At 35.2% G+C, this 220,885-nt stretch overlaps 1 protein-coding gene across 3 annotated transcripts; it reads right to left on the bottom strand.

Annotated features, from left to right (window-relative positions):
* Nucleotides 1–2,388: 2,388 nt before the first annotated feature.
* METTL24 (methyltransferase like 24) lies at nt 2,389–177,783 on the bottom strand. Of its 3 annotated transcripts, XM_031964419.1 has the most exons (5): nt 176,981–177,783; nt 127,085–127,180; nt 113,704–113,843; nt 83,568–83,796; nt 2,389–2,743 (listed from the first exon to the last, which is right to left on the bottom strand). In XM_031964419.1, the coding sequence occupies exons 1-5, from the start codon at nt 177,329–177,331 to the stop codon at nt 2,429–2,431; spliced, it is 1,131 nt and encodes a 376-aa protein (XP_031820279.1). In that variant the 5' UTR covers nt 177,332–177,783; the 3' UTR covers nt 2,389–2,428. The 3 variants fall into 3 exon arrangements, with proteins under 3 accessions (XP_031820279.1, XP_023358930.1, XP_031820280.1); XM_023503162.2 differs by lacking the exons at nt 113,704–113,843; nt 127,085–127,180; nt 176,981–177,783 and adding an exon at nt 100,013–100,127; XM_031964420.1 differs by lacking the exons at nt 113,704–113,843; nt 127,085–127,180; nt 176,981–177,783 and adding an exon at nt 99,890–99,975.
* Nucleotides 177,784–220,885: the final 43,102 nt, after the last annotated feature.

The raw sequence follows: 220,885 nt of genomic DNA, 5'->3' as shown, positions 1-220,885 counted from the left end.
AAAACCTTGTAAACAAAGATGATGTCATATATATCCAAAGGGACAAACTTCATATAGTCAGTCAATTAGCTTTTTTTCCCCCTGAGGCAATTGGGGTTAAGTGACTTGCCGAGTCACACAGCTAGGAAGTATTAAGTGTCTAAAGGCAAATTTGAACTCCGGTCCTTCTGGTTCTCTATCTACTATATCAACTAGTTTCTCTATCGATTAGCATTTATTAATGCTCACTCTGTGCTAGTTACTGAATCCAATCTAGATCAACTCTTTCATTTTGTCAATAAGGAGAGAAAAGCCCTAAAGAGGTTATATCTCACAATGGTAATAAGTATCAGAGGTAGGCATTAAACTCAAGTCCTTTTTCCTTTAAAGCCCTGCTCCTATACCACAAAAAAAAAAAAAAAAAAAAAAAAAAAAAAAAATGCCCTTGACATCTAAAAGAACTAATTTCTCTAAAAAAAGAAACCATACTGTGAATGTTAATGAAACTCTGGTGTTAACACCCCACAAAGCAGGGCAGGGTGTGACTACTGAAAATAAAACCTCATTAAAATGATGTTGATGGGTAATGATAAAGAAAAAACACCAAGTAGAGTTTTAGGAAACATGTTTTGAAGGTAGCAGCAATCTGAACAGAAAACTTCCATTTGATTTTAAGGGAAGATGCAATAATTACTTTGTATATATTCATCTATTTAATCTACTTATATTTTCTCTCCTGACAGAATATAAGCTCCTTGAGGACAGAGAGTGTTTCATTTTCCTTTTGTGTATAGTGGCTAGCATAGTTCCCAGAACAAAGTAGTATTTGGGAAATGCTTGTTGATTGACTGACAGCTGGACCGGGCTTTGTGTTTGGTTTTATGGGAGTGGAAGGGGATCCAGGACAGGCAGTTGGGAATATTTGATAAAGCATTGGAATTGGTCAAGAATACCTGGCTTTGAATTTTATCTCAGATATTTATTACTGTAAAATCCTCAATATGTCTCTTAACTTTTCTGACTTGTCTTTGTAGTAGTAAAAGGAAGGAAAATCACATCTACCTTATAGATTTGCTGTATGGCTCAAAGTGAGATTATAGATTTCAAGCACTTTGGGCAATACTCATATTAGAACTATATTAATCTGAGTGATTAGGATGATGATGAGAAAGGAATGAGAAGGAATCTATGTCAGAGCTGATAATTCTTAATAGCCTAACCCTGTTACTCTCCCCATCTTAAAGCATAGAATAAAATGCTTGTGCAAATCCAGGCAATCATTTAGTCCTCAAATTAGTTATTTCCTGAAACGATTCTGTCCTAGGAGTGAAGAAAAATATCACAAGTCAAAGCAGAAGTTGAGAAGAGAGTGACATAATCCATAATATCATGAAGGATAGAGACAGGGGGAACAGAGAAAGTCAAAGTTCAAACCCAGAAAAGGATTTTCAGCTTCACAAATGTGAAGATATAGGTTAAAAATAAAGTAAGATTCAAAAGAATTTAGGCACGTTGGAGTGATAGATTTGCATAATGAATTACTGAGAGAAAATAGGATGTTAATGTTTGGGGAGGGTACACCCCAAGCCTCTGAAATCAATCCACACCCCTTGAAACATCCAATCCAACATCTCATCCAAACACAAAAGGCTTGTCAATCATGAGCCCAATTTGATATGGCTAGTCTCATAATAAGAATTATAGGGATAGTAACTACATCTGTGATTCTAATGATATAGAGAACTCCTAAATAACAAAATTCTCTTTACTAATACAGGTCATCGCTTTCTCTGCAATTTATATTTTTCTTGGAGTTTCCTAGACATTGAGAGGTTAAATAAGCTGCCTTGGGTTACATGGCCAGTACATGGCAGGAGAAGAATCTGAATCAAGTTTTCTTCCCTCCAGTGTCCCCTTACCCTCCATTATTACATCCTAATGCAATAATGGTTTTCATAATATGACATTTATATGGCACTTTAAGAGAGTCAAAGTGCTTTACATTTGAACCCCATGAGGTAGGTATTCTTGATCCCAAAACTGAGTCTAGAGTGACTTACCTAATTAGGGTCATAGGTCAGAAACAAGATTTAAATCCTCATCTTCCCAACTCCAAGTCCAGCTTTTTATCACTATATATCAGAGGTGTCAAGCTCAAATACAAATGAGGGCCACTAATCCATACATAAGGATCTCTGGAGATTGCATATAGACAGCTTTAAAATGTCTTATTATCTATGTTTTATTTTATTATTTATTTTGTAAAATATTTCCCATATTTTAATCTGATTCAGGCTATACTAGTGAATATTGTGGCTGTATTTGATACCTCTGCTCTATACCATGTGTCTGCCTCTCATAGGTCCTAGACATTTCAGTAATTATCTAAATGTTTGCTTCAAAACTTACCATAAACAACTCAATTATACTCATGAACCCACTTCACATTTCACTTCCACCTCATGTTCACCCAGCTGAGAATATAACAGCTACTTGCATTGAAAAGTTCTTTCTTTAGGAATAGCTGTGGTTTGGATAGGTCTTTGTAAGTGTGAAAGAGCTTGAAATCCTGCAGTTCTAACTCTTTGAGGAGACTGTACCAGAAGCGTACCACAGAGCTGTCACTGCCACCAATCTCAAACCCAGGCCAGTGGAGGTGGATCTCAAACACCAGCTGTCCAATCTGTTCAAGAACACCTTCCAGGATCAAGTTTTCCAAAATTTTCCATTCAGCACTTTCCAGATCAGCCTTGAGGACATCAATCTGTAACAAAGGAAAAGAAAAAATAAAGTGATATGTAACTGCATAAGCAAACTCCATAATGACTGTTAAAAATAATATTCCTTGACGCCATAAGTTTTTAACTTCTACTCAGTATGTGTACACAGCAGGCTTTTTTGGTAAATACTATTTTATTTTTTTCCAATTACATGTAAAGACAATTTTCAACATTTATTTATAGTAATATTGAGTTCCATAATTTTCTCCCTCCTTTTCTTACCCGTCCCTAAGATGAGAAGCAATCTAATAAAGATTATACATATGGAATTGTGTTATATATATACATACATATTTTCCACCCAAGTCATGTTGTAAAAGACACTAAACAAAAGGGAAAAACTGTAAGAAAAGGGAAAAGTGAAAATGCATGCTTTTATCTTCATTCAGACTTTGCAGTTCATTCTCTGCATGTGGATGACATTTTCTGTCATGAATCTTTTAGAGTTGTCTTGAATCATTGTACTGTTGAGAAAAGTTAAGTCAATCATAGTTGATTATCCCACAACATTGCTATGACTGTTCTTCTGGTTCTTCTTACTTCACTCAGCATCAATTCATGTAAATTTTTGCAGGTTTTTCTGAAATCCACCTGCTCATCATTTCTTAGAGCACAATAATATTCCATTACATTCATATGCTATAACTTGGTCAGCCATTACCCAATTGATAGACATTCCCTCAATTTCCCATTCTTTGCCACCATAAAAAGAGACAGCACACTTTTAAATATACCATTGGGCATTAAATATTTGTATTTTATATTTTGACTTCTGCCTACACTTTCCTTCACCAAATACTCCTTGGATCCCCTTTATGATGTGAACGTAACCTTGAGTCTTTGAAGACCATACCACTGAAATGCAAGTTCTGACAGATGCTACATACTGTGAAGGCATGGAGTATTAAAAACTATTTTCACAAAATACTGTTGCATCTGCTTTCAAAAGACCACCCTCATTTAGAATCATCATCAAAAGATAGACCTCCTGGATTTTAAATCTTTGACCATGGCAACCTATGAAACAAAGAAAAATATAAAATGACCCTTAGCCTTGAGCAGCCCCCTTGTACTTCTTCGGTGATGATTGGAAAGTGGGCAAAAAACACTAAAGGTAATTGTTATTTGCCTTATTAGGAACAAGAGTCATACAAGATGTGTCGGCAGAGATGGGTTTGCGATTTACGACATTGAGAGAGTACCCCCTCATTAATGATATCACAAGTTCACTGGGTTATTTGCACTTCAATTCAAAATGTAGCATTTTACTACACAAATTACATATAAACACATGTAGACAATGTAGTTTTAAACTTTAATCACTTAAAACCACATTATAACTTTTGAGGCATCCTCTAAATTCTAAGAATATGGGAAAAGAGTGGATAGAGAATGCTCTGATTTGTGAGAGATATTTTTATACTTCCTATAACTTCTCTTTCTTTCCATATAATACTCACCCATATAGTTATAAAAACTAACATATTAATTAGTTTATTGATATTGAGGAGATATTGTCTTTTTTGTATAATATTGTGGGGAATATGCCAGATAAGAGCATATTGTACATGAGCAAGAGTACATAATCTCCAATGCTTGAAGGTAACTCTAGAAGCTGCAAGGAAAAAAAAGTAGCTACCTTCTGGATATGTGACCTGATTGCTGTTATTTGTCCTTTATTCTCAAAGAGGACCATAACAAGATATCATAACATGCAAGTGAATTCAATTTAAGTGAGAGAGAGCTATGTAAAGACACCAGCCTTACCTTTACCTCAAGAGCCATCTGGGTCCAATGGTAAAATATAGATTAGTATGACTGGAGATAAACAGTGGAAGACCAATAGATTTGATTGTGATCTGGTAGTATTTTGAAAGACTGGTATAGTAGTCTCAGAGTTTACACTAAATTTGCCTATCTCCTCCATTAGAATACAGGGTTCTTGATTAGAGACAGACAATTCTCAACATTCACATGTTCAACTTTTGCAACAGCAAGCATTCTAGTGATTTTATTAGTAACCTCATTTTCACTTTCACATTGCCAACCATCAACATTCACAGCCATACACGGTAGAGAAAAAAAGTGAGAAAGCAGCACCCAAGTCTGTGAAGTGGTTAGTATCTTACTTGGTACTTCAATGATCTGATTCATCTCCAGTAATTCAACTCTATTTGTTGTAGTTATTGTTTAACCTTTAAAATTCAAGTTTTGTGCTGAGATTATACCCCAAAGAATAATGCAAATCTTTTAATTTCTAAATCCAAGCTCCTGTCAATAATGCACTTTCATGAGAGAATAAAGGTGTTAGATAAACTGCCTGCCTGAAAGTCTCTAGGGAGTATGGAGTTAACTAATATAGGATTCATTATATAGTATGATGCCATCATATCTCCATCTGATACCGTGAAAGATTCAAGTTTTAAAAATTTTCAGTTTTAAGAATTTTATTGGACTACAGTATTTATGGTACACAGACAGTTAGGTGACAGTGGATGGAGTGCTGGACCTGAAATCAGAAAGATTCATAATTTTCCTGAGTTGCAGTTCAGCCTCAGATACTTACAAGCTGTGTGACTGAACAAACCATATTACCCTTTTTGCTTTAGTTGCCTTATCTATAAAATGAACTGGAGAAGGAAATGGCAGACAAATTAGGATGCCTGCTCTCAAGGAGGTTATTTTCTGGTAGAAGAAGGTACCATAACAACCAAATATGATATAGAATGTAATGTGAAGTAGTAAAAATTACATGGCCGTAGAGGATGAAGAAAAAGGAACAGTGAGTAATCTTATTGCTGTGAAGGCTGGAAGTGGGAGCATTCAAATGGAAATTGTAAGAAAACTGAGGGGGAGAGAAAGGAGGAGGATAGCGGGCAGAAAGCACAGTAGAAGCAAACCCAACAGGGTGGTAAAAAGAACAGATGTTTAGGAAGTTCCTCTTTCAAATTATGCAGTTTCTGCTACCTCTACCTCTGTTTAGACTTGTCATCATTACCATTTTCTTCCTCTCCTGAGAGATAATATTTGGAGCAATTGGAAGAAAAAAGCTCCCAGGAAATGCCTCGCAAACTTTGGGCAAAGCCCTGGATACATCTATACAGTGAACCCACCATCTGGCTTTGTGCTACTATAAATCAAATGAGGAATATTTCCACCTTCTCCTAAAAGCTTGTTCTGATGCCCCTCTTGGTGTGGGATTTTGATCTCTCAAAGGCCATGGTAATGGAGGAAAGAGAGAGAGAGAGAGAGAGAGAGAGAGAGAGAGAGAAAGAGCGAGAGAGAGAATGACACAGAGACAGACACACCAAGTGTGAAAGGGAAAGGAATAAGCATTTAGTGAAATCTTAACTTGTCTGATTGTCACAACTGTGTGAAGTAAATGCTAGTATTATTCCCATTTTACAATTCAGAAAACTGAGTTAAACAGAATTTAAAGGTCTGCCATGAGTCAGAACCCAGTTTGGAGCTCAGGACTTCCTGATTCAAGCTTAATGCTCTATCTACTATGCTATCTAGCTTCCTCAAAGTACACAGGCATTTATTGAGCACTTACTATATGCTAGGAATCGTGCTAAATGTTAGAGATGCAAAGATAGGAAAAACAATTAATATAAACATATAGACAAAGTAGAAAGAACTAAGAGGGAACAGATGATGGTGGGAAACCTGGATTAGGTGAGATTTGATCTAAATCTTTAAGGAAATCAGGGAAGTGAAGGGATTAAACATGGGGGAAAACTAATGCATACAAAAGATGAAGAGGTCACATAGGAGGAGCTGAAAACACTTTGGAGAGTGCCCAGAAATGAGGAAGATTTAAGAAGTTTAAGACTGGAAAGATAAAACAGACTATTCAAGGAGTAGGTCTGACAGAAATTTCTGCTTAGTGACCTAAGAAAAGGAGATTTTTTTTTTTACTTTAGAGGAACAATGAGGCTTAAAAATCATCAGGAAAAAAAATCACCAAAAAAAGGAAATCTTGAAAATTAAATTTTGAACTTATTATATATTTAAGAAGAAAATCAGATTGTATAAAATTGAGATCCACAGTTTTGCACACAGATAGTTCTCACTTTATGTAAGTGGATTTTCCCTTCTCCCTCTTTCCCTCTCTGTATTTCCACACACACACACACACACTTAAAACAATTTTTATTTAATTCAAATTTGTGGGACAGGGCTAGGTGCTGGTGGAGGATGGAATCAGGCACACAGGTCAAGTTCAAGTGGGAGAAGGGAGTCAGAGAGTTGAGAGCAGGAGAAGGAACACAGGAGTAGACACTTGGGGACCAGATATGGACCCAAATAAGAGAAGTGACCCACAGGAGCCAGGATAGATATACCAGGGTCTGACTCAGATGAAAGCAGGAAAGCTGAAGTAAAGGTCTCTTTTTTCCACCCTGGAGGTCACAAGTCAAGCATCCAATCCAAGCTTCTCTTTGCTTTCATTTGGAAGATTTTTTTGTTTTTTAGGGTTTTCTTTTTTGTTTGTTTGTTTGTTTGTTTTGGGGGGGGGGGTTGTGGGCAGTTAGGACTCCAAGGATTGTTGAGGAGAGTATGCAGCAGTAAAAGAGAGCACAGAAATGTAAAGTTAACTTAGGTGACTTTTTTCACAATAAGGATTTCTTTCAGAATTTTTGTAAAGTTTAGTTTATAAGGTGAATTTACATAAAGCAAAAAAGATCTTTACAATCCTTTTCTATTATACTACGGATATGGAAATGTCCTTTTGATTTAATGTTAAGTTCAGAATTTTTAAAAACAGAAGGAAGAAGGAAGAAGGAAGGAAAAGAGAAGAGGAAGAAGGAAAGAGGAAGGAAGAGGAAGAAAAACACTAGAGAAACCAAATTATCAGAACAAAGTATTCCTAAACCATCTGGATCACTTTAGGAGTTTCAAAGAAAAAGAGAAAGAAGAGAGAAGAAAAAATCTGTCTTTCTCCACCAGAGGAGTGAGCAAAGTAGACGTCTTTGTTAATGTGCATATGGTAATAATTACCAATTCCTTTTGCCAGCTCTTTGGCATTGGCATTATATAGATTGTGTAATCTATTATTAACTTATGCAGACTACTTCTAGGTCTAGGTTAATTAGGTTGCCCAGAGAATCACTTTAGCTAAAACGTCATAAGATTTTTTTTCCTGCTGCTTGAAAAAGAGCTCAGAATTACTGAAGTCTGTTATGTTGCCCACATGATAATTCAGAACAGTGTTCCCCAGGCTTCCCAGGCTGGCAAAATATCTCACAGTTGCCTGCCTCCTATGGTTCAGTTTTTATCAGGCTTAGGGCCATACCCAGGCTTTTAGTGGTTTCTAGGGATGAGGAGGAAGAGGGGGAAAAAAGAAATGGGAAGCTGTGGAAAGTGCAAGATGCAAGGGGGAAAGGGATGAACCATTTATTAGGGTGTTTCATTTTAAGAATTTAAAATGCTTTAAAAATGACCTTTGTTGTGAAAATCTGTAGCATGGACATAAAGGCCTTGTCCACAGATCATTATTGCCCATCCTTGAAGACTAGTGACATCAAGAGGGTGATGTCTTACTTACTACACATCTCTCAGATTGGCTAAAATGAAAGGAAAACATAATGATAAATGTTGGAGGGGATGTGGGAAAACTGGGACACTGATGCATTGTTGGTGGAGCTGTGAACAGATTCAACCATTCTGGAGACCAATTTGGACTGTACCCAAAGGCCTCCAGCAGTGTCTCTAATGGGTCTGTATCCCAAAGAGATAATAAAAAAGGGAAAAGGACCCACATGTGCAAGAATGTTTGTGGCAGCCCTTTTTGTAGTGGCCAGAAACTGGAAACTGAGTGATGCCCATCAATTGGAGAATGGCTGAATAAGTTATAGTATATGAAAGTTATGGAATATTATTGTTCTGTAAGAAATGATCAGCAGAATGATTTAGGAAAGGCCTGGAGAGACTTATATGAATTAATGCTAAGTGAAGTGAACAGAATCAAGAGAACATCATACACAGCAACTACAAGATTATGTGATAGTCAATTCTGATGGACGTGGCTCTTTTCAACAATGAGGTGATTCAGGACAATTCTAGTAGACTTGTGATAGAGAGCCATCTGCAACCAGAGAGAGAACTGTGGGGACTGAATGTGGATCACATCATGTTATTTTTACCTTTTGTTGTTGTTTACTTGCTTTTTTCTCTCTCATTTTTTTTCCTTTTTGATTTTGATTTTTCTTGTGCAGCATGATAATTGTGGAAATATGTATAGAAGAATTATACATGTTTAACATATATTGGATTACTGGCTGTCTTGGGGAGGGAGTGGGGAAAAGGGAATGAGAAAAATTTGGAACACAAGATTTTGCAAAGGTGAATGTTGAGAATTGCTTATGCATGTATTTTGAAAATAAAAAGCTATTTTTAAAAAGAGGGTGATGTCTTGACTAGTGAGTGAATTGGATTTAAGTGAGACACAGCAAAAGTCATCAGCCCCATTCTCTCCTCCAGAGTCATGGAGAGTCCAGTGGTAAGAAATGGGTCAAAAATGACTGGTGATGGTCTCAAATGCAGTGAGAGACCTTGATCTTTTTAAGGTAAGGTTTTTCCAGGTCTCAATTTGAGGCAATACCCATTCAGTAGGTTAGAAATTAGGAAAGAACTGAGATAAAAGATGCCCTACTTTGCCTTCACAAAAGAATCAATCAGGTAGAAGACCCTCAGAGTTTTCTGTTCACAACAGTGATTGGGAAACCCTGATCTAGAAACTCAACAATCACTCCTCTGTCTGGGTACAAAGCAGAATATTAATTCTATTTTTGCATGTATTTATACTGAATGTGAATGATTTATTAGGAAATTAAAGGGATAACATCAAGGTTAAGCTAGAAAATGCAAAATCAAATTTTGCATTATTTTGTTTATATAATTTATGGGCATTCTTGTCTTTTTTTATTTCAAAATTTATTTTAGAATATTTATGATAAAATGCAACAAAGCATGACTTATTAGCAACTAGAAGATAATTATCATCAGTTTATAGCACACCAAAACATGCTTTCTAAGGGAGTAGGATTTTATTTTTTCAAATGTTAATCAATTATAAACAATGATGATCAGCATGTTTTTAGAAATAAATTCTAGAAGTAGGGGAAGGAATCATACAATGGGAAGTGGCAGGTGATGTGATAACAATTATCAATATATAATTATTTTGAAAAATGCAAACTGTCCCTTCTGCATTCCACCTGTTACAATAAAACCTCTGTGTCATTTGAGCTACATTAATTCATCCAGCCAGACTTAGGATTGCACCACATTGAGCTGCTTCTTTCTGCTTTGGGAGTAGTGGTAGCAAAATGGTGAATAAAACATGAAATTTTCTCTTTCTGTCTGTATTTCCTATTAGCTAGAGGCTCAAGCCTCAGAAATTCATATTACCATAACAATTTTACAGCCAAGATTCTCATTATTACCACTTGATATATCCCACATTATTACATTATTATGAAGCACTAAACACCTCTGAATAAAAAGGCTGCACACCTCTGTGAAGGCCTTAATGTGCAACTTATCAGCAATCAGAACTCTGAAACCTGAGCACCAGAGACTCTGACCCCCCATGAAGTCTGCTTGCATTTTTCAAATCTTAGAAAATGCTGAGCCCTTTCCCAAATGAAAAAGTTTGGTTATTTCAGCCTTCACCTCCAATTAAACAGAAAGATAATTTCTTGCTGGGATATAGTTTAGAGGGTAAATCAGACTATTAGATAAATTCAATTCAGATAACACCTATTAACCTTTGGAGAAGATGAAGAGATTTTCTTCTCTGCAAGGGAATCTAAAAACGAGGCTGTAACCTAAGACATAAGTGGAATTTATTGTAGTCGCTATAGCAGGACTTGAGGGATTTTGAAAAGGCAACCCAACCAATCTCTGCTACTACCGCTATCAACATTTTATCCCACAGACAGCTTGAAGACTTCATAGAAAGCTGGGCTTTTCCCACCAGTGCTTTGAATGGATTAACTAGCATATTTTACTGGGGTAAATACATCCAATTACCACATTTAGATAAAAGTTTCTCCAACAAAATTGTTCAGAGATCAAAAGAGCAGAAGAGATGGTATCTAGACCCTCAAGATGGATGTTGCTGAAGAGATGTTGGATATCTCTCATCTTCCAAATGTGGATTCCTATTCATTCAATGAGCATTTTTTTCTCCTCAACAGTATTTTATTTTTCCAATTACATGTAAAGATAGTTTTCAAAATACATTTTTGTAATATTTTGAGTTTCAATTTTTTCTCCCTCCCTTCCTTAACTTCCTTCTCCTCCATTATCTCCTCCCTGCCCAAGACAGAAAACAATATGATATAGGTTATACATGTACAATCATGTATGTATTTCCAAATTACTCATGTTGTGAAAGAAAATTCAGAACAAAATAGAAAAACCACAAGAAAGAAAAAGCAAGCAAACAAAAAAAAGTGAAATATCTTTTCTTCAATCTGCATTCAGTCTCTCCATAGTTCTTTCTCTGGATGTAGATGACACTTTCTATCCCAAATCTACTGGAATTGTCTTGGATCATTGCTCAATGAGTATTAAATGTTAACTAATGGCTAGACACTGTGCTGAGCACTAGGGATGCAAAAACAGTCCCTATTATCAAGGAGCATCCATTTTAATAAAAAGGTGGGAGGGGAGGGAGAGAACCTGCATGCGAATGGATACATGCAAGACAGATATCGAGTGTATATAAAGTAATTTTAGAAGATATAACAACAGAAGCTAGATTAACCAGGTAAGACTTCCTGCAGCAGGAGGCATTTCAGCTGACTCTTAAAGGACACCTGGTGAAGATTAAAAAGGAAGAACATTCCAAGCCTGGAGAAAGGTAACTCCAAAGTTATAGAGACAAGAGTTGTAACCTCCTTTGGAAGAACAAAGCCTAGATGAGTTTGCCTGAATTGTGGAGTGTCTGGAGGGAAATAATACATAAGACTGAAAAGACAAAAGAGGGTGAAAGAGCTTTAAATGACAAATAGAATTTATATTTTATTGTAGCAGAATTATGGAGCCACTGAAGTTCATACTATAAGGAATGGATCCTGTCAGACTTAGCTTTAGGAGAATAAATTTGACAGCTATGTGAATGGTGGATGGGCACGAGAAGAGACATGAGGCTGGAAAACCAATTTAGGATGTTATAACAGTAGTCTAGGCAAAAGGTGACAAGAGCCTGAACTATGGTGGTGGCTGAGTCAGTGGAGAGAAAGGGATGGATGTTGAAATGTCCTGAGAATAGTGATAGTTGCTCCACAGATCAAGAACGTGGAATCCAACACAGTTTGGGAAGATGTTTTACCACTCTCTGCTCTAATAACAATTATGACAGTCCCAATACTCCCAGAACAATATGAGTTTTAAAAAGTAAGGTCATCTACCACATCCATCAGTCATTCTGACTTTTGTCTTGCCATTGGACTCCAATGATTCTGTAAGTGAAGCTGATGATTGTGTAACTCTGGCTAACTTAAATCTAAATCATACACAAGTCAAAGCCATAAAATTATTGATCTTCTTGAAGAATGAAGGAACAACAACAATAACAACAATCCTAGAACAATCTTACATTCAGAAGCAAAATAAAATGTCTCCAGACCTTTTGGAAATAAATAGCCAGCAGAATTCCCAATTAAAGAGGCTGTATATTGAGATCAAAAAAAGCATTGAATCTAGTTTCAAGAGAATTTGATTTTAGATCGTGGCTATGCTATCAGTAACATCACCTCTGGGATCTTTGGAAAAAACCACATTTTTCTGGGCCTTGGATCCTTTTTCTGTAAAATAAGATATTTGACTTAGATCAGGGTTCTTTATATTTTTAAATAAATATGTACTCTTTTGGCAGTTTGGTTAAGCAGCTAGGTGGTACAATAAATAGAATCACTGAGCCCGGAGTCAGGAATACCTGAGTGCCGATTCGACCTCAGAAACTTACTAGCTATGTGACTCTGGACAAGTCACATAACTCTCTTTGCTTCCATTTTTTCATCTATAAAAATGAGCTGAAGAAGGAAATGGCAAAACTACTCCACTATCTCTACCAAGAAAACCCCAGATAGGGTGAGAAGATTTGGACACAACTGAACATCAACATGGACCCTTATCAGAACAATAGTTTTAAATGCATAAGACAAAATACATAGAATTACAAAGGAAACCAATTATACTGAAATGCAGTTATGAAGATTTTTTTTTAAGTTTACAGCCTCCAGGTTAAATGATCCCTGGAATGAGTTCTAGATTCCTTCTATTTTTGTCCTTTTTCAGACACAGAGGCAAGGCTGGCCTTGGACCAAACTGCAAAGGTAAGTAAATTTAGATTAAGTATCCTATACCTGTCTTTCTTTCCTTTCTGCTATATCCTGACACCTCCTCTCTTTTTAATCTTTTTGTTTTTGGAAAAAAAGTTATAATTGCTTTGTGAAGTAACACAAGTATTTTCATAACATAGTAGAATAGCAATTTTAAAAAAGATGATTGGACATGAAATTGCAAATCTATTATGAAACACCATCTAGACACTCATACAACCTTATGGCATCACAAAAATACATCATCCTGCAACACTTCTTTCAGGCTTATTCTCCAGGGAAGCATACCATATTCCAAAGTTAACTCTCCCTCCTTCTCTGCCTCTATTTAATCTTCAGTTTTTGGCAGTACATATCCCAGATAGGAGGAAAACAATCTAATTAAATGAATTCCCACTAAATTATGATTAAATGAAATTCCCGTATTTATACTGGAATAGTTGCATTAAAAGGTATGCTGGATAATTCAAATCAAGTAAAAAAAAAGCATTTGATGTCAAGTCAGAAAATCTAGGCTGAAATCCCAATTCTGCTATTTACCTTGGGCCTTAGCTAAATAATTTAACTACTCTAAGACTCAATTTTTCCCATCTATATAAAGAGAATATTGGATTCCTCTAAAAAAGTCTTTCAACTTTAAACCCAATGACTTAAGATCTCTCTCAGTTCCCTTCCCCCAAATAGCAAAACCACAAGCTCTATAAGTCTCTCATTAATGACAGTTTGGAAGAGCCAAGTAAAGATAAGTAAGGAAGATAAAATATGCTGGAGCAGGCAAATCTTTCCAACAGTCCTGAAAATACACCATGCAAAACCACACAAGCATACAGATCAATGACTTCCTACTCCAACAGCTCTGTTCCAAACAGGGTGACTTCATTTTACATGCAATACTTGGTTAGTTGGTTTCCCCTGGCAACTGTTATTTCTGCCCTTAGATACAATCTGGGATGCAAACAGAGAGGCTTCTGAAAGCAGATTATAGCTGGGAGGAGGTCCATCAGAAGGCAGCTGTATAAAGAATGTGTAACATTCACATTTCTAGCCTAGTCTTTGTATGGGACATCTTTGAGGTTTTTATAATTTAAATAAGTCAAAAAGGGGATTTAGTTACCTTTATAATCCAAGGCTCAAAACCGTTTTATATAAAACTCTTTTCATTGATAGAGATTGATTACTCAGTGCGATGAGGGGTATACTAGGTGAAATTTTGGGAGAAAGAGGACCATGTGTTTTCTCTCTTGAAGATGGAATCCACAAAACTGAGATCCCTCTTCTCCTAAACTCTCCCATAACTCCCTAACTCATCAATTTCCAACAATGAAAGAGGTTTTATGAACTTTTGAGTCATATTGATTCCATGATTATGCTTTAGGCAGTTGCTTCTGGATTAATGGTAGTGCCTGTTCAGTGTAGTTTAAACCAAATAAGGAGACAGTCATTATGATTGGTATTAATAAGGAAAAGTTTCATTCCAGCCTCTGACCTATACTAGCTGTCTGACCCTTGGCAAATCATTAATCTCTTAGTGGTCCAGGACACTTTCTAAGAATATAAATTGTAAAATAGATGCTGATCTGCCTCAGTACAGGCAATCCCTAAATGGGAACTCTGCATAATGATTATATTAAATCAAAGACATAATCTGTCCCACACTATCCACTCTATCCTTTTCTATAAAAATGAAAATATCTTAAGAAAATCACCTTATGTGATGAACCAAATCAGTTCCAATAGAGCAGTAATGAACTGAACCAGCTACACCCAGCGAAAGAACTCTGGGAGATGATTATGAACCACTACATAGAATTCCCAATCCCTCTATTTTTGTCCACCTGCATTTTTGATTTTCTTCACAGGATAATTGTACACTATTTCAAAGTCCGATTCTTTTTGTACAGCAAAATAACTACTTCGACATGTATACATATATTGTATTTAAAATATACTTTAATATATTTAACATGTATTGGTCAACCTGCCATCTGGGGGAGGGGATGGGGGAAAGGAGGGGAAAAATTGGAACAAAAGGTTTGGCAATTGTCAATGCTGTAAAATTACCCATGCATAAAACTTGTAAATAAAAAGCTATAATAAAAAAAAGAAAAAAGAAAATCACCTTACTCATGTGAACTGGTCCAGCCATTCTGGAGAGCAATGGAGTTCTATACCAAAAGAACTATAAAACTGCACAAATTCTTTTTACCCAGCAACACTTTTGCTAGGTTTGTGTCCCAAAAAGATTATTTAAAAAGGGAGGTAGAGAATGGCCTACTTATGCAAAATATTTATAGTAACTTTTTTAGGGTGGGTAACAACTGGAAATCAAGGGAATGCCCATCAACTGGGAAATGGATGAATAAATTATGGCATATGATTGTAATGGAATATTATCGTGCTATAAAAAATGATAAACAGGTGGATTTCAGAAAAACTTGCAAAGACTTCCGTGAACTGATGCAGTGTAAAGTGAACAGAATCAGTAGAACACTGTACATAGTAACGGCAATATTGTATGATGGGTTGTGCATGACTTGGCTATTCTCAGCAATACAATGAGCTAAGACAGTCTCAAAGGACTCACAATGAAAAATACTATCCAACTTGAGAAAAAGGACTGATGCTATCTGAATACATATTGAAGCATATTATCTTTCTTTCCTTCCTTCCTTCCTTCCTTCCTTCCTTCCTTCCTTCCTTCCTTCCTTCCTTCCTTCCTTCTTTCCTTCCTTCCTTCCTTCTTTCCTAAGTCTTCTTGCACAAAATGACCAACATGGAAATATTTTACATGACTGCATATGTAGAACATATAATAGATTGCTAACCATTTCAGGGAGGGAGGAGTGGATTTTAGAACTTAAAACCTAAAGAAAATGTTAAAAAAAAATTATATGTAGTGGGAGAAAAATAAAATATTATTTTTTTAAATTGCACTACTCAGAGATTAATCTTTATTTTCCAATTATTATTATTCCTCTTATTATTAAGAGGACCATGTGTCTTCTCTCTTGAATATGGAAGCCACAAAATTGAGATCTCTCTTTTCCTAAACACTCCCATAACATATATTAAAACAAGGATCAAAAGAAATTCAAAATCCTAGGAAAAGATTTAGTAACTTTTGACACAATTATAACATAACATTTATGAGTTTTGTTAATTCTTAATAAAGAATTATTGTGTGGTTTTTTTCTATAACTGCCCATCCCATCATCCAAGCTGTTCCTGGCAGTTCTTCAGACCATTTTCTTAATGATTTCTGGCTTCTCGGAGAGCACTAAGTGTTCTCAATTTCCCTGTACGCCAACCAACTCTTAGTCCCTCCTGGATGCTATTTCTCTGTTGCATGACCATGATCTGTCTTCTCAAAGTGGAGGGCCTGAATTCATAACTCATTCCTAACTCCTAAATTTAGAACATTTTTCTAATTGGATACTTTAAAAACAGGCTTCTTATTAAAATAGAATCCTATTTAAAATAAGGTAATATTGATCCCAGACCACCCACAATAAAATATACAATCTATCTCCTGACAAAGACATGATAGACTCTGAGAACAGACAGTAATATTTTTTTAATATGACCAATGTGGAAATTAGTTTTATTTGGAAAACAAATACACACACATACACATATGTATACATACATATATAAGTATATGCATATTTATCTATTGATGCATATGAATTTATCCTGCCTAGTCTGGAAATATAAGGGATACTCGTGGAGTTGATCCCACTACTGATTGGTACTGTTCTGTTTCCAATCTCGGTCAGTTTGGCCATCCTTAGGCACCATGATGCCCTCCCACCCCATTCTCAAGGTTTTAACATAGTGATGGCAAACAGTGGTAGTGACAGTTAATCACAGCTCAAAATATTCAAATTCATAAGATCTATCAGGTTCAGTTTCTCTGATCGCAGGGATTGCAGATGTAATTGTACTCAAGAACTATGTATATTTACTATATGATTTTTGTTTTTCTTTTTTTAATGGGAGTTAGAGAAGAGGAGAAAACAAAAAAGAAAAAATAGATTTTTGATCATTAAAAAATAAGGAAAAAATATCAATTTCTTCACAAAATACATATTTCTTTTTTTATTATTAAAGCTTTTTATTTTTAAAACACATGCATAGATAATTTTCAATATTCATCCTTGCAAAACCTTGTGTTCCAAATTTTTCCCCCTCTTCCCTTACCCCTTCCCCTAGACAGCAAATAATCCGATATATGTTAAACATGTGCAGTTCTTCTATATGTATTTCCACAATTATCATGTTGCACAAGAAAGATCAAAAAGGAAAAAAACTGAAAACAAAAAAAATGCAAGCAAACAACAACACAAAGAGTGAAAATACTATGTTGTGATCCACACTCATGTCCCACAGTCCTCTCTTTGGCTCTTTTTATCACAAGACCATTGGAACTGGCCTGTGATATTTATTATAGAATAAGTAGAATGGTCTCCAATAAACAGTAGGTAAGAGTCACAATCGATCAAGAATGATTTACGTGCTTATCATGTGCCGGCACTGTGAGAAGTATTGAGAATACAATTCAAGAAATAAGCCAACAAATAGGGTGTTATTTTACTACTTTTGAACATGTTTTTCTGCATTTCAATAAGCAGAATGTATGTTTCCACATTTTTTGATATCTTCTGATTGTCATGAGTGATCCCTGTATTAATCAGAATTTTACAGAATTTCAAAGTTCTTTTCCTTTACATTTCTGTTAACTCTGGGTTCTCAAAGGCTCTGCGAGCAGATTGAAATTGCTGGTAAGATATTAGCAAGTAGGAAAGGCTTAGAGTATGATTCTGTAATAGACTATGTCTAGCTAAAATTATGGAAAGACTTATCACCAATAGTTTGTCTTGAAGGTGATGAATTATTTGGTCGTGATAATCCTGAAACAAAGAAAAATACAGACTGGGGTGGGGAGTGGCAGGGATGGTAATAAATTGGACAGAAAAAGGGAATGGCTACGAATTATGGCATGGAACTTATTGAAGATAGTTTCCACAAAAATCATTCTGGACTACTAAAAAAATACTGGATACTAAAAAAAATATATTAATTTGACTTGTTGTTCTTGTATTTATTCAGTTATGTCTCACTATGTGACCCTATATGGAGCAGACAAGAACAATTTATTCCAACATTCATGAAGGCAACTGAAGCAGGTGCTGCGAAGGGTTTAGGCTTAGTCACAGGTTGAAGACACCAAGGTCATCTAAGTATCCTTTGTCAGTTGACTGATTTTTGTCTTGCCATTGGACTTTGTCAACTCTAGAAGATAGAGTGAGGTTGATGATTTTATGCAATCTTGCCTCTCTTAAATTTTATTTACAAATCAAGATATCATTTAATAATGTCATTGATTCTCTTTCAGAATATCTTGACTTGCCCAGGATCTCACAGCTAGTAAGTGTCTTGAATCCAGATTTTAAATCAAGAAGATGAATCTTCTTGATTCCTTTCTTGAATCTTCCTTCTGAATCTTCCTTACTCCATCCATTGGACCATCTAGCTGCCCCTAGGCCAGGCAGATGAAATCTAAAGCCTTCTATTCGTGATAATCAAGTTCCCACCTCATTATTTCACTTTTATCCATGCATCCCTAGCACTTAGCACACAATGACCTAAACAAGACACTTAATAAAGGAGATGATTGATTGATACTCAACTATTGATCCTCAAAAATGAGATCTTTGTCAGATGACAGAACTCATGTTCTGTAAAGACTTTGACAAGATTCTCCCTACCAGGAGTTCTTAGCCTGAAATCCACGAATTTGGCTTTGAAAAAATATTATGATACTAATCAAAAAAAAAATGGTGGGAAAAAAATGACAACTACCTAATTCCTCATGTCTATAAAATGATCTGTATATGCATTACAAATATACTTGATGAAAATTAAAGAAAAGCATAAAAAGGTCTCTACTGATTCTTTCCTACAGCAGTCTTCAGTCACATGACTGACTGAAACAAAGAATCCAGGGAATTTATTGACTACTGATAATAATTTTAAAAAGCATTTGACCTGGCAGGGCAAAATAGAGCCTTTAATCTTCTTCCCCAGCAAAAAGTCTACCGTGCATTTGTTGAGAATAGCAGTCCTGGAGATCTGCAATAACACAGATAACTTTGTTTAATAATCGTATGATTATAAAAACCAAGTGAAGCATAAATTTTAGAGATGCTTGCTGTCCTAAAGTGTTTTACACTGCCATAGAGTATGTCATGTGCAGAATCCCAATGGATTCCATTTATTTTTATGAATTCTGTTTAATAGATGGTGAACAATTATCTTTGTCCTTGGTGCTTATTGGTTCATTGACAATACAATGACAATGACTGATTGAACCATGCTATTTGAGGCTGACTAATTGAATTAAGGATGGCATACATCTCATACACACTTTAGACTTAGCCTTTAAAAAGGAATAGACTTAGGTTTATACCAAGTCACTGAGACAGAAAAAGACCAGAACTGAGAGATAAGGGCTACAGAATACCATGTTTAGTTCCCTAGAGAGTAAGGGAAAAGAATGCTTATCCAACTATGTCCCCTCCATAGGAGCCTCTCAGTTCTAGATATAGCAAGCAGAAGGGAACCAAAAGGATCAAAAATTTCCTTTAAGAGAAACCAATATATGGAATAGTTCCCGAACAATTCTATATTCCTGGACATACTCTTCGACCAAGCAGAAGAGTTCTGGGACAAAGACAAAGTTAGAGCTGAAGTATAACAAAAAACGGAACCACAATGTGAAGGGGCAAACCTGGACCTTTATCTCCCACTCATACCAAAGGCTAGCACTCACCTAATTCTTTTCTCTTTGGGGAGAATCTCATCTTTACATTTGTACTCTTAAGTCTGGAATACTATATGGGTCATTAGGAAAGATTGTTTACTGGAGAATAAAGGGCAGCTAGTTTGATTGCTAAGAGCTCAGATGCCATTGGGTGCAAGCACCTTGTATTTTGTATATCCTTAGCCTGAGTGCTTGCATAGGAGCTATATGCCCTTTTGTCTTTTCTGTAGAGAGCAAGATAACAAGCCAGATTTTTATATTTCCAGAGGAATGCTGGGTGAAAACACGATCCAAAGAATGTATAATTTATGAGAAACCTCTTAAAGGCCAAACCTAATCTGAAGTTCTTGGCCAAGGGTTACATGAATACATTCTGAAAATTTCTCTTCAACAAAAAAACATGAAATATGATTTCAACAATTTTTAAAAGTATGTTTCTGGGTTTCTTTGAAGTTGCAATCTGGACATAGCTAGAAGAAATATCCTCGACAACAAAATTAAAAATACATAGAAATGGCTAAATAATAAGCTAATTATAAAAGTATGCTATGTGTATTAAGCCATTTTAATCAGTCAAATATGAATTCTAGATCATTTATGTATCCCCTATTCTTGTTGTTTACTACGGTTATAAACTATAGGAGAAGTGATAGATCTGTATTGGGAAAGGCCTATTATATACACATATACACATAATTTGCAAATCTTAAAGAGTTATGTAAATGGCAGCTATAATTATTATTAAGGAAGAGGAAAAGCATGAGTATATATAAAACACCTACTAAGTGCCAGACATGATGCTAACTGCTTTACAAATATTATCACATATGATGCTCATACCAAAACTGGGAGGTAGGTGCTATTGTTATTCCTATTTTGTTGTTATTGCTGTTTTTCAATCATATCCAATTCCTCATTCCCATATTTGGGTTTTTCTTGGAAAAGATATAAGAGTGGTTTGTTATTTCCTTCCTAAACTCATTTTACAGATGAGGAAATTGTGCTAAACAGAATTAAGTGACTTGCTTAGGATGACACAGCTTGTAAATGGCTGAAGCTGGATTTGAACAAAGATCTTACTGATTCCAGACTCAGGGTTTTATCTACTATACCATTCAGCTGTCTCTTGATGTTATTTATTCAAATTAGAAAAGAAAGAAATCCTTTCTTTTTTTTTAATTCTCAAATGATTGTTCCATTATGACTAAATTTATAATAGAAGTTATTATTGTTTAAATCAAGATTATCATTTAAATAATCTGTAATAAATCCAGTTAATAAATGACATTTACCACATCAGTAATGTGCCTTTCTTTAAAACAAGTGGCACAATTGTTAATTAAATGGTTTCACCCTTACTCCTCAAATGTTCATTGGTATTACGAAAGTTTGACTACTGTATTTTCAATTCATAACTATTTTCTTTTATGTGGCAGTAGAAAAGAAATTACTTCACTGTCATAATACTGAGTTAGCAGTCTTGGTTCAAATCTTAACTGTTACTTACCAGCTGTGTGACCTTAAGCAAGTAACAATTTCTATAAGCCTCAGATTCCTCATCTATAACATGCTAATTAATACTTGTACTTATGTAAAATTTCCAAACTAAAATTACACAGATATAGTCTCAAATGCTATATAGTTCAAGACTATAATCACTATTTCCTAGTGATATGTTCAACTTGAATATAAATTAAAACTATATATGGCTTTTAAAAACATAATAGAAAGAAAAAATGACATCTGAAGATGATTTTTTAAAAATCTTGGATTTTAAAACTTTTTGGTTACCTTGACAACTGTATTTATTACTGTAAAGATTCCAAATAAAAAATTCAGAACAAGCTAACATCAAAATTCATGAACTAATCTCTACATGATTCAAAATTACCAAGATTCAAAGCAATATCAGCAACAATTTTCTCATCTGTAAAATGAAGAGTTTGGGATGAAAGATGTTATATCCATTCCAGCTGTAGCATTCTATTATTCTCTATCAAGAGCACTGGTCAAATAGTAACATTAACTAAGCTGCTTACGTTAGGCAGTGTAAACCACCCAAGCAGAGAATTGCTGGCTCCTCCCCAGATATTATATATCAGTCAGTATAATTTATTAATCTGCCTAAGTTCAGTTGGATAATGCCAACATTTGTTGTTATTTGAAGGAATACAGTGATGATTTGGAGGAAGGGTAAACTTTTTTTGCAATTCCTATTTTAAGGAGAGAGAAATTATCTATATTTTTATTTTTGTAATAAGGTACAGGACATGTGGGTGGTTCCAGTGCCCAGCCTGGAATCAGGAAGATTCATCTTCCTCAATCCAAATCTAGCCTCAGACACTTAATAACTGTGGGACCTTGGGCAAATCCCTTAATCTTGTTTGTCTTCATTTCCTCATATATAAAATGAACTGGAGAAGGAAATGGCAAATCACTCCAGAATCTTTGCTAAGAAAACTCCAAATGGGGTACAGAGAGTTAGACTGACTGAAAAATGACTCAAAATCCAGGGTACAGTAGTAAACACGAGGATAATAACCAAACACATGATGAAAAATAAAGCTATTGTAATGTAAAAATATGATGATCTAACCTAAATAAATAAGGTAAAGAAAGCTCCTTTGTGGGCTTCTGGCTTCACACTTACTAAGTGTAGGATGAATTATCATTGTCAACAGTAGCAATCTATCATTTCAACATAATAGCTTCCATTAAGGAGATAGAAATTAGTTCATTCCTGGATAATTTGAGAAATATGAAGAATCTTTCTAAATTAATGTTAGTCCAATACTGAACAAATGAAGAAAAACAATGTCTTGATGCAGCAGACAGTCTACAAAACTGAACTGCAGGGGATTAGCATCTGCAAATAGATTTGAAAAGAAGGAGAAAAAAAGAAGGAAAATACTATAGCCAAAAAGGATTCTACTTTTTGACCTTTCATGAAATAGCTAAGGGACCAAATGATTACTTGAATATTTTGTTGTTCAGTCCTTTCAATTGTGTCTCACTTTCCTTGATCCTGTTTGGGAATTTCTTGGCAAAGATACTTACAATGGTTTGCCATTTCCTTCTTCAACTCATTTTATAGAAGAGGAAACAAATTGAGGCAAAGAGGTTAAGTTACTTACTCAAGGTCATACAGTGTCTGAAGTTGGATTTGAACTCAGGAAGGTGAATATTCCCTGACTTCAGACCAGACATTCTCTCTATTGTACCATCTAGCTGCAAAGAATGGCAGGAGACCCAGAAACCTTAATGGGATGTACACAGAAATACTTATGGAATACTTAAAATGCCAGTAATTGAAAAAAGGTAAATTTCTAGAAGGGGTCTCAGCATTTCTAAATAAGATAATACTCTCAAATGCTTTATTGTTGTTTCTGTCTTTAAAAGATAAGATACTGGCAATGATAGCCTATCATGGTAAAAAGCAGGATCAAGTGAATTAATTGTTCTAGACAATCTGGAAAACAATTTGTTACTATGTCCAGTTGGTAAACTGGGCATATTCTTTGATCCTGTCATACTACACTAGGCCTAGACCCCAAAGAGATCAAAAAAGGAAAAGATCAGATATGTACAAAAATATTTATAATAAAACTTTTTTATCAACAAAGAACTAGAAATTAGTGGGACACCCATCAGTAGGAGAATGATTGTACAAATTGTGATAGAGAAATGTAATAGAATTCTATTGGGCCAAAGAAATTACAAAAGGAATGATTTCTGATGGACATGGGAAGATTTATATGAAGTGACGAGACGTAAAGTGAGCAGAACCAGGAGAGTAGGTGACATCATGGATATTGCAGTGAATTTGGAAACTAAAGGATTCCTGAATTCAAATCCAGCCTCAGTCAGCTATGTAGCTTTATGACTTTGGACAAGCCACTTAAACCTGTTTGCCTCAATTTCTTCATCTGTAAAATAAGCTGGAGAAGGAAATGGCAAAACACTCTGAAAATGGAATCATGAAGAACCAGACAATTCTGCAACAACTTAGCAATTGATATTAATATTATCTATTATATTTTTGTTGAATATACCCCAATTACATTTCAGAGTTGTTCAGTCCTTGTTTTTGATACCTTTTACTACATGACATTACCTCTCAAGTGTTATAGATATAAATAAAAATTAAATCACTGTGCCCTCAAGAAGCTTCATTTGTGGGGGAGGAGGGTTGGGATATAACAAGTACATAGAAAATTAAATCCAAGGTTGACATGAGGAGGGAGTGAGAACCAATAATTAAAGGGAATTAGGGAAGGCTTCACAGAATAGGCAGTATCTGAGTCTTAAAGAATAAGGATCCTGAAAGCATGGAGATTAACTTCAAGTTCTAGAAATAGCTAAGTAGCCATTTTGGCTATAAAGAAGAATCAATGAAGTCCAAAAGTTTGAAATTATAAATTGAAATGGAAATTTAGTTTAAGAGCTAGATTGTGAAAGACCTGTAAATGCCAGGCTCAGAAATTATATTTTATCCTAAAAGAAATAAGAAGACACTGAAGGTGTTTTTTTTGTTCTTTAAGCAAGCAAGCGATAGGAGCAGATTTAGACATAGATTATTTTGGCAGTCATATCGAGAATAGTTTGGAGAAAGGAGAGACTGGAAGAATGAAGCCCTCTTAGAAGACTGATAAATAGTCCAGGAAATAAAGTCTGAACCAAGGTAATGGTCATATGAATTCAAAGAAGTAATTGAAAGCAATAAAGGTTATGGAGCTAGAATTGACAATATTTGGTAACGATCAAATATGGGGATGACATGAAGGAGAAGGAAAAGTCAAAGATCTGAGGACATGCGTCCTTCCCCATTTCAGGTTTAGTTTTGAAATTGTCTGAATAAGTAAATCACCATCATCTTTAGTAGTGTAATAATAATAATAATAGCTAACATTTATATGATACCTACTATGTGTCAGGTAATATGCTAGGCACTTTATAAATATCATCTCTGATCCTCACAATAATCCTGAGAAGTAGCTGTCATTATTATCTCCATTTTGTAAATGAGGAAACTGAAGCACTGGCTTAAGTGAATTGCCCAATGTATACAGCTAGTAAGTGGATGAGGTTGAATTTGAATTCTGCTCTTCCTGACACTAGGTCAGACATTCTATCCACTATACCACCAGCATACACTAGGAAGAGATGGGGAGAGGGGAAATCTTGAGAACTAGAATTAGTGGGACTACTTAACCAACTGATGGCAACAAAGACGTTCATTTGTCTGTATGACCCAGGCCCCAGATAATCAGAGAAATACTTTTGTGAAGAGAAAATGAAGGGAAAAAAAAAGATAAAATGGGTAGATAAATGCAATGGGGGAAAAAAATGATAAATTTTAGAAACTTGTTTTTCATACTTTCTAATGCCATATTGCTGTTTTGCAAATTAGGTATAATCAGAGTAATCATGACCTGAGAATTGCTTCTGATTTGCTTGAACTCACTTTTCTTAATGTTATATTGATGGCCTTTTAAATATGTATGTATAATGTATGTATATATGTCTGTGTATATTTAACACATATTAGATTACTTGCTCTCTCAGAGAGAGAATAGGGAAGGGAGGAAAAAAATTAGAACAAAAGATTTTGTAAGGGTGAATGATGAAAATTATCCATGTATATATTTTGAAAATAAAAAGATTTAATGAAAAATAAAGAAAATAAGGAAGAAAAAAAGAAAAAATATACATGTGTATAGGTATATGTGAATATGTGTGTATGCATATATACCCAGTAAAACTATGTCTATATCCATGTAGCAAACTATGTTTATATGTATGTATATATAAACTGAAATTTTCTGGTCCCCAATAAAACCCACCTTTTTTTTAAAACAAAGATATATATTTAATCAAAACAAATAAACACACAGGAAATATCTGACAGCATATGTCTCATTCGAGATGGCATAGTCTACCACCTCTCTTTCAAAAGTCAGGAGACATGCTCCTTTGGAGGATTATAACTTTGTTCATCAGCATTCAAAAGTCTATCAGTATTGTTTTCCTTTACCACAGTCATCACTGACATTTTTCATCTACAAAATATGGCACCTATTTAATTGGAATATTAAATAAGTATGTCTTTATTCAAAACTCCTTAATATACAAAATTATTAGATCACAAATCTACAACTGGAGGGATTCTTAGAAGTCATCTAGTCCAAATCTCAAATTTTATAGATGGAGAAACTGAGGCACAGAAAGATTGAATGACTTACCTAAGGTATTAAATGGTAGAACTGGGATTCTAACCCAGGTCACTTGACTCCAAGCAATCTTCTTTCAACTATACATCTAAGTGAAAAGAACTGAATCCAAAACAAATTTGACATTATCTCTCCCTACCAAAAAAATCTTATGATTAAAAGATGCTTATCCATAAAAGTTCCCAAATTTTTCTGATTTGAATTTGGGTGGGAATTTTTTTGGTCACAACTGAGTTTATTGAATCTGAGTTAAAAGTGAAAAAATGAGTCTGGGATAAAAGATAATGGTGGTGGGAGGAAGGTGACTGAGGTAAACTATAGATCAGCAGTGATAAGAGGAAGGGATAGAATAGAGAAATCACAACTGTGTGATTCTACATAAGTTAAAATATATCTTTGTGACCCATGTACAAGACCCAACCTAATCAATCTCTCTCCTTCTCTGTCTCCTCTTCCTAACTGTTGGCATCCCCCAAGGTTTATTTTGTAGCTCTTCTCTTTCAGTGACTGTATCCATTCCTCCAATTTTAACCATCACATTTATGCAAATACTACCCTAATTTATTATTTCTAATATCAGATTCTTCTGAGTTCCAGTCAGATAGCATTTCCAATTGTGCTTTTAGACATAGTGAGGCTGTCCAGGACAATAAAAAAGGCATTAGCTCAGCAATCTGGATTAAAATTCTACCCTATTATTACTAGATGTATGACCTCAAGCCACTAAACCTTTCTGAGCTTTAGTTTCTATATTTGAACTCCAGAAGAGTCCTTAAGTATTGACTAATCTAACTCCTTTTGGTTTTCAAAACAAAACTCAGTGGCCTTTTGGTATAAAACAAACTTCTATTTCTGATTTCTTTACTTCTGCTAATGAATGACACATAAACCATACAGAGTCAAAAGTTCAAGGTGACTCAAAATTACCTCAATTTCTTCTCTATCCCAGACCTCCTTCTCCTCCCCCAAAAAAGTCAGGTATTATTTTCTGCAAGTTCTTTTGTTGTTTTTTTTAAATTGTCGATGCTATTCTAAATATTAATTTCCAAATCCCTTCTCCACAATCCAGCAAACCTTACTTCACAACAAATATGGAAAAGAAAAGAATGGAAAGGATGAAGAGAAGGGGAAAGGGAGAAGCAGAAAGGAAAAGGAAAGGACAAGAGAAAGTTAAGGAACAGAAGGAAAGGAACATTACAGCAAAATTAACAAAATACATTGACCACATCTGACAAATATAATTTTTCAAGTTCATAGTCCCCCATCTCTTAAGGAAAGAAAGCAGGCACATTTTCCCAGCTTCTTTCAGCTTTCAGCTTCTCTTAGGCCAATCTTGGTCATTATAATTAGAGAACATTAAGTTTTATTTTGTTGTTGTTTCTATTTGCATGTTTAGATATGGATATCCACCACTGTGGATACTGGTTTCCTGGTTCTGTTTATTTCACCCCCATATCAGTCTATAGGTTTTCTTTAGTTTCTCCGAATTATTCAGTCATCATTTCTCATTTTGATTGTATCACTATTTATTTGCTTGTTTTATCCTCCTCACCAGATTATGAAGTTTTTGAGAACAAAGACTGTATCCCTTTCTTTATAATATTCTACTATATTCATTTATCAAATTTTGCTCAATCATTCCCCAGTTGATAGGTACCTTCTTTGTTTAGGGTTCTCTGCTGCAAAAAAAAAAAAAAAAAAAAAAAAAAAAAAAAAAAAACAGTTATCTATAGAACCTTTCTATTTTCTTACCTACCTGGGATATATATCCAAGTTGGTGAAATCAAGTGGAATCTTTGGTTCAAAGACTATGGATAGTTTAGACACTTTTAAAGCATAATTCCAAGTTGCTGTCTTGAATGCTGTCCACCAAACCCATCAAAAATATATGAGTGCTATGGTCTGCCTTCATTCAATCCCTTTAACATTACTATGTCTATTTTTGTCATCCTTACCTATTTTCTGCATGTATAGTTGAGCCTGTAATTGTCTGAATTTGCATTTCTTTTATTATTAATTATCTGAAAAGCAATTTTTCACTTTAGAATTCTTTTAGAACTGTTTATATCTTTTAACCACTTATTCATTGAGGAATGTCTCTTGAAATATCACACAATTTCTGTTATATCTGCCTGTATTTCTATTATTGTTCTGGGTAAGCACCCAATTCTAAACCTTGTTAAGAGTTTATTACCTGTTTCCTGTTCTATTGCAATACCTTTGTATCTATCTAATCTTCCCTGCTTCTAGTATTTCTTATCAAACCTGCGCACCAATTTAAGAGAAATATTTCTAAATCAGGGTTCTCGTCCTATAACTGCCTTACTCAAAAATATTCAATGGCTCCCTATTATTTACCTAACAAATTGTCTAATTCCTTAGCTTGCATCCTTCATTCCCTACCCAACTTTTCCAGCCTTATCTCCCACTACTTTCCTACATAAATACCTTATTCTGTAGTTAGTCAAATTACACTATTGACTGTTCACTGAAACACTGCCAACTGTTCACATAAACTTTCTTTCCCACTCTGTTCCTCCCAACAAAAAACATTTAAGTGCTTACTATGAGCTGCTTATATCTTGAATGATTTATTTGTAAAGAGGTATTATAGAAGGTGTTATAGAAATCCTTGCTATTATTATGTTCGAAATGTTATGCTAAGCACCAAGAATACAAAAAAAAAAAAGTAAAAATAGTACCTGTCCTCAAAGAGCATACTTTCCAAAAGAGCTTACATTCTCATATACATTCTCTCTTCCAAATAAACTGATCTCCTGTCCTCTTAATCTTCTGAATATTACACAACCTTCCAAGTTAAGATTAATTGTCCTCCATGTATGCTTATATTGTATTTAATTTATACTTTAACATATTTAACATGTATTGGTCAACCTGCCATCTGGGGGAGGGAATGGGGGGAAGGAGGGGAAAATTGGAACAAACAGTTTGGCAGTTGTCAATGCTGTAAAATTATCCATGCATATAACTTGTAAATAAAAAGCTATAATTAAAAAAAAAAATTATTTGTCCTCTTGTTCAAGATTTCTTCCTAGATACTGGTATCCTACCATTCATTCTAGACAAGATTCCCTCCTCTAGATCTTGGAACACACTTTCTAGCTCTCATATAATTATCATTTTGATTGTATCACTGCTATTTATTTGCTTGTTTAAAGTTTTTGAGAACAAAGACTGCATCCCTTTCTTTTTAGACACCAAAGCACCTGGCATATGTGGTAGTCATTTAATAATTCATTCCATTCACTGAAAGTTGAAAATGGTCCCGATTGGTCATTTCAAAGAGGGATTTCAAACCAAAGAACAGATGTAGTTAAAGTATTAAATTGCTGATCTTCAGCCTTCCCCAGTACTTGATTTTCTGCCTAGTTTTTTCATAAAGCCAGGCTGAAAAAAAAATAAAATGAAAGGAATCATAATGTATAGTACAGTAATAGCACTGGTAACGTGGTTGATGGCCTCCTTCATCCGTTACATAATTATGTAATTATTCAGTAAGAACAATGTATCAGGACAAGTCAGGATTAATTTGAAACAATTTCAAGGCCACACACACATGTATATAATCTGTACCTTCCTGACTCTACACACATCATCATCATGCTTTAGTGTAGGAAGCTAAAAACTTAAAAGGCTTGTCAGCTTTAAATATAATTGAGTTCCTTTTTACTAAGAGAAATTTGACAACCAGATTTATTCTCTCCTTTTCTTTTGCCCATACTGTGATTTTACCAGTGGAGAGTGCTCCTTTAAAGACTTTTTTCCTCTATCAATGTAGATGGGCTTTTTTTATGCAATTAATATTCTTAATAGAATTGTCTGATGCACTTTGAGGTTAAGGTACTTGCCCAAGGTTTTATAGCCAATTTGTGTGAATCTGGGTTTTCATTACTCTGAGATCAATTCTCTATCTTTTATGACATACTCTCTAGATTAATTCTTCAAAGGAGCAATATCCTATATTTTAATGCAGGGCAATTAAGTAATGTAGTAAATAAAATGCTAACCTGGATTCAGGAAGATCTGAATTCCAAGCCAGCCTCAGACAGTTGCTAGCTATGTCACCATGGGCAAGTCATTTCATTCTGTTTACCTCAGTTTCCTCATCTATAAAATGAGTTGGAGAAGGAAATGGCATAGCACTCCAGTATTCTTGCTAAGAAAACCTCAAATGGAATCATAAAGAGACACAATTGAATGACATAACCTATGTTGCTGTTGTTGCTCAGTTATTCTTCAGTTATGTCTTACAAAAAACATGATCTAATGCAATGTCTATTATCTAAGAGACACATTACTATTATGTGAATGAATGTAGGAACATTCACAAATTATTTTCATCTTTTAAAATCATAAGATCATAGATATAGAATTGTAAAGGACATAAAAGGTCATGTTGTGCTTCATTTCAGAAGTGAAGAAATGGAAATTCAAGATTATCTCAAGTCACATAATAGGCACTATTCAAACCCAGGTTTTCCAATTTCAGAGTGTGTGCTCTTTCCAGTGTCCTACACTGCCTCTTACCTGAACCATTACAGTGTTGTTTAAAGGACAAAACAATTGTATTTCCCAAAATATTTTCAGCTATGCCTTCAAAGACCAAAATTATCATCATTTAATCATTCTTTAAACAGTATTGAGATTTCCATTTTTATAAAGTTTTTTATTTGTTTTCTATTAAGTTGTAACTTCAGTGGTGTGGGCATCCTCAGATAATGGTTGAAATGCAATCTTCTAATAATGGTAGTGCCTACTGAGGGACTCGCACTCAATCAAGGGCACACATGATTCCCACATATCCTTAAAAAGAGAGATGATTATTTCACAAAAGTGCTCTGTGTTTCTCTGTCTCTCTAAACCAAGCTTAGATAAAGAGAAAAAAATCTAAGGAAGTATTCAATAACATTTACTGATTTCAGGATCAAAATATAACCCAGGATACATTACCACAACAATAATTTACACTGACATTGTTCTTTAAAGTTTGTGATTTTATGTACATTATTTCGTAGTGATTTTAGGTGCATTATTTCTAAGGGTTAATACATGATTTTGCTATCTACCTATCACTCTCAAGTAATTCTAACAAACCTATGAAAGAAGCAATTAGAAAACTGAGCCTCAGAGAGGATAACCAATACCATTAGTATCTAGTAAGGAATGGGAGAAGGATTTAACTGAAATGTTCAAATTCGTCTCCAGTGTGCATTTTCTTGTACATTATATCTAGATTTTCTTTCTTCCACTCTTCCTTTCTCCCCGATCCTCTCTGTTCCTCCCTCCCTCCCTCTAGAAGATTTGGATACAGTCCCTGGTTTAAACATCTCCTAGCTACATGACTTGAACAAATCATTTAACAACCTCTTGAAGCCCTATTTCCTCTTCAACAAAATGGGATGCTAATATTTGCAGTATGGCATGGTGATAGATCTGGTCTCAGTCTCAGGAAGGTCTGAGTCCAAGTTCTACCTCTGACTTATAATGGCCATTTGACTCCAGGCAAGTTATTTAACCTCTCAATAATTCTCTATTATAGCGAAGTTATAGAAAATAGGCTCATCTGCATTGGTAGAAGAAACTTCCTCATCATTAAATTTCCCATTTTAATGAAATCACTGGTATCTGTTCAATATTTGCCCCTATACCTAATATTTGACCAATTTTTCTCCTTTTTTGCTGAGGCAATTGAGGTTAAGTGACTTGCCCAGGGTCATGCAGCTAAAACATGTTAAGTGTCTGAGGTCAGAATTGAATTCAGGTCCTCCTTACTTCAGGGCTGGTGCTCTCTCCACTGCACCACGTAGCTGCCCCTGACTTATCTCCTAAGGCTATAATGAGGTAAACACTTTCTAAAACAGAAGGTTTCCTCCCTCTCCCTCTCCCTTTCCTTCTCCCTCTCTCTCCTCTCTCTCTCTCTCTCTCTCTCTCTTTCTCTCTCTCTCTCTCTTTCTCTCTCTCTGTCTCTCTCTGTCTCTGTCTGTCTCTCTCTCTGTCTCTCTCTCTCCGTCTGTCTGTCTGTCTCTCTCCCTCTTTCTCTCTCTCTCTCTCCATATAATATATATATATATATATATATATATTATAATAGCCCTACCCTAAGATGTTTGTGTGCTATTTCATGGTGCTCCTGACATATTGCAATAAACTACTACCTAAGGCAGAGTGCTGTATCTCTTCCCTAACTGCAGAGCTTGGTACATTTTAAACATCCATCTTCTATATTCTTTGGGAATTGTGATGGTGGTAACAAAGCCTTCTGGGCTGCCTGCCCATAGAATACACAGTCTCAGTTCAGGCTAGATTCATATACCAACAACTCTCAGTAACAGGCAGACATTAACGGAGGAGAGCAGTGATATGCATGGCTCATATGTTATTTATATTTGGCTTTGGAGAGCATTAGAGACTTTTCTTGCAGCATATTTGCTTTCTTAACCATATTTTATTCAGGCTAGCAGTAAGGGTAGATGATAGTTCAAGGGTATGCTTGTCAGCAGGGAAAGCTGGCCAAGGATTAAAATGTCTTTGCTGAACATTCACAAGGATAATCCAAAGCATATAATCATGAGGTTATATAAGATAAGATATTGTCCTTTGAATCTGGAAACAAATGTTGCTATGGATTCCATTTGCTGTAGCCAGAAGCAACATGTCCTCTATGCACCCTCTCAGGATCCGGTTCTCAATACATCATTTTCTCTACCCTGATTCTAAGGTTCAGGAATGTCCATGTTCTTACATGCTGATAGCATACATGGCTTTGGAACTGGTTCTCCAACCTTGAACTTCATTCTCCTAGGATCTTAGAAAGTTAAGTATGGGATCATTTCTAGGGACATTTATGACAAGTTGAGGAAGATAGAGAAAGAACACAATTCTTTCCTCCTTCTACTTCAAGTATTTGTTCATCCCCAAATCACATTTGGTTCCAAACTTGTTTCTGAAAAATTATTTTATCATTAAGTTTACCTATAAATACTAAATCTTTCAAATAGCTTTGGCCATCTATTACAGGTTGATGGAAAAAAATATTGCAGTCACATGGAAAGAGCATTGGTCCTGTAAACAGAAAACCTGGCTTCTAATCTTTAAGTCATATTCCCCAACAGTACCCATCTGAACTTACATGAAGTCAGTAAATCTACCTGGTTCTGAATATCTTTATCTCTTAAAAGATGGATTCAGATGATATAACTTCTAAATCCAGAGTCTTTCTAGCTCTGAATGGTTGATCCTACTCTCATATGTAATTCCAAAACATTAGCTATAAGTAAAATCTATTTTATGTTCATGTTAGGGCACTTCCCCTGGGGGAAAACAAAATAAAACTAATCACTAAGCTAAAAACTATTAGCAAGAAAATGATAACCAGTCTTATGGAATGATGCTGAATATTGTGGCAGAGCAGGAACTTGGGGGTTGTTACCCTCAGATGGTAGTTCATTACATTTTAACTCATTGTCAGTATTCTGGGGCAGTTTCTCTATTCCACCAATTTTAATTGTCCTTTGCAACTCCTTGTCCTAAAAACAAAAGGAATTTGGTGATCTCAGTTTCTAAAATTTTGCTCTCCTGCTTTTAGCTGGAGTCTTTCCAATGTATCATAGAGATAGGTTTCAATACCAAACATTTACAGTTGATGGCATTAGTCTAAAAATCCCTCAATCTTGGGCACTGAAGTTTAGAATTTTAATTTTAGAACTTACTTAGAAAAGTAGATACTTATTAGCTTCACAGAGTGACACCTTTGTAACCTTAAAATTCTCTTCTAGTTTTTGTATCCAGTGATTCTCTAAGTCTTTTAAAATAGCTTCCTCCAACTAAGTAGTACAGTAAATGAGAATACTGACCTCTGAAGGGACTTGAGTTTGAATCCTTTTTCAGACTCTTGCTAGCAGTCTGATCCTGGGCAAGTCACTTAATTTCTCTATGGCTCAATTTACTCAGCTGTAAAATGGGTATAGGGAAGGCACTTACCTCCTAGGATTGTTGTAGAGATGAAATGATAGTGTTTGTAGAATGTTTGGCATGATGCCTAGACCCATAGTGGGTCTTATATGAATGCTGGTTGCTACTTTTAGTTATTACTCAATTTATTAGGAAAGTTACTATTACATCCCCCTTTCATGGCATATTTACTTTTAGTAATATTTTATTATTTTATGATATTTTTAAAAGTCCCTCAGTGCTTGTAAAGTTTTATTTTTATTTTAGCATAAATAAATGTTGTACTTGGTCATTTTTTTCTTATGTATTTATTAAGATAAAGCTTATGGTTTTGGATATTTTTATTAAAAAAAATAAAATAGCTTTCTCTTACATCTTCTTGCCTCTCCTTTCTCAACTCCATTCCTTCAATAATAGCCAAAATTGTCCTTCTTATGTATAAATTTGGTTACATTGCTCCTTTAAATAAAATTTGCCTACTAATTCAAATTCAAATTCCTTGCCCAACAGTCAAATTCCCATGCATTAAAGAACCACTGTATTTTATATCATATTACTCAGCTTCATATACTCCATGATATAGCCAAACTATACTGGTTACTTTCTGTTCTTTGGACACGTATAGTGGTTTACTAGGTGGCACAAACTGCCAAAGCTGGAGTCAGGAAGACTCAAGTTCAAACCCAGCCTCAGATACTTACTAGTCATGTGACTCTGGGCTAGTCAACTAATATCTGTCGTCCTCAGTTACCTCCATTATAAAATAGAAATAATAACAGTACATACCTTCCAGGGTTGTGGTAAGGATAAAATGAAATAATTGTAAAATGTTTAGCAAAGTGTCTGGCACATTTTGGTACTATACAAATATTAACAATAATAATTATTATTATCATTACTACAGTAATAATTATTTCTATCCCAGTATCTTTCTATACTTTGTCTACCTAGAACATCTATCCTTCTCTGCAAGCTGAATTTCTAACTATTCCATAAAACTCAATTCAAATGTCATCTCTTCCATGAAGTCTTTCCCAATTCCCTCTTTTCCAGTAGGTCAGCAGTAACCAGACCCCTCACATCTTGAAAATACTTTATTTTACAACTCTATGATGTACTTATTATGTAATATTGTATATTATATTGTGGAAATATGTATAGAGGAATTGTACATGTTTAACATATATTAGATTACTTACCATCTAAGAAAGGGGGTGAGGGGGAGAAAGGGAAAAAAGTTGAGATACAAGGTTTTACAAGGATGAATGTTGAAAATTATCCATACATATGTTTTGAAAATCAAAAGCTTTAATAAAAAAATATTGTATATTATATTATTTTTTATTTGCAATTTATTTCTATCACAGTCTGTGTTCAACATGAAGGCAGGGAGCTCATTTTTTCTAAACTTTATATCTCCCCCAGTACCAAGCAAAGTGCTCTACAAACAGTACAAGTTAAATAAAGATTTGCTGGATGTTTGGCACCATTGAGATAGAAAAATAAACTAGATAAACAATTCCATATTTGGATATATATGTATCACATACACATACACATTTGCATGTTATTAGGCATATATAGACATACAACTAAATTTGTAGTTAGTCATGATAAATACAGTGGTAGATATCCAAAATACCAAACACAAAAAAGAAAAGGAAAAAAGGAAATAAGTGGCCCTGTAAGGATTCATCATGGTTTAATATTTATTTCCAAACATTTTAAGTTAAATTAGCCAAGTCTTTTACCCCTAAACACATCTTAAAAGTATACATAATGAAAAACCTAAAAATAAATATAATTAAATTAAAGCAAATCATAAACAGATGCATTATCAAAAGCCAGGAATCTTTTAATGGAAAAAGTGAAAAATTAAGCGCAAAGAAAAAAATAACCAGTACCACATTTGCAAAATTTTCTACTGAATTTATGTAGTAATTAGAATTAATGGGGGAAACTTAGAAGAAACAGATCTTTGCCTGTTTACCAGAGATACAAAACATTGCAATAAATCCTTACAAATGAGTAAGAAAAACTATGCACATGTAAAGCACAGGATTGTGTCTGAATATTTTCTCTTAGTAGGAAAACTTTAAAGTCAAAGACCTAAAATAATTTTTCTCTGACCCTTATGAGAAGTTATTCCAGATAAACTAAAGTCCATTTGAGACACATGTACTCTTAAAAAGCAAGATCACTTTATACCATAAATAGATTGAAAAAGAAAAAGGCCCAAACACTGCACATAGATACAATTCTGCATTTTAAGTTATTAATTCTGCATATTAGGTATATTGTGTATATACACAGTCTCTCACTCAGAACCAATATCTTGGGAGAAAAGCAAATGATGATCATTCATTTATTCAAGCATTTGACTATGCAGTGAGGACACATCATACTTGGGTGTAAGTATGGCTTCAAGATACATAAATAAGATACTACTCACCTTGCAATATTAACTTTAGGTCAGTTCTGAAAGCAAAAGGACATGACTATTTCTTATACAAAAATATTAAGTCCTACAACTGGCACAGTGAATAGAATTCTTGACCTAGAGTCAGAAAGACGACTTCAAATCCAGCCTTAGACATTTACTACTAGTGACCCTGAGGAAGTCGCTTAATTTCTATCTGGCTCAATTTTCTCATCTGTAAAATGGAGATAATAATAGCACCTTCTTCCCAGGTTTGTCCTCAGGATAGAATGAGTTACCATTTATAAAATGCTTCAGAAATCTTGATGTAATATATAAAAAATAGTTATTATTCCTCTCCTCCTTTTTCATATTTCTCATCTTTCAACTCTTCTGAAAGTATACTATCTTTATTTACTTATTCTTTTCTATTTATGTATTTGTTTGTTTTATTCATTTTCTTTTTGTTCATTAGAGTATCAATTTAAGATCCTAATCCGTATAAATTTGGAGTTGGGATATTTTATTTTATTCTTTATAAAGTTGTGTGGATATATATATAATTAAGATAACTCAGAGGACATTTCAATAGAACCTGTGCCTATATAGAAATCTCCTTAATAATGGAAAAAAATAAACAAAAAAAGCATGTATTAAGGTCTCACTAAATGTCAAGCACTATGCTAATGGCTGGGTATACAAATACAAAAAGCAAAGATAGTTCTTGCCCTCAAAAAGTTTACATTCTAGTGGGAGATTCAACACAAAAAAGAGACATTAACTATCCAGGAATAATGATAAAACTGATTTGATCATAGCTTATTTGAGCAGAACTGAAATGGAGAGTAAAGGAAGGAAAATAATACTTATACTTATGAGGGATCAAAATGGATAAGATTCCTAGGGAGTCAACAATATAATGAAATATGGCCATGGCTTTTCCTAAAGTAATAGTTCAGGGAAAAGAGTCATTAATTGGGAGAGTGGAAGCTTAGCATAGAAGTTTCTTCGAGGAGAAAGTAGTTGATAGGAGGGGGTGATGAGGAGAGTTGGGAATAGGCATCCACATAAAAAGTAATTGTCATGTTTTGAACTGAAGACCTCTGGTGAGAGGGAATCTACTACTTCCTAAGACAGACCTTTCTACTTCTGCAGAAATCTAATTGGCAGAAAGTTCATCTTTACAAAGAGCTGAAATCTATATTTCTGCAATTTTTTTTCTTCTGCTCTCTGAGTGATACAGAATAAATCCAATCCCTTTTCCATAAGATAATTCTTCAAATATTTGAAGAGAACCATCATTGCTATTTAAGTCTTATCTTTACCAAGCTTAATTCTCATCTCCTTCAACCAGTCTTCCTATAATATGGTCTTCATCTAGGTCACCATCCCTCCTCTGGATGTTGTGTAGCTTGAAAATATTCTTTCTAAAATATGGTGCCCAGTGCTAAGCATAATACTCCAGAGGCACAATGACCAGGGCAAAGTACAATGGAATGACAACTTTTTTGCGCTCTACATAATATTCTTTGAATGTTGCTTAAGACATCTTTAGCTTCTTTGGCTGCTATATCACATGGTTCCTTCATATGATACTTGCAGTCCCAATTAAAATCCTGAGTTTTTTTCAGAAGAATTGTTTAGTCACAATCACACATTCACATCCATTTTGAAAATATAATGTTGAGATTTTGGACCCTAATGTAAAATTTTATAGTTATTCTTCTCAATTTCATCTTAATAGATATGATCCATCATCCTAGCCTGATTGAATTCCCATTTCTGTCATATATTGTGCTTGATATCCTTCTCAGACTATATTATTGTCCAGTCCTTTCAGTTGTGTCCATCTCTTTGTGACCCAATTTCGAGGCTTTTTTGGCAAAGATAATGGAATCGTTTTCCATTTCCTTCTCCAGCTCATTTTACAGTTGCAGAAACTGAGGCAAACAAGGTTAAGTGATTTGCCCAGGGTTACACATATTTGAACTCAAAGATAAATCTTCCTGACTCTAGGCCAGGTACTGTATCCCCTGTGCTATTTGCTATCCAGCTATGTATCATCAACAAATTTGATAAAATATTCTATATATGCCTTTATCCAAGGTATCTAACCAATGAACAGCAGAGGATCATGATTAGATGCCAGATCACTTCACTCTTGACCTTCCCACAAGTTGATATCAAGCTGCTGTCTTTGAACTCAGACATTCAACCAATCCTCAAACAGCTAATTTTACTAAAGTCTAACCAACATCTCTTCATTTTGTCTACAAGATATTACAAGAGACTTTGTCAAGTATTTTGTAGAAATCTTAGTAAATTATAGCTATAATATTCTCAAGAACTATAAATTTAATAACTGCCAAAAAAGGAAATGTGATTAGTTTAACAAGACATGTTCTTCATGAAGCCATGCTGGGTTTTTAGTGAGAACTGTTTGCTCTGTGATTATATTCACCAGCTCTTTCATTACTTAGTGTATTTCATCTAGTCTAATAACCTGAACTCATCTAGATATGTCATTCTTGTCAATTCAAGTCAACAAGTACTTATTAAATCATAGGGAAGTTGGGAAGAAGGAAGGGTTGGCAGGAAAGCTAATGAGTTTGTTTTTGAACATATTGAATTTAATGATGTTTATGAGATATCCTATAAATGTTTATGAGATAGCTACTTCTACATGTCCAATAAGCTGTTGGAGATCTGAGATTTTAGGGCTGAACAAATAGAAGGGAAAATCATCTGCAGAGAGATAATAATTAAATCCACAGAGACTAATAAAATCACAAGATAAGATGATATTTAGGGAGAAAGGGGTACAGGATAAAACCTTAAGGAACATGCAGGGGTTTTTTTTTGGTATGGTTCACTAATTTTGCTGTAATGTTTGCCTCAATTGTGCTTTCCCATTCAAATTCCTATATTTGCTCTTAATTTAGGATTATGACATTTTAAAAGTTGGAGAGGTAAATTCTGGGTAATAAACCATTAATAATTTTAGCATATTGTTAATAAAAGAGGTTCAGTGATACTCTCAAAAGCCAAACTATCATGGAACTATAATTACATCATCACCAGATTTACATGAAAACCAGGTTTATTCTAAGAGAAATGAATGTGCATGTGGAACCCAAAGGGTTCACAGCCTTTACGGAAGGTTGCATTTTTCTAACAGCAGGACAAAGGGTGGAGGAGATACCAAGAAAATGTATGACATGGGAAGGGGAAAATACAGCAAAGGTGGGAAAAAGACAAGATCACTCCTCATGGGAAGGAGCAAAATAGATGGAAAAAGTCTCGTTCTTTGCTCTTGGAAACTGCTAAACTATGGCAATAGGAGGCTTAGCTTAGCTGCAAAGGACCCCAGCTGCACAAGCATTATCCCAGCCTGGCACAGAGTGGCTGACACTTGCCTTGTCTCTCAAGGACACATAGGGATTCCAATTTGGGATGAAAACAACAAATTATGTCAGCTCAGGGGAACTTTGTCCTTGACACATTCAGGGCCTCCTGCATGTTCTGGATGCAGTTGTTTCTGGAAAATATGGCAACTCAAGAAGACAAGTTCAGGAGACCTGTAAACAGCTCTTAACACAATCCATTCAATGAGTATATGTCCTTTGAAGAGTAAGTGTTCCTAAGGATGGCAATTGACTCTGATAAGTTTAGAAGTGATGAGAATGAATTAATATTATAATGAAAGATGGATCTATTCTAATAAGATTTGCCTCCAAATCACCACCAGCCTTGGGCAATTTAAACAAAAAAATTATCCATATCCAAACCTAAGTAGACCTCAGTATGCAGGAATTCACCTAGGTAATATGATCTAGGTAGAGTAAATTTCTGGCAGAAACCAACAGTGTCCTTCCAAATCTGGGTTTCAAACAAGAAAATAGGACAAGGAAAAGGCTGCATCTCCCCCATAACTGGTTATTAATAGTTATTTTTCTTAGGATGCTAATTTCCCTCTGACTTATATTTTTTCTATTCCATATGAATAAAGCATAGAATGTTCCACAGTCATATTCTAGTCATGATTCCTTTCTAACAAAGTCTCAATGATACTGACAAGGTCAAATTTGCTTCCTTGAATAGAAATCTCAAGTTTACCTTGCTTGTTATCCACATCTAAAGCCACTGGTTTTAATGCTTACTCCTTTCTTGATTACTGTGTCTTGTGAATTCCTGGATATATCTACTATTATTCTTCTCCCTGTTTGGACACTGTTACCACCCAGGGGTTTTTGTTAATGAGACCTTGTGGCATTGTGAGGAAAGAACTGAATTTCAAATCAGAGAATCTGAGTTCCAATTCAACTTCAATCACTTATTGTCTGTGTGACCCTTGGAAAGTCACTTAGCTTCCCTAAATCTAAGTTTCCACATCTCTGTCTCTGTTGTTTGTGTTTACATTCCTCCATTGCTTGCAATTATCTCCATAAATATATACCCTACTTCTCTGCTCCTTATATAGAACCTTTCATCTAATACTTGTCAACAATGCTCTTACCTTTTAAGCTATATTCAGATCAACATTTAGGCACACAACAGATAATGGATAGACATCTCTAAGAGTCTCTCACTAGTTGGTCTGAAGGAGGGAAGAGCCACAGAACTTCTGATTAAGATTACATTCTCTGCCTCTTACATTCTTTATTATTTAAAATCCTTGTAATGTTACATTCTCCCCCGTTTATAAAAAAGATCTGTTACCTGAAAGACTTCAGCTACCTTACTGACAGTGCCCAACTAAAAGAAAACACCTTTTCATTGATATAGCATTTCTACAGTAGAGGAACATTGAAGAGCTTGGACCCTTGTAGCAAATTCTCTTTTTTAGGATTTAGCAAATAGTTCATTTAGCTTGGAGGCCCGGCTTTCATTAACCTGTCATAATGATCACCTGTGTTCAAAAGGATGGTGTGGTTTCCATGGGGTAGGGGACTAGCCAGACACTATGCAGCATCTAGAGCCTGACTCTGAAAAATGTTAAACAGCAAGTTCCCCATTACCACCACCCCTCCACTTTTATGGAAGCTTGGCTGGAGAATGGAATCATCATTTAAACTTCAGAAGGACAGTTCTATTACAAGAAAAGCTCTTCTGAAGCCACTGCTGGTAATTAATTTTTTAGGGGAAGACAATGTTCTAATTGTTCTGTCTCCTATAAAAGGAAAAAGAAAAACCCCACCATTCTGTCAGTTCTTCTGAGCTAGCTGCCAAATGCTGCTAGGCTCCTCAGTAAGTGGATGCTTTAACTAATAAATTCATGCTGAATGCTGCTTCTTGGTATTTTCAATTAAGAGCACACATTTGCAACTTGTTTCTACAGCACAAATGAGATAAATTAGACTGTTCTAACACAAAAGAACTTTTAGTTTCTTGGTCTATGGTACAGGCTTAACTTTCCATCTGGATACACATTCAAATTTGGGAAAATAGCTCATAATGAAGGAGCACCAAAGAAAGCAAAGGATTCAATGTAATAAATACCTCCATTGGCTTTGTTGGTAAAAATGAACAATTCTTAATCATTCTTGGGCTGGCTGTCCACATCTACATTCCAATGCAAGCACCAAGATACTTAGTTTCCCAACCAGTCACAACCAGTTAAATTTTGGATCATCTCTCCACTGTTTCTTTACAAATAAGGAGAATAAACAAAAAAAGTGCTGAACTGCCTTTCTTTCTCTGACTATGGAACATTTAGGGTTTTTTTTTTCATATTAATAATCAACATCTCTAGCTTGCAACTGGTCCTTATAATTTGCATTTTTCTTGTATTGATTTAGTCATGTCTGATATTTTATGACTGTATTTGGGGTTTTCTTGGCAAAGATACTGGAATGATTCGCCATGTCCTTCTCAAGCTCAGTTTATAGATGAGGAAATTAAGGCAAATAGGGTTAAGTGACTTGCCTAAGTTCATACAGTAAGTATCAGAGGTTGAGTGTGAATGCAGGTCCTCCTGACTCAAAGGTTGGCACTCTATTCACTGTACCAGCTAGTTGCTCACCTCTTGTTCAAGCTTTCATTCCTCCTTACCTAAATTAGTTTATAGCCTCCCAACTGTCCTTACCTTCAGCAAACTTTATCTCCTACTTAGATCCAACATCATTTCCCACATAATTATCCCAATGTACCACTGTAATCATGTTACTTCTCTACTAGAAAAGCCTTCATTGACTTACCACTGTCTACAGATATAAAAGAAAAACTTTTAACTTGACAGTCAAGATCTTCCACACAATACAGCTCCAACCTACTTATCTAACCTTTTCTCATATTTTCTCCCTTTGTCTAGTCTAAATTCCAGCTAAACCAAACAAATCTTTCAGCTTCCCTTTCTATTTTGCCATTCACTATCTTTGCTCATATTTTCTCCCATGTTTTTCTTTGTTCATATTATCTCACATAGCTGAATGGATTTCTCTCCCCATCATCTCCATCTCTTGAAGCTCAGATGCTAACTCCTCTACGAAGCCTTCTGATGTCTTATGTTTCTTTTAGAAATTTTGCTCTTTTCCAATTCTCATCATGTTTTGCCCAGATATCTCCTCTTCACTTACCAAATAGTTCTATCCTAGCTATCTGTGTACTTTCCTTCCCCTATTATACTAAAATCTTCTTGAGCACAGATCCCCTGGGGCCCAGCAAATGGGATCATAAAACTTAGGACTGAAAAAGACCTTTGAGATGATATCATGCATCCCAGTCAATAAACATTTAATAAATACTTGTTAAACTGAATTGAGCTGAATTCAAACCCCATTACATGCAACACACGCCTCTAGGTATTTACCATGTCAATTTTGCTATGTTTATTGATTTTTTAAAAAATTCTATTGATGGAGACTTGGAAAATTTAACTTTTTGTACATTTATTTTGTTGCAGTGGGATATGACCCAAAATTTCAAGAGCCCTTGGTCTTGATTTACTGTTTAGTGGTGATGGTTTACAATAAGTCATATTCATTCTCTGTCTCTCTGTCTCTCTCTCTTCTTCTTTCTCCACTTCCCTTCTTTCTCCACATTCTCCCTCCCTTCCTCTCTCCTCTGTCTCTCTATAACTGTCTCTTGCTCCATTACCAAACAAGAAATGAATGTTAGTAATAAATGCTGACTTTCAATGCCATGCTGCCACCCCCATGATGTCAAATAAAAGAGCAGAGGAGGTAAAGTTTCTCTTATTTTATATTCCTCCCACCTATTTTTCTATATTCTCTCTCTCCCTTATGACCTGTGCTCTCTAACAATATAAAGTTTTTCAATACAGTATCTACTCAATTCTGCCCTTCCCAGCTATTCTCCATCTTCTGAAATCCCCAATTCCCTTGCCTTAAAATATCCAACTCCTTAGAGATTGTTTTGTTTACTGTTTTTGTGGCTTCAATGCCTAGTATGTAAGAGCTGCTTAATAAATGCCGATTGATTGACAGAAGAATATAAAAAGTAAGGGAATGACTTGCAATGTTCAGGAAGCAGATAGTAGTTTAATTTGGCTGCATTGTAGTATGTGAAAGGGAGAAATGGGGAATAAGAATAACAAGGTATTTTGGTGCCAGGTTAAATGCCAGGCTGAGAAGTCTGAATTTTTAGAGGCAATAGGAAGCCACTGAAAATTTTTGAACCAGAGGAGTAATATGATTAGATCCACATCACAGGAAAGGTTAGTCTTAGCAAGGGAAAGGGCTTCTTTCTTATAAAGCAAAGGAACAGAGAGTGAGTACAGATGTTTTGAATGTTGTTGTTTACAATTTTAGTTATACTATCCTGGGCAAACCACTTAGCCTATGAATTTCTTTTATCAAAAAAAAAGGAATAATCATAGTATCAACCTTATTAAGAGGATCAAATGAGATTATATATTTATAGAGAAATATATAGATAAACATGTGATATATAAATAATAAAGTGCTTTGAACCTAAAAACATTATTTATAATTTTTGCTATTATTATCATCTTCGTTATCCTCAATGACATAACAATGCTATTTAAGTGGCCCAGTAAATGTTTTTTAGATGTCTGAAATAATTTGGACTCCTTTGGCAATCTGATGAAGACTTTCAGGAAGAAAAAATTTTTGAATGCATAAAATAAAATACATAAAAGAAACCAATTATATTGAACTGTAGTTATCAATATCTAGGTATCTATCTATCTATAAATCTATCTTATTTAAAACCCAACAAATCCAGGTTTATAGGCTCCAGGTTACTAACCCCTGACTTAGAAAGGTATCTGGGGCCACTGAGAAGTTGGGAGGATGTGTTAAAAGCAAAATTTGAATCCAAGGCTTCCTGATTCCGAAGTCAGTTTTCCCTCCTATGCTTCCCTTTGCCACTTGAATATGATTGCTTCATCAAAGTAACTGATATCAAGTAAATGCCCACTAGTTTTAAGACACCCAGGAGGTATTATACATTTTTTTAAAAAAGAAACAGGTTATGTTAGCAGCATATTAATGAATAGTTCTTATAAGGTGAGGGAGAGAGTATTTTTTTAATTTGGGGTGGAAGGATGGGGCTTTTTCTTTGCTTTTGCCTCGTCCTGGCTATTGAACATGCTCCCTACACAAACTAGAAGAACCATAGTTGGTTGCTTGGTCTGACACTTCTTTGAGTCAATTTGGTCCATTGCATCATGAACAGTCAGACACTGCTGAACAACTCAACAACAACAACGATGATGATGTGCTAAGCACTGGAGACACAACAGAAGGCAAAAGACAGCCCCTGCCTTCAGGATCGTATACTCTAATGGATAAAACTAAGTGAAAACAGCTATGTACAAACAAGATGTTGTTTATCAAACAAAATCCTACCAGCAAGCCATTATTTATAAGATCAATTGAACAGAAGGAAAGCAAACAGAAGGTAGCAGAGAGAACTTTATTCCAAATCTTCCTGAGGCTAATTCTCTATGGACTATCCAAAGCTTCTTAAACTTTTTCCATTGATGACTCCTTTTTGTCCAAGAAATTTTTACATAACCTTAGGCATATAGGTATACAAATCAAACATTTACTGATAATAAATCTTAATTTCATGACCCACACATTCAGTTACAAGACCCCATATGGGGCTGTCAACCACAATTTAAGAAGTTAGGCACTATACCATGCTACTTCATATATAAGAAAAGTAGATGAGAGGACTTACATTTTACTTGAGATGAGAGAGTTCATTTCTGTTGGTTAAAAAAGAAGGGGAGGCTTGAGGGATTTTAGATGATCAGAGTGAATTTGGGGGTGGTAAGGACAGCCACAGATATAGATGAAGGTGGAAGAATGCCATTCCAGCAAACAGAAAGGAGCTGGTAGGATGCAAATGGAAGGCAGTCATTTGACTTAGTTGGTATGAAGACTATATAAAGAGAAGTAAGAAATAAGATTGGACAGGTGAGAGCCAGATTATAGAGGATCTTAAACATAAAGATCAGAAATTTTTATACTTCATATGTTGAGGAAGTATTGATGGTTCTTGAGCAAAGAATTGACATGGTAATAGCATGAGGATGCTATTAGGTACATTACAATAATTATTTTAGGGTCAAAGGATATGAACAGACAATTCTCAGATGAAGAAATTTAAAAAAAACTATTTCTAGCTATATGAAAATATGCTCCAAATCATTATTAATCAGAGAAATGCAAATTAAGACAACTCTGAGATACCACTATACACGGGTCAGATTGGCCAGAATGACAGGGAAAGATAATGCGGAATGTTGGAGGGGATGTGGGAAATCAGGGACACTGATACATTGTTGGTGGAATTGTGAACACATCCAGCCATTCTGGAGAGCAATTTGGAACTATGCACAAAAAGTTATCAAACTGGTATACCCTTTGACCCAGCAGTGCTACTACTGGGCTTATACCCCAAAGAGATACTAAAGAAGGGAAAGGGACCTGTATGTGCCAAAATGTTTGTGGCAGCCCTGTTTGTAGCGGCTAGAAGCTGGAAAATGAATGGATGCCCATCAATTGGAGAATGGTTGAGTAAATTGTGGTACATGAATGTTATGAAATATTATTGTTCTGTAAGAAATGACCAGCAGGATGAATACAGAGAGGATTGGCGAGACTTACATGAACTGATGCTGAGTGAAATGAGCAGAACCAGGAGATCATTATATACTTCAACAACGATACTGTATGAGGATGTATTCTGATGGAAATGGATTTCTTCGACAAAGAGAAAATCTAACTCAGTTTCAATTGATCAAGGATGGACAGAAGCAGCTACACCCAAAGAAAGAACACTAGGAAATGAATGTAAACTGCCTGCATTTTTGTTTTTCCTCCCGGGTTATTTTTACCTTCTGAATCCAATTCTCCCTGAGCAACAAGAAAACTGTTCGGTTCTGCACACATATATTGTATCTAAGATATACTATAACCTCTTTAACATGTATAGGACTGCTTGCCATCTGGGAGAGGGGGTGGAGGGAGGGAGGGGAAAAATCGGAACAGAAGTGAGTGCAAGGAATAATGTTGTAAAAAGTTACCCTGGCATGGGTTCTGGCAATAAAAAGTTTTTTAAAAAAAACCCAATAATTATTTAGGCAAGATTTGGAAGAGGGTTTAAAAACATAATAGACCAGAGCAAGGAACTCTGTAGGAGGGCATTTATAATGATCTACATGAATAAATCTTGAGAAAAAGCAACCCTTTGTAATCTTAGACAAATCACTTAACCTTCTGAGTACTTGGTTGCACTTGTAAAATGAGGAGCAGGATATGGGGCTGGATGGGCAGGGAAAGTGCACTAAATGACCTCTAAATTCTATTATAATTATAAATCTATGGTACCAAGCATAAAAAATGAGGGCCAAACTAGGGTAGTTGCAGAAGAGGAAAGGGCAATCAGAAAAAAAAATTATAGAGGAACACAATAAGACTTGTCACATAATTGCATGGAAGAGAAAGGGAAGTTCAAAATAGATAAGCCTGAGAAACTGGAAGGATGGTGGTAGGAGACATAAACACAATGAAAGGGGTAGATTTAAATGGAAAGATCTGGGTTCTAAATAAACATTTGTTGAATGAAATTTAATTAACATAATTTTTAAATGTTTTAGACATAAAGTACCAACAAAATATCTAGGTGGAAATACCAAACAGGAAGTTGAGAATACAGAACTAGAACTCTGGGAAGACAATAGGGATAAATAAAGAAATTTTGCAAACTCTCAGAAGTTGGAAAAGTTCTCAGAGTTTTTCTACTCCAATCTCTGTCTGAATGCCTTTTCAATGTATCCACCAAGTAGTTATCCAGACTAAAGACTTACAGTATGAGGAAACACATTATTTCCCAAGGAAAGCCTATTCTATTTTTAGATTTTGTTACTTTTTTCTAATAACCAAAATCTACCTTTTTGAAGATGTGAAAGTTGCTTATGTGGAAGAAATATTTGAAGCCATATGAGTGGTTTAGGTCACTAAACAAGAAGAAAGAGAAAGGGAAAGAAGAGAAAAGAGAAGGAAGAGAAGGATGGGAGGAAAAAACAAAAGAAGAGAGGAGAAAAAAGAAAGAGGAAAGGGAGGAAAGGAAGGAGAAGAGAGAGAGAAAGGAGAAAAAAGAGGTGAGAGAAAGGAGAGAAAGCAGGAATGAATAAGAGGAGAAAGGAGAAAAAGAGGGAAGCAAAGAGTGGAGGGAGAGGAAAAGAAAAAGAAGGGAGAAGGGAAGTGAAAAGCAAAGAAAAAGGGGAGGAAAGTCCTAGGGGTGCAGAATCTAAGCTAAAAACTTGGGAATGTCCCATATTTCTTAAGATGAAGGAGGATGAAAAACCAACAAAAATAGCAAAGAAGAATAAAAAAGGTAAGAGAATCATGAGATCATTGTCATAAAAGCCAAAGAGTACCAATAATATAATTTTAAAAAATTAGGAAAAAGTGCTTCATCTGAGAACCTAAGTTAAAATCCAGGCTATCTCATTTATGATCTGTGTTTTCATTGGGCAAATAATTTTACCTGTCCAAGATTTCAATTTCTTCATTTGTAAATTGAAAAGGCTGAACTAGATTGACCTCTCTAGTTTCTGTCAGCTCCAAATCTCAGATCTAAAGAGAAGTGTTCAATAATATAAAATTTCAGAGGGAAAAAAAAGGAATATGAGGACCATAAGGGGGGAAAAGGCTACTGAATGTGGCAAGAAGATCAAGCATGACCTTAGGATGGTTTTCATGGAAATAGCATTTTGTATCTCTCATGTACTTAGCATTCCTGAGTTTTCAGTATTTATGTTTATGTCTCATTCTCCTAATAAACTATAAGCTCTATGAAGGCAGAACATTTGGCTTACCTAAGCTCTTTCTCACAGAACCCATCACTAAACTCTATACAGCATGTCCTTAATAAATGTTTGTTGAATTGAATTTAAATAATGAATAGACTGAGATCAAAGGCTACTAAGAATTTTAATGCCTACTCTTGGTGCTACCCAGGGGACAGATCAAAAGGACCCAAACGTCATTTTACAAAAGAATAATTTCATGGGATAAAATCATTTTCACAAGCTGATGAAATCCAAAATTCCAGAGGCTTTGAACTTCCTGTTAGGAGTTTGAGATATAGCATTCTACTTACATGGTTGCCTAGGGAACTCGCCTCATTTATCCTTTACTGTCCAATAATTCACCAGGAATCATCCCCTCTATTCTATATCTCTAACTCTTAAATTCAACCTTAATGGAAAAGTCTTTCCAAAAGAACAGTCTGAAGTTACACGTAAGTAATCTGTCAGGGAAATTTTATGGGGGAGGTAACATGACATCAATGCCTTTCACTGTGTTCTAATGAATTCATATTTCTCTACTTGGGTAGGAAGCATTCCTATAATACTCCAAAAATTGTTTTTCATTTCTTTCTCTGAGAATAAGACCTTCCTGGAATTACATTCTACTTAGCTTGATATCTAATTTGGCTTGATAAACCACTGAAATCTTAGCATGAAAGATTTATAGATATTCTATTAGAAACAGAAAACCATGTAATATTATTCTTACTTTTTTACAAGAGTCCAAGAAAGAATATCTCTGTTAACAGTTTTAGTTATATTTTTCACCTCCTGTGTAAGGGAATACTGGTTGAGCTTTTAAAAGATATATGATCTTGAACTCTTTTTGCCTAAGAGAAGAGCTGAACTGAGAAGAAAAAGAAGTCAGTGGGTGTATCATGAGGGATGGTTTTCAGAATGATTACTCATATCCATCACCTACTTGTTTTGTATTTGAAAATGAACACTGCAGGCTAAATTCCTTTCCCTATAACTCTTCTAGGGTAGGGGTGGGTAATTATTTTTCAGAGAACACAAAAATTGATGGCTGAAATGAGTCAGCACCTGTGGTGACCCGGACATAAGATATTTGCCCCAATTTCTCCCTGCTCTTTGCTGCCAAAATGAGAACCAATCCCAGACCAGAAATTGTGTACACAGATGGCACCAAGAATACTTTTTTTCTCTGTACAAAAACTACTCCTGACCAATTTTTATTTGAAAGCTACAATGGGACATTTTATTTATCTTACCAGTGTGGAGATTTCCAAAAGAAGGTTAGGAAATAACTCAACATACTCAATGTCTGTATTTGCATAGTCTTCATTCACAGCATTTACCTGTGGCAATCCATGCTCCCTCCTTACCGAGGAAATGATTTTGCTTACTAAGTCTGTGGGGCCAAGGTGAAGAACATCTGGTCAGTAGTGTGAGGCTAGATGCTAGAGCTGAAGCATCTATTTACTTCCTTAATAGATAGCTGGGGAAGAGGCAGATGGCCTTGAAAAGAGCAAAATGCCAGCATCTCAAAGTTAAAAAAAATGCCAGCCTAGAGATTCCACCAACTGAAGGTATATTTAAGTCAATAAGCTCTTCCTTCGAGACACATACAAGCATCTTCTTGGGGTAAAAATGTATTCTTCATTCACACCTTAGTGACAGATGCTTTCATGAGAAAACCAACTGAAATCAAACTCGGTGACCTCAAATTTTGATTTCATAGCAAAGATAAAGAAGAAAGGAAAGTCATGGCTAGAAGGGTTCTCTACTATCCTCCTCTCCCAATTCCTTTTTTATTATAAATATGTTTTATAGTCTTTATTATGAGGCCTCTCTTTCCCTCACTTTTAGGATACCCCTGGAATTTGTCACCTAGGAATCCTGGTGAAAGGTCAGCAATGTCCCCATGTTGTATCTAGAACAATGGTTTAGCTCATCATCAAGGACTTGGTGGCTTACCCATCGTACAGAACACCTTACCTGTCACTGGGCATTCATTCATGCACAAATGCATTAAATAATAAATATTTATTAAATATCTGCTTTATCCAAATTATATTTACTACCCCTAGGGGTACAAAGACAGAAAACAAGAATCCTTGATCTTAAAGATCTTCCATTCCACTAGAGGCAAACAACATGTACACTGATAAGTTCATAAAAATTACAATGTAAATTCAAAATAATATTGGTAGGAAGGAGATTGATTGGGTAAAGATAGGAGGTAGGGATAGAGAGATTAAAAAAGACCTTATAAAGAAGTTTTGGGATTCGGCTTCAAATTCCCCCTTTGGCATTTACCACTAATGTGATTCTGAGTAAATTTCTAAATTTAAATTTAAAGTTTAAATTTTTGTGCCTCAGTTTCCTCATTTTAGAAGGAAAGTGTTGGCCTATGTAAGATAGGTGGCAAGCTAGATAACAAAGTGGATAGAGTACTGGAATCAGGAAAAGCTGAGTTTGAATCAAGCCTCAGACAAATTATGTGATCCTGGATAAGTCACCTCTGCTTGAGTTTCTCATCTGTAAATTGGGATTAATAATAAAACCTATCTCCTACTTCCCAGGGTTGTTGTGAGAATAAAATGAGATGATATTTGTAAAAAGCTTCATAAACCTTAAACTGCTATGTAAATGATTTGTTGTTCAATCATTGTATCTAGAGATCAGTGTATCTGATTCTTCATGACCCCATTTGGAGTTTCCTTGGCAAAAATATTCAAGTAGTTTGCCATTTTCTACTCCAGCTTATTTTATAGATAAGGAAACTCTGGTAAATAGGGTTAAGTGATTTACCCAGGGTCACATAGCTAGTAAACGTATGAGGTGAAATTTGAACCCAGGAAGATGAGTCTTCCTGATGCCCTGCCACTCTATTCACTGTGCTACCTAGCTGTCATGTAAATGATAATTATTATTATAAACATTTCTAGTTCTAAAATGATGTTCCTAATGAAAGAAAGGTTTGCTATTTCTTCAAAAGGAAACTATAAATTAACTAAGGTGTGGGTTCAGGCTTCCATTTTCCTCTACCCTTTCCTCCCTGGCAAACAATTCCCAGGATGTGGAGTGGACAGAACAATTTGGGAATTTGTAGAACAAACTGACCTAACCCTTATCTACCCAGCCCATACATTGAGAACACATATCTCAGAGTCAGTGAGAGATATGTTTTTATTTAAATTTGAATTCATGTGTTGTTTCCCCACTTGCTATTTTAAAGTAGTTTTTATGCTTAGAATGTAAGATTACATTCTCAGCCAATGAGGATGAGCCAGCAGGAGGATTAATGTGTCAGGGAACTTATATAATGCCCAAGCTGCTTATGCTCTAGGACCTCATTTTCACCTCTTATATGGTGGGCTTCTCATGAGAAATGAATAAAACTTTTTCTTTACACATTGAGAGATCTCTGAAATTTATTGAGTGGGTTACATGCCACACAGTTTGGGGGTTCATCTGGGATCATATGATCATTAGGGGGTCACCAGGCTCTTGCAACTTGGCAAAAGGCACCCTGCCACAGGTTGAGATTCCTTGTCTTTGAGCAGAGAAAGTTGGTGTAAAATAAAAGTAAATCCATGGTTGAAAATCTGATGGGTCAATGAAAGAATGGCAGTCAGGCAACTTTTGTGCACAGAACTCAAAGCCAGGTAAGCTAGATCTTGGAATTTAAGGATACTAGATTCCTGGAGGATCAGAACTGTTTGAGCGACTGAGATTTTGGGGCAATCCTGCCAAATTGAGTGTAAGAGACTGGAATCTAAGAACACTTGATCCAAAAAGTCTCCTCAAATATTTGAAATGGGAAGTATTCAGTCTAAGCCTCCCTCCATAGAAAAGAAAATAGAGATACTGGTAGATGGTCAATTGGAAATCACTCCTATTGAACCGGATTCCCCATTCAGGCTGAAAAAGCCTTCATTCAATTGGGAGAGTTGGACCTGATTTTGAAGTATCTATGCCTGGGGTCAGTGACAATATTGAAGGAATTTCATTCAATTGATCTCATAAAAAGGGCAATTTTAAATTCATTTTTTGCAGAATGTCCAAAGTAGCATTCTTTGCCTCTTTGGCATAGCTGCCAGGACCCTGCCCATTGTGAAGACATTCTCTTTTCAGTGCCGGTCTCTATTTCCCTAATAGGACTTTGCCACTAGGAAGTCAGTCTCCTAGCAAAGCTGACTTCCCATTCAACAATAAACTTCCATTTTTGCCACTTAATATTTCCAGTTCATGAATTCTTTCATGAAGGACCTGCAACTTTGATCAAAAGGGGATTTCTACAATTCTCTGATTCCCACTAGAACCTCATCAAGTATGTTAAAATTGGAAACTTAATTAGTTGTGATAGATTGGTTATACTCTATTTGAACTGATAAGCAATGGGTTTTTTCTGAGATCATAGAACCCAGATTTGGTTTGTTATCTAGTATCCTGAATGTTATTAAAATATAAACTGGAAAACTAACAGGAACTGGAAAATGTATTTTAAAAAATCTTTTGTTATTATCAGCTTTTCTAACTCAGTAAGTGTAATTTAAGAGAATGTGTATTTCCACCTTTGCTTGTGAATTAAGAGGAAGTTACAACTAAGACCATTTGGCTATTACTTATGAAAATTCTAAGATTGTTCATTATATTAAAACCTACAATTGGTAATTACTGTATGAGTAGAAAAGAATAAAAAGGAGAAGATTTAGTAGTTACTGGAGTGGAGAGATCCTTGATCTGTAAATTAGTCCAAATTTTAAGAAATGGTTAATGGATGGGAGTAAAAGATTTCTGTGTATCTATATAGAAGTCACTCCTGTATATGAGAAAAATTAAAGAATAGATGTAAATCCCAAGGGTGGAGAATAATTTGTGAGGCAGAGACTAAATTTATATAATGGATATTGGAATTAAAGGTGTTGAAACATCAGGTAGTATTTAAAATACACCCTCTTTTGGTAGAATGCAAATGGCAGAGATAGGGAAAGTCTAAAAATTCTCCATTTAAAATCAATCTGAAAAATCCAGAGGATGTGATGTGTGTGTTAAACAATATTCTATATCATTGGAGGGAATAATAAGATTGCAATCAGTAATAAAGGGACTTGTGAAGGATGGCCTATTCAAACTTTGTATGTCCCCTTTCAATATACCTATTTTGCTCCATAAGAAATCAGATGAGACTTATGTATTAATACAATTCCTTGGGGGAGTAAACAATTTAGTGACATATTAGAGAGCATCAGAAATAACCTCTGATGTAGTGGGGAATTGTTTGACTGAAGAGGAATATGTTTAAAGGAAGTGGCTCTGTAGAGGGAGGAATGGGAAACAAATGTTTGTCCTTATCCCCACTTTGTCTAAGTAGAGTTAGCCCCAATATGTTCTAAAGAGGAAGAGAAAACGGTGGAAGATATTGGAGCAATAAAAATCCCCTGAAGGAAGGAGAATGCTGAATAATAATGCCTTAACTGGGGAGATTTTAATTGTATTCTATTAAGAAAGCTATTGGGGTGCTCAAGCAATGTGTGATGTCTTTTAAGAAAATTTGGCTACATAGGGATATGTACAACTACCACACCTTGAAAAAAAAATGCCGTTTCTGTAGACCCATTACTGGCTAATTTGAATCTACAGAAATAGTTAAAAGTTACAGAACTGTTTTTAAAAAAACATTTTTAGCAGATTCTGGGACTTTTGAGAATAAGTTTTAAGTTTCTTGGTACTATTAGCTAAATTGAGTTTGTCTATTACGTTTTTAAGTAGGTTTAATTTACATGAATAAAACCCTTCTGAGGGAAACTGTCAAAGGGGGGTGGGGTGGGGAGGGCGCATGGAATGCTCTCTCTGAGTTTTTCCAGGCTTTCCAGATTTGTGGAATCTTATCTTGGTTAGAGAAGTGTCCCTGGCTGACTTGAATTCTTCTGGGGTTTGCATTGGTGCTCCCCAGCATTTCTGGAATAAAGGGTGAGATAGTCACTGGGCCACAGACCTGGCCCCTGGGTCCAAATTTTTTTTACTCTTTTTCCCCAGGGTCTTAAGAGTCTGCCAATTTCTTAAAGCCCTGTGGTCCGACTTGAAAGGGCAGTTTTTTACTATCTTAAATTTTGGGGCTGTTTGTGTTTAAATTGGAATTCTGATTTTGAAATTGTATGGAATAATTAGTAGTAACAAGTGCATGATAAAATTGTGTACTTGTTTATTCTGGTATGAGATTTTGGAAATGTGTGCATTGATATTGAAATATTGTTACTAGAAATTTAAATCTGTATTTGATTTGGTTTTAAATTTTAAAAAATTTCTGTTCTCTGATAACTCACCTAAAGAGGTCACATGTTTGTATTTCCTAATTAGATGAATTTTGCTTGCTAAATTGTATATTGGGTAATATGTAAAAATTGTATGAGCTGTGCTTTAACATTTTGTCAGCCCAGCTGGATATGTGGCACAAATTTTGTGAAATTTGGTCCAAAGCTATTTAGAATATTAATCTTAAAGTTTTGTCTTACTTTCTCCCTTTAACAAAGAAGTAAAAGCAAGAAAATTTGGTGTATGGATGTGTGTAATTGCAGAACAAATTGTATCTTGAAAGGTATGTGACATGTATAAAGATATATAAGGAGGTATTGAGGAAGTGTCCTTTCCTGCTTGACTCCAGTATATTTAGGTTAGGGTTTTAATGAAATGATATCAGTGGGGAAACTGGGATATAGGGGATGGATGGAAGCTTTTTCCTGAGCTCTGGTGTTTTAAGAGGAATTAGTGGAATAACATTGGAAGAAATTATACCTTAGTAGGGATTGGTAGAGATTATTGATTCTGATAAAGGAACATTTTGCTTTTAAAATTTTATAAGATATAATGGGGAAGAATTGCAAATTGAGTGGCAATTCCATATACCTGGGCATCTGCCCTCATTTGGGAAAGTGGAAAGAATGAATCAAATTCTTAAGAAACTGATTACTAACTTGATATTAGAGACTAAATTCCCTTGGACCAAATGTTTGCTCATTGCTTTGTTAAGAATTAGAACCATTCCCAGAAGTGACCTGAGACTTTTCCCCATATGAAATTGGTTTATTTTATTTGGGAGGAGAAAGGGAATGGCCCTCTTTTGAAACAAAGGATAAGTCTTTGAGGAATTATATACTGGCAGTGTCCTCCTCCCTTTTTAGCCCTTAGGAAACAAGGATTGCTGACCCAAACAACACTGTAGAAGTTTGCAGTTTACAGGAAAGTAGACTCTTGCTAAATCCTGGAAGAAGCAGAGTGGAAAGGACCTTTATCAGATGTTATATTTCACTGAGATTGAAGAATATGAGGCTTACAGGACCTGGGAAGGACCTCAAGAATGGATTGTTAAGGACAATTTATAACTTCTAAAATTGACTTTGCAATTAGAAATGTTTTGGTGGGAGGTGGGTCTCACTTTTACTTCTTGTATGGTGGGAGTGATGACCACTTCTTATGAGAACCAAATAAAAGTTTTTCTTCACATCTTGAGAGATCTCTGAAATTTATTGGGTGGGTCACATACCACACACTAAGAACATAGAACCAGGTATGAAAATCTACACCCCAGAAGAGAAGTTATTTACCTTTTATATATCAAAGATTCTTTTGGTGGTCAGGGAAGTCTTCTTATGACTTCTTGTCCTGAAAACAGACTTAAGGTCTTGGTATGGTTTTGTTTGTTCTATGTGAAAGAAGGGGAAACCTAGATCTGAGAGCTTGACCCATGGAGGTCTTGGAGCCCAGATCTCCAGGTCAAATGTTGTAGCCAGTTTAAGGTCCAGGAAGCTAGCTCAGGGAGACTTTGGACTAAAAACTTGATGGATTTTATGCTCTATAAGAAGTGAACAAACTGTGAATCCAATCTCCCTCTCCACAGACTAAAAGGAAATAGTAAAGATTGTTCCCTCCAAAGTGTTGGGGAAAAGTGTTTATTTGCTTTTATTATACCTTTGAAATTAATATTTCTTTGCAAGAACAAAAATCCAAGAATTATATAGAGACTGATTATCCAGTTTACAGTAGTTTACTAATCTTGCTTCTTTTCCAGCTTTGATCATATTTTTTTTCCTATTTCACTACCTATTAATACTTTAATAGAGTATGAAAGGGGAAGGATGAAGGACCACTGAAGTGTTAAATGGTTTTGATGAAAAATTAGGAAAGTAGAGCAATATAAACAAGCAGATAAAATAGAGGTCTTAGGTTATTGTGGATTTCAATTATCTATACAGTTTTCATTCCTTCCTTTAGACCTTTCCATACAAATGAATGACAGGAAGATTATTATATTTTCCTGTATCTGATGTTTTGCAACTGTAAAATAAGATAGCCTATAAAAAAATTAAAATTAGCTCAATCAAGCTATAGAATGGGTCAATTCTAAAATGTGTTCTGATACGACTATGTGTAATGGTGACTGAATAATGGAAATGATCAAGTCTGGGATTTTTTTTAATGTCCATCACCAACAGGAAGCCTGGTTCAAAATATAATTTTAAAAAATATAATTAATATTTTCCCCCAATTACATATAAAAACAATTTTAACATTTTTTCATATTTTGAATTTCAAATACTCTCTCTCCCTCCTTCCTCTTCCCCCCATTGAGAAGGTAAGCAATTTGACATAGGCTCTATCCATTTCACTATTTACCTTCCCTTTGAAGTTACCAGTGATTTTTAAATTGCCAAATCTAATAACTTTTTTTCAATCCATATTTGTCAGTCACTTCTTCTGCTCAATATTTTCTTCTCTCATGATTTTCATGACATTGTTCTCTCTTTTTCTGAGTTGTCGTCTGTATGACAGACTGTGATTACTCAGACTTCTTTGCTGGATCTTTATCCAGTTCATGCCCACGAATCATGAGTGTTTCCCCATATTGTGTCTTGAACCCTCTTTTCTTCTTCCACTATACTATTTTATTTGATGATTTTTATCAACTTGCATTTAAATATCACTTTTTTATCGATGGCTGACCAATCTGTTCATTCAGTCCTAACTTTTCATCTCCAGTCTCTTATCTCCAACTGCCTCTTAGATAACTCAAATTGGATGTGCCATTGAAATCTTAAACTCAACTGAACTTATCCTCCCACTACTCACAAATCCCTCCCCTCTTCTTAATTTTCCTTTTATAGTTGATGACATCACTATCTTCCCAATGCATAAGACTCTCAACCTAAAGGTGTCATCCTTAAATCCTCATGCTCTCTCACCCCATATCCAATCTATTGCTTAGGTCTGTAAATTCTACTTAGTAGAATACCTATTCTCTTCTGGTACTACCACCATCCCAATATAGGCTTTTATCATTTAATGCCAGGAGTATTATAAAAGCCTTCTAATTGACAACATTGCCTCAAAATTCTACCCTATTCCAGTCTATCCATACTTGGATATATGGAAAATAGATTATGGATAGAAGATATGAGATTATGAGTAGCAGTTCTTTCTAAGACAGGAAAAGTAATAGAGAGGAAAAAAATACCAGAGAAAGCTTAACATGATTATCAATTCATCTGTTTCATCCCAAAATTATTTATGAATGAAATTGACCAGAAAGCAAAAGATACATAGAAAAATGGAAATCTGCTTTACATTCAGTGCTCCATACAATTGCCATCTAGATGCTCTTTGAAGTTACTAATGATTTCTTGTGCCAATTCTAATAGCCTTTTCTTAATCCATATTTTTCTTGATTTCTGCAGCCTTGAGCATTGTCAATCACCTCTTTTTCATATCCATATATACAGTCTATTTTTTCAAGTTGATCTTTCTAAAGCACAGGTCTACTTAATGTCATACCCTTACCCAATAAACTCCAGTAATTCCTCCATGATCAAATATAAATTCCTCCATTTGGTTTTAAATCCCTTCAAAACTCAATCCCTCATTTCTAGTCTTTTTACACCTAACTACTTGATTCAGCAACAGATAAGAATGTTGGAATAGGAGTTGTGCTCACCTGAGTTCAAATCCCTCTTTAAATACTACTTACATGACACTAATCAAGTCACAAAATTTCTGAACTTTAGTTTCCTTTTCTGTAAAATGTAGATAATAATGGTATCTAACTAATAGAGTTGTTGTGAGGATCAAATGAAATATGTAATTGCAAACCTTAAAGCTCTATTTAAATGCTGGGCATTATTACCTAACTCCATGTGTTCTGCCATCTGGTAACACTGACCTCCTTGCTGTTTCTTGCACATGATACCTTCTCCCAAGATCCATGCATTTTTCCTTGCTCTTTTTCCCATGTCTAGAACTCTCTTCCTCCTCATCCCTATCTCCTAGCTTCCTTAGATTCCTTCAAATCTCAGCAAAAATCCTACTTTCTGCAAGAAGATTTTTCTAATGCCATCATTGTTAATATCTCACCTAGGATTATCTTCAATTTATCCTGCCTATCTCTTGTTTGTACATAATCATTTGCATGCTATCTCCCAAATAAACTGTTAACTTCTTGAGAGCAGGAACTGGTTGTTATTTTGTTTGCTTGTTTGGGTTTGTTTGTTTGTTTGTTTTTGGCTTTCTTTGTTATCTTCAACACTTAGCACAGGGCTTGACACATAGTAAGAATTTATTAACTTAATTTAACTAGATCTTTCTGATAACTATTCCCTAAATATGAGAAAACAGGAATATGGGGTCAGTAGTTATTTACATCCCCTGAAAATTCCTTTTAAGGCAGTATTAGCATCCTTTATTTTTCTATATTCTTTTGGAATATGATTAGGTGGTATACTGGATAGAGCAATGGATTTGGAATCTGGAAGATTCACCTTCATGAGTTTGAATCATTTAATTCTGTTTGCTTCAGTTCTTCATCTATAAAAGGAGCTGGAGAAGGAAATGGCAAACCATTCCAGTATTTTTACTAAGAAAACCCCATATGGGATCATGACTGAGTCAAGCAACACTGAAACAACTCAACAATAATCATAAATAGGATTTATATATTACCTATTATGGGCTATAAGCACTTTATACACAATGATCTCATTTGATTCAGTTGAGAAAATAGAGGCAGATAGATTAAGTGACTTGTCCAAAGTCACACAACTAGTAAATGTCTGAGGGTGGATTTGAATTTAGGTCTTCTTGACTCCAGCCCCAGTATCCTGTGCACTGTGCCACTATCTCATAAAAAATAATTCTTTAATGCCATCAATATTATGTCATTTCCACCAAGGGTCTTATCTAGCTCTTCTTACAATTTTATTCTAAGCTTTTTTTTAATAGTACAACTGGGACTGAGGTGCAGGATTCAACTAATGGCAGTTCTTCTGTTGCTAATGTCATTCACACATTGTTGTAGAAATAATACATTTTCCATGTATTTGTTGTCCTCTTGTCAGTTTCACCTACAAATATTTTTTGTGATTAAACAAAAGAATTGACTCTCATGCTAAGCTTTCTCTGGTCTTTTTTTTCCTTCCATTTGCATTTCTTGGATTGGAGAGAACCATCTCTCACAATCTCACATCCTCTATCCATAATCTATCCTCCACATATTCAGTACTTTCCCATGTCCTCCATATTCTCCCATAATCTATTTTTCTCTATCATGCTTTAAAATGTATCCTCAAAAGATATTGTTTTTCACTATCATCTTTTTGCTCAGTAAAAAAAAAAGTGATTTTCTGTCATCCACATTCAGAGAAAGAACTGTTAGAGTCTGAATGCAGATTGAAGCATGCTATTTTCATTTTTCTCTGTGTGTGGTTTTTTCCTTTTGGTCTGTTTCTTCCTTCACAACATGACTAATATGGAAATATGTTTTACATGATTGCACATACACAATCTATATCAAATTGCTATTGGAGGAGAGTGGAAAGGGAAGAAGGAAGAAAATTTGGAACTCAAAATTTTATAAAAAGAAAAAAAGAATGTTAAAAATTGTCTTTACATATAATTGGAAAAAATTTTAAATTATTTGAACTTTTTTAAAAAGTGATTTTCCTAAAGCAGTCTGAAGTCATTTTCTACTTTACTTGATAAACTCCAGGAGTTTCCTGTTACCTACAAAATTCTGTTTTAACATTTAAAGCCCTTTATAACCTTATACTTTCCTATATTTCTAGTTTTCTTATACTTTCCTCTCCTGTATATATCCTACAATCCAACAAATAACAGTTTCCTTTCTTTTTCTTGCACATAGTACTCCTTCTCTCAACTCTGTGCCTTTCATTCATCATTTGCCATGCCTGTAATATTCTCCTGTTTTTACCTCTAACTCTTGGCTTCTATAGTTTCAAGAATCAATTCAAATATCAATAAATTACTGTCGACATAGCACTTAGTATATGTTAAGCACTTACACTGTATTAAGCACGTTACAATTTTTAATCTTACTTGATTCTCACAACAACCCTGGGCTGTAGATACTATTATAAACCACATGTTACAGATGAGGAAACTGAGGCAAACAGGAGTTAAATGTCTTGCCCAGGGTAACACAGCTAGTAAGGGTCTGAGGCTGAATCTGAATCTTTCTGACTCTAGGCCCAACCCTCAATCCACTTCATCATCTGGTATTTATCTTGTACTTTACATAGTTGTTTGCATGTTGTTTCTTTCTTTAGGAGAGGATCCTTTCTTTTCATTTACATTAAGCACTGTACATCGCACATAATAAGCACTTAATAAATGCTTGTTGATGGGCTTTTTGGCATCTCTTCCAAGGCATCTCTTGGGTTATTTTGAACTCATTTGTGGAATAAAGTACTGAACAATATATCAGGTAGTTCCAAATATACAGAGAGGAAATCCCGTTGCATAAAAATCAACCAACAGAAGTACTCAAGAGCTCTGCGAAATTACATTGAGAGTTACTAATTATGGTTATTCACACAGCTTTTAAGGCCAATTCAAATCATTCCAATGAGAGACAGTAAAGGTCCATATCACTGGCATTAATGGGATTCTTGAATCACATTCTGGTGAAGTGCCTGGGAAAGATGACTAAATATAAGACAAAATCACGGATATGAAGTAGGTGTGTAATTTGGAAGGCAAAAAACTTGCCTTCCTCGTCATCTCAGGAAGAAACTAGTCTCAAAACCCTGAAGGGAAGCTTTGGTTTTTTTCAACTCCAAGGACTGATTCTATGATATCTAGATGATCTTTGAGGTCCCTACCAACTTCACTATCCGAAGTGTCTTATATTACCTACTTAAAAAATATTCCATTTAGAAAGTGCCATCTGCATCCAGAGAGAGAAATATGGAGACTGAATATGGATCAGTTTTCACCTTTATTATTGTTGTTTGTTTGTTTGTTTGTTTTCTTTCTTGTGTTTTTTCCGATTTAATCTGATTTTTCTTGTGCAGCATGAAGAATATGGAAATGTGCTTAGAAGAATTGTACATGTTTAACCTATATTGGATTGCTTGCTGAGAGGTGGGATAGAGGAAAGAGAAAAATATTGAGTACAAAACTCTGCAAAGGTGAATGTTGAAAACTATATTTTGACATATTTGGAAAAATAAAATACTGTAAAAAAAATTCCATCTAAAGTTAACATAAAAATTTTGTTTTAACAATAATATCAATGACAAAGTCATTGCAAGAATACGCTACACCTAATACCCAACAAGATTTAGTGTTACTGTACAATTAGAGTTGGTAGCATCACAGTGAAAATCAGCCTTTTATGTGAAAAAAATTAAGATAGGAGTCATTCCAAACTCTTTGTGGAAAAATTCTTAACTATAGCTGCTAACAACTTATAAATTAGCCAAAATTACAAATATTTCTTGCCCTATTTATGAGTAAGATTAATAGATTCCTTTTATGGAGTCGGGAAATAAGAATTTTGGACTCCTAAAACAATATTTATCAACTTTGGGGTATCTGAAAATCATGCTTAAAATCTCAAGAATGAAGTTTCTTTAAAAAAAAAAAAAAAAAAAAAAAAGCTATGTTTAGAATGCAGTGGAGAGTCATGTTACTGGCATAAGTGGGCCAAATGAGAAAGCAAGCAGAGAGTTCATTTCCAATCTCTGCAGTATGAAATTCCTTAGGGAAGAGAGATTTTGACAGTAATAAAAACTATGTTTTTTTCTTCTTAAATATAGCAAAAAAGTTTCTTTCTCCTCACTATTTAACCTCACTGAGCTTTCATCATATATGGACATATGGTTCCTTTGTCTCCTAAAAAGAAGGCAGAAGAAACAAAAATCTTGTGGGAACATCTCAACAGTGTTATCAGTGAAACATGACATGGAATGCAAAGATAACATATTTCCATTAATCTGCTAATGATATTCAAAGGCTGCAAAATAAGAAGACAGGTCCTATTAACAAATACTTAAGCTATTCTCTCACTCCCTGCCTAACAGAAGTGTGGCAAAGGAAAGGACCCTCAGAAACAGGTCAGTGTGGAAACATGGGGGAAGCCCTGTATTTAGGGTGAGAGGAGTTCTTTAGAGTCAGAGGGTGAAAGCTCTGATTCTTATGATATCTATGAAAGAATGAATAGTTTCCTATCCTGGGTAATATAATCAGTTATATGACATAACACTTGGCTATACATTCTCCTTTCTCCTAAATTTAGGCATTTTGCTTTTACCCTTCCTTGACCTTGTAGGTTTTTAATTTACTTTAGAGTCTAAATAAGAGTGTAATTCTTTTTTATTGTATCTCATTTATCCTTTCAACAATATAATGCACTCCTGTCTTTTATTGATTTTAAAACAATAAGAGGAAATAATTTTCAGTTATTTGTTTCCTCTTTCTAATACTTCCTTTAAATTGAAAAGAATAATATGAAATAAGCCTTCTACTCAACTCTTCAGGGATGAAGGCAGGTGAAAAGTTACTGGCCCACAGGGTATAAAAGATTATTAATCAGCAGTCTTCTGGAGTGTGATGCTACCAACCTGTATCATACATTAAACAGAAGATTAAAAAGGATAGTCTTCTTTTTCTGATTCTTAAATGCAAGCATGTGCTATAAAACTAAATTGACATCTGTTAGCAGGCTTGTCACACAGATGATTTTTCCAGCAGAATCCAGAATATATTAAACCTCAAAATAAAACTTGCTACTCAAAGGCTGCTTTACATAATTCCTTTTAATGGTATGCCCTGCGCCTCCTGCACTGCTGGTAAGAAAGAATTTCTTTTTTAAAATATTTCATTATCATTTTAATTGCAAAGCAGTTGAATGCCACTCCATAAGAGGACATTTATTTTCTTAATCCCCCTGTGCTATATTTTTATAACTAAAAAGGCAAATCAAAGTTTCTTTTCCAGTAAAGAAATATGCTTTTGTCTCCAATGCTTCAAGTGATACTTTGACCTCTTTCTCCCAAAGTCTCTTATTTAGTTTTATTTGTTGATTAAACCTGAACAGCACAAAGCACTCACATGCTGTGCTCCAAGGGCAGAAATACCAGAATTCAGGTGGAAACATGCATAATTTACTCAGGCAAACAGTTTCTGGATATCATAAATTAATCTCAGCAGATTGCTGAGGGGGCATTACTGTCAAAAGAGGGATTCACTCTACTAGCTATAGCTAACATAAATAGAACAGCAAAGTCTGTTTGTGGACCTACATGGCCCAGCAAATCTAAGGTATGCTTCATGAACATGCCATCAACCAGCCCATAGTCACCTTAATAGGAAAAATATTAAGGATGGTTCTCTGGGAGGGGACAGAAGGAAGGACTTGGGAAAATCTAGGTAATGTAAAAACAATAGACAGCAATAAAAATCCATTTTAAAAACAATTTTTGTATAACATTTCTGGAGCTCATAAACTCAATCAAAACTACATATCATAAACATCCACAAAATTCTCAGTAGGTGACTTTAATCTTTCTTCTATGACAGTCTATTTTTCTTAAGATTTCAAAGGAACAACCTTCATTTAATGTTTCTCATATATATAGCAGCTCTGTAGATTAAAGAAAAACTGAGCTCTTTCAATGATATTATCTTGTCCTTTCCTCATAATAATAATTGTGTATTTATGTCACAAGCTAATTGACAGAAGAGTGACAAGGAGATAGAGAATCAGTCCTATTCTTGATGCTAAAAACCAAGGCTACAAGCACCTGGAGTAGTGTGTTGGGGAGAGGCTGCACATAAAAAGGTTAGTATCCAAAATGTTCATTTAACCATTTCAACAAATTATTATTAAACACCATGTATGTGAAGGTTACTGTGCTACATGTCGGCAATACAAAGACAAAAAATACAAAAGGAGCTTATCCTCTATTACACACATACAGCATTTAAATGGTTAAAATAGAGAAGTTACAGAAGGCTTTGAAGAGGAGATGATCTTTGAACAGATCCTTGAAGACATATCAAGATCAACTCTGATAAACTAAGCTCTTCTCAGCAATACAGTGATCTAAGACAATCCCAATAGATTTGTGACAAAAAATGGCATCTACATCCAGAGGGAAAAAAAACTATAAAAACTGAACACAAAGCAAAGCAAACTATCTTTGCTTTTTTGTTGTTTTTTTCTCTCATGGTTTTTTTCTTTTCTTCTGATTTTTCTTTCACAACATGACTAATATGGAAATATGTTTAAAATTTTTATACATGTATAACATTTCTTGCTATCTTGAGGAAGAGGGAAGGGAGGAAAAAAAATGTGGAACTCAAAATCTTACAAAAATGAACATTAAAAACTATTTTACATGTAATTGGAAAAATAAAACACTGTTAAATAAAATTATATTTGGAAAATTTTAAACAAAATAAACAAAAATGCAATAGAACATTTAAAAGAAGAAAGATCAAGAAACAAGAAGAGGTAGAGGCTTACTTAAATAAAACAGAGAAAGAAAAGATTAATGAATTGGGCTTGCAACTAAAAAAAACTAAAAAAAGACCAAATTAAAAACCCCCAATCAAATACTAAATTTGAAATTCTAAAATTAAAAGGAGAAATTAAAAATATTGAAAGTTAAAAAAACTATTGAACTAATTAATAAAACTAAGAGTTGGTTCTATGAAAAAGCCAATAAAATAGATAAGCCTTTGGTAATCTGATTAGAAAAAGGAGAGAGGAAAATGAAATTAGTAGTCTTAAAAATGAAAAGGGAGAACTTTCCACTAATGAAGAGGAAATTAGAGAAATAATAAGGAGTTATTTTGCTCAACTTTATGCCAATAAATTTGATAAACCTAAGTGAAATGGATGACTACCTCCAAAAATATAGACTTCCCAGACTAACAGAGGAGGAAGTAAATTGCTTGAATAGTCCCATTTCAGAAAAAGAAATAGAACAGGCAATTAAACAACTCCCTAAGAAAAAATCCCCAGGACCAGATGGATTTACATGTGAATTTTACCAAACATTTAAAGAACAATTGGCCCCAATGCTATATAAATTATTTGATAAAATAGGGAATGAAGGAGTCCTACCAAATTCCTTCTATGACACAGACATGGTACTGATACCTAAACCAGGTAGGCTGAAAACAGAGAAAGAAAATTATAGACCAATCTCCCTAATGAATATTGATGCTAAAATCTTAAATAAGATATTAGCAAAAAGACTACAGAAAATCATCTCCAAGATAATACACTATGATCAAGTAGGATTTATACCAGGAATGCAGGGCTGGTTCAATATTAGGAAAACTATCAATATAATTGGCCATGTTAATAACCAAATTAACAAAAACCATATGATCATCTCAATAGATGCAGAAAAAGCATTTGATAAAATCCAACATCCATTCCTATTAAAAACACTTGAGAGTATAGGAATAAATGGACTTTTCCTTAAAATAATCAGCAGCATCTATTTAAAACCATCAGTAAGCATCATATGTAATGGAGACAAACTGCAACCATTCCCAATAAGATCTGGAGTGAAACAAGGTTGCCCACTATCACCGTTACTATTTAATATTGTATTAGAAACGCTAGCTATAGCAATAAGAGCTGAGAAAGAGATTAAAGGAATAAGAATAGGCAATGAGGAAGCCAAATTATCACTCTTTGCCGATGACATGATGGTATACTTAGAGAACCCCAGAGATTCTGCTAAAAAGTTATTAGAAATAATCCACAACTTTAGCAAAGTTGCTGGTTATAAAATAAACCCACATAAGTCATCAGCATTCTTATATATCACTAACAAAATCCAACAGTCAGAGTTACAAAGAGAAATTCCATTTAAAGTAACTACTGATAATATAAAATATTTAGGAATCTATCTGCCAAGGGAAAATCAGAAACTTTATGAGCAAAATTACAGACCACTTTTCACACAAATTAAGTCTGATCTAACCAATTGGAAAAATATTAAATGCTCTTGGATAGGGCGAGCAAATATAATAAAGATGACAATATTACCTAAACTAATCTATTTATTTAGCGCTATACCAATCAGACTCCCAAAAAACTATTTTAATGACCTAGAAAAAATAACAACAAAGTTCATATGGAAAAACAAAAGGTCAAGAATTTCAAGGGAATTAATGAAAAAAAAATCAAATGATGGTGGCTTAGCTGTACCAGATCTAAAATTATATTATAGAGCAGCAGTTACCAAAACTATTTGGTATTGGATAAGGAATAGATTAGTTGATCAGTGGAATAGATTAGGTTCAAGGGATAAAACAGTCAACAAATATAGCAACCTAGTCTTTGACAAACCCAAAGATCCCAGCTTTTGGGATAAGAACTTACTGTTTGATAAAAATTGCTGGGAAAATTGGAAACTAATATGGCAGAAACTAGGCATTGATCCATACTTAACGCCGTACACCAAGATAAGGTCAAAATGGGTTCATGACCTAGGCATAAAGAATGAAATTATTAATAAATTAGAGGAACATAGGATAGTTTACCTCTCAGACCTGTGGAAGGGGAAGGTCTTTATGACCAAAGCAGAACTAGAGATCATTACTGATCACAAAATAGAAAATTTCGATTATACCAAACTGAAAAGTTTTTGTACAAACAAAACTAATGCAGACAAGATTAGAAGGGAAGCAATAAACTGGGAAAATATTTTTACAGTCAAAGGTTCTGATAAAGGCCTCATTTCCAAAATATATAGAGAATTAACTCTAATTTATAAAAAATCAAGCCATTCTCCAATTGAAAAATGGTCAAAGGATATGAACAGACAATTCTCAGATGAAGAAATTGAAACTATTTCTAGTCATATGAAAAGATGCTCCAAGTCATTATTAATCAGAGAAATGCAAATTAAGACAACTCTAAGATACCACTACACACCTGTCAGATTGGCTAAGATGACAGGAAAAAATAATGATGATTGTTGGAGGGGATGTGGGAAAACTGGGACATTGATGCAGTGTTGGTGGAGTTGTGAACGAATCCAACCATTTTGGAGAGTAGTTTGGAACTATGCTCAAAAAGTTATCAAACTGTGCATACCCTTTGATCCAGCAGTGTTACTACTGGGCTTATATCCCAAAGAGATTATAAAGAAGGGAAAGGGATCTGTATGTGCATGAATGTTTGTGGCAGCTCTTTTTGTAGTGGCTAGAAAATGGAAAATGAATGGATGTCCATCAGTTGGAGAATGGCTGAATAAATTGTGGTATATGAATATTATGGAATATTACTGTTCTGTAAGAAATGACCAACAGGATGATTTCAGAAAGGCCTGGAGAGACTTACACGAACTGATGCTGAGTGAAATGAGCAGGACCAGGAGATCATTATATACTTCAACAACAATATTATATGATGACCAGCTCTGATGGACCTGGCCATCCTCAGCAACGAGATCAACCAAATCATTTCCAATGGAGCAGTAATGAACTGAACCAGCTACTCCCAGAGGAAGAACTTTGGGAGATGACTAAAAACCATTACATTGAATTCCCAATCCCTATATTTATGCCCACCTACATTTTTGATTTCCTTCACAAGCTAATTGTACAATATTTCAAAGTCTGACTCTTTTTGTACAGCAAAATAACGTTTTGGTCATGTATACTTATTGTGTATCTAATTTATATTTTAATGTATTTAACATCTACTGGTCATCCTGCCATCTGGGGGAGGCGGTGGGGGGGTAAGAGGTGAAAAATTGGAACAAAAGGTTTGGCAAGTGTTAATGCTGTAAAGTTACCCATGCATATAACCTGTAAATAAAAGGCTATTAAATAAAAAAAGAAAGAAAGAAACAAGAAGAGGAGGGGAGAGGGAAGAAAAGAGTCCATTCTAGGCTTAGGGGATGGCAAATAAAAATGTGTAGAGAGGACAGTATGTCGAGTTTGAGGAATAGTTGGTACATAATTCAGCTTTGCTAGAACATTGAGAATACATGAAGGGGAATAATAAATAAAGCTAGAAAGATAAGATGGTGCTTGATTTTGGAGGTTTTCAACTATCAAAATGAAGAGTTTTGTGTTTTATCTTCAAGGCAACAGAGCCAAGAAGAGATATGATAAAAGCTATTCTTTTGGAAGATTATTTTGGCATCCATGTGGAAATTGGATCAGACAGGAAAAAAAATTAAAGAAGAGAGATCAACCAGGAATCAATGAGTCCTGAACCAGGTGGTAGCAAAATAAATAGAGAAAAGGGATTGATGTAAAAGGTGTTAATTAAATATGTAGAACTGACTAGACTTGGTACTGATTATACCAATCTGATTGTACATGAGGGAGGAAGGGAAGGGGAAAAAATGGAAAGAATTTAAAATATGCACCCTTAACTTAGGATTCATGAACTCTTGAAAGCTTATAGATAGATTTCAGGGGCAATATGTGAGCTACAATGGGAAAAATATTACACCTTTATATTCACTAATCTATAACTAAAATTTAGGATTTCCTTCAATTATTTCAAAACAGTATTCTGAGAAGTAGTCCATAGAATTCCCCAGATTACTGTAGTGGTTTATGACCAAAATAAGGGAGAATTAAGAATCTTTTATTTAAAATGAGTTCAAAGTTACAGATTTAGATAGCTAGGAGGTGTCCTCAATAAATTTAGGAAATCTGGAGAAGAGGTTTAGAAGAGGGAAGATGATTTTATTCATGAGCATGTTGAACCTGACAGGACAGTCAAGTGGAAATATCTAAATGTCAAACTGGTAATGAGAGACCAGGGTCCTAGAGAATAATTAGGGCTCAGTATGTAGATTTGAAAGAGATCTTCATAGAGATAATGGAAACTATGACAGCAGATGAGATCATTAAAAAAAAGAATAAAGAGAGAGAAGAAGGTCCAGGACTGAACCTTGACAAAGAGTTCATTTGAGACACAGAGTCTTCTTAGTTGATCAAAAGCCAAGAGAGATTTGTGCCTATGATTTTTGACACAAACACTGCCCATTAAAACACTATATCTCAATAGTTACAGAAGCAAATATTGAGAGAGGAAACTATATATCAAAAAGTCGATTTACTCAATTCTTGAAAAGACCAGGATAATTATAATCTGTTTTCTCTTATTAAATATCATTTTTATAATAATCTTTTAATCTTTTTTTTCTTCTAGTTATAATTTTATTCTTTTTTTTATTTAATAGCCTTTTATTTACAGGATATATGCATGGGTAACTTTACAGCATTAACAATTGCCAAACCTCTTGTTCCAATTTTTCACCTCTTACCCCCCACCGCCTCCCCCAGATGGCAGGATGACCAGTAGATGTTAAGTACATTAAAATATAAATTAGTACACAATAAGTATACATGACCAAAACGTTATTTTGCTGTACAAAAAGAATCAGATTCTGAAATATTGTACAATTAGCTTGTGAAGGAAATCAAAAATTGCAGGTGGGCATAAATATAGGGATTGGGAATTCAATGTAATGGTTTTTAGTTATCTCCCAGAGTTCTTTCTCTGGGCATAGCTGGTTCAGTTCATTACTGCTCCATTGGAAATGATTTGGTTGATCTCGTTGCTGAGGATGGCCAGGTCCATCAGAACTGGTCATCATATAGTATTGTTGTTGAAGTATATAATGATCTCCTGGTCCTGCTCATTTCACTCAGCATCAGTTCGTGTAAGTCTCTCCAGGCCTTTCTGAAATCATCCTGTTGGTCATTTCTTACAGAACAGTAATATTCCATAATATTCATATACCACAATTTATTCAGCCATTCTCCAACTGATGGACATCTATTCAGTTTCCAGTTTCTAGCTACTACAAAAAGGGCTGCCACAAACATTCGTGCACATACAGGTCCCTTTCCCTTCTTTATAATCTCTTTGGGATATAAGCCCAGTAGTAACACTGCTGGATCAAAGGGTATGCACTTTATTTACACCACAGTTTTAGATGAATTAAAAGGGTAAAAATCAAAAACCGTCTTTGAAATCATCTTTCTGATGAGTTTCAATGTATCTGTTAATTGTGATGATAATCTAACTCTCCTTCCCAAGAATAGCTTGTCCTTAGGGTTCACAGTAGATTTACGAAGACAGAGATGTCCCAGCATAAAAATTGCAATTCAGTAGCATGAAAGACTCATTACCAGTAAATTGCCATTGGGTTATTTTTTTCAGAAATGTAACACTATTTTGCTTAAGCAACAATTCCACAGGATGAAGTTGAGTCCCAGACTTTTTCCTGAGAGACTTAGTTGTTTCTCTTCTACTCTATCCCCCTATTCCAACTACATCTTCCAGAGAGGAGGCCTTGACAGCAGATTATACATGAGTTCTGAAACAATTTTCTCAAGGGCCCATGTCAGATGCATGGGCATGACTGAAAAGCAGACTTTCAAGAGAGAAAGTACAAAGGGTTAGCAGTGGGTAGTCTCTTCCCATGTCCTGACCCACCTCTGTACTCAGCAAAGAAGCTGCCTGTTATTGTAGCAAAAAAGTCAGTGGAAATGAGACAGAATATTGCTCCTGCCCCCTCTAACTAATGTGCTGAGCTCATAGTACACAGGGGCAAAAGGGATAAGAATTGAGAGAAGAGTAAGAATTCTGAATAATAAATAAAGAATTCTGTCATTCAGTGCAACTGTGTGAATGTCAAATACCTTTCTATCTGTGTACTAGGAAAGTCAATTAATGTTACATGTGGGGATTAAACTGTGATAAATATCAGGCCTTTCTAATTTATAGGAACTCATTGTAGAGGTGCTATATCCAGTATTCTCTTTGTTAAATTTTCTAGTTTGGAGGATCCCTGAAGAAAATTGAATTTTTGTGTCCTCTCTTTGTTTTAGATTATAATTATGTTGTATGTTCTTCCACTGCGTTTCCTTTGTAAAGGAAACTAATCTACTTAACCTGATGTCAACCTACAAGGAAATTTAGGGTTCTTATTTCCAGAAATGTGTGATAAAAATGATAGAGGGCTTTGCCCTCTACTTCAGGACACGTGCAGATAAATTTTCTGTGGCTTTTTTTTTCTAATCTCCCTATTGTATGATAATAAAAATCATTGTAACTGACTGCTGAACCAGAAATGAGTGTGCATACAAAAGTCTCTATTGGACAAATCCATTCTCTCTAATAGTTTTAAGTGAGGAAGAAAAACTGATATAACCATCCAGATAGACTGAAGGAGGACCATGTTAGCTGTCATATTTCCCCTTTAAGGCTCCCACGTGTCTTGTGATCATGTGGCCCTGCTGTTTCTTCTGTCTGTCCTGAGTTTATTCTGTTTTGATCTTAGATGAAGAAGTGTTAAAGTTAGAATAATCTAATGAGCTTTGAAAGGTTGGAAGAATCATTGAAAGGGAATTTAGCAATGGGAGCTCATGGCAGAAATTACTGCATCCATCACAGCTCAGTCAGGCGAAGAACCAGTGAACCCTGAGGAATGAAGGGCTGGGTTATTCAGCCCAACCATAAATCCAGTAATAGAGACACTAAGTTCGGAAAGCACAGGAGCAGCTCCTCTTTCAACTAGGTCTCATTCAGAAGTAAACTTGGTGGAAGGAACATTTGTAATATTCCCATTAAGTTTGAGCCCATTCTCCCAAGGGATCAAAATGGTAACAAGGAAAGAGGATAACAGCATTTTGGGAATAAAGAATGCATTTGTGCTTCTATTCTTACTATATCTTTTTTTATTTAAATTTTTATTATTATTTAATATTTTTATTTTCCCCATTGTAAAATAATATTTAATATTTACATTTTTTAAAATTTAGAATTCTAAATTCCTTCCTTTCTTCCCCTTTTTCACTCATTGAGATGGAAATGCAATTTGACAAAGGTTATATATGTAGAGTCAAGCAAAAAATATTTCCACATTAGTCATGTGTGAAGGAAAATAGACCAAAAAACAAAAAGAAAGATAAAGAAAGCAAAGAAAAAGTATGCTTTGATTTGTATTCAGACTTCATCAGTCTTCTTCTGGGGATGGATACTTGCTACATCTTCTCAATAAATATCTCTTTGGAAAGGCTATTTGAGACAAACTGCTTATTGATGATAACAAAAATATATCAATTTATTAAATGATACTAGATATTAATAGATATTGATAAATATTAGTAGATGTTAGTGGACATTGACAAATGATAATAGATCAGTAACCAGTGATAATTGATGTTGATAGGATCATGCTGATAGCATGAAAAATTCCTCAAGATTACTCCCTAGAATTCTGAGAAAATGTCATCTTCCAGGGATCCCAATCGGAAGTAGGAGCTGGGACTGGAATCTCAGATGATCCTACAGATTTTTACCACAAGCATCTAAATGTTGTTTCTTTTAGCGTGAGGCCAGCTGAAGTCAATGATAGGGAGTGGGGAAAACTGAGATGATCATCATTTCTGATATAGTATCTGTAGACTTGATTATGCTTTTGCCTAATCTAAATTGCTTGCTAAATCATTTAGGCTTGGTTCAAGACCTTGGAATGATGGGGAGATTGAAAGTTTGAAGCAGAAGGACGAATAAGTAAGGAAAGGAGAGAGATTGATTGATATACATTAGAAGAAGAATGAATTGCAACATTAGAGTGGGGCCAATGGATAACTGACAGCCATCCTAGAGTCACTGACAGCTTTAGTGGATAAAATAGTTGGTTACATACTCACCCAGCACCACCTAGTGGTCACTTAGAAAAGGATGACCCAAAATAAGGAAACTAGTTCTGGCCAAAAATTGCTTGAATGGGTCTAGAAAAATTACCCAGGATCCTTTATTTCCTATAGTGTTTTTCAGTATAGTGATAGATGAGTGAGAGAGAGAGAGAGAGAGAGAGAGAGAGAGAGAGTGTGTGTATTCCTAAACACTGGTTTGAATGGGACATCAATAAAGATAACAAATTTAATGGGTTTATACTAAAAATCTCCCTGGAGTAAGAATAACATCTTTACTTCAGTCCACAATTTCTGAGTTCTCACCAAAATTCCATGGGTGGAGCTATGAGATTCCACAATCCCTCATGTGACTTAGTGCAGAAGAGAATTTTTATTGATTCTCTGGGACTTAAATGGTTGCACTGGCATTCTTCCTACAATCCTACCCAAATTGAGCTTTGTCCTCAACCTCCAACCACTAAATAAGGTTTCGACTGAGTATGTGGGACAATATCATAAAGCCCTCTTGGTCTTAACTTTTTTGCGGAAGGGGTGTAATTTGAAGAGTATATAAAAGCTAAATATTATGGTCAGTGGAGAAGTAATAGTTTGGGGAACTTCAGGAATATAAGCATACTGAGAGTTTTGACTTTGGGAGAAAATCAGCTCATGGGTAAAGACCTTGCCTACTTTTACTTATAAGGGAGTAAAGACCCAAAATAAAGAAATTGAAAGAGAAATTCCACTTAAAATAACTATAGGCAAAATAAAATACTTAGGAGTCTACTTACCAAGACAAACTCAGGAATTATTATGAATACAATTACAAAACATTTTTCACACAAATAAAGTCAAATCTAAATAATGAGGAAAATGTTAATTGCTCATGGTAGGCCAAGTCAATATAATAAAAATGACAATTCTAACTAAATTAATTTACTTATTCAGTGCCATATCAAACTACTAAAATTACTTTGTAGGGCTAAAAAATAAATGACAAAATTTATTTGGAAGAGCAAAATTGGTCAAAAATATCAAGGGAATTAAAGAGAAAATGCAAAGGAAGGTGGCCCAGAAATATCAGATCTCAAATTATATTTTAAAGTGGCAACCATTAAAACTATTTGCTACTGGTCAAGAAGCACAGTGATGGATTAGTGGAATAGTAAATAGCTATAGTAATCTGTTAATCTGTTTGATAAATCCAAAGATTCCTGTTTCTGGGATTAGAATTCACTATTTGACAAAACTACTAGGAAAACTGAAATCATTATGGCAGAAAGTATAGACCGACATTTAACAACACATACCAAAATAGGATCAAAATAGATATATAATTTAGACATAAAGGGTGACACCATAAATAAGGGAATAAAGAAACACTAATCACTATTATCACTAGTTGATAATATCTATTGTTATAACAATAGGAATTTGCTGCTTAGGAACCTTCATCTTGTTAAAGTAGGGAGGGAAGGGAGGCCAAGTTTAGCATCTTACAGAATTCCTGTACACCCTATCAATCAGCATAACATCAGTCAGTATAATAATCCATTCAAACCAAAGCTTGGCTGATCTGTCAACTAATGTAGTAATACTGATACTGATAAAGAAAGAAGGTTTATGCTTTTCACATATTTATATGATCCATAACTATTTCTGGGCCCTCTGTCAAAATTGAATTGCACATGGCCCTAGAGGAAGCCACAATTGAAAGTATACACAAGAGTTAGAACATGAAACAACAGTGTTTAAGGCAGTAGAAAAGGCAAACTAGGCAGTCCTCTCTCTTCATTTGACAAAGAGGAAAGAAATCCAGTTAAGAGGCAGCCAATCTCCCTAAACATAAATTCCCACAAGCTGTTACAAAATTCTTATCATATAGAGTTCATTCTGATAAATTTACAACAATCTAGGGAAGTGCCCCACTCCCACCCCAATTATTCATTTTTCTATCAAAATCTCAGTAAAATTATTCTTTATCACCAAATCAGTTCCAATAGAGCAGTAATGAATAGAACCAGCTATGCCCAGAGAAAGAACTCTGGGAAATGAGTATGAACCACTACATAGAATTCCCAATCCCTCTATTTTTGTCTGCCTGCATTTTTGATTTCCTTCACAGGTTAAGTCTGATTCTTCTTGTGCAGCAAAATAACTGTATGGACATGTATACATATATTGTATTTAACATATACTTTAACATATTTAACATGTATAGGTCTACCTGCCATTTGGGGGAGAGAATGGGGGGAAGGAGGGGAAAAATTGGAACAAAAGGTTTTGCAATTGTCAATGCTGAAAAATTACCCATGCATATATCTTGTAAATAAAAAGCTATAATAAAAAAAAGAAAATGGAAAAAAATAAAATAAAATAAAAATTATTCTTCATCCATAAGGCAAAGAACAAGAGTCTTGTACCATCCTATCTAGACGCCTCTCTTGACCTGCAACTTCAGACAAAACTATTCATTAAATTTCTTGGCTGGAATTTGAAGGCAGATAATTATTTCTAGAGAAGAGCTCAAGAAAGTTCTTTGGGTTTTTGTTTTGTTTTCTTTTGTTTTTTCCTGAATGTATATGCCTTAAAAATGAAAGAAGGAAAAAGTTAATAGAAAAAAAGAATACTTGGGAAGTTTAACAAAAATTCTTTGAATTACTTTAGTTTCAAAGTTCCAAATACTTCATTCAAGTTCATCTAAACACTGAATTAAGTACAGTATGCAGCATAATGGAATCAATTTATAAATCTGAATGCACCATGCACAGTTTAGATAGATTATAGCTAACATTGAGAATGATGATTTCACATTGACCAAACTGTATTGTTTAGTGCGATGGCAAGTGTGATGTGGAATGAAGAAAATAAAAAATGATAGATGTTTGTAGCATCAGTCCAAAGCAAAGTTTCAAGTTCCATATTTCTAATCACATTCTAGGAAAAGTCTCCCTGCTCAGTTACTACAGCAACAAGCACTTCAGCAAAAGGCAGATATTTAATCATACCAAATAACATTGAGACCAGGCAATTATTACTCCCTGACAAGTTGGGTTTCTGGTTCATATGTTTTTGTTAATGTAGCAATGAAAGCTCTGTACATTAGAAAGATTTTGATCTATAGTTTGAAGTCTAAAATATTAAAGAAGCAATGGCAAAGAATTTTGAAATGGTATTGTAAAGAGAAGAAAGTCAAATGTGTCACCATTTCAATAGTTAACCAAATAATTATTTAATACTCACTTTATATGAAGTCTTCAATAAAAAGTCCTATTTTGATATCTTCTTGTAGTGTGGCAATGACCCTAATTTCTTAAAGACTATGTCTTTGGGGCTATATTCCTTCCTAGCATGCAAATTCTTTCAGATTTTAATAAACTGAAAAACATTCCAATATAGACAGATAGGAGATAGACTATTTGGATGTTATCAGTCTAGCTAAATTCAGAAAAGTTCATTCAGAGGTTGGTGAAATTTTTGCCCACATACAATACTGTTTTAAATTCCGTGTGACCCAGATGTGTGGTGCTAGTGGGAGTCAGCTATACTAAGTGACACAATAAATTGACTGGAGGGAAGATCCGAGTTCAAATTTTATCTCAGATATGCCCTAGGTAAATCATTTTAACCCCTGTTTCATTCAGTTTCCTCATCTGAAAAATGAGGATGATAATAGGGACCTGTTTCTCAAGGTCACTGTGAGAATCAAATGAGATAATATATGTAATGCAATTTGCAAATTCTAAAATCTCTATAAATGCTAGTTATTCTTATTGTTCTTATACCCAACCAACTCCTTGCCATCAGTCTGTTGCTTTGCACATAGCCCAGCTCTCTTTTTACTTCTTTCTAGCTGTAGTGTGGCACAGTGGATAAAGCTCTGTCTGATGTCAGGAGGACTTATGATCAACCCCCTCCCATTTGTACGATTGCTAGCAACTCATTAAATTTTTGTCTGCCTCAGTTTCCCCCACTGCAAAAAGTGAATAATAACAACACCTATTTCTCAACATTATTATGAGGATCAAATGAGAATATTTGTAAAGTTTTTAGCACAATACCGGACAGATGATGCTATTTAGTTGCTGTTGTCTGTGACCCCATTTGGGGTTTTCTTGGCAAAGATATTGGAATGGCTTGCCTTTTCCTTCTCCAGCCCATTTTATAGATGAGGAACCTGAGGCAAATAAATCAAGTGACCTGTCCAGGATCACACAGCTAGAAAGAGTCTGAAGCCAGATTTTGAATTCATAGAGATGAATCTTCTTGACCCCAGGCCCTGAACTCTATCCATTGTGCCACCTCACTTAAAGGTAGCAGTACCTAATAAATTCTTATTCCTTTCCTCTCCCTGCTTTCTCCAAGAACATTAATTGCATCAGTAATATCACTGTTTTTAAAAGAATATAGCCATACTTCTTTTGTGCTATGCCTTTACTTACTACTAAAATAAGCTATTTAAGGGCTATTGATAATCCCAGACTTAGTCCAGGGCTAAGCACATAATAAGTAATTAATTAATAATATGTAGCATGTAATTAGTAATAGAAAATATATAAGAAGTAATTTCTATTCATTTGTTCATTTATTAATTTGTTTACATCACCTAACGAGTATCTATTAGGAGAGTAGTATAGCATTTCAAATGACCTGGAACTGCTTCTTGAAATATCTTTAAAAAAAAAAAAAAGAAAGAAAGAAAGGGAGCAGGGCAACTAGGTAGTACAGTGGATAGAATGGATAGTAAAGTCAGGAAGACCTAAGTTCAAATCTGGTCTCAGACACTTAACATTTCCTAGCTGTGTGACCCTGGGTAAGTCACTCAACCCCAATTGCAAAGGAGAAGGAGAAGGAGGAGAAGGAGGAAGAGGAGAAAGAGAAGGAGGAGAAGGAGAAGGAGGAGGAGGAGGAGAAGGAAGAAGAGGAGGAGAAGAAGGAGGAGAAGGAGAAGGAGAAGAAGGAGGAGAAGAAGGAGGAGGAGGAGGAGGAGGAGGAAGAAGAAGAGGAGGAAGAAGAGAAGGAGGAGGAGGAGGAAGAGGAGGAAGGAATCATATATTCGATTTCTCTTCCCAGAGAAAGTTTTGTAATCCCTTCTATATTTGAGATCCAAGATAGAGACTGGATTTTATTCAGAAGATAATAGGAAACCATGAAAGATATTTTTTAATTCTCTATATTCCATATTTTTATATTTAAGATTTGTAGTTTAAGAAGATAACCCCAGAAGTAGTGAGAAGGATAGGTTGAAGGAGACAGAAACTAGAGGAAAGGAGAACAGTTAGCAAGCTACTGTAATAATCCAGGCAAGAAATGATTGAAGGTTTGGATTAGGATGACAGCAGTAGAAATGATGGAACAAATCAATAGAGACAAGATATATTGTAATTGTACTAGAAATGCCTTTGTTTCTTTAACTGCTGCTCATATTTTTGCATAAATAACTCATTAATAAACATCTAGTTGAATCTAAGGGGAAAGATGAGGGGGGTGGAGAACCTATGCAAAAAGAACTATATTTATTTTGAGGAGAGAAAAAAATAATGGAAAAACGTTTATTTTCCATCATCACTGTTGGTGTAGGTTATTCAGCTGACAAGGAAAAATTCCTGGGAGAAAATAAAGTTTACTTTTTATTTACTTTCCCTGAAAGAATCCATTTCCTGTTCATTAGTGTTTATACACATGTTAGAAAAAATGAAAACAAGCATTCTAGCTGCAGGCCACAAAACAAATTTCCCCTTTTATCTAACCCCTAGAAAACTAGAAAAATGTTTCTACAAAGGGATTCTTTCTATGGCCTTTTTTTTTTAAGTGGCACTGACATATATTACTAAAGACTCTCTGTATCTTTAAACTTCCTTAAGAGGAAATTAGTAGTCAGGAGCCAACAGAAATACCCACTAAGGTACTGTCATTATTAATGCTTTAGGAGAAGCAAGTGACCTCTGGAATGTAAATAAATCCTTTAAAGTACTGTTTTTCATTCCAAGTATGATCATAAATTTTTCTGAAGTTTCAGAAACAGGATATTCTTATGGATTCACTGTTGTTTTTGAGAATAAAGATAAGATTACATTATAGTTCCCCACAAATTAAGCATAGAAGTCATATTATGAGTGGGGATTAGTCATGATGTGATTTAGCTAACCAGATTGCAGAGTGTATATATAGTGTCTAAATATAAGGAGATGCAACTCCTTGGTGTCATGATTAGATATGAATAGAGGACTAATTTATCTCAGCAGTGAGTAAGAAAAGGGTTGAGCTGGCTCAGGGAGAGAGGAGGGATTTTGGACCAGAGAGGCTGGGCAATCTCTCCACCAATTTCCAAGAGGGTTATCAGACTAGGATTGTATCTCTCTGCCCTCTCTCACAATATCTCTGGTCCAGGGATATGAATCTGGGTTAATAAGGAAAGTCATTTCCCTATCCCTCTTAAAGAGGAGAAAAATCCTTACTCTACCCTTGCCAAATTAGTTTTTTTCTCACTAAATGCTATCTACCCAAAAGGCCATCATGAAGAGCAAATAATAGATAAGCCTGTTTATGCAAACCACACAAAAAAACCAAAATTGGAATTCTTCAGATTAGAGTACAACAAAGCATACATAAGACTAAATGAACTCTTCAACAGGGAGTAAGATAAGATCTCAGGAGAGAAAAAACAATCTGGTTCAAAAGAAGACCATTATTACCATTCTCTAGAGCTTCAAGTGCTAAAAGTCACACAACACAATGGGATCAGTTTCCTTTACATGTCTGTCATTTGGGGGCTTTAAATTGCCATTCCAAAAGTTTATACTTCATTTCTGCCTCTCAACAACCTTCCTTATGATGCTCTTTGGAAGTTTCTTTATAATCAACTGAGGTAAGTCCTTCACAAGCAGATACAGAGTATCATATTCAACATTCTCTCAATCAAAACTCATATTTCCTTATGGATAAGCAACACAGCATAGGATTGTCCCTCCTTGACCTCATCTGTGTAGGAATGGATGCTATAAAGATTGTAATAATAATAGGTAACATTTATGTAACATTTTAAAGTTTGCGAATGCAATAACCTTGATTCTTATTATTGATCTCATTTCGCAGAAGAGGAAATGGAGTTTCACAGAGATGAACTGACTTGCCCAGTCACATAACTAATAAAGTATGTCTAAGGTTGCATTTGAACTAACTCCAAGTCCAGTGCTCTATTCACTATTTTTCCTAGCTGATTGAATATTCATTGTCTCAGATTGTAGGGCCATCTCCAATAGTCTTGATCTTGCCACTGGACCCAGATGGCTCTGGAGGAGATAGGGAAGCAGGTGACCTTGCACAGTTCTCCCTCACTCAAATACAATTCACTTGCATATCATGGCACCATCTCCCTGATATCATAATCCTCTTCCAGAACGAAGAACAAACAATGATGACAGAAGGAAACCTTCTAGTGTAGTATATAGTCTGAGGAACTGAGTCTGAGTCCTAGATAAACCATTACTAGCTATGTGACTTGGGTAAAGCATTTTACTTCTGTGAACCTCAGTACCCTCATCTGCTAAATGTATTTTCTTATCTGTATATAGACTGTTTCCCCAAAAAAGCAACCTCCTTGAGGGCAGGATCTTTTTTCATTTTTGTAGTTATAATAATGTCTGGCATATAGCAATTGTTTAAAAAAAAAAAAAAGAATGCTTTGTTGGTTGGTGAATTCAAGGAATGGCCTCTGACCCTTAAAAAAAAAAAAAGCTATTATCCTTTCAATATAATTGATTTCCTTTGCAATCCTATGAATCTTACTTTGTATATTTAAAAACATTATTCTGAGACAGAAGCCTCTTGACTTCCTCAGACTGCTAAAGAGGTGTAAAAGGTTAAGAACCAGGCATCTATGTAGAATGATGGATAGAGCACTGGCAGTTAGTTCAAACCAGCTGAAAAGGATTCAGTGGCTTTGCTAAAAAGCTTATATATACAGAGACAGATTAATAACTCTAAACATCATTTTTCAATCACATTTAGTTATTGATAAGATCCAACTTTTCAAAAATCTGCAATGTCATCAGTGCAGCTATTCTTTTCACATAGGCAAATCTAAATTCTACTTACTTTAGTTAATGGTATTTGATAGTTTTTGTGGCCAAAAAATTAATTGTCATGCTAGACAAGCTGGTCCTCAGTAGATATACATCACTCTGTTAATATTCAAAGCCTTTCCAGCTTGGTAGGATCTCCTAGAGCCATCCATCCCTACACATAGCCATCCATCCCTACACATAGTCTTTAAGGAACTCAGGGTCACCTCCATGTCCTAATGAGGCCCACCACATAGGACTTAAGTGTAGAACATGATAAAAACCAGTGTTTAATCACATTGATAAAAACAGAGTAGATCCTTGAAAACTGGTCTGAAAATAATTCCAGCTGTCTTAATAGAGAAGTATTCAAGAAAACAAAAGGATGAGAAAATAGAGAAGTACTAATAAAAGCAGAGAGCATGGAACCAAAACAGTTTTAACACTTGCTCTCACATATACCACCTCCCTTGTGGATAAATTCTCATTTAACAAAAGAAGTACATATCATGCCATGTTCTAAATTCCATGAAATCTCTGCCCTGGAGTGACTTGACTGTGCCAAAAAAAGACTGGAAATAAACCACAAAACTACTATTGGCAGGGGAATGAATTTCCAAGGTTTCTGCCTATAGAATACAATAGTCCACAGTAATTATCTACAAGAAATAAAGCACACGGGCAAGATGGATTTATTTTTCCATCATCCACCCAAAGGAAAACATTTACAGGAATTAGACACGTTTTGTGTATCACTATGTAAACTTTGCCTCACATGGTATATGTACTATGTCAATCAAACCCTGACACATTCTTTTCACTTCAAAAACATGGAAACCTCAAATTGACTGTATCTCAACACAGAAACCAACTATGACAAAATGTGAAATTAATTTATAGCAGATAAAAACAAACACAAATTGATTTATGTATCTTATCTGCCTATAAAATTTAAATTTACAACTTAAGTGAAATATTTAGTTTTTTACCTACCAAAATTATTGCTCTGGAATCTCCTCCTAATAGCTAGAAACTACAAAATATCACTTAAGCCAGACACAACCAATAAACCCATTCTGTAGCAAAGACTCTCTTCATATTTCCTCACTTTTCTGACCCAGAATATTGTCATTGAAATTTTTTTCATAAAGGAAAGGCTTGGCCAGAAGGCCAAGAAGACCAGAGAATCACAGGTTCGTTCCAAATTTCATCAAAATAGGGTCCCATGAGCAGTACAAGTGGGTAGAGTAGGGCTGGAGTCACAAAGATCTAAGTTCAAATTCAACTTCATATACTAGCTGTGTGACCTTGGGCAAATCACTTAACTTGTCTGCCTCAGTCTTCCTAATTATAAAAGAGGAATAATAATAATAATAGTATATACCTCAAATTGTAAGGATTAAATCAGATAATATTTATTAAATACTTAATATAGTACTAAGTATATAGTAGGCTTTTAATAAATGCTTGTTTTGTCAGAAAGGCAAAAGAATTTTGCTTAGGTTTCCTTTAAAAAATTCTTATATACAAGTAGATGCCATATATACATATTCTCAGATTTCCTGGAAGAAGCAACTAAAAAAAATGATTCACTTGTCCCAAAATGCACCTGAGAACTTCATAACATTCATGATTCTGACACAAAGAATGCCACTATAAAACTAAATGCTGAATTCTGACCTTATTGTGTCCAAATTCATTCAAGATGGTTCCCAGTTTTTTCGTGTTACTCTGCAGTTTGTGGACAGCAATGGCTGGATGGGGATCTCTCCAATCAATGGATAGACGATGAAACCAAAGATGTTGACTCTCCTGCACGTGAGCTGATTTAATGCTAGGATCAAAACGGTGTACTTCACATCCACCACTGGCCATGCTCAATTCAAAATGAGTATCTTCATTTCCCAGTCTATTAAAAAAAAAAGAAGGAAAAGAGTTTTTAAAATCACAAATATAAGTGAAAATAAAAGACAACCATTCCTTTTAAAATATTTGTTTAATTTAATATTTAAGACTTTTTTTTGAAGAACAATCAGCAGGGCAGCTAATTGGTGTAGTAGATAGAGCACCAGCCCTGAAGTCAGGAGAATATGAGTTCAAATCTGACCTCAGACACTCAACCCTTCCTAGCTGTGTGACCCTGGGCAAGTCATTTAACCCCAATTGCCTCAGCAAAAAAAGAGAGAGAGAAAGAGAATAAATTCTAAGCAGCAACAACTTCCCTCTTCCAGAAATAGTCAGGTCCCATTTAGTGTAAATAATGAAGCCTCAGAAATGGTTGCATTTTTTAAAATTTCATACTGTACGCTTCCATTAGGCTAGAACCTATTACTAAAATATAACACAATGATAACTTCAAATAGTAGGAATTCAAATACATGTAACCATTTCATGGAATTTATTAGTTACATTAATCAGAGACCTGTATTCTATAAATGAGTTGGTGAATCCAGAATGTATGCAGAATGTTAGACCAGAGCTCAACATAAGGGAAAAGATTTGTTTTTGTATCCAGCCTCTACATTAATTGGGTGACTATGTGTCATTAAATCTCTCAAAATCACTTCTATAAAATAGAATAGAATTAAATAACATTCAAGGCTCTTTGAGCTATAATTGTCTATGACACTGTCATCTAGCTCTACCAGACTGACTGAGGTAGTGAGTGTTTCCTTGGATAGTCTGTGCCAGTCAAGCATGTATATACAGAAAATGGGAATGTTAATGGAAAGTATGTTCAAATGTGTTGCTTATGTGTCTGTGTAATTATGTATCTCCTTGAATACATATTCAAGCAGCACAGGTACTTATATAAATAACCCAAAGATGGGAAGGAAAGCAGCATCGATTAATATTTATTTAGTATTTTCTAAGTAGCACATTTGTATATCATGGGCAAAATAACATATTCTATGAATTTACAATTTCCACAAGAATCTTCCATACTTATTAGGTCAAATGCAACATTCTATTCATTACAAAATTTGACATAATTGTTAGAGTTCTGGCCTTGGAGTCAGAAAGACCAAAAATTTAATCCTTTTCTGTGATACTTACTATCTGTGATCCTGGCCAAGTTTTTTAACACCTGTGAGCTTACATTTTCACGTCTGTAAAATGGGTATTATAATAATATAATCCACTTCACTGTTGTTATGAGAGTTCATAAGATAATTAAAGTACTCTAAAGAAACCTTAAGAGAATTAGCTAAATGTTGGCTGTTATTTTTATTGCCGTCATTATTATAAATTAATTCAAATAACATTTTGAGTAAAGAACAAAAATATGTAATTAACCAAGAAAGTGCAAGTGTAACATAATCTTATCACCCATATTTTATGACTTCTCTACTCAAAGCATATTAACTAGAGGTGGTACAGGATAATTCTAAAATTTATGTAGATAGAGACATGAATCAAAAATAGAAGCCAGTTTAACAAAAAAATATTACTCTGGTTCCACTAATTCAGAACTTACAAATTCAAATTCATGCAAGTAAAGCATTGTTTTAAATCAACTAGACAAGATTTCAAAACTATTCATGTGGCTTTATTTAAATAAGTCAAGTCTTCATCATTCTTTCTTCTCCCTCCTTTTTAATACCACAGTTCTGTTATCTCCATGTGTTGTTAGTTTTTTACCTTCTACTTTCCACTCATCATCTTCAATTATATTTGACTAGAATTTCAACCTCTATGATGTCCTCCACCTCATATTTACTTTTTCTTGATCTTGCTAGATTCTAGTATTCTTCTGTAGTCTATGCCTGGAATACAGTAGGTGTGTAACAAATGCTTTTTGATTGTTAGCTAGTTGATTAATTCCTATCTATTCCCTACCTATCTTCCTATTTAGTCTAGTGCCATTGTTACTACTTAATCTATCCCACAACTCTTGTGATGTGAAGCCCTAACATTTCTCATACATCCCTTTCACACATACATTCTATCCTCCAGTGAAACTGGTACATGAATACAGATACTTGCAACTACAAGGTAACCTGTTTCTGGCCACATATACATAATAAAGTAAAAAGTGTAGCCAGCAAATAAACAGACAATAACTATTAAGTAGGAATTGAGGACTTTCTAATCCTAGATTGAATAGAGGCTTGGAAAAGAAAATGTTTTCCATTTGAATGAGGAAGTTCAAAAATCAGACTTAGTCTTGCCCCTAGGAGAACTCTGTCTATGGCTCAACACCACAGTTATAACTAAAAAAACTATTAGTCTATTGTGAAGAGGGAGAGGATCTCTATAATGTGATATTCTAATAGAAAGGAACAAAAATGACTGACGTATTATGATGATAAGAAGTTCAAAATTGGTAATAGAGAAAAGAGCTGCAGTTACAAGACCAGAAGAACTCACAACCTAAATAGAAATTACATGAGACCAGCGGGGAACAATATCTACGTACCCCACAGAGATGAAATACTTGATAGAAACTTACACATGAAACCAATAAAGAATAGGCCTAGAAGAAATAGCCCTTTAAGGTAATATTATCAGAACATAATAACAATTCTATGGTATTAGATTTGGAGAGAATGAGTCACCTTGGTCATATGTTCCCTACCTGCAGATCCTTCAGTATAAGTTTCTTAGGCATGTCTATTCATCCCAAAAAAGGCCTGGATAAGTTTATGAGGGAAATATTTTGCTATTTTTTTCACTATGCTATTTCATTAAATAAATGTTCTCATTTGGCTTACTAGTAAATACATTTCTGGGCATTGTAGAATAAAGTAAGCCATCAGTATTTTTAGTGGATATAAGACTGCAGAGTACTATGAATCTCAGAAAATTTTGCTGAGGGCCTCAGGTGCAAAGTACCCAGGTGCCACACAGTTAGAGAAGAAGCCCAGAAATGATGAACCAAAGAGCTGAGTTGTCAGTAATAGATTGCTCTATTCACAGGAACTTTTGGAATGCACCTGGCTCCATCTCTCTCCCTTCCCCTTCTTCCTCCCCTCCTCCTTCTCTCCTTCCTTTTCTCCCTCCCTCCCTCTCTTTCTTTCTCCTTTCCTCTTTCTTCCTCTCTCTCTCTCTCTCTCTTCTTTTTCTCTGTTTCTTCTCTCTCTTTCTTCTCTCTCTCTCTCTCGTTAGACTATGCTTAATCTAGATAAACAAAGCATTTCCTGTTGCAAAGCATTCTCTTAGGCACAGAAATATTGTAATTTCATTTGAAACATCATTTTAAAATGATACTTAGTAAGGGGATTTGTAGGTACTCTTTTGGGAGTAAAATGTTTGATATAATTTCTTCTGTGGATAGTCTTAAATTAAGAGAAATAGAAACCACTATAGAATTAGTAACTTTTTAAACCAAGGATTCAAGAAATATTTCATCAATTTCTAAGTCTACAAATACTTACTGGATTAAATGAATATTCGGTGAGAAAAGACAAACAAGCATTTATTAAGTGTCTATTATATGCCAGGCACTATTAAGTGCTTTACAAATGTTGTCTCATTTATTCTTATATGATACCTCATTAAGCACTGATTTTGACCATGCTATAAATTATGACAGGCTCTTGGGACAAGGATGACTACAGTTAACCAAATATTTATTGTTTGGTTGTCTTTCAGACATGTTCAAATCTTTGTGAATTCATTTGGGGTTTTCTTAGCAAAGATACTAGAATGGTTTGCCATTTCCTTTTCCAGATCATTTTCCAGATGAGGAAACTGAGGCAAGTAACTGTCCAGGGTCACATAGCTAGCAAGTGTTTGAGATCAGATTTGAACTCAAATATTCTTGACTCCATGTCTAGGACCAAAGTAATTGCACTACCTACTGCCCCTTTAATGCCTTGACCAAAATAGCCAAGAGAAGAGCTCTGATGGCGACTCCAAGGCCTGTCAGAACTCTGAACCTAAGCACAAGATGGGAAATCCAATGATAAGACTCTTGAGAAAATGAAGTCAAATAATGCCTTGTGGCAGGGAATAGAACACTTCTTTGAAACAAATACTAAATCAAGAACTGAAGTTGGAAAAAATGTGTAGAAAAGAAGACAACAACCACACAATATACAAAAATATACAAATCAGGAGTTGCCTAAGACGAAAACCAGGAGAAAAAAAATAACTGCATGAAATGTAAGCAGACTCTTTAACAATGAGATGATTCAAACCAGTTCTAACTGTTCAGTGATGAATAGAACCATCTACACCCAGAGAGAGGACTGTGGGAACCGAGTGTGGACCACAACATAGCATTTTCACTCTTTTCTGTTGTTTTCTTGTACTTTTGTTTTCTTTCTCAGATTTTTTTTCTTTCTTGATATGATTTTTCTTGTGCAGCAAGATAACTGTATAAATATGTATACATATATTGGATTTAACATATATTTTAATGTACTTAAGATGTATTAGACTACCTGCCATCTAGGAGAGGAGTGGGGGGAAGAAGGGAAAAATTTGGAACAGAAGGTTTTGCAAGGGTCAATGTTGAAAAATTACCCATACATATGTTTTGTAAATAAAAAGCTGTAATAAAAAAAATAAAAATTAAAAAAGAAATATAAGCAGAGTCTTATAAGGGGAAAAAAAGGCTTAGCTACAAGGTCTATAAGAATACCTCAAAAAAATGAAGAGGAAAAAATGAAATAAGAGCTTGAGGAAGTAAAACAATAGAAGAATAGCTTAAACTGGAAGGTAAAAAACATTATTCAAATAATGGACTCACTGGAAATGAGAATAAGCCAAAGGGAACTCAATAACTTCCCCACACGATAATATATTAGAACAAAATTAAAAGATAAAAAAAAAGAAATAGGCACAGTGAAGAATAAAAGTTGGATTTTGCTAAATAAAACAATGTGAATCCATATTCACTAACTACATATCAACAAGATTAGAATTTTAAAAAAGATTAAAGCAAAGGGTAGTGATTAAAGAAGGATTAAAAGAAAATAATAGCACAGTTCAATAAGAGTAGCTTTTTCAGGAGTACTAAAATTTTAAAGGAGCTGAAGTTGATGAGGAAATCTGAGAACAATAAAAATCTGGCTTAAAAAAAACTGTACTTAGAGGAAAGATCAAAAAAGATAAAGAATTACTGCTTCAGGATGGAAAAGATAATGATAATGGATAATGATGATGAGATGTGGCAAATTTATGCAAGCTCCTATCACTTATGTTTCCTTTGCTAAAGAGAAGAATCTTTAGATGGGAAAGAATGAACAAAAAATAGCTACCAGAGTCAATAACCAAGATACATATAGAAATAAAGTACTTCACAACTTTTTATTCATTCCACAGAACTATATGAAATATATCTTACTGTGCTGAGACAATTGGCAAAGATAATTACTGAGCCATTTTAGTGATATTTGAAAGATCATGAGATGTATACTTATTGTGTATCTAAGTTATATTTTAATATATTTAACATCTACTAGTCATCCTGCCATTTAGGGGAGGGGGTGGGGGGGGGGTAAGAGGTGAAAAATTGGAACAAGAGGTTTGGCAATTGTTAATGCTGTAAAGTTACCCATATATATATATCCTGTAAATAAAAGGCTATTAAATAAAAAAAAAAAAGAAAGATCATGAGAAATAGGGAAAGGATTATGGAATTAAATTAAGACAAATATCTCTATTTTAAAAAAAAAGTGTGGGGGGAGGGGGGGAGAGAAGCCAGTAAACTAGACTTTAATTCCTAGGAAAATCCTAGAATGTATTATTAAAAGGATGGTTAGTGAATATTTAGAAAAGGAAGCAGAGATCATAAAGAATTACTGTGACATGTAGCAGTTTGGTATGTATTTGATAGAATATTGGACCCCATATCAGAAAGATCTAAAAGAGCTTCAAATTAACCTCAAACATTTTCTAATGGTATGACTTAGGCAAGTCACTTGACTCCTGTCTGCCTTAATCACTTAAGCTATAAAATGGTGATAATAAAAACCTACATTTCATGGTTTTCTGAGACAAAAAAAAAAATGAGATAATATTTCTAAAGCGCTTTGCAAGCCTTAAAATGCTATAGAAATGCTATCAACATTATCATTAAGGAAATGTTATGCCACACTAACCTTATGTTCTTTCTTTTCTATATCACTAAGCTAGAAGATTAGGGAAATACTGATAATATAGTTACTTAAGTTTTTATAGATCATTTGACTAAGGCTTTTCTTCTTTTAGAAAACATGGAGAGATATAGATTAGAAAATATAAAAGGATTTGGGACTGCTTGAATAACCAGATCTCAAATGTAGTTATTAATGGTTCTTTGAAGGAAGACTCAAATGGAGTGATTCAGGAATTTCTGCTTGGTCCTGTAGTATTTTAACATTTTTATCACTTTCTGGAATAAAAGCATACAAGGCATGCTTATCAATTTGCAGATGACACAAGGCTGGGAGGGATAAACAACACACCAGATTAGAGACTCAGAATACAAAAAAACTTTTGACAGGCTAGAATGCTGGGCTAAATCTAATAAGATGACATTTGATAGTGATAAATACAAGGTCCTATCCTTGAGTTTAAAAAATCAGCTTAAAAAGTATAAGATGCAATAAACATGCCTTGACAGTAGCACATCAGAAAAAGATATAAGGGTTTTAGTGGAATTCAAGTGATATGAACTAATAGCATGTTATGGCTCCCCAGAACCTTAGCCATGAACAAAGGAATTGTGTCCAAAAATATGGAAGTAAATATATTGTACTAAATCTTGTTCAGACCACATTTGGAATATTCTGTTCAGTTTTGATTGTCACATTAAAGGAAAGATATAAAAAAACTGGAGGAAATCCAGGTGATAATGATAGTGAACCGTCTCAAACTCGTGTCATATAATTATAATAACTGATACTTAGGGGATACTCTAAAATTTGCATGGTATTTTACAAATGTAATCTGTTTCCACAGCTCCTCCCATAGATATTTTATCATGGAGAGGGAAGAGAATCTTAGGGACTGACAGTTAACTATGATGCCTTGTATAGTTTGTGATGAGGAATTGAGAGAAAATTAATAGGACTGTCATTTTGAGGAGATTGACAGTCAAGTGCCTTTGGAGAGAGAATCTTTGAGATACTTGGACAACTGAGTGTTGTCTTTGAAAGATTTTCATTGTCTTTCTGTGAAGACACAGGAGAATTACTGAAGGAGAATAAGTTAAACTCTCATTCTTGGTGAGAACTGAACTGAGTTAAATCTTGTTCTGTGTGTGGGGGGGGGGGGAAGAGTAGTTCACTGCCATTTTCGAGGAGAATTTTTTTAGACTGTTAACTCTGAAAGGAATTGAGTAACCATCTTACATTCTGAACAGAAATGATTTACTAAACTGTGAATCCAATGTTTTAAAAGAACTAGTTGTTAGTCATGGGTGAGAAGTCTAGCAAATAACTGCTTTCCCCTCCCTTTCAGATCCCAAAAATAACTGTTGATAACACATTGAAAGGATTTTTAATTTCTTGAATCTTCAGTCTAAAAAGTTATTCATTTTATGGCTGTGACCTTCCTCACTGCTAATACATTGTTTAAATAGTTATGTGACCGTGTTATTTATTATTATTATTCAGGATTAAAAGTGAAAGAAGAGAGATAATCTAGGAAAGGAGCAGAAGACTGAGCTAACTGAACAACTAACAAGTGAGAAAGATAGTAATTTATGAAGTAATATCAAAACCCTTTGACTGAAATCGATAAGGAATTAATAAGGTAACAAACTTTAAAAATAAGATAACAAATAAGCAGCATGCTGAAGGAGGTCCAGGAGGGGATTGGGAAGTACAAATGGATTGCTTTGTCCATTGATATAACCTAGTTACAGATAACATTATTTTGTCTGGTGCTCACAAAAACTCTGTGATTTTCTTATGCTCCATTTTAATAAATAAGGGCAATGGAGACTCAGATAATGTGTCACAAAGTTTATAAATATTGGCAGTGGAAACAGGCTATATGAACAGTGAAAGGGTAAGCATAGAAGGGAATTGTCTATTATGAAAATATAGCCAAATTAGGAAATGCAGGAGCTAGGGGGAAATATAGAATATTTGAAGGGTTGTCATAGAGAAGAGGGATTATACTTGTTCTGTTCACCTAGAGAAGGCAAAACCAGCAGAAGGTTGGTAAAAGTTGCAAAAGAGTAGATTTAGATTTGCTCTCAGGAAATAAGAAAACAAAACAAAACAAAACAAAACAAAAACTTCAATACAATTAGAGTTACTAGCCTGCTTCAAGAGATAGTGATTTTCCTTCTTATTGGAGCAAAGACTGGATAGCCATTTCCTCAGGACTCATGCTTCGGATATGTACTAAATAACATCTGGGATTACATACAATTCTAAGATTCTGTGAAAGGGGATTTGTTTTCCATTTTGTTCAGTCATTTTATTATATTTGTAATAGTGAAGAGGGGACCCCTAAACCCTGAAAATCCTTGTGAGTTAGAGAATTTTCTAAGTACCATGCTAAATTAGGCAACTGACTTATCACTTTGTAAGGATTCGCTCTAAGATGTGAACCAATAAGCATTGTATCAATTCCATTGAGTTAACACTAGGATTCTAACATTTCCCTTGAGTAATCACCTTGTTTCAAGTTCTGGCTCATAACACTATGTGATGATCAACTATGATGGATTTGGCAGTGATTCAATGCAATTCCAAAAAACTAGGATGGAAAATGCCATCTATATCCAGAGCAAGAACTATGGAGACTAAATGTGAAACAAAGAATATTGTTTTCACCTTTTTTGTTGTTGTTTGCTTGTTTTTTTCTCCCTTTCTAATAGTTTTTTCCCTTTTGACCTAATTTTTTTTTTTGCACAATATAACAAATATGGAAATAAGTCTTTAAAAAAAAGAATATGTGGCATTTTTTGTTTCTTTTGTCTTTCTGTTTGTTTTTTTTCTTGTGTATCAAAGATTGAACAGACCAGGTTACAACCTTATGAGTTTTGAAATGTCAGGTGAGCCCCCAGAGATCCAGAAATAGAATTTTAGGGCAGAGACACAACAACCGAGTCCAATGAGATAGAATACCTTGGAGAAACTATCTGCTTGACTCTGTCCTGTAGCAAAAATACTGTGTTTTACAAACAAAGTAATAATTATTCTAGCAGCTATTCAGCACCCAAAAGTGAATTGCTAGTGACCACTTTTAAGTTTGAGCCCACTCTCATACCAGGGATTTTTGTAGTAAAAGAGAATAACAACAGTAGTAATAATAATAATAATAACATATTAAGAGTTGGAAGAGTGATTCCAGAGCCTATATTTGTGTACATGTGCAAACCTGGCAAGTATAGCAAAAAGTATAATGAAGTATTGTAAGCCCCTCCACAGAGGACTGGGACTTATCAAAAGCTAAATGCCCTTTTGTGTACCCCAGAGCTTAGTCTGATACATGCTAGGTGCTTAATAAATGTTTATTCATTGATTGAGAAGCATTCTGGCAAAAGGATAACGAATCAGCTTTGGAGTTTGGAAAGCCTAGATTCAAATATGTACTCTGACACATATAGGCTCTGTGATTTTGAATAAGTCATCACTTACCTTAAATTTTCCAGGCAACTTTCTTTTTTTTTTTTATTTAATAGCCTTTTTATTTATAGGATATATGCATGGGTAACTTTACAGCATTAACAATTGCCAAACCTCTTGTTCCATTTTTTCACTTCTTACCCCCCACCCCCTCCCCCAGATGGCAGGATGATCAGTAGATGTTAAGTACATTGAATTATAAATTAGATATACAATAAGTGTACATGACCAAAACGTTATTTTGCTGTACAAAAAGAATCAGACTCTGAAATATTGTACAATTAGCTTGTGAAGGAAATCAAAAATGCATGTGGGCATAAATATAGGGATTGGGAATTCAATGTAATGGTTTTTAGTCATCTCCCAGAGTTCTTTTTCTGGGCGTAGCTGGTTTAGTTCATTACTGCTCCATTGGAAATGATTTGGTTGATCTCGTTGCTGAGGATGGCCTAGTCCATCAGAACTGGTCATCATATAGTATTGTTGTTGAAGTATATAATGATCTCCTGGTTCCAGGCAACTTTCTAACACGACATTACCATTGGTTATTAAAATTTCATCCCTGTAAGAACTATTTGACAAAAATTTCTGAGAGAACTGAAAAATAGTATGACAGAAACTAGATATTGAACAACCCTTAATACCCTATACCAAGATAAGGTCAAAATGGGTTCCTGATGTAGATATAAATAGTGATATTTTATAAGCAAATTAGAAGAACAAAGGATAGTTTACCTTTCAGAGCTGTGGAGAAGGAAGGAATTTATGGCTAAAGAAGAATTAAAGTACAGTATGAAATATAAAATGGATAATTTTGATTACATTAAATTAAAATTTATTTGTATAAACAAAACCAATGCAGACAAGAGTAGAAGGGAAGCAGAAAACTGGGGGGAAATCTTCACATACAAGAGTTCTGATAAAGGCCTAATTTCTAAAATAAATAGAGAATTGACTCAAATTTATAAAAATACAAGCCATTCCCCAATTGGTAAAAAGTCATAGGATATGAACAGATAATTTTCAGATGAAGAAATTAAAACCCTTTCTAGTCATATTAAAAAAAATGTTCTAAATCATTATTCATTAGAGAAATGTCAATTAAGATAACTCTAAAGTACCACTATATACCTCTCAGGTTGTCTAAGATGTTAGGAAAAGATAACGATAAATGTTGGAGGAGATATGGAAAAACTGGGACACTAATACATTGTTGTTATACTTGTGAAATGATCCAACCATTCTGAAGAGCAATTTGGAACTATGTTTAAAGGACTATCAAACTGTACATACCCTTTGATCCAGTAGTGTCTTTACTGGGTCTGTATCCCAAAGAGATCATAATGAAGGAAAAATGACCTACATGTGTAAAACTGTTTGTAGCAGCCTTTTTTGTAGTGGCAAGGAACTGGAAATTGAGCAGATGCTCATCAGTTGGGGAATGGCTGATTCATAATATGAATGTTGTGGAATATTATTGTTCTATAAGAAAGGATCAGAAATTATCATTAGGAGAGATTTACATGAACTAATGCTAAGTGAAATAAGTAGAATCAAGAGAACATTGTACACAGGAAAAAGATTATATTATGATCAATTCTGATGGATGTGGCTCTTTTCAACAATGAGGTGATTCAATCCAGTTCCAACAGACTTGTGATGGAGAGAGTCATCTGCATCCAAAAAGAGGACTATTGAGACTGAATGTAGATCACAACATAATTTTTTCACTTTTTTTGTTGTTTGTTTGCTTTTTGTTATTTTTCTCATTTCCCCCTTTTTGATCTGATTTTTCTTGTGCAGCATGATAAATGTGGAAATATGTATAGAAAAAGTGTACATGTTTAATATACATTGGATTACTGGCTGTCTAGGGAAGGAGGGGGGAAGGGAGGGAAAGAAATTTGGAATGCAAGGTTTTGCATGTAGTTTGAAAATAAAAATCTATTATTAAAAAAAAATTCCATCCCTGGAAATTTCTTATATCAAATGAAATTACAGGTGTATCACACACTCACATACAATCTAAACTGGTTAGATTTCCTCTGATTAAAAAAGTTCATGGACATTATCCACACTGTAAACAGTTATCAGTGAAAATCATCATTGCTTTTATTAATGACCCCTTCACATGGGGGCAGCTAGGTAATGCTACAAGAACATGGACAATTTATTCAAATATATGGAAAAGAGAGAGATGGTATAATGAATAAGATTACAAGCCTGAAGTCGGGAAGACATATCTTTGTAAGTTCAAATCTGGCCTCAGACACTTCATCCTGGGCAAGACACTTAACCTTCTTTACCTTAATTTCCTCATCTATTAAATAATTGGAGAACAAAATGATAAAAATCATTCCAGTATCTTCACCAAGAAAACCACAAATGAGTTCATGAAGAGTCAGACAACTGAACAACAAAACAAGGAGTCTCTCAATTTAAGTAAATAACTGAATTCAAAGTTATCCCTACTTCTGTACATCATCTTCTCTAGCTCAAAGATCTTATGATAATAGGAGAAAACAACAGGAATGGAATTAAAACTAAAAAACCTGGCAAATAAGTATAAGATTTTGTACTATCTTTAAGAGAAATAGGACACAATCTAGGAAGAAATCAGGAAACACCAAATACTATTAAAAAAGAATCCCCTTCATTTACTTCTAAAGCTGCAAATTTGGTGAACCCAAAAGAGATCCAATTCTTCATCAGAATCCTTCAAATTATTTCCAATTTATTTAAAAAGATTAAAATATCTTTAATTTTTATTCAAACTTCACTGTCACTTCTCTGAATCAAGTAACCCAGAAGGTATTTAAGAGGGTGGGGAGAAGAATTTCAAGCTTGCAACATTTAGACAACAGTGACCTAATTATTTTGACATAACTGAAGTCTAAAATGTAAAGGTTACATGCATTTTAAAGTTCTGCTATATCAGATCTTAGCAAACACACTTGCTAGCTTTGAATGTTTTCACAGTAAAGCTTTACTTAAGCAGAAGAAATACTTGGGCCAAAGAATGAGGCGACTATATTTACAAGAGCTGAGGACAGAGGAGATCAGCCAGTATGTCAAATTCCAAAGGTAGGTACAATGGTTTTCCAAAAAATTAGCAATACTGAAAGAGAGTGAAAAGTTAATGTTTTAACTCTTAAGAGAAGGTTTCAATAATACCAAAGAGGCAAAGGTACAATTATTGTTGTTCAGTTATTTTCAATCATGTCCAACTCCTCTTCATGATCCCATTTGAGCTGGCAAAGATACTAGAGTAGTTTGCCATTTCCTTTTCTAGTTCATCTTTATAGATCCAAAATTGAGGCAAATGGGGTTAAGTAAATTAATCATTGACACAAAGCTAGTAAGTGTCTGAGGTTGAATTTGAATTCAAGTCTTCCTGATTCTAGGGTGGGTGCTCTATCCATTCTACCACCAAACTTCCCCATTAGGGGGCAGCAGTATCTAATAGCTTTCTTAAAATTAACCAATACTGGAAAACTAAGTTCTATTAGAACAAAAATTCTCAACACAGTCTATGGGGGTTTTTCCCCATATTTCTCCACTTTAAAGTGAAATTAACATAAAAATCTGATTCATTTTAGAGAAATTTAATTTATGTCTTTGTTAGATAGTATTTCTTTCATAAAACAAGGAATAAATAATAAAAATGTGATTTATAGACTCAAAAATTCAACAGCATAAACAGCATATTTAAAGATAATCACCTTTAAATAGCTCATTTACAACAATAAAATACTGCTACTTTCATGTCTAAGAAAACTGTTTGCTAAAATGGCAGAAAGTGAAATTTTGTATAAAAAGGGGGGTTTTAAAGAATTACTCTCTGTATACATAAATTGTTTCATTGCTGAAAGGGACAGGAAAAAATTTATGGGGAAAAATAAACAAACTCACGTATGAATTAACAGCTTTTCTGTCAAAATGGGAGAAGAGTCAGTAAAAAAAAAAAAACAGATAGAAAACTGCCTTTTAGATTAATGGAATGAGGGGATGTGTTTGAAGACAGAGAAATGACAAAGGGAGTGAGGATTCTGCTCATTGGTGTGTGAATGATTTTAGAATTTGAGAAGTTAAAACTTACATGATGATATGTCAAATAACTTTTTGAAGAATATAGAAAAATATGATGGCTATTGATTCCATTACTAACAGAAAGTTGGGTTCCATGAGTTTCATCACTTAAGGGATGTCCGGAAGCTCTAATTTGAGTCATTAGAAATAGTGAAGAATTCAGAATAATGAAGAATCCAGAAAAAGGGAAATTTAGAAGATCCCTGTATGAGCACAGAACTCTCAGAAAAGCTTTAGCTATTATACTTAGAGACTGTTGGAAACCTCTTGATTGGAAGAAAGCTGAACTCTCTTGCAATTTAAGCTATTGTTTTTATTATTATTAAGCACTAGCTCAATGTTACTTGCTTGATCTCAACTTCCTGCTTCAGATTTGAGAGGGAAAAGCAGAGAGGAAGAGAAGAGTTTTGTAGTTTCTTTGTTATGTGATTGAGTAAAGCAGAATTGTGTTAATTTATTGGACTTATTTGTATTGCAGAGTGAAACTAAGCAGTTTTGCTTATATAAGTTCTGTTTTATGGTAACAAGATATTGAAAGCTGATTAGAAGATGCAGAATCTTTTTGAATGAAGAGTTGATCAGGCAAGTCTGAATTTCCTAGAGAGCTAAACTAAAACTATTCCTTGTAGTGGATTTGCTTGCCACTGAAATAGCACAATACTTTCTCAGTGCCCTTGTAAGAATGACTAAGTTAAAAGAACTTGTCACTTTTTCTTAAATTGGAAAATAGGAAAGTAGTGGATTTGTCCAATAGCATAACAATGATTATCAAAAAGAACAGAAAGCAGATAAGTGGCTTTGTATGGGGCTCCAAATGGTTCCTGAGGAAAACAAGGACATCAAATACTATAGACAAAATTGTGAGTTATCTGAACACATGCAATGTCCTCACTTGTCTTCTTCCCTTCTAGAACTTATTTAAGTGTGAGCCCACTCTCCCCATATACTGTGTATATTGGTGGGAAAATGTGACTCAGCTTTAACGTAATCTGTGATATAATTGATGAGGTCTGGCTCCCTCAATTCCTGGTCAGGGAGCCAAATGATGAAGTTTGGCACAGGGCAGGGAGCTGTGGGAACCCCTTTCTGGTAGCGCAAGTCCTTTGTAAATGAATTTACGAATCCAAAAAGTTAAACTGACAAAAGAAGTTTATTATTGACATTGGGGAGTCAGCCTTTGCTAGAAAAACTGGTGGCAAGGTTCTGACAGAGGGATATAAAGGTTTTAGCAAAAAAATCCTATCCTAGAAGAGAAATCCTGACAGAGAGGTGAATAAGGTCTTGTGAGGAAAATAGGAGAGAATGATAAAGAGGGAGTAATGCTGAAAGAAAATGTCTTTCAGCAGGCAGAGTCCCTCACAGGTAGCTATGCCCAGGGAGGTCTCTTAGCCAGTCATGATTCCTGCTTTGATATCCTCTACTGCCAAGGATTGAGCTCAGCTGCTCCCTTTTATAATTGAAACCTTGGCTAGAAGCTGAGGACAGCTCTTGGTGGGGCTTGGGAGCAATTTGAGCTGGAATCGGAATAGAAAATCTTGGAATTGAATGAGTGTCTCTGGGCTAATTTCCAATTCAATAATATTAGATATAAATTTCCAGCTCAGGCTAAGTAGGAGTAGTCCTGGACTCAACAAGTCCCACCCAGATAACAGAATAAAACCACTTCATCTTGATTTCCTGGGGCGGATCTCTCAAGAGAGCTTCACTAAAGGAGTTCCCAAGCTTTCCCCCAAACTCCAAGAGAGAGTAAGACAGTTTTGGGGCTCCCCTCGTCTTATTGCCATTCTTTCATTTGTTTTATATTGTGGTAGCATAATGTTATAATTATTTTTGCTTTTGCCTTATTGTTAAGTAAATGCTTTTGTGTTTAAGAGTTAATCACATTGTATATGTTTAACATATCAGATTGCTTACTGTTTTGAGGAGGGAGATAAGCAAGGGAGGGAGAAAAATTAGAACACAAAATCTTATGAAAAATTAATATTGGAAACTATCTTTATGTATATTTGGAAAAAACAGAATACTATTGAGGAAAAAAATTAAAAGAGCAGAGTGGGGGAAAAGTTAATCACATCATGATGACTGAGTTTATATAAATGGGAACCATACAAGTAGGGCTTTATAAGTAACAGTGGCAAATAGTAGAATGCATCCCATTCACCAAAGAGTTATCCCTAAAACGCTGAAACAGTTTGAGTAAAAGCTCTGTCATGGCCATACATCTATGGGAACACCCCAGATGTGTCAGTGTGATATCTGGTTGAATAAACAAGCCAGTCTAAAGAGACAGAGGAGAAGGTTAGGCATTTTGAACTCTATTCAGAGGCTAAACTGAGATGCTTCTACTTTTTAACATGAATATAACAAATTGACCAATTTGGATTCTGGATGTCATACCTTGAAAAATATATTTAAGGGCAAACTCATTAGTGATGGAGGTGAACCCTGAAGCTGTGTCCCCTTTAATCTGTACAAGAAGGGAGATTTAGGGTTTCAGGCTTTCCCCTGGGAAAAGCATACCTTTTCCAGACAACACCCTCTCCAAGTTAAATGGTCTCATTCAGGTGGAGATCTTGGCCTGACAGTCTCTCTTTTTAACTGGAATTCTAGGCCTGGGGCATTGAAGCCCAAGCCTCAGAATGCTAATAAAGACAACTCGGAACCCTGAATCTTTGCACAAGTCTGAAATAGAATTATGCTTTGTCTTGGAAGCTCTCTTCTTGGCAAAGCTGCCTGCCAGGACTTTTGCCCACTGTGAAGATATTCTCTTCTCAGTATTAACCTTTGCCATTTTCCTAACAGGACCTTGCCACTAAGAAATCTGTCTTCCTAAGAAAACTGACTTCTCATTGCCAAATTCCTAATGAGGAGTTTTGCCTGCTAGGAAAGTTTCCTACTTAGTGAACAATTGAATTCCCTTCTTTTGCCACACAGACTTTGGGTTTGCAAATTCTTTTGCCTTAGACCTGCACCGACCAGAGGGGATTCTCCACCCCAGTTCTTGAACCTCTTCACTATCACTGGCCTCATCATTTGTCCCTCATCGTTAGGAATTTATGTATATAAATATTTTGTGACATGCTTATAGTAGTAGAAGGACCAAATTCTCAAATATGGATATAGAAGGGGGGAAAAGGCCTTTAAATGTACCTATCTTTGCCAGAGATGCAAATAGTCAAATCTATAAGAAATTCAGTTCTGTAGTTATCTACTGATAAACATAATTTTGTAATTATAAATATTTATCTGCATATATTAACCTAAGGGCTTAGAGACATAACACGTGTCCCTTCTGCATGGGAAATATTCAGAGAGACAGAAGGAGAAACACAGTTCTAGCTAATCAGGGAACTATGATGTAGAAATAATGAAAGAAAATTATTGTCTCATCCATATTTGCATTTTAAGCTCTCTCCCTCTCTTTCTCTCTATCTTCTCTCTATCATTGAATGGCTTTGCCTTCCATTAAAGGAATTTCTAACAATGTTGAGCAGATGAGGGATATAAAAATTTTAAGCAAAAACACTTAATTCATGCTCCTGAAATCCTACTAAAGCTATCCTGGATTTAATTATTAAGAATGCTGAGGATGGCACCTGAGACAGGAAGGATGGTATTTAATCCCTCTCTTACTTCCAGATGTGCCCCAGTTCCCTGAGGAGCAACTGCAACGGCAGAGTTCAATTCCCAGAAAATTTTTGAAACTAGAACGTTTTTAAAAATGTGGTCCTGGGATTTATCTACCTTATCTGAGGATAGGTATATTTCTACATCCCTTCACTCTCCTTCCCTCTAATACCTGGAAATTTGCTTCCTCGTACCCTTTTACTGATTCTTAGCTCTCACTGAACACTATGATAAAGTTGTCAACTTCTAACAATCCACAACCATATGGCCACTGTTTTCATTGTTCTGAATCCTCCAGCACCCACAATATAGAGACTGGAAGAGGTTAACAAATGAAAATACTGCTTAGGAACTAAACATTTGGGATAAGAGAAAAGGATAAAATGGCAGAAGAATGAATAAATGGTTGCTCAGGGAGAGCTCAAGGAATCATAGCCCTGAACCATGGTAGAGAGAAATCAAGAGGCAAAAGCATTTCAGCTGTTAAGAGAATCAGATTTAGGATTTCTATATCTCCTATGCAACCATTCAACAAACACTTATTAAAAATTTTACTATGTGTGAAACAGTGTACTAAATGCTTGGTATACAAAGACAAATGTAACACTCTGCTTTGGAGAAGTTTATATTCTAATGAGGGAATACAGAATACATACATAACTATTATAAATTAATTTTGGAAAGAAATGTACTAGCAGTTGGGAGGAATCAACAAAAGCTTCAACTAGAAGATAGTGCTTGAAATGAGACTTCAAAAAAACTGAAGATTTGGAGGATCAGAACTGAGAAAAAGTACATTCCCGGGATGGGGATCAGTCAGAGCAAAGGCATGGAAACAGGAGATGGAGTGTTGTTTGTGCAGAACAACAAATAAGACAGTAGGACTAGAATGTAGAATATATGGAGAAGTCTGGAAAAACAGGAAAGGGGCAAACTGAGAAGAGCTTTTATTATTATTATTATTCATTTATATTTTAATAGACTAGATCATTGTTATTTACTCAATTAGTTATGTCTGAGTTTTCTTGACAAAGATACTGGAATGATTTGATATTTTCTTCTCCAGATCATTTAGAAATAAGGAAAATGAAGCAAACAAGATTGACTTGCCCAGATTCACACAGAGTTAGTATCAAGGGCTAAATTTGAACTCGGCTCCTCCTGATTCCAGGGCCAGTACTCTTTCTACTGACCTACCTAGCTACACTTGAAGAATTTTCAATGCCATATGAGTTTATATTTGATCCTAGAAGAAACAGAGAGCCACTGGATTTACTGAACAGGAAAGTGTTACACTGATGGGTTAGGAAAATTGCTCTGGATACAATGTCATCTGCCCCAAGCTTCACTCTTTAATTTCAGAAATCTTATAAGATTTTACATAAATTATCCCTTTTCCATTTTTACTCCCTCAGTCTTTAATAAGTTAAATAATAAAAGGAGGAAGTGATATAGTTTAAAAATTAAAAGGCTAGGTGATTGAATTTTGTGAATAAGAATACCATCTATCAGAATAGGGTTTATTTGGTTTAGCTGTAGCTGTCATTTAAGGCAGCATCAGAAATATTTTCTTCATCTTCCAGCTTTAAATTAAATATATTTCTGTGTCAAATCAAATGTCAGTTTTTCTAAGCTACTCATTCAGTTTCACAGTGGGGTTCAAATAAACTTTACTTATGCTGCATAATGTATATTCCAAAAAAAAAAAGAAAAGAAAATTTAAAAGAGAACAAAACTACCTCTTTACTTATAATAAGGTAAGGTCTATGTACCACCTTGATATGATTCTCAAAGAAAAGCACAAGGAATTTTTTTAAAAGCATTTCCCAACAAAGCTAAATAGTTTTTCCTTCCTGATCTGTCAGCCTCTTTTGCAATTGGTTTAATCACAAGAAAATACAGATAAATTAATGAAATTATTTTAGTGGATAAAATATTAAATAAAATATAAAATAGAGTGTGTAGAAGTGGGATGAGTCAGCCTTATGAAATAGAACTCTGGCTTTGGTGTCAGGAAACTTGAGTTTGTATTCTGGTTCTGCTGTTTTTTAACCTTTGTAACTAGATAAATTAACTTTTCTGGTGCTCAGTTTCCTTATTTGCAAAATGAAGAGAATCAGATACTCTCTAAAGTGTCTTCTAGCTCTAAAACCTCTGATTCTTAATAAAAACAATACTTCAAAACATTTTTTTAAACTTTCTTTTAAAAAAAAGAAAAATGAATACTTCTCAAGGGCTTACTGGACTATTTCTTAAATGACCTTAGCCCATTTCTATTTTCATTACTTATTTGTCTCAACCTCAAAATAGAGCCTATTCACATAGAAAGAAGGACCTATCTTTTCTACCTCTTTCTGAATCTATAACTTCCATATAAAAACCTGGATAACAGCTAGCTCCATACTAAATGTATACTGATGAATCATTCTTTCCCTCTCATTCATTCTTTTTTAAGTATGTCACTAGGAATCACAGATGTTAAGAGCAGGAACTGACATCCAGTCGAAACATCTCATTTTACAGATAAGAAAACTGAAGCTGAGAAGCAGATTAATTTCTTAAGTCTAAAAGTCAGATCTTCCAACTCTGAACACAATGTTTTTTCTTCTACTTTATGCTGGCTTTTCATCTGTGATCACTTCTTCACTCTAGTGAGGAAATATTTGTGTGTGTGTATATAGATACACACACACACACACACACACACACACACACACACACACATATATATATATATATATATATATATATATATATATATATATATAATTTTAAGTGCTGCCGTTTTCTTCCTTCATTTTCAGAAGACTAATGATATCACAGGTGATATCTTGACTTGCCCATGAACTGGATTTAAGTGAAGCAGGGTTGCACAAAGACATCAACCTCACTTTTTCTCCCAAAGTCATCAAAGTACAGTGGCAAGCAAAATCCAAGTCAACTGGTAATGTCCAGGTGCATTAGATGACCAGGCTCTAGGTGCTCCACAGAGCCTCTTTCGGCCACCTTCATGACCACTGGAACAAATTGTTCTCATCCACCCATTCCACCAGGGGAAGTAGCCTAACCCACCCACAAGTCTAAGGCCTATTCTCTTCCCACTCCTGGAATAATTTGTACTCATCATCTGCCATTTATAATATTCTGTATAATTAGATAAATAAGATCATCCCTAACTGTAATTATATTCAAAATTCCTTGAGAGTAGGGACTGCCTTTTATCATCTTTGCATCCCCAGTACTTAGTACAGGGTTTGGCACATAGTGGACACTTAATAAAAGCTTACTGATTGCTTAAATCATCATAGAATTATTTTACTAATTTTTTTCTCTCTCCTAAAGCCTACTGCATAACTAGAGGTTGCTTTACCCATTTTTCCATTTGAGTCAAAAAATTCATTTGGGTATGGTACAAAACAGGGTCTCCAAGAATCTTTGGGTAGAATTCAGGAAGTCAAAACTATTTTCAAAATAACACTAAAATGTTTTAATTTCTAGGTGGCACAGCAAATAGAGTGTAGGCCCTGAAGTCAGAAGGACCTCATTTCAAATCTGGCTGTAGACCCTTACAAGCCATTTCACTCTGCTTGTCTCAATTTCCTCACCTGTAAAGCAAGCTAGAAAAGGAAATGTCAAAAAACTCAGTAACTTTGCCCAGAAAACCCCAAATGGGACCGTGAAAAATCAAACACAACTATACAACAAATAACAACAATATCAATAGATACCATATAAACAAAAATCCTTTTAAATTTTTTTTATTAAATCCTTAATAGTTTTTAAGAGTGAAAAAGGGTCCCAAGACAAAAAAATTTGAAAATTGCTAGTCTGGAATCTGAATTCTGGAGTTGCAATGTGAAGATATATATTCAAACTCTTGATCTGCTATTGTGTATAACTTTGAGTTAACTCACGTTTCCACTCTAGACATCTGTTTCTTAATCTAAATAATGAAGAATAAAACTTGGATCAAAGCATTCTCATCCTCTTTTTTATCATGGCTCTTTGGGTTATCTTGTGAAGTCTGTGGATCCCTTAAGTCAGACTAAGGTTTCTAAATGCACAAAATAAAATACATAGGAATACAAAGAAAGTCAGTTAAGTCAAAACAGTTATCAAAATGTTTTGTTTTGTTTTTAAAAAGCTGACTGAAGCTTATCTAACCATTGGACCAAGAGATAGCCTCTAAGGTAAATCTCATGATTCCATGTTCTCAATAATCATTTGTTATAGTCATCTTAATTCCCTCTCCTACTACTTTATTAACCTCCAAATCCTTGGTTATCTTTTTGGCTTTTTGTTTCTTTCCTGAGTCTACGACCAGGAAATAGTTAAAGATCTTAGCTGGAAATTATTATTCCCAGAATATAATAATTATGATTGGTTATAGTTTTATATTTTAGGTATTTGTTACTGCATTCTTGTCAGTCTTTATTAATGTTTTAGCTCTTTTTTGGTGGAGGAAATAAATAGGATTTCAATATATGATATCTACTTTATATACTGGGTACTTTTTCTAAAAAAGACCCTGTTAATATCTCTTAGGGAAAACCCTATACATGAGTCAAAACTAAGCTAGGTGACACAGAAGATCTGGGGCTGAAGTCAGGAAAATTCAAGTTCAAATGTATCCTCAGATACTTATCAACTGTGGCATCCTGAGCAAATCACTTAGCCTCTGGCTGCCTCAATTTTCTTGACTATAGAATGGGGATAGATAGACCTGTGCCTCAAGGTGGTTGTGAGGATCAAATGAGATAATATTTGTAAAAGCACTTAGGAAGGTTCCTAGCAAATAGTAAGGCACTTAACAAGTGTTTGTTTCATTCCTTCCATTCTTTAGGAAATTTTCCCTAGAGTTCTGTGGTAAAGACATCATTTGCCAGAGATTTCTACATAAACCTATTCTTTTGTGAGTCCCCCAGATTGTCCCCAGATGACTGTGAATGTGACTAACTTCAAAGTCAGATTCAGAATCCCTTAGTACAAAGGAGAGCCCTCTAGGTTTCAGGTAACATTAAGTTCAGATATTTGCCTGGGAACAACTTCTGAGGTGATGTTCTTAGGTTTGTCTATCCTACTGTTGAGATTTTTGTCATTAGGAGATAATTAGTGAGTCCAATGAAACTTCATCATTTTAAAGTAGTATTGGAAGAGGGATCCATTTTTATTTGGTGGCTTTTCCCATGTGTCTGTTATAAGTTCAGTCAGAAGAGACTTCTGAAGTCTTCTAGTATAACTTGCATCTGAGCAGAAATCCCCTGTATCACATTCCAACAAACATTTATTAAGCATTTATTATGCCAGGCACTGTCTAAAGACACTCAGAGAGGGAGAAAAAAATCTTTGGGTTGTTTTCAGTAGAATACAACACTTCATGATCTCAATGGGATTTTCTTGTCACAGACACTGGAATGGTTTGCTATTTCCTTCTCTAGCTTTTACAGATGAGGAAACTGAGGCAAACAAGGTTGAGTGACAAGTTCCTCCAGTTAAAGCTGTATATGAACAGCTCTATTGGAGAGGGGGGGGGAGGGTTGTCTCTTATTCTGGGCAGAAATAGTCATCTGCAACTTCCACCCAGAAAAGCAGCATGGGCTTAGAAAGGTCTCAGTATGAAATTAGAGGAGCCATAACTTAATAATATTGAGGAATTGGGTAAGGCACTTAATTTTGCCTCAATTTCCTCTGTGGCAAAAATAGGAGGTTGAACTAGATGACCCCTGAAGGCCTTTACAGATCTAAATCTTTGATCCTTTGAGAAAAAAAAGTAAAAGGCTTATCCCTTTTTCCTCACAATATCCCTTTAATAAAACCTCTCTCCCTGGGGCCCCTTCCTCAGTATGGAGAGAGGAGAGGGTAAATTATGGAGAGTTCCTGCTGAATCACCCCACTTAAGATAGCCCAAGGCAGATATACTATCATTTCCCACATGGCTGCAAGTCTTCATCTTCCCCCTTCTGGGTACTCTTCCCTCCCCTTTCATCTCTTCTTTCTTTCGTTTTCATCTTCTTTTTTTATGTGTTGTCTTTCACCCATTACATTGTGAGCTCCTTGAGGCCAGGGACCATCTTTTGGATTTCTTATCATCGCCAAACCTTAGTATAGTGCCTTGGCACATTGTCAGCACTATTGATTGACCGACTAAATACTTGATAATAGCATCATTTATCTTCCAAGATCTTTTTTCTAAGCTAAAAATTTTGAATTTTTGCAACCAAATCTCATTTTACAGAGTTCACCCAAAAGGGTTGAATGATTTAAAGTCTCACCAGTCATTATAGTGGCAGAACTGATCCAAACTAATTTTAGTTAATAAGAGGAGTACTTACTATGTCCTAAATGCTGTAGAGATAAAAAAAAAAGTTGTAGAGATAAAAAGAAAAAGGTTTTTTCAATCGCAGAAGAGATGAGTCTGAAGTAGCTCAGCCTCTGGATGATCCCATCAAACTGAAAATGCTGCCAGGACAGGATTAGGAATGAACTATGCACTTACCATTTGAGCCAGCATCACCTTCCAGTGATGAGGTTTATGACCAGAAATTTGGCTAACAGGTAAAACTTGGCAAGGGCCACAATAGTTTACAAAAGCTGTCTAATACAGGGGGATTAATCAGTAGGGGTAAGATGGTGGAGAACAGGCAGTGACCCAGCTGAGCTCCCACAACATTGCTCTCTAAATAACTTTAAAATAACTCCTCAAATAAAATTTTGGAGGAGCAGTGCCAATAAGCAATAAGCATAAGATTTTTTCCTAGCTTCACACAACTTGGCAGGATGGGTCTGTCACAACAGGGTGGGTGCCAGGCTGGCGCACAGCTTGGAAGCACTATCTATGGGTTTTGGAGGTGGCTGCAACAGTGGCAACAGCAGCTGTCCAGTTCTCAGCCCAAAGACCACAGGAGAGGGAGATAAAATGTAGACACAACTGGTTAGAAAGAGATTGTATGGGAGCCTTTATTGACATTGGATGTAGCTGTCACTGATTAGAAACTATTTCCCACAAATAGTGCTGGGTTGCAGTTCCAAAAAAGAGACGATGTTTCTGATAAGTTATAAGGAAGCAGCAGCCCTGATAACAGTTCCAAGGCAAAGAGGAGCTCTAGTGTTTTTGGCTTTGGAAGAGCAGGGGTTATTTCTAGGTAAAGACTGGAGCACAAACTAGGATAAATGTGACAATGTCTCAACTTGGATCACTCCAGAAACTCTAAAAACTTATCCCCAGTACAAGCTCTGAAAAAGCCTAAAGCTTAGGACAGTGCCTCCCCCCTTAGATGAATAAAGTCCAATTTTAACACAAAATGCAAAGTCAAGAAATAGACTGGAAAATCAGCAAAATAAAATATAATAATTTGGTCATAAAAAGCTACTATGCTAGCAAGGAAGACTAAGAATAAATTCAGAAAAAGAAAACAATGTGAAAATAACTATAAGCAATGCCTCAAAGAAAAATGCTAATTAGATCCAAGGCCAGCAAGAATTCCTGGAAGAGTTAAAGAAAGAAATAAGTGGTAGAGGAAAAACTGGCAAAAGAAATGAGAATAATGCAAGAGAATTTTGAAAAGAAAATTAATGACTTAGTAAAAAGAGCACCAAAAAAATTGAAGAAAATAACTACTTACAAAACAGAATTGGCCTAAATAAAAGAGGCACAAAAATTCTCTTTAAAAAGCAGGACTAATCAAATGGGTAAAGAGGTTTTTTTGTTTGTTTGTTTGTTTTTTTAAGCTCACTGAATAAAACAATTCCTTAAAAATTAGAATTGGGCCAGTGTAAACTAATGACTCCATAAAACAAACTCAAAGAAAGGGTAAAAAAGAGGAAAATATAAATTCTCTCAGTAAATGACTGACCTGAAAAATAAATTAAGAAGAGATGATTTGCAAATTATTGTCTATCTGAAAGCCATGATTTAAAAAAAATAACCTGGATATCATATTTTAAGAAAGTAAAGAAAAACTGTCCCAAATATCTTAGGTCTAAAGAATAAATAGAAATTTAAAGAATTCACCTATTATCTCCTGAAAGAGATACCCAAATGAAAACTCCCAGAAATATTATAGCCAGATTTCAAAGCTCTCAGGACAAGGAAAAAATACTGCAAGCATTTAGAAAGAAACAATTCAAATATTGTGGGCCATAGTCAGAATCACACAAGGTTTAGTAGTTTCCACATTAAAGAAGAAGAGGATTTGGAATTTGATATTCTGGAAGGAAAAAAAGCTAGTACTACAAACCAGACTAATCTACCCAGAAAAATTTTAGAGCAGAAATATTCAGAGGGAGAGATATTTAATGAAAAGAGAGGCCTTTCAAGCATTTCTAATGAAAAGAAAATTTGACACTGAAACATAAAATTCAAGAGAACATAAAAAAGGTAAACATGAAAGTGTAATCATAAGGAACTCGAGAAAGTTAAACTATTTACATTCCTAAACGGGAAAATGATATATGAAACTCCTAAGAACTTTATCATTATTAGGGTTGTGAGGAGTCTATATAGACAAAAGGCATGAGTTTGAATCAACTGTGTTGGAAGGATCTAAAAAAAAATGAGTGTGTGAAAAATGAATGCACTTGGAGAAGGCATAAAGGAGATGTAGAATGGAGAAATTTTTTCCCACATAAAAGAGGCACACAAGGAAGAACTATTATAATGGAAGGGAAATGGGGAGAGGAGCAATGCTTGAGCTTCACACTCATTGGAATTGGTTCAAGGAGGGAAATATATGTACATACACACTCAGTAGGATATAGAAATCTATCTTACCCACTAGAAAAATAGAAGGGGAAGAGTACAGAAGATGTGAGAGAGGTGATAAAAAGGAAGATAGATTAAAAGAAGCAGGGGTCAGAAACTAATACTTTTAAGGAGGGACAGGATAGATAGAAAGAGAGAGAAGGATATATAGAAGAAAATAGAATGGAGGGAAATGCACACTTAATAATAATATGTGAATATGAACGGGATGAGCTCACCCATAAAATAAAGTGGATAGTAGAATACATTAGAAACCAGAATGCATCTATATATTGTTTACAACAAAGAACACTTGAAATAGAAAGAAACACACAGAGTTAAATTAAAGGGCTGGAGCAGGATCTTATACGTTTTAGTTGAAGTTGTTTTTTTTTTTTTAAAGACAGGGATAGCAATCACAATCTCAGACAAAGCAAGAGAAAAAAATAGATCTAATTAAAAGATATACTTGGGAAAATGATATTTTGTTTAAAAGTACCATAGACAATAAAGTGATATAAAAATTATAGCAACTTTTTCTAATAAAGGCCTCATTTCTCAAATTTATAACAAGAAAAAGAGAAAGGGAGAGAGTTATTCCTTAAATGATAAATGTTCAAAGGGTATGAACAAGTAGTTTTCAGAAGAAGAAATCAAAGTCATATACATAGTTATACGAAAAATGCTCTAAATCTCTATTGATTAGATACATACCACCTCACACCTATCAGAAATGACAAATGTTGGAGAGGATGAGGAAACATGGGTATACTAATTGACTATTGGTGAAGTTGTGAACTGGTCCAAATATTTGGGAGAATCATTTGAAACTTTGCTCAAAGGGCTATAAAACTGTATACCTTTTGATCTAGCAATAACCACTACCAAGTGGGATCAAAAGAAGAAGAAAAAGACATATATGTATAACAATATTTATAGTAACTATTTTTGTGGTAGCAAAGAACTAGAAAATTGAAGAGATAGTAATCATTTAAGAAAATGACTGACCAGGTTTGGGCATATAATTGTAATGGAATGCTAGAGTATGCTATAAGAAATGATGGGCACAGGGGGAGCAAAAAGACAGTGTTTTAGGAAAAAAACACATAGCAAGAACTAGGATAGATACTGGGAGAACTGGGAGATTATTATGCATGCTAACAACAACGATGTTGACTAATGTTGTTAATGAACTGTGAAATAACTATCTAAACAATACAATGATCCAAGACAATTCTAAAAGACTAATGATGAAAAAATGCTACCCAATTCCAGAAAGAGAACAGATGAACTCTGAATACAAATCAAAAGATATTTTCTCACTTTATTTTTTGCCAATGTGGCTAATATTGAAATATTTTTATATGATTTCACATGTATAATCTATTATTTGCTTGCCTTCTCAGCAGGTGGAGCAGAGGAGAGAGGAAGAGAATTTTGAACTCAAAATTTTCAAAAATTGAATTTTAAAATAAATAGATTTAAGAAAAAACAAATAAAGGATTGCAGTCTCTATCAATAAAGGAAATACATGTGCTGAAGAAATCATAGAGCCTTGAAGTAAGTGTGATTAAACAAGTTTTTTTATATGCTGGTCAGGAAATCTAAACTTCCATGGATCACTACATATATGGGAGAAAATACATTCTGAATTCCAAACAAGTGTCTTAAAAAAGAAACTCTTGGAGATACAGTTCTACTGGCAATTTAAGAACTACCTATATATGTTCAGAGGATGTCTAGATTTGTTGCCTTTTTTAAAAAAAAAAATTTCATTCCAGAATCACAGAATCTCAGTTACAAGGGACATCAAAGACTACTATATCTAATCTGCACCTGGAAGGAAAATTCCTCCACAATATATCTGACAGGGGATCATCAAACTTTTGCTTAAAAATATGGTATATCATAGGAAAGGCACTCAGAAAACATTGATTCATAATCTAACTCTGCCATTCATTGTTTGTGTGGTCTTGGACAAGATGAACATACTTCTTCTGACTCAGTTTGAGGGGTCAAAGATTTAGGGCTGGAAGGAACCTCAGAAGTCAACTAGTCCAAGCTTCTTATTCTATAGATGAGAAAAGGCTAAGGATCAGAAACATGAAGTCACTTAGCCCAGATTACACGGATAATTTTTAGAGCTAATTGTTCAATTTTCAGTATGAGCATTTGTAACTGGCAAATGCTATAAATCAGGGTTTGATTTGCTTTGTTGTTTTTCTAGACTTAAGAAAGTAATGGAAAAATATTAATAATGGAGATTAAACTTGTGTTCATTTTTTTCCTCCCTCAGAGATAACTGTTAAAATATTTACCAGTACTTCCCCCTCCAAGTGTGAATTGAAAGCCTGTCTTGTATAAGATACACAGGTAAAAGAGATTTTATAAATCAACTAATTCAACCTACTATTTTACAGATTAAGAGGGAATGTGACTCTGAGGCAAATCATAGCTAGCTTTTTGGTCCTGGACAAGTCACTAAATTTCTATCTGCTGCAGCTTCCTCATCTGTAAAAAGGGAATAAATAATGCTATCTGCTTCTCAGGGTCATTGTATTAAATGAGAATATTTGTAAAGTGCTTAGCACACAGTACCTGATACATGGTAGGCATTAACTAAATACCTATTCAGATTTTAGAAAAACCTTGAAAGGCTTATACGAACTGATGCTGAGTGAAGTGAACAGAACCATCAATATTATGATGAACAACTGTGAACTCTTCTCAGCAAAACAATGATTCAAGATAATTCCAAAAGATTCATGATGGAAAATACTATCCACATCCAAAAGAAGAATTTATGGAGTCTGAAGGCTGATTGAAATATACTATTTTCACTTTAGGGAAGGGGGTTTCCCCTTTTGTTTCTATTTTACAACATAACTAATGTGGAAATATTTTCTATGATTGAACATGTATAACCTATATCAAATTGTTTGTCATCTTAGGGAGGAGAGAGGGAAGGGAGAAAAATTTAAAACTCAAAATCTTTCAAAAACTGAATGTTGAAAATTAGAAAAAGTAAAATACTAAAAATAGATTTAATGCCTATTAAATCTAAGTCTGCTCTAACTCTTAGAAATTGCACATATTAATTTCATTTTAAGTCAAATTTATGATTTCGTTGGTGTAGAGTCCTCCCAATGAGGACTCTAATGTGCCCCTCCAATGATACAGATTAGAAGAGATTTATCTTAGGACTTACATCTTATATGTTCTATGAAATTTATGATCTTATAAACTTTGAAAGATTAAATGATTTATACAAATAGATTTTAAAAATTAAAGGGTATGAAATTTAATTTTAAAAAAAGTTTTCCCTATATGACACTGATATCAAAAAGAGAATGAATAGTTTATTGCATAGGACCATTTTCCCCTAAAATATACAGAAATATCTTGCTTGACTGTTAGACCTGGAAGGCTTTTATACAATTCTGGCCATTTCCTCTGGGTAATCACTGTGACTGAGATACTTCCTCTCTCTGAACTCTTCTCATTAGTCAGAATCCTTTCTCCCTCTCATATGGAAGCTTAACTTTAATCCTAAATTCATGAGCTACAATCATGGGAACCATAACCTTGTTGAACACTGAAGCTGTCAATTCACTGCCATAAAAGAAAGGAAAGATAAGCAAGCCTTGGAAAGAGAGGAATTAGCTGCAAACCAACTTCATGTGCCCTCCAGGTACAAGAAGATGACAGACAGATGTGTCTTCAATGAGACAGGCAAAGAAATAACAACATTCTTTATATCTTGACTACATGAGTCTTTGAATAATGTTAAAATAGACCTGGATGGTATAAGTGAGTTTGGTTTTCCTTTTCCTGGTATACTCACCCCAAAGAGTAAAGACGGCATCTCTTGTTTTGGATTTGATGAAACAAACTGAACTTCTCATCAAGACAGATGGACCAAGGCTTCTTTGTGCTTTCAGAATCACTTGTCAGGCCACTTGGGACCAAGTGGTTGCATGAAATCTGTGAAGGTCACATATATCATTTTTTAAAAAACATTTTAAGTCAAAACTGTCTGTGCTTTTACTCAGAGCTCCTAAAAACTATAGGAATATTGTTATGTTCTTCAATGTCAAGGGAAATAACTACTTCTGGGAGATCTGAATAGAGAGAGCACATTTTAAATGCTTAAAAAAATCCTAAACAAAAAGAATAGAGGGAACTCTAGGGGACTTTGTTCCTAGAACTTAGGTTGGGAAGTAGAGGGATCTTATTTGGTTTATGTTTTTTTCATTGTATTGGCTTTTGGTAAAGCATGGATAGGAAGGAAATTTTTTAAAATATTGTTGAGGAATTTATTGAGCAGAATTTGTTAATATATAACATTGATAAATGATCAGCATTTATTTAACATCAGGCACTGTGTTATGTGCTATGGGCATAAAGACAAAAACAAAACAGCTCCTATCCTTAAGGAGTTTACAGTCTACTGGTATATACATTCCTATGTTTATATATGAGAGTATAAAAAGCCAGAGAGGTTAAAGATACAGTGAATGTCATATAGGGAATAAGTGGCAAAGTCAAAATTTAACCAGGTCTTCTGACAACAAATCCATTGTTCTTGCCATTATATCATTGTCTTATAACTTGTCTTATAACTGAAATAACTAAAGCCCAGAAAATTTAATTGATTCATCCAAAGTCACAAAATTTATTAATGGTTTGTTGTTGTTCAGTGAGTTGTTTTTTGATTGTCAGATTGTGACCCCATTTGGGGTTTTCTTGGCAAAGACACCAGCATAGTTTACCATATCCTTCTCTAGCTCATTGTGCAGATGAGAAAACTGAGGTAACAGGTAAGTGACTTGTCCAGGACCACACAGCTAGTGTCTGAGGCCAGATTTGAACTCAAAAGACGAGTCTTCCTGACTCCAGGTGCAGTGCTGTATAGAATCTTTACATGTTTCCTACCTTTCAGTGTAATTCTAGCCTCCATTAGAAAGGAGGGTAGCATGGTCTAAATAAGAAATTTTCTTTGAAAATAAAATTACTAAGCACCTCTTTAAAATAAATTTCAGAAAGATGATTAATGCAACTCTATTCTGCTGAACTGAACAATGTCCACCCTATAGAACTGGACATATGCTTAGGTATCATTCTGTGAGACATGTGTTTTATTCCCTTGCTAAAGAACATGTACTGTAAGCAACTCCTAATTGGTCAGCAGTTGTGTCAAAGATTGATTAACCACAGAATCAAGAGAAGCTATCTTATCTGGTGGGCTACAGAAGTCCCTGAAGAGAAATCTCTCTTCTTCTCTCCCTCATCTTCTTCTCCTACCATCCATAAGCCCATATTCCACATAAAAAAAATCAAATAAATAAGTTCAATAGAGACGAAAAATCCTCAGATCATTAGTATTTCAAAATAAAGACAAGAAGAAAATCAAAGAAAATTCTCTATCCAAAAAAAAAAAGTCAAACTCTCTGATCTCAGCAGTACCTCATGCAAACATACTATTCATTTGGGAAGACTGAGCACTTACATGGCTTATACAGCTGCAGCTGTGAGAGCTAAAAGCAACATTTACTGTTGCCAAGATAGTGATCTTACCAAGCAGTGGTATGTTTTCCCAGCCCAGCAAGAAGCAGAGCAAAGTGCTTCACTTTCTAAGGAAGATCTGTGAATTTAAGACAACTCTTAAATTAACTCTTAAGGCAACAACTGCTTTCTAGAAAATGACAGAACACATAAAAGGCAAAATTTATTTTTAATGTTTCGTTGTTTGTTAAGTGCTTTGGAAAATGCATAGCATTAGATAACCCCAGGCTTCTGTGAGAGACCTGAAAAATAGAAAAGGCACCTTGGGCTCACTCTCCCTTACACAGATGTTTCCAAAATTACATAGAAACACAGTTAATTATATTGGTCTCATCAGATACCAGAGCCAACTTCATTAATCTTCCTATTACTTGGCAGATACCTGGACAACCACCCTTGCCACATATTTGGCAGGGAGTTCTAAGTTCAATTTTAAATTGGGAGTTAGGGGAGGGACCTGAGGAAAGGTTAAGAAGGAATGTAAAGGAAATATAGCTCTTGAATCTTCTGTTGGCTCTCTCCTATTTCCTGCTTTTTCCAAATTTTTGTCTATTTTTCTACTCTTCTGTAAACAAAACCAGAATAAACATAAAAAACAAAAGCCATAACAACTTAGAAAACTGTTGAGCCACCTTTCAAGAATTTTATTAGGGGCAACTAGGTGGCAAAGTGGATAGAATGCCAGCCTTGGAGTCAAGAAGGTTGAGTTCAAATATGACATCATACACTCACCAGCTATGAGACCCTGGAGCAAGTTACTTACCCCTGATTTCTCCCTCCAATCTACCCCCTAAAAAGGGATTCAGGGTATAAAAAAGCATTAGACAGGGGTGTCAGAAAATTTTATTTCTAGTCCTGACTCTATAGCTGTGTCTCTGAATAGCTCCCTTAATTCGATTCAATATTTATTAAATATCTACTAGGTGTCCCCAGGTCTCAATTTCATCTTTTGTAAAATGAGAGGGCTGAGCAAGAGGACAGTTATTTTCTCCATTATTTCATGCATGTTTATGTAGTTTTATTAAGGGGAAACTCAAACTTTTAACCATGGCTAAGAATAACCAGGGTTATTTTTTCACTTAGAAGAAAATTACAGTATACAAGGGGATAGAAAATGCACTACTTTTCCTTCCACATATTTCATCTGGCCAAGTATATTTCTTGTCATTATTAGAAAGAAAAGCCCTCCATTCTAATATCTTTTTATGGCCCTACCTTTTCTCAAAGGATGATAATAAAATGAAGGAATTTCTTTGTTTTGTGCTTTTCATTATCATATCTTTCAAAAACACTAATATCAACTGGGAATATTAGATAGTGTTCCCCAGTTATAATTCTCTTCTTAAAAAAAATAAAGTTAAATGTTGGTCATTTTAGTTTTCTGGATGAGATTTATAGCCAAGGAACCATGAAATCCCTTACAAATTAAGTGAAACTGAAATAATTTACTTATAACACAACTCAAATAATTAGTTTCTGTTTTAATTCTCCCTTACAATTTTAATCATAAAAAAATTGGCTGGATAGATAAAAATACGTACTCTAGAAAATAAATCTATGTGGACAAGCATGATTTTCATGACTATTGTGTCCTGCTTCATTTTTATCCTGAAGCTAAGAAGAATGAGTAGAAAGAATACTTAAAAAAATATATCTATTAGGTAAAATTCATTTCAAAGACCATTATTATGCTTATCCATTACCATTAACTTAAGAAGCTCAACGGGAATCTATAGTTTAAAAACGTTTTGCTTCAATTTCATAGACATTTCAATAGACATTCATAAAAAGTTCCATGTATATCAAATTTCTGGAAATCAAGTCAAATTTGAAATGTATTCTTATCTCTTAAACAAAGTTAGGGTTCTCAATCTAGGGTCCATGAATTTTTAAAATATCTAATAACATTTCAATATAATTGATTTGCTTTGTAATCACATATATTTTATTTTATAAATTTAAAAATATATTCTGAGAAGAGATTCACAAACTATCAGATTGTCAAAGAAGTCTGACCAAAAAAAGAGGTTAAGAAATTCTTATTTGAAGGACTTCAAATAACTTGCTTTCTTAGAGAGGAGGGACAGGAAGAAGGGGAAAAATTGGAACTCAAAATTTCATTTTAAAAATGAATGTTAAAAATCGTCTTTACATGTAATTGGAAAAATTAAAATACCATTTAAAAAAACTATTGTGCTTTAAGAAATGATAAGCTGGATGGTATCAGAAAAACCTGGGAAGACTTATATAAAACTCATGAAAAATGAAGTAATTATAACCAGGAGAACATTGTATATGTTGTATAGCAATATTGTACAGATGATCAACTAAAGATTTAGCTACTCTGATCAAGACTATCCCAAGGATCCTGAATGAAAAATGCTACCTACCTCCAGAGAGAGAACTGATAAACCCTGAATACAGATTAAAGAATATTTTTTTAAAAAATTATCTTTATTCCTTTATTTTCTTTTAAACATAGATTATATGGAAATATATTTTATATGACCTTACATGTATAATCAAAATCAAATTACCTTTTCACAGAGAGGACATGAGCTAGAAGGAGGGAAAAAATTTGGAACTCAATTTTTTTAATTGCTAATTTTTATGTTATTGGGAAATATTTAACCAAATAAAAATAATTTAAAAAACAAAGGAATTATATTATAGATCCTTGTTTAAGATTACCTACCAGAGAACTGTGGAAACTGAATCAAAGTATACTATTTTCACCTTTTTTAAAATTTTGTTTGCTTTTTTTCTTGTTGTTTTTCCTTTTTGATCTGATTTTTCTTTCCCAACATGACTAACATGGGAAAATATTTTAAATGTTTGTACATGTATAGCCTATATTAGATTGCTTGCTATCTTGGGGAGAGGGGGGAAGAAAAGAAAATTTGGAATGCAAAATCTTACAAAAAATAAATATTGAATTCTATCTTTACATGTAATTGAAAAAAATCCTATTAAATATTTTTAAAAGAGTTGCTATTAAAAAATAAGATTGTCTTTCATAAGGTAAATTATCACTGTTTCATTTAATACTTTAATAAGCTTGTCTTTTTATATATTGGGTTTTCTACATCAGAGCCTCAATATAATTTTGGTTGTTATTCTTAGTTAACTTCTAAAAGATAAGACCACAAAGGTTTCAACAACTTTTTATTTCATTTTTTCCCTTTTAAAATGATTTCTGCTGCTTGAAATCTCTGTGTTATCACAGCCAAACACTCCCCAAAGCATGTTCCTGAAGGCATATGGCTTGGGGAGCTGCCATCAGAGGTTGAACATGAAGATTTATCTGAGAATGGCACAGTCCTTATCATGCCTCATGGCTTCATGTTTACCAGCCTTCAGTGTCTAATATTTCTCAGGGCCTAAAAGAATATAGAACTGTCGTTCCTACTTGAAGAAAATACAGCTTTCATTAATATGGGTGCCACATTATATTGGATTAGCAAGCAAGGACTTATCCAAAAACTTAGATGGGCCTGCTGGTGTTTCATTAAAATAAGGGCAAAAAATATGAAGCCTAAGACCTTAATGTATAGGAAAAAATCCTCCCACCCCTCTCTATATCAAAAATAGTTAAGAAAAGTATCACCATAAAATGATGTGGGTGGGATTCATTTCAGCAGCATTAGAGAATTCATTATTGTGTTGCCCATTAGGATTCTCCAGAGCTAACTGAGATAATTTTAAGTGACAGGGAATTGTATGTTTCAGCAGGCTTGCATGCTGTTATTGTTAAAATAGGTTCTAAATGAGGTGTGCATGATAAAAAAATAAAATAAAATAAACAGCTTTGCCATCTATCATGTAGGTGGAATGGAAAGCACTAGTTAACAAAAATATTCTATAATTTCAGAACCATAGAATGTGGATCCACCATAAATTTTTTCTTATATATTTTCAGTTGGGATAAGGAGTAGGGAATGGGGCAGTTAGTGGCTAAGAAGATAGAGCATTGGGCTTGGAATGAGAAAGACTCATTTTCCCAAATTCAAATTTAGTCTCAGATACAAGTTGTCTGATCCTGTACAAGTCATTTAACCCAGTTTGCTTCAGTTTCCTCATCTGTAAAATGAGCTGGAGAAGGAAATGGCAAACCACTTCAGTATCTTGCCAAGAAAACTCCAAAAGGGCTCATAAAGAGTTAGACTTGACTTAAATGAGTCAACAGCCACCACATATGTCAATTGGATGCTCATTGCCCTATTGCAATGCTTTATCCTTCCCTGACTGAACCTATCACACTCTCCATTACTGATTATTTCTAGTCTTCTTTCCTCAGACTCTTCCAGCAAAGGACCCTACTGCCTATTTTACTGTGAAATAGAAAATGTCCTTCATGACCCTACTCTCCCCTGGTCTATCTCTTGCATTCGTGGTTTCCTATAAACCATCTCACAGGTCTGGGATATACTCTTTTCCTTATCTCTTTCTCTTGTAGTCCTAACGTTCCTGCAAAGCTCAGCAAATTTTCTCATGCTCCTAATTGTTCTTTCATTAAATGCTCTTGTATTTGTATTTATTTATCCAAAGTGTTATATCCTCCAGTTGAAAGTTAGCGGTGTATCCTTAGGGCCTAGCCTAGTAGCTAGTATGTATTAAGTTCTTAATAATTATTTGTTTAATTGAATTGACCTGAGATTCAGAGAATTTGAATTATCTGTCACAGACAGTGTCCCTTTTTAATTTCTCTTGCATTTGCCTTGGTACCTAAAAGTTAAAGAAGGAGTAACAATCTGTCCTTGTAAATCACTGCTGTTTGCAAAAACCTTGTCAAGTCTCGGAGTTCCAACCTAGTTTCATTATAGATGGGACACTAAAGAACAACCCTTTAGAAACTTAATTCCAGCACCATCTGACCATTACCATGTAAACCAACTGTTTTCATTTGCTTCTGTTGGGTCCCCCAGAAATGAAATATTTGTAGAGACCATTCAGGAGATAATTTCAAAAGCTTTCTGGCTGACACTAATAGTAATTACCAAGTAAAAATAGCTGATTTACAACACTTCACAGTAGCCCTGTGAGATAAGTGCTGTTGCAACCTTCATTTTTCAGATAGGGAAACTGAGACAATGAAGTTGGTTATATGATTTACAATGGGTCCTTTTCTAAGGCAGGATTAGAGCAACTCCATCCATTAAGTCAAACTGTTTCTTATAATAAGGTATAGACAATATAGATTATTCTTAATAAGTGAACAATTTGGACTGACTCTAGATTATGGTGGGTATAAGAAATCCATGTAAATATATTTCATCATGTTATACAAGAAAAATCAGATTAAAAGGGAAAAAACATGAGAAATGAAAAAATAAGTAAACAATGGCAAAAAGGTGAAAATATTATGCTTTGATCCACATTCAGTATCCATAGTTCTCTCTTGGCTTATGAATGGCACTTTCCATCACAAGTCTGTTGGAATTGCCTTGAATCACCTTGTTGTTGAAAAGAGCAAGTCCATCATAGTTGATCATCACAATCTTGTTATTACTGTGTATGATGTTCTCTTGGTTCTGTTTGTTTCACTTAGCATCAGTTCATTTAAGTATTTCCAGGCTTTTCTGAAACCAGCCTACTCATCATTTCTTATAAAATAATATTCCATTGTATTCATATACCAAAACTTATTCAGCCTGCTCTTCATTTTTATAGAACAATGCTCCATTATATTGATATATCATAACTTATTCAGACATTCCCCAACTGAGGGACATTCTATAATGGATATATTCAACAATTAGTCTAAAATTATTGATTTAAAAGGCATCAAGGTGGCAAAGTGGATAGAGCATTGGGCTTAAAATCAGAAATACTTATCAAAATTCTGCCTCAGACTGGCTGTGTGAGCCTGGGCAACCCCCATTTGCTTCAGTTTCCTCATCTGTAACATCAGCTAGAGAAGAAAATAGCAAACCACTCCAGTATTTTTGCCAAGAAAACCCCAAATGAAATTATAAAGAGTCAGACATGTCTAAATGACTCAACAATTGATTTTAAAAGTTATAGTTCTTAAGAAGTATTTTTTTATTTAACAAATGTTTCTTTAAAATGGTATTGGAGAAATTATAAATAAATTAGAACAACATCGAAGAACCTCTCAGATTTGTGGAGGAGGAAGGAATTAATGACTAAAGAAGAACTAGAGATCATTATTGATCACAAAATAGAAATTTTTGATTATATCAAGTTAAAAAGCTGTTGTACAAACAAAACTAATGCAGACAAAATTAGAAGGGAAGCAATAAGCTGGGAAAACATTTTTACAGTTAAAGGTTCTGATAAAGGTCTCATTCCCAAAATATATAGAGAATTGACTCTAATTTATAAGAAATCAAGCCATTCTCCAATTGATAAATGGTCAAAGGATATGAACAGACAATTTTCAGATGATGAAATTGAAACTATTTCTAGCCATATGAAAAGATGCTCCAAATCATTATTGATCAGAGAAATGCAAATTAAGACAACTCTGAGATACCACTATACTCCTGTCATATTGGCTAGAATGACAGGGAAAGATAATGCGAAATGTTGGAGGGGATGTGGGAAAACTGGGAAACTAATACATTGTTGGTGAAATTGTGAATGGATCTAACCATTTTGGAGAGCAATTTGGAACTATGCTCAAAAAGTTATCAAACTGTGCATACAGTTATTACTGTGCAAAACGTTTGTGGCAGCCCCTTTTCATAGTGGCTAGAAACTGGAAAATGAATGAATGCCCATCATTGGAGAATGGCTAAATAAATTTTGGTATATGAATGCTATGGAACATTGTTGTTCTGTAAGAAATGACCAGCAGAATGAATACAGAGAGGCCTAGAGATATTTACATGAACTGATGCTGAGTGAAATGAGCAGGAGATCATTATACATTTCAACAACGATACTGTATGATGATCAATTCTGATGGACGTAGCTATCTTCAGCAATGAGAGGATCCAATTAAATTCCAATTGATCAGTGATGAACAGAACCAGCTACACCCAGCGAAAGCACAGTGGGAAATGAGTGTGGACCACAACATAGCATTTGTACTCTTTTTGTTGTTCTTTACTCTTCCCAGGTTATTTTTACCTTTCTAAATCTGATTTTTCTTGTGCAACAAGAGAACTGTATAAATATGTACACATATGTTGTATTTAATATATACTTTAACATGTTTAACAGGTATGAGACTGCCTGCCATCTAGGGGAGGGAATGGAGAGAAGGAAGGGAAAAGTTGGAACAGAAGTGTTTACAAGGGTCAATATTGAAAAATTACCCATGCATATGTTCTGTCAATAAAAAGTTATAATAATAATAATAATAATTACATTGGATTTGAAATCAGGAGAGCTGGATTCTGCTACTAAATTTTCTGTGGGACCTCATGCAAATCACTTAGCTCCTCTAGTTTTAGTTCTTTCATCAACAAAATGAGGAGACTGGACAAAATAAACAGTAAGGTTTCTTCCAATTGTATAGTTCTATGAGTCTATGATTTATTCCTTGGGCTGTTTATTTTTAAAATGTTTTTCTTTTTGGGGACATCAACCATAGACAGACCTGACAGGAGCTTGAAAGGATCATTTCATACTTCCAAGAGATTTCTTATGTGTTTTTTTTTTTGAAGTACATGAAGACATATACTTGGCGGGCTTATTTTATTTTATTTTTGTAGCAGAGCCTATGGTTCCCAGATCCAATTCATAACAGCTTCCATCTTCCCCTAGGGTGTTTCAAAGGCTGAAGTTAAGCTGAAGTTAAGAATTTAAGTTTCCTCATCCTTTATGTAAAAATCTAGAGATAAAATGACAGCACCATGGAGAGATTAAACAATTCTAATTAAAATACAGAAATAACTTTCAAGTCCAACTATCCAACAACTTGTTGCTAAAGCTAAATTGAAATTCTGTAGAGGGATTAATTTATCATCCTATTACTCATAATTAAATGCCTAATTCAGGAAGTTTTTAACTTCCTCTTTGAATGAAAAAAAAAAGATTAAAGTTATGATGATTTTCTGATTATGCTATATGAGAAGAGGAAACCCCTTTCATTAAGCTGATCCTCTAGACCATTTGTATCTATTGTATCTTTATTTATTCTTAAAAATATTTCCCAATTACATTTTAATCTGTTTCCTTATATTCAAGAGGTTTGGTGAACTCATGGGGCCCTACAGACTGGGATTAACAACTCTTTTGTAGAATTCTAGATTTCCTCTCCTGAATGGTAAATGGACTTCTTTGCTTCACTAAAACTGGGATTGTAGAAGTGGAGACTGCTCCAGAAGGAGTAAATTGGACCACAGCACTAGAAAGATCCACAGAGTCCAACTATTCCAAATTCTTCAACCCAACAATCATTCAATAAACCTTTGTTGAGCCAATTATGTGCCATGCATTGTGCTAAGCAATGGGAATAAAAAGAAAAGCAAGATAAAAATAAAAAAGGAGTCTCTAACCTCAGGGAGTTTACATTCTAATGGGAGACTATAAAATGTAAATACATATGAAGCAAAGAACACCTAGGTGATACAATGGCTAGTGCTCAGGGCTTAGAATCAGAAAGACTCATCTTCCCAAGTTCAAATACAGCCTCAGACACTTAGCTGTGGATGAGTCACTTAACCCTGTTTGCCTCAGTTTCCTCATCAGGAAAATGAGCTGAAGAAGAAATGGTATACTACTCCATTATCTTTGCCAAGAGAACCTCAAATTAGGTCACTGGAGTCAGACATGACTGAAATGATTCAATAAGAACAACAATATATGAAGTAAATATGATAAAAGATAACTTAAGAGGAGAAAGCACAAGGAGAAAGCTCCAGGGACCAAGAAAGGCCTTTTATAGAGAGGGATTTTTGAGCTCAATTTTGAAGGAATAAAAGGATTATAAAACACAGAAGTTAGTAGGAACAGTATTTCAGGCTCTAAATAGCCAGTGCAAAGACAGGAACAGGAGAGATAAGGTGGTGTGCATGAGGAGCAGCAAGTAAGCCAGAATAGCTGGATTGTAGACAGTGTGTGAAAGGGAGATTTGAATATCAAAGGAGTTTATATTTGCTCCTGGAGCTTAGAGACAGTCACAGGAGTTTATTTGAGTTTATTCATCATCATACAAGCACTTTAGGAAAATAAATTTGGAGACCATGGAGAATGGATTGGAGCAAGGAGAGTTTGTGGCAAAGAGATTAATTAAAAAAAAAAAAAAAACTATTGCAGTAATCTAGGAGAGAGATGATAGGGCCCTGAATTACCATGATGGTTATATGAGTGAAGAGAATGGGATGTACAGTACAGATGTGGTAGAACAAAAGTGCCAGACACAGGACCAGCAGGCAATATATGGCCCATAGCCTTCCTGAGGGTGACTTGAATCAGATTAAAAGATAATTGGGAAATAATTAACAAAATAAGTAAATATTCAATAAGACATAAATTATTTCAAGTTACAGTTTTCTAAGTCAATATGAGACTTTTTGATATCTTTGCATACAATTTAGGGGGCCCGTTTTCATTTGAAATTACTAAAAATTTCTATTCTATACCATGGTTGCAGAGAAATCGACAATGAGATATGGCAATTAATTGGATATGTGGAATGATGAAGAATTGGAGAATAGCACTGAGGAAGTATGAGTCTAGATTAATATAAAGATGGTGATACCATTAACTATTAGGGAAATTTGAGAACTATGTGGACTTGGAGAGGGAAGTGAATGTATGACTTCTGACTAAACTGCATTTGAGATACCAATGAGATATCCAGTTTCAAATGATCAATGGGCAATTGGTGATGGGTGACTGGAAAAAGAATTAGGGGTATATATGAAGATTTGAAAATTATGTACATAGAGATAATAACTGAACCCCTTGAGAGGCAGAGGCAAGATGGTGAAGAGTAGACAGGACTTTGCCTGAGTTCTTCCTGTCTTCCCTCAGAATAAATACCAGATCAAGCCTCTGAACGTATTTTGGAGTCTCAGAACCCACAAATATTTGAAGTATATCAATTCTGATGGAAGTGGCTATCTTCAGCAATGAGAATCAGTAGGCCAGTGGATCAGCAGACTAGCTGTGAGACCTCCAACACAACTACTGCCCTGTTATACTAGAGAGAGAGTAAAATAGACATTGAAAGAATCCACCAATCATCCTCTAAAAGAGACCCCAAAATGAAAATTCCAAAGAATATTGTAGCTAGATTCCAGATAACTGTATCTCTTAAAGCAGTTGAGATTATCAAGTATAAAAGTATACCTAGAAGAGAGAAAAGGGCTACACACTATGTTATAGATAAAGAAACTGAAATCCAGAAAAATGAGGGGATTTGCCCAGTCACACAAGTAGCAATCATCATGAGATTTAATGAGATTTAAATCCTGATATTCTGCTTCTAAAGGCTGTGTTCTCTCCATTGTAATATGTACAAGTTAAGTCTTGTGCACACATCTAAGATAGAAATATAGTTATGTTTGTTGTGATAATCCTAAATTCCTAAATTACTGGTAGTTAACTCATCAGTTTCTAACTCAGCCAACACTCTTTGTTCAGTATTTAAGTTTCTCTTGGGTTCTTATTTCATTTATATCTCTTGGAGTCAAGCAGCTCTGAAAATGGAACCTACTGACTGACCTGTCAAGAATCATCTACTGTCTATAATTGATACTCCCTTCCCCATCAGGTCAATGACCCTACCAGAAGAGTTGTGCAAAAACTGCCAGAGTTTAAGTTACTGCATAAAGGCTTATCTTCTCTAATGATTTAGAATGTGAAAGCTTGAGTGAGTATGTGCCTTCGTTTTCTATTCATTCTTATAACCATAGAATCCAGCTAACGCATTTAATTCTGCCAAGAAAGGCTGTGGCAGAGATGTGACAGATCTCTCCAAATGTAGCAGGGGCTTGAGTCTTTGTCCCTATACTGGTTATTCATATGATCATCTCTCTAACTATCAAGTGATTTTCAATGCAAATTTTCAAAGTTTTTCATTAAATGCTAAAGGATATCATTTCTTGAAGAATCATAGATTTAGGACTGTAAGAGACCTCAAGGGTCACTAATGTAACTCGCTTAATTCACAAATGAGACAACAGATTCCAAGAGATGAAGTTACTTGCCCAATGTCACACAGATTAGTGATAAACCTGGAACTGATAATCAATCCCTTTGACTTCAAACCTAGAAGGTGACACGATGGATTGAGCACCAGGCCTGGAATCAGAGTGAGTTCAAATGTGATCTCAGACACTTCTACCTGTGTTTCTCTAGTTACCTTAGTTTCACTTATTTGTAAAATGGGTATAATAATAACACCTACTTTGCAGGGTAGTTTTAAAAGTCAAATGAAATAATTGTAAAGTGCTTAGTTCAATGCTTAGCATACAGTAAGACTATATAAATGTTAGTTTTTACTAAATAGAGAAACTGTTATCTACTTGTCCTAGACATCCTATATATAAGCAGCCCAGCCCTAGAAATCAAATCCAAATCTCTACCAAATGTTGCTCTCAGCTCTTAGATGTCACTGAGATCATCCACTTTTTATCATCTTCCCTCCTTTCCTCAGAAATCCTCCATGAGGAGAAATGACAGCCATATCTTTTGTATTTATTTACACTAGCTTAGATACACATAAAAATTTAAAATTCAACCTGAGTAGTGCTGATATAGTTCAGGAACCTCATAGCTTCTTCATTCAGGGACTGAGTTGGACTTGCCCAGGGCTGGAGATCAATATGCCAACGGATCTATAACAGAGAAAAGTCAGTCAATCAGCTAGCAATCATAGAAGAAGTGCTTTCTATGGGTCAGGCATTGTGCTAAACACCAGGGATATAAATGAAGGCAAAAACAATTATTTAGTCCTTGCTGTCAGAGAGCCTAGACGCTAATGGAAGAGATAATATGTAAATATCAACACACATAGAAGATACATAGAGTATAAAGGAGTAAAAGAAGTCATCCTCAGTGGAAAGCAACAGGTAAGGTCACAGGATGGGTTAAGAATAGAGAAAAACCCAGGAACCACAAGTGTCCATCTAGAAGGATATTGTCCAGGAAAGAGGTATAGAGAACCTAAAGTAGAGTTATGGTCAAATAAGTTGAAAGATGATGAGGACATACATGACAGTGATGGCAATATTGTCAGAGGACAGAAAGAAAAATATTTGAAAGATGCTGTAAAAGTAGAATTGACAGGCCTTCGCAGCCTATGAGAGATAAGAGACAATGAGGAATCAAAAATAGTAACTATATGGTGAGCTTGACAGATTTGGAGGATGATGTTGCTTTCCACAGTAATGGGCAATTTGGAGTAGGAATGGGGGAAGCAAGGAGATCTAGAATAAAAGATGAGCTCCCTTTTTGACATATTGAGTTTAAGATGTAGTGAAAAGATCATTGATAGCTTCAGAGAAAATATAAGACAGATTGGAAAGAGAAAAGATGTTTGAGTTCTCTCAAATACCTGTTTGGGAGAATGACAATAAAAAAAAGTTTGTTGTTACTATTGTTCAATCATATACAACTCCTCATCACTCCATTTGGGGTTTTCTTGGCAAAGATACTAGAGTGGTTTGCCATTTACTTCTCTAGCTCTTTTTACAGATGAAGAAACTGAGGCAAACAAGGTTAAGAGACTTGATCACCCACTGTCTGAGGCTGGATTTGAGTCTTCCCAAATCCAGATTTCTATCCACTGCGCCATCTAGCTGCCACAAAAAATAATTAGAGATGGATGAAGTAATCAGTTTCCAACACTCAGAAAAGCAGCAAATTTATGGATATATCCAACCCAGCAAGTTGCTTCCCCCTTCTTTTCTTTAAATCCTTGGCTACCACAGAGAACTAGAACGTGAGAGAGTTGAGTCACCATGTGGTACGTGTGAATGTCAAGCACCAGAGCAGTCTGAAATGTAATTCAACTCTAATCAAAGATAAATTCCACTAAACCCATCAAAATCTTTCTTATCTCTCACTCCATATTACAAAAAAGGTATTTTATAACACTGGCAGAAAGAAATCCTTTATCTCCATGGGTCTCTGAAGCTAAACTTAAAAAATCTGGGGCATCCAAGGGGCAGTTGCACATCTCCCATACATCATTCTCACTCTGGATTTTTATCTTCATGAGAGAGAAAATGAACCTCAGTGGACAGCTCCATTTCCCTCCCTATATGAAGCTTAGGCTTTACCTACCACCAGATGTTCATAATTTCTGAAAAGCTGTCAGTTCTTCAAGTGACTACCCCCTTTCAGGAAATAGATAAAAACTGAAGACACAGCAGTTGAAATGGGAAAGCTGAGGCTGCTATTCTTCTAAAACAATATACGCCCAGTCCAATCCCCACAAGTAAATAAACGAGGAATTGTTGTGAATGAATGTAGCAAAATTAAAATGAACAAGCATGCTTAAAGGAGAGAGATGAGAAGAGACCTCCCTCAATTCCTTTACAGAGGTGGGAGAGATCCACAAATTTTGTGAATTGTGCATGTTGTCAGATTTATTTGATATATTTATTGCTTTGCTGATTTTTCCACTTTTTCTTTTAAAAAATAGGTTTATAATATGAGATGGCTCTCTAGGGCAGGGAGAAATATAGAAGGCAATGGGCAAGATAAAAATAAAAGAGAGCAATAAAAAATTTAAAAGATAAAATATAAAGGATGAAATATGGCATAGTATATTTTAAAGAGGCAAACAAGTATTCATATTATTGCTTGTTTTTGAATTTCCACTGCCTAATACAGTGCTCTGCAACACTATATGTGCTTAATAAATATCTGTCAATTGATTAAACCAGCAGGAGATCCTTTTCTGGGTGGGTAGGAAGAGAGCTGGAAATATCCCACACCCCAGGAATGCTTCTAAAGTAACATTACTTATGAATGTAGATGAATGTAGTGGGGTAGGACCCCACTAGATCTTTTTCCTGGAAGATTTCCAAGCTTATTGCTACCCCAGGCTTGCAAGTTTCCCACTGTGATTTGCTAATTCCCACAGGTAGGTGGTAAAGTGAATAGAGTGCCAGACCTGGAATCAGAAAACCCAGTCATTTACTGGCTTTGCGACTCTAGGCAACTCACTTAGCTGTTTGCCTCAATATCCTCATCTGTAAAATGAGGTAAAGGAGGAAATGGCAAATCACTCCAGTTGTTTTTTTTTTATCAAAAACAAACAAGCAAACAAACCCAAATGGGTCATGAAGAGTCAGAGACAATGGAAAAAATGACTCAGTCAACAATTAAGAGAGTTGAGGTGATTTCATGTGAAAGCCAAAAAGGAAGGCTGCCCCAGGGTCACAGGTTGGTGGGAGCCCAAAGTTCCATTTTGCATCAATTGCAATTACAAATATCATTTCATTATTATTAGATGGAGCATCATTTAACTCCATTACCCCAGGGCCTTATCTATTTCAAATTTGGCCCAGAAATAGATTGCAACTGGCTGAAATAGGCTCTTCCTCTCTCCCCAAGCCCAGCTCAGAAATTTATGTCCTCAGGGTGAACAGAAACATACATGCAGGATCCCCCTGAGGATACATATACATTCAACCTTAGATAATCTCAAGGCTTCAGGGAAATTGGTTTTTTAAAAATATATACTTATTGAATCCCTACTATGTCCAAGGTACTACAAATTATATAGTCTGCTCCAGAAATTTAAAGCTAATATGAAACATAAAACATATACTCAAGTATAAAATGAATCTGTGAATGAAACTCCTGATACAGAAATTGTTTCTACGGATTGAAGCTTATGATCATGATTTTTTGCAATCTTTTATTCCCAGGGGTATCTAATACAGAGGCAGAATGCAGCCTGAAACGAATTAAAATGTAATTAGAAAATATTTAATGAAATAAAAAATACAATAAAATATAGATAACATTACACTTTTAAACTCAATTAAATTTAAACTAAATCCCTGACTCTCAGGGATCTTTAAATATGTTTAATAGCCCTGTTTTTATTTGAGTTTGATGCTACAAGTATAATTTAACCCTCCCATTTTACAAATGAGTAAACTGAAAAACACAGAAGGTAGGTGACTTGTCCAAGATCACATAAGGACAGTTGCTAGGAATCAAAATAAGGGACCTATCTTCTTGCAAAAACCACCATATCATCAGTCTCCAAAATCCAAAGTTCCCAAAAGTCTGTAAGTATTGTTTGTGCCTTCAAATGTAATTAATGGGGAAAGGTGTTTCTCTGCTGCTCAAGTAAATGGGAGTTGCTGAGTGTCCACATTGCTTTCTTATAGAGTTCTGTAAATTTCATTCCCTTTTCATCTTCCTTTTCCCCATTAATTGGATCAGAGACTCCCGGTTCAAGCCAATTATTAGTTTTATTATAGTACAACCAGATAATAGCTTAAATAGGATTATTTGGGGGAGGGTTATCATCATTTATAACATTGGTTTTTTTAATAGGAAAATACATTTGAAAGCACAAACAATTCCTTCAGCTAGAGGATCTATTCCAATTCTTTCTATTCTATCACTAGATTCCTGCTTTTCTGCTTTCAAAAGGATTTATCAACAGGCACAATAAAAGACCGCAGTTCCTGGAATCATCTACCAATAATCAAAAGAACTAGGCCTATGGCCAAAAATATCATAACCAGCAAAATTATCTATAATATTGAATGAAAAAATGGACATTCAATAAACTTGCAAATTTCAGGACTTTCTATCAACCAAACCCGAACTTATTAGAAACATAAGAGCCAATGTCAAAGATCAATTTCAAGGAACTCAACACAGAAAAATTGTTTGTCTTTTTTTATGGGAAATTTTTAGCATATGTTTAAGATTGATATCAATAATACAATAGCTCAAAAGAAAGACTGAGGCAGAGTTAAGATAAAAATTGTAATTTTGTCATACAAATGAAGTGGAATACAAGAATAGACACAAAAGCATTAGAAAGGGGAGGAGGGCTTGTAGTTCTGAAAACCTACTCACATCAGGAATGGATTAAATAGGCAACACTATATATTATACTATGAAGGATAGAGTACCCTCCAAAATCTATAAAGAAATGGGCGGGAGGGGAGAAATGGGCAGAGAGGGAAGCAAAGGGTGAGGGAAGAAAACAAGGGAAGAATTCATGGATGGGGGGAGGTTAAATAATAGCAAGGCAAGTTAGGAATAGAATTAAAGCAAAGGGTCAGTAGGGAAAAGAAAGATGTGGGTATATGTGTTGGAATATGTTTGTGTGTATGTATATGTATATATCTACATATGTATATATAAATATATCCTTTCTTAACTATATACTGTATGGAGGTGGGAGGATGAAAAGGGAAAAAAGGAATAAAATTAAAAATATGTGCAGCAGAGAACAAAAGAACAATTTACAAGGAAGTAAAGAAAAAAATGAACACTCATGAATATAATTTCTTCTGCTAAGACATATACTTTCTTAAACTGGTATTTACTGTTATGTATTTTGAATCTTCCCTGATGTTTTGCTGGCAATGTTCTATTGTTTTGTATTTCTTTTTTCTTATTTTGTTTCTTTAAATAAAATAATTTTTTAAAAGTAAAAATAAATAAATACAAATAGGATGTTCAACTTAAAAAAAAGAAAGTTGTGTTTATAAATTGGGATACACCTGTAAAACAAATTTCTCTTCCTCCAGTAAGGAAAAAAAGGAAAAGAAATAAAGAAATGACTAGGTACTAGCTAGATAGAAGAATGAATACTGAATCTGGAGTCAGGAAGACAGATATCTTCCTGAATTCAGATAAAACCTCAGACATTTACTTAGTAGCTGTGTGACTCCAGGAAGTCATTTTAACTTCTGTTTGCCTCAGTTTCGTCATCTGTACAATAGGGATAATATTAGCCCCTACCTACTTCTCAGAGTTGTTGTAAGGCTCAAATGGGATAATATTTTAAAGTGCTTAGAACAGTGGCTGGCACATATAAAACACTACATAAATGTCAGTAATTATTAATTTTTTGCCAACTTACAAGAAACAGTATAATGTAGTATAAAGCACACTAAGTCAAAGTCAAAAGGCCTGCGTTCATATCTCAACTCTGTTTCTTACATCATATGACCTTAACTTCATTAGACTTTAGTTTTTCCATCTGTAAAATGTGTGAATTATGTCCTTGGCTTTGTACTGCCCAACACTTTTATTATGTGATGTTTAAAAGGTTTGAGAGAGACAGTTTCTGAGTAATTAATGATTTTATGAATAATACTAACATTTTCTCAATAAAGGGGTTAGTGACATTCTCAAATGCCCTTTAGAAGAGTGGATGTTCCTAAGGGTGGCAATTAATTCTAATATGTTAACAATTAATTAATAAAATGAATATTACAACAAGAGATAGACCTGATGAAAGATTGGGGGATGTAACTTTATGTTATTTACTTCAAAATTGCCCAGCTGTTGTGCTGATCTCATTGTGGGATGTCTATGAAACCTGGAAAGTATACCAGTGCCATGGCAGGAAACCGAATCGCTTCCATATGAATTGTCTTAGGAAGATCCTGAAGATCACCTGGCAAGATAAGACACCAGACACTGAAGTCCTTTCTTGAACTAAACTGCCAGGAACTCCAGCTTTACCACAGAGAGCACAATAATGGCTGCCCACATAAATGTCTGCTTGCTATTTTATGAAGACTCACAATAGGGCAAGTACTAGTGGTGGTCAGAAAAAGCAACACAAGGACACTCTCAACTTAAGAACTTTAGAATTGATTGTATGGCATGGGAATTGATTGTATGACATGGGAATTGATTGTGTGACTCTGGCACAGGACAACCCAACATGGTGTGCTCTCATCAAAGAAAGTGCTGTACTCTATGGGCAAAGCAGAATTGATTTTACTCAGAAGAAACATGAGTTGAGGCAAGCTGGAGAAGCCATCCCAAATGTTCACATAGACTACTTGTGCCTGACTTGTGGCAGAGCATTCCAAACTTGTATTGGTCTGATCAGCCACAGTTGGACACACTAACTTGACTAACAAGGACAACCAGCCAACCAGCTCAGCCTTGGGCAATCTAATCAAAAAAATGTATCCACATCCAAATCTATGTAGAACACTATGAACTTCCCCATTTTAGATTAAATTCCTTCTAAAATTGGGCATGGTCTGATCAAGATTAAGGAGAGAGTTAATTCAATCTCATTATCAATAATTATCTTCCAGACACTGAACTCTGAACTTAGGGCTTTAGGAAAAAAGGGAAAAAACTCTGAATATCCCCAAATCATTGATTATTAATAATTATTTCTCTCAATTAGTAATTTAGGCTGAGATTTAGGTAAAATTTTTTTTTATTTTCCATCTTCTGGTTTGCTCACGTGACTAAGGGCTTGGACAATTAATGTCCCTTCTTTCTCTGAGTACAATGGAACCATAATGATCTTGAGGGACTTTCAAATATTTAACAGATAGAATACGATGGGGCCTTCCTTCAGACAAATCAAGTCAAGGTGTCCTCAATGCCTGTCTTTGTTCAATATTTTTTTTCTGCCATGGCTAAGGAAATGACATTTTATTAACTATTAAATGACCTAGTGAGTGTCTCATTTTGTTCCAGTATTGAATCTAAACTACTAGAAAGTCATCTGAGTCAGGTCCAGTCCAGAAAAATTGTTTTCAAATATTTGAAGGATTCTAAATGAGGGATTAGTTCTTGAACAGATAGAAGTTATAGGTAAGAAGCAATTGGCAGAAGTTATAGACAAATAGATTTCACCTCCTTATAAGGAAAACCTTTCTAACAATTAGAGCTTTCCAAAAGTAGAATGAATGGCCCGCAGTAAAAGGATGTAAAACAATAGGATTGTGTAGAAAGGATATTTTTTTCAAGAGACGGTTGGATTAGATGGACTATAAAGTCTCTTCTAACTTTTTAAGATTCTAGAATTTTTCCTGTCTACCCAGAAAGGGATTTTTCTTTTTATTATTTTAATTAGTTTCTTAATAAGTATTTATTAAACACCTACTATATGTCAGGCACTGTGCTAAATGCTAGATACAAAAAGACAAGGAATAATACAAATACAAGTACTGGTTCACCTCTTAGTCACTCTATCATCTCATTTCTTTGCTTGATGAAAGCAGAAGAAGGTTATGCATCCTTTTGGAATACTAGCAGTTCAACTTGCCTAGGACTTTCTCATTTGAAATTCTACATCTTCTTTTCAGTTTTTATCCTTTCCCTGAAAAGGAAAGCATGCATGGAGAGTTGACAGGCCATCTGATCTTGAAGGTCCCAACTAGTCTTAAATCCTATGAAAGCTGACATTTTCTTAAATTATTTGTCCAATGCTGGGTTTCAGCTGTGACAGTTGAAGGTTATTGTCATGGTGACTGATCTGGGTCATGAGGGTTTAAACACTGAAGATAAGGCAAGAGTGTGATCTGTCAAACTGAGTCAGTCACCATGAAGCCAAAAGTTTCATTTATTAATCTAAGGGTCTGAGATCGCATCTAGGATGTCAGTGGGGCAGCATTAAAACTAGGGTTAAAGGATTAGTTTTTCGGGTTTCTCTAGAATCCATAGAAGCTAGAATATTATTCATGGTAGTAGCTATTTCAATACCTGGTAAAAAGGTTTCTGCTGTCTTTTAATCTAGTGAACAGGTATCCCTTCTCAGCAACCTTTATTTGGCTAAACTCTTATTTGGTTTAAAAGGTGCTTCACTGATCTCAGAATTCTGTTCTGTTCACTGACATTGTGTTCTTTTCCTTCTTAAGACTTACAGGATAGTTTAGAATAGGATTCAATAATCTCAGAATCCAAGTTCCTAACCTCTTTTTCATTTCTCTTCTCACCCTCAAGACTTGAGCAAAAACTTTGGACACAAAGATCTTGGGGGCAAAAAAAAAAAAGTTCATGAATTTTATTTCCCCTTCTGCTCAAAGAAGAAACTTCAGGGGGGAAAAGTTTCTCTTCATAATTTCTGCTTTCTCTTTACTTTCCAATTTTCTCCTTTCAACTGGATGCTCAATACCATAAAAAAAAAAACTCCACTATCTTAAAAGAGCTGGCAAATATCTGAGATAATAATTATTTAAATTGTATTTATCTTCTATATGTAAACCAGAGCTCAGCACCCTAAGCTCTATGTTTATATAGACTGGATTTGATCTGAAACATATATCAAAAATCAATCTCCATGGCTCATTTTGCCTCCATCCAGAGTTTTCTCAAGTAATCTCAAACTATGGATGATGTAGTCAGCATTGATGTGGATTAAAGTGTTTCCAGTTTTCATGCATTTTAAATAATAGCACATATCAAATTAAGGACAGCTTTTGTCCTAGAAATATGTAACAAATTATGCAATTGCCCTTCCCTTTCCAGTGAGTCCTACATAACCATCCTACAAAGCCTTATTATATTAGTCTAAGGGCTTGAAGTTCCCTTAAAAGGAAATGAATTTGGGGCACTTAATGAGGAAGCTCCCTTCTCTTCCATTCTTGAGTGAGTCCTACTTTTACCCCAGAAACCTATACATATTTCTATCTTTATAGTTCTACTTTGAGAGCTTTGGTTCCCTAAGGAAGATACACAAATTTGGGATGATGAAAGAGGCAACTACCTTTCCATCAAACGCTTCCATAGAAATTAAGGTAACAAAGGACAAACTCTATGTTTTTATGACTCTCATGGTTTAATCCTTTCCTACTCCAACATGAAGACCATATATTCAATCTTCTCTCCAATAGGTTGGCTTTCTTCAAGAACTCCTGCTTCTTTCTCTAGAAGGCTATGTTCTGGGATTTTCTCAATTCCAAAAGTCTGGCACTAATTGAATTCTTTTCCTCTTCCTCCTTCTTTTCCTCCTCCTCCTTCTTTTCCTCCTCCCTAGAAAGCTGGACTCCTAAATTCTCCAAGAACTCAAAAAATTGTCATGGAAATTTCCCCCTTTTCTCTACAGGAGAGTGAAGGATGTGATTCTTTTCTCATCAGGAATTACTTGTTTCAAAGATTGCCATTGCCCCTTGTTGCCATTTCTCAGGCCATTCAAATATGAGCATGTACATGACACAGCCTCTTTTTTTTCCAAAGCTTTTTATTTTCAAAACATATGCACGGATAATTTTTCAATTACATTGACCCTTTCATAGCCTTGTGTTTCATATTTTCCCCTCCTTCTCCCCATCCGCTCCCCTAGATGGCAGTATATGTTATATAAGTTAAAATATATGTTAAATCCAATATGTGTAAACATTTTTATACAATTGTCTTGCTGCACAAGAAAAAATCAAATCCAAAAGAAAAGTAAATGAGTAAGAAAACAAAATGCAAACGATTTTTTTTTTTGCTGTCCCACTTCAGCTCGTGACTTTTTTTTTTTATTATTATAGTAACTTTTTATTGACAGAATCCTGCCAGGGTAATTTTTTTTACAACATTATCCCTTGCACTCACTTCTGTTCCGATTTTTCCCTCCCACCCTCCACCCCCTCCCCTAGATGGCAAGCAGTCCTATATATGTTGAATATGTCCTAGTATATCCTAGATACAATGTATGTGTGCAGATCCAAACAGTTTTCTTGTTGCACAGGGAGAATTGGATTCAGAAGGTAGAAATAACCCGGGAAGAAAAACAAAAATGCAAACAGTTTACATTCATTTCCCAGTGTTTTTTTCTTTGGGTGTAGCTGCTTCTGTCCATCATTGATCAATTGGAACTGAATTAGGTCTCTTTGTCAAAGAAATCCACTTCCATCAGAATACATTCTCATACAGTATCGTTGTTGACGTATATAATGATCTCTTGGTTCTGCTCAAAATGCAAACGATTAACAACAAAAAGAGTGAGAATGTTATGTTGTGATCTACATTCAGTTCCTACAGTCCTCTCTGGTGTAGATGGCTCTCTTTATCACAAGATCATTGGAACTGGTATCAATTATCTCAGAATTGATTGTCATATAATATTGATGTTGTCATGTACAATGATCTCTTGGTTCTGCTCATCTCACTTAGCATCAGTTCATATAAGTCTCTCTAGGACTCTCTGAAATCATCCCACTGGTCATTTCTTACAGAACAATAATATTCCATAACATTCATATACCAAAACTTATTCAGCCATTCTCCAGCTGATGGGCATCCACTCAGTTTCTTTACACTACAAAAAGGGCTGCTACAAACATTTTTGTACATGTGGGTCCCTTTCTTTTTTTTAAGATTTCTTTGGGATATAATCCCAGTAGAAAAACTGTTAAGTCAAAGGGTATGCACAGTTTGATAACTTTTTGATCATAGTTCCAAATTGTTCTCCAGAATGACTGGTTCCATTCACAGTTCTACCAACAATGTATCAGTGCATGGCATAGCTTCTTAACCAGTTTTGGGGACAGAGGCAAAGGTTGTATGGAAGCAGGCTCCAGGTTCACTCTTCACTTTGCAGTAGTTCTTTCTCTGACCTTGGATCTCCCCATTTCTCAGCTTGTTTTATAGGGCCAATACAAAAGAGTGATCAGTGGCAAGTGCTGTCAAATCATCCCCCACACAACCTGAGTGGATCCACAAGTACCTGGGTCCTGGAGATATTCTCCATCCTCTCTGAGCTGTCCATGAAAACTCATCTCTCAACCTTATCTTCCTGATGAGGATCCCCAGTTAGCTTTTACTTACATAAGTCTTTTAAGTTCTTCGGTTGGTGTTAAATTAAAGGTATAGTGTTTTAAAGAAGAACATTTGACTAGAAGGACAGCTAAAGGTAGCATACTATGGGGTCCAGAGTCAGGAAAATTCATCTTCCTGAGTTCAAATCCAGCCTCAGATAACTTACTAGCTGTGTGACTATGGGAAAGTCACTTAACCTTGTTGACCTCAGTTTCCTCATCTGTCAAATAAGCTGGGTAAGAAAATGGCAAATTGATGTTGTTTTTCCATTAGACAATTGTCATGTCATCCTGACCACATTATATATAGGATATATAACTTGGATATTGTTCAAATGACAGGATTGGGTGAAAAATATGTCTGGAACTAATTCTGATATTGAAAAAAAGAAGTCTAAAGAAGGAAAATATACCAGGCTACTCATTGATCTTTTCACTTAAAAAGATGGCCGATTTCTTGCAGAAACACATGACGTAGGTAGATAGATAGTTAATAAGCATTTATTAATAATTTATCATATGGGTACAGCCAGATGATGAAGTGGATAGAGGAGTGGCCCTGGAGTCAAGAGGACCAGAGTTCAAATATTGCCTCAGACACTGAACACTTACTAGCTACATGACCCCGAGCAAGTCACTTAATCTTAATTGCCTCTCAAGAAAAAAAGAAGAATTTATCACATGTCAGATACCATCACTGGGAATGGAAAGGCAAAACTTGGACCCTTGCTTCCAAGATATTCTAATGGGGAAGATATTATGCAAATAATTATAGATTATATCTAGAGAGAGAGAGAGAGAGACAATAAATAGTATAAATGAAAAGTTAACTAGGAGATCCAATAATAACAGCAAGAGAAACTGGGAAAGACCTCCTGCAGAAGAATATTTGAACTGAATCTTGATAGAATCCCTGGATTCTAGAAGGCATTTGGTTCTAGGGATGGAAGAGAGTTATTGTAAATATATGGAGTTGGAAAATGAAAAAATGAGTAGCAAGAAGACCAGTTCACAAATCATAGAAAGCATGGAAGAGAATAAAGTATGAAAAGACCATAAAAATATTATGGGACCAGGGAAAGAAATTTAAAACATAAATAGGATTTTATATTTGATCCTGGTGGTAATAGGGATTCGCTGGAATATGAAAGAGAAGGGGTGACATCGTCAAAAGTAAGCTTTAGGAAAGTTATTTTGGTGGCTGGGTGAAAAATGCCTTGCAGTATGAAGAGATTTTAGGTAGGAAGACCAATTGGAAGATTACTTCAGTAGACTGGTGAGAAGTAAGGAGGACCTGTATCAGGGCAGGACTTCTTAAACTTTTTCTAACCATGATCTCTTTTAACCCAATAAATTTTTACCTCACCTTGGATATGTAAATATATAAAATAAGCATACAAATCAAACATTTACTGATGATAAATCATAATTTGCATCTCCCACATTTCAGTATCATGTGGAGCTATGACCCACAGTTTAAGAAGCTGGATACTAGGGTATGTAAGAAAGATGGATACAAGAGATATATCAGGAAAAAGATGTATATGAGAGGGTAAAAAATATGAGACTTGACAGCAGATTTCTGAATCTATGACACAAATATGAGATCTATGCTTAAATTTCTAAAAAATGGAGATGGTTCCTAGATAGAACCTCAAGTTTGAGAATTCCAAAATTTGAAAGTTTGCAAATTGGATCTTCTAGAGAAGGAATGGAGTTTCCAGATATAACTTTGTGGGGAGGGGAGGAACATGGAGAGAAGAAAGAAAACTACTCCCATCGCTCCTGAGCAATGTCCTTATTAAAGAACAAGGCCAATGAATTATTAAGACAGATTAGAAGGGTATTAGAGAACACTAGCCCTAAAGTCAGGAGAACCAGAGTTCAAATCTGATTTTAAATAATTAACAATTGTGTGACCCCAGGCAAGTTATTTAACTCTATTTGCCTCAGTTTCCTCATCTGTAAAATTAGATAGAGAAGGAAATGACAAACCACTCTTGTATTTTTGCCAAGAAAACCCCAAATGGGGTCACAAAGACTCAGACACAGCTGAACAACAATTTTTTTCAGCAATCCCACGGTATTTGCCTTTTAGGGAAGGTCCAAACAAAATGCTACAAGTCTGGAAAAGAAAGTTCAAGATCTACCAGAATATTAAAATGTTAACCTCAGAGCAACAATAGGTTTAATTGCCATCAAAGGAGGACTCAATCTATCAAAATGCTTTTGTGTTTTTCTACATGCTTATGAACTTCTAAGTTTGCCTTATCCATTTGCATTGCTATCTCAAGTACCTTGTAGGAACTGGGACCTCATTACTGACATTTGGGGAAACCTAGATCTAGCTAAATAAGCTATATTTAGAAATGTTCCTAAATTAACTGCAGAGGTTGGCAATTCAAATAAATAAGTGAAAGAAAGATAATGGCTCTTTGTAGAACTGGGTTATGGTCCCCTGGATCAAACTCTTTCCAGAACTCAGAGTGGAAACATAAGCTTTTTATACAAAGTCAAAGCACAGCATGCCTCTTCGGAATCATCAGTTTGTTTTGTTTGTCTGCTTGTTTCAAGATAAAAATAGTCTTTGTATGGAAGTATTTCTAGGTAAGAATTCCAGAAGTACACTGACATGAAGCTCCTTTGTGTTTTCTCAAACATCCATTTAAAGTACTGGGAGTCAAATCCAAGCTCTTCCATTTACTGGATGTGTGACCTTGAACAAACCTCTTAAATGATCTCTTCCTCAGTTTCCTTATTTGTAAAATGGATTAGATGGCTTGTAAAGTCCAGCTTGAAAAGAAGCTCTAAGTTTATGACCCAAAGATTTTATGTCTGTTTAGTTTGCAGGATAGAAATTATCTTCACTTGCTCAATGAAAATACTTGAAGGTGAAATTACATTGTTTGTAGTAATAAGATGATGATGATAACAATAATAACAATAAGCATTTATATAGTTCCAGGAAAGTTCCAGGAAATACTTGAAGGTGAAATTACATTGTTTTTAGTAATAAGATGATGATGATAACAATAAGCATTTATATAGTTCCAGTGTAACAGGTACTGTACTAAGTGCTTTACAAATATTATTTCATTTGATCCTCACAATCACTTTGGAAGGTACATGCCATTTATCCCCATTTTACAGTTGAGGAAACTGAGACAGAGGTTCAAGGACTCACTCAAGGTTGTACAATTAAAAAGCATCTGAAGCCAGATTTGAATTCAGGTCTTCCTGACTCCAAACCCAATGGTCAGATTTGAAGTCAGGAAGGTTCCTCTTCTTGATTCCAAATCTAGACACAGACACTGTGACCCTAAGCAAGTTACCTAACCCTCTTTTCCTCAGTTTCCTCAGCTGTAAAATGAGCTGGAGAAGGAAATGACAAATCACTCCAGTCTCTGTCAAGAAAACTCCAAATGAGGTCATGAAGAGTCATAAATGAGTGAAAATGACTGAACAACAACATATTCCCAGATTCATTTTCCTATTTCTACTATATACTATGCTCAGAAGCTAACAATACTCTTTAGGACAATGAAAATAACCACTGATGACCTGTAGAACCCACAAGCTTCTCTGTATTTTGATTATATATTTAGGGAGAGGTAGGCTATGGCAGGATCACAATATTCTACATATAATGATCTTGGGGGGAAAACTAAGCATAATGAGAATATAAAGAGTTTAAAAATCAAGTGAAAGAAATGTATTTAGTTGCAATTTACCTCTAATTAGAATATCTATCTAGTAGCTGAAAATAGTAACTCCAGCAAGTACAATACTCTGATGAAAGGAGAGAGAACAAAATGGTATCTAGAGGGGACACAATTGCCTAAATAGCTGTCAATATGCAATCTTCAGGCATTGCACTTCTAATTTGCTTTGTCTGATAATGTTTTATTCATTTTCTGTCCCAATTTAAAGCCCCGTAGAGTCCTGGGATGTCTACACTAGAACAGCTCACAGACTTTTAGGTTAATATTCTTATTTCACTAAACAAACATTCATAACCTGGTACTGAGAGGAACTTGCCTTTCACCTTTCCTTCCCACCTTGGAATCAGATTCCCCATTCCCCAAAAATTTAATTGTGGGAACTCAAAGCTAAAATTTCAGAAAAAGGCTCCATATATACACAATTTAAAACTAAAAAGGGGATCCAAATCTCCAAGAAAAGGGGAGATCCTTGACTTTCAAAATTTTTCCCACTAATGTTGGGTTCTTGCACAGAAGTCATCCCATCCTTGATAAATTTCTTGGTTTCTATGCTATGAATGCTTAGTACTGATTCAAATCCCTGTGGGTTCCTTCTCTAGTCATGGTGACCCTGGGAGGAAAAAGACAATGTCAGCCCAATATCCAGGATATCCCAAGTCCCTGAAGATGTTTTCTCAGATAGAATAAATAATTAATGCTAAATCTTTTATTAATTGTTTCTCTGTGCCAGGCATAGTCTCAAACACTGGGGATAAAAATAATAAAAACAGCCCTTCTCTTCAAGGATTTTACATCCTAATGGCTAAAGACAACACATAAAGAAGATTCAAGAACCAGGGGGAGGACTGAGAGGTTATATGCCTATCATGACATGGCTTGGAAATAATCAGCAAGTAATATGAAAGGAGACCTTGTTCCAGGGAAGATAAGGCCATAGCTCAGCTATCAGCATCCTATAAATGGCCATCTACATTAGGTTAGCTCATAGATTTCCAGCTTAATACACTAGCTAAGTTCCTATAACCTGGTCTTAAAGGAAACTTGCCTTCTACCTTTTTTTCCCACTTTACAGTCAGTCTTCCCTTCCTCAACTCCTATCCACCACCACCCCCACCCCCCCAAAAAAAAACTTACCCTTCAGGTGGGAGGGGGATGAGAAGGATGGCCAGACAGCATGAAGTAGGGGTTGGAGCCTTGTACTACCTACCTCCAACCCTGCCTAGCTCAAGAGCTTTGTTAAATATAAACATTTCAAATTAGATAGGCTTCCCACAAAAATGTAATCTGGACCACAGTGCATTATGCTTTCCTCTAAGAAATTGATGATTCTAAATCATTATGCAATCTGCAAGCCTGAATTTAAAATTACTAGAAATTAAATCAACTATGACAAGAAAAAAATCATGAAATCTAACTCAAAGTGGCACTAAAAACTTATAAGAAATTTTAAAATGAACACGCAAAAGGATGAAATATAAGTTTACATTTGTCTGATTCTCCCTGCAAGTTGGAAAGAAAGGGGATATGTGGGTAGAGGGCAAGTTCTGTTTCTTAATTGACAATTCAGAATCAACAAGTTTTCTATGTGAATCAGAATAATTTCACTTCCAAGGTAAAAACAAAACATATCCCAGGATGGCTCCCCACCCAAAAAAAAAGCTAAAAGTGTAATAAAAATTGACATTTTCGCTACCCTCAGTAGAAAATATAAAGCATTATCTAGGAAATTCTGGTCAATTAGTAAATTAGTAAAAAACCTCCCATATTATTAATACTCCCTGATTAAAAAAACCTTTCATCCTTAAAAAATAATCTAGAATAATATATATCCAAAGATCTTTGTGTATGTGTGTGTTTTTCAAGGTTTAATATGGTCTCTTTAAAGGAAAGAGACAGAACTTGTTTTACTACATGGCCAAGTCCCACCCCCAACTTTCTAGTCTTCTTACACCTGAATCTGACCTTACTCCCTGGACTCATAGATCCAGTGATCCTGGCTTCTAGGCTAGTCCATCAATAAGACATTCTGCTCCTCTGCTTCAGACATTTTTTCCCTGGCTGTTGTGTCTAGAATGCTTTCCCTCCTCATCTCTTCCTCCTGGTTTCCCTGACTTCCTTTAAATGCCAAGGAAAATACCATCTTTTACAAGAAGCCTTCTCCAACCCTTCTTAAATTTAGACTTTCTCTGTTAATTATTCTCTACCCTGCATGCAGTTGTTTATTCCTATCAGTTTACTTGCTGTCTTCCTGCTTTAGATTTTGAGTTCCTCGAGATAGCAACTTTTTTGCCCCCTTTTGTATCTTTAGTGCTTAGCATAATGATTGTCATATAATAATTACTTAATAAATGCTTACTGACCAGGGTCTAGGAAAAAAACAAGAGGAATTTTATTTGTTTTTATCTCTAATAGAAGGATGTGCAGTTGGTAAATTTGAAGAGGAAGCTAATGGACTTGATTTATTGCTGGGTGTGTGTCTCACACAAAAACACTCTCTCTTCTCTCCTTTCCTATTCCTGTCTCTTTCTTCCTCTCCTTCTTCATCACACCCAGCATTCGCAAAATAATCAGACTTCTCTTAGAAACTTGACACCAAAAAACTGGTATTGGGATTAACACCTTCCTGCTGGTTTTATACCAGTCCATTTTAAATTCACAACTTCAGTTAGTGACTTGTGGTAAATTATCATTCAGCAATAATCCAGATTTCCAGTCCCCTATATGCCAAATGACCATGATGCAAGTCAGTAGCAACAGAAAGCCAAGTATAAAACTGCCTAAATCCTTAAATAGCAACAGTAGCCAAAAGGCAGATGGGGGTGGAGGGGATCCAAATTTAGAGCTCAAAGAGACTTTACAAGTAATTAAATCCAATCCCCTTTCTTTTCAATTGAGTACACTGAGCCCCAAAGAAATTAATGACTTGCCTAGGGCTATCCATTCTGAGGCAGGATTAAAGTTCAGTTCTTTCTGATTTAAAAGTCCAACACTGTTGGACATAAAATTTTACCACATCACATTCCCTCTATAGATTGGATTAGGAATTAGCCATGCTAGATGTGTGAGTGTGGCCAGGGAGTGTGGGTGTAAGTGAGAGTGAGAATGAGAGTGTGTGAGAGAGTATAAAAGTGTGTGTGCATGATTAGGTGTGAGTGCATGGGAGAGAGTACTAGGTATGTGAGGATGTCTGAGAAAGTGTGAGGGCGTGAATGGGAGTGTGTGTGGGAGTGAGAGAGAATGAATGTGAGAGAGTGTGAGAGAATATACAAGGCGTATCTGGGTGTGCAGGAGTGCGTAAGAATGTACTTGGGAGTGCGCTCCAGCGTATTTAAGTGCATGAGTGTGTTTGCATGCGAGAGCGCATTTACATATGAGAATTCGCTTTCGAGGATGTAAGCGAGAGTGTGTGTGTGTGAGTGCAATTGAGTGAGAGTGAGTGAGTGAGGGTGAGTGAGCAGGTGCGCATGAGAATGGGAATGTGACTGTGAGAAGTGACAGTGCCGGAGAGTGGGTGGGAGAGTACGGACGCACTAGTGGGTTTGTGCAAGTGTGCTCACAGTTCTGCTCCGGTGCTGGGGGGATTCACCAGTGCGCAAGAGTGTGCTGGTGCTCGAGGGAGAGAGACAGAGAGAGACAGAGAGACAGAGACAGAATGTATGAGAGAATGTGTGAGTGTGCAAGGGTGCATGAAAGAGTTTGGACATAGGAGTGGGCGCCAGAGTGGGTGCGACCACACTCACAGGAGTGGGCGCAAAAGTGCAGGAAAGTGAGATGATGCGAGCGCAAGCCCACTCACATGTGCACAGTCGAGCCCACTCTGGTGCCCTCTCACCGCTCTAATGCCCACTCACATCGCCCACTCACTCACACCCACTTTAATGATCACTCACGAGCCCATTCACCACTCATGTGTGTGAGAAAGTGAGGGTGGATGCGCATACAGGAGAGCATTGTGATTGTGAGTGGTCGCGGGTGGTGAGTGTGTGTGTGCGACTGTCCTTGATCTTTGATGGCCCAGTGAAGGAATTACATGCTTGAATGCAGAAAACAGATAGGTTCACAAAGGAAATCAATTATATTAAAATAAAATTATCAGAACATTTTTCAAATAAGATCATAAACCACAATTTTAAGAATCTTTCAGTCAAAGGATATGAATTTTCATTTCACAAAGGATAGTCTATTTTCAGATGAAGGAATTAAAAACCATTTCTAGTCATATGAGAAGGTACTCTAAATCACTATGGATCAGAGAAATGCAAATTATGACAACTCTGAGATACCACTACACAGCTCTCAGACTGGCTAAGATGACAGGAAAAGATAGTGACGAATATTAGAGGAGATGTGGGAAAACTGGGGCACTGATGCATTGTTGGTGGAATTGTGAATAAATCCAGCCATTCTGGAGAGCAATTTGGAACTATGCTCAAAAAGCTATCAAACTGTGCAAACCCTTTGATCTAGCAGTGTTACTACTGGGATTATATCCCAAAGAGATCTTAAAGAAGAGAAAGGGACCCACATGTACAAAAATGTTTGTGGAAGCCCTCTTGGTAGTGGCAAGAAACTGGAAACTGAGCAGATGTCCATCAGTTGGAGAATGGCGGAATAAGTTATGGTATATGAATGTTGCGGAATATTATTGTTCTATAAAAAACGATCAGCAGGATGATTTCAGAGAGGCATGGAGAGACTTACATGAACTGATGCTGAGTGAAATGAGGAAAACCAGGAGATCATTGTACAGGGCCTCAACAAGATTATACAAGGATCAATTCTGATGGACGTAACGCTTTCCAATAATGAGATGATTTAGGCCAGTTCTAATGATCTTGCGATAAAGAGAGCCATCTATACCCAGAGAGATGACTGTGGGAACTAAGTGTGGATCGGAATATTTTCTCTCTTTTTGTTGTTGCTTAGTTGCATTTTGTTTTCTCTCCCTTTTTTCCTTTTTTGGTCTGATTTTTCTTGTGAAACATGATAATTGTATAAATATATATACATATATTGGATTTAACATATATTTTAACATGTTTAACATATATTAGGTTGCTTGCCATCTAGGGAAGGGGTGGGAGAAGGAGGGAAAATTTGGAACACAATGTTTTGCAAGGATCATTGTTGAAAAATTATCCATGTATATGTCTTGAAAAATAAAAAGCTTTAATAAAAATTTTTTCAGAAAAAAAAGAATCTTTCATTTAGATGAAGAAATATAAAGCAAGTAAAAGGAAAGGGGAGAAAAAGAAAAAGAGATAAAAAGCAAGAGGAGGAAGGAGAGAGTACAAGAGGAACAAAGCATTTTCCTAATTCTCATTTGTTATCTTTTTGAGAGCTGGGATTCCCCCTTTTTTTTTTTTTTTTTTTGGTCTTTATATCCCCCTTCCCCAGAATGCCAGTGCCTGACATATAGTTGATATTTAATAAAGTTTTGTAGATTGATGTACATACTTTCAACCTTCTCCCCTCTCCATTGGCTCACTCAACACTGAACATTATTCATAATAGATTCCTAAGCCCAGTGAGAGAAATTACGCCAACCTAATATTTCACAAAAGATTAAGTGGTATTCCCTGTCATCCTTTGGTTAGCATATAGAATTTTTAGAATAATTAGATATTTTTGGTTAACTAAAATATCCATATTTCACCTTAACAACCTACCCCAACTCACCCACCCACTCATTCCCAGAAAAAAAAAAACTATAAAATATCCTTCCCAGTATCATTTGCCCACCTATACTACCTTTTGACTTCTAAACAGTAATTGTTACTGCCACCTGAGGCTTCACTAAATAGAATTTGATTTGTCCCTGTCACGTCAAACATAGTTCAATAGAATGAGCAGCTGGTACTTGCCACTGACTGAGATAAGAATAGAGGAGAACTAGGCAATAAACACTTCTCTATCCTTATATCTACTCCTCCTACCCCCAATTCAAGCTGCCTCCCATTGTGTTTTGCTTTCCTTTTCCCTCTCCTAATCTAGGCAGGGGTGCAGAGCTATTGAATTCTCTAATGTACTTTCACTCCTATGGACAGATGCCAGTTATGTGAGAGAAGGCCACGGAACTAGTCTGGCTATTCTTCTGGTACTAAAAGTACTTAAATCCCAAACCCAAAAAGAGAGTAAGACTTGAAATCTTTTCTTTTGAGAAACAATTACTAAAATAAAAAAGAAACTTTAGGAAACCGAGAAGGTATTATGACTTTTGTATGGAAAAAGTTTGGGTGCTGAAAAGGGCTGGGAAAAGAACTTCTGTACACTGAAAACTGATAAAAATCCATTTGTGAAGAAACAATTTTTCTGTTGAAATGTAAAAAGTTACAGACTTTAGAGAACTGTTCTCCAATGAATGGCTTAGAAGGATTTGTTTGAGAACAGACAAAAAAAAAAAAAAAAAAAGACTGAGACTGAAGTATAATGTGATTTCAGCTTATTCATGAATGACTTTGGTTTTTTGGGTTGGTTTGGAGGTTTTTTGGTGGGGTTTTCTGAAGTCTGTGAATTTAAAACTCACAAAGTAGTATGTTAAATAAACATTTGAAGATTGTAGGAAGATTAAATAAGGACCGTTCACTTCATAACTGACCAAAAAGAAATGTTTTTCATGTGTTTTATCTCCTAAAGGAGGAATAAATTACTGACCCCCAGGAGACTTTGATTAAGGCAGTCAATTTAGTAAAGAATTCAGCAGGAGATGAGTTGAGAAGATGCCAAAGAAGCAGTCAACTGACAGAAGGTTTTACATTACTTGAAGGTTGCTAATTTGAAGAGTACTGCTTTGTTGATTGTCTGAGGAAATAAATTGGAAGCCTGCTAAGTGAAGGAAAGTTGAATTCTGCTACAATTTGAACTATCTACAATTTGAGATAGGTGAAATCTCTCTGAGGTTTCTGGTAGTTCTTTAAAGTGCCCTCTTATTAGAGAGGGAAAATGTTACACTCTGCAACTGCTTCATTGTAAGCATAAGTTTGATGCTGATAATTGATTAGGCTCATTTGTAGTGCCCAGAGTCAAACTAAGGAGTTTTGATGTGAGTTCTACTTTGGTATAAAGTAGGATTGGTATAAAGATTCTAAAAGATGATTAGATGGGAAAAAATTAAATTAAAAAAATTCTGATGACTAAAGAACTTGTCTGCCTTGTCCAGAATGCCCACCTGATGAACTTTGCAGCTGCCAAACTTAAAAGAATTCATCACAACTATATAATAGTATGATATTTTCTCAAAGACTTTTTAAAACTTAATTAAGAGTTAAAAGATTATGTCACAACCTCATTGATTCAAGATTTAAGCGGAATGGTAGAAGACTGATGGTGGAGCAGCTTCAGAATAGTGATCTTGTTGCAAGAAGAGGGTTGAGGAAGAGGGAGGGGCCAAGGATATCAAGTCCTGAAGTCAAGAGTTGTAAGATACCTAGCCAAGCCCATGGGGTTTTTCCTTGCTTATATAGCTCTTTCCTGGATTTCTGCAAGTGTATGCCATTTGCCCCCATATGTACTGGTGAAAGTGTGATAGAGATTTATGTGTGGATCACAATATTTTTACCACTTTATATTGAGTAACCAAGATATTATTATTGCTTTTGACTTACATTTTATTAATGTTTTATAGCTCATAGTTAATGTATCATAGTGAATAATTTTGTCTAAATGAGAAACATACCAGTGTGAGCTCATGAGTGATAGTGGTGAGTAACAGGTATATATCCCACCAAAAAGGATCTACATGTGCAAAGATGTTCGTGGCAGCCCTTTTTGTAGTGGCAAGAAACTGGAAACTGAGTGGATGTCTATCAGTTGGAGAATGCCTGAATAAATTATGAATAAAATATGAATGTTATGTAATATTATCGTTTGACAAGAAATGATCAGCATGATGATTTTAAAGGGGCCTGGAGAGACTTAAATGAACTGATGCTAAGTGAAATGAGCAGAACCAGGAGATCATTATGCACAGCAATAACAAGATGATATTATGATCAAGTCTGATGGATGTGGCAATTTCCAACAATGAGATGACTGAGGCCAGTTCCAATGGTCTTGTGATGAAGAGAGCCATCTACACCCAAAGAAAAGTCTGTAGGAACTGAGTGTGGACCACAACATAGCATTTTTACTCTTTTATTGTTGTTTGCTTACTTTGCTTGTTTTCTTTCTCATTTTTTCCTTTTTGATCTGATTTTTCTTATGCAGCAAGATAAGTGTATAAATATGTATGCATATATTGGATTTAACATAGATTTTTACCATGTTTAACATATATTGGATACTTGCCATCAAGGGAAGTGAGTGGGGGGAAGGAGGAGGAAAACTGGAACACAAAGTTTTTCAAGGGTTACTATTGAAAAATTATCCCTGCATATGTTTTGAAAATAAAAAGCTTTAATAAAAAGGGGTATATCCCATCAAAAATATAATTATTCCTAGGACCCTGACAGAATTTGAATAGTACCCACATCATGGTGATCCTTTTCTGTGAAACCCAGATCTTCTAGTGTTAGGGTAGTTTGGAGTAACCAAGCCAGCCCAGAAACAAGGGACCATAATTCTCAGCAAAAGGAGGGCACTAAATTACAATTAACTTTGCTACTAATTCCTACATAACTTTGGTGAGTTGCAGTTACTGTGTGAACAGAGGGGAAAATCTCAAACCTTTAAAAATGGAAGTTGTAGAGTTACAACACATCAGTACTGAGATGACGCCAAACTCCCTAGTCCCATCTCAAAATAGAAGAAAGGGTTTTTTCATTCAAACAAATAGAATAGATAAAATTTGATGAAATTTGCATGATCATTTACAAAAACATCAGTAAATATATATCTAATAATTGTATTAGAAAGGATAATATTTCTTGTTTAAAAAAAAACTTTCTTCTACAAAAATTCTTAGAGCATTTTGACTCTCTCTTTTGCCCTCATGCTCACCTATTTTATATTATACTTATTTGAATAAATGTCCCATCCCTTCCACCTTAATGAAAGTAAGATTCTTGTCATCTTGAAATCTTAAAATCTCTAGACACTAACCCAGCAAGACCTTTCACAAAGTAGTCACTTATTGATAGCATAACAGGCACTTATTAATAAATATCTGCTGGGTTGAAATGTTTGTTAAATTCTACACAGAGAAACATGATGCAGGAAAAATAGCACTTTGAATTCAATAGCACTTTGAATCTCAAATCCAATGTCCAGAATAAGGCCAGCTAATTTGGGAAGCATTGAATAATAAAGTCTAGAAAACAGCACTAGAAGAACTGTGATCTATTTTTAGCTCAGACACTGACTTATTAGGTCCCCTTTAGCTTTAGAAATGAAACCTTCCTATCCCTTAATTTCTCTAGGACTAGAATATATGACATATCATGTTATTCCTATCTACTTTGACATGGTATCATAGGTATTCGTGACTAAAAACCAAGATGGTTGTCAGGTGAAAAAAAGATTAGGTCTGTTCTGCTTGTCCTGATAAGGTAGAACTAAACACAGTAGAATTTGTAAAGAGATAGATTTAAGACTTGTGTAAAGAAAAAATTTTGAAGCACAGGTTCTTCACAGGTTCCCTATGTGAACTTTGGGACCCCTTTCTACTACCAAAGTTTGTTATACTATTTAGGTCAGTATCTGCTCCAAGCTACCATTCCAAGCCTCCACCCATGGATACTTTGCCACACCAAGTCAGATGACAAATGAATAGAGCAAAAGACATTTAATTAAAACAGAATGCAATGCATTATCAGACTTGGTTGATTCATTGCTTAATTTTCCTAGACTGTTTTTTTATACGTTAGAAAATGAAAAGCCATCTTATCCACTATATCTAGCTGTCCAAGACCACTCTGTATATGCTACCCAGCCATTGATCAGGATATCAATACATGCATTTTTCTATCACTGCACCTTTTAGGTACTAAAAAAGCAATGCATTTTAAAAGTAAAACAAAACAAAATATGTTGCAGGATAAATTACAAGGAAATGAATCAAGTCACAAGCATTCCAAAGTAAATCTGTCTGACTTCCTGACACAGAAGGAGAGACAGATCAGTTTAAACTTATGGCGACAAATATTAGTCTAGTTATGTTATACATGAAACTGTATATGATCTCCATAGTAAACAATATCATTCTATGTACAATTGTTATATTTTAAGTATGCTTTCTAAGGCTAATTCAATTCAACCCAACAAGAATGTATTTAATATCTCCTATGTTCCCTTATGCTAGGTTCTGGGAGATGAAAAAAAAAATTAGTCTCTATTCTCAAGGGAAATGCTTACCTATATTTTACTTTGACAACAGTATGTTACAGAAGGTTATGGATGAGGAAGAAATCAGATTAGAAAGTCAAAGGAGTTCTCTTTATTTGTGAATAATGTCATCCCAAGTAAGATAATAGTAATATAATTCATTCAAGATGATGGAGAGATTTAAGATGTGATTATTTCAAAAGTAGCTGAGATAAAGTGGAAATGTGGAGCATAGAAATTGAATAGATTGATCAATCAATCAATCAACAAACATTTATCAAGAATCTACCATATACCAGGTATTATTAGGACTAAACTTGAAAAAGCAACACAGTCCTTGCCCTTACTTCTAAGATTATTCCTAACAGGAGAAGGATACACATTCAATTAGCAAGATGCCTATGATGGGTCAACTTTTAGTGTCCTGGAAGAAAGGTATTCTACCATGTACAACTTCATTTACTGTCTATATATTATACTTCCATATTTTTACTATACTGTATTTCTATATTGAATCCATATACCTAAATTTTGTATGTAATTCTAATGTGAATGTTAGATACTTTGTATCTATACCTATATATCATTTGGGCCACTTGAAATAACTAGGTCCTACATATATAATTTATCTTTACAGATGTATCTGATGTCATTTACAAGTATCACAAATTTTATCAAAGAGAGGGAAAGAGATGTACCTCTGGATGGGATTCATGTTCCCACAAAGGCAAGAAAAAGTTCATTCATTTGGGAATATGTGTGATCACTTTAAAAGAGGAGCTTAGTCATTTAAAAAACAAACTATGAAAACCTCATGGAGTTTGAAAGGACATGGGTTAAATAACTGAGGAGTGCAGGCAGGATGGAAATATAGTAGGAAAAAAGCACATGTACACACCATTTTGATAATGGTGAGAGCTGGATCCAGTTCAATATTAAGATTATTGGTATGCCAACAGGAATTCAGTGTTTAATGCTGTTGCTGTTTTCAAGACTGAAAGAAAAGTAACTGAATAAAAATACTGTTACAAAGGCTAATCTCTAAACCTTATAGAAAACTCAATTTGCATATCTAATATGATACACCCAGTGAACAGATAGACTAGAAATAGTTTTTCCTTTGTTTCTCTCTGTTTGTCAAATTCCAACTGTTCTGTACTTCAATCATATAATGTATTGTGTTTGTCTTGGCTGCCTTGTGATACTACTTGAAGGACGTTTGTTGTTATAGAACTCATCATATTTTCCCCAAAAGCATATTGTCATGAATAGAGTAGGTAGTTGGTAAAGACTTATTGAGTTGAAAGTAACATAAGTTACATTTTGTATTTATCCAAATAAAATTACCCAAAATTTAATAGACAAGAGAAACCCATCAGCTACTTTTCCAAAGACAGAAAATCACCCTAATACAATATGTTGTTGTTGCTGTTCAGTCATTTAAGTCATGTTCAATTCTTTGTGACCTTGTTCATTTTACTAAAGAGGAATTTGAGACAAATAGGGTTAAGTGACTTGCCCAGAGTCATACAGCTAGTAAGTGTCTGAAGTTAGGGTTGATCTCAGAAAGGTGTGTTTTCACAATCTCAAATTCAGTATTTTATGCCACTTTTTATTGTTGTTGTTAAGGTGTTTTTCAGTTGTATCTTACTCTTTGCTACCCCAAATGGGTTTTCTTGGCAAAGTTACTGGAGTAGTTTGCCATTTTCTTTTCCTGCTCATTTTATAGATAAGGAAACAGATGCAAATAACATTAAAAGAATTACCCAGAGTCACATAGCTAGTAAGTATCTGAAATCAGATTTGAATTCAAATCTTCCTGATTCTGGAATTGATTTAGTGCTCTAAACCTCTGCAACACCTAGCTGCCCTAATGCTTAGTAGTCCACAAAGGCTTAAAAAAAAAAAGGAGATATCCAAGATTGGAGAGGATCAAGTACTAAAAGCTACCAATTTGGGGAACTCTATCATATCATGGCATCTTTCTGCCAAAAATAAGTAGCAGTTCTTCAATTCTGTTGAAAAGTTGAAAAAATACAACTACTTCAAACATAATTCTAGAGGCTTTGACCTATGACATACAAGTAATGAGTACCTTCAAAGTCTAGGTCATTTGTACCATTTCATGAAGACTGAAAATAGTTTAGGGCATGAATATTTCTCTCTGTATTTTCTCAAACATAATGTTTCCTCTTTCTCCTTCTAATTCCTTTTTCCCTTCTCTGATCATTTCTTATACTTTCTTAATCATTGTGCTAATGGAATACAAGCTCCTTAACTTCAGGGGCTGTCTGGTTTGTTTGTTTTTTAATCATATCTCCAACAATCAACTCAGGACGTTGACTGTAGTATGACGTAGTAAAAGTAGTTGAGGAGTTGATATTGAATGAACTAGGAAATTTAGTATCACTTACAAAATACTTTGAAGTCTTAGGATAAGAAACATTATTTATTTTTAAGCAGCAGTAGAAAAATCCACATCTTCTAATTCTTTACTTTCTGGAAGTCTGTACCCATTTAATTCATTAACCAATAAATTACCTGACCAAGCTGAAAGGCATTTTCTTTTAATTACATAGAACACCATGAAATATAAAATTGAGCAATTTAGATTGTGATATGAACTGGATCTATGATTTCATCAATATAGGGAACTCCAAGACAAATAAACTTTTACTAATTCATGTTGACACTTTCTCTGCAATTTAGTCTTAGAGAACTCTTAGGTCATTGAGATAGAGCACTGGCCTTGGAATTAGGAAGATCTGTCTTCCTGAGTTCAAATTTGGCCTCAGACATTTTCCTAGCTGTGTGACCCTGGGAAAGTCACTTAATTCTATTTGCCTCAGTTTCTTCATCTGTAAAATAAGCTGGAGAAGGAAATGGTAAATCATTCCAGTACCTTTGCCAAGAAATCCCCAAATGGATTCACAAAGAGTCACAAGTCTGAAAAAAAAATCCACAAAAGAACATCAAAACAAAACAAAACAAAAACAAAAACAAAAAAACCCCAGCAACTAGGCCAAGATCATAAAGTCAGTTTATATCAAAGTCAAGCCTTGATTGAACTCAGGCATTCCTTCTAAGATCAACTCTCTATCCAAAATCCCAAGCTGCCTCTCTCTAAAGCACCATGAAATGCATAAAATGAACACCTTATAAGAAGCAAATGACTAGTACAGGGGGAAGCCTCTTCTCTGTCACTTACATAAACCTATCACCAGGAATTCTATTGTGTATTCTGTATTAAACAGATTCTAGTTTATGCTAACAGCTTGGTTTTATAAATATGAATGTTATGTGCCCAGGAACAGGGCCCAGGCACAAAAATTTTCCAAAACAGTCTTTTGTATCCACGATACCAAAACTACACTCCAAATACTTCAGTTTCAAAGCAGCAATAGCTGCCTGCTTCTTCTTAAGGTCCATCTAACAGACTAGTTAAGAAATCAGACATTTTTAGAAACCATTCCCTCAGGAAGAAATGATAACTCAATATTTCAAAACCATTCTCTATCACTGTTACATAATTGGCTCAAATTTATCACTGTTACATAATAGGCTCAAAGTGAGCTATTTACAGTAATGACAATATTTAAAATATTAATTTTAAAAATATTTTTTAATTTTTTACACCTAGCATCTAGCATAGTGCCTGCCATACTAATTATCCCTAGGGCTTGAAATGGTCTCTATTCTTTTTTTTAATAGCTTTTTATTGACAAAATATATGCATGGGTAATTTTTCAACATTGACCCTTGCAAAAACTTTTGTTCCAACTTTTCCCCTCCTTCCCTCTCCCCTCTCTCCTAGATGGCAGGTAGTCCCATACATGTTAAATATGTTAAAGTATATGTTAAATACAATATATGTATATATATTTATACAGTTATCTTGCTACACAAGAAAAATTGGATTTAGAAAGAAGGTAAAAATAACCTGGGAAGAAAAACAAAAATTCAAGCAAAGAACAACAGAACGAATGCAAATGCTATGTTGTGGTCCACACTCATTTCCCAGTATTCTTTCGCTGGGTGTAGCTGGTTCTATTCATCGCCGATCAATTGGAATTGAACTGGATCCTCTCATTGCTGAAGATAGCCACTTCCATCATAATTGAATCTCATATAATATTGTTGTTGAAGTATATAATGATCTCCTGGTTCTGCTCCTTTCACTCAGCAACAGTTCACGTAAGTCTCCCCAAACCTCTGAAATCATCCTGCTGGTCATTTCTTACAGAACAATAATATTCCATAACATTCATATCCATAATTTATTCAGCCATTCAATTTCTAGTTTCTAGCTACTACAAAAGGGGCTGCCACAAACATTTTTACACATAGGAATCCCTTTCCCTTCTTTAAGATTTCTTTGGGGTATAAGCCCAGTAGTAACACTGCTGGATCAAAAGGTATGCACAGTTTGATAACTTTTGAGCATAATTCCAAATTGCTCTCCAGAATGGTTGAATCCATTCACAATTCCACCAACAATGCATCAGTGTCCCACTTTCCCCATATCCGCTCCAACATTTGTCATTATCTTTTCCTGTCATCTTAGCCAATCTGACAGGTATGTAGTGGTATCTCAGAGTTGTCTTAATCATTTCTCTGATCAATAATGATTTGGAGCACCTTTTCATATGGGTAGAAATAGTTTCAATTCCATCATCTGAAAATTGTTTGTTCATCCTTTGAATGGTCTCTATTCTTATCTCATTCTTTTACATTCTATGGCTTCCTTCAGGATTTAGCTCAAAAGCCATCTCCTACAGAAGATCTTTTCTGGTTCTCCCCCCACACCTACCCCCTAAATATATAGAGCACTTTCCATTCTCAAGTTACCTTTTATCTGCTCTGTATCTATCTCAGACAAACCTATTTATTTATATGCTATTACCTTCATCAGAATGCACATTCCTTGAGGGCAGGTACTGTTTTTGTCATTCTTTGTATCCACTGTACTTAGCATATAAGTTGACCCTTGATAAACACCTGAGAAATAGTTGTTAATTGATTAGCAGAAATTAGATTTTTAAAATTATAAACTGATTTGAAAAATCTTTATAAAGTCTAAAACAGGAAGCCTTCATTATCTCATCCTCTACATACCCTCTTTACTATGCAGATTTTAACAAAATCTTTTAAAATACCAATTTCCTAGCAGATGGCCTGGGGAGGTACCCTGCACCAAAGCAGAGTGGAGCAGATTAAGTGTTCAATGAAATCTTCTAATTTACAGAAATTATTGCCAATCTTTAATGGGTCTCAAGGGTGGAATAAGGTGGGAAAGAATGGACAAGGCAGAGATACCATTTTATCCCCAAGCAGAACAGGGATTCTCCAACCCTTACTATTTCAATATGCAGGCAGATGTTTGGGGCATATTTCTGGAGAATATCTTTTGTTGTCCTATGTTAGTAGTCCCTGCCAAAAGTCAATGTATTAATAAACTAGCTAGCTTATGGGCAAAGACAACTTCAAAGTTTCCATCCTTTGGCAAAATGCAGGATTCTGGGATTTTGGTGCAGTGCTACTGGGTTAGTTTTGATCTGCAATATGATTGCCTGAGCAGAGAAGCCAGTGAGTTTGGCTGGCTCCCTGAATGACACCATGAGCCAACTAATTTGGAATTTCCTTGAATACCTCAATGTGTGTGATGTTTAAAGAGCTAGGCCACATTAGTCTGCTGCTTGTATTATATTTGTCCATCAATCTCTGGGATAATTAATTTATCTCTTGTTAAATTGAGCAGGATTTGCAGTTTTATACCTATCATTCTAGGGCAGCTAGGTGGTATAGTGGATAGAATATTGTCCTGGAATTAGAACTTCTTGAATTCAAATCAGTCTCATTCACCTATTAACTATGTGAACCTGGGCAAGTACCTAAATCTGTCTGCCTCAGTTTCTTCATCTGTAAAATGAGCTGGAGAAGAAAATGGCAAACCACTCCAATATCTTTTCCAAAAAAAACCCCAAAGGATTGAGCATAAATGAAAAGTAAATAAACATCACACCTGTCATTCTACAGGCCTCCAAATATTTTCTGAATCATTTGACTTATGTCAGTACACAGTGTCCATGTAAGCTCATTTCCTTTGCCAAACTCAGGGAAAAGGAAGATTGAACTTGGAAGAAATATAATTTGCCCAAAATTGCGTACATCAGAGAACAAAATGCATATAAAGAAAAAAAGGAAGGGGAAGAGATAGAGGAGAGATTCTTTTAAAAATATTATGAAAAAATAATAACTGTTAGCAGAGGTGTGTGATTGATCCAGACATTCAGTAAGGCAATTTGGAGTTATGCTAAATTCTTAAAATATCCATAATTCTTGATCCAGCATCCTATAATTAGGTATATATTGCCAAGAAAAGTTCTACATACACCAGTATTTGTAGCAACATTTTTGTAATAATAAATAACTGGAAATAAAAAAGATATCTATTGATTATTTAAATAGTCAAATTAATTGGGACATTAATTGGATTAATTAATTTGGATGTAATGATATGTTGACATTGGAGAAGCATGGATTCTAAGAACCAATGTAAAGTGAAGAAAGAAAAATTAGGAAAATATATACAATGTCTACTGGAAATAACAAAATAAATGAAACTGAATGCTGTAAAAACCAGAATATTAAAGTTTGCATTCAAAGAAGAGAACTGATTACCTTTCCTTCCCTTCTTTGTAGAGGTAAGTGATTATGGCTGTGAAAGATTACAGATAATTTTGGATTTGGTTGAGGTGTTGATTAGTTTTGCTGAATTAATTTTTTACCTTTTTATTCTTTGGTACAAGACATGATTTTCTGCAAGAAGGAAGAGTGGGAGAAATGTATTAGAAAATGGGATATAAAAACAAAAGATAGTAGTAAAAGTTTTTGAAAAGATAAACAAAAGTATATGTCCTCATGCATTTTTACAAAAATAACACCCATTCTTCAGCGGATTCAAAAAATATGAATAATATTTGAAGGAAGAAGTAGATTTTTTTCTTTATTAAAGCTTTTTTATTTTTCAAAACATATGTGTGGACAATTCTTCAACATTAGCCCTTGCAAAACTTTGTGTTCCAATTTTCTCCCCTTCCCCTATGCCCTCCCCTCTATGGCAAGTAATCCAATACATGTTAAATATGGTAAAAAATATGTTAAATACACTGTATGCATACATATTTATAAAATTATCATGCCACACAAGAAAAATCAAATCAAGTCAGTAAAAAAGAGAGAGAGAAGCAAAATAAAATGTAAGCAAGAAAGAGTGAAAATGCTATGTTGTAAACCACATTCAGTTCCCACATTCTTCTCTCTGGTGTAGATGGTTCTCTTCATCACTGAAAAATTGGAACTGGTTTGAATCATCTCATTGTTGAAGAGAGCCACATCTATTAGAATTATCATAATATAATCTTGCCGTTGCTATGCACAATGATGTCCTGGTTCTACTCATTTCACTTAGCATCAGTTCATGGAAGTCTCTCCAGGCTTCTCTGAAATCATCCTACTAGTTGTTTCTTATAGAACCATAATATTCCATAACATTTATGTACCATGTATATATAATATATAACAAAATAATAACATTTATTCAGCCATTCTCCAATTTATGGGCATCCGTTCAGTTTCAGGTTTTTGCCACTACAAAAAGGGCTGCTGCAAACATTTTTGCACATGTGGGTCCTTTCCCCTTTTTTTATGATATCTTTGGGATATAAGACCAGTAGTAACACTGCTGGATCAAAGGGTATGAACAGTTTGATAACTTTTTGAGCTTAGTTTCAAATTGCTCTCCAGAATGGGTAGATCTGTTCATAGTTCCACCAACAATGTATCAGTGTCCCAAGGAAGAAATAGATATTGTTAATGGTTACATGAAAAACTGTTCAAATTGCCAAATTACTGAAACATCCTGAAGATACTTCCTTAAACCTGTTAGGCAAAAACTGTCCCCCAAAATGGTGAATTTTGCTCTTGAAAGAGCTATAAAAGAATTTCTCCTCTATCCTTCTATAGAAGGCAAACAAGATTTAACTCCATGTCTTGAAGTTCATCAAATTGATCAAAGTACTCCCTTGTCAGTACCCTTTACAATATAAAAACTATTTACATCCAACAGCCAAGGAAATGGTTCAAGTTATTTAAGAAATAAATATTACAAAAGGGTTTAGTAATGTTAGTGTGAGATTTGGCTGATTGTACTCCATTAGCAATGATAAAAGATTACAAGCAATGAGGTAACAATAGTAATCCAGTAATTACTCAGAATTGATATATTTGTCCAGCTTTTCACTGCTGAAATTCCCTTCACTGATTACAACACTTCCATCTATCCTACTTCTTATCTCCAATTGAACATGTTCTTTTGCCTTATTAAGACTTTCAATTCTTTGAACTCTTTCTGATTTTCCTAGTGCATTGACCCTCTTATGGCTTCATTTCTCTCCTTGTCTAGTCTGGGACATAAAGTAAGTCTTTTCAACAATGCTCTCATTAGAATGTTAACATCATTCAACTTCTTGACATTCTAAATCTATATGATTCTTACCAAATCCCAAGTAGGAATAATATCCAATATCTGACACAGCCCTTTATTTTAATGAGAAAACAAACATTATTCGATGTGAATGGTCTCAATTGCCCTCCTTCCATACCTCAAAACTTCCAGCATTTTTACCCTTTTGATCTCAAAGGAAGAAGTTCCCTTCTTTCCAAGACTTAACCTCTCTATAAGTGTCTTCAATTATCATCTCTTCTATGACATTCCTTCATTCTGTCTTTTTTGTATATCTAACTTCTTCCTCTCCCCTGGCTCCTCCTTCTCTGTTTACAAACACATTCTGTTCTTCCCATTCTAAAAATAAATTTTTCTTTCTATCCTTCAATGCTCTCATAGAATTTTTACCAAAGCCATGAATCCTTTCTACAAGATCTTCAACAGTTAATTGATACTGGAAGAATTCTAGGCATGAGGCCATGTGGCATAGTGGTTAGAAAGAGGGACCTGCAGTTAAGATACTTATATTCAAATTCCATTTTAGACACAAAATTTGTGAACCTGGACAAAACAATTAACCACTCAGCCTCAGTTCCCTTGCCTGTAAAGTTAGGCTAAAAATACCATCAATTTCACTGTTATTAAGAAAATCAAATATGAGAATACATAGAAAGAGCTTTGCAACTTTAAAGTACTAGGTAAATGTCAGCTAGTAATACTTTCTGAAGCAGCTAATTACATTCTTATAAACTCTAATTATTAGCAAATTGTTTCTTAACATCTAGTTGAAATCTGCCTCTTTCTAATTTCTACATGTAAGTCATAGTTCTTCCTTCTGAGATCAAGCAGAATTTCACCTACTTTTTTACAAAACAACTTTGCACATATTTCAAGATGACAACCTTATGGCTTCTTAAGTCTTCTCAAGGCTAAATGTTTTTTCTTCCATAGATCTTTTTACAACTAGTTTCCATGATATAATTTCCATTCGTAATTCTTATTATACTTCCCTGGATACATTCTAGTTTGTTAATATCTTTTCAAAGAACTTAATACAATATACCAGATAAGTCTTTAAAATATTGCCCCATCTATCACCTCATTTTTAAGACCAAATAGCTTATAGGAATAGTTATGTTTATAGCCTTACTTTCTCCACACCTACTCACTCTCACCTCCCTTGGAATTTGTCTTTTGTTCCCACAATTTTACTGACTAAATGGTCACTAAAGATTTCAGTTACCTGATCCAATACATCATGGTCCTGTAACCACTTGTACCCCACAATCACTGATGTAGACATGATATAGAAATATAGCTCAGAAAGTACTTATCTCATTTTAGCTTGTTTTACCATCATTGACAAACATTATGATGAATTCTGTGCCTAAGACCTTCAACAACTGACAACCCAATACACAAGTTTTCCCCCAGAAATACATGCAAAATAAAATCACACAGATGTCTGGGGAAACCAAACCAGGCAATAAGATTCCCCAAAGCTGTATTGTTATGCTTATGTATATGTTATGTATAAAGAGTACTCACTTGGTTCCCCTTGCTCTCCCCAGTCTTCTAACAAATCATCTCTACATCCATATCTAAGGTCTAGCACAAATACACCTACTCAGGAGCCCGATTTCCCCTTAAGCAACTTCAGAGTAGGAAAAAGGCTAATATTTTCATTAGAATTATTGGCAGCAGCTAATACTTTGTCAATGCCCTGGTCCAGTTTTACTTCCCTGATTTTACTAAGGGGAGGGAAGGAAGGGAGGCTTTTTCTTAGGTTTTACTTTCCATAGGCACTCCTAGAATCCTGCCTACTGGTCTCATTCAAAAGACTGGATCTGAGTCTCTCTCTTCTGGCTATTGGTTTTCCTGCCTGTCCTTTTGGAATCTGACATTCCACAGACTCATTAAAACCAGTCTCTTCCAGGATCTCACTTCATCTTCTAATTCACATATAATCTATTCTCTCTACTCTTTCTGGGTATTTGACTCATTATCATCCAGCTGCAGATGGGAGATAACAATTTTGTTTTCCTCCCAGACAAATGGTTTACAAATAGCTGACAATGGTGGAACCATTTACCAAATACACAAAACATATGAAGGATCTTTGGTTTTGTCAGCTTCAGGAAAGCTTAGTATGAGAATTTTTCTCTAACAAATCATGTGGCAACCTATCTGTGACTGCAAATTTGTTCCATGGATTCACCTGAATGATAAAGACATTAAGCATCTTGCCTAAGGTCACAAAACTAGTGTTGGAGATAAAATTTGAACCCAGCTCTCTGATTCTATTATGCTGTAGTCTCTCTATATGACAGCATTACACACAAATGGCAGAACCACTTGCTGTACCATAAAGCTCCCATTAAGTGGTACCAGAGATGGCAAAACTGGCAAGAAAGTCCCAGAATTCTGGGGCTCCTTCCACTTCCACTTCTATGTTATGACCTTAAGATCTGTATACTTCTCTACCTTTACATGCACATACTTTAAATTTTTCCTCTTGAGAATCTTCAGAGGCAACATAATAAGTATCTGCCATGGCAATACACTGAATTCTCCCTCTAAATCCTCAAGACGCCTTTAGGCATAACTTCTTTTTTTTTTTTTTTTTATTAAAGCTTTTTATTTACAAAGCATATGCATGGGTAATTTTTTCAACATTGATTTTTGCATAACGTTTTTTTCCAAATTTTCCCCTCCTTCCCCCTACCCCTAGCTGGCAGGTAATCCAATCAATACATATTAAATATGATGAAATACACGTTAGATTCAATATTTTTATACCTATTTATACAGTTATCTTGCTGCACAAGAAAAATCAGATCAAGAAAGACAAAAAAGAAAAACTAAGAAAGAAAACAAAATGCAAACAAATAACAACAGAAAGAGTGAGAATGCTATTGTTGTGTTCCACACTCTTGTTCCCACTGTTCTCTCTCTGGGTGTAGATGGTTCTCTTCATCACTGAGCAAGTGGCCTGGTTTGAATCATCTCAATGTTGAAGAGAGCCACGTGCATCAGAATTGGTCATTGTATAGTCTTGTTATTGTCGTGCATAATGATCTCCTGGTTCTGCTCATTTCACTTAGCATCAGTTCATGTAGGTCTCTCCAAACCTCTCTGAAATCATCCTCTGGTTGTTTCTTACAGAGCAATAGTATTCCATAGCATTCATATGCCATAATTTATTCAGCCAGTTTCCAAGTGATGGGCATCCACTCAGTTTCCAGTTTCTAGACATAGTTTCCTTATGAAATCGTTTTTGTTAATTCAGTAATGAAATCTACTCACATCAAATTCTGCTCTATAGCAAGGTGTATTTACCTCTACTGACTCTCCAAAAATAAAAACAAACAAACAAGAATCACACAGATGGTTTGAGTCAAAAAAAGAGACATAGGTAGAGGTTTACATTAATTAAACACTTTGACTTCTATAGGTTTAGATTTTGCTAAGCAAGATTTAAAATCCTATGTTGTTCATTCAAAGAATAAACTCACAGACACATAGATGTAAAGCTACAAAGGAATCTAAAAGTAATCAAATTCAGCATGTCTTATACATGAAGAAATCAAAGTCCTAAGTTATTTGCCCCCAGATCTCAAAGACATGAAGTGACAGAGCTGGTTTAAGAAAAAATCAGAAACACAAAAATGCTTTTTAACAGTATATGTAAAAGTAGGAAGAATACAGCTTATAATTGATCTTTTGCAAGGGACTGTTAAAATATTTTGGAAGTCTTGCAACTATGTCCAACATAATTAAGCCTTGATTTCTGCCATAGGGATGGATTTTGAATCAGAAATCAGCCCTTGCTCTCAAGGACTCATTTACACACATACTTTCAACTAGTCAAATAAAATGTTTGTTTTTCCATGAAAAAAGGTAGACAGCACTGCTATGTACAAAGAAACTAAGATAAATAATGCCCAAGGGAGTGATAGCTAACACATTCCATGATATGCCACAGCATTGTTTAGGGGAGGTGAATCAAGTCATGCCTTTTCACTGTGTTTCAAAGCTCAGGTCTCTGGTTCACTTGAGAATTTTGTCCTCTGGGAATACTCTTATCAGACTTTATTAAAATAGAATATCATGTGAGATGAATATATATTCAGTCAACCAAAGAGTTAGCAGTAAGAACAAAATTCTAAGACAAGTTTGAAGGGGCTTGGTGACTTTGGAGATTTAAAAGAATCATAGGCTTAGAAATGGAAGAAGTTTCATAAGTCCAACCCTGGTATTATACAGATAAGTGCTGTAGCAAGGTAGATAACAATAACAACAATAACAGCTAATATTTATATAGTTTCCTATATGCTAGGCATAGTGTATAGTCCTAAACTCTTTATAATTATTATCTCATTTGATCTTCACAACAACTCTGGAAGGTAGAATAATTATTATTCTAATAATTAATTAATAAGTCTAATGTTACAGGTGAGGAAACTGAGGGAGACAAAACTTAAGTGACTTGCCCAGGTTCACACAATTATCCAAAACTGGATTTATACTCAGGTCTTTATAATTCTATTTTCAGAGTGCTATCTACTATATCACCTGACTATATCTTGCTGTAGATGGCAAGTCCCAGAGCTACTCAAGGTACAGTGGTAGGACAGATGGCAATAATTTTACCACATTTTTTCCCTGAAATAATAATAATAATAATTAACAAGAATAGCTAGCATTTATATAGCAATTCACAGCTTGCAGAATGCTTTACATAGGTTAATGTGATCCTCAAGTCCCCCCCTTGTTTTGATCACATTAACTCATAAAATGATGTTCACCCAAGGCATGGAAGGGGTTCTACTTGGTACAGAGGGCAACCATGTGAATGAACTCTTACCTGCTTGCGATATTGAAGTAAGTCCTTATATATTCATGGTGGGAAGGGGAATTGTAACAAATGACACAAACTCTGGTTATGTCTCCACAACAGTATGGAGTGTGAGTGAGTTAAAAATAGACTGCTTCAGTTTTAGTTGCATTAAATTAGAATTTTATAGAAGAGAGATCTTTGATCTTGAGAAACTCAAATTTTAGGGGCAGTTAAATGGCATAGTAAATAGATCACTAAGCCTAGATCCAGGAAGACTTGAGTTCAAATCTAATCTCACAATACTTGTGTGACTCTGAGCAAGTCACTTGACCCATGTGCCTCAGTTTCTTCATCTGTAAAATGAGAATAATAATATTAATTAACTGCCAGGGTTGTTGTGAAGATCAAATGAGATGCTTGGTATAGTACTAAAATTAGCTATTATTATAAATTAAATGCATATATTTTCATAGACAAAGGAACACAAAACACAAGCTAAAAAAAGTCATTAGGCAGAAATTTATACACACACACACACACACATACACACACACACTTTTTTGCAGAAGCCTTCACACCTCCTGTAAGCAGATCCAATGGGGGGATACTCTGAGGAGTGCTAATAGACACCTGCTTTTAATGCCTATCTCATGATGTGTCTACCATGCTCCAGTTTACTTGCTGACCATGAGTCTGATTACATATGCCTTCTCAGTAGAAGCATTCTGAAAGGGACACTGTCCAGTTGGAAAAGCTTCAAAGTAGAAGCCTTTTTAAGTCTGCCAACCTGAGCAGTATCATTTCAAAACAGGTTGCTTCGATTCTCTTCAGAAAACTGATATTGTATTGTTTCTTTGGAGAGGATTAAAATGGACAAACTCCATCAAGAGCCTCAGAACTCCACTCCTATTGCTGAAGAACAATGGCAGCCTTCTGGCTTCCCACCCATCTCCCCCCCAAAATCCAAGGTTAGAAAAGGAATTTAATATACCAGTCCTACAGCTCAGAATTGCACATTTTAATAGTCCTGTTATTCTCTACAATACCAAGCAACTGAGCTTTCACACCCACATATCCTATACCTCATGCAATTACCTTCAACTACTGAGTTTGAAATTAAAATTATTTGGTTCCTAAGGGCAATGTTAGCAGAGTGATATTTAACTCCCTGACAGGCCCAGGTATATTCACAGAGGGAAAAAAAAAACCAGAATTTGAAATGTGTTTCCAATGCTCTATTTTACTGGTAATTAGACTATTTTGAAGGATGATTTCTTAAAAAAAAAAAAGTATATATAATCTTTAAGTAACAATTTATCCCACATCGAGGGTAAGGGAGAGATGTGGTAAGTTATGCCATTCCTCCTCTTTCTTCTTGGATAACTACCAAGGGCTCAGGAAGCCAAGTGTGTGGTTTGATCTTTATAGCAATAAAGGCAACAGCTGGCTTTTTGGCATTCTGCAATGAAGGCACTGAGGCAAACCAAACCATTGCATTGCCAAGTTACTAATTCTGTATCTTTATGGCTCAGAAGTCAAATTCCTCTCCAGTATATTAAATGCCAAGATGCATACAAAAGCACATGAAATCTACTTGAGACAAGGCAGTAGAAGTCTTTTATTGTTGTTGTTAGTTTCCTACAAAAATGCAAAAAAAAAAAAAAAAGAATCAACAGTATGGCAATTGTACCTGGCAGCTTGTCTTTGGGACAGAAATTCAGTCTTTGGGACAGAAATTCAGTCTAAACAAACACTGCTGTGTTTGAACCTAACCCACAGCAGCATGAGACAACATATATCCTATAAAGGACAAAGTAAAAACATGGAAGCAAAAGCCTTTCAAAAGAAAGAGGAATAAAAAAGAAGGAAATCTATAGGATCCCAGGAGTAGAGCTCAAAGGATTTTAGAAGTAATTCATTCTAGTCCCCACAGGCAGCTAAGTAGTACAGTGATTAGAACAGTGGTCCTGAAGTCATGAAGACTCATCTTCTTGAGTTCAAATCCAACCTCAGAGACTTACTAGCTGTGTGATTCTGGATAAGTCACTTAATCCTGTTTGCCTCAGTTTCTTCATCTGTAAAATAAGCTAGAGAAAGAAATAGCAAACTACTCCAGTATATTTATCACAAAACCCCCAAAATAGAATCACAAAGAATTGGACACAACTGAATAATAACATTTTGACACCCCCAATTTTACAGAAGAGGAAACTGAAACCCAGAGAGGCTATAAATTACCCTAAAGTCACACAGGCAATATTGGAAGCAGGATTTGAACTCCGGTCCTCTAACTCTAGAATCAGTACTTTGAAAAGACTGTTGGATATTGTGTCAAAGGATATGAATTTCAAATCCTATCCCTTTCCATTGTTTGATGTCGAATAAATCACTTAATCTCCCAGCTTCTGTATCCTCCTCTTTACAATGAAGGAATTAGACTAAATTTCTTTTTAATTCTAATCCCATGATTTAGACTATTTCCAAACCACTAGGTTAAAAGCCCTAATTACACAATCTTAAAATTTCTTTCCAGGATCTTACAAATGAACAAATATTCCTTGATTATATACTGGGTCCATTATAGGCCATCGGAAAACACTAGCAACTTTCTTAATAAAACAGGCATAAATCAAGGATCTTTTCTCATTTTCCCACTACTATTTGACATAATTATACAAAATTCCAGCAATAGCAATGAAAAAAAAAAAGAAAAAGAACTAAGGGCTTAAAGATAGGTAATGAGGGGAAAAAACTATTCCTATTTGCTACTGATATGATGGTTCTCTTAGAAAATCCAAGAGAATCAGCCAAGAAACTAATTGGGACAATAGTTTCAGTAGAGTTGAGCCTACTCAAAAATCAGTGACATTTCTATATAACAACAACAAAATCTAAGAAGTAACAATAAAAAAGAAATATCATTTAAAATAACCACCAGATACATAAAATACGTGGGAGCTCATTATCTAGTGAACAAGTGATAACTTCATAACTTGCATAGTATGGATTGCTCTTGTCAAATTGATAAAAAAAAATAGACTTTAAATATTTAATATAATCAGGAAGGGGAGATCAACAAATTGTTCTCCTTTTAAATAATTTTGGAAAATGAAGGAATGAGGAAAAAGAGAAGAAGAATGATTTGCAATGTAGTCTTAACTTTTCCTTTTTTAAAATTATTATTATTATTTTATTACAAATTACTTTCCACTGGAGGAGACACAGGTTATAATTAAATTGGCCATTTAATTGTATAAGTTCTGAGCCTGAAACACCTGAAAAGGAAGTATAGCAAGAAAACAAAATACTCCTCAGACAAATTATTCCATATGAATTCTCATTCACATTCAGAACAAAATAATTTTTTTTCCTTCTTCAGTCACCAAATTGGGTTAATGCCTAAAAGCATCATGATCAAAAAGCCAAATGATTTATTTCTCAACAAACAAAATTTAAATAAGATATGTTAAACAGTCCAACATGTAACTTACTAACTTAAATCATTTAAATTAACTTCACAATTGATTCTTTCTACAGTTATGAATCAAGACTTTTCTTATCCCCTTAGCTAAAAGCATTCTTTCCTTCCTCAGATTTTCTTAGAGTCCTTATTGCCCTCCTATGTCATACTTATTTGTGAAGAGGCTTTATCTACCCCTACCACTCCCAATTAGAATCTAAAATCCCACACAGGTAGATCAGCGTCATTTTTATTTAATTATTATTATTATTTTTTAGTTTGTCTCCCAATACTTAACACACCCAGATCCTTGAACATTTGTATGCATGTATTGGGAGGCTGAGAAAGAGAATTTTGAAGCAGAACAAGACAGGATCCCTCCCCTGCAGTTAGGCCAATCCTTTCTCTAAAATATAAGAAAGCTATCTCCAATATTTCACTTAGGAGCTCAAGGCTCTACCCCTGTCAATCTCTATTGGAAAGTGGCCTCTGACATTGTTGCCATGGCTTCCTGATCACATAAAGACAAAAAAACGACCTGCCTTTATGAAGTCAGATCCTTTTAGATTTACTGGATGTCCCAAGGCCCTTGATGACCAGAAGAATTCAGTACAAAAGTGAGAACATGTCAAATTTGACATGCCTATGGGACACATAATTTGAACTGCCCAATAAGGTAGTAGGTCGTGAAGGACTAGATCTCAAGAGAGAGACAGTTTAGAAACAGTAGTCTGGATTTAATCTAGATAAATGATAATCTAATCTAATCTAATAATGAAATAAAACATCAATTTAAAAATTTCTTTTTGTATTTTTGCTTCTATTTTTGAAAATAGGCAGAATAGAACAGATAGTTTTAAGAATAGAACAGAATAACTGTAACAAAGTCTTCAAGTCCAGATATGTTGTTGTTCAGTTCTTTCAATTGATTCCAACTCTTCTTTTCTTGGTAAAGATACTGGAATACTTTACCATTTCTGTTTTAACCAGAGTTAAGGGGCTTGTCCGGGGTCACAGAGATATTCAGTGTCTGAGACCAGATTTGAATTCAGGAAGATAAGCTAGGTCTGGCACTCTACCCACTTTGTCATCTATCTGCCCCCAGATCTAGATAAACTACATCCTAATGTATTGACAGGACTGGCAGATGTGATTGCAGAGATTTTATCAATAATCTCTGAAAGATCTTCAAAAAGAATGTGTCCCAATTTGAGACAGAGAAAGAGAAGAGGGAGGGAGGGAGAGAGGAGGAATGAATGAGATAAAGGCAGAGACAGAGAGAAAGAGAGAGACAGAGAGAAGCAGAGGCAGAGACAGAAACAGAAACAGAGACAGAGAGAGGCAGAGACAGAGGCAGAGGCAAAGACAGAGACAGAGAAAGAGACAGAGACAAGGAAAAGGAGGGAGGAAAAAAGTATAGCATCTGCAAATTACAAACCAATGGAGTTGATATGCCAAAGTTAAAGTCCATTTATGAGAATTTAGGAAAAGGAAAAGGAAGGAAAGCAGCATACTTTCAAGAAAAAGTAGTCTGCTAGACTTACCCAACTAGATGCTTTTTCTCATTTCATTCATTTACTACATTCCTTTTGGACTTCCTTGACTTCTCTACCATGCCTGATATCCTGCCCATCCTTTTTCTCCCTTCCCTTTTTTTCCTCCCCCTCCATTTTTCAGCTTTCTGTGATGGGTGTCTTCATCTATTAGATTGTAGCATAAGCTCTTTGAGAGCAGAGACTATCTTCTTTTTTTTCTTATTTATATCTCCAAGGACTTAGCACAATGCCTGGCACATAGCAACACTTAATAAATGTTTGTTGACTGACTGACAGGATAACTAGATTGGTCAATTAGAGCTATATTTCAACCAAACATTCAACAAAATATCTCATGCTATTTTTATGGACAAGGTGAAGATATCTGGGCTAGGTTCTAGTAAAATTATATGACTTTGGAATTGATTCAATAACCATAACCAAAGATTAATTATTAATGGATCTGTTATCTTGGAGTGAGGTCATTAGTGGAGTCTCCCTGGGATCTGTCCTTGGTCCTATGCAATCAAAATTGTGATCTGTCAATATTAAACACTTCCTAATCACTGTACTAAAGGCTAGGCATATGAAGAAAGGCAAAAAGAAAAGGCAAAAATTCTCAAGGTGCTCATGGTTGAAAGGGGAAAACACCATAAAAACAACTAATTATAAACATGATATATGCAGGATAAATTGGAGCTAATCAACAGAGGGCAGACATTAACATGAAGAACAATGAGAAAGGCTTCTTATAAAAAGATGTAACTTTATTTGAGACTTGAAGGAAACTAAGAAATTCTGGAGGCTAAAATGAAGGATATCAATGAAAATACCCAGCACCAAAAGCTTGTTTATGAAAGAGGAAAGAGGCTGGTATCGTGCATGCTAGAATACCTAGGGCTGACAGGTGTCAGAAACCTGGAAATGTAGGAAGAGACCTTTAAGAGATGAAAAATGTTTTAAATAAAAACATAGATATCATACTTGTCAAATATGCAGCTTAAATGAAGATGTAAGGGACATAAAAAACACTTTGGAAGATAGAGTCCACATCAAAAATATCATGACAAGCTAGAACATAACAGACCAAATCTAGAAAAGAAAAAAAGAAATTTAATAGGAACAAATATAAAATTCATTTTTATAAGTACAAAGCGGAAGAGACATAATTAGACAATAATTCCTATAAAAGGCATTCTGGAGAGTTGGGTGTACATTCAGCTAAAGATGAATCAACAACATGACATGGAAGTTTAAAAAGATAAAGAAGATCTGGTAACTGTCTTCAAGTAGTTAAAGGATGATCATGTAGAAGAAAATTTTAATTTGTTTTGATTAGCAGCTAGGTTGCACAGTGGTTAGAGCATTGGATTTTTGAGTCAGGAAAAAAATCTATTTTGTAACCTCCAGTAGTGGAGAAGATCACCAACTATGAAAGAAAATCATTTCTTTCCTTTCATGGGTAAGAAGAGGGAATTTGTCTTGCTTCCCCTTCTTTTCCATTGGCTATAAGATTTCTTACAGAAAATAGTTTCCCAATAAGTGATACCACTCACGGCAGAAAGCAGACTCAAACAGATTGAAAGCAGGAGGAAACTGAAAAATGTGACCTCTTTTGAAAGAGAAGAGAGTCACTGGCCATCAGGAGTTTAGCTTTTGTGAAGAACAAACCCATGGAACCAACTAAGCTGAATGATCAGTCCAGGGAGATAATATGAGAATATGAGAAGAGAAAGAAAATTGGGACTCCATGCTATCAGATACATGATTTTCCTGGACCATGTGTATGCCCTGCACACCCCCTTTTCTCATTGATGTTTGCAGTTATTGGAGAATGGGTTTATTAAAGGAATCTTTTATAGTTACTGTTCTTCGGATACTGACTCAATAAATGCCTTTATTTGGAGTTAATTGTGCTATTAAGCACACAGATGGGGGCTCATGAACTATTGCTTTAGGAATTAAGACCCATAGAGTTTCTTGAGCTTAGGAACAGTCACATCCTCCTCCTCCTCCTCCTCCTTCTCCTCCTCCTCCTCCTCCTCCTCTTCCTCCTCCTCCTTTACCTTCTTTTTTTTTCCTTCTTCTTCTCCCCCACCCCCCACACACCAAAAATAAAAACACCACTCCAGGGATCCAACATGTTAGTATGAATTAGTTGTATTCCCAGAGGATATAATCAAGGAGAGTTCAAACCCAGAATGCAAGAGTAAACGTTAGCTATTAATAATGCAAAAACAAAATTATATGGTCATAAGATCATAGACCTAGAACTAGAATAACCTTAGAAGTCGCCTAATCTAAATCATTAGTTTTAAAAATGAGTAAAGTGAGGTCCAGACTTATCCAAGATCATATAGGTAGTAAAATTTTGCTATCTTTACAGGTAGTAAAAATCTGAGGAAGGATTTGAATCAGTTTCAGTGTTCTTTCCATGGTACAGCATTGCCTTCCTTATCAAAATAAATTGCAAGGTGATTATCTATGAGTAGGGTAGCTAGGTGGTGTTTTGGATTGAGTCTGGAATCAGAACTCACCTTCCTGATTTCAAATCCAGTCTCAGACACTTACTGACTATGTGACCCTGTGCAAGTCAATTAATCTTGTTTGCCTCACTTTGCTCATGTGTAAGATGAGCTGGAGAAGGAAATGGTATAGTACCCTAGTCTCTTTGCCAAAAAAAAAAAAAAAAACACCAAATGGGGTCAAGGAGAGTTGGACATGACTGAAACAACTGAACAACAACAACATATATAAGTAAGGGAAGGTGGAAAGAGCTGGTGTTGGGGGTAAGCCAGTAAGTTAATGAAAAAAGAATGACATTGCTGAGTTTAAGGCCTGAGGCTTTTTAAGTTGTTCTCTCTATCTGGAAAGCATTTCATATCCCCCAGAACCAGTTCCACCCATGGTAGTAAATTCCTTCCCACCAATAACCAGCTCAAATATGTCCTTCTTCATTCGATTCTATTCAACTCAAAAATAAACATTTCTTAAGCATTTAACTAGGTGCAAAGTTCTAGGCAAAGAGAATGGATAAAATGGTTACAGCCCCTGCATTAGACTGCTATGGGAAGCTACAATATGTACACATAAGTGTAAAAGTTAGATTGTAACAAGAACAAAGAGAAGGTCCAGATAATGTGATCTTAGAGTATGAAGCAGAAAACATCATTTTTTACTGAGGTAGGAGGTGTAGGAAAGTATGAGATATAACTTTGTAGAGGAAGATGACATCTGAAATGTGCCTAAAAGCTTTTTTTGATACATAAAACTGGTCCCTCCCCTGAAGTCAATCAGTCAATAAACATTTGTTAAGCATCTACTATGTGCCAGGTACTGAACCAATAAATATCATACTTTGCATTTCTTTAAATACACTTTGATAGTTACTCCTATTCCTCCTCCTCCCCCCCCCCACCACCACATTATGCCCATGAAAACAGACATACTCTTTATATGGACCATAATAGTCTTGCATATAATGGGCACTCTATAAGTATTTTATATAAAGTATATATAGTATATTTGGGAGGGACCTTAAGGCCATTACATTCAACCCCCTCATTTTACAAATCAGGGACATGAAGGCCCAGAGATATTAAATGTACTGCCCAAGGTGATATAAGCATTAAATAAAAGAGCTTGAAATTGAGCCCAAGTTCCAAAAGCCAGTATTTCTTCCACTTTACTAGGATGAGTTGAACTGAATCAATAAAGGTCAAAGCAATTAGATAACTCCTCAGAGATTCAATTAATCTTTCAATTAATAAGAATAGGTATGTTCTTCGGCTATTCTTAAACCTATGTCAGCCATCTTTAAAATGCCTGCTTCAGTTACAAAGGAAATAGGTTAAGGAATACTCAGAAAAAGAATAAACGGGAATCATTATGGTAAAGGTACATGATCAGAAATTAAGAGGCATTTCTTAAGGACTTACTTTGTGCTAGGAACTCTGCTAAGTGCTGAGGATACCCCTCTCAAAAAAAGGGCAAAAAAAACCCCAAACACAAAACAAAACATTTCTGTCCTCAAGGAGGTCCTAATGTGATGGAGGAAACCAATTAAAACAGCTATGTACATACAAGATATATATCCTATCAATTGGAGGTACTCTCAAAGGGAAGATACTAGCATTGAGGAGGACCAGGAAAGGCCTCTTGCAGAATGTAGTATATGAGCTGACCCTGGAAAGCTAAAATAAAGCTAAGATTAGTTCTCTAGTGGGTCAAATTTAGTCATAACTGCTTAGACCAAAAGTAATCAATTTTTTTTAAAACAGTCACATGAAAAAAATACTTCTGACTGGCTACTATCTTAATGTTCCCATATACTTGTTCAATTCTAGACACTATCCTAGGTAGGCATTGGATGTTATAGAGATTAATAAAGTAGCTTTCTTTCCTTCATATTTTTTGCAGTTTTTTCAGGACAACCCAAATTGTGAATAGCCATATTCCCAATACAGTATTGCTCATTCCATTGCTTTATTTATGAAACCTCAAGTAACACCACTCCATCCTTTTTCTCATATTTTATTTCCTTCTCTTTGTTACTTAGAGTTCTTCTCTTTTCTCTTTCTTTTTCAATTTCACACCACCTGACAATCCCCAAATCCAGGTGTAAACCCACTCTAGGAATCTGATGACCTAAGCCTTTCTCCAATAAACAATTAGCACATCATTGTAAGTCTAAAACATCTGTGAGAACTCACATTAAAATCTGAGAGATTCATGTCTTTATTACATAAGCAAGAATCAGTATAAAAAGTTATCATCCAGGAAATATAAGAATAGATTTCAAAAGATAATAATATTATAGATTTAGAACTAGAAGTCACCCATTTCTTTCTTTTAAAGATTAAGTAACTTGACCTAGGTTCCACAACTAGAGAATAACAGTTTGAATATGAAGACAGATCTTATTTCAAACCTAGTGTACTTTCTATTTTATTATGCTACATTTATATTCAAATCATAGTACATATGCATACACAAAAGCCTCCAGTATGTTAGGAACTTCTTCAGACTATTTATTTATAGGAATAAGAATCATATAGAATGAAAAGGTGTGGATACATTACAAATTGCATCAATGTAATTAGTACCATGAGATCATAGGTCCATCAAAATTCATGAAAAATAGTGTTTTCCCCCTGAGATTTGGCAGGACACAGTTAATAAACTAAAGACTACTGCTAGAAAAGAAGGATGCACTCTAAGAATTTAAGTCTAGAAAAACTCCATATCTATTTAAGGATCTCTACATATATTCCTATTCCCTGGGCAAAAGATGATCTCTAAATTTTTTTTCATACTTACATATTCCTAAAATACTTTGTACTTACATATTTCCCTCAAATGCTTGGCATAAAGGTACTTGTTATGGAGACAGGAAAAGGTTGAGGTAGAGATGAAGTATTGGAACTAGGTGACCTAGCACAGTCTCTTAAAAAAAAAAAAAAAAAGTACATTCCAGAGGGGTCTTCTGAAACACTGATCATATGACAAAGAAACCACAATCACCACACACACACCCCCAAACATTACTTTCAAACAGTCAGGAGCTTTGTTTGGGGCTCCAAGAGGAGATAGAGAGAGGTGAGAGAGGGGGGAGACCAAAAGAGAAAAATCAGCTCTTTCACTACATGTAACAAAATTCTCTTCAAGTGGCCTCATATCCTTAAAATGCCAGATTTGCAATTGAAATTTGACAACCTGTAGAATAACAGTTCTTAAACTTTTTGGTCTTGGGAGTCTTTTACAATTTTAAAAAATTGGAGGACCCCTTTATACTCTTAAAAATGATTGAGGACCCCAAAGAGTCTTTGTTTATGTGATTTATAGCTCTCCATATTTACCATATTTAAAAATTAAAACAAAGTTTTACTATATTATTTAAAAATAACAATAATAAATTCATTGTATGTTATTATATTCTTTAAAATTATTGAGTACCCCAAAAAGTTTTTGTTTATATGGTTTATATCTCTCCATATTTACCATATTTAAAATTAAAGTTTTATTATATGATTTTAAAATAACAATAATAAATTAATTACATGTTATAAAAAACATATAATGAAAAATAACTTTTTTCTTTTAGTGAGTGTGGCATTGTTTTATGTATTTTTGCAAAATTTTTAATGTCTGGATTAATGGGTGAAAGATGAATTCTCTACTTTGCTTCCACAATCAATAAGTTATTTTGAAAATCCAATCATAAATTTTCAAATAGACATATAGAGTTGTCAGCCCAGGTAATTGGAATAAACTTGGGGCAGACAGTTACTTTATTCTACTGGACAAATAACGTCTCCATGCTATGAAAATCAATCTCTCTCTCTCTTTGTCTCCCTTCCCCTCCTCCTCTTCCTCCTCCTTTCCTCTCCTCCCTCCCCCTCCCCAGTCTCTTTCTCTCTGTTTCTCTCTCCCTCTCTCCTTCCCTCCCCGCCCCCCGCCCCTTCGTCACATCTGAAGGAGTGCAGCTAGGAAGGCAGAGAACATACTGGAGGGATTGTGTATTTATCTCGATTCAAACATGGGTAATGTACTCCAACCCCAGCCAGAAAGCTTCAGTTGCCCTCCCTTCGCCAGCCACTGACCTTTCTGTGGCTGCTCTCTCCTGGGGGGCTGTTGCCCAGTTCCGCCTCCCCTCGACGGCTGCTCCTTAAGTAGGTCACCTGCCTCCTGCTGGCAGCTGGGGGCCTGGAGTGTCCCGGTGGCAGGTGCACCCCAGGAGGCGGGTGCACTCCTGGCAGCAGCTGCTGCAGTGCAGGGGCATCTGCCCAGCCCGGCGGGGAGCTACTGGAGGGACGTCCGACCTGCCCCTCGCCGTCCCTTGAGGACCAGGAGCGCCTCAGCTCCAGGGTGAGCTGCAGGCAGAAGAGTAGCGCAGCGGAGAGCAAGCACAGGCGGAAGGCACAGCACCTCCACAGCGGTTTCTCCTTGGCCATCCTGCCTACCTGGGTTGGGCCGGTGCTAATGGAGGGTGCTCAAAGCCCAGAGTGTGGAGGAATGGGGAAGCTCGCCCTCAAGGGACCTCGCGCTGCAGTAGGGATTACCCCCATCTCTGGGCTGCGCGAGCTCGTTCCTTCCCTTCTTGTCTCGTTTCTTCTCTCCCTTGGCAGGCAAGGCGAGCCCACAGGGCAGGCGGGCAGCAGGCTGGAGCGCCGGGATGGGTGAGGGAGGAAATGAGGGATCTGGAAAGGGAACCCGAGCTCGCTGGCTGCAAAGTTTGGAAACTCCCCTCGGCCGGCACAGGACAAGAGCTCAGACCCGCCTTCCCCCTTTACAGTCAATGGGAGTTTTTGCGTAACTTTATCCGGAGGCCCAGACGGTCAACTAGAAACTTGGGGCCTCTTGGACTGAGGGTGACAGACAGGCGGGAGCGGACCGGCGTTTGGCTGGGCTGGGGTGGGAGGGGGGGAAGATGTTAAAGTTAGGGTGGGGGAGGGGTGTGTGTGTGTGTGAAGACCCAGAGATACAAATCAAATTGGGATCCTGAGTCTGGGAAACAAATGGACCACCTCTGGAACCAAGACACTGTCTGACTGTTCACTTTCCTAAGGGCCCCCCCATCCTAGTGGTACCTGCCTCATACTAATTTGGCTTAGGGGGAGCAAGGCAGTGCTTTTCTCCTGCTCTGGATCACTCTAGAGATATAGAAACATTTCTACGGACTCAAAAGGCACAAGTAATTGGATCCTGCCTGCAACATAACTGTCTGTATTGCTGGGGGAAAGTGAGAATTTGAATAGTATGGTGGCTAGAGAACCAAATTTAAAGTCAGAAAGATGTGTATTCAAGCCCCACCTTTGACATATATACTAGCTGTGTAATCTTGGATAAATCATGTAACCTCCTCTATGCCTCCCTCCATTCTCTGAAACTACAAATTACAGAATTAGCTGCCAGTCTACATCCCATAGAGTGGAAAGATCACAGGCTCTGGAACTAGTTGGATTTAGGTCTTGCCTTTGGGGCTTGTCTACATGTAAATAAAACTTTTACTTTACTTCCCTGAGGCTGTTTCCCTCTTTCAAAAAAATGAGAGGTTGGACTTGATACCCTGAGATGGATTCTGGGCTACACATTTGTGCTCTGTTGCTATTGGTTTCCTCATCAGGAGTCTTAGACATGGTTGAAATCATAGGTCCAGATCCCCTCTAACTATCCTCTCCAGCTTCCCTCCCCCACATCATCCAACTATGAGGAAAGCACAAAATAACAGGCAAACTGCCAGGTTTGCTATTGGGAACAAATTCTGATTGTCAAGCAGTTTATGCCATAAACTTCAATGAATCTGTTATCTCATCCATATGAGTCCTCCCTCCAGCAGTGCAGATGGCAACCCAAGAACCTCTTTTCAACTCATGTCATTAAAAACAGCATAAAAGCAATCAAACTCATGTTCAGATTTACAATTTCTTTCCCTTAAAAAAACAACAGTATAGTACAGTTATCCTTTCTATACCAAAGCTTTCCCCATGGTGAGTTCTGAGACATCACAGGTTGGCATAAGAAATTAAATGGGAATTTGGAGGGAGTTTTACAGAAGCTGCAGACAACACCAAAGACTAGCAGATGACAGAGGAAAAGTTTAGAAACTCAGAAATGCACGAAATGTATGTGTAGCATTATAAAATATCAACATATTTTATGTTTTAATACCATAATAATTCAGACTTTTTCTCTGGTATGAAGGGAGGGCCAAAAAATTTTACACAGATTTTCCAGATTGTGTGTGTGCTGCATTACTTATCCCCACAATGTGGAAGGGATAACTGTACTTTCTATATGTATAATAATCAAAATAAGAGGTCCCATCTCTAAACTCTTCCTGAAGCCAATTTGTACTAACTCTTTGTGCTTTGGCCATGACTTGGCGGGGAGGAGGTGGGGGGGGGGGGGGGGGAAGGTGGTCAGGTCAGAGGAAATCAGTAAAAGCAAGTAAATTTAATTTGATTTAGCAAGTATTTATTGTGTTCAAGGCACTAACATGTGGAAGTACTAGGGGAAAAAAAAGTAAACCAGTCTCTGCCTTCAATGAAATTATATCTACTGAGAAGTATACAACAAATAAGAAAATGTAATATATATAAAATAGAGGGAGACTATATATATATATATATATATATATATAACTGGGGATTCAGCAAAGATCTCATGTAGAAAGTGCCATCTCGTGATTCAGGCCAATTCCAATGGTCTTGTGATGAAGAGAGTCATCTATACCCAGAAACAGGATTGTGTGAACTGAATGTGGATCACAACATAATATTTTCACCTTTTTGTTGTTTGCTTGATTTTTTCTTATCATTTTCCCTTTTTGATCTGATTTTTCTTGTGCAACATGATAAATGTGAAGATATATATATATATAGAAGAATTGCATAAATTTAACATATATTGGATTATTGAGTGTTCTGGGGAGGGAATGGGAAGAAGGGAGGGAGGAAAAACATCGGAACACAAGATTTTGCAAGTGGGAAGACTGAAAACTATTTTTGCATGTATTTTGAACATAAAAAGCTTAAAAAACAGAAAGTGGCACCTCAACCATGTTTTCAAGTAAGTCACGGATTCTACCAGGCCGAGATAAAGAAAATATATTTTAGATTTTAGAGAATGCATACAAAGACAAAGAGGGATAGATGCAAAGTCTCTTAGAAGAAATCACTACCTCCATTTACTTGTTCTCTATCCCAAACTCCATAGTGGAGTAGTTTTCTTGCCCCCAAGGTGCCTGTTGTTTCTATCTCAGGAGTCACTTCTTTGTTGGGAACAACCAGATCCAGAATAGTATATTACCTTCTTGTTGTTTCCCTTTAGATAGCCGCTTCTTTGAACTTCTCTGGCTCCTCAAGATGCTTATTGTTGTTGCTGTTCAATTTTTTTCAGTCATGATTCTTTATGACCTTATATGGGGTTTTCTTGATAAAGATACTAGAGTAGTTTACCATTTCCTTCTTCAGATCATTTTACAGATGAGGAAACTTAGGCAAATGATTTATCCCAGGTCACAGAGCTAGTAAATGGTGAGGTCAGATTTGAACACAAAAACATGAGTTCCTGACTTCAAGCCCAGCAAGCCACATAATAGACACACTTAAACTTATTTGTTGATTGAACTATGAAGAACACGATTGAAACATGATGACATGTAATTTATGTTATAAAACTTTAACTGGTCCCTTACTACTGCAAGAAAATCCTTCTACACCTTCTGAATTAACTCACTATCTCATTCACCATAGAGACTCTTTCTAACCTCATCTGTTCTCAAACTTCCATGGCTACTTCAGGTAACACACACACACACATACATATCCTTCTTTGACATTATTATTTGATGTCATTTCTCAACAACAATAACAAATATTTATTAAGTACATACTATCTGCCAGCAATTATCCTAAGCATGGAAAAAACCAAGATAGAAATAAACTGGGTTCCTGCCTGTTAGGACCTTCCATTCTACTGAACAACAACAACAAAAAAAATATGGACAAAAGGCAAGAAAATGCAAGGCATATAGAGAATAAGAAGAAGAACCTAGAATTATATGATACTCCCTGGTCCTCCACTACATACTCATACACCCCCCAGGATCAGGCTCCGTATATCTCCAATATTCCTCTACCGAACATACAGAAGCAACTGCAAGGTCATATGTTCATGGGCCACAAAGTGGTAGGGAGATAAAGAACTGATGGTTCTTTTCCTATCAAGGGTTTACAGAAGTCCTTGCCTTCTCGTTGAAGCATGGCCAGGGAGAGAAAAGAAAATACTGTGGCTGGTTAATACTTTTGTATGCATTCTTGGTTCCAGCTCAGCCACCAAACAAAATATTCCTCTTCTTCACATGGTAAAGGAACTGGAAACAAAATACCTGCACATGCTCTGAATTTGGAAGTAGGACTCTTCTATTATATGTCATTATGTTTTAGCAGAAGCAGGTCCCACAGTCTCTTCCTTGAGGATTGGTAGCAGGTAGGGCATGATGCAATCTCTGAAGATGAGCCCCAGTTGCTCAGACATCCTTTACACACATGATCTCATTTGCTTTTCATAAATGAGGTGAGTACTATAGATAGTACTTATCCACATTTTATAGATGAGAAAACTGAGGTTCAGAAAAATTAAGTGGGTTGCTAATGGTCACTCATCTAATTAGTATGACTTAAATGCAGGTCTCTCCTTACTCAAAGCACAGAACATTTTTACCACGTTACTATGCAGTTTCCACAGTCATATCAATAAGAGAGTCCAATAAAATGTCTGGGTGTGATGGTCTGCACGTGTAATCTTCATTACTGGGAAGATTGAAGCTATTTGATTGCTTATGCTCTGGAGGTCTAAGATGTAGAAGGGCAAAAGCTGATCTGCTATCCATACCAAGTCTGGTATTACAATAGTGAGTCCCTAGGGAAGCAGAGGACCCCCAGGCTGCCTATGGAAAGGCAAACCAACCTACGTTGGAAAAAATAGAGTAGGCTTTTTTTCCCAAGCCAATCAGATCAGCCACAGGTATGCAGGTTAATATTTAACAACTGCTCGAAAAACTATTATATTCAATATCTTTTTTTAAAATTATTTTAATTTATGGAATGAAAAAGCATTTCCATAATAAGATGTAATTTTAAAAAGATGGTTATCCAGAAATTATAAGTCTATTCTGTCCAACTTGCTATTCCTTTTAAATATATAATAAAGTCATATTAATTTATTTTTTCCCTCAACCCCTTCCCCTTTAAAGGTTCATTTACATCATTAGCAATGTCTCCATCATTTTATTAATTATAGAAGTCAATAAAAAAAATAAACTAAGCCCTGACTTGCAGTTTGCTGATATCTCAGCTGTAAATGCTCATACTGGAAATTTAACTATTTGTTTTCACAAGTGGATTTGAACTGACTCCAGTATACTCCTGAACCCAACTCAGGAGTGACTGCTGCATTTCTAATCTTAAGAAAAACAGTTAACATGTGAGAGAGAACTTTTTAAAGTCTTCTAGGATACATTATGTGTTTGAGTCAATTTTATTTAAAATCAATGTCATTAGACATAGCAGGATATCTATGCTCCTCAGTTGTGGAATATTTAAAAATTTAGTCTTTCTATAAAATCATAGTATGTTAAAAATCAGATTCTTTTAATTTTTTAAAAATCCCTTAAATACGCATCCTTGGAATCCTACAGAGGTACAGAGAAATCTATTTTATTGCTAAATATTTCCAGCTCCCTCCTCTCCACCCTTCCTTAACCACCACAGTGAATACAGTATATCAAACCACAGTAAGCATTCCTGGCTAGAAGTTCAGTATTTATTGGGGAGAGAGGGGGTGTTTTCTTTTTGAAATCCTCAATTTCCCACAGCCTATTTGTTTGTTTATTTTAAGACTTCTGGCTTAATTTTTTTTTCTGTCTTTGAGCTTGTTACATACCAAGTTTATTTATAAGAGGCCTTAGCTTGAACTATCATCTTTAATTACTACATAACTTTGCAGTCTGGACAACAAAGAGAGACCAATTATGCACTCCCTCCTGATAATAGTCCTATTTAATTTGAGGTATTTTATATAGAGAGCCATTTGTTCTAAAATCTTCATTCCAGCTGACTAGAGAAAACCAGAGTCTATTGGTTGTCAGTAGTAGCAACAACATTAATAATATCATTTTTATCCAGTGCTATAAGTTTTGCAAAGCACTTTATAAAGATTATTTGATTGGATACTTAAAATAACATGGGGTATAGGTTTTATTATTAGCCCCATTTATAGAGGAGGCAGCTAGATGGCACAGTATAAAGAATGTCAGTCCTGGAGTCAGGAAGACTCATCTTCCTGAATACAAATTTGGCCTCAGACATTTACCAGCTATGTGACCTTGAGTCATTCAAACCTTGTTTGCCTCAGTTTCTTCATCTGTAAAATGAGCAAGAGAAGGAAATGTCAAACCACTCCACTATCTTTGCCAAGAAAACTTCAAATGGAGTCATGAAGAATATGATACAAGTAACTGAAAATGACTGAATAACAACAATAGACAAGGAAATGAGGCAGAGGTTCACATAGCTAGAGGTAGGAATTGAACTCAGTTCTTTCCTACTCTAAGTGAAACATTCTGTATGCTGTAACAGCTCTGTGAGCACAATATGACACTTCTTTTTGCCTTTTTCTGAGATACTTCCCACTTTAATGTTGCACTTGCAGAAAAACCCAATGATAATGGACACATTTTAAAGAATTCAATTCAATTCAGCATTTATTAACTGCTTGCTAAGTAATATAGTGGATAGAAAGCTGGGTCTGGAATCAGGAAGACCTGATTCAAATTTGGCTTCAGATATTTTCTAGCTATATGATACTTGGCAAGCACTTTAACCTCTGTTTGCCTGAAATTTCTCAACTATAAAATGAGGATTACAAAACACACACACACACACACACACACACACACACACACACTCTTTGAAGGGTGGTTGTGAAAATCAAATCAGATAATCTTTGTAAAAGCCCTATCACAGTGGTTAGCACACAGTAGGTACTATATAAATTTCTTCTCACCCTTCCTACCCCTGCTCTATGGACAAGATATTATACTGTATGCTAGGAAAAATCCAATCAAGAATAAATAGGCAATGAATAGGTAGATGGTGCAGGGTATAGAGTGAGTGGCTGGCCTGGAGTCAGTCCTAAGTTCAAATATTACTTCAGACACTAGGCAAGTCACTTTAAACTTATTTGCCTCAGTTTCCTCATCTGTAAAATGAGCTGGAGAAGAAAACAGCAAACCACTCCAGTATCTTTACTAAGAAAACAGCCACTTTTCACAAAGGATCTGACACAAGAAATAAATGAACAATAGTACAGACAGGCAGTGAGATGATAAAGTATTACACTTGGAGTAAGAGGCTTTGGATTTAAATTCCAGATCTTCCATTTAATTTCTGTATGACCTTTTGCAAGCTACTCTTCTATGACTTCTTCCTTGAGCTACAAAATGAAAGCGTTTAGTCTAGATATTCTCAGATGCCCCTGCCAGCTTTGATGGAAATTTATGATTTCAATATATTTAAATTTATGAAGGTAACTGTGTATTTTTTGTTAGCATCAATCTCATTTTTTCTCTCCTGCCATCTTTTCTGTGTTATTTCCCAGTAAAGAATATTCTAGATGGTAGCATGAGTAATAAAAAGGAGACTAACCTCAAAAGGATGAGGTAAATAGAAAAAAGAGATATAATTTCACAGCTGCCTGATCAATGCTAGTGCCTAGAGGGGCTTGTAGAGCTTACCAAGAAAAATCCAGTGCTCTGGAATGAGGAAGGTCCATCAATGTCAAGAAGAACTATGGTAACTCTGGACTGCCATTCAATGGATTAACAGATTTAAAGTGTACAAATGCAGGGAATTATTTAACCTAGGATTTGCTCCACATTGAAGTTGTTTATGTGTCAGTCTTTGTAGGTGATAATGTCAAATAGGGAGCATGTCTGCCAAGATTTTATCACAGGATAATTCAGAAATATTTTGGATGATCTTGGTGATTTCAAGCTTTTTGCTCATCCACTGAGGTGATCTCCAGAGATAATAGTTCACATTATTAAAATTTGAACATTTAAGAGTGCTCTGCATCCTAAGAGGAAATATACAGAAAACAATGTCATTCTTGAAAAGAGTAACTTGATGATCTAATGTTTTGTCCAATTCTAAGTGCTGCAGTGGATAGAGTACAGAGCTTGGAATCAGTCCTCAAATCTGGCCTTAGATACTCACTAACTGTGTGACCCTGGACAAGTCACTTAACTTTGTCTGCCTCAGTTTCCTCATCTGTTAAATGAATTTGAGAAGGAACTGGCAAATTCTGCAAAAGAGTCAGATAAAGAAGAAATAAGGTTAAAAAGAGTCAAACAAATGAACAACAAATAACAATAAATTTCTATAGTTCTTTGATCAAATATGTCCACCATGGAAGAAGATGGGAATACAAAATAAAACGTGAACATTCTCTTAATATTTCTTCTTTTTATTTGTTCTCCATCTCCTTATCTCACTTATTTTTGCTGTCCTCAGGCATTGTAGTGAGTATATAGCACCTTTCCTTTAACCTTAGGGAACATCCCAACTGTAGCCTCCACACAATATTTCTTTATGTCTGGTATGATAATGAATTTAATATGGGTCAGTTGGAAGGCTAAAGGAAGTAAATCCAACAGATCACTATTGTAGCTGACAAGCAATCATTCATTCTTGACCTTTGCTTTTCTCACAGAATTGAACTTGTCTGAGTAGTTTCTGGATATGTTTCAAAAATGTGGCAAATCATTAACCACTGAGAGCTGGGTTGGGTAATTAAAACTATGGGTCAATGGCCCACAGAGGCAGCTTTCATCAGATCATGAATTACAAACCTCTTTGTTGAGGCTGTATTAGCCTAGCTGATGAAATGGAACATTTTTGCTGCTAACCCTCCAGATGCTAAGGATTTCCCATTGCAAGCATACTAGAGACAAATTGTTGTGATCACTGCATCATTATAACCCTCCTGATCCCCAATCCAAACCAACTTAGTAGCTGTGAGACCCTGGTCAAGTAGATTAACTTCTTTGACTCAGTTTCCTTATCTGTAAAATGAGTTGGAGAAGGAAATGGTAAACCACTCTAATATCTTTGCAAAAAAAAAAAAAAGATCATGAAGTATTAGACCCAACTGAAACAACTGAGCAACAACAAATTATTATTCTTATTGAAAGAGTAATCCACTACCTATATCGCCTGGCAGACACGATGTCAAGTCTAGTATCTTTTTTAGCACATGGGAATTGTGGAGAATTGCCAAAGAAAGAAAAATACCAAAGATTCAAGTATTTTGAAGAGGAGAGGAGAGAAGAAAGCATCTTGGAGGAAAGAATGGTGATGATGCTACCTTTATATAAAAAGCACAAAATTCCTGTAGGTGTTCTACAAAGCTCTGCCTGGTAAAGAATGACTTGAATACAAAACCTTCTGAAATCTAATCAGAGGACCTGACAAAAAAAAAGGTTTACAGCCATTTTGCCTAGATTTAATGAAAACCAAGGGTCACAAAATCAAATAGTTAAAACAGTGCCACTTCACAGAATTAGCTGCAAAGGCTGCCCCCCACTTTCAAATCTCCTAGGAACATGACATGTTCCAGAAGAAATTTGCCTGCTGCTACTGATAACTCTGAAGTAAGTTACTTTCCTAGCTGAAAATTTCCCAAAGTCCATTGCCTACAATTCTACTTAAGAGCAGAAAATACCATTGTCATAAATGTGATAATAGTTAAATACAATCTGTCTAAACCAGAAAATTTTTAAAAATTTTAGATTGAAAAAAATGATATACACCATGACTACAACAATGTGAATGAAAAAATAGCATTAGTAACTAATAGTTACATAGTGTTTTAAAGTTTGCAGAGGACTTTGCAAATATTGTCTCATTGGTACTATTTTTATCTCCTTTGACAGATGAGGAAACTGGATCAGGAATGTTAAGTAACTTATCAAGGACCACTAAGGGAAGTAAAATTCTGAGTATTTGAAAAGGTAATAATGATAAGATTCTTAGGTCCTGATAAAGAGTAAAATAAGCAGATCCAAGATAGTAATATTGTAACAGTAACTATATTAATGAAAAGATCATTAAAAGAATGTTGAAGTCTGAATAATACAATTAATCAGCCAATCAATCAACAAACTTTTATTGAGTGACTATTACATGCCAGGTGCTTGCTAAATGCTGAAGCTACAAATTCTAGGAATGAAGTTATTCCAACTTACAAAGCAATGATCTAGAAAAGAAAAAAATGAAATTTACTTCTTTCCCTATGGAAGAAAGATGAAACCAACTACTACTAGGACAGAGTAATGTTATTCATTGTCAGACAAAGTTTTTGTATCCAAAGTCCTTGCTTAATGATTTTGTTTTATTGTGGGATTGTGGGGTTTTTTGTTCCAAGGTGAAGGGAGGGCTCAATGGAAGGGATTTAGGGTGGAGAATGACTGCCATATATAGAAAAAAGACATCAACAAAAGTTTTTTTTCCCCAAAAAATAAAAAGATCAATAATAATCCTGGAGAAAACATGATGAAATATACTTCCCTCCTCTTGCCTGAGTGGCAGGGGACTATGAGGACATATATAGTCTCTACATTGTCTGACATGGTCATTTTATCATCTTTTTGCAAAATTTTTTCATTAAAATTTATTTTCAGAAGTAGAGTATATATCATTTCAAATGCATTTGTAAAAAATATTAAAACTTCTAGAGTTAAATGCCATTTTTTCTTATTTTTTTTTATTTTTTACTACTCTAGTCCTTGAGATATATATTTTGGGGCTAGACAAAGACCTTAGCAACCTGCCTTTCCCCATCCCCAGATTCCTAATGGAATTTCCACACTTTGGCTCATTGTTCTTTATCAATCAGATGTGTTAAATAAAGTTCTTTGACCTCTTCTGTGAATGTCTAATCACTTCCTTTATCTTTCTTCCTTGCCACTCACTGCTCCTTTCCTTATTCACCCTGAAAACTCCCACAGCAAAAACAGAATAAGAGAAGATCAAATGGCTGGTCCAGGCAGAACATATAGATAACTAAAGCCAGAACCAAGACTGAGAAAGAGAAAATGAAAAATAGCAATTGGGGAAGCTACAGACTCTTCATTAATATTTCTTAAAGTAAAGTCAATACCGATATTCCAATTCAGTTACTCAATCTATAAAACAGAGGGTTGCTTCAATTCAACAAGCTTTTATCAAGCATCTTATTTGGAGTCAAGCACTGTGTTAGGCACTGGAGATACAAAGATAAAAAGGAAAAGTCCTTACTCTTAAAGAACTTACATTTACTCCAAAGGAAGGGAAAAACAACATATATACATACATATGTACATAGATATACAGTTATACATATACATATGTATAAGTGTTTATAGATATATGGATATCTGTGTATGGATGGATATAGTCACCAAGGGCACCTAGGTAGTCCAGTGGACAGAGCACTGGATTCCAAATCAGGAAGACTCATCTCCCTGATTTCAAAACAGACACTTACTAGCTATGTAATCCTGGGCAAATCACCTGACCCTTTTTGCCTCAGTTCCTCATCTATAAAATGAGCTAGAGAAGGAAATGGTGAACCTCTTCAGTATCTTTGCCAAGAAAATCCCAAACAGAGTCATGACTGAATAACAACATTGATTTAACTTTTTTTAAAAGAACATTTACTAAGGTGATATTACAAAAATAGAAATACAAATATATCTCCCCTGCTACCCTTATGGAGACAATGAGCTCAAATTTAAAGTAGCTGCTACAAGCACATGTTCTCTCCAAGTTTATTTCTGGCTGTGGCATAGCTGATAAACAAGTCACTCCTTTGTTTGCAGGACGTAGTCCCTTTTCAGCTCTTAGGGTCTATGATTTTGTAATTGTTCACAGGTCAAATCATTTTCCAATAAATATATGTAATCATATTGAAGTATAAACACATAAAAGCACACAAAAGCCTACACTATTTTCTCTTTTTGCCTCATAAATTTCTTAGTCCTAATAGTTCTAGTCAAATTTCAGGTTGGAGTAGATTCTTCTTAGTATGCTTCAAGTCAGTTAATAATTTGGATAATCTAGTCTGATGTGCCTTGGTTGCATGAGTTTGTGCCACTCTAAATCATTCCAGCTGACCCCACTTCCACCCTGAACCCCAGCTCATCCCCACCCCCAAATGACTAAGATTACTGCTTTAGGGAGTGAGACAAATACTTTTTGAAAGAGAATTGCTGTTGCTATGGAGAAAGGAGGAGAAATAATTCCTGCCCACAAAAGGAGGCCAGGACTAAAGGATAGTTCAGGATAGTTAGCTGAGAATAGCAGGAGGTGGTTTGGCTCATGGTGAGTAATTAATAAATGCTTTTGATTGATTAATTGATTGATTAAATCCTCCTGTTCATCTAGTTCATGTGCAGCTGCATGGGAATAGTGTCTATAGAAACTCATTCCAGTTATTTATTATTATTATTGTGATATTATCTTTCAGTACTTTTAATTTTGTTTTCAAAGTAGATGAAAAAAACTCATGATTTTTCCAAGAAGATTTCCATTCTTATCATTGCTTTGTTCTTACCAGGCATTAGGATTATTGGTATTCTGAGTGAGACAAAGTACTTGACATTTAGGCAACCACATCTCCTTGCCTTTACTCTAAGCCATAGAAGACTAAGGAGACTTATACCTTTTTTTCCAGAACCAGGGTACCCCAAACATTCTTGTAATCACAGAGCACTCTCCTCACAACAATACTGTGAGCCAAGTAACACATGTATTAATATTCCTGTTTTACAGATTAAAAAATTATATGTCAGAAAAATGGAATGACTTCTCCAGTGTCACACAGTCATTGTGTGACAGTATGAACCCAGATTTTCTTCACTCCAAATCTAGAATTCTTTACAGTTTTCCTTTTGCTGTAATCAGTTTCCTCATATTTCCAGATTAGACTACATATAATCTCCACTGTTCTTTCTGTATATAAGTTGTCAATCATAGCTACAGAAGATTGATAATGAAACATGTTTTCTGCATCTTAGCAAAGACATGATGACCTATAGATGCAGAAAAAGATGTGCATTTATAGATGACCACTGTGCTGTTGTTTTGTATATATATATATTCTTTTAAAAAACAAGAGAGTCTCTATTGAGGAAGAAGGAAGGGGAATGAGAGTAATGACAAGAAAGAAAAGAAAAAGGAGGAGGGGGTGAGGAAGAAAAGGGTTAGAGGATATTTAATAGAACATAAAACACACGGAAAAGACAGAAAAAAGTACAAATGGGAATATTAAAAAGTATGATGGCTTTGTCAGTATCATGTTAAATTTAATTTACACTCAAAATGGTAGGCAATAGAAGTTCACAATTCTCTTTTTTTGTTCTTTGTTAATATATTCATATCTGTTGCTATTTCTTAGGTTCTTAAAATTTTCTTAAAAAAGAACAATTATAACATTTAATCTCTTTCTTGGATTAACATGCCTGTCATTTTAAATTTTTACAAAAAGTGGCATCCCTATGGCCAAGGGGATTCTGCCTTTCTATTACAAATATTGCAATCTTTTTAAAAACACGAAGCACCTTTTTAAAAAATCAACTAGTCATAGCACATTTTAAAAACAGGAATTTCTCTACATCTTTCTGGGCCCTCACTTCTCTATCCCAATACAAGTGTAGGATAATATCTACAAGTGTAGATAGATAATATCTATCTAACTAAGGTGTTTATTAAATGCCTGGAGTTTAACATTTTTCCTTTCTGAGGGAAGAGATTTTCTAGGTCCTTTTTCCCAATCAGGAGTGATCATTTGAAAGTTCTAAAGTTTCTAGGATCATCTCAAATTCCCTGCCTGCTGGCATTCTGTGCTTTCAGATCAGGATTTAGGACCCCTGGAAAGGACTCTGGATATGATATGTCCAAGCCCTTAATTTTATAGATGATAAACATTTTCTGAAAAGGCATACATTAATGAGTAGCAGGCACTAAGAGGCAGAGAGCCAGGATCCCAACCTGACTCCAAATGCTTGCCGAGTTTCACAAGATAAAATCCAAGCTAAAAATGTATGACCTGCATTTATCCAAAACACAAAAAAATACTCTTCTTTCTTGATAGAAGACAAATTGCTCTCCCTTGGCAACAGTTTTCTTCTGAGATATGTTACAAGATTTATAAAAATGAGAAGGTTAGAATAGATGAACTCTGAGGTCTCTTGTAGCTCTACACCAACCTTTTTGAGTTGCGGTTTCATGTTCTTGTAACAAAAATCAGTATCTATTACATAACATATCACTCTGAAAATATTTGTTAAGCCTGGAGCCCTCCAGACTGATAACTAAATCAGAATCTATTCAATTTTTGGAGATCTTCTGATAAGTTATGGTTTAAACAGCTCTACAAGATAGATATGATGGGGATAAAAATGATTTTGAAGTCAGAAAACTCAGATTCAGATCAACTACTTTCTATCTATAGAATCTTAAATAAGTCAATGGACATTTATGAATCTCAGTTTCATCTTCTGTAAAATGGGTTGATGATACATACTTGCATTACCTAGCAAACACTGATGTTGGAAAGATCAAATAAAGTAATAAAAATTACTTTGTACCTGTAAGATCTTTGTTTTACAAAACCTGCACCTTTGTATCACATAAGTAAAAGCTATTATTTATTAGTGTTATTATAACTCTATTATCTATCTTGCCAATGGCTTAACTCCAAATTGCACATCGTATCTTTCCTGAAACTGCTCCTGCCTAGTGGTTTTCAATATTTTCCAATTCACTGCAATTTTCTAAGATATATTTTGTCTTTTTCCTCTTCACTCAATCAAGCCTTTATTGAGCACTTTTTATGTTGCAGATTCTATAGGTACATCAGGGATACAAATTTTTTAAAAATAAAATAATCTTAATTCTCAAAGAGGATAATACATTCTAAAGTGGTGAGGATAACAGATAAACTTATATTTCCATCTCTACCAAGGATGGGGAGGGAGAGGGAAAGGGGTTGAGGGAGAGAGAAGAAGAAAAGAAGGAAGAGGAGGAGGAAGAAAGGAAAGAGAGAGAAAGAAAAAGAGATGGAGAAGAGAGAGAGAAAGAGAGAGAGTACATGTACAATATCTGCAATCATAGAATCTCAGAAAATAATAATAATGAGTATACATACAAGCAAACACAAAGGATTTCAATACAAAATAATTAAGGAAGAAATATGCTAGCTTTGGGGAGATCAGGAAAGGCTTTGGGTAGAATGTGGAATCTGAGCTATGACCTGAAGAAAGAAAGAGATTTTATGAAGTAAAAGTAAAGATGGAAAGCATTCTGGACATGATTAACAGTGTAAAATCATGGAGATGGGAGGTGAAGGATCATGAGGAACTTTGTAAAAACAGGAGAATTGATGGTACTTTCAACACAAATAAGAAAATTTGAAAAGGGGGAGGACTTAAGGAGAGGAGGGGAAAGAATGGATTCTGTCTAGGATGTGTTAATTTTTTATCCAATTTGAAGGCTGAGGATATAAAACTGAAGCTCAGAGGAGAGAGAATGGGATAGATATAGAGATCCGTAAGGTATTTGCCTAGAGATGATAAACTTCATGCCAGATAATAAGGTCACCAAGAAAGAATATAGTAAGAAAAAACATAGGACAGAGCATTTGAGAATGTCCATAGTTAGAGGACATGAAATAGATGATGAGACAGCAAAAGAGACTGAGAAGGCAAGGTCAGGCAAATAGGAGGAGAACCAGGGAGAGAAGCATCAAAAGAACCTAGAAAAGATAGAATTTCCAGGAGGAGAGTATGGTCAACAGTGTCAAATTCTAAACAGGGTGCATTTATTATGTTCTCAATGTGTGGCAGTCATTTAACTTCTCAATTCATTTAATTCAATAAATATTTATTAGGCATCCAGTATCAGTCATTGTGCTAAATGTAAAGGATATAGAAGCAAATGTAAAAATGTCTCTCCTCTAAAGGAGTTTACATTCTATGGGAGACATAAAATACAAATAGCTAAGAAAACCAAAAGGTTCCATGATCTCATCAATTCGGACATTTCCTCCACTAACCCAGATGATCTGACCTGACCATCTCCTGCAACTCTTTACCTGGTACCTTCATCGGGAGTTTATTAATGGGGGGAGGGAAAGGAGAAGAAAAAGAGAAAAGGAGAAAAAGGGAGGGGGAAGAGAGAAGGGAGGGAGAAGAGGGAAAAAGAGAAAGAGGGAGAAGAGGGAAGAGGAAAAGGAGGGAAGAAGATTGGGAAGGAAAGGGGGTAAAAAGGGGAGGCAGAGGAGGTGAGGGAAAGGGAGAGAAGAGAAGAATATAACCTGCCATTAATGTAGTAGAGAAATCCTCCAAAATGTAATTCCTGTTTTCACTCAGTGTCCACTGCACTTTAATTAAGTCCAACTATTCTTGTTAAAGTATTGCAAAGCTCATTTTAAGCACAAAGAGATAATAGTTTCAATTATCTTTCAGACTTTAACTACATAAGATAAATTGCCTGAATCACTATTATTCATATACCACTGTTAATTAAGTCTTTGTTACTGATTGTGGTAAAACTCTGCTGTGTAGATCATTAGACCTGCTGCTCAGCTCAGATAATAATAAGTATAAAGTTAATAATGAGCTATGGCTTTTATTTTCTATCTTATATTAATACAGCTTTCTCTAGAATAAGCTTTCAATAGCTGAACAAAAAACAGATCCTGAAGTTTAAGAGCTTCAGGTATAAGAAACACATAGCAGCTCTCGGAATACCTCTAAATATATAACTTAGAAAGTAAGAAAGGGAATGACTATTTCTGGAAGGTAGGTAAGATAAAGATTACTTGTACATCCCTTTTGGTGATATCCCCGGGGAATGTTTTATATGGACCACAGTTGGCATGATGGAAGTAGAAAAGAGTTGAAATGGAATATTTGTCACCTAAGTCAAAGATCACAAAATGGCAGCTCAGGAAACATCCCATAGAGATTAATGTCTACAGACTTCTCTGACTAAGACTGAAAGATCAAAGAGTTGGGATATACTATGAATTATGAACAGAAAGAGCTAATAGACCCCCTTATCCTAGGGGCTGTAAACATTAGAAACTGAAGAGTGCCAGGAAGCAGCAGAAGGCCATGGAAAACAGATGGTAGCCCAGGAATGCAGCACAGCAGCCCACAGCAGGTGATTTCAGTTGATCTGGAGACATAGAGGAACATCTAAACAGAAGGAGAAAGAGGTCCCAGCTGCAACACAACCCCAGGACTATAAGTTGTTCAGGCTATTGGGTATTCTCTGTGGGAATTTGTGAGTGTACCCCTATGTGAATGAAAGGAACTCCCTTTGTCATTTATTTTATGCCGGTATATTATGTAGTTAATTAAATGTCTCTTATTTTGCATTGGGCTTTCTGGTTGATTTAATAAAAGAAATGCCATTGGAAGTTTATGAGTTACAGACTTGAAAAAGAGCTGACCTAAAATGGATTTTATACATGGGGCAGCTTTTTAGGGGAATCTATATAGGAAGGGACTCTGGTGCTAAAGGTGCATAATCAAATTATATTTGGTAAACTCAATAATATATAGGGACACTAGGTGGCACAGTGGATAGGATACCAGGCCTGGAGTCAGGAAAACCTGAGTTCAAATGTGACCCCAGACACTAATTAGCTATGTGACCCTGGGCAAGTCATTTAATCCTGTTGACCTGAGTTGTAAATGAGTTGGAGAAGGAAATGACAAACTACTGCAATATCTTTCCCTGAGAAACCTCAAATGAAGTCACAAGGAGTCAGACATAATTGAAAAGACTGAACAATTATAATAAAGAGAATTTATGTCAACAAATGATCTTAACCAATGCTGTTAATTCTTGCTCTTAAAAGTCAGTGAATACTAAACCCTGAGTTAACCATAGGAAAACTATTAATTGCTTTAAGATTAGTAATAGAAAGTTTTTTTTAAGAAGTTTGTTGTTTTTTTAAGTAAACTTTAATCGTTGGAATGGCCTATGACCACTGAAATTGTCTTAACAATTTCATCATGTTTGGCCTATCTGGTCATGGGTAGATTATATGAAAGTTCTCCAGTCTATAAAGGAGTATAGTTCTATTGCTTCTAGTCACTGTATTGAAAGCATTGAAATAAGATATATTTTATAAAAACAAAAAAAATCTTTAAATTTTTCTTAGTGTGAATGGTTCTACAGAAATGTTTCTCAAATTTGTTCATTGCTCTTTTCATGAAGTAATGACCATTTCAGTTCTGAATTTCCTCAATCAATCTATCAATTTATTAAGCAACTACCATATTCAAGTCATTATATTAAGTACTGGAGATAGGGGGAAAGGAAAGAAGGAAAGAGAAAGGGAAAAGAAAGAAGGGGAAAGGGAGAGGGAGGGAGGGAGAGACAGAGAAAGACAAAGATAGAGATTTTGTTTTCAAGAAGTTTACCTTCTTGGGGTAGGGGGAGAAGGGAAGAAGATGTATTAGACAGGATATAGAAGGTGGCACATGGAATCAAGAAAACCTGAATTCACATTCTATAAATCACTTAACATCTCTGATTTCAGCTTCCTCATCTATAAAAAAGAGACAATAACAATACTATGTCACAGTGTTATTGTAAGGACCAAAATAAGATGAAGTAGTAAAGAAAGCATTTTGCAAACCTTAAAGCAAAATCCAAATGCTAGCTAATTACATAATTAAATATAGGAAATGTGTTTGTTTAAAAACAACAACTGGGGGAGAGAGTGCAGTGGCAATCTTCAGTATGCACTCAAAGTTTCCCTATGTAATCTTCTTTTTTTTTAATCATCTGAATAAACACTTTAAAATCTTACTCCCCAAAAATCCTCGGAGCTGTTGAGAGGAAGGAGACAAATTTCACTAAAAGCCACTGGATTTCTTTCTAACTATTCATCCTACAAATACATTCTCTTTTGTGTATCTAAAAGAAACACATTCCTGATCTATTATTTAGTGTTTATGTAGGATTTTCTTTTTTGTCTAGGTCAATATTTCTTAGTTTTAAACTGTAAATCCTCAGTAGGTCTTAATAAGTCTGACTTTTAGCAAAACTGGGTATTTGGCAAAGTTTCTCTTTACTATTCCTGGGCTCTGTATCCTTTTTACTGCTCAATGACACTTCCTTCCAATTCTCCCTTTCTACCCTAAATTGTTTGTAGTTTCTTGCCTCTCAACCATCTAATTTCATTTTCTTTCCTTCATAAGAACTGGTTTTCTTAAAGAAAAGGATTCATGGGGTAGCTAGGTGGCATAATGGATAGAGTGCCAGCCCTAAAGTCAGTAGTTCAAATCTGGTCTCAGACACTTAACACTTCCTAGCTGTATGACTCTGAGCAAGTCACTTAACCCCAATTGCCTCAGCAAAAAAGAAAGGAAAAGAAAAGATTCATTGCTGTTTGCCTTTCTCCAAAAGCTCTTCAGGTTTTCAGTTACTCTACTAACACTTGGTATTTAAAATAGAACACAATACTCAGCTGTGGTACTATTACACCTTCACATTTTGGACATTATAGTCCTCCTCTCTAATCCCAATACCCACATGTTCAACCATTTGCTGGACATTTCAACTGGATGCTCCAGCACCTCAAATAACACAATCTTCACTAAACTCATCAAAGAATACAAAGAAATCTGAATAGAACTTTACGGATTGATCAATCAATAAGGATTTATTAAGCATTGATTATATACCTAGTATTGTTTCAGGCAGTGGAAATATTTGCATGAAATATATAAAGAGAGAAGAAATGTCTGAGAATATTACTGAGAATTTAAACAGTTAGGGATTCTTTATGGTTTAAATGAACTGATTTAGATATAAAAAAATCACTAAATAAGCTTAGTTGGTTATATAATTTGATGCTAAATTATTTAATTTAAATATAGGCATTTAATTTTTTAACTGAAGTCATATTCTTTCCTGCAAAATGTATTTGTCTTTTTTACTCTTCTATTGCTGTTGATGGCATAGGAATCAACCCAATCACCCAAGCTCAAATCCTCAATCATTTTATATCTTCCCTTTCTCTACCTAGCTGTCCTGCTCTCATAACTAGATTCCAAAAGTCTTTTCAATTCTGTCTTTCCAAAATACTTCAAACATGCCCTCCATTCTTCAATCCTGCTCTTAACACCACTCTAATTCAGGTCCATATTATCTGCCACTTTACTATTACAGTAACTTCTTAATTAGTCTAATATGCTTTATGTCTTTTTTCTCAAATCTACACTATATTCTATTGTAAATTTGTCTTTCTAACCCAGAAATATTATTCCATTATTCCATTGCTCAAAAAGTTGTCAATGGCTCTCTATAGCCTACAAGTTAGATGCTAATTTCCCAGCCAAATAGACAAACCTAAACACAAATTGGTTCAAACCAGCCTCTATCCAAGTTTACTTCATATTATTAAAAAGTTCAAACATTTTGGTTTCAAGAGCCCTTTACATTCTTAAAAATTATTGAGGACTGCATAGAGTTTTTGAGTTATGTGAGTTATAACCATCAATATTTTCAATATTTAAAACTAAGTTTTAAAATATTTATTCACTTAAAATAATAAACCTATTATATGTTAATATAAAAACATATTTTATGGAAAATAACTTTTTCAAACCAAAAAAATTTACTGAGTGGCATTGTTTTACATATTTTTGCAAATTTCTTTAATGTTTGACTTAATAGAAGACAGATGGATTCTCATATCTGATAATGTATTCAATCTGTTATAATGTTATTTTGATTGAAACATATGAAGAAAATCTGGTTTCACACAGATATGTAGTTAAAAAAGGATCATCTTAGTATTTTTATGAAAATAGTTTTGACCACTCAAGAGCCCCCAGGCATCCTTAGACCACACTTTGAGAACTCTACTCCATGTCTAATTATTCCATATTCTAATCAAATTGGACCACACCCCAAACATTTTCCTCACTTAACCATATTTATGCTTTTGTCTATGCCAACATCTATATTTGGCTAAAATTGATGCAGAAGTATTATTATTCACATGGCAAAACCATGTATTTAAAACTTAGCCAATGTGGAAAAAGCTAACTGTCATAATATCACAGAATGTCAGAATGGAAAAGAACCTTAGGAGGTGATCTAGCCCAGCTCTTCTAGATTCATAAATAGGTAAAGTGAGGCTTGGGGAAGTAACATAACTAGGTCAAACAACTAGTAATTATTAGAAGTTTTTTTTTTCTCTGAGTCCAGATTTTCTGAGTCCAATGTACTTTCTATTCTTCTTTAACAAGATAAAAAAAACAAAATAACAAACATGCATACACCTTTTTACCACTTCTACTATTTTGATGGGAAATGAAATGAGAAGTTAAACACATATTCAGAGTTTAAAATTGATAACCTTTACCCTTTGTGTAACTGACTTAAATCACTCTGCTACTAACTTATTTCCTTATTAATTCTTATTCTAAAAATCAATAAAGTGCTAAAACAACCAAAAGGAAAGTTTTACTATTTCTTCATAAATTAATAGAAACACATAATCCTGATCAACTGCCTAGTTCTGAGCCCCATCCCTCTTCCCTCTCTTCCACCCTCGCTCTTTGCCCCCTCTCTCTTTGTGTGTGGCTGTGTGTGTGTGTGTGTGTGTGTGTGTGTGTGTATATATATATATATATATATATATACCCTAGTTTCTTAAGCCAAAATGACATTTTTATAATGTATCTTATTTCATTAATTAAAAGGTAAAATAAAGTCATAAATAATTATTCAGATGAACAAAGTTCAGAGCCAGAGTCACCACTGGGCTCTTCCAAAGTAGGAAAAAGAGATGTGGAATAAAATTTGCTTATCAACATTGATAATGACTCTTCAACTCAAGAAATATACTTCTCTCAGGATAATAATTCAAATTTCTTCAAGATTTCTCTGCAGATTATTTCCTCTACAAAACATTTTCTACCCAAAATTCAGTTCTCCCAATATGTCTTTAGTCTTCTTGTCTCTCTTTTAAAAGTTTTATTGATGTGTATTGTTTCTACATTATACTGTTTGCTCCCAATTTATTTCAAGTTGTTAGCTTTTTTTCTTTAAATCTTAACGATCCCCTGTCTAAACTAAGGGTTTGTTTTGCTTATGACTAATGCTTCCTTCTAACCCCCTGTTGTACTCCTCTTTTCCCTCATCTTGTCCTTTTGTCTATTTCTATCTTTCCTGAGTTGAATATATTCCTACACTAAACTCTTTGGATGTATTCTATCCTTTCTTGACTCGTTTGCATGAAAGTGAGGATCAAATACTCCCCTTACTCATCCATGTTTGCATACAGTTCTACTTGTGCAACCCAATTATGTGTTGAGTTTCCTATGTTTCTTTCTATTTTCTCCTTATTCATCCTACACACACACACACACACACACACACACACCCTTTCCCTTTTTTGCAGTTTTCTGAAAAGACAGTTAACTTAGTCTCTCAGGAAAGAAGCTCTTTTGGTCCTTTTTTTCAGGTTTCACATAGTCTCTCTTAGTTATGACAATTAAATCTCTTCTGATTTAAAGTTCAATTATAACTCCCCAAAAGTTTATTATGTCAAAGATATGGTAACAATATCCATAATCTTTATAGACAGGACTACTGAAGCTCATGTTACATATAGGAAAGGAAGAAATAAAAAAAAACAATTTTGTAGATGGCATGATTAACATACTGAAAAAAAAATTACTCCACAGTCAAAAAAATATTTGTTGTGCTGTTGTTCAGTTGTATCCATCTCTAAATGACTCCATGGACCATAACATGGTCCATTGTTCATGGGATTTTCTTGGCAAAGATAATAGTTTGCTATTTTATTTCTTGGAAAAGAATGGTTTGCCATTTCCTTCTCCTATGGAGTAAAGTAAACAGAAGGTTTGCCCAAGGTCACAGAGATAGCAAGTGTCTGAGGGTGGTTTCAACTTAGATCTTTTTGACTCAGATCCAGTGCTCTATCTACTGAGTCACCTAGCTTCCTCATAGGAAAAGGAGAAATTAAAAAAAAAGTCTTTAGATACCATGATTGCATACTGGAAAAAAAAAAAAAATGTGTGCACAAAGAACATTAGCATTTTCAAAAGAAGTGCAAAATACCAAAACCCATAGAGAAATGCTACAAATCACTAATAATAATTTAAAAAAGTATAGCTGTTTCAACTAATATCCATTAAATTCAGTTAGTGAATAGACATTCATTAAACAACTGCTTTGTGCCAGGCACTACATGAAGCCTGAAAAAAAGGAGCTTTTTTCCCTGAAAGACTGGGTAAGTTAATTGTCATCTTTCAGAAAATTGCAAGAAAAAAAAGTGCTAGAGATACAAACAACAACAACAAAAAAAAAAAAAAGACAGTCCTTGCCCTCAAAAAGTTTACAATCTAATGCAAAAAGACAAAATATAAAATAAAGTTGAGTAACAATAGTTATGAAGAAGGTACTCAATATGGTGGGGGAAGGATAGGGTGGAAAAGTCGTCACAGACATCTTAAAGTAGTGCAGCCAAATGAGAAATAAGATGTCTGAGCTTAGCTTTCTCCTTAAATTGGAGTTCATGTCCCTGCAGTCCAATATGAGGCAGAGGATAGTGATAAAGCAGAATACCAAGGATGATGAGATCATACAGGATGATAAGGTTATCCCAGTAATAAGCTTCCTGGGGAAGGGTAGAGAAATCAAAGAAATCCCAAAGGAGTGTAGCCAGGTAAAAAATGAGGCAAAGATGACAGAAAATAGAACTCATCAGCATCAAAAGGGCTATAGAACGATAGCCACACTAATACACTGTTGGTCAAGCTGGGGTTTGATCTAACTATTCTGAAAAACAATTTGGAATTATGTGAGGAAAGTCATTAAACTATTTATATCCTTTGACAAAAAGAAAAGCCCTCTATGCCAAAAGTATTCATAACACCATTTTTAGAGACCAAAAAACCGGAAGCAAAATGAATGACAATTATTTGGGAAATAACTGAATCAATTATGTTATATTAATATAATGGAGTATTATTCCCCATGAAGAGTGTTGAATATGAATAATTCAAATGAAATGAAATGGGATGAATTGATAATATGCAAAAAATGTAAGTGTACAGCTTGGATATTTAGTGTGACTAACCTGGAGTCAAGAAGACTTATCTTCCTGAATTTAAATCCACCCTCAGACACTTACTAATTTTATGACCATGAGCATGTCAGTTAACCTTGTTTGCCCTCAGTTCCTCATCTGAAAAAATAAGTTGGAGAAATAGCAAATCATTACAGCATCTTTGCCAAGAAAACTCCAAATGTGGTTATTAAGAGTCAGACAGAACTGAAAAATGACTTAACAGCAAGTATATAACAATGTATATAAATCAATCAATAAACATTATTAACTCCTATTATGTGCCAAGCTCTGCTCAATCCTATAACTATAATCCTAGACCTTCCAAGCAAAAGAAGGTCCTTGCCCTGAAGGAACATACAATCTAATGGAGGAGATAACATGTAAACAAATAGAGAGAGAGCAAGCTCTATACAGTATAAATAGGATACACTGAAACTAAGAGTGATTAGGAAAGACTTCCTATAGAAAATGGTATTTTTGTTGGGACTTGAAGAAAATGAGGGAAGATAATAGGCAGAAATGAGGAGGGTGAACATTCCAAACCCAAGAGACAGTAAGAGAAAATGTGTAGAGCAAAACGATGGAATATCTTGCTTGTGTCACAGCAAGGAGGCTTGTGTCACTGGATCAAATAGTAAATATAAGAAGTCTAGAACAGTAGGAAGTGGCAGGATTATGAAGCTTTCAATGTAAGCAGAGAATTTTGTAGTTAATCTGAGAAACAATAGAGAGCCACTGGAGTTAATTGAATGGGGGAAGAGGGGAAGTGACATGATTAAATGTAAACTTTAGGAAAATCACTTAGTAGCTCTTTAATAGCTAAATAGACTGTAATTTGAGGGGGGGAGAGACTTGTAGCAACTAGATCCACCAATAGCCAACAATTAAAAAAAAAAAAAGCCAAACAGTGACTAATTGGTCTCAAAGAACAGAGGATGAATATTCTTCTCTCCTCTCAGTAGAGAGGCTTGAACTACACTTGTCAAATATCAGTGGTTTTGCTTAGCTATTTTTTCTGTTACATGAGACATTTCAGTTATGATTAGGGTTAGGATATATGGAGAAATTTTTAAAGAAATAAATAAAGCTTTCTTTAGAGAAAAAAAATCCAATGAAATAGATACAAAATGACTAGAATAACAATGAATGTTGGAGGGGATGTGGGAAAAGTGAGACACTAATACATTGTTGGTGGAATTGTGAGCAAATCCAGCCATTATGGAGAGCACTATGGAGAGCTCCAAACTGTCCATACGCTTTGATCCAGCAGTGTTACTACTGGGCTTATATCCCAAAGAGATCTTGAAGGAGGGAAAGGGACCCACTTGTGCAAAAATGTTTGTGGGCAGCCCTCTTTGTAGTGGCCAGAAACTGGAAACTGAATGGATACCCATCAATTGGAGAATGGCTGAATGAGTTATGGTATGTGAATGTTATGGAATATTATTGTTCTATAAGAAATGGCCTGCAAGATGATTTCAGAAAGACCTGGAGAGACTTACATGAACTGATGCTGAGTGAAATGAACAGAATCAGGAGATCATTATACATGGCAACAACAAAACTATATACAATGATCAATTCTGATGGACATGACTATTTCCAACAATGAGATAATTGAAGCCAGTTCCAATGATCTTGTGATGAAGAGAGCCATCTACACCCAGAGAAAGGACAGTGGGACCTGAGTGTCCATCATAACATAGCACTTTCACTCTTTTTGTTGTTGTTTGCTTGCATCTTGTTTTCTTTTTCATTTTTTTCCTTTTTGATCTGGTTTTTCTTGTGCAGCAAGATAATTGTATAAATATGTATACATATATTGGATTTACCATATTTTAACATGTTTAACATACATTAGATTACTTGTCACCTAGGAGAGGGGTGGGGGGAAGGAGGGGAAAATTTGGAATGCCAAGTTTTGTAAGGGTCAGTGTTGAAAAATTATCCATGCATATGTTTTGAAAATTAAAAGCTTTAATAAAAAAATGACTAGAGGCAATGTCGTTCAGCCTTTTTTCAGTCTGACTTTTCATGACCCCATTTGGGGTTTTCTTGGCAAAGATCCTGGAGTTATTTGCCATTTCCTTTTCCAGCTCATTTTACAGATGAGGAAATTTGGGCTAAATGACTTGTCTAGGGTCATATATATAGTAAATATCTGAAGTCAGATTTGAACTCAGAAAGACTCATATTCCTGAATCCAGACTGGGCACTCAAGCCACTGTGTGATATAGATGCCTATATATAAATACTAAGGATTATGATTAAGCAGAGATAGCAGTGATGACCATGTCTCTACCCATTTTATTCATCAGTGCCAACAGCCATGATGTACTACCTAAAACCAGCCCTTGAAAATATTATAGTAGATAAATATTAATTTGGTTCTATATCTTATACCACATATTCTAAAAAACCCCAAAGATATTAAAGAGTTCAGTAATTTTTGAAATCTATTTTTTTAAGTTGAGAGAAAACTGAGTAAACATATTTATCTCAGCTGTGAAAATGAATTCCTGACAATTGAAGAAATGAATGATGTAGAAGTGACATGTTAAATATGTTTAAATATTTACAATTTTTTTAAATTTTTCATAAGAAAACACAATAAAATAAACTTGCTAAAGGAAAGCAATAGAATAAAAACATATATGAAAATTATATCTGATAAAAGCTTAATATCCAAAATATAGAACTGATATTCTATAAAGTCAATGCCAAATTTTCAAATAAGTTTTCAAAAGAGATGAAAAGAAGTTTATGCATAAGGAGATATAGACAACAAATACATTGTGGCAGAAAACCTTAATGTACTATTGAAGTATTAAAATAGCAAAACTAAAAGAAAATTATATTGGAGGTGCTATGGAGAAATAAACTCTTATACATAACGGATATCACTGAAAATTGGTTCAATCATTCTGGTGTCACTGAGTAACAAGAATTATTAAATTAATTATTAAATTATTAAAACTATTCATGTTCTTTAATCTCTTAATTCCACTCTGAAGAAAATAAATCAAAAGAAAAAAGTAATTTATACAAAATGTTTATAACCAAATTATTTGTAACACTGAAAAGTTAGAAGAAACCCAAATGTTCCATAACAGAGGAATGCCTGTTTAAATCTGGTATAATAGTTCAATGAAATACTCCAGTGACAAATGTGTAGACTATGCCAATAAATGCATATGACATAATTTTAATGAAATACCTTTATATGAGAAATTTAAACAAAAAAGCAGAACTTAAGATAATATATGCAGCTATTCTTCACATACATTAGCTACACAGATAATTATAGCTACAGAAGAATGCAATCATGTACATTTTAAAAGTTAGACAATCACTACTGGGTCTCTTTTGCAAAAAAAAAATCATAAAAGAGGGGAAAGGGCCCACATATGCAAAAATGGTTATAGCAACCCTTTTGAAATTGAGTAGATGCCCATCAATTAAGGAATGGTTGAATAAGTTATTATTTATGAATGTAATGGAATATTATGAAATGAGCAGACTGATTTTAGAAAAATCTGAAAAGACTTATATGAATTGATGCTGAATGAAGCAAGAAAAACTAAGAGAACTTGTACATCATAACAAGATTGATGATCAACTGTGATAGACTTGTGTCTGCTCTGCCATTAAAGGCAATTCCAATAGACTTGGGATGGAAAATGTCAATCACACCCAGAGACAATACTATGGAGAATGAATATGGATTAAAGCACAGTACTTTTTCTTTTTTGTTTTTTTTTGTTTGTTTGTTTATTTCTTTCTCATGGTTTTTTTCCCTTTTGATGTGATTTTGCTTGTTCAACACAACAAATATGGAAATATGTTTAAAAGAATTGCACATACTTCACCTATATCAAATTGCTTGGTGTCTTGGGGAGGGAAGCAGTAAGGGAGAAAGAGAGAAGAATTTGGAAAACAAACTCTTATAAAAACAAATGTTGAAAAAATTTTTATATATTTGGAAAAAATAAATAATATTGAAAATTTAAAATAAAATATTTATAACAAAAAAAGTTAGGTTAGATCTAGTGATATTAATAGGTTAGTTAAGTGGTGGAGTGGATAAATTGCCAGACCTGGAGTCCATAAGACTCATTTTCTTGAGTTCAAATCTGACATCAGATGCTTATCAGCTATGTAATCCTGAACAAGTCACATAATCCTGTTTGCTTCTGTTCCTCATTTATAAAATGATCTGGAGAAGAAAATGGTTTACCACTTGAGAATCTTTGCCAAGAAAACCCCAAATGGAGTCACAAAAAGTCATACAAAAACAAACAAAAACACTGATTTTAATACAGTTTATGTGGGTTAAAAGTTCATTTTTGTTCTATAAATTTTAGATCCTAAAATTAAAAAGTAAACAAGTATTCAGCCCTAAAGGCCAACCTTCTGAGTAAAAAGAAAGAGTGGCTACCTATGTTTACAATGCTTAAAATTCCACCATTGCTTTTGGGTCTTCTAGATTAATTTCTTTTTGGCCTTTAAAAGTTTCTAATTAAAATGAAAACACCTCTAGAAGGGGATTGTATCTTAATCATTTAAATCAGCTAACACTTTGGCAAAGAAGTTATTACTTCATTAGGAAATAAGAATACCTCATAATTATGTAGCTCTTCCAATAATTATGTGAAGTAAATATTGCAAATATTAGGATCATAAGATCATGGATTTTGAGCTGAAGGGGATTTGAGATATCATCTAGATGAGCCCTTTCATTTTGCAGATGAAGAAATTTCAGCCTGTATATGAAAGGGTCACACAGATAGTTGGAATTTGAACTCAAATCCTATGACTTCCAATCTTCTTGTTAACTTCAGTCTTTAAAAAAGGATAATACTTTCATTATCTTTGGTATAAAACAAAAGAAGCTAAAATGCAGAGAGTAAGCTCACACAAGTAGCATCAGTGTCAGGTTCTCAAACTTAGGTTTTCTAAATCTAAGACCAGTTTGACATTCTACTTCCTTTTTAAGCTCTGGCAGTTAGCTGCAAGGCATTGCAGAAATAGCACAGCACTAGGTATCTGGTGGGGATTGGCTCTGAAACAGGAGGAGACCAAAGACAAAAATTTCCCTACTTTATTTTGCTAAGTCAGGCCCTGTGCTCTATTAAAATAGGTTACGTTGCTATGATATTGCTGAGGAAGGCAGTGCTAATCTTTAGTTTTCAGTTCTTAATGCAAAGATGTTCATGTGATTTGTTATTATTCCAAAGATATCACCTTCCAGTCATCCATTTTATTGTCTTTGTTGATTGAAACCTTTTGCTGTTCTGTCATTTCTGACACTTTAATGACCCCAATTGGGATTTTCTTGGCAAAGATAAGAGAGTCATTTGCCATTTCCTTCTCTAGATCAGATGAGGAACTGAACAAACAGAATTAAGTGACCTGCCCAGAGTTACACAGATAGTAAATTTCTGAGACTTAATTAAGGCCAAATTTGAACTGAGGAAGAGGACTCTTCTTGACTCCAGGTCTGAAATTTATCCACTGTATCACCTAGCTGTGTTTGCTTGAAAATAAGCAGGATCAGCTCTTGACCATTTCCATTTACTGAGAGCCCACTCCTTCTTAGGAAAAAAAACTGTCATTAGACAGTTATAAGTGCGAGAAAGTCCTTGCTTATACTGAACCATAAATGGTTTTCAATAACTTTCTTCCATTAGTCTAGAGTTCATTTACCTTCTAGAATTAATGAAGAATAAATATTCTTCCACAAGACAACCTCTGAAATATTTGAAGACAGTTATCATTTTCCTCCTAAGTCTGTTATTTTCTAGGTGAAATATACCTACAAATGCCTGGTTTTCATCTCTTTCACCATCCTATTTACTTTAGTAAGGATGATGTCCAGCTTTTCAATGTTTTCCTTTTTCTTCTTTTTATTTATTTATTTATTTTTTTTGCTGACGCAAATGGGGTTAAGTGACTTTCCCAGGATCACACAGCCAGGAAGTGTTAAGTGACTGAGGTCATATTTGAACTCATGTCCTTCTGACTTCAGGGCTGGTGCTCTATCCAGTACACCACCTAGCTTCCCCATGTTTTTCTTAATATATAATGTTCAGAACTGGAAACAATACTCTAGATATGTTTTCACCAGGGTAGATTATCACCTTCCCTCCTATGAATACTATTTTTAATGCAATCTAAGCTCCTTTTTTTGGCATGTTGTTAATTCATACTGAGCTTATTTTTTCTGACTTGATATAGGAAACTCCTGGTTTAAAAAAAAATTGCTCTATCAATGGGAATTGGAAACCATTCTAAAACATAAATCTTAGAAAATTTGACTATTATAAATACACAAATTAAAAATAAAGGCCCTAAGAAGAAAGATGCTATCTGCATCCAGAGAAAGAACTGATAAATAGAACTTTGTTGGAATAATTTTACATACCTATTAGTTTCTAATAGTAGTCATTTCTAGATGGAGGAGGGAGAAAAAAGAGGAGGAAAGAAATTTATATGATTATTTTGTTGGATATTTGGAGGGAATGGTAAGTTGCAAATAATAGATTTGCAGTTTCACTTGAGTTCATCTTTTTTATTATACTGTCTTATGGAAATGCTTGTTTTGTTCTGTGAATTGAAGATAAAATAATTTTTAAAAATTGCTTGAGACACTAAGAGGATTTGCCCAGACAAGTTATGTTGTGTCAAAGGGAGGACTCAACCCCAGTTTTTTCTGCCTCCAACGTCAACTTTCAATCTCTGTCTATGCTCCAAGCCTCTTCTTTAGGACTGAATGTATAACAGATCTCTTTCACATGAATCATTTACTATTGAATAAAGTCTTTCCTAAAATTTATTTTTCGAGTTAAAAATTGAATATTTTTTCCAAAGACACTTTTACCATCTCATTACCACAGAGTCATGCTTTACATAATATTTCATTCAAAGAACTCAAACTTGGTCCCCTTCTGACTCTATCATGGACTAACTCACAGAGTACCAAGGACCTGAAATTTAATTTTTCTTCGGCTTTTCAGGGAATGCAATTACCACCAGGCTGTAATGGGTGATTTTTGGCTAGTGACATACACCCACACAGTGAAGATGAATTGCTGTATGCTAAAAGAGAGTTTGTTTTCCCATTGTGGTGTCTCCTTTCATGTGGGTAGGAAAAGAAAAATGTACAAGTGCTAAAAGATAACGCTGGTTTCTTCCCCTGGGAAATTTGTTCACTTTAAGCTATTTTATTCTGCCAGTGTTTTACTTTTTGTAATACAGAATGTAGCAAGAGGTGGGGGTGGGAAATAAGAAAAACTAAGAGCATTTCTGCTAAAAGGAAGGGAAATTAAGCCTCAAGAAAATGGGAGGGAAAATGGTGAAAACATCTGCCTCAAACTTTTATTGCTGTTCACTTGAGAAATGCATTAAAAGCAAGTGAAGCTATTTATTCCTCTGAGAAAATGATTTAAAAATCACTGTAAGAGTTTCCTAGTCTCTGTGGTACTTGGGGAGGAAAAAGTGTTTGGCTTAGATAGCTGGAAAATGAGTTTCAATCTTGGCCATGCCAGTGAATTCTGGAGGGTCTTAGACAAATCCTTTAAATCCTCATATCTCTGTTTTCTCTTTTATAAAAGGACGATAACAGTACAAGGTATTAATGTTCTTAATGTGGGTTCCATCATGGAGAAAATCAGTGGAATGGTAAATGGGTGTCATCTTCATAATAAAGTCTCAGAAACTCACTACTTATCGGTGTCACAGGTGTTATGAGTACCAAGTAAATGGTATGTGCCAAACTCAAGTCAGCAAGCATTTATTAAGCACCTACTATGTGCTGATAAATACTAAAAGAGGTAGCCTGGATACCTAGACCTGAGCAAGCTGTAGCAAAGACTGGAAGGTCATACATAATCAACAGGGGTCAAACTGCTCTAGAATCAGTACTGAATAATTAATTTCAACTCAAGTGTGCACAAGTAGCAAAGTTTAATTAAATCATAAGTCTAAAGCAGAAATGATGGCCAAAAAAACCCCAAGAAAATATGATTATCCCAAGAAAGGCCAAATCAGGAGGAAGAGGCAGCAAGTCAAGAACTAAGGAAGTACTTAGAGTCACAAGGTCTCAAGAGCCTATTTCCATCACTTTCCTGCCCTTGGGACTCTGTAAATCTAACTTGACTTGACAACTGTTTCTTATCAAGAGTATAAATTCTATGAGTGAAGGGTCCTTATTCTCTCTAAACTTCACACCTTCCCCTCTAATACTCGATTCTTAGGATAGTACTCTGCACATAGTAGGTGCCTAATAAATGTTCATTTAGTGAATTGAATTTTCTAAATAAAATCTCTATAGAAAAATGAATAGGATTTTCTGTTATACTATAATCATCAATATTTTCAGAAACAATTATTTTTTTGTAATCTTCAAAGTATCTCTTGATACCAGAATGAGTTCAGAATTTTTCTGGATTGATGACTATATTAGAAACAACCATGCATCCTGAATTTAAGACCTGCAATCTGTGCTAAGTAGAATTTCATTTTTTTATTTTGTTTTTATTTCCATATCCAAATTCTTTTTCCTTCCTCCAATCCCTTCTCTACTCATTCAGAAGGCAAATAAGATAATACCATTATACATATAAAAGCATGCAAAATCTATTTCTTCATTGTTTTTAGTCATGCCCAAGTCTTTGTGATTCCATTTGGGGTTTTCTTGGCAAAGATACTGGAGTAATTTGCCATTTCCTTCTCTATTTTATAGTTCTGTATTATTCATGTTGCATGAGTGGCGAGCAAGAGAAATAAAATCTGGAGGGAGATAGCATTTTTCATCTTTGGAACTGTGGTAGATCATTGTAATTATCAGAGTTACTAAGTCTCTAATAGTAGATATCTTTACAATATTGCTGATATTATATAAATGTTCTTCTGCTCACTTCACTTTGCATCAGTTAATAAAAGTCTTCCTATTCTTTTCTAAAACTATCCTAATAATTTTTACAGCACTATTCATATGCTTATTCAGCTGTTTCGCTTTTGATGGGAATTCTCTCATTTCCCAATTGCTTTTTACCACAAAAAAAGAGCTTTAAAAAGTAAGTCACATAAGCAACAATTAAAAATAGAATTTTTTCAGAAGGAAGAAAGTGGTTATTCTTTATTCTCAGAATTTGGCTGACTCATAGGATTCAGAACTGGAAAGAATCTTAGAGGTAATCTATTTCGAGCTATTCACTTTATGGATAAACAATCTGAAACTCAGAAAGGAAAAATTTTAAAATGGAAATTTCTGTGAAATCTCCTAAAATGAAAATATCTCTGCAGAAGATGGACATCCATACCTTTGAAGCAACTGTTTTCTAGGTAGCCCCTATTAATGACTATAAAAATTCTAATTCATCTATTTGGAGAGACAATCATAACTTATAGTTAACCTGGAATACAAAAATGCCTAACAAATGTTTCATGGACGCTTTTAGCCTTCTTGGAGTCCAACAACCTGAATTCAACTCCTGATTCTTTCATTTACTAGTCACAGAACCAATCACACCACAAAAATCTCTCTAAATCTCATTTATAAAGTAGGCAATAAGATGGCAGTGGATTCTGGAGTTAGGAAAATCTGAGTTCAAATTCAGCCTAAGACTCTTAAGTAGCTTTGTAATTTTGAGTAAATCACTTAACCTCAGTGCCTTAGTTTCTTCTGTAAAATGTGTGTTAACAATAACACCTACTCCAGGATTGTTGTGATGATAAAAAAAAAAAAAAAAGATACAAGGCAGTTAGGAGATTAAGTGAATAGACTGCTGGAACTGGAATGAGGAAGACCTGAGTTGAAATTTGGGCAGAAACTTACTAGTTGTGTATTCCTTGGAAAATCATCTAATTTCTACTTGCCTCAGTTTCCTCACCTATAAAATGAAGATAATAATAAACTTATCTCCCAGAGTTATTGTGAAGATCAAGTAAGATAATATTTGTAGAGCATTTAGCACAGGGCCCAGCACACAGTAGGCAGTCTTATCAATGTTTGCACTGATAACATTTGCATTACCTATTTCATAGAGTTGTTTTGAGGATGAAATGAGAAAATGGTATGGAATAATTTTGAAACTATAGAGTTTTACACGTGGGGAAGCACGGCATAGTAGATAGAAAGGCATAAGAGAGACCTAGATTGGAATAACATATACTGATTAAGTGACCCTGGGACAGATCATTTAACTTCTCAGGAATCCAATCAATTCTCTGAGTATAAGTTGCAAAACAGTTGTCAATTTCATTTATGAAAGGAGTTTTCTTACAATATGTTCCCTAAATCAGTGGAATCACAAGTCTAAATAGTAATAAAAAGCAGAATAGTATAGATGTAAGCTATTATTCATTCTGTGACCTGTATGGGGATCCCTTTCCCTCAACTCACAGAGCCACCTCTTTAGATCAAGTCTACATCACTTTTTTTCTAGGCTATTGCAATGGCCTCCTGATTAATATCCCTGCCTCAAGTCTCTCCCTACAAAACTGTAAAAGAGATTTTCCTTAAGTGCAGACATGACCATGTCACTCCCCTACTCAATAAATTCCTGGGGTTACCTCTAGAACAAAATGCCAACTTTGGTTTGGCTTTTAAAGTCCTTCACAGCTTGGATTCAACCTCATCATACACTAATTCTATATTACTATCCTTTTTGTGTTTTTATAATTCAGCCAAATTGGTCTCCCCTTCATTTCTAATAAATGAGATTCTATCTACTCTCTACCTTTGGACCTATCAATTTCCATGCCGGGGATGCATGCCCTCTTCATCTCACCTTACTTTAGTAAAATTTGGGCTTCTTGCAGTCAGGGATTGTTTAATTTTTGTCTTTGTATTCTCAACATTATACAGTGATCATATCTAGTGGGTGCTTAATAAATGCTTGTTGTTGAATGAAATTTTACTTACGTGAAGTAAATTATTCAATAAAGAGTTCTTTATAATTAAAAAACATACACAACTTAAGTACTTCTTATAAATACCTTTTCTGCTTTTCCTCACTGATAGTGCTCTCCCTCACAAACCACTTTGTCTCTAATAACCTTATATCTATTTTATATTTATCTTCAGAAGGGCAACCAGGAGGCTGGAAAACCTGAGTTCAAGTCCTTCCTGTACTTGTCAATTATTATCTCATTGCTCTAGGCAACTCTCTAAGGCTATAAGCTCAAAAAAGGTTGTAGAAAAAGTGTCAATGGTAGAGGCAGTGCCCCCTCTAAGAGATCCCTACACAGATTTAATCATAAATCTAGTCCTTACCTCTATTTGTCCTGGATATATTTACTCTGTATATATCTGTGTCTATTCTTTGCCTCTTGCGATAAAACATAAGGTCCTTCAAAAAAGCTAGTGGCTAGAAGAGTATGTAGACACTTCAAAAATGCTTATCGATTAATTGCTTGTTTAGAAACTGGGAGCACAGAAGGGAGAGACTGTTATCTAGTTTAGGTAGTAATGATGATAATGTTATTTAGCAGATTTAAGTGAGGGTGGGCTGATTGATCTTTATGGGACCCACATGGCTCTGAATAAGAACGTGAGAATGTAACTTTGCATAACCCTCTCCCCCCAACTCACTCAATTGCCATGTCATCAGCTCCCTGATGTCATGATTCTCTTCAAGAATAACATCTTAACAGAAGTGCTAACTATCAAATTAATCCAAGGGCATTTCAGTTGGGAAGAAGGAAAGACATATGATGATCTCCTAACCCCACCATAAAGATAATTATCAAGATATTGACTATACACATAGCAATGTCACTGAATATAAAATAAAGGCATATAATCAAATTTCTAGGAATTTTGTAGTTCACAAAAGAGTAGCATCTAGACCAGAAGAATCAATGACCTTTCCTCAGCAGCCAGAACTGGGATCAAGTCTCTATACAAATCCCAGCCATCTTCCCCCGGGGGAGTTTAAGATCTTGATTGTCAGTTGCCTTAGGTTGAATTTGTAGGAGTTAAGGAAAAGAGTCCCAGAAAAGAGAAGAGAAGAAGAAGAAGAAGGAAGAAGAGGAGGATGATGAGGAGGGAGGAGGGAGGAGGAGGAGGAGAGAGAGGGAGGAGGAAGAGGGAGGAAGGAGGGAGGGAGGGGAGGAGGAGAGAGAGGGAGGAGGAGAGAGGGAGGAGGGAGGAGGAGGAGGAGGAGGGAGGGGAGGAGGAGGAGGGAGAGAGGAAGGAGGGGAGGAGGAGGAGGGAGGAGGAGGGAGGAGGAGAGAGAGGGAGGAGGAAGAGGGAGGAAGGAGAGAGGGAGGAGGGAGGAGGAGGAGGAGGAGGAGGAGGAGGAGGAGGGAAGGAGAAGGAGAGAGGGAAGGAGAAGGAGAAGGAGAAGGAGAAGGAGAAGGAGAAGGAGAAGGAGAAGGAGAAGGAGAAGGAGAAGGAGAAGGAGAAGGAGAAGGAGAAGGAGAGAAGGAGAAGGAGAAGGAGAAGGAGAAGGAGAAGGAGAAGGAGAAGGAGAAGGAGAAGGAGAAGGAGAAGAAGAAGAAGGAAGAAGGAGAAGGAGAAGGAGAAGGAGAAGGAGACAGGAGAATGGAGAAGTGAGAAGAAGAAGCAGAGAAGAAGAAGGAAGAAGGAGATGGAAAGGAAGGATAGTGAGCATGAAGTAGATAGAGAAATTGGTATGGCACAAGGAAAGCCTGAGCTAAAGGAAAAACAAGTAATGAGAAAGATAAAGGGAAATAGCAAGATTCATTAAGACATTGTAAGGATAGCTAAGTACTAGGAATAAGAAGAAGAAGAGTAAAGAAGTCCTAAAAGGAATTAAAGTGAGTGAGGAGGAAAAGGTAATGAGACATAGTAACAATGTTATATGCAAGAATAATTGACCAGGGAAAACTGAACAGAGATGGATTATTTATGAGGAAGATCAAGGGAGGATTGACTGGTAAGAGACACATGGAGAGAGTAAGATTTGAAAGATTGAAGATGTAGGAGGAAGGCAAGGAGGAATGAAGATTTGATAAGCACTGATTATTAAGCACTGGCTAATGTTTATAAAGCATAAGTTTGATCCATAAAGAAAACTATGTAGAAGGCAAGTAAGTATGTATGTACAGTTGAAGGAAACAGAGGTTGAGAGGATTTGTAGGAGACTCAGGCAGCTAGTAGGTTTTGAGAACCTTGAAGGCAGTCCCTGACCCAGTGCAGGATAAGGAAGGTAAGAGAGGAATACAGAGGATATTCAGATTTGCAAGAAGATGGCAAGTACAGAAGTTTTAAAAAAGATAGAATGGAGATCTAGGGCAAGCTTAAAAGGCAATTGATAGAATCCTGGCTAAGTTAGAGAAACCATCTTGTATAGGTCAAAAAGACACTGCAGAGCATTTACTAGTGTAGAAACTCTGAGCAGAGTCACGTTTGCCAAGTTATTACTGCAAAATGAAGCAGAGTGAAGGAAATGACTAAGCATTCAGAATATTGGTTGGTAAAGATAAGCCCAATGAGGTTACAAATTCAGAATGACTGAGAAAAGGAAAGCCTGTGCACTTTAAGAAGATCAATTTGATAGGGAGTTTGTAAGAGTAAGTAACTGAGGAGTTTGACCCTGCAAAAGACTACTGCAGTAGTACAGGTGAGGAGTCCCCTAAGATCCTTCACTGAAGTGGGGAGGAGAGAAGAGATTAGAATAGCACACAAAGTATGTATGAATGGCAGAAGTTAAGTGTACTTGGAAAAATGATTGATCATAAAAAGGCAAAAGGAGTTTACACTAGTTGTAAACTTAGGGGACTGGGAAGATGGAGGAACCTTTGTCACTAAAAAGTAAATTTGGAAAAGGTAAGTGTTTAAGTCAGGTAAGATAAGCAGAGCTTTTTTGGACCCATTCAAGACAGAGCTTCACTTTCATTCAGGTAAGGAGCCCCCGGGAAGATCCATTGGCCAGAAAGGTGGGGAGAGGAGAAAAGAGAGAAGCAGAGAAGTTTGTCATGGTATGATATTGGCAATCAAGTTAGATGTATTTAATAAAAATGGATGTGTATTTTTATCATAATAAAGCAAAAGGAATTCATTCTTTGCTCAATATTTTCATAGAAATGCATTGGTAATTGGACCCTGAAGTGTGCTAGAATCAGTTTGAATCTGGCTATCCCAAGATGAATAGTTGTTAAATTTTTAGTATGAGCATTTATACATCAGAAATTGGCAAACATTATAAATCAAGTCTTGACTTATTGTTTTGTTGATTATTTATCATTAAGAAAGTAATGAAGAGAATGTTGACCCTATAAACTAAACCAGAAAGTGTGCCTAGCATACTTTTTTTCAGTGATCCAGTTATTAAATATTTACTAGCATAATCCTGGTTGGATCCCTATTTATATTCCATTTTGGCTGTTCACGGGATCTGAGAATATGGCCTTAACATTCCCCAGCTTGGGTGGAGCCAAGATGTGGAGTAAAGGCAGGAACTGTCCCAATTTCTCACCTGAGTTGCTCCAGATGCCTTTAAATAATGACTCTAAACAAATTTTGGGGCATCAGAATCTCCCCAAAATAGAACATTTTCCAGGCTAAGGAAACTTAGAAAGCAAGAAAGGTCTGTGGCATTGGGGTGAAAGTCCAGAAATTTTGGTCCAAGAATGCTAGTACTTTGAAAATCAAGTTAAGAGAGACAGAAAAAATTAGGGAAAGAATTGAGATATGCAAAAGAAAATACAAAAAGCTAATGAGGAAAAAAAATCTTAAAAAGCAAAATTGGCCATTTGGGAAAGGGGGTACAAAAAGCTCACTGAGGAAAATAATTCCTTAAAAAATAGAACTGAGTAAATGGAAACCAATGACTTTATGAACAATCAAGATGCAATAAAGCAAAACCAAAAAAAAAAAGATGAAAAATAGGAAAAAAATGTGAAATAACTCCTTGAAAAAAATAACTGACCTGGAAAATAGATACAGAAGAGAGAATTTAAAAATTATTGGTCTACCTGAAAGCCATAATCAAAAAAAGGAACTTGGACATCATCTTTCAAAAAATTATCAAGGAAAACTGTCCTGATATTTTAGAACCAGAGAATAAAATAAAAATTAAGAGAATCCAGTGATCACCTCCTGAAAGAGATCCTAAAATGAAAACTCCCAGAAATATGATAGCCAAATTCCGGAACTCCGAGGTCAAGGAGAAAATATTTCAAGCATCTAGAAAGAAACAATTCAAATATAGGGTAGCCACAGTCGGTATAGCACAAGATTTAGCAGCTTCTACATTGAAGGACCAGAGAGCTTAGAATATCATATCCTAGAGAGCAATGGAGCCAGAACTACAACTAAGAACTACCTACTCAGTAAAACTAAGTATAATCCTTCAGGGGGAAAGATGGAGATTCAGTGAAATAGAAGATTTTCAGGCATTCATGATGAAAAGACCAGAGTTGAATAGAAAATCTGATTTTCAAATATAGGAGTCAGGAAAACATAAGAAAGTAATCAGGAAAGTAATATCATAAGGGACTTAATAAGGTTTTTCTGTTTATATTCCTACATAGGAGAATGATACTTGTAACTCATTAAAACTTTCTTATTATTAGGGCAATTAGAAGAACACATAGAAGACACAAGTATGAATTGAATATGAAGGGAAAATATCTTTAAAATCCTTAAAAAATGAGAGAGAGGAATGTACTGGGAATAGAAAGGAAAGGGAAAAATGGAATGGATGTAAATTATCTGCCATAAAAAAGAGGCAAGAAAAAGTTTTTACAGTGGAGGGGAAGAGGGAGAAGAGAGAGTGAGTGATTGAACCTTACTCTCATCAGAACTGGAACAAAGAGAAAACATACACACTCAATTTGGGTACAGAAATCTATCTTACTCTTAAGGAAAGTAGAAGGGGAAGGTGATATGGAAAGGGAGGAGGATGATCAAAGAGAGGGCATATTGGGGAAGGGAGTAGTCAGTAGTAAAACACTTTCGAGAAGGAAATGCATGAAAGGAGAGAGTGAATAGAATAAATGGGGAAATAACAATTATAAAATTATAAAAATTATAAAAAGAATTTTGAAGCAAATTTCTCCGATGAGGCCTCATTTCTCAAACATAGAGGGTACTGAGTCAAATTCGTTAAAAAAAAAAAAAAGAGCCAATTGATAAAGGATCAAAAGATATGATCTATGCCCAAAGGGGTATAAATTCATACACCTCCTTTGTCATAACAATATCATTTTTAAGTATGAATCACAAAAGAGATTTAAAAATAAAAAAGGAAAAGGGCCTATATATACAAAAATATTCATAGTAGCTCTCTTCTCAGGGCAAAAAAAACCTGGAAATTATGGGGATGCTCATGAATTAGAGAATGGCCAAATAAATTGTGGTATGAGATTGTGATGGAATATTATTGTTCTGTGAAAAAATGATGAACAGCACGCTCTTTGAAAAACTTGGAAAGTCCTTCATGAACTCAAGCAAAATGAAATGTACTGTGTACAAAGTAATAGCAACATTCTGGGATGATCAGCTATAAATGACTTTGCTATTCTCAGCAGTATAATGATCCACAACTACTCTGAAGGACTTTATGATGAAAAATCCTATCCATACACAGAGAAGGAACTGATTGTGTCTGAATACAGATTGAAGCATTCTCTCTTTCGATCTGCTCCCACTCTTGTTCTTTATTTTTCTTGAGTGTTTATTTTTTAGGGTGGGAGATCTATGTTTTCTTTTGCAACATGACTTTTATGGAAATGTTTTGCATAACTTCACATGTGGTTTCTTAATGGGGACTGGGGTGGGGGTAAGGGAGAGAATCTAGAACTCAAAAGTTTTTAAAAACAAATGTAAAAAATTATTTTAAATGTAACTGGGGGAAAATATCAAATTAAATAATTTTTAAAAGATTCCCCAGGTTACTGACTATAGAAATTGCTATGAGTATTTTTAAAAGTCTCAGTGGAAACTATAGTTTGTAGAAGAAGGATATATTCTCAGTGTACAAACAAGTAGGGGCATCATAACAGAATTCCACTGTAGGCAATAGGGTGTCCCTGTCATCTTGATGGTAGCAGTTTAGTTCTAGAAATGATGCAAAATGAAGGCTATTTGTTCTGTCTGCCCATCCGGTGAGAGATTGAGGAGTTGAGAATAAGCCATGAAAAGGCTGGAAAGCTGAAAATCTCAGGGCATTCGGAAATGTGTGATAAACCAGAGATCTGAATGGAAAGAGGGTCATATGAGAAACAAGGCAATGTCCTTAAGGAAAAGGCAAGCAGTTTTGATGGGAGACTAAGGCAAAAAATGAACTCTCTGGGACAGGGATAGGACCAGGATCTAACATTACACCTCTCTCCACAGATAGAGAGGAACTGGCAGCTCCCTGGTCCTTAGTCTGAACATGTCATCTTCCATAGGTATACCTGAATGGACATACCCACTATTATGTCACAGTAAGAGCCACCAAAAGTCATAGATAACCTTGTAGAAGGTCTTCAACAGGCCTCTACAGAGCATATAGTTAGAGAGGTACAAAAGCCCATTTGAAACCTGCCCTCCTTTAGGTGGAGGCATCATGCCAATTTGATGGGTAGACAAGTAGATCTGAGTATTAGTGTCTCATGTTTGTTATTTGTGAATTAATTCTAATAGCTCTGAATTTTAGTAGCAGCCAAAAAAACAATTTATTGAAGAATTAGTCAAGTTGATTGACCCATTTGACATCCAAATTATTTTTTTGGTCATGATATGTCTGCTCACTAATATCCAAAAAAATAGATGATAGTTAAGTTAACCTACTGAAACACAGTAAAAAACAGGACCCAGAAAATCCATCCTTGACTGAGATGCTGGACAACCCACAGGCACTCTAGATTTCTCATGGTCCAAATGGATGATGCTGAGCCACACCCCCTCAAAATGATATTTCCATGACTCAGTGCAGCTGTGACTAATCAGCTCCATTTCCCAAGCTACCGTTTTTCTGCATTGACCAGCTTTTAAGAAAAGTATGTCGAGTTTTAGGACGTGAACAAGAATGGTTTGGCCTGGGAGAGGTCAGCCCTGACAGCAATGTTGAATGTGTTGGTTTCTTTATGGATTATTTTTGTAGATCTGAATAGTTCAAAACAGGAACTGAGATAAACTAATTCTTTAAGTCATTAACTGTGTGTTTTTCTTCCAGAATCACTGGGAAACTGCAAGATGATAAAGCAGATCAGTGAGCTGTCAAGTCTAAGAACCCAGAAATTAAGCTCTGTAAAATTGGACAGGGTGTCCCTACAGGTCCTATGCAGAGGAGGGATCATCTGTTCTCCCCATGCCCTTGCAGCAGCTTCCCCTCACTTCACATGGATTCATATTCCCCACTGACAGATTATATGACCTAAGATTGCCAACCCTCCTCAAATTTGGCATTACCCCAATTTGGTAAATAGCAGATGTTGACATAAATGTTAAATGAAGGTTTGGATTTATTCAGCATGTTTAGTAGGATCCAAAGAGTAGATAAAAATACCTTCGGGACAAGTCACCATCCTCAGTCCAGTGGGTCTATAAACATTGAGAGTGTGACACGCTGAAAAAAACTGTGGTAATGATGCACAATTCTAATAGCATCATCAATCAGTCAATATTTATTAAACAATTTCAGGCACTGTGCTAGGTGCTAGGGATACGAATACAAATAAAGTGATCCTTGTTCTCAAGGAGGTTACATTCTAACAAGACAATCCAATATTCACATGGACTGTGTCAACTGAGAAGTCTTCTATTCATTTCATCTCCTCTTCATATATAAATTAGACTATAGCTTCCACCACCACTACTGGAAGCCCAAGGTTCAATTTGGTAATAGCAATCTATTAATTAACTCAATTAATATGTGCCCCAATAATACTGGCCCTCTTGCTGGACTTTCCATCTCCACAGGCTGTGCGTTTTCATTGATTGACTCCCTCCTGGCTTCCTTCAAGCTCACTTTCTATAAGAAGTCTCCCAATCCCTCTTAATGCTAGTGCCTTACTCCTGATATTATATCAAAATTAGCTTGCATATATTTTGTTTATACCTAGATGTTTGCATGTTTTCTAACTCCATTAGATCACATGCTTCTTGAAGACAGGTACTGGGTTTTTTTTTGTTTTGTTTTGATTTTTGTTGTTTTGCCTTTTTGTCTCCCTAGTATTTAGCACAATATCAGGTACACAGTAGGCACTTAAATATGTATAGTCTTTGACCTATTAGACTTGGATACTGAGAGAAGGAACATGGGCATTAGAATGAACTTGATGTAGTCTATCATGGTACCTTAGTTGAGTTGGAATCAGTAAATCTGCAGTTTATCCATGTCCACTTTAACTGGAGAGATGGGAAAATGTCAAATGTCTTCTTATAGTTCTGAAGAAACCCTTCTACATTGCCCAATGTGGGGTATTTCTGTAAGGATGTAGGTGGCTTAGGGACAGGCTGCTTGCTTGGGTGAGATGCTGCAAAATCATGGAGAATCCCCAGGAATGTAGGTTTCAGGCAAGCATCCTGATTTTTACTTTTGAACATTTTTAGATTTATTTTCCCCACTTAAATGCCAGTCTAGCTGAGAACACAGATTGCCAGGGGCTGTTGGTAGTTTTTTCTCAGCATAACCCAAATGCGTATATTTCTCAGACACTGCAAAAGTGAATTCATTTGTATTTAGGGCATATATACTCCCAAATCTCAAAACACAGCTTTGATTTCTGTTCACATACACAGAAATAAACACCTGCTATACACCTTTCATCTTCTATGAGCAATTTCTAAATTTTAAGTCATTTGAGAACAT

Source organism: Sarcophilus harrisii, chromosome 4 (assembly GCF_902635505.1).
Source record: "Sarcophilus harrisii chromosome 4, mSarHar1.11, whole genome shotgun sequence".
NCBI classification, from domain to species: Eukaryota; Metazoa; Chordata; class Mammalia; order Dasyuromorphia; family Dasyuridae; genus Sarcophilus; species Sarcophilus harrisii.
Note: the sequence above shows the minus strand (reverse complement) of the source record. Positions and strands in the feature narration are given on the sequence as shown.

Coding starts and splice junctions, on each gene's coding strand:
- METTL24 (XM_031964419.1), bottom strand. CDS start 177,331: ATGGCCAAGGAGAAACCGCTGTGGAGGTGCTGTGCCTTCCGCCTGTGC. Junction 113,844..127,084: donor ACTATATCAGCACTACTCAG/GTTGAATTTTAA, acceptor TGACCTTCACAG/ATTTCATGCAACCACTTGGT. Junction 83,797..113,703: donor TGCCGTCTTTACTCTTTGGG/GTGAGTATACCA, acceptor TTTTTTTAATAG/ACTGGGAAATGAAGATACTC.